Source organism: Falco biarmicus, chromosome 5 (assembly GCF_023638135.1).
Source record: "Falco biarmicus isolate bFalBia1 chromosome 5, bFalBia1.pri, whole genome shotgun sequence".
NCBI classification, from domain to species: domain Eukaryota; kingdom Metazoa; phylum Chordata; class Aves; order Falconiformes; family Falconidae; genus Falco; species Falco biarmicus.
Window position 1 is genome coordinate 71,003,779 of NC_079292.1, and position 207,411 is coordinate 71,211,189.

The 207,411-nt window shown below is 39.7% G+C and overlaps 3 protein-coding genes and 1 long non-coding RNA gene across 21 annotated transcripts in view; 1 reads left to right on the top strand and 3 right to left on the bottom strand.

The window, feature by feature from the left end:
• Positions 1–31,406: 31,406 nt before the first annotated feature.
• Positions 31,407–48,810, bottom strand: LOC130150242 (uncharacterized). Its single transcript, XR_008822162.1, has 3 exons — positions 41,185–48,810; positions 33,764–40,603; positions 31,407–31,577 (listed from the first exon to the last, which is right to left on the bottom strand). It is a non-coding gene; the product is annotated as an uncharacterized LOC130150242 (long non-coding RNA).
• A 519-nt stretch (positions 48,811–49,329) lies between these two features.
• Positions 49,330–120,587, bottom strand: SLC15A5 (solute carrier family 15 member 5). 8 transcript variants are annotated; one of them, XM_056340959.1, is made up of 12 exons: positions 120,502–120,579; positions 97,508–97,651; positions 93,697–94,200; positions 85,223–85,656; positions 83,197–83,419; positions 76,758–76,927; positions 72,595–72,815; positions 69,865–70,051; positions 64,974–65,162; positions 60,558–60,689; positions 52,331–52,439; positions 49,330–49,803 (listed from the first exon to the last, which is right to left on the bottom strand). In XM_056340959.1, exons 4-12 carry the CDS (start codon positions 85,590–85,592, stop codon positions 49,659–49,661), a joined length of 1,746 nt encoding a protein of 581 aa, XP_056196934.1. In that variant the 5' UTR covers positions 85,593–85,656; positions 93,697–94,200; positions 97,508–97,651; positions 120,502–120,579; the 3' UTR covers positions 49,330–49,658. The 8 variants fall into 8 exon arrangements, with proteins under 8 accessions (XP_056196934.1, XP_056196930.1, XP_056196929.1 ...); XM_056340955.1 differs by having other exon boundaries at positions 97,496–97,651; XM_056340954.1 differs by lacking the exon at positions 97,508–97,651 and adding an exon at positions 104,968–105,087 and having other exon boundaries at positions 120,502–120,575.
• On the top strand, positions 119,732–177,693 carry MGST1 (microsomal glutathione S-transferase 1). Of its 9 annotated transcripts, none has more exons than XR_008822165.1 (8): positions 119,732–119,885; positions 122,329–122,476; positions 124,581–124,667; positions 166,524–166,658; positions 167,683–167,731; positions 171,816–172,872; positions 173,594–173,702; positions 174,597–177,693. XR_008822165.1 is itself a non-coding variant. In XM_056340963.1 (4 exons), the coding sequence occupies exons 2-4, from the start codon at positions 122,351–122,353 to the stop codon at positions 127,170–127,172; spliced, it is 228 nt and encodes a 75-aa protein (XP_056196938.1). In that variant the 5' UTR covers positions 119,732–119,885; positions 122,329–122,350; the 3' UTR covers positions 127,173–127,294. The 9 variants fall into 9 exon arrangements, 5 of the variants coding, with proteins under 5 accessions (XP_056196938.1, XP_056196939.1, XP_056196936.1 ...); XR_008822166.1 differs by having other exon boundaries at positions 172,768–172,872; XR_008822163.1 differs by lacking the exon at positions 171,816–172,872 and having other exon boundaries at positions 166,524–166,690.
• A 16,108-nt stretch (positions 177,694–193,801) lies between these two features.
• LMO3 (LIM domain only 3) overlaps positions 193,802–207,411 on the bottom strand; it is a 61,492-nt gene continuing 47,882 nt past the window's right edge. For all 3 annotated transcript variants that reach the window (XM_056340970.1, XM_056340969.1, XM_056340968.1), the window contains 2 exons: positions 207,218–207,343; positions 193,802–198,222 (listed from right to left, as the gene is read on the bottom strand). In XM_056340970.1, the coding sequence (XP_056196945.1) occupies positions 198,117–198,222; positions 207,218–207,343 (232 nt within the window). In that variant the 3' untranslated portion in view covers positions 193,802–198,116. The remainder of the gene's footprint in view (positions 198,223–207,217; positions 207,344–207,411) is intronic.

A 207,411-nucleotide genomic window follows, 5' to 3' on the forward strand; every position in this document is an offset into this window, starting at 1 on the left:
TTCCTAATATGCAAAGTCACCATAGGTAAAATTACTGATTAACCATTTTTATTAAAAATCCCAGAAAGCCAGAACTGTGCTGAATTGGGGTTATAAGCCTTAAAAAGAAAGAAACATCGAGAAAGTTTGCAGTCCTTGCACTCCCTAAAAGCAAGAGGAGACTACCAGGTTCCAACCAGCTATACAGGAGAGACCTTTCCTCGGTTCCAGACAATTGACAGATCCTTCCCCTTCTGTGAGGACCTACAGTAACCCCTTACCAAGAGAAAGTGTGACAAAGTTGTTTCAATATCCTTTAATGAAATTTAACATTGACGCAATGAAGAAGTGCCAAGAAGATGCTCTAGCCATTCCTGATGAGTCTAGTGATTTTAAGCATGTCTGTTCTGAGCACTGGGGACATCTTGTGGATTGCTAATTGTTGGAAGCTGCAGAAAACTGGGTCTTCTGGAGGCAAAGCTTTCTTGAGGCATAAGTTTCAGATCTCCAAGATCACAGGGAGTGTTTGAAAACAATGAATTGTAAAAGCATCAATTCAGAATTGCTTCCTTAGCTGAGATGAATACAAAGGATGTTTTAAAAAATGTTAACAAACTGAGGAAGCCATACTGGAATCGACTACACTTGTTTTTTCAAGTTTTGCTTTCTCTGTGGGAGGAGTAGAGGAAAGAGCTTTGCAGGCTCAGCTGGTGGAGATTTGCATCATCTCTCCACGGTAGTCTTGTATAAAACTAAGGCCCAGAATGGATGGTGGTTTGCCCAGAAAAACAAGGGGAAACTTTATGAGCTCATTTTTCCATTTCAATAATAGCACAAGCTCTGGTTTTATTCAAAGACTTATATGAGTTCTCACCTGTTTATTAGTGATAACATGCAAGCCAACAAGCAAACCAGCCAACCAGTTCACTTCCTTCGTCTGGGCCAAGGCCAGTGACAAGGCTGGTTTGGTACCCCTGCGGGTTAGGGGTCTCCGCCACTGTCACAACCTGGAGAGCAAGTGGGCTGGTGGAGGCGCCTGCCAAGGCTGACCATCGTGCCTGCCGGCTGCACCAGCCTGTGCTCTTACTGCCTGAGAGCCTGCTCTGGGGGTGCAAGGTGCTAAAACCGTCTGTAGCGATGACCAGTCCATCGAGAATGGTTTTGGGTTTTTTTTCCGCCCTAGTGCTCAGACCCAAGCAACCAACTTCTGAGGAGAAGCTGGAGAAAGCATATTCTCCATGATTTAATTTAATTACACATAAGTTGATTAAAGTTGTTATCTTCATTTCCAGGGGAAAAGAAACATTCAGCCAGCGTCATGCCAGAAGGCTGGCTGAAGGCTGGCACATCTCAGCATTGCCTGCTTTCTGCTGCCTTCAGCAGAGTCTTGGGCTTTCTTCAAAGTGCAGGCACCAGCTGACCCAGAGCGTGATTTCTCACTCTTAAGTTATTTAAAGTCATGAATTGAACCAGAGCGAAGTATGTCTATCCAGCTCTGAACAAGAAGTGCTTTGTGTTCTAGTTAGCACAAATCTGTCCAATTCAAAAAAAACCAAAAGAACCTGTGAATGCCATCACCCCATCTGATAGCAACTGTAACGAGACCTCTGGGAGGGCAGTGACAGGAAGATGTAGATAAAGGAAAAACAGAGGGGTAAAAAGAGAAGTTGTGAGAAGTAAGAGATCGTTGCCACTGCTGTTACTGCTTCACAGAAGTGTAATCTTTTGTGATCTCTTTGGAACAGGAGGTAAATAATAAAACACAAGGGAGGGAAAAAATTAAAATAAATGTAGTGTGTGACTGCATGTTAAAACAGATGTCAGATTAAAAATAACTGAAAAGGAAATTCTACTGTAGGGAGAAAACTGCTTTTTCCTTCAACATTTTATATTCCACCTTCATTAGATGGAAAGTGAAAGAGCTGTAAAGGAAAAGGGGAACTTTTGTTGTTTTCTTCTGAACACTAAGAGAAGCCTAATGTGAGCGCAGCGGGGATGCTCTGCGGTGCGTGGTGCTGGAGCAATTCTCAGGGTGAAGCCCAGAAGCAGCAAGAATGTTAAACAGATGCACTGCGTACACCGAGCACTGGGACTTGGAGCTTTAAACCTGCAGTGCTGCTCATCCAGGTGGTTTCATCCTCTCCATTCTTCCTCCCTTAGTCCCTTCAGGGTTGACAAGTCCTTCAATGTAAAAAAATAAACCCTGCAATCTGGTAGGATCACATCATCCAGTGACGCCCCTCTAACTATAGATCTGGGCACCAGGGACTTCATTCTAGTTTCTTCAGCACTTTTAAACAGGCTCTTTCAGTGTTTGATGACAGCAGAGTGAGATCTACACAAACACATATTTTCCCCCACATGGCAGCCGGACTGCACCCATCCTTGGAGATGGCAAGTACTCGCAAAAATACCAGTGCCGCTCTAAAACAGTGTAATCTCACGTCTCTTCTGCTAACGGTGCTTCAGAATGGCTCCTAGAAATTCATGGTCTGAAAAGTGTCCGGCCCTGCACTTGTTTAAAGCTCAAGGAGCTTTAAATAAATACCTTGAAGATGTGCTGAGGCTGGACTGGGAACCACCACGTTTCTTGGAGAGTTGGCTTGGGTCGTTTAGCTTGTTCAGATTAGCTGATGAAATGAGAATAATCTTTATATCGTTTCCTCCTTTATTCCTGAGTGTGGGAACAGTTTGTTTTTTTTTTTAAAGGCACAGCTGTGTGGGTAATGCCTCAGCTTACAGGAAGTCAGAAATGACAGATGTCTTTGGCTACTGTGACAGTGTGAATGTCCAACGTACTTGAGTAACTCAGTAGGTTGTTCTAGTAGATCCAGAGCAGGTACATTCCTACAGTGTCTGAGAAAAATATCATAACTTTTCCCTACCCTTATCTCGAGCAAATTCCCACAACTGCTATTTCTTTAAGACACTTAAGCTAAGGAGGCAGCTGAGACAAGTAAAAGGCTTCCTAAAAGGTATCCCTAGCACGCTGAAGGCAAAGCTGAACTTTTTTTAAGCTTGTCCTGAAAATGCCAGGCAAGATTCCAATGCAGAGCCCTCCTAACGAGAACCAGTGATGAGCAGGAACAGCTTGGCATTATGCTGGTTTAGGATTTGCCAGAGAGGAAGGAGCAGCCAGTCAGGGTGAAACGGCTGCGGTAGCACCATGGGAGAGTACCCTGCTTGTTACAGGTATTGTGTTAGGCTTCAGCCAAAGGAGATGCTATTAGCAATACGTAACATTTTCCTAGAGGATCACTGGGTGCTAATGGCTGCTCGCTGGACACACACCACCCCTGCCCACAGACTGTCTCTCAGAGACACAGCAGGGAAGAAGGGATGTCCCCAGCAATAACGGCTTCCCCAGTGAAGGTGGGGAGGCTGTGGTCTCCAGGAGATTTCACCCGAGCTTTTCCCTCTAATCTCATTTCATTCACACACACCCCCTCCCCACTCCTCACCAAAAACTCATGACCTTCTGCTCTGAATAAACAAATAAATGCATAAATAAAAGTCGCTTCAACTACGGGAAAATATCTGTCCACTTTTCAGAGCTGCCTCCTCCAGGGAAAATTTCTTTGTTAAGTGTTAATTCCATTTCATTTTGCTGAACGTGTCTGCCATTTTCTCCATTAGAGGGCTGCAGAGCAGTGTGTTACAGTGTTTTAGAAATGGATTTAAACCTGTATATGTACTTTGGGCCTAATTTCCTGCTGTATAGCTCTCCTGAACTCAATGGGGTGTAAAACTGATGCAACACACGGAGAGAAAAAAAAAGTGCAGTGCCTCAGAATACATCAGTGCTTTGGGTTTTGCTGATGAGATTAAGAAACGCCGAGACGCTAAGGCAGAATTTTAAATACATGTGTGACAGGTGAGGCAGATGAGTAAGTTAATTGCTGCTTGTGTGTTTGAACACAGCGTAATTGGTCAATAGGGTATGTTTCCAGGGAAGAGTAGTGAAGTGCATGAGCAAAGCACAAGTACAGCTTTAAAACCTTCCTTAGAAACTGCGCTTATTCTAGGCAGAAGTTAGAGACTCTAACACAGGAGTCATAAACGTTATATTTTCCATTATGCTCCAATTGTGGCGTTGGCGAGCTAATTGCTTGGGCTGAAATTTTCTAGGTAAATGTCTTCCTCAGCTGAACTTCTGAAAAAAGAGTCAGAAAATAAAGCTAAATAAAAATACAGAGTGGGCTGGGGGTTTTCAGCCCACACCTAGAAACTGTGGCAGTTGAGCTCTGTGAAACCCCCACATTTCAAAGCGCGAACCTGTGGCAAGGGGGAGAATGGTCCCAGTCCTCATCACCTGCCTTCCCTGACGGCAGTACAGCCGGTGGTGCCAGCAGGGAGTCTGATTCCACCCGCAGGCAAAAGCTAGACTAGACAGGGAGAAAGACACTGTCATGGGTTAGAGAAAGAAAGGAAACGAGGGGTGCCAGTGTGAGCAGGGAAAGTGGTAGGAAAGTGGGCGCGGGGAGATAGGGCGGGGGGTGATGGTTCATAAGACCAGAAGCAAGAACTGGGAGCTGCACAGCAAGAATGAGGTGATCCAGGCAAGAAGAGTGGGAGCGAACCTGCCAGAAACATGGTGCCTCATCAGGAGGCGAATACTGAGATCCAAGGAAAACAGTTCACAGGCCTAATCTGCCATCCATGAGCTTAATTTTTGGAATGGCTGGAAGAGAGAGAGACAGACGGACCAGGGAACAACACTGTCACTGAAAGCGGAATTTACAAAGTTTGAGATACAGTGGCATGGGCAACCTTGGTACTTTGTATTTTGTGACTGTGAAATGCTTCACCCCCCAGACCTCAGCTTTTATTCCTTGTGTCTTGTCATGCATGTTGTAATGTTAATTCATCTAAGCAATTAACTCCTTGAGGCAGGGATTGATTTTTTTGTGTGTTTTGTTTTCACACAGCCCTTACTGCGATGTGTTGCGGTTCCTGGCTAGTGCCCTTGCATATCACCAATGCAAACAGACAATAGCATGTTGATGGAGGTAAATGTGAATTCCAGCAATGGAGGAGAATGGTTTGATACAAAATACTGGGTTTGTATCAGGTACACCAGGCAAAAATAACAATTGGAAAATCTCAGGTGAGTACCAACAAGTCTTTCTGCAATAGTTAGGCAAGACTGCTTGGCACCCCACTGGGGAAGCAACTGGAGCCCCTCAGCTGGGACCTGACCAAGTACGAGACACCTAAGCTCAGAAAGTGCAAGCCTGTGCAGGGAGACAGACGGGCTGGATGGTCTAATGGGTCCACTCGGCCTTTAACTGCTGTGATTCTGCACAGCCTTCCCCAAAAGCTGGCGCAAAGGAGTGTCAAAAGACGCGATACATATTCATGGACATTTCTGGAGCTGCAAACTATGAAAAGAAATCAAGTTGTTCTCATCCATGGCCTGAAATTGAGAGTACACTCTAATCCAAAAGGATACCAGCTCACAGAGTGGTGTATGAAAATCTTATAAAGCTCTGCAACACTCCATAAATAATTTTCAAACAAGAAGCTTTTTGTTTCAGTGATGGCAATACTAAAAAGGAAGAATGGCAAATAGCTGTCAAAAAATGGCTGAAACAGCCTGCACTCTGTGCTGATGTTAACTTTAATCACTGCAAGAGTTACACACAGAGTTATCAGTCATTTATTAGAAACTGCAGATGATCATTGCAGAGGTTTAGATTAACGCAGACCAGAGCCTGGTACCTTGCCAAGGGGGCACCACGTGATGGGCAGCCCATGGAATAAACATTCTGGCATGTCAGCGTGCTATAAATCCTCCAAATGAAAGAAATTAAAAAGCCAGGAGCAATTTTGAAAATGATTTATGATTGGAGATGCACTTAGGAGTGCTTTTATTGTCACAGGAACATCTCCTTTCACATCCTTAAGGTGACAGACCCACTCTGCTTCCCTCCGGATATCATGGGCTACCTGTGACTGTGCATGGTGTGGAGGTGAGCGCCACGGGAGTGTGCTGGGTCCTGGGGGGCATAGGGGCACTGTGGCAGCCCCCCCTGGTTGTAAGGGTTAGCTTTGCACGGCCTGAGGGTGAGAGAAGCTGCAAATCCGTTCTGACATTTTAAGTATGCAAAAAGACACCAGTTGTGGGGTGGGGTGTGTTTTTTTTTCTTTTACAACTATGCCATAACCATGCTCCTAAGTGCATGTATAAACATTTTATAACATGGATTTGGAATAACGCTTGAAAAATAAACTTAAGAATAGTTCCTAAGCAGAAGGTATTCTTACCAAAATAGCAGTCTGTTGCAAGTCAACCTTTTGCTCCATACATAAAAAGATGCAGCACTATCTGTTAGTGTACTTCTAGTGTAAATATTAGTAAATGTTTCACCAAAATACAATTTTAGTACTAATATAGATATGTTTTCTTAAAAAGTGCTTTCACTATAAACAGAAAGGCAAAAGATTGTGGTTTGCGGGCAGAGTACTCTGTTACCTATCCAAAGAATAGCAACGATGATGTGTGGGTATCTTTAGATACAAGATACAGGCACAAGAGTTAATTCTGCCCCAAGCCAGTGATGCCCTGGGCCAGGACATAAACCTACCTGCAGCGTTGCAGCCTTCCTGGTTTCTACTTTGGGCATGCCTTCAGGTGGCTGGCATTGTGCCTCTTGTTTTCCTGGGGTGGCACTGGGGTGTCCCGCATGGGGTGCCATGCACATGTACTCAGCAGGGCCAGCTGCTTTCGATACATTTGGATGAGCAAACCTGTCTGATCATTACTGCTTCTGTCACAGATGGAACAAAACTTTAGTTTGCTTGGGGGATTGTTTCAGTTAAAGCTTTCAGGTCTCCCAGTGTTGCCCATCTTCTTTAGGTGTTTGTGAATACCTGTATTGATATAACATATTTTCTCTGCATGTTCCCACATCTGACTTCTTAGAAAGGGTTAATTTTGCATCTATCTACTGATCTTTCTGATGTTCCCATCCTGGGGCAGCGCACCAAAACAACTTTCATAACTTGGTTGGAGGTCAGCTCTTCAAAGCCAGCAGATGAGGAGCTGTCTTTTAAAATTCTGTGTGTATTTGCCAAAAGTGCTTTTCCTTTGTCAGGCTTTAAATTCCTGCAAGGTTCTTTTACCCTTTTTGTGGGCCCACACTCACCTAGACCCACTCATGTCCCCATCTCCATCCAGGCTAGGCAGTGCCTCCTCCCCAGGGGTGCTGTGCGTGGACTGATAATCCAGGGCACAACGTGGGGACCGGCACTGCAGGCGGGCATGTGTGGCCTTGTGGGATCCCTCCTCGCCCCCACCCGGGGTGAATGTGGTGGGAAGCTGTGGTGTTAAAGGTGGGACTACTTATGGAAGCCCTTTCTTGAATTTTCAAGTGTTTATTTACATTTTGTAAGCATCTTGTATTGCATTTTATCTGTTGTGTTGCTGATATTGACCCTGGATGTATAGTTCACTGATTGCCAGTTAATTACGCGTCATTAATAAATCAATAAACAGCTTTGATCCTGATTTGCTTTACAACATATGAATTGAGCTTCTTTTCCCTACAACAACACTAATCTTTCTCTGTCCGTTTCTCAGAAATAAACCAATAAAGTTGTAAAGCACCTCCCCCCCGCCGCCCCCCCCCCCCCACAGGTATGTCTGCATGTACCATACCTTGTTCACCACGTTAAACAAAAGGGGCGGAATGAGATAAAAAGGAGCTGGACATTAAGGAAGATACTGGAAATGAAGGGTACAGCTGTTTTCCAGGGTAGCAACAACTCTGGGTGGGGGAGAAGACCAACGAGCTCTTGCAGCACAGGGCGAGTGCTGTCAGCTGTACACATGGTGCTAAGGGGAGCTGGGGGGACTGGAGCTGTCTCAGGTTGAGTGGGCACAAAGAGGGCTTTGAGCCGTTCAGACTCTCTCCCTGCAAAGCCTGTGCTGAGGCACCGCAGACTGACACCTCAGTAGCTTCCCCGCCACTGTACAGACCAGGTGTCAGTTTGCTCTGTGCATCTAGACTGGTCTTGGTCTCTCATCCCATTTTATTGACAATGCTGCTAAGCAGTGGCTTCTATGACAGTAATAGGCACTTGTGGACAACCCTGTTTAATAAGAAATAACCTGAGAGAAGTTCTCCATCTGCACAGTAGGTTATTGTTTCTCCATTTTTTTCTAATTTGGATTGATTAAGAAATGCTAAGCCATAATTTTAACAAGGCAGATGCTGCTAGAAATGCAAGATGCAACAAAAAGTAATTTAGTCATTGTGTTGTATTTAAAACAAGAATATGAGTAGATGCTGTGAAGGACCTTTTAGCATGTATCATCGGCTCCATAACAAGTTTGACATTCTAGGTGGCAGGGCACGTCTGAAATGGTGGCCTCGGAGCAAGCCATGTTCCTCAGTGAACGGAGGGGCTGTGATCCCACCACACGACCCCTACGCCCCCCCAGTTTACTATTTCAGCATTAGCATCTGAACTGCTCACGTATGCCGTATCTGTGGTGCTGTTGGTGGGTCTGCCTGCCCCTGCCCCATGGCACCCCCGTCAGATCTCCCAGTGGAAGGACTGGTCTCCATCCTCAGAGAGAGATCTCACTTTGGCAGTTTGTAAGGATGCATGCCTTATCCCTCAGGGCCTTTTCCTCCCTCTCTCTCACCCACCCCATCAACACTCCAGCATGAAAACGGGATGCCATCAGGCACAGTTATTAATACACAATAGAAGTGCCATGTGTGATTGTCTGTGAACGCTCCAGTGTTTTATGTAATGCAGATTTAGAGATTTCATTGTAAAGTCATTTTAAACTCTGAACTAATGGGTAGTTTGGCAACAGCTTCTAAGTATGAAATCATTATTAATTCCTTTAGTACCATAATAACATTGATTTAGATGAACTCTTATAACATAGAAATTGTATAGTATTTAGCTGTAATTAACGTCCCCTAATTAGGAAGTGTTGCCAAGTAGTTTTCTCTGCTGGCTCTGTTGTACTTAAGTGCAGCTGGATGAAAATTAACCACGAAGGGAACAGCTTGTGTTTTATGTGAAGTTTGCCTTTGATTGATTAAAAAACTATTCCTTGGTACTTTATTTTATTATCAAAAAGGGTGCACTGAATTATCAATGTTACAGAGAGCCACAAAGTCCACATGCCGTAAACCACACACATTTGTATAGTATGCGACTTAGCTACACATTCAGAAAATTCACAGATTTATTTTGTCTCAATACCACAAGTTACCATCATAAAAATGAATTGATTTTAATGTGGCTGTCATTAATAAAGTGTGTAGAAATTTAAGCAGAATTGGCATAAACTAATGTCCACTCAGAGGAGTCATGCACTGCAAGCTGAGGCATTTGTTGATGTGAAAAATGCTGACATTTTTGGAAATTCAAATTATAAATGAAATACTGCTGTCAGTTTACTGTGCAACTTCGTAGCATATGGTGCTTCTGCTGGTGGGTGTTATTTCAAAGTTTGCAAATCACACTGTAAGAGTGTCCCTCTGGTGAGCTTTTGCAACGCTTAGCAACTGTGAATCAAAAGTGACAGTAGAGAGGAAGAGGGATTAAAAAAAATAAAATCATCTCTCTAAGTCAGTAGAACAAAGTACATGATAAGTTAATACATTTTTGCAGGGAGAAAAGGAGGCCAACATGCTAAAGCTAAAAGAGATCCAGTGTCTCCATTCTTGCAGAATAATGCACAAAGTCTTCTAAATTGTTAAAATAAAAATATGGTTTGTCTCTCTCAGTCTGTTTGACTTTGGTATGACAAGAGAATTAAAACAACTGGCAGACAGAACATGTAACAGTTCACTTTCAAAATTAGGGAAGTTGCTTCAAGACATAATGCAAACTCCTCCAAAGCTCCAGATGTTTCTTTTACCCATCTCTCTGGAAGAAAGTTCCTATGACCACAAAATAACATTTGCCATTTGAAAAGCATTGTCTACCCAAAACTGTCAACACAGAGGAAAAAAGCCAGAAAAAAATTAAGCTCGGTATTAGCCCAGCAATATGGATTCCAACTAGTCCAATAAAAAGCATACACTGATAAAGGAAATTTAAATAACTAAAATATGATGACATCCTACACCATGGTTTTCAAGAACATGCCACCCAGTGACCCCTTTAACATGTATATTCACGATCAAGAAGCAAACATAAAGCTTGGATTCATCGTGATTTGATCTGACCGTAGTTGCTACTCACTGTTCTGTGCCAGGTAGTGATTTTTGGCACCAAGATAGAGCCGTGGCTGCGTGGTACAGACCTCATCAATTTGCCAATCAAGCTAGGGGAGAATAGAAAGTGATGGAGCTGTCAGTAGCAGTTCAACCATAAGCAATTCTTAACTAAGCAATTTGGAAATTTAAATAGTTATAATGACCAAGATTCTCTACGTTGGCCCTTAATTACTGGAATGTCAATTCAGCTGAAAATTGCCTTTCCCAGGTAGTGATAATTCTTAGAAAAATCTTTGCTTATACACCCACCCATAGCACTCATTAAGTCAAGCTTCTTCCTTTTGTCTGAAGAGCTGTCAATTTTATGTGACATCACCAATCATCTGCCACCTAAAAAATCTCTAGGCTGTCTTGCTGAAGGCAGGCTTACTCGCTTTTAGCTGTAGCGCACTGCATGGCAGCACAGCCTGCTGTTACAAGCAACGCTGCACCAAGTGAGTATAATGACTTGCCCAGTCTTGGCACGGCTAAATGATGAGACTCTCAAATTTGGTTGTTGGCAACTCAGGCAAAACCTAGGGCCCATGAAATAGCAGTGCATGTTTTATGTGTAAAGGGAAACGCCACTACCCAGCCCTTCGCAGCACTCAGCACTGGACGAGAAGGTTGACATCCCCTCCGTCACTTCTTCTGGAAAGGAAAGGGTGAGGGAAGTTGCTGGATTCACTGTATCAGAAGGGTCCCACTGAGGTGGACATAAGGGATAGAGATGGGTAGAACAAACCTGTGGTGCCCAAACATATCCCTATGTATTCCATATATGATATTTCTTACATTCCTTTTGCAGCAGTCTGCTATTTCCAATTCAGAATTATTGCATTACATCTGTCCATGTCGAACTATATTGCTGGAAATCACTAGTTTTCTTTTTGAGAGAAAAAATCATGACGTAAAATGACCCCCGTGATCAGAATCATTATTCTAACCCATGTTAGTAATATTACTTATTTCCTGCAGAAGGCCAACAGCACAACAGCAAGAAGGGTACAGAGCAGCTGTGCTTCATTCCCCTCTTCCAGTTGAACTGGAGCAGACTTTGCCTTCTGCCTTTGTATGAGTAATATGGAATGCCAGGGAAACCAAGAAAAAGAGTAGCACAATCGCACCTGCTGAAAAAGTCTGTCACAGACAGAGGGAATTCAAGTGCCCATGCGTCTCAGTTCACACTAGTTCAAATCCTGGCAATGTGTCATGTGCCCTAAGGCAGTGTTACACCTCTCCGGACACTGTGACCAATATGTGACATCGTTTTATGCACAAGAAAGAGGAAAGGGACTCCATTATTGCTTTGAAAAGGGGAGGTGGTTTCTTCCATGCTGTCTTCTTGACCACAACTCCTTCCCTTGCTGGCCCTACACACTGAACTTGCTGTTCTTCCACATCTGTCAGGGCTGCATAAGGGTTGCAATCATATTCTTGCAATCAGAACTGTTTCTTACTAGTTTGGATGCAACTTGCTCACTCTTTCTCCCCACTCCTGATTCTTGGCTTGCACACAGTGAAATAGTATGGGCCTTAGGCACTTTAAAAAAAAAAAAAAACCACACCACAGCCCTCAATAAATCCCCTTAAGGGCCCATTTTAATTCTGCTTATGCTCTTGATGTGCAAGTTCTTACCCTGCTATCCCCCTAGAAGCAGTTTATTTCTGTCTGTCAGCACTGCCAAAGTGACAAAATCCCCTTTCCCACCCACCATGTAATTGCTCTGTTGTTGCCCTTCCCACACACGCCTGTAGAAAGAAAGCTCTCACTTTATTTGTACTGCCAAAGTGAATAGCATCTCTTTCCTCCCTCTCTCTATGTGGCTTTCAAGTAGTCACACTATCATTACTTATTTCTATTCCAGAGGAGCTCCCCATCTGGGAAGGGAGCATATTCCATAGGAAGTGGAGCAAAAGCCTGATCTGACAGCCCTCATGTGCCCCCAAATCCTGGAGCTGAAGAATTTGGGAGTTGTAACGTACACAGAAGAAAGCATTATGAATAAAGGACATTCAGAGAACAGTAGTAAAATAAGAAAATCAAAGGACCTGGATGCATTTTTAATTGCATTTTTCTTATTGCAAAGGCTATAGAGCAAAGTAGCTCCCTTTGTTCTGTGCTTGCATGGTGCCGTGCTGTTAATTTTAGTCTATGACAGGAAAACTATCCATTGGAATAGTGTTATTTTTACTTTTCTGGTCTCTCCACCCCCCCACCCCCCCCACCTTCATTTAAACTTCCATTGTTGGCATTAAACAAAAGTTCTAGAATCAATCTAAAGTAGTTGTGGTTGTGTGGTTCTTTTCATTTCTTTGGAGTTTATGTATCCATTCATTTTAAAGGTGCACTGCAGACTAATTTCTTCACCTCATTCTAGGTGCTAGGTGTGATTACAAGAAGACTACACCACCGCTGTTAATGAAATAATGAGAAACAATTTCTTCAACTTGCTTAAGGAAACTGATCACTTTCATTAAAACTTCAAAATTCATTGAAGCATGGCTATATGGAAAGAAGGAATAGAGTGTCAAAACCATTCACCTCTAAGGAAAACAATGCACAATAAATATATTTCTTAATAAAATTTTAAAATAAAATAGCATAGCCTCAGGTAGAACAAAATTTTGGTTTAGACATGCTAAGTTTTTCAGTATTTTGCTCCTCTGTGGTTTGGCAATCTATCACTGGCAAACAGCCATAGTTACATTCTTACATAATAGGAGAGCATGACTGGAACGCATTTTGCAGTCAGCATCCTATTACACGCAGCTTCACAATTTTGCAATGTGACAACTCGTTGCAAAAAACAGTCCCTAACAATGGTCTAAATCACACATTTGCTCTTCCTTCGAGCAGTGGTGGTTGTCAAAACCTGTTGCACTCTGCTAGGGGAGCCTTTCAGACATATTGCAGGGCTGGCTCCATGCAGACAAAACGCATTAGAGGCCACTCAAATGCCACATCTAAACAATGACAGTAACCTGCTTATGCCCGCTTCATCCGTGAGCAGTCCTGTAAACCACACTCAGAGGGCAGCTATCCTCGTTCTCTGCGGTGTGGAACACTGCCAGGCACAGAAAATATCAAGGGCTGGTAGAAATTAATCTACATTACTTTCCAAGCATGTATTTAGGGCATCAGAGGGAGTGTTATAAAAAAACATATGCAAAAGCCCAAGATAGGAAAAAATGGAAAGAATCTAATTTTAGTAAGAGCGTAATGAAGTAACCTTAAATCTGTCCCTCTCTGGATGCCCAGACTTCTCTCTGCACTATTGTTCCTCCCCAGCACTCCCCCTCTATCCTAGTTACTTCCTCTTAAAGCAGTCTATTTTTATTGAAATTGCTGTTTATTTAGAATTAATTAATTAATTTTTGAAGCAGCCAAAATGTATGTGTGAAGGAGCTGTATTACAGTACCATTCATTTCCTGGGCTAAGCACAAGAAACACGTGCAGGGGGAGAGCCTTATTACGCTACTGATAACGATGTTCTTCTGATGGTGCTGCCATGCTGGACGCTGGCTGTGCGCTTTCATATTTGGGTTCCAGTCCTTCACTCTGTTTTTTTTTAATCTCTGACAGGACCTTCTCTTCATTTCAGGTGTTAGCAAGTCTTCATAGCTCTGTCTGATTTCAACATTTTATAATCAGCTCTAAAATTTTCCATTTAAACCACAGCAGCATGGATCTGTTAACAGCAGCCTGGAAATAACAGCCTTTGTCATAAAGTCCTACATTAAAATTTTATCTTTATGGAAATATTTACATTTGGTTTTGGATAAACAGAAACCAGTTACTCACGCTGTGAGTACAGATCAGTGTTCATGCTGTAAAAATCAAGAGAATGAAAAACATGAATGAAGAGGTGACTCTGCAGTGTGCTCCCCAATGATCTGCAGAAACCCCCCAAACCCTGTTATTTGTTCCTAGCTAGTGATTCCAAAGCTGAAATAAAAACATGTTCCTCAAAGTAGTTTTTGGTTGGTTCAAAGGCAATATTTCCATCAGTGATGATTTACTATTCTCAGCAGTCCCACTGATCTAGACTTCCTGAGAAATCACACCTCTGCTCTGAGCCCCCCAAACCTGTGGCATTTGAGAAAAGAGACTGGGATGGCCTTCTGAAACTGCATATCTTGCCTCTCATTTCTGTTGATATTACCAAAGGAAGCACCAGATAGCATGAATAATTCCTGTAACATCAGCCAGAGCCAATAAACAGCTCCTTGATGATGACAACTCCTCACCTGGCTTGGACCAGCAGCTGAGCTTTGCCTTCCCAGTCCCAGGTCCGGGTGTTTGTGTGACCAGCAGAGCCCTGCCAGCCATCCCAGCTCCCGGCAATGGCCGTGCAACCCTGTCATCCAAACGCAGCGCGCTTGGAGAATCCCAGACGTCTTCTGTGGATGGCACACACGAGGGAACCAAACGATGTTCACTCTCTTTGAATTGTGTTGGCACTGCAGTACTAAGTGGAGTAGGAACACGGATGGTTGTTTTTCAACATTCAGTTCAGCAGGTGAGACCTTACTACTTATAAACACAGAATAAATAAGCCACATAAGGCAGTGCCTGTCCTGTGTTAAGAACTGAAGATTCATATGCAGAAACGGATTTAAGCAAAATGTCACTAATTGCCCTGGCTTGCGTGGCTCCTGCAGGATCAAGAAGCTGCACGCCGTTTCTCACAGGCTGCGTAACTCACATCCCCAATCACCTGATACTGATGTGCCTGGCCTCCCTGTAAGATGACTAGAAGAGTGACAGCTACCAAAGTACCAGCCACAAAAAGCCAGCAGCGCCCTCCATGAGCAGCTAACCAAGATTAGGTGACAGAGGACAGCAAGTCGGGGAGCACTGCCTCCTCACAGAGGCAAATCGGGCTCAGCCTTGCTTGCCACCGCTGGCCATAGGGTTTTGGAGCATTACAGTGCTTAACCGAGATCCAGTACATCCAGGCGTGAGTCTTTTCTCACTGTAACTGTAGTCAGATCCACAAGCCCTCCTCTAACCGCCAGGTGAGAGCCTCGGAGCAACACTGTGCCTATATGGGTGCACGCCAATGTGCCAAAGCACAGCCGTGAGCGAAGGTGGGAGCCTGCACTCGAGTCCTCTGAAAAGCCAAAGAGCTTCAGTATTAAGTGGGCTGTGGGGAGAGGAGAATGAGTGTGCACAAGCAAGAGGGACCACAACTCTTCAGATTATTACTGCGAGCTTTCCTCTGGGAGCAAGAGCCTTTGGTCCCAGTCTATGCTCCTAGACAGCGATCTATTTTACATTGCATGGACTTTATACAGATAAAGTACAGAAAGAGCTGGGACTGGAATTCAGGACTCCCTCTTTTAAACTGTATCGGGTCTGACTGAGTCACATATCAGCCCCCATAGTGCTGTGCTCGTATGGGTCGCGAGAGAGGTGGTGATAGCACACCCGTGTTTTGGCTACTGCTGAGCAGCGCTCGCACAGCATCAAGGCTGTGTCTCCAGCCTGCTCCCCCACCACCAGTAGGCAGGGGGTGGGAAAAATTTTGGGAGGGAACATACACCATATGACATCTGCTAAGATATAAAAGCTAAGCGAAAGAAGGAAGAGGGACATTCATTATTTATGACATTTGTCCTCAGGAGCAACCACTGCGCATACTGAAGCCCTGCTTCCTGGGAGGCAGCTGAACATCCGCTGCTGATGGGAAGTAGAAAATAAATATTTCAGTTTTCCTTTGCTTCTGCGCACATGACTTTTGCTATTGTTTCATTAAACTGCCTTTAGCTTGACCCACAAGTGGGTTTTTTCCATATTATTTTCTCTCCCCGGTTCTGCTGAGAAGGAGAGTGATAGAGGGCTCGGTGGGCACCTGGTTTCCAGCCAAGGTCAACTCACCACATAAACTAAACACCATAGCCACGCAGCTGGTTATGGTGTCCCTCCCTCTGGCCCGAATCGTTGCTGAGTCTCTCCTGTGCCATGGCACAGGTCCCATGGGGAGGCTGGAAAATGCAGCCCCCATCCCGGCAACAAGAGCACGCACAGGGAGATGAGATGGTGGGGTTCAGGCAGGGGAGGTAACCGACTTGGGGCTCCTCCTTTCTGGCCAAATGTCCTAACACTGAGCCACTGCACAGAATCAGAAAAGCTCCATTTTAAGCCAGAACTTACATGAAAGCAGAGGCTGCCACCAGGTTTCACCCAATCTGGTAGGCAATCCCAAAATTTTCACACTTCTCTGGGAGAAGCAAATGTATGAATGTCATGTTTGAAGATCTTGATCAGGCTTAGGCATAAAGACAGGCACTGAGCTCTTCAGCCATTTCAAGACCAGGGAGCTGCTCTCTGTGCACTAACATTGACTGTAATGCTTTTGGAAAGCCTATAAGGAGAAAATCGTCCATGAAAGATTACGAGTCACAAGCTGGGGGTCCAGATAAATGACGCTTTGTAGGACTGCAGCTTAGGATATACTTGACTACACTTAATGGAAGTATCGCTTGGATATCCCAGTTGTTTTTCAGTCTTCCCTTTCAGAGGCTGATGCACCTCCCTGAACAGTCCTGAAAGCTCGTTCAACGGGCAAGGTAACAAAGTTTCAGCACCGTACCTCCGCTGGCTTTGATTCCCTCCTATTTTAAGCAACTGTACGTGGAATGAAAGACAAGCGCACGTTTCTTAGGAAATCAGAGGCATTTAACTTTTGGCTGTGTGACACAGGATGAGAGACGTACCCAACCTCCCAACTTCTCGCCTGAACTCATGCTTCCTTCACAGCTGACATTTCTCCTTCTGCCAAGTCAAATCAAAACCTTATCTCACAACTATCCTGAAAACTGCATTTACAACCAGTCCAAGGCTCCCTAACCGGTGCCAGCTCTTCACATGCGTCAGAGTGTTTGGTAGGAAGGGGAACAGCCTTATGAAACACACCTGCTCCAGTTTACTGGACAAGAGCCTATTCTCATTTACGAGTCAGGCGTAACACTTGCGAAGACAGAGGAATTAATCCTGTGTGCTCTAACTCCAAGAGCAAAATACATCCCCCTCTATTAATGCAAAATGTAAACCCTTTCTCTTTTGCCTTTAGGATAACCTACCACCAGCTCCCAACCTGCACCATCCGTTGATTTAAATTGGAATTCTTTTGGGTAAAATTTGGCTCATGGTGCCCTGCGCTAATTTAGGAGGAAAAGAGGGGCCTTGCTCATGAAATATTTCAGGTATAATCAGGAAATTGTGGTTACAGATGCAATCCAGGAGCATTTTGGGTTGGTAACCAAGGCAACACTTCTTGCTTCAAGACACACTTTTCTGTTGATAATCTATTGTAATGCCAGTAATTGCAGCCGACAAGGCTCTGTTTGTTGTGAGAGATAATTAGCACTTGAAATAAAGTAACAGATTTAAATAAATTGGGGGGAACAGAGTGGTGTGACCTGATCCCTTTAGAAACAAGCAAGAGCTTTGGGGGCCTACACACTGTGTGATGTTAGTGGTGGCCTCCATGAAGACTGAACAATACCAACATTTATTAGGCGTTGTTTAATTGGGAATTACAGTTGCTTTCGTGATGAAAACATTTTTTCTCTTTATCATCCCAATTATATTTACATTATAAAACACTCTTCAAAAAAAGGAACCACAGAAACCCTCTACCTACCTTACCAAACAAAACTACTGATGTTTTCATGTGCTTGTTCTCTTGCCCAGAATTTGATTTGTTTAAAACCCGATATTTTAAAATAAAAGTTTTGGACAATTGCATGGTGTAAAGAACCCAGGTTGACTCTGCCCAAGGGTATGGAGGAAGAGCTGTTTATTCAGCATGTACCAGGTATGTCCCTAGGGTCAGCTTCAGTTTGCTGCCAGTTTATTCAAGCCCTGGTTTCATGGCTTGAGTCGTTCACCTGGCTCCTCAGTTGACATTTGTGTTTGTATTAGGTGGTGGTGTATCTAGAGCTAGACATGCAATCCAGGGGTGCTGCCTGATGTGATGTGGGATCTCATATTCTCTGCAGGATATTAGCAGAGTTTTAGCTGGAGGTGGAATTCCCTTGGGCTCCACTAATAAAGCCAGACTTGATATTATTTTTTTCTTCTTGTAATTGTGAGACACAATTGCTTGGGTCAGTGGATAGTGAGAAGAGGAATACAATTGTACTGAACTTTTGTGACACGGGGAACTGAAGCATTTTACATAAACTTGTAGCTGTTGAAATGAGGATGCTTCTGGGGTCAACACAACCACGTGGCTTCATGCAACCAAAACTAACCTAGTTAAGTGATCCCCTTTTCCACAGTGCCCAAGCATCATTTTCACAGTTAAAGAGAGAATGAAATTTCCTAAGAATATGAGATCAGCTCGTTTACAAGAGAGGACCGAAGGCTCAGACTACACTGCTTTGTCCAGGCTGACAGGCAGGCACACAGGTGGCAGAGCAGTGAACTGAGCCCACATCACGCAAGGTCAACAGTAGCGGCCCAAACCACAGGCCACGTTTCTCTTCTGAAAACAAGGCTGTTTTGGGCTGGAATGGTTCAGATCCTTCACAGTATCTCACCAAACCTGTGAAACCTCCTGGCCAGGACATGGTATCAAATCCAGTGTCAAAACAGAGACTGTTATATAAATGCATTCATCTCAGAGTTGGCCAGAAGGCAAAATCAGTACCCTCTCAAGATTCGCTTGCAAGATATTAAATGACTAACTATGGCTAGTAATATTGTTTCTTTCTTTAATACTTCATCAAAAGGACACCTCTGTTATCATCAAGATAGCAGCCACATTATTTCTCCAGCAAACGTTAATTGACAGTTCACATCAGAATTATGCATTCATTGTATGTTACTATTCACAGCCCACCTAAGGCAGGACAGTCATATTCTCAGGAGTCCAGATTTGCGTTACCACTTTCTTTCTACAAGTGAGGTCAGTGGTTAAAGATACTAGAATTGAATTGCCTGCTGTTTGCTAACCTCTGCTGAAGTTACAAAGGTGGCTAGCAGAGGAGACCAGACTGAAGCTCAGGGGAGTTCATGCTTCTGAGGACAGTGGTCAGGCCCTCCCCTGCCAGCTCCCACATGCCCTGTTTTCCATAGAAGTTCTCCAGAAGCGATCAGAAAAGCTGGCGTGTTAAAACTACAAGCTCAGTGCATGGATTACACTCACCTTCTTTCTTTAGTAATCAGCAATTTAGTTCCACCGTGCAATTCTTCTACTTTCTAAATGCTTTGAAACACACAAAAATGTTGTGTTTATAAGTTATTTAAAAACAACAGCAAATAATGATCTGCAGTAGTTCCCCAGGAATTAAAAATTGCTTACAATTTGTAGTGTATGTAGGATCTTACTGCAAATCCCATCCCAGCCCCAGTTCTAAGTAGCTCATAAAAATGGCCTGTTTATTTTCTAAAACGATCTGCATAAAAAGATTAAGCTTATTTATTGTAAAAATTAATGTCTTGCTGAAACAGTAATGACTATATCATCGAGGAATGTTCTTCCCCTGAATGCCTCCCTCGGCAGTGCTGTGCAAGGAGACCCACATTTATAGTCTCCTAGAATAAAGTTAATGCTCATAAGACTCCGCTTTTGTACGCCTACAGCTAAATCATGGTATCTAGCAGATGGTGTGTGTGTGTTTCCTAATGCAATGTCTTGTATGTGTGTAGTTGTCATAATTAAATAATAACTCCCTCCACCATCTCCTGTAACAGGAGAGCCACAGCCATATTTCCCATCAGAGTGAAGCCTTCAAACCCAGCTTGTGGGTAGATGAAGTAGGCTATAAGGAAACTAATACACAAAGCACCCCATCACCTCCTCACAGGAATAAAACAAGCTCCTCCGTATGTGGCTAGTCCTTTTTAAAAAGTAAATAAAAACATCTCTGCCCAAAAACTGTCAGGTACTAGGGTCCCAATGCATCCCTGAGGTTAGGTAATCTATTCTCATCCCTGAGGTTAAGTGATCTGTTCTCGTGGGAAAGGAGTCTGGCCTTATATATTTGGGATTTTCCTTGCTTTTCATGGTCATCGCCATGACAAAGGAATTATGGACATCTGCAGAAGAAGTGCCAGTGAGACAAGGTAATTTACAGCTATCATCTTCTTAAGATGAATGCAACAGCTGCTTTTTATATTTCTTTATGGATGGAAGACAGAATGATAGGTCTCTGCAGATATTCATTCTTTCCTTGGCTTAGGGAGAGAATTAAGTTGTTGATTACGCCCAGCAAGAAACATCTCTGTTCAAACTGAGGACAAATGTAAATTATTTTAAGGGATACAAGTTTAACAATTCCAGTATTATCCTTCACTTTGCTGTAAAAAAATCCTTTTGCTAAGGATACTATAAATGCCTCAAAAAGATGAAAGGCATTTAGCCTTTATTTCATACTAAAAATTAGAATGTGAAATCAGGAAAAGCGTCTTTCAAATTTGAGTGCACAAGTTAAACAGAAGGTAGTGGGAGCTATTTACCTCTTTTGTGTGAAAAAATACAAGGAAGCTTTGGCTCCCGTTCCCCTTTGCCCAGGCAGCACTCTACCCACGGATCAGACATCTTCATCAGCCCCAGCAGGTCACACCTCCCAGTTAACTGGTTGCTTACTGGGAGTGGGGAAAGCAGTAAGCAATTCTGTAAGGTGGTACAGCAATGGCTGATCATCTTTTTCCCCCCTTCTCCTTCAGCTTGAGAAAACTGAAGGTTAAACCCAGGAGTCCGCTGTAAACTTTGCAAAGGGCCTGAATCTCTCAGCAAACAAATCACTCCTCTATCTTCAGGACGCTAACATCCTTTTTTTTTTTTTGGCTTGAAAAGTGGAAGACATAATTGTCTAGACCATATGAAGGACTAACTCCATATTTTTATTTAATACTATGATCATTTTGTTTCACAAGTGTAAGAGAAAAAGAAAAAATCCCACCTTTTAATTTGATAATGTATAATGTAATTAAAAGCTGAAGCAAGCTATTGCCACAGGAAGTTTATAAATACAACAAATGCACTTTTTAATTTTTTTTCCCCCAAAGTTCACATCATAATAAATATTCATGCCCTAGTCCCTCCACACAGTGTAACTGCTAGAGAACACACTGTAATCTGTTTAAGAAGAACATGAATCAGACTGATAAAAATAATTGGTTGAATTTTTCTTTTAATTTTTTTTTTTAATTTTTAAATAAAGCTGTCAAAGGTTCCCGTGGTAATGAAGATCTTTGTTGTTATGACAACTGCTTATTCCTTTTCCTTTGAAGAGTCTGCAGTTTGATAGGCAAAAACATCAGGAATAATTAAAACAAATGGTAAGTGAAGAAAAACGTCTGCCAGGAAAAGTCCCCACCTGAAATCTTAACAATCGTCTCACTTGTAAAGTGACAAACTTCAGGTGGAGTGTCTTCACGTCAGCTAACATAGGAGTGTTCAGCAGCTGCCAGGGGTTCAGGTGACCCTGCATCAGAAAGCCCATCGCTTCATAAGGGGCACATACATGTTATTCATGTCACTCTTTCTCTCCCTTTCCTCTTCCAGAAGTTCTTCTAATAATTTATTCTGCCCTTCCATTTTAAAAGCAGCAATCATCTAAAACATCCAAGCATCTGGCAAACGATGCTGGCATCTTCTTGCGACATGTCCCCCTCCCACCGCAGGACAGGGACTGGGCAATGGTGAGCTCTGGGCAAACTGGTGTGAATTAATAGGTTTTGGCAGGGAAACAAGGCTTCCCTTTAGAAGTGAAGGTGCATGTTGCCAAAGATTCCTCTAGTGAAGACGGAGCAATCGTCAGAGCACTGGCCAGGGCTCTACCGAGGGTCTTCATGGCTTTGATGAACCATCACGTGAGCAGCTAGGGCTGCCCACGGCTGAGAGCGTAAGCAGGGAACTTTGGCGCTGGCAGCCATGCATGTGCAGTGTATCTTGAGATGCATGGATCAAAAGTATTTCTGCTGTCTGGGACTAATGTTAGATGCTAAGGGAAACACACCATAGATAAATACTGAAAATTTGGGAAAGTTTTCCTCAAAGCCATTTTGGCCCCCATTGTTATCCCATGGGCTATCCTTCCTAGGAGGTATGTGCCTGTCAGATTTTAGTAATTTCTTATGTATGATAATTACTCTGCTCCACTTTACAAACTGCAAGACTTAGCCCCATAGATGTAATATGACAGAAGGGATACAAATACACATTCCTGACTCTATAATGGTAATAAACTCAGTGTTTGGCAATAAGCTATGATGATACACGCCACTCAGAGACTGGAATCAGGAGTGCCAACATTCCTGCTGCGCATCTGATTTCACAAGAAATAGGACACTTTGCAATCATTTCTGTAGTTTTACACGCCAGATCGTACTGCCAGGCATACCACGGTCTCATTTTGTTGTTCTTTGTGGCACATTGCTCTCCATTGCTCCATCCTCTTGGAAGTAATCCAGCACACTTAAGCAGCAGAATTTTAACTGCTGGCTTGCCTTGCCACTGACATTTAAGAACCTGCATTTTTCATGAAGTCTCTTCTTGATACCTCTGTGCTCCTCATTCATTCAGCCAGGATACTCCTACCAAAACCGAGGATTTCAATATCCCTGTCAAGAAAGTGCCATCCCTGCTTGCTACCCTTTTCTATGCAGAGATATTTTAGACATGAAAGAGGAGAGACAATCTTGTTAAGAAAATGGCATGATTTGGAAATAAAAGCAGTATTTCAGATGTTGCAACTGAAGATTTTTCTGAAGGTGCTGTAGGAATCTATGGTAGCTTAAAAAAATCCACAACCAAAACCAACCAACCAACCAACCAACCAAAAAAGAACCCCTCTGATTTTTATTTTCCTTTTTCCCCCCAGCTGGCTGTATTCCCACTCTAAGGACCTACATTGGCGGTTCGGACACTAGATGGTGCTAGGACAGTGGTTTGTCAGGAAATTCAGTAGGAAAATTCTGGATGGAAGAGCACAGTAGGTTGTAAATGGTTACTTGCCAATAAAACATTTGCTCTGGTACAGCTAATCCATTACTATCTGTCTTTGTTAGACTAACCTACATGACTGGACACCATTAGCTGGCAGCGGGAACACCTAATGCTGCTTTTTGCCAACCTTGTTTCCCATACATCCATAAGCTGTCAGAGGTATAATGCTCCTTTTGCCAATCTGTCACTCTTCCCCTCCCTCTCCTGTCACCTCCTGGGAGGACAGCAGCCTGGCTGCCTCCTGAATGTAGAGACAAAGATGCTCAAGAAGTTTCCTGAGCTAGCCCCGCTGCTGGTGCAGGAGGGAGGCAAGCGAGCAGGAACGCTGCGTGGCAAACTGCGCACCCGATGCCCCGTGCTGTGCCTGTCATAGCTGCTGGCATGGTGGCACAACTAGCCACGTCGGGGGGCAACCATTTCCCACCCCGTCCTGAGGTTGTTTTTTGGCTGGATTGGGTCCCTCACCCACTGCATTGCCCACAGGAGACACAGTGTACCAGTGCAGGGTGTGGGGCCAGCCCCACTCGCTGTGACTGCCGCAGCACGGCCACCGACCAGGAGCTGCAGCCCAGGCCGCAGTGGCCAGCTCTCGGGGCAGTGAAGCTGCCAGAAATGGCAAGCTTTGGTAGAGAGCTGTCTGCTGGGAGCAGGCAGGAGGACCCAGCTTGGCTCCCTGCTCTCCTGAGCAACCCCCGCTGCAGGGGTGCAAGGCTCAGCGCCCCCTGAGCCACCCGCTCCCCCCGAGCCGTGTCCCCTGGCAGACATGGCTCATGTCCCCCCGCAGCGGCACCCAGGGTGTGCGGTGCTCCAAGGGCTGTGGTGGCTGCCACACGCTGCAGACCCAGAGGGACCCAAAGCCATGTCCAGGAGCTGTGCTCCCAGGGGCGCGAGTGAATACGGTGACAAGAGCGGTGAGTAACGCTTAGAAACCAATTAGTGGGAAAGGCTTGCTTTCTCTGCTCTGGTTCTGACACCCAACTAAAGTGTTTCTCCTCAGTTACTGGGTGCTACACGGGTGAGAGCCCTCTCGTCACACCCTCGCTGCCCGCCCTCCCCCCCCCCCCCCCGGCCCCAGGCAAACTGACTGCCACATTTACAGACAGCAAACCAGATGAATTCCCTGAGGGTCCATCAGGTGCAAACTGGACATAGCTTGGCCTTTTAATAAATATGTTCAGAGAAAAAGAAGAGTTTGAAAGAATAAATTGTATAATCTTATGATGTGGTATACCTAAGCAGTTGGCTGAAACTGTAAAATTCAAGGGCCAATGCATTTTCATGCGTACAGTTACTCCTGACTACCACAATTAGATTGTATCTGCTTCAGTCTAAAATCCTCTTACACAAAATATTGTGAATAACAAAGTAAAGGTGTCCCAGAGATCCTGTACTTGGTGCTTTCTAGTGTCAGAGAGCACTATTTGTAAAATCAGGACCAGTTTAAGGCAAATAAAAACCCAAACAACCCACAAAAAATCCACTACCAAAGAAAGGAAACAAACCTTGAAGAATAAAATGCAATTTCAGAATAACTAACAGCTTACAGCAAGTAAATAAGCATTCCTCTGAGAGGGACATTGAACCTAAAGATGATACCTGGCTTAGCAGTGTACAAGGCCTGTTCCCATAAACAAGGTATTAATTTACAAGATACAGTACACAATACAAGGAGATGGTTTAGGGTTGGTTTTGTGTTGGTTTTTTTTTTTTTTTTTTTTTTTTTTTTAAATTCACAAAACATTGCTTCATGACAATCAGAAAAGTTTGTGTAAGAAGGCTCCAATTTCTATATTTATCTGGAATAAATTATCAACTCAGCAGGCAAAGAAAGATTTGAAACTGCACTTCTAGCTAAGTGTCCAAGGGGTGTAAACACAAGACTGCTTTAGAAACACCTTTGAGTCCAAGTTTTTCCTCAAAACATTTCCTCAGTCACTGGCAGATGTCTTGGCAGGGAGTGGGAAGAGATCTGAAATCTCGGAATTGCAGAGAAGAATAAACATGCTCTCACCCAGGAAAAGCACACAATAAACTTAGTGTTTTGACCTTTTGGTGCTGGCATTATGCACAACACAACACCCATCACACCCTCATCTGTCAGTTACCTGTGGCAAGACAAACACCCTTCAGCGGTTAAGGCAGGAGAGGGACTTAGCAGCAGGCTGCATCCATCCTGCCGCAGTTAACCAGTAACTGAGGACATGGGGGGTGTTTGTAATGGCTCCCTCAGATGATCCCTCTTGAGATCCAGGTGTGCTGTCCCCCAGCCAGCACCCTGCAGACAGAAAGACCTGAATCACCTGGAAGTGAAGTCTGGGAAGTTGTGAGGAACACACAAACAATTCAGCTAGCAAATAAAGGTTGACACTTTGCTATATTGCACAGCATCTTCCGCACGGATGCTTGAGGCTATAAAGAAATTCTTCCATTTCTGCATTTCCCAGATTAACTAAGTAGGAAAGTATTCTTAATAGTGAAGAAGACCATTTGCACATGGGAAAATTCAGACTAGCTGTTACGATCTATATCTGTGTCTTCATCAGTCAAATTATCTTTCATGGGTAGGCAAGCCGGTGACGGAGCCAGGGATAGTATCACATCAAATAGTTTTACAAAGTCATTAATTACTAAAGGTCAGAACAATGTTACATAAATCTTAAAGCGTCCTTTAATTGAATACCCTCTGTTTTGCCTATTACAGCCAGATGTGAGCAGCTTTCTACAGATCTTGCCTTTCCCTACTTCACTCTTGCCACGCATTCACAGATCTTTCAAGACAATAGTTCATACACATTAAAAGAAGAATTTAAAAAAGCAACAGTAACTTGGTGGCTATTTCATTATCTAAATGAATAGTCTCAGGTGACCATCTTGTTAATGCATGCTATAAAATAGATACTGCCCCTGCCTAATGGATGCAAAACACACACGGAAATTTGTGCATTCTGGCAGCTGCTGCTTGCTCAGTAACGCCTGTGCATCTTGTCACAAACATAAAATGTAAATTTTTAATATAAAAATATTTCCAGCTTGGAAAAGTGATTAAAGATGGTATATCCATCTTCAACTATCCAAAGGTATAAAAATGAAAACAGGGAATATATTAGCAATAATTTACAAGGGGACGGGTCAGAGGACCCAGATGTGATTATAGTTTTTAGCCTTTGCTGGGCGGGGGGTGGGTGGGAATGTCTAGCCTGATAAGAACCGGTCACCTATGACTTTAGGAACACACATTCAGGACCCTGTCCTCTTCAAGCACTGACCCCCCCCTGCTCTAAATGCTCTCACAGCTGAAGGGAACAAAGAAAGCTGTGACCAACAGAGCAGGCTGCTGCCGCCCCACCACACAGCCTGGTCCCACTGACCGGGATGCTCTGTGCTGCAGCCCAGAAAACCAGTGCTCAGGAGACCACGACTTGCTGCACAGACATACAGATTCAGAGCACTGCCGAAAAGCCCGAAGTCCAGCAGCAGTCCTAGGGCCCGAGGTGGCTGCTCCCCAGGGCCCTCCAGGATGCTCTATTGGACTTACCAAGCCACAAGCGCCTGGAGGAGGAGGGTGAGCAACCCACACTAACCTTGGGGTGAAAATAAAACACACACCCAGGAGCTGGCTGCTCCTTCAGGCTAGGTGAAAATGCTGCTATGAGGTGTGTACCGCTGTATACCACCTTAAATTAGTCCTAGAGAGAGAACAAAGGTAATTACACAAAGCATTAATAAGATTTAAAGTCCTTTTGGTAATAATCAGTGAAATCAATGCAACCACAACTGACACAAGCACTAGTGCAAAGCTGTCAAGCAAAACTTTGGGGCATGAGACATGGCTCCTTGGACACAAAATGAGTCACTGAAAACTGACTCACTGACAACACCCGTGCAGCTGCATGCATTTCTTGCAATGTGTATGCTTGCAGCAGGTGATTGGGGGGGGTGTGTGTGCAAACAGTGACCATGAAAAACTCCTTATAGAGTTGGTCTTGCCATTCCTGCTTGTTCTGTTGCTTCCTTCAGTGAGTGAGTGCAACTGCACTGACATTCCATGCTCCCCGGGGATATTTATTAGATGACGGCCAGCAAATCACCTTCATTATAGCAACCAAATGCAAAGCCTCAAACGATGCAAAGATCTTTCAAGTTTACCGGCAGCACTTTCAGTGAAAGTGAGTGTGGATTTAGTTTTGTTCTTTGCATCCTGTCATCTGTCACCATCCAAAGGCTTCAGCTTGCTGCAGCTGGACTGTTGAGGACCCCCATGGATTAACATGAAGCCAGGAGACAATAAGAGATGATCAGGCTGCAATCACAGAGGCAGACGCTTTAAAGATCTTTTCTTTTCACCAGGTGATGGACCTGATATGCTAATTGAAACAATATCTGTGTCTGCTCGTGGGAATTCAAACCACTAAAGCTCTGTTTTTGACACAGGCACGACAAAAATAAAGTCCTCTTCAAAAGAGTAGTAATGACCTCATTCAGACATGTTCATTTGCATCAAAGGTGAATATGGCAGACAAAATAGTGACGTTTGCAGTTTGTTCCTGGGAAGTAAGGTGGAGGGGGCAGGGGGGAAGAAAAATCATCACATAGTTTGTCTTTCCACCAGGCTGATTTCCTTTAGCAGCCTGAATAAGCAATTGGCTACTAGCCAGCTGCGGTGAATTTGTCCCATGTTTGCAAGATCAGTCAGTGAGCAAAGCTGTTTTCAGTTAATAAATATTTGATTTACAAGGTACAGTAAGTAATAAAAAGGGAAGGGAGTTTAGCTGCTGGGAGATTTGTTTAGCACTTTAGTGGGGATAACGAACAACCAGCTTTGGTTGGTTTTCCTCCTTCACATGGCCAGTGGCAACCAGCTTTATCAGTCTTGCTGCATTACACCTCGTAGTGAGCAGAACTAACACACTGAGCAAAACAGAGGTGGACTGGGACATAGACCGTGCCTTGACAGAAACACAGCTGAAGGGAACACTCTTAGATTCTCCTTTCTTCTTCTCTGCGAGTAACCTGTGATAAATATTGCATTCCTCAGTATCATTGGGAAAAATCAAAACTGTTTGATCCTTTCCATATGATATAGGTAGCTATATATGAGAGGGGGAAGGATATAAAGTAGCAGGTACAGAACAGCCAGCAGCATTTTATCAAAGGAGAAAAGACCCCAGAAGACACTAATCAGCCAGCTACATAGTCCTGGGTATTTTGGATAGAGCTGGAAAACAAAGTGGGCACACACAGACAAAAAAAGAAAAAAAGGAGACAAAAAAAAAAGATGGCCTGTGTTTAAAAAAACCCCAAACAAGCCACGATGTAAAAGGTAGCATTTTTTTAATGTTAGTTTCTTCTTAGAGTACTGAGCCTCTAGGTGAGGATGTAGTAATGCGGGCAAGGCAGGGAACAGAGCGTCAGGAGACCCGAAGTGCAATGCTAAGCACAGGTGAGCAGCTCTGCATGCTGAAGGAGCTGACACCTCTGTTCTCTGTCTCTGGTGTGCAACAGACCTCCCGTGTGACCATGGGCACATCACCTAGTCTTTTAGATCTCCAGTTCGCCGACTTGTAAAAAGACTGACTATCCTACCCACTGCTCAGGCACATCCCATTGTTTCATGCAGGCTCTGTAAAGGAGTTTTGAGCTGTGAAGCAGGTAGTAAAAAAACGCAGAATATTTATTCTTAGAGTTGTGGCTGTTCATTGCAGATCAAGGACCCCACCAGAAAAGTAAATAGCCTCTTTCTAGAGGCCAAGAACAGCAGTAAGGATGTCCATACAGCCTCACCAGAAATACCGTGCATACACTGTTATTGATTTCTAGGATGCTGTCAGTAGGTGCTTCCCAGTAACTACCAGTAGGACAGAACAAAATGTTTTCTCTGCCAAGTACCAAGTAACTCTTCTGAGCTCTAGCTCTTCAGTGTATACAGCTTTACACTGTTTTATATTGCTTTGCATTTGTCCCCAAAGTTATCCCAGGTATTTGCCTAGTGACAGCACACAGAAAGCCCTGGACAGCCTGCAGGTGAGGGACAGACCAAGGGTCATACAAAGCAGACTGGAAAATTGGCCCCTTCCCCACTCCTTCCTGCACAGAGAGGTCTCAGACCACAGCATCTGGAGAGGATTGAAAGAGGCAGCCCCGGATAACACACTGCGCCTCCAGCTGCATGGTGGCACCACAGCCTCAGTGCCGAAGGGCCGTACTGGGGTTGGGCGGATGGTTCCTGCTGGAGCGAGTGGCAAGCACTTGTAAGAGCAGCTTTTGCTTCGCTGGTGTCTAGTGGGTTTTTCCTTGGTGTTAGACTGTTTTTACGGTTGGTCTCCTACATGGGTGCTCTGCAGTGAGGTGCCAGCTTTGCCCAGCAGGTCTAGCAGGAGGTGAATAGCCCAGCTGGGTGACCCAGGCCCCTGCACAGCGATGCAGGAAGGTTCATGTTTGCTTTTCTACCAGCATAAAAATTCTGTCTTTATATTCTGTTCCAGACTTCAGTAAACCTTCATGCCAGGAGTTTCATCAAAACATATGCTTCTGCAAAAGAGCTTTAATGAATCGTTTTTTCCTGACAAAAAATAGTTTTTGCCAGAAGTCCTGTCCAGCTCCCCTATCCAGTTCTCCATCTCTTAAGACTGCTGAAAAACAAGGATAGGAATTTTACCTTCTTTTTATGAAGCACATTAGGATCTGAATGAAGACCTTGCAAAACCGTGAGCTATTAAAAACTGGTGCTTTCAGAAATGGATCTGACAGCTGCCACACCAACATTGGACAATTGTATTCAAATGGGTCAAAGTAGTAATTTTGGCATGAACGATCCCTCATTATGTTATTTTAGAATATCCAGTCATTCCCCTGAAATTGGAGTCCAAAGGTGATGCCAAGTGCTTTTGGGAAAGGAGGGAGCAGGAGGAGGGTGTATTTCTTTCTTATACACTGCTTTTTAGTAGCTATTGGTATACCTGTTAGATTAAACTGCAATAGTTGGACCACAAATGTTTATTGTAATAACAGCAACATTATAAAACTGATCAGCCCCATTCTTCAGAAATTGGCTGTGCCCCTGTTTGTTTTTCTGCTGAGGAGGGACGTGTCCCAGAGGATCTCCCTTTGGGAACCCCTGTCTCAGCATGAAATGAGTAACACGATTTATGTAGACATTGCCAGATTCTTTCCATTCTCAGACAGAGAATGGCTTTATCTAGTCAAGTAATGTCACAATAAAGTAGTACAGTAGAAATTTCATCGCTGAATGGTCTAAAAGAGACAGATCACCCAATCTATATTTTTACAGGCTTTTTAAAAAACGTGCTGTGCTCAAATGGCAGCAAGCAGTAAGGCAGGGTGTGGGTGGGAAAAGAAACAACCACAAAACCAAACACCACAGATTTTAAGGTATATATTTTCATGAGGGACTGATGATAGCATTGTCAAAGTTGGATAAACAGGGAGGGGACGACGCAGTGTGCTGATCAGATCTATTGAAACTGTTACACTTGCTCTTGGTGAGCTTTTCAAAAAACTCTGGATTTATCATCCACTTAACTAGGCAGGACTTTGAGAGCAGAGGATGGGCTCTGACAGGACTGGCAGCCCCCTGCTAAGAGTGTTCGGTATGCTGCTCACACCTCCCCAGCACATCTGCACCTGTCCTGCCTTTCCTCTTCTGCCCTCACCCCTGCTCCTGGGTCAGACCGGAGCTGCCCCTGGCTCTGTTTGCATGTGTGTGGGTGGGGACTTAATAGCTAATTTTTAAAGAAAGGGGGAAATGCAGATAATATTTCTTTTGCTACACTATTTCAGATTCTTGCTTTAATCACAGTTGTCCCAAACCAGAGCCTGGCAGTGGGTACAAAGCTCTTTGCCCAGGTAATCTGGTACATTGCAGCAGGGCTAGCGACAGTAATGCTTAATGGTGCAGTTTGCAGTCAGTCTGAACTCAGGCAAAAACTGTATTTCCTGTACTCCATTCACATTTCTGTTTTCATAAAAAAGAAAAAAAGGGTGTGTCTGTGTGGGGGTGGGGTAGGAAATGCCCCAGGAAGTTTCATAGGAGCATTTGGGATACAAATGAGGGGGGTTTGGTACCTAAAACATTCAGCAGTGTCTTTAATAGTCACCACTCGCATTTAACTTGACACACCTCTCTCAGTTGCATGACTGAACAAAAAACTACTGTGTCATTATGATGTTTTCTTGGTTTTGAATACTTTAATACAAAGCCTTAAAAAACAACCAACAGCCACAGCAAGTACATAACGCTGCTGTCACATAAGTGCCCATAAGCTCCACTCATGGTTTCAGCATAACAAGGTTTTTCAGCCCACGGAAAGCCTCGGTGGATGTTGTTTTGTTTCAAGGAAAAGATCACCATGTATGATACAGTTGGCTTCAGCCTCTTTTGGTCTGTCAAAGAAAGACCAATTAGTGTCTCAGAAAATAAGTTCCTCCCTTCCAAAAATTCCGGACTTTTCTTGCAGCTTATATTGGTAACAGTGTATCACACTGTCAGTGCCAAAGAGGGATGGGAGCGCAGGAATTGGTGATGGGATTTAGTAAATGAAGAGAAAGGAGGTGTGTCACCACCTACCGAGATTTTTACTTATTTACAAAGGTGTGAGTGTTTACAAGCTCCCTTCCCTCAAAAGTAAAAGCAATCTAAAACAAAACTATGTAAGCCACTTCTGTCTCAACTGATTTAAGCAGCTGTTGCTGCTGATGGTATCTTTGCTTCTCGACATTCATGAATAAATTCCTTCATCTTAAACCTTATAAACATACAAGTTCATGAAGGAACCCATGTGACTCCTTTTATTTTTAGGAGATTTAATAAAATATTTATACCCCTCAGTGTCCCAAATATCAATTACTTCCTTCACCGAAAAGGTATGTATGCAATGTGATTAAAAATTTACCCTACTACAAAACAATATACAATTAACTCACACATTTTCAATTTCCCGTGTCAGACATATACTGTATATATCCACATCCATCCCTTTTAAACCATGCACACTATCAATACATCCTTTAAAATTTGACAGTTAAGTAAAAAATACAGCTATTATCAGACAACGCAACCACATGATCTCCTGACAGCCACAAGCATACACGGCAGCTACCACTGGAAGAAGTCAGCATTTACTAGTGTGTGTCAGACAGCGGTCTGATTTCCCTGCATTATAAGATTCCCAAAGTACTTTGGCTTCAGAACTAGTTTTTAGAGAAATTTAGACAGATTCTGATAATTTTCAACATAACCTACAAAGTTCTATTAATTCCATACAATCACAATTGCATCTATTTTTTTCTTTCTCATGACAGCTTCCTTCTCCCCAAAAAGAATATCCAGCAAAACCTCTTAAAACTTTACCCCAGTAAAGCTTTCAATTTTTTCTCTTCTTTCTAAACAACATGAAATTCAACAGCAACATTTGCTTTCAGCACTGTTTTTCACGTGGGAGATAATTCTAAGTAAAATTTTTAATTCCTCTTAAGTAATAGTTCTTAAAATGACTAGAGAAGTATATCTTTCACAATAGCCTTACAATAACATAGCATTAAAATCAGTAATATTAAAAAAACATGCAGAGTAAATTACTTAGTTCAAATATGATAAAATCAAATCAATAAATCCAACCAGGAAATCAATGCTCACAAAGCAGAAGCAGCATTGCAAAGCTGTGGGGTTTTTTTGTTGTTGTTTTTTTTTTTTTTAACTTTACATCATCCTTAAAATGTTTCTTTTTAGAAAGCCTCCTGAATCTCTTTAAAAATTAACTTTAGTGCTACGTTAATATTCAGATCGCAGGAACAGAGAAAGACTGAGAAAACAATATGTGAAATATGTAGCAAAATGCTGTTTATGAATACCAGATCCTATTGCAAAATACAACAGGTAACCAAAATTTGTCTTCTAGTACAGAAACATAAGGGGTATTTTTCAATTATTTTTAAAAAATGAAATAGCTATGATACAAACATCAACTGGCCACAGTTAAATCGGCATATACTAACATAGATTTTCTTCCAGTGTGTAACACCCTCTATAGCAGCAGAAGTTATCTTTATATCTATGAGGAAAGGGATCCTTCTGCTTTAATATCAGACATATTAAAAGAGCTATGTGTTTTGTATTCAAAAAAACGTCCAAGTTCATTAAAGCAAAGGGTTTCTTTCATATATGTAGTGACATCCCCTCACTAAGCAGTGCCTTTAGGAAAGCCCCCATACTACTTCTGTTGCTTCTGCTGCCCTCTCAGATTTAACATTTACAGTTAGCAAGGGCTCATCAGACCAACCTAAGAGGAACCACATGGTTCCCAAGCAAAGGAAAGCAAAAAGAATGAGGGGAAAAAAGGAAAACACTTCTGAGAAAGAAACTCCTCCAAATCTGTCTATGCATTCCCTCAACCTCACACACCACCAGTGCGTCATTTCTCAGCTGTGGATCCGAAGTGGCTGTCATTTCCAAGATGGGAGGAAGGCGACTGCCTGACCTGTTGTATACTCCCCCCACGATGGAGAAAATGAGCATTAAATGGTTTTGCAGGTCAGGGATGAGACTCGTAGTAGTATGACTATATAGATACCTGAGCTCCTACTGAAACCAGGTAGAAGCAAAACTTCTCAAGTGCTCATGTGCATTCAGTTCTGGAAGATCTCGAGGTTGTCTCCGCTTTGCTATTTCTGGCTTCCTACAGCCTCTGTCAGTATAAAATAGCGGGACTTCCCATCTGGATGGGTCTTTCTGACAAGAAATAACAACATACGACTTAATTTCCAACAGGAGTAGAGAGGAATGCACAGTGGAAAAATGTATCTTTGAATTCATAATTTTGAACTCATTTTCATTCTCATTCTATGAAAAATTCATTTGTGCTATTAAAAACTGTTGTGGCGCAAACCCAAAAATCCAAGCCAATTTCATAATGGAAGGCAATTAAGTTGATTGCTGAATGATAAACACCACATCTTTCTTCAATGGGGATACTGTTCTTGAGTAAGCAAACTGTTTCTAAGTTCATGAATTTAAAAGAACGCATCATTTCTCTCCCGAAAGTTCAATGGAAAGCAAACATTCATTACGAAGTTCTTCAAAGTCTCAGCCATTTAAAGAGATTATATACTAATAATGAGGGTAGAAAAAAGCAAACTGACTCATGCAAAAATACTAGGATTAGAAAAAATTCCTCTACAAATGCTGACCTATATTTTTTGCATTCCAGCTGTCTATTCATTTTCAGGAATGAACATCTTCCTCTGGAATTTGTAGGTTGATTTAAGATTGGAATGAGAAACACGATGAAAGGGACAGTTATTGCCCTGCATGTAGTTTAATGGCAAAGTTTATTTCTCAAGTGGGATAATAAAACAAATGCGTAACAGAAGCTTATTGATTTATTCCCTTGGTCCAGGCTATGTGAACCATATAGGTTAAGAACTTTTATTCTGGGAGCCAACCCAACCCAACCCCATCAAGAATTCATAATGCCAGTCTAGGAATACACGCTGAACACAGTTAAAGAAATCTAGAGCTAGACAAACCTTGAAAAGGATTTAAGTAGGAGAAAAATATATGGTTAAATCTGCAATAGAGATCAGTTTTGAAAGTAAAGTCAGGTAGGAGTCTAGGGCAATAATTATAATTTTTAGATTCCTGGATTTTAGTGTCTGCAGCAGTAAAGTCGTGTATGAGAAAATGCCACACCTTACTATGGTATGATCATCAATAGCTAAATGTAGTTCTTTGGGTTCTGTAAACCGTATACCTTGCAGATAACATGTAGGAAATGTAACAAAAGCCAGTAACAACAATAAAGAAAACCCTTATGGCAATTTTAGGACTTTATGGTTGAAAAATCCTATAGGTCATGCCACACATTCATATGAACTGTACTGGGCACACTCAGACCCCCATAAAGGGCTTTAAGTCAAGCCAGGCAGCGAAATGAAAGCAGGTTTTATTAATCCCTGAACAAGAGTCCACTGCAGTCATGATTCTCGTCATCTAGAACTGATATTATTCACCAACAGCTGAAATGAAACTCAAATCACACAAAATGATGTTATCAAAAGACATTAGCTGAACAAAAATTTTGAACGTGATATTTCTTTCTTGTTTCTCAGTACTCTTTTCTTCATTGTTTCAAAAGGCACCAACAAGTTCCTAGGGTTAGAGAAGCTCCATCTGTTGTATTCAGTAAACGCACAGAGAAGTGAACCCTGAATGTAATTTGAATCTTTGGACACACTAAGGAAATTAACAACAACACTAAAAAAAAAGTGAATATTCTCAGCAAGAGGGTCCTCTCTTCAACTGTCGTCTGTACAGGTGAGGCTAAGGTTTGATTAAAAATAATACAGTATTTAAATAATAATAATAAAAAAAGAAAAATTTACAATTACAGTGGGAAACCCCGATAGTTTTGATGCTTTACATTGTCAAGAAGCGGAAGGAGTTCTTTGAATATATATCTTTAGAAAGAGATTAAATATTTTGTAAACATAAATGTGGAAAAGAATGGTTTACGTGGAAAGTGCCAAACAGTGCAAGCTACAGTAGCCACTATCAGAAAGACTATAATATGCAGAAATACTTTTGCTGCAAAAATAACATGACACCATCACCTTTCATGCCAATCAATCTCAAAATGTTTTGGGGGAAACGCTGGCTTGTAGTTTGCTGACAAATGGGGTCTGGGTGCTCAGGATGATATTTCACTCAAACTCAATTTTCACTGGGTGCTCATGACCCAAGTGCCCCAGAATGGGCATTTCAACTGGAAGGTACTGCCAGAATCATAGGAGCCCAGACCTGTCCCCCCTCTCTGCTTCCTTAGTCAACTAGCTGCAGTGCATTTGAGGAAGATCAGCATCTTCAGCAGTTCTGCACACAAGTCAGTCTTGGAGATCTCCCATTCGAGAGAGATGCTTCAACTGTATTTATTATAACCAGCTACAATTCCCTGCAAGCTCCAGCTCCCTCACCAGGTTTCTATTTGAGCACAGACTAGGTTAAGTGATTTGGGAAGCGCTTAAAAGACATGTGTGCTGCCAGATAATTAAAAACAAAATAAATAATAAAAAAATCAATGTGGCTGCCTGGCATGATTCAGCAGTCAAATATTTTCATTCAGAGATATTTAGCATTAAAATTCAGACTCAGGTGTCATTAGCTATTTATGAGGGAAAGAATCTCAGTTAAGTAGTCTTGATTTGTTAACAATTCAAGTTACAATGGAGCTTTTATTTCTTTTTAATTGTAAGCAAACAACATTATTAGTACTCAAGGCAGACAAAACAGCAGTATTATCACTATTCATTTACCATTATTACTAAAAAGTACAAGAAAAAGCAACAAAACCCCCCAGCCTCAATCTCTTCCTCCACCCCTCAAGATATCCTTTCTAATCCTATAAAAGCATCTGTCTTTGATTTCAAGTGGAGTACCTGCTGTGCAGGATGCAATGCCAATCCAATTTGTGTGCAACAAAACCAAATGGGTTGAAATGAACTCTGCATTTTAAAGATGTTTTTGTTTAATCATTACCGTCACTCCTCTTTAATGAATACATTAATCAAGCAAAACTTCAAGCAAAAACGGAAAGGCTCATCTCCAGAAATGAAAAAACAAACAAAAAAACCCCCTATCTTCACAATATCCGCTACCGTCAAAGCACTGTTACACTTTCCTTTGGCAGAACTTCAAATGCATATTACTGTAGGTTGTTTGGAGACATTAAGTAGAAGCAGCAGCAGCTCCCTCCAGAAAGAAGTGGAGGAGGAAACAGGTGAGCTGCCGTGCAGCCTCAGCTCTGCTACTGCGCTGATTAATGACCTGCTACACAGGATGCACAGCCCCGAGTTTTCCTGAGCACCCCCTCAAATGGCCCTAGAATTCCATTTTATTGTAAGGAAACGAGAAAGTTCAATACTACAGTGTCAGCAACATGTGAAAACCATGTATATAACATTTCTTCAGCCCTTCAAAATTAGTTTGTTTCAAAGCTTGGTATCAGTAAGAACAGTTCAATATTCGGAAGATTTCCACCAGACGATAAAAGGCCCAGGTCTGGCTTAAAGAAACACTTGTTTTTAGAAATTAGGGTATGCAAATACTTACTTCTGACATAAGTTCAGTCACAACCCTTATTTACCTTATGATGTTTATCTGAATTTTTGAAGCAGGAATTGAAGATGAATGTGCATGGGGAAAATGCCAGCAAAGAACAACAGAAAATGGGAGAATACCACAGATTTTCCAGTATAGCATTCCCACGATCTCCATCACCCAGGCAAAAGTAAGGATTTGTTGAAATTTCACCATCGTGTTACACTGAAACCAGGCAGTTATTTCACAAATAAAGTGGAGATAATTCAATATAACTTGTTCAGATGACAAATGCATTTTCTACAAATGTTTTTCCTTTATAAGCATTTCGCTTGTTGTGATTGTCATACTCTTTCATCAAGGTAATGTTTAGAATCCATTACTTCTCTCTTGCTTCATTTGTGCATCATATGTTTTCCAAACATTTAAAGCATTTCTGCTGATCACTGCCACCAAGGTACCATGTGCAAACCTGGGGAAAATAGTTGCTGACAGCTGTACCAAAGTTGCCATGTTCCTTTGAAAGGCTTTATTACAGAGCTAGGTCCTTTCCAGGAGGAATTACCCAATAGCACTCCATTAAAGGATCATAAAATTTTTAAAGACGTTTTATGATTAGGCCAGTGACCTTTACTAGAATTTCTCCCATGGCTTCCACAAATCTTATCTCAATGTGGAAATAAAAAACAGCAGAGGAACAATCATATTGTTTAAATTAATTTGTAGTTTGACAACAAAAAAAGGGCAATGTTTCCTGTATTAGATAGATTAACAGGAATATAGTAATATTACATAAAATTATCATACATTCTTTTTTTCTTAAGAGAGAAAAAAAAAAAAAGATAGATTTTGATGTGCTTGCTCGATCCCTGGAGGGTTCATTTTCTTTTTTCATATTTCTGAACAAAACTAGGAAGCAAAGTTGGCTATTCTGATGCACAGCAGATAGACATATTGCTGTTCTGATGCTACTAACTAGATTAGTTACAGCTGGTGTCATTTCTGGAGTTACTAAGTGGGCAAAGGACAGTTGACTCCTCTGCATGATCATATAACAAGCAGTCACCAGACTGGGCAAACAACACTTTCCACCTTCTGATGTCAAGGTCTGGAATTCACTGATGTTTTTATTCTACATTATGACAACCACAAAACGGGTCTTTTGTTATCCATTTATTTTAAAAACTCTCCCATTTAGGATTATTCCAGAAAAGCCCACTCAGCCAGTACAATGGGAGACTCCGTTCCCCCGATGAGCAGTGAGTGAATCTGATCACAGCCAGATTCAGAGAAGGGAAGGAGACAGCTCCTCTCAGTCTCATTACAGACTCCAGATGAACCAAGGTACACATGAATTATGCAGGAGGTAATTTGAAAAAGTTGCATAAAAAGTTGAAGTTGTGATTATTTGTCATCAATTACAAAAAAAATATATCTGTCACCTTTAGCAATAACATTTATTTACCATTTATTCCTCTGTTACACACTCAAAATAATAGCTAATATTTTTCTTACTCTTTTTTCCAAATTTTCCATTTGAAAAGCAATTAAAAGATATCCTCAGATATTCTTCTGAGAAAGGCTCAATTTCCTGATTTCAGTTGTTGATGGATATGAAGCAACATCACATAGGGAGGAAGAAAAAGACAAGAAAAAGAAGTCATCCCAACCTGTCAGGCACTTTACAGCATAATGAGCTACGATGAAAAACAAGTCAAACGCTGAGAAAACAAGCAAGCTTGGAAATTTGATCTTACTGACGGGATCGGGAGTAATTAATTATCACCCATGTGACCGCTGGATGTCCCCACCGTTCCTCAAATGCAGCAGTTACAAAACCAGCAGGTCTGACAAAGAGCAGGGAGCATGCAAGAAGGCAGGTAGAGATGATTCCCACAGCAGTCGATTCCCCAACACACGCAGATACACACACACACGCCTGCCTGTGTGGGAGCAACCCAGAGAGCAGGGGAACAGCACATCACACAAGCTGATAGAGAAACACCCCAAATACAATTTTCACCAAGTTCACTCGGTGTCTGCTCAATGCTTAATAATGCAACGCCGAGTGAGGCTGGGTGACAGATCCTCAGAGGGAGACAGGAAAGCAGAGTTACTTCTGAGATGTGCAGAAAGCCTGGATTAGAGCGTGGCGTGCAAAGGGGCAAATAGAAAAGGCCTTTGCACCTAGGCGAGAGGAAAGGTGAGCAGGAGCAGGGATGCCAGCATAAGACTACCCAGCAGCTGCCAGTCAAAAGCATCCAAAAGAGCTGTAATAACAAGAGAACATCTGTAATGCTATGGGGTACTCTTCATATCAAAGCTTTGAGGGCACTGATGGGATGAAAGTGGGAAAAGGCAAAAGAAAACAAAAACAAATCCCGAAATACACCAGGAAGACTACTACACATCCTTCTTTTGAGGTCAGGTCGTATGAGAGGTTCAAGTTCATGTGAAGGTGTAGGAAGCAGAGGTGTTAGCATCAACTCGGTTTTTTTTGTCATGTGATAAAAAGCCAGACCCAATTCTGCCATCAAGGAAGGACCAAGTGCCTTGCTTACTATGATAAAAAGGAAAGAGGTCATCCTATTTTTTGATTCCTGCTAATAGATTCAAAAGCGAATTTCAAATCAACCATGTGTCTATTTTGCAGAGTTAGGAAGCTCAAGCTCTGATAACTTATGACTTTGTTCATGCTTGTAATGAGAAGTTGCACCACAAAAAGCACCAGCTCCCTCCTCTGTCCCCACATCCTTCTATTAGCACAGCTCACTGATGTTAGATGGTGAACAACAAAGCTATGGGAAGAGCAGCAGTTGCTCATACAAAATAGTATTTGAAGAGTTTGCATGCTGTGAGGGTGATTTGTGAGTTTATTCTCTCTCCTCCATCCTTTCTCCCCTCTTCCTACTACTTGTAGAATCACAATCAGCGAAGGATGTGGGCCATGGCTGATTTTGCCTTGGACTTCAAAGAGCAAGGCATAAGAAGCCTGCAAGAGCACAAGCACTAGCAGAGATACTAAAAAGAGATAGAAACTGAAAACAAGCACCTAAATTGCACATTTCACTGTAACATGCTGAACTGGCAATTAGTATTATGTTTAGTTATTAGCATTTTGATTAGTTACATAAGCTATCGGGATGAACAGAAAAACAGAATTAAGGATACCTCCTTCAGCCTGGATGCCTGGAAATGTTTACCAGAAGGGTTTTGTATTTTGTTCTGTATTTTTTCCCCTCACACACCATCAGAAGACTGACTGGTCTGACACACTGGATATTCTTTTGTTTGGATTTCAGATGTTCACAAAACAGAGCTGCAATGAAAAGGCAGGTTTTTTTAGGGGGAGAGCCCTGGGGAAGGGAAGTGCATGAATACATTTGAATAATAAATTAATTTGAGAATTTCATGGTTTGCAATTAAATTAATTAGGTACTCTGAATTACTGGCCAGTGAATCTTCAAGCTTGTTCTCCTCAGTTTGAAGTGATGTATATACACAAGTGTGCCAGAAAACCTAGATAGCTTTTGTTCCCTCCCCTGGATCTCATCTATACTTTCAGATCAGCAACTGACCACAATACATATGCTTTGTATGAAGAATAAAATAGATAAAGTGATTTGCTGAGATTTCACAATAATAATAAAAAATTGTTGCCTGTTAGGCTGACTTCTTGTAGTCAACACTCTCTTTTGCAGCATGTTGTCTGACAGAGAGAATTCATTGTGTACGTTTCAGCCTTCCCAAAATAAGAGTTACTATCATGACTCTTCATCCAAAGATCTGAGATTGCTTAAAAATGTCAGGGATGCTTTATGACAGCTGTTCAAATTCTGAGTGGTTTCTTTATAGCTTTTGGCTCTAAAGGAGGATAAGTAACATATCTAATCCCCAGACCTGATTACTTTCCCAGGTTTAAAATGGAGACTGTGCACTCTCATTTTCAGACTTGTTGTTAGAAAGCTGGTTCTCTGGCACCTCCTCCACCCTCAAGACGTTACACGTCCACTTGACTGGAAGCTGAAGTCCAGTGAGAGTGCTCTGCATTAATCAGGTGCTACAATCAGAAGTCAGCCATAATTAAGACCTATGCAAGTTTAGGGGAAAAAAACAGGATAAAAGAGAAAAAAATATCAAGAAACAGTTAAAATCCATTGAGGCAAACATTTTGGGGCCCGAAGGTTCAAGATACTATCCACTCTCTTTGCCCTAGAGCAGGAGGAGTTTAGCCTGTAGTCTTATGGCTGTATAGTAAGACAGACCTTTCAGAATCAGTCTGTTCCTCCAGTTTTAGTATTATTGCGGTTGGAAAATTTTAAGGCCTACCATGGCATAATTTAAAATAAATCTTTAGCCACTAAAGATACAACTGAACCCCATTAGTCTTTACAAAGAATTACCAGGCTCATAGGAATTGTTTAGGTAAAACAAAAACTATCAAGCCATTGCTAGGGTCCTCCTCAGTACCTCCACAGCAAAGGTTCTGCCTGTGCGAGCTGGAAGACAATCGAACGGAGAAGTATTAAAAGGTGTCCGCAGAAGTGGGGACAAGGCTTAGGCCAAGTTTGTTCATACCTTTATTCTATAGCATTTGTTCTTTATCAGCCATTAATTTAGCAGAGAAGAATTTGCCCCAGAATTGCTACAGTTCTCTCTGATTAAGTTTTGGTTATTCTTGTGTGATAGAAAATACATACATGAAATTGCTGTGTGGTCCAGCCTGAAACACTCACAATGCCTCAATGGAGCCCTTTAAGGATGATAAACTAGAAAAAGACTACACAGCAAATCCCGTCTTGCACTAAGGAGTCTCACAAATTCTGTTTTAATTTTTATAAACAGATTGCTTCTTGGGTTGTTATTATTAGTGTGAGCTGGACAGCTTGAATTAGAGAATAATTTATTCCCTGTGCATTTCTAATTACAGAAAAGAGGTTCACTCACTGACACACTTGTCCGTCTTGTTCTTTCCTGTCTTTCAGGCATGGCTGATTGCAGTTAAATAGACAGACCAGCGCAAACTGCATAAGAAACACAACTCTGTCAAAAAAGGACTGAAGTGTTACCATTAATTATTCTGGACCATGTGCTCATTTACAACAGATCTAACATGAGAAATATTCTCAGAGGTGTCAAACAGCCTCAGTTTCATAGGTGCATGGGGGTAGCACTGACTAAATGTTTGAGTGACTGGTAGGATGTGACCTGCCAGAGACCCTTGAAGCTTGGGGATTTCATGTGCAATTTGTGTTTCAGCATTCAATAGATAATTTAAATTGGGCCACTCTCTCTGAGCATTTCTGAAGGATCTACATGCCTGAGCCTGTGTTGGAACTGCACAAGTATCTTGGAAAAAAAAAAAAAAAAAGAAGCATTTATGAGCATCTGTGCAAGTGATTATTTGGAACTCAGTGCATCTTAAAAAGGCTTGAAGAAAGTGAGAATATTGTTTTCTAAAGAATGTCGAAAGGTAGGTGTAACACTCACTAAGTGCATAGGAAGATAGCTTGAAAATGCTAACTGGGGAAAAAATAACCATGATTTAGTCAACCCTTACTACAACAGGGAATGTTATTTTAAATAACTGACAGAGAATAGTTCACTTTAGCCATGAATCAGATGAACAAACTTTGCAGAGGCAAGAATCAATTGACTGGTAATTCACATTGGAACTGAAAAGAATAGAAGCACTGGTTTTACTAAGTTATAAACTTCAACTGTTTCAGCCAGAACTACAAAGGTACCTACCCTCTTTCTGGTCATTTTTTTTTTTAAATACAAGAAATACATAATTTAGGTGTGCCCTCAGTGCCACTCTACTTAGACTTTTTAACATCTATGCAATCTTACAGACAACACCTTCATCCACTCTCCTTTATTCTCAAAAATAACTTCCTACCCCAAGCAAAGATTAGCAATCAAAAGCTCTTCCATAATGAAGCATTATCATTTTCAAATAGGTAATAATCACCTTCTTACACCTTGGTGCAGTTTGATGCTCTCTCTGTTGTTGAAACTATTTGCTTATTTTTGCAAGACCTGCATAATTTCTGTATTTGGATCTCTGCAATGAAGTTTCTCCCTTGAAGTCACATACATTCCATAGGATGTTTTTTTTCCGCCCACAGAATATGTAAGGCAGGATGCTCAAGGTTTTATACAACAGTCTCACTTTAAAGTTTAGCTTACAAACAGCTTAAGCTTAAAGAGTGTTTCCACTAAATGACAGCTCTTTATAAACAGTGACAAAGCTTGTTAAGGGGGTTATCATCTGTTAGCATGATATTAAAATCTCTCAGGTTTTTCACCTGAATATTTAAAAAAGGAACAATTTCAAGACAACAGGAAAACTCTATGAGCCAAGGTAAAGAAATTCAGAATTGCATGTAGTGCTGGATTTGCTTTCAAGCAGCAGCATCTTGCAACCTCTGGTTTACTATTTAACATCTGTTATGAATTTATGATTTTGCTTGGTATCAAAGATTGCCTCTTTCTGCCAGATAAACAGACAGTACCTTCATATTGCATTCGCTGACCATCCAAAAAACAAAGCTGAGATAACTTGCTGTGCCTTTTTACTAAGTGCCACTATAACTACTATCCCCAGCCTCATCAGCAATCTTGCTTCTGAAGTTCACATGACATGATAATAAAAGCATTCAGGATCTGGTTTCAAAAGATGCTTTTTACCAGGCTACAAAGCAGGTAAGACAAATGCTGACTGCTGTAAGGTTTTATTTGTTGGTTCCCTCCCCCATCATCATGGTTGAGTTTTTTGGTTTGTTTGTAAAGTGTTTTAGATTTCAAAACATTTCTTCTTATCTGAAAGGAAAAAGGAAAAAAAAAAATATAAAAAGGAGTATCCAGAAAATATGCACTTCTACATTTAGTCTCCATCCAGTCAGCACACTCCACTGGGTATACAAGACTCAGCTTCAAGACCTCTGTTCTAAGCTAAGCTGTTCCAGATGTGACCAAGCAAGCACCTGAACAGGAGTTTCCCACAGTAACAGGAAAAAAGCCTAACCCTCAAAGTGTAAGGTTAATACCTGCAGTATTTTCTAGACGTGCCTTTTCCTCAAAGTGGATTAGGTAATCGGAAAGAGCATATTTAGGCTCTACATAAAATCCTGGTGTTTGGAAAAGACGTGGACTATTCCCCAGACAAACTGTAGATATAAATACTACACATTTTAATTTAATCTGGAAAAAAACCCAATGAGACAAAAAAACAACCTCAAACTAACCCAACCCAACCCCCACCATCAAAAAAAGATAAAACCCAAACAAAAACCAACCAAAGAAAAAAGCAAGGTAGGAAAAGATGCTGGTCATAAAACATGCTACAGAAAGTTTCTGCTGATTTTCTTTTAGAGTATGTGTTCTCCAACAAAATGTGTAGACCGTATCCACAATTTGGTAGTCTTAGGATGCACTATCAAGTACGCTGCAGAGATGAAGTGTCTTCAAAACACTGAAAAATCATTGTCAGAGCAGTTCTTCTCAGTCTTACTATCACTGAATATTAGCACTGAGTAACTAACTTTAAAGAGTCAGCACCAGTACTAGTAAACTGCATTAAGGTTCAAAAGCCAACCTCCTCTGAATTGAGAAAATCTATATTTATGGTTACAGACAGAGACTGAAAATAGAATAATTTAAAGCGCTACATCAACAGAATATTATTTCTGTGGTGGGACTTTCTAGAGACCAGGTAGATAGAAAAGAAAAGGTAGTTTTTATTCTATTCAGAAAAGAGACATGATGAGGAGACTTTGGAATTTTTGATATTAAAACACAGGAGATTTCAAATAATCTTCTGGAAGGTAGTTGTATTTGCCCTTGCCAAGGCAAAACTCGTACATGTCACAAGCAACAAACACCAGGCTAAATTCTAAAAGCTTTAGTTCTGATCTGCAGCTCTGTCCTAGGGCCACAAGGAAGGCACTCCCCTACCTCATCTTTACAACGCAGAGTTCCCACCGAAGCTGAACAAGACTGATTTTCATATCAAGTGTGTCACAAACAGCTTTTTTCCATCACTGGCAGAAAGCAAGTGATTCTAGAAAATTTACAAGAACTTTCAAGACGCAATAGTAGCTCCAGCTAAAAGAAGGGAAAAGAAATCCAGCACAGACCCATACAGTTTGGTTTAATGCTGTCAAATTACCTCCAAAGTATTTGAATCAGACTTACTCAGGTTTCTTTAAAAAAAAAAAAAAAAGAAAAAGAAAAAAAAAAAAAAAAGACTTCTGAATATTCTTCCTTTCATACCTAGGGAACCTGACCGAAATGGATTAAATAACTTGCATAAGGACACTCAAAGCCGATGTAATGTCTGATCTGGGTTCTACCTTCTGACTACTACTGCTGAGTCTTAACAACTCCCTCTTTCCTCTGCAAAGCTGCAGGCTTCAGCAAACAAAGCATTCCTTATAGCTAATTGGTATTACATGGAAACTCAACTGCTCTTATTTACAAAACTACAGATTTATGTCAAGCAAAGCCAATTATGCTTAATGTTTAAACTATTGCAGGTGCTCAATGACATTGTTGCTAGGCAGTAGAAGTGAAATTGCTCTTTTAATGCATCTTGTTCCAACTGGGAGCATGTGTTTTATCATCAGTGCAAACTTAACAGATGGAGATCTTAATCCTCTCCAGCGAGCTTTCTTCACCCTTCCTCACTCAAAATGGTGTCCCATGCATTTAGACTTAACTGAGGTGCTCACTGAACTGTCTGGGACAGAACTTGTATTTTTTTGTATATGCATACACAAATACAGTATAAAACACACATTTCACCCTTTAAAAAAAAACCCACCCTAAACTGTACAAGCAGTAATCAACATACATATGGCTATTCAAGGTTAGTAATGACCTCCACTGGGCACAGCACCTACTCAAATAGTTATAACTAGAGCTGGTAGACAGCAAAAAAGCAGCTTCTTTCAAAGGCAAGACTGAATTTACAGAGTCCTTTATGTTAATTTCACTGTGTGCTGGGACAAGATTTAGAGAATTTAGGCAGTACTCAAAACTACAAAACTGAACTGGGATGTTTCTGGTCACTCCTAACCTCATTTAGGAGGTAATTTTTTCTGCAATAAATTTCAAAACTATAATCCTTTATGATGAAGATTAAAGCATGCATATCTTAGATTTATTTTGTGCAAAACAAGATCAACAGATGACCCCAAACACAGGCAATCAGATCAGAATGTTTTGTTATCTCCCTATGAAAACTGCCATAGATCAGCAAAATGCTGCAGAAAAGGCAGTTTTCTAATGTTTTCCATTTGCTTATTGCAACATTTCACATGCAAACACATCTTATTTTTCTGTCCCCTCTTTTTTTTTCTATTGTATTAAACCAGATTTGAAAAGCAGCTTCTTTCAAAGTCAAGGCCAAACCTATAGAGTCCTTCATACTAATTTCACTGTGTGCTGGTACAAGATTTACAAAATTTAGGCAGTGCTTTGAAAGTGCAAAGAAGTCCATCAGCTTTGTATGGAGTCCCAGATGCTTCAGTTCAAGAAGCATCCCTGTCTGGTGGGTATAGCTACTAAATTGCTGTGTCATAACAGCAAGCATGATTGATAGACTTCTGCATATAGCTTCCTCTGCACCACCAGCTGAAATAAGTAAAAATCCAGCAATCAGCACCCCTTTCCTTTTGCCATAGATCCAAAAGGCCAAATTCTTAACTAAATCTGAGAGAAGAAGCCTTACCCTATGTGAAGAAGGCAGTTTTCAGTAGTCACCTATTCATCCTAAAGCCCATTCTAACCTGAATCTTCCAGAGTGCCTCTTTATGAGGGCTGCCCAACTGCTTTCTCCTCCATTGCTCAAAGCCTTTCTTGCGTGATTGCACGACAGAGAGGTCCTGCCCAGGAAGTTAAATAATCCTCTTGCAGAATGATCTTCATCAGACAATTACACTGCAATAGCTGCATTCCATTCTCTGCTGTCATCTATTTTGATTTCTGAGGGGGAAAAAGAAAAGGGTCTTAGGAAGTTTGAGGTCATTCAGCCTGAGCATGGACCAGAAGAAACTATCTGAAAAAAAAAAGTTTTTTTGTTCTCCTGTTCTTGATTTAAATTGTTCCCAACTGCTGTTATTTTTGCAGTTAAAACAAACAAACAAACAAAATATCATGAAGTTTTAAAAGCATCTCCAGCCCAATTATACTCACTAGCTTAAATTTTAGATTTTTCTTTTACATAGTTCTTCTCTTTTTGTGTATAACTATCAAAAGCATTGACAGCAACCACAAACTTCTTGTTAGCAGATTCCAGCCAGCATCTTTGTAGCTCTTCTGTGCCAAGACAAAGGTCAAGTCAAGTCTTCAGGAATTTGTCACTTTTTCTTTATGGAAAGAAACTAGGAGCTTCTGTAGCTTAAAGCTGAGTTTATTGCTCGTCAGGTGGGATGGACAGATTTACTCAAAGATGGGGAAATCAGGCTGCCTCCTAGCCTTCGGTGCCCTTGGAGACTAGGTCCCTCACGCTTTTGCGGCCTCTCTGTCTCACAGCCCCACCACCAGCTCAGCTTATGCAGTTACTTTTGGAGAAAGAACCTGCCTCTTGCTGGCAGGGCAAGAGGCAGGGCAAGGCAAGCAGGCAGCCTTCTCCCCATCCTCCTTACAGGGCAAACAGGGAGTTGTATACTCAGCTCCACCATCCGTCCATCCATACACATTCCACACGTCTCTTTTACCACAAAGGAAGATATTAAGCAGGTTCCACAAAAAAACCTCGCTTCCAGATGGGTACCTTCCTTTTCTACAATATCTGTTGCCATCTGGGCTTTAACAGATCCCTCAGCCACCTTGTAGCTCTTCTGCTGACCCTGATCTCCATCTTCATAAGTTATTTCCCATAGGACACACGTCAAATGCTTTACTGAAGTCAAGGCAGATCATGTCTACCATGTTGTGTTTAGAAAATGAATTCTTATTACACACAGGCATTAAGGCAGGCTGGCGAATCTACCTTTGATACATCTGTGTTGCATTTTATCCAATTTTCCTTTTATCTCATGATTTTAAATATTCTCTTTTAATTTAAAAAAACTACAACCTTAAATACTAGCGAGATCAAACTAACAGCTTCTGACTGCTTTCCTTACTACTTCTTAGATGTATTTACCATTTTGCTCCCCCTTTCACAACATTCAACCCAAAGGTACAGCATTAAAAATTGTTAAAGGTGGAGAGACACTATCCTTACCAACTCTTCCATAGTTTCAGCTCACAAATTACCCTCTGTGTCACTATGTGCATTATATTCCTTTGACGTAGTTTCTCCTATGAGCATTCCTCATATCTAACAAGCATTCTGGCTTGACTACCAATTCCAATACAAATGTCTTGATATAAAAGTACTCCTTTAGTTTTTGGGTTTGGTATGTTTCTTTATCACATAAGGACATAATTTAAATCCTCACTCTTTTTAGTAATATGACTTTTAAAAAATGCAATATTAAGTGCTAGGTTAGCATCACTCACAATACCCAAGTCAGCCAGTTTGGGGAGTGTTTAACACTGTTCAGATCTTTAAAGTGGAATGCATTTTACTGATGATTTTTTTCCACCCATTTCCACCTGCAGCTACCCTTTCCCAATCTTCTTTTCCTAATTCCCTTCACCTGGGCTACAATTAGTAATTTTGATGTAAAAAATTCCTGGTCTCCAGTTCTCCTACTAACAATTTTCTGTGTATCATCCTTTAGGAACGACAAATCTCACAGTGCTTCAGCCAAATAAAAGACTAGATGCCTCAGCATCAGCGTTTCATGACATACTTTACAGACTTATTACTGTTATATAGTTTCCAGTATATTTTTTGGTAGATCTCAAAGCAATTTGCAAAGAAGGTTAGTGCAGCTGTGTCCGTTTTGCTGAAGGTAAAGCAGCAACTTGCTGAAGACTGGGTAGCAGATAAGTAGCACAGCCAAAAAGAGCACACCAGTATACCTTTGCAAGTATCAAGCAGTCAATACCAGACTCCAAAATTATTTGTAAGTGATAGTCACAAAGTAATTTGTTAAATGCATACATGAGTTTATTAATTTTGAACCATTACTAAGCACGAATACACATGGATGCCTGTTTCCCTACAGAGGTTAGAAGCCTCTCTCCATCAACCACGCCAAGCAGTGAGCTCTGCTTGCCCTTGATGTGTTACGGCCTTGCAGGATGTTGCACTGTTAAGTTCTACGATGACTGCTATTTTGCAAACTTATAAATAACATTATTCCTAAGATAATTCATAAATAACATTGGCAGTTCCACTTAAGTATGCTAGGTAATTTATCAGAAAGCTGGTTGATAACACAATCAAAATTTAGTCAAAGGGTGAAATTTTATCAAGTTTTCTCCATAGGAGACAAAATGGGAGAACTTTCCAGGACACCAGCACAATGCTTGATGGCTTTTTCATGCTTCAAAAGGTTTTCTTCAGGAAGACTTCCTCTGAACTCATTGGTGAATTCCTGATTCAGATTTTTGTATCTGCAAGGGAGGACAGGGAAGGAAAAAGCAAAATAATCATCCTTTCTGGGATTAGCTTCACTCGTTATTAGGTAAATTCACTATTTACCTAATTCACTCATTTATTAGGTAATCTTTGACAAGTTACAGTGCCTTCTGAGTCCTGGACTTCTAAGCAGCCTGAAAAATAGGATAATGATATGTGCTTTCCTAGAACCTTTCAGAACGGGAAGTGCCAAATGAGGTGCAGGTGTTAATCATAGGTGTACTGTGTCATTTTAACAAATTTTTTAAAAATAAACCTGCTTTTTTCCTCAGAGAAATTTTAGTGTACTTTTTCTAATTTAGAGTTTTAAAGATGGATTACCCCCTATCCCTAAATCAGTCTTTATCTGAATAGTTATCACCCTTTTTTCCCCTTTCCAGGAAAAGTCTTATTCAGCACAAAATGAAACAGTTACATTGGACCTCAAAAACATATTTCATGTAGGCTTTGGTCATCTTATTGAAAAATGAGGTCCCTCAAATTTGAAGTGCAATACCAGTTTGAAATAAAACTGGAATTTTTTTGGAAGACTGGAGGTCAATAGATGTCTTCATATAAGTACGTTAATTTATGGCAAAATTATTTGTTGAGTTCAACCCAATTCTATGGCCACTTTTTGATAATCAAAACCTTTTTGTTTTCAACAGTGTCACAAATGAAAATTTCATTTTACAGAAGAATAAAATTTCATCTTCTGAAAGGAAAACAAAGTACATGCAAGAGAAACATTTCTAATCATGACTTGGGTCACATTTAAAAGAAAAGAATCAAAATCTAGCCACTGGAATAAAAGGACACTTGTGTCTCAGGTCACAGCTGAAATAATTGACAAGATGCTATGGCAATCTTTGGTGCTGCAAAGTTAGTGCTATATGTAATAGAAAAAGCAGTATTTTTCTCAAGAGTTCCAGAAGTACACTGCCCTTGGAAATTTTCTATTATTGTCATTATCAAATCACTACTGCATCAAGGTTTCTGAAGGATTTCCATAGAACTGCAGCCCACTGCCTAAGAAAGAATGCCACTCGCACATGACCCTTTCCACTCGTGGTGGCACAATTTGCTTCCCTCCCTGTTCTCAACTATGAGTATTACTTGTAACACTGACAACAGAAAGTTAACTGTGATTAAATGTTCCAGCATATAGGAGGCAGACGAACTTTCAAACTACCCTGGATGTAAAAGAGGATTGCAGTTGTGAGTTCCTAGCATTTTCAGGCAAGATTTCAGGCAAGAATTAAATCTAGGCTCTACAGGTAACAAAATTGGTTCCTGTGTGTGGGCTAATTGAGCAGTTCCATTGTCTCCAGCAGAAAGTTGCTTTTAACTCATTGCTTGGTAGGGTATCAAAAATATTTCAGGGTTATTCTGTTGAAACCACTGCATACCACACTAAACGGTAGCAGTCTGCTGTTTTCTTGTGTTCTGGTTTCGGATGGGATAGAGTTAATTTATTTTTTAGTAGCTGGTGCAGTGCTGTGTTTTGAATTTGCTGTGAAAACAATGCTGACAGCACAGGGATGGTTTTGGTTGTTGCTAAGTAATGTTAACACTAAATCAAGGACTTTTTAGTTTCTCAGGCCCTGCCAGCAAGTGGGCTGGAGGAGCACAAGAAATTGGGAAGGGACACAGCCAGGACAGCTGACCCAAACTAGCCAAAGGGATATTCCATATCATAGAAAGTTATGCTTAGTACATAAAGCTGGGGGAAGAAGAAGGAAGTGGGGGGAAAATTTGCAGTTAGGGCTTTTGTCTTCCCAAGTAACCTTTGTGTGTGATGGAGCCCTGCTTTCCTGCAGGTGGCTGGGCAGGCAGGTGTTCATGGAAGTGGTGAATGAATTCTTTGTTTTGCCTTATGTGTGTGCAAGTTTTGCACATTTACCTATTAAACTGTCTTTATTCTAACACATGAGTTTTCTCACTTTTACTCTTCTGATTATCTCCCCATCCCCAACATGGGGGTAGTGAGCAAGAGGCCATGTGGTGTTTAGTTGCTGGCTGGGCTTAAACCGTAACATTTTTGCAACCCCTTCACCTATGGTCCTATACTAAAGATGTAAGCTCATTAAGACAACAGCAACATTTTCAATATATAGGTACAAAGCCAAGTGCAGCAGAGCTCAGTTCCATGACCAAGACAACTTGGTGATGTGATCTAAACTCTATGCCAACATATTTATGTCCTTCTGTAAAGGAGAGGATGCTCTTTTTTCAAGACATTTTTATGTTAATAAGATCTCTTAAATATTTATGGCTAATTATCAGTGGGGTTGTTTTGGTTTTGGTTTGTGGTTTGGTTTTTTTTTTTTAACTTTACCACATACTTTTTCCTGTGAAATCTTTCTCCTCAAGGTAGATAAAAAATACTAAAGTTTGAGCCTTGAACAATAACATATGACCTATCACTACCAATTCTTTATTACAGACTACTTTACAGGTTTTACAAGAATTTCTACACATATCTGCAAATGAAACATCAAGCTTTCATTTTCCCACACATACCTGTGTGCAATGGTCCAGAACCCCAGGGTGTTCACCATCATTAAGGAAGCCAAGAAGAAGAAGAATCTCTCCAATTTACCTTCATGCAGCTTGTGTGGAAACCAGTTGCCTGGCAAAGCAGACATTTGAAGCAGAATTAGTTTACCTTGCAGGATGAGATCTGGCTCATATGAAAGACACAAACATAACTTTGTGTAAGACACAATCACAGCAGGTGCTTTGAACCCCCCTGTAGCTATTTATACAGACTTCATTCTCACAGCATCTATGGTTTTTTTAGTCTACAGTGTAATTTGTTCACGGTTTGCAGATAGGCAATAGAGATTTAGAGAAATGGAAGAACTTTCCTAAAAAAATTTGAAGTGTACTGGAAAACTTAACTCTGCACAGCTACTTCTGCAATGATTGGGCCACCTTCCCCCTATATTATCCTGTGCACATAGCTAAATGAGTGTCAAATGTGAAAGTTTTAGGAAAAGCCAGAATTAAGGTGGTCTGTAGAAATCCTTATTTACATCTCTCATGCTTTTAACAGGCCCTTCTTAAGCAAAACAAAAGCACACATGCATAAAAAGCATTTGTTCAGTTCTTTGGATGGTGCTCCACTGTCAAGAAACTACCTGACATTTTACTTTACCTTTCTTTATAGCTGCCTTTATAGCTATGAGTCTGTAACGTGTCCTTGTCTTACACACGATGTTTATTTGCATGAATCAGACCTTTTTCTACCAAGGCTTTTGGCAGTGATGTCTGGGACATTTTGGTAGCTTAAACTCTGTTCGGCAGAGGATTGTACCACCTATGTAAACCCGGAGCCTTCCCTGCCTCTATTCTTGTGTGCTTTAGTTTGCAACTGTACTGCTTTTGATGTTGTGCATTGGAGCCAGTCTGCAAACAAGCTCAGGTGGTAAATAACTATGGTAATCAAGATGTTTAAAAAGAAAGCCAGCTCCAGTCAGTCCGTGCTTGAAGACAATCAGTACCTGAAGTACCATAACCAACTACAACAAAAACATAAAACCAAGGTGAAAAAGAAGTTACAGTAGATACAGAATATCAGAGAGAGATCTACACTGCTGTAACGACCTTTTACATTATTTAGGAATATGGGATATTTATTGCTTTTAAAGAAGAGAGCCTGTCTTCATTACCAAGTAGTGAAGTGCAATAGGAGCAAATACAGAGTGTGAAACTGCCAGCGCTGAGAACGTGATGTCCACACTATACACAGCTCAGGGGGGAGTTCACATCAGCCCAGTTCCCACTAACAGCTGGAACATATCAGGCACGAGCATTTTTTTGGTTTAGTTCCATCCAAAAGGAAAGAATTATATTTTTTTTGTGCTCCAAGATCACTCCATGATGCAAATCAGAGAGGATCAGGAGATTCAGATCAAAAGCACACTTCTGATTGGAACACCAGCACGTCCAAGGATGCCTTTCTTTGCTCCCTCAAAGCCTGCTATCAAATCCTACCCACATGAATAGTAGCTATTCACCACTGGAATGACCTGAAAGGGACAGGAGGAAAAGCAGCCTTCTTTGCCACAGCTGTGCTGTATGGGCCTGGCAGCCTTAACCATTCTTTTGCCCCCTAATGCCATCTTTAGCCATCCAATGTCATTCTTAGCTTGTCAACATTTTCTAATTAGAGAGAAAGAGCAGTTCCACAGCCCAGGAGCTCCAGCAGTCAAAGGACACCCCACTACTCCTTCCCCCCTCCATATATTTACATCTTTCTCTTTCCTCCACATCTTAGAATTGTAAACACATTTCTTTTCAAAGCAGTTACCTTTACCTCTCCTGAGATTAACGGAGAACAACTGTCATCAGTGCAGCAGTTTTCCCTAACTCCTCCACAGTTTGCTCCACGCCTGTCACAGAGCAGCCCCACCTCACCGCGGCATGTGCGGTTCCTTTTGTAGCATTATCTCAGAGCGAGTTTTAAAACGTATCATTTAACATTGTCAGTTGACTGAGCTCCTAGGTGCTATAACTTCATTTTAGTAGCTTATAAACTTTTACTGTCATAATTCACAATCAGGTAGTTTTTCATTTCACATCCCCCAGTGGCCGATAGAAGTCACGGAGAGAGCGTGTGTATCTGATGAAAGGGAAAGCAGGCATGGGGCTCGGCGCTACAGCTTGTCAAAGCAGAGTTCACACTGTCTGCTCGGTTATTTACATTGGCTAGGCTAACTATATGAGCAGCAGGAGCTTCCTAATGGAATGGCGTTTACAATGGAACCTGAATAGGTACTATGTATGTAAAAATAGCGCTAAGGAATTAAAAAAAAAAAAAAGGGGGGGGGGGGGAGGAAAGAGGAATTTAGCAGCTTCTAAGAGAAGGGAGTAAAAGAGACCTTTGAAACTACCTTAATGCTAGCAAAGGCACCATATTGAAGTGCTGAGAGTGGGAACGGTTGGTGTTATCAGGGTGAGAGGGCAGCACAGCAAGCAGGAGGTCTGGGTTCTGCCCCCACTTCGCCACTGGCCTCCTCCATGGCCTGTGGATCATGGGTTTGTCTCCTCTGTGCATCTGTAGTAATCACCAGCGTTCAGACAGTGAGGCCAGAACACCACCACGAAGCCTTTGGAAAATGCTGTATTATAAGAGCAACAGCATAGGCAGGGCCAGGATCAGACTGGGCATGGTAAGACTCCAGCTCCCACAGCCCTCCCCACCTCGCTCTCAGCTCACTGCTCCATCCAGAGCAAGAGGAAGGAGCAAGGCTTTCTTTCCTTTCCTTTCAGCAAGAGGTAGCAAGGTTTGTCAGGGGTGCCTTCCTCTATGGAGAAACAAGGGTGGCACCAGTGCTAGAGATATCCAGACTGTTATCCTGCTGCCAATACGCATTTTCATCAGTGGATACAGCAAAGATTAATGCAACCGTTTTCTATTTTCAGCCAAAAACATTTACTTCATTTTTACTTCCCTTTTTAAATGGAAGCTGGTTTTCCATTAAAGAGGGGATAAACCTGGACTACATTCACTTCTACCTACACTTACTGCACAGGGGATCCTGTGCTGGCAGCAAGCCTTGGGAGAACAGCCACCAGTGTTAAAACATCACCCATGTGTTTCATTTTAGAATGAAAACCCTTTAGACACTTTCACCTCTCATCCCACTAACAGCTTCCACCAGCTGAACACAGACTCTAGCACCCTCCACTGACTGGGTTTGGGCTTCATACTTCCAGGATTTCACTCCCAGCCACGAACATCAGGAAGTTGTTGGGCCAGTTTGTTTTTACTGGAGTAAGATGCCCTGGGCACTGCTGTGTTGGAAGAGTCCAGCACTTCCTCATCCTTGAATCAGCATGCAATATACTGACAATTCACTTGCCCCCAAAAGACATCGCCTTTGGGTTCTGTCAATCTTTTACTTTTCTATGGAGATTGCCAACAGAAGTGCCAATTACAGGGTTGGTTCGCCACATAGATAATCGCTCACTGGGAATTAACTTTCTACAACAAGCTCCTGATTTCCATTTTTATTCCAACAATGGAAATACTTTGTAGCAGGAATCAACACAGAGAAGCAGAAGTTTCCTTTAGCTGTGTATATTTTAAAGAGCTTTTTCTTATTGGTTAGAGGTGAATCAGTTATGCATTTCATGGCAAATTTAGAAGAAATTAGAAGATTAAGCCTAGGCAAAGTCAGTTCTTCAAGCCTGCTATACCATATATCGTTGAAATAAAGTGCCTGGTAAACTTTCACTGACATTTTACAGTCCTGTCGATTTTGCATTGAAAAATGCTCAGGTAGTACAAGAAGGAGGAACATTACACAATACCAAGAGAAAACACTCGATCCTACTAACACAGACAGAAAAGTGGGTGAAGCAAGATTTAGGACATGGACAAAAAAACCCACCCACTTTCTTGGGCTGCTTCTAGTGGATGACTGACAGCGACAAACTGCTGGCAACGCTATCCATCAAAGATGACGTGGAAAGGGCTGTAAGCCAGCCTTTGAAATATACTAGTGCATACCAGGTATCTGTTACTACAACAGCACCCTTGGAGCTCTCAAGGGATTCACAACAAAGCCCAAAGTTGCATAAGAGGCGCTTGGATTACTGAATAACACCGTCACATTTTAGTATTGGGAAAACACAGAAGACAGAGCAAAACAGTCACATGCCAGAAGTGAGTCTATTCTGTATGGATTCCTGCATTTTTACAGCTATCCTGCAACCTATCCGGACTATTGTCACAGAAAAAATTAATTGATGTCTTACAAAAGGATTGTATTGCCTTCTATCACTTCATCATGCTACTGGGCATATATTTAGTGTTTAATCATATCCAAATTAAAGTCTCAGTCTGCCTCTAATCCTTATTAGCTAAGTAGGCACCAGTGGACACCACCATCTGGACTGAAAGAAATATCCTTTAGCTTTATTATCTTTGGTATTTAGAATCGCACAAGGTTCCAAACTGGGGGGGTGGGGAGAACCCACAGCACCAATCAACCAAACCACCCCTTGCCCTTAAAAACCCACAAAACCCCCTCAGTTCTCTAAATACAAGCAGGAAAACTGTGTTCAGAGTAGTTTCCTACCTCTGACCTTCCCTTCCCCCCCTCCCCCCCCCCCCTTTTTTCTCCTTACATATTTACATTAATATTTTTAGAGAAATGTATTCTGAAATGATTGGCATAGGAGGACAGGTTTTGTCTTGCATCTTCTTCCGTTAAAATGTTAGGAGAGGTAAGAGATCCAAAAGAAAGCAGTTTCCCAGCTTGTACTGAAAATATCACTGTCACCCATCATCTGTTTGCACTCGTCAGATTTTTTAAAAAGTCTTATTTTATCATCTTCGCACCATTCTCCATAAATGCGTTAAAAATGATTAATGCAGCTTTGAATGTGACTGATATCTGATCAACTTTGCCAATAAAAACCCAAATAAAACTCTAAACTAGTGACATGAAATAGGATACAAAAATGTTTAAATTTTGTCAACACCCTCTGTGCTTCAGCACTTCAAAATACACACTGGAGGATCTACTTCACTGTACCCTGAATTGCTTCATGGCAAACACGGTCTCATTGCTTGGAGATGGGAGAACCAGAAATAGTCTTGGCTCAGGTTTTAGTGAAACAAGAATCACAGGACAAGACAAAAGCAGCCATAGCCCAAGAGTTGCACGCTAAGCCTTGTTAAATCTTACAAATCCATGGCATAAACACTATCATCTTCCTTCAGCAAAAGAGACAGAACTTTGATCTTCCAATATAAATAAATTAGTTCAGCTTTTTAGGGGAGAGGAAAAAAAAGTTTCAGTTGGTTTGATTTATCCCCAGTTCCATAAATTGTCCAGATTCCAAATCTTTTACAAGCTCTTTAAAAGAGATGAAAAAAATATCAAATGTCAGTAATGAGAGATTAATTTGTGTCATTTGACCTTAGTTTGACTTAAGAGTGGTCACAATTTTATTCTCTGAAGCGCTGTCATCTTTAGAAGTTTCCCTAAGTAAACATTAGGCTTCATAAATTAACAAAAAATATTATTTTGCTGGTCTTACACTCTTCATCACAAGCATCAAAGAATACCGTAAGAAGCACAGTGGAAGAGTTGGAAAAAAATACAAATGGAACAAGACAGTTTTGTATATAACATTTCCTATCAAACTAGGAGAAAAACAAAACCAAGCCGATTTGCCTCTTTGGTTTTGTTATAGTCTGTACCACACTACAGTCTACAGAAGTCTGATCCCAAGCCTATTTTGATCTATGAGTGAGCAGGACAAAAGTCTAGCTGCCACGAGTAGAGGAACACACTATGTCTTCAGCTTGAAGCATAACAACACAAATGAAGATAGAGGAATATCTCCATTATTTACAAGTTGTGAATTGCATGAACTGTGGTAACTTAGAATAATTAATCTCATTCAAGCAGGGAACACTGAGAAGAAGATACCCAGTGAGATCCCACTTATTTCTAGAAATAAAATGTGAGAGCCCAATAACATGTTGTTACATACTAATAGGGAAAGTAACCTCTAATGCTCCTAACTACAGCAACAGAGCAAACATTAAACATTTGTCACCATATTTTCTCTGAAGATGTTCAAGTTTTGCAAAGGACTTCCCCTTTTTAGGGGCTTATTCCATCCTAATACAGCAGCTTGATCTGACTTGACTACAGACTGAATTCCTTGGAAATTTAGGAGTGATGTTTGCTCAGGATAATGGCACGGTCCATTCCATCTACAGGAACAGGAGGAGGTCTGACAAAATTGCAGACAGACATCAGTTGCACTTTTTTTTTTTTTCTCCCAAAGCTAAGTAGAGAAGCTGGCCAACCAACTTCATAAAAGTAAGGAGTATTTTAGCCAGGAAACTTTTTCAATTTACTCAAAAATCTTGAGCAAAAAGATTTAAGACATGGTAAATGTGGTCTGCAGAGAATTTTGAGAATACAGGCTTTTTGGTCCCAGCCAATATAAGAATTTGAAGGCTCTTATAAAAAAGTATTTCTGGCAAGAAAGGAACATTTTCTCTTTTGAATCAATTAAATGTTTTCATACAGGCTTACAGAATAAGAATGAATCACCTTGATATAAAATAAGACAAAAATTTACTGCATTGCAAACCAAATGCAAAAACTGATTTCCTTTTTTGCTTCATATAAAAATATTCTATAAAGGAATATCGTGGCACAATGTAGGCAAAATGTTTTGATACTGACATTATACTTAATTATTTTATAAATATTTAATTATAGGTAAAGTCAAAGTGCAGTAAAATATGTCAATTTTACTAAACCAAAATATTTCAACATTATCAAAATTAGTAATTTCCATACTTTCAGTGGGAGGGGAAGGACAAAAAAAAAAAAAAAAAAAAAAAAGGAGTCAGCAATACAATCTTTCTTGAAGTGTTAGTTTCATTGAACCCATATTACCTAGTGAAAAAAAGAACTATTCCACTGGGGGACATTCAAGGAGCTCTGCTCTCCACACTAGATACCTCGGTACTTATTAGATCTTTGCCTGATTCATTTGGGTAAGCATTCCTGTTTTTTTTACCCATCTCTAGGTGATGCTTTTATGTCTTGTAATAAAATTTTAATGGAATAGTTAACTTGAAAACAGCACTGCATGTCAAAGAACCATTCGTTTGTTCAGATCTTGCAAGTAGGAATTAAAATTTCTTGTCACTTTCAAAACACCCACTTTCCCTTGTTTTAAGTTACATGGTTCTTTATGCAGGAAAGAGAAGAACCCAGATCTTAACTATGAGCAGTTACAAAGTTCTGCAACTGTGGTAACTGCAGCGGTGCTGTGCATTACAGCCAGCAGTTGTGCTCTGTAAGAGAATAGTTCTCTGTAATGCAATAACAATTAAACTTATCGATGGCAAGCATCTTTAGAAGTACTGCTTCAGCAAGTGGAACTATTTCAGACACGTGAGCAAAAGGATCCCTGTCCTTTGGGTCAAGGACTTTTAAAATATACTTATGAAACAAGCCTTTCTGTATTGAACAAAGACTCATTGGCAAAGGAAAAAAAGACTAAGACAATTTTGGCCTGTCTTGAAAGTCAGCAACCCAGAAAAGTCTCCAGTTCAGGGCTTATACTAAGTTCTCCTCAGGAGGCCAAATCTGAAATAACTCCTTTTGAAACACTAAGTTGTCTGGGAATTGCAGAACTCATCTGCAAAAGGTAAAACCACAGTGAGACAATACTGTCCCAGAATCTGGCTTTTCCAGTAGCTGCACAGATGGAGAGGTGTAAGGAAGCAGTGGAACAAATTCCCCAGAGAGCTTTAAAACACTCAACCCAACCTCCTTTCCCCTGCAACGCTGTGGAATAGAAAGGCTGGCATGTTATGTTCTCCATTCTTCAAAGCACTAATATTGCTCTCATGGCCAGAGGCTTCCACATAAACATGCCTAACATGAACATACTTCTTCATGAACAAAAAAAAGGGCTTCCTAGACAATTTATTTTCTTGTCTTCCAGGACAGAAGTATAGAGATCGGAGTTGAGGGCTTCCTGCAAGATGCCATCCTTCAATAGCTCTATCAAAACTAAGATGACTCATTAAAATTGGATGACTACAGCTAGAAGGCTATTTCCTATCTTAATTCTATCTTAATTGTGAGAGCAAATCAATAAAACTTTGGCATCACCTTTAATTCTTCTGCCTAATTCTCCAAATCAATAATATTAGAAAACTGCTCAGGAACACCGGTCATGAGCATATTCTTACCTTGAGTGCCCGCATGGGCTGTTTGAACAATGAAAGCTCCCATAAAACAGCCAGCTCCATTAAAGAGAGTTAAAAAATGCATGGAAATCCCTCTAATTCTTTCTGGCACAAGCCGGAATGAAAGTAAGGAACCTTAGAAAGGAAGCAGATATAGTTACAGATTAAAGAAGGAAGTAAACAATGGTAGAAGATAGATAAGACAGAAAAAAATGCAAAGTGTCTTTAATAGGGACTTTCCATATTTTACAGAGAATATCCTTGCTGCAGAAGGGCAAGTGGACATGTTAGCATTTACCTGTTAACAAAGAATTATCTAAACTCTTTAAATTAATCTCTGTAATAAACCACCACACATACAACTATTGGTATTCCACAAGTATGTAAAGACCTTTCACCCAGACAGTTGCTTTCACCTTTCAAAGCCTCAGGCACAGCAAGACCAGAGAAACACCACCACAGTCAGCAAGCGTGAGGAGAGCGGATGTGATACTCAACCACAGGACAGCAGCACCTCCTGTGCCGGAGCCAATGCAGCATGGTCACTAGTGAATACTTCCAAAATCTAGAGCTCTACCTTAACTTGGACAGTTACCTTGCTTTAATTTAAGGCTGGAAAATGCTCCTCTTCCCCAGAGAGAAATCCCCAGAGCTGCTGGCTAATTTTTAAGACATTGGTCTTCACTTTCTTGCCAGAAGCCTAACCAGAAGAAGCAACAGCCATGGTGGTGACAAGGAGCTGTAGCATGCCATTGTAGCATGGATGATTATGAATAAACCCACCAGCTGTAATTTGACTAAACTAAGTTACAGTAGCAGTAAGCCTTTATGATAGCTGTTCTGAGTAACTTTCGTTGATTATCAAAACCCCTTGTTTTCTAATTTCACACCTTGAGCCCTCATCCACACTTGTTCTCCAAGCCCCAGTTTCTCACAGCCTGCTTTATTAGTTGAGTTTGAATGACCTCCAGCTTGAGAAACTTTGTCAGCAGAGGATCCTGTTTGGATGCTGAGTTGCCTGAAACAGCTCTGAATACCAATGAAATTTTATTATCATCTTCTTCCATCCTTTTTAATTTGGACGTCCAAACAAGAGATTTTGAAGCATAGTAAAGAAAAAACCAAACATGGATAGTGTTTTTTCCTCATTCACAATAAGAACCAAAAGTCTGAGGGAAAAAGCAAGCAGGTGAGCCTGGGACACCATCTGTAGATGCAACAGTATAGTCTAAAACATTGTACAATCAGTGTCCTAGCTAACACGAATCACTAAGAACCTAAAAAGTTTTTGGCTATTCCTCCCTTCTAAAAGCAGGGGTGTAAAATACACAGCTCGGCCAAATTCAGGCCAGGTAACTGTATCCTACTTGCCTAAATTACCCCTGCTGCTCCCATTGCATACTCTGCTCCTCGCTTCTCCCATGGCGCTGCCAGGAACTATTAAACAGCTGCTGCATTTCACCCTGAAGACTATTGCATTTCATTGGTGGGTGAAGTGATCCTCAATATATCCTTTTAAAAGAGCTGTTTGTTACAAGGCTTCCCATTTCTAAGTGGTCTGAGACTTTCTGATGGACAGGTGATCTTCTTGCAGCACTTCAGCAAACAGTGCAAATCTACTAACCCTTTGTAGGGAAAAGCAGTGACGCCGCAGCAGGTGGCTTGGACACCGGCAGTGTAACACAGCTGCTGTGGCCAGCAGGCTGGCTTCCCTTCACCAGCAACCTTACGGACTGTAGGGGCAAATGCCTGCTAATATTGTCCCACAGGATGGAGTTGTATTGGTTTTTTTGGGGTTTTTTTGTGCCTTTTTTTTTTTTTTTTCAGTGGTATTTTTGGAGGTTTTGTGGTGGGTTTGTTGGTTGTGTTTTTTTTGTTGGCCCCCCTTTTAAATCATTTGTCTAGAAAAGAGTAATTTCCTAGTTTAAACCAAGCTAGGGATACAAATTCAAGCTGTCAGAGGCCTGTGAGATCTTAAATTCTAACACTGTGGAGGACAGCAATTATTTTGTCTTTTTTTTTTTTTAAAGGCTACCTGAGTGCTAGGGAAATATTAAATGCTGATATTATTCTGAGATGCTCATGCCACCTGAAGCAAATGATTATATAAACCTCCTATCAACAAGATAATGAAATATATTGTGTAAACACAATTGTAAGTATCAGGGCACTGATGTAGATAAAGATTTCAATATGCCAAAACTAGCTCCTCTAACCAAGCACTTCAGAAAGGAGATATCCCCTCTTTCCCCTCTGATTACAAGTGCGAACATTTCTGTCTTCAACTTGGATCATGTACTTTCACGTCAAGTAAATGATAATTGAATTTGACCTTCTGCATAAGAGAGGCAGTAAAATGTCAGGAAAGAGGAAACAGCTATTTAAGTGTCTAGGCTGTCATTACCATCCATGGAGATCCACTGAATAGTTCCCGAACAGAAATTCAGTTCAAACTGAAGCACAAACCTGAGGCTCAGTTCAGCAGCCTGATGACTAGTGCTGCCTGAAATGCTCTAGTGCACCTCAGCCATCTGCACAGGGCTGTCTGATAAGGTGCAAGACCGATGGGAAAACCATGCTCCTCTCCGGCAGCGGCTGGAGGCCACACAGACAGTTCAGAGCCTGCTTGCCCCACACGCGTAGTCTAGGTGCTCCACGAGAAGTGGTGCCAGACGTTTGTGTGTGAGCAAGCGAAGGGACGCCTGCATTCCCATCAACTACAGCAGCAACCTACTGGTTTAGGTACCTACATTTAGTTTTCTATATGCAAGTCTCAAATGCAGACTTGGTCCCAATTTACCTGCGTTCTTCAATTGCACCTCTAACTGCAGCTCTTGGCAAGATGCTTGATCTTTATTTAAATGGGGAAGGTAACTTTTCCTAAGAAATTCCAATCACAATCCTTTAAAAAGATTTTTAAAAAAACAACCCCAAAGAAAACACAAGACTGAGCTTTATTTCTTTTCTAAAAGCTAATGTCATCTTCCAGTCATTGGACTTCTGCTGCCCCAGCATGCTAGATTAAAAAGCCTTAATCTACCAGCAAAATTCTTCTAATGCTTCTGCATGAGAAGACTAAGCAAGCTACCTCCTAACCTTTTTTTTGTTAAGCTAAACAGAGAAGGTCACAGTTTTCAGTTACACTTAGCCTGTAACCTAGAAACCACATTACCTGCCTAGAAACCTGTCTCAGTAAAGTACTTGAGAGCTATCAGATGAAGAGGCATTATAAAAGTGCTAAGTATTTAAAACTAGAGAAAATTACCTTTTCAGTGACAGACCATGACCCACAGCTCTTAGTAGTCTTAAGAGTGTAAGAATGAAGCTGAAATACTGAAGTTATTTCCTGCTTTTAAATAAAAATCTGAAGATTTCTGGGGTTGTACTGGAACAATAGACACTCAACCTATAGAATTAAACGCCTGCAGAGATCAGCTAGTCAATTACTTAACCTGTGTCTCTTAAAGTGAATGTTGATTAGATTATTTTTGCAATGCTAACATTTTTTTTTAAGGTCTGCAAGGTAAAACACTGGCAAGCACTCTGTGTACTTGGAAGAAAATAAGCCTCAGGAGCGTCTGCATAGATGTGGAAAGGTAAATTATGGAAGGGAAAGAAGGTTCAGACTCACAATCAAGAGTGTGTCTACATAATTTATGGATGGCAGGTGTGAGCTAAGCTCTGCCTGTGTTCTGCAAAACAGGAATCCTTATCTCTGGTTCCATGCCACAAGTTAAGGCATGATCCTCTGTGCAGGTATGTTCACATGGCTCCCTATTGGAGCAAATGAAAATTTTGCATCTGCCTACAATATCCTCCAGGTTAGCCTGCCTGTCAGTTGAATCGCATTACTCGCCTGCATATGCTCTGTGTCAGTGAAAAATGCACAGTAATTTCATTAGCTAGGTCCACAAATAAAAATGGTTAAGCTAAATTGCTTCACCTTGCTTTGTGGTCTAAAAAGTTCTCATAGACCGTAACCACAGCTCAGCTGTCATGTGCTTATTTGTTCCATCTCAAGGAAATCATCATAGAAGACTTCAGGTCAGAAGGGACCTCAGGAGCTCATCTGGTCCAGCCCCTGCCTGAAGCAGGTTCAGCTTCAAGACCAGTCACGCATCTGAGCCCAGAGTCCCACCACTCCCATCATCCCCCACCAAACGGTGGATTATGCACCCCAGGGACCTGACTGGGCTGTGTTACCTTCCAGTTAATCTGGAACAATGTCATTGCTCACTGAGCTACAGCCAGCAAGACAAACTGTGCTACTCTGAAGTAGGTAAAGCACAGATCTGCTCATTTAGACCATTGAAGAGAACAAGGGATAAAATATCAGATGACAGTAATTATCTTTAGGAAGCTGATAAAATTCTCTGTGAATCAGGACACTCTTGCTTTAGTCTATTAGATTTTACTTACAGGAGGGAGTTACCAGGGCCTCAGCCACTCCAAGTAGGATATACTGAGGAGCTAAGTGGAAACAAGGCATGGAGGAGACCAGAAGAACCTCCTCAGAAAGAGTCTGCTCCACCTGAGGGAAATGCTTTCGGTGTATTTCAGAGAAGCCAGCAACCATCACGGAAAGTGCAGCAGATAACTGACCTACAACTGGGTAAAGAGCACAGAGAGAATTCACCAAGGTTGTAGTTACAGGGTCATCATGCGTTTAGAATGAAGCAAAGTCCTAGGAGATGCAAAAGAAGCTTACCCCTGCTACCCCCCAAACACATCCCCTCTGGACACTTAAACAATTAAAGAGTGCTGGCTACACCACAAGCCTAACTCTAAATATATGGCATAGGGACTTCAGGTCAGCACCGGTTTGTTTTGTTTTGTTTTGGTTTTGGTTTTTTTTTTTCTTTTAAAGATTGGGGGAGGTAAGAAAGGAGAAGAGAAAGAAAAGGCAGCAGCCCTTTCAGATATCACGAGATTGGATAGTAACAAGACTACCAAGCAGAGGGAAATTCTCCTACGCAAGCAGCAATAATATTCTGCAATACACACACATACTTTACCTATTTGTTTTCTATGTAAAAAGAAGTAGTTCAGGCAGTTGAAACACTAGATTTCTAAGGCTGCAGGCCATGGTAGATGAAGAGGGCTGTGTGTGGAAAAATCAGCAGTGCATCTCACACCTCAGGAGATCAAGCACTCCTACATTTTCCCCTTTCCCTCTGCTGTAGAGTTCCCTTGCACTCCTTTTGAAAGTTTATGGGACATTGGCTGGACTGTTTAACATTTTAGAATGAGATGAGCTACATTACTGGAAGAGAAAATCTCCAGCTTTCGAAGTGTTTACGCATAAACTGTTGGACTACAGTTGTCTCCTGTCTTATTCAGCTGTCCTGAAGAAGTACCACTGCATGTTCCACCATACATTTCAGTATATTACTGCACATGCAACCCACCGAGCCTTGCCACCCGCTCAGTGGTAAGGCACAAGTACAAGTACTGCACAAGTACACAGGGCAGGTAAAAACTCCTGTATGTTTAGACTCAATGCAAGATAAAAGCTTGTAATAAACTCAGATGTCTTTTTAATACTGCATACTCCACCACGCATTGCATAGAGGATACTATCTAAATGTATGATTTCATATTTCTTGATGTTGACAGCATGAAACAGTTGTAGCCTCTCAGAAAAGAAAACCACCAAGACAGCAAAGTTTTCAATTAAGTCTCCTGAACTTGAAACATTTAGACTCCTGGAGCTCCCACTGATTTTGACTAGGTCTGTGATTCCTCAGCATTTCTAAGCCATAATTTAAGTACAGGTGTGAGAATTTGGGTCCTTTTGACAGCTTGGGCTCAAATACCTGGACTATGTTTTTCCAATCGTCTTACAAAGCCTCCTCTCACTTCACGACTGGAAATTCTTATACTTAATAGATCTGCTGTCAACAATCAAAGGCTTTTGTTTCATATTATAACATATACAAAGTTTGACTCTTTGCGTGTCAGGACAGGAGAGGCAGAAAACTCATATAGCCAAATGGCCTTAGTTTTGTTAGGTCTTTGCACGCATCACTGTTTTTTCTCTCAGCAGCAGACTCTGACACCCATCCACCAACACAGTTTTCCTGCATTTTCACAACTTCAAATACCCTCCCCCCTGCCTAACCTGAGGCTTGGAAGTTCTTTTGCTGTTAAGGCCTCTCTAGTGCTTAATAAGAACATCAATGAATTATTGCTTGAAAATTGATGACAGGAGGGAATTCAACAGCATTTTCTAGCCAATGCACCTTATCCAGGCCAGGTATAAAGCCCTCAAGGATCTTCTTGTAATCTACCAAAGCAAGAGTTGTCCTAGTGAAAAGTTACGTTAGTACTAAAGAAACCTCAAGCAGTTCAATATTACTACAAAGTGCTATATTTTAAGCATTTTCCTTACTAAAAGCCAAACTATTTCAGAAAAAGTAACCTCGGAATGCCCAACAAGTGTAATATTTCTTTTGAGACATTATGTGGCAGAGGAAGAAACTGAGAGCCTTGGAGACCTAGTTTTCCCTCTACCTCCTCTCGCTTCAGAACTCCTTAAAGCAAGCAGTTTGGAATGACCATCTGAGGCTTTGGTTTTGCAGAACAGGCTGTTTTAGGAACATCTGGAGCTGATACTAGGACAAGGTTGTTTATCTTATCTAGAGACTAAGGTTGTATTGGACCTTTGTGATTCTTGATCTCATATCCTGAGTAAAACAGGTCAAAAAGCTTCTCTGGAATTAGCATCTGTTTAAACCAGAACATCTTTTAAGGAGACATGGTCATCAACTCCCAAATCACCTCAGACAGACATTGGACTGGAGGCTTGCTTTACAGAGTGCTGTACAGAAAGCTGTTCTCCACGTCATTCTTGGATGAAGTAAATCTAAGATTAGTAAAACATTTCAGTGTAATCAGGCATTAAGAATATTAGAGCAAGAACTTCTATGGTTCAAGTACCTCTTGCCTATAACTGATGGACACACCCTCAGTTCTCTGCTGAATCTTCTGTACTATTGACTAAAATAGCATAAAATACGTAACCCCCCACTCCCATCAAAAAACCACAAACAAACTATGAAACTGGAAAAAAAAATATCTGTTTACTAAATCCTTATGTTTTTCATAAATAGGTCCAGATACTCAATATATTTGACATACAATCTACACTTATGTTAAGATTTTAATTTTTTTTAGAACATACCTAATTTACAGATAAACCACCAACTACAGAGAAAGTAATATAGATTACAGTTTTCATATAGATCCTTATTACAGAGCAATCAGACATTTTGAGGTCAATATTGTCTACATGGTTCATCCTTGAAAACTGTTATTCTTAACATACTGAATTTTTCCGGAAAACTATTTATATTTCTTCCTCTCAAGACTTGAATTAAAATATAGTTATAGGCTGGCTTAACACCAACAGCTTATTTATACTCCCAATTTTGCTTCTGAAAATAATTGTGAACCTAATTAACTGTCGGCAAAAATATTGGCACTTAGAGGTCTACCATACTTGCAGGTGCAGTCATATACTTGGATATCTAAAGCCATCGCCTGTACTCACAGGTATTTTTATGCCTCAGGTAATTTACCACCCCTAACGGGAGGCTATTTTAATAAATGAAGCTATTAAGAATAAACCACTGCATATATTCTACTGCTGTTCAACATAACAGGATAGAACAATAATACCAACCTGAAATTTCCATGGTTTTAAGGAAAATTATTATCTGAATGTGCATTTTCTGTTTTAATGCAGACGTTATTTTAAAAACTAGGGTAATTGCAGCCTGCTGCGTTATATGCATCTGGTTTGTATAAAACTTAATAACACTCGTAATTAGGCTAATTTAGTCAGATTAATACCTCTGTGTGTGTCAGTACTCACTGTGCTGCTTGCCATGGGGCACTGAATTAATAGCAGCACACTGAGAAAATAGTCGTTTATTAATATTTTTGTCTGAGATTTGTAATGCAGGCTGGAAGATAAAAAAATGTAAGAAGTTTAATGAGAGTATCTATGAAAGGGAATAGTTTTAAGTGAGTACAGAATGGAAGCTGCTTTTCTGGTGGTGCTAGGTGTAGCTGATGTCAGAAGATAGTTGCAAAGGATCCCTCCAGATCCTAGAACATAAGAGGTTTGGGGGTAATTAAAAAAAAAAAATCAACAAAATAAAAGAACCCCAACTCAAACCCCACACACATCACTGTCAGAGGGAGGCCCAACCCATATTGATGCCACCATTACTTCCAGGCTATGGATTTCTCTGGAATAAGTACCAGTCTGCAAGCCTGACCTTACAATGCTTACTGTTAAAAGCACTGGGACTCACAACAGAGAAGGCTTCTTTGTACCACTTCTATGAGAAAGAGAGAATACTTCCCTTCTGAAGATCCCTCTTCATTTTAATTTAAATGAATTTACAATAAGGTACTAAGCACCTGGACAATTGTCCCATACTAAATATTCAAATGTAAGTTCTAGTACTAGAGAGGAAAGCTGTACCTCTCCGTATAACCTTCCACCTGTGAAATATTCAGCCTACTCAGGGCAAACAGCAGTCCAGCGGTACGCGTCCATTTGTTTTACATAGTTGTCTGCATGTTCTCTTTTGCTTACCAGTTCTAAAAATACCTATTACAGACACAGAATTAGACTAGACACTTTCGTTGCACTTGTGGTGCAACTTCAGAGTCTGGAATAAACTCTACTAGTGATAATATAGTTTCCCTCTTATGAGCTGCAGTCCCAATGTTGATGCAGTTATAGCATAAAGATATCAGAAAAAAAAAAAAGCTTTTGTTCCTAACCTAGTTATTTAAATCCAAACTCACCATTTTGAGCAGTGAACATTTCTCTCCAGTATCATAAAGCAACTTACTAAAGGACTGTCCCATCCCCAAAAAAGACTTTCAAAGTAAATTAAGTTGCCAAAAGTCAATGGATAAACGTATAGGAGACAACCTAATCAAAATAAGTCTCAGGCCTAAATGGTTAGTACCGTTTGTATCACCAATGCCTTAGGATGACTCCTAGTTATTTGTGAGTGTGTCTCAAAATTTTTTATTGGTCCGAAGAGTCTCAGTCTCTGTCCTAGTCAAAAGCTATGCATTTTCTTCTTGATACCTAGTATGTTTTTTCCAGGGCTGTCTTTTCAACACTTTGAAACATACTCATCTCTGAGAATTATCCCCAAACAAGTCTATCTTAACATTTATATTCAGAAACAATTGTACAGGATCACCCATCAGCTACTGGAGTTTCTCTTTCAAAAACAGAATACATATTAAAACTGTATAAGCACATGTATTTTATACTTACCGATGTAAATTGTTGTAGAATGTCCAGTGTCCTTGGAACTAAAGAGATATGAGTTAATGCATTCCAAAATAGGAACAAGAATCAGTAGTGGCACGATGCTTATCACATTCATCGCTGCAACTGGCAAGACAAATCCACTGAAGTGCAAGTTGGAATTCATGGTTTGGAGATAATATCCTGAAGGAATCTGTATTGAAGCATAAAACCCCATTCCGTTAGTATACTAGGTACCTTTCATGGATAAGATTTCTACTATATTTGGAAACTTCAGCTCTCTTCCTTCTGAAGAAGTCACAGTAAACCAAATACCTGTTGGCCAAAAGGAACAACCACTCATGATGAAAGCCTTTCAGATTGTGACTGTCTTGTTCTGTGCCAGAACGTATTTTCCTTCTATTTCATTTGCCCTTGAATTTAACAAATCTAAGCAGCAGTGCATGAGTTTATCTGATCATCCCTAGGCACAACCATCAGCCAACATACTAAATGGTTCTGCCTAATACTTTAGTCACTTCTCATAGACAGTATTTAACAGAAGAGTATTTTAGAATAGCAAGATACAGAGTTATTTTGAACTTCTGATCGTGTGCTCAGGGTGAGAGTAATTTTTAAGACACTCTTGCCAGCATACGGCTTTAAAAGCTACAGGGAATGAAGATTTGGCCACAGTCTTAGAACCAGCTTAATGTAACTGACAGCCATAGCAGCTGTACAGAGGACTTCCTTCCACTTTTGGGAATTTGAAACAGAAGAAAACAACCAACTAGATGAGGAAGCCACCAATGGTAGTCATCAGGGTATGAAATTAAATATATTTGTAAGTCTCACTTCAAAAACCAATAATTCCTCCCACTTGTGTAAGACTCTACAGAAGATCTGTTGAGTTTATTAAAAAAAAAAAAAGTCACAATAGCTTCTACCAACAGATTTTTCAGTTTGGTTTTGTGTAGTGGTTTTTTTGGTCTTTGTTTCCTTTTTTTTTTTTTTTTCCTAATAAGCTTGATTAACTAAGCATTGCAATTTCATGTGCAGCATGACTAATTTCATGTGCTCCATTTCTCCATTTTACAGACTGATGAGAAAAATAAAGAGAGGAAACTTGAGCAATTCACAGAGCACAGTCAGCACAGAGCTCGATGTAGAACTGGTTTTTTTTACCCTGTTTCTGTTTTTAGAGAGTTCTGGATTCCTGCAGCGTTCTGTGAGGCTCTTCAACATGACTGATAATGATAAATCCACATAGAATATTACTGCTTTTTAGCAGTCGAAAATTAACATTAACATGTAGTTAATAACTGGGCTTATGCATGGTTTTTAATCAATGGTTATAGTCAACCCTACTCACTGGGAGTCTGTTCAGTACTAAAGAATTATTTAAATACTAGCTCTTAATAAATATATTTCTCACCTACATTCCACCTCCAAAAGAAGAGATAAATTGTAGAGGGGTGAATAAATAGGAATAGAGCTATGAAAGATCAGAATTGAGCCAAATCTTGTTGGTTTCTTCTTTTCATTGCCTATTGCAAATCAGAATTGATTTCTTAATAGGCCTTAAAATATCATCAAAATGAATCACAGGCACTGAAAGCTGTTAATAATATGGAGAAAATACTATTAATCTTTACAGAAAAAGGTACTTATCTATTGCGTAGTCTAAGAAAGAACCTTAAACTTATTGGAAATTCTGCCAAAGGAATAAAAGCAATCTCCTTCAGCAGTACAAATACTTTTTATCTTTTTTAGTTATATACCTGATTATTACTACTGTGATTAATGATACCTGGTTCATTTCCATCTGCTCATTAATGCATAGCCTTGGCCATATGTGTGCATTTGTTGGTTTGGGGTTTGTTTGCTTTGGATTTCTTGTGCTTTTGGCGAGGAGAGAAAGGGGAGGGAGGGAAGAGGAAAACGAATGAGGCAGATGGATGGGAGCGTAGGATGATGGCAAGAGGAAGTGTCAATAAAGCAGTATATGCTACATATTGGTAAGAATTTCCTTAAGCAGCATTTTAACACCAATAAGTAAAAATGGATTTCTGAGCCAGCTCATAAATTTGTTATTCCAGTTGCCAAAGGGCAAGATACCTCAAACTGCCGCTTAGCCAGGATCATCCATACAGAAATGAATCTGAAGGAATCATGTCAGCTTAAGTAGCTTCTTGACACATTTACATTTATATAACATACACTCACTGAGAAGCAGAAAGAACCACATAGCCTGACAGTGGCTGTGAAAGGGCTGCTTCTTTCCACAAATGGAAACCCACCCATTTCCAGTGTACACCAGACAAATAATCCTGTCAAAAGAGCAGGAGAAATAGGCATCCAAAAGAGAAAATAAGGATTTTCTACCTCTCCCAAAAAGTGTGACTGAACATCTAAGAAATTGGAAAATTACATTTTTTTCAGAAGAATGCCAGGCCTGAGTCTCTGATAACTGCAACATGGCAGCATGAGGAGCACAAGACTGTAGCACCAGATGTTTCAGCCAATAAGAATTCAGAGAAACAAGTAGTCAGCACGAACACAAGCTCCTTAATGAGTCTTGACTGTCTATTTTACTTATTTGACGAGAGGATAGAGCAAGGTATATTCTCAGGTAAATAAAACTATGCAAGGTTGCTCCACTGGTAAAGCAACAACTAAAAAACCATGTCTAAGACATAGTAGTAAACACATGTCACGGTATATTTCAAGATTTTTGTTTAAAAGCTGTGTACCCACCTGCATAATACACGTTCTGTACAGAATTTGGAAAGCAAAAAACGGGAAAAGCCTGGCAAGCAACTTTGTGCTTTCCACCTGGGTCTCACTGTACTGACCACCATAGTTTTCTTTGGCATGATCTAGCCAGTTTGTCATGCCTCCGCTAAAGTAGCGATATCGCACACAGCACGTTTTTAGTGCACTAGTAATTACCCCAAAAGTCGTCATCAAGGAACTGCCTGCAAAGAATCAGAGACACGAGACATTGGTATGTTTCACTTGCTGCCAAAATAAACAAGACACAACATTTTGGAAGGGGAAATACAACCTGGTATGTTCACCTTTATGCCTTTTTGGAGAGAGGGAAGGCGATAATAGTCTGGATTTGTTCCAAAACACTCCTTTTTGGAAGCCAGTTCATTCACAGCCTAACTGTTACAAAAGCAATCCAGCTCAACATCCATAGAGAAAAGTGCCTTTTGCTACCACTTATTTAACAGACCACAGCCATTTGTTGCTGTGGTTGAACAGGTAAAGTATTACTTTGCTTTTGCTTTCTATTGATTGAATGAGGTTAGTTTTCAATTCAAGGCAGTACTGAAACATTGCATGTCTGCTGAAGTCCAGCAGCAAGAGAAGGGTAGTAGTGAAGTGAGGAAAAAAAGGGAGCTCAAAAGAGGGCTGATGAGATAAAAGAATTTTTCTGGATGCATTTCAAAGCCAGAAGTATTATCTCAGGATTTTCAAGTAGCATGCTGTGGCAGAGGAGAAGTTACCAATCTGGTATTTGGCATATTAAATCTTGCTCACTGGTTACTAGGTTTAAGAATTGCTAACTCTGTTCTCAGAGTCAGAGGAAAGAGAAGTAAAACAAAGACAAAACTGTTGGCTTCAGGCTTGGGAATGCCGATTCATTTACCTTTGGTAAATTGCCATGCATGCAAATAGGGGTTATAGCACTTCTTTGCTTTTCTGAGTGTTGAAGCACTACAATAACTTTGGAATCTATAAATAAACAATTCTCAAAACCTGAGGTGACCCAAGATGGCAGAGGGAAAAATGTCTCTCTTCTATGTCTGGTATGGAAATTATTTGCTAGAAATACCTGACACCTGCTGAAGCACTTGCTCTAGAGTAGTAAGAAAGGGCATTTTATTAAATAACAACATTTGAAATCCTCTAGCTTTTTAGCATTAACATGTAGATTGTTGGCATTATTAAATAAAATATGAAATAGCATATCAAAGCTTGCAAACACAGAGATTTGGTACAGTTTTTATTGTTCTGTATGACTGTACCAGGCAAATATTCTTACCACTCATTGTAAGTGATGTTTAAGTTTATGACCTCAATAAATTTCAAGACCAAATCTGCAGACTTCCAGAGCGAATTGACTAAGAAGCTAACCAGAAAACAAGTGGGACGTGGGGCTCTTGTCAAAGCAGATTTATTTTCAGAAGTAAAAAAAAAAGTAGCAGAAAAGTCAGTATCAGTTCAACTCATCAGCAAAGCCAGTAATTATGTGTTTTAGGTCAGAGAAGTGATAACCTTTTGCTTCATCCTATGTGAAGAGGTTGGACATTCACAAAGAAGGAATGAAAACACGACAGCAATCTGGCGTTACTGCTCTGCAAGGGTTTGAACCTAGTCAGTGTTGAAATCATAAGATGCACAGAGTACCCCCTGAAAAGACCAGTAGACAGGTCAAAGCAACAACATGCTGTGTCCTGGTTTATCTGACCTAATCTCAAAGATGGCCATGGCCATCTCCTTCCCTTTGGAATGGAAGATGATGGTCAGACCCTCCTCTCTTACTTTCACTGGAAAGAAAAAAAACACAAAACCCATAAACAAAAAAACCCCACCAGACTAAAATAGACAACAATTCCTGAAATTTCCCTGCCTTTCCTAATGGATCACCCGAGTCCCTCTTTAGTGTAATTTCAGTCAGCTACCTAGGAAATTTTGTATGAGAAAAACCAAATACGTTATTTTGCTGTGTTTCTTGACAAGGAATTCCAGCAGATGATAAAGTCTAGTAAACTAGGAAGATAAAGCTGTTTGAAGTTGTAGTTCAAAAAGCAACTTGAATGATACATGGACCTAATCCATATCAAGAGGATTTTGCCAATGATATAGTTAACATAAGTATCTCATCCCTTCTTTAAAAGAAAAAAGAAAAAAGAAAACAGAAAACAACACACTATAGTGGTGAATTCTTCAGATTACAAATCTGATCAGTTAATAACAGACATGTTTAAAAGCATAAATATTTAATCAGTTCACATTGTGTAGATCAACATCACATACTCAATGCTTGTATTTCTAACATTTTCTTAAAAAAATAATCTGTAGAGATACTAAATTGCAATTTTCAGAAAGTGATTTTCCTTCTCCTTTATACTTCAGCTCTTAGCTCTAATGTTCTGCTACTTTGACCTTGATCTAATCATGAATATCTATGCTACTTAATTACAATAAAAAGCCTACATTGCACCCTAGATGGTAGGTACACGTTTTTTTCCTCATCTCTGGTCACCTGCCAGTCCTCAAAATTATAGCACTGGGAAGAAATGCAAATGAAGTCCATGCTTGACAGCTAAAGATAATTGAATGCATGATCCATATTTGAAGGGTTACCTTAAGATAAAAAAGGCAGCATATATAAAAAGCATTTAAGGTCACCTATAGATTTGAATTACAAGTCTGAAGAATTACCGATTTCACCATCTAACTGGAAGGTACAGAGTATATTATTTTTTCTCTTGACTAAGGAGATAAAAAACTTTGCAGATATGAATGTAGAGATTTGTATTCTGCTAAGATTTGGAAAATATATGATAAAGCAAACAACACTCTAGGGAAAAACACTTGATAAAAAAAAATTCTGCTAGTTCTGTAGGTGGCCAAGAGAGACATTATCTACAAATCTATGTTATTCCACTTAATAGAATTAAACCAGTTAGATGATAAACTACAGTTTTAGTCCACATGAAATAGTCCAGCTCAGCGGTGAATGCTAGAGAATCTTTTTACCTTCTTGAGTTGTAAAACCTGTAGTGAGCCCCAGCAAGCCAGAGAGCCACCACTCTCCATAAGAAGCTAGCTAAACCGATCTTAGTCTTTGCAGACCTTGGCTCCATATTATCATGAGGTTTTTGGGGCACTGCAAAGGGAATGCCTTTCTTTGATTCTATTCATTGAATAAAACTCTCTAGTGATGTCCTCACTATCATATTCCCAGGCACTCAATTCATGCATTAGTTCCCTCACTGCTACTATATTTTTGCTTAGATTATATTTATAACAAAAATCCTGAAATAACAACTTATGTTCAGCTTCTGGGTTCTATCGGAAAAAGAACAGGAAGGTTTGGGCATTTACAGCCTTATTCAAGTCACCTAGGCTCCACTACTACTTCTGTGCTTGGTCAATGGAGTGGGGTAGCAGTTGTCAAAGGATTTTGTAGAACTTGGCTACTAACTGGTGAGGCCACAGAAATGTAAGAACTTCTTTTTTAAAATACCTGCACAGTCTGCATAGGAACTATTTAGAGCTATTTGGTATTTGTAGTTATTTTCAAATATGTAAAACCACATGATGTTGTATAAGCAAGCATGTTGAAATAACAATAAGCATCACATGTTCTGCAAGAAAAAGGCATTATAAAACTGCTTTGCCACTAGTGCATGCTGTTGTTCAGCTGACTAATCACACTGCCCGGCCACCTAGGTGCAAGTTCAGGCGAAATAACTGAGCACACTTAAGGGACAAAACACAAGTGTTCTTGGTGCCTTAGCATAGGCACAAACTTTGCTGCAACTGATAAAAACTCATTGGGCATAAGTTGAACCAAGCGTGGCAAAATAAATTCCACCAACAGCATGCACATTATATCTCTTCCTGCACAGGCAAATGCTTTGACACATGCCTTGATGTGACAGAAAATGTACATAACTTTACCAGAGACTGCTTTCCACTTGTTCAGCCTATCCAGAATCTCCAGGTCTATCTTTACAGGCATGGATGTCACCTCTGTTGTGCAGACCTTGTAGACATAAACCCCAATTAACCAACCAAACAGTGCAGTGTTGTGGAAGAACTCATTTTCATATGCAAGTTGATCTTTTCTGTGAAAATAGTCTCTAAATATTTTTCTTTAAGATATAGTTGCCTCTTACCTGTTTTGGGTTTGTAAATCATTTCACCCCGCACCATGTGAATTGTGATCATAGCCATAAGCATGGACACAAATGGGATAAGAAAACCAAGGTTCCTGGCCACAGACTGCTGGATATAAGAAATGCTGACAAAGACAACTGCCGAATTTAAGTTAACCAACCAATAAAACCTAGTACACAGAGACAAGAGAGAGAAGAGTGGAGAGGTTGAGCAGTGTAAGGCTTTTATAGAAGATTAAAATGTTCAATTAAAGTCATGGTAAGTATAGTAAGCAAGGACAACATAAGTATCATGCACACATTGACACAGCAATTAACATCAAATTTCACTTGGATGTCTCAGCTCCAAGAGCTATATGATTAAAATAACTGTACTAAAGCAGTAGAGCTGAACAAATTATCAACCTAGTACTAGAATATTCTTGAGGATCAGAGTAATTAAATACAACAACATTTAACATTTACACATTTAATATCTAATAACATAAGTTTTGTGTACGCAGCGTCACCAAATTACATGCTTTAAGCTTAAGAGAGGAATGTCTTAATGTCACCATCCCTTGTTTAAGAAATATTAGAATTTGATTTATCAGAAAGGATGGCTTTTCCATTAGTTGCAAGGCTCAGCTTGAATTTTTGGCGGCTTCTGGAAATGTCTTGATAAGGAGGCTCCGCAGCATAATTTGCTCTGAGACTGCATTTGGCAGTAGAGGTGCTTTCCAAGCAAGTGCTGAGCCCCTCCTAGGCGCAGAAGATACCCAAATGAAAATCACACTCTTGGAAGCAGATGGCATGCCACTAGTGATAGGCCTACTGCAGCTTGGAACCCCTGACAAAAGCACAATAAATATGCTTTAAGGAATTATAATGATAAAAAAAGGCCACACCCCAAAATAAAAAAAATCCAGAACAATGTGTTTCCTTGAAAGGATGCAGAAGGATAACTACCTATTTTCCTTATCCTAGCAAATGAGTTTACATCTGCATAGTAAGGAGTATGTTGTCATGTCATTTTGTCCCTTGGATTCCAACTCCTACATAATACATTAAATCACGAGTTCTTCTAAAATTCAGCTTTTTTGAGTAGTTAACTGTATAGCTACTTAAAGTAAAACATAAGTGAAACAAAATGTACTGCTTGTTCTTTTATTGCATAGCCCTCTTCTCACAACATGACTAACTAATTTTTACCCTACCATTCATACTTGCAAATGTTTCAGTTATAATCCCCCTATGTTCTTTTAAATTCTGAGGTGCCCCCCTCACTATTCTTCAGGCCACTTGTGTTGTCTTTTTGCTTCCAATAGAGCTTAAACCAAATTTTCCTTTAAAACTGAACTCTCACACAAAACAGGGGTTGGAAGCTATAGAGCAGAGTCAATGAATATTTAGAATCTCAGGGTACAGAGATGAGATTCAGAGAGAACCTGCTTTGTTGGAGTCACACTTTACAAAAATACTAGCTTTTGAGGAATGGTATGATACTTGATTTGAAAAGTCAGTCAGTCATTCAAGAAATTTTGTTTCAGATTTGACTGTGCCTTGCAGACTTAGCCTTGAAATTTTAAGTAAGGAATTTTAACTTTGACTAAACTTTCAAGTTCCAAGTTGGCTTTAAATACATGTATTGGTTTTGCATGGCGACGTTTTGGTAGTGGACGTGGTACAGGGGTGGTTTCTGTGAGAAGCTGCCAGAAGCTTCCCCTTTGTCCCACAGAGCCAACACCAGATGGCTCCAAGTCAGACCTGCTGCTGACCAAGCCCAAGCCCATCAGCATTATATTTTCCCGACCCGTCCAGCTGAGGAGGGGAAGTGATAGAGGGGCTTTGGTGGGCACCTCGAAAGGGACAACCCACCCCAAGATGACAACTGTATTTTAAACAAAGAAAAGGGATGAATAATGGAGTAATATTATCTCAATATATCACGGATTACATTTTGCCAGCAACAGCAAGAGAAGATTCCTTCATCTTTAAATGAAAACATTTTGCTAAGGTTGCAGGAAAGGCGAAATATACATTGAAATACAATTACACAGTTTAATACATATTGCTTGAAGAAGCAAAACTTGCTTTCTTGTCTGGTGCTACTTCTGCCTTATGTATGTTATTTGGACTTGAGTACTTTTGTCTCCTAATTCATCTAGAATTACCTTCTCAACAACAAAAGAGAAATGTCAACACATTGTAGCAGACCAGTTATCCCTCAACAATCCAACTCCCAAGCTTGCCAGCTTGATCCCTCCTCAACTGCAAATTAGTAGGTAGGGCAGGAGCTAAGTAACAGCCTACCGTTACAGCTCTCTGTATCAGCAATCACAGCAAAATGTTTTGAGCTGAAATTCTTAAGAGGGGGATTTCAAGTCTCTCTTGACACCTAGGAGACCTCCTCAACCCCTTTTCATTCATTTAAAATGATTTCTAGGTGGCCTGCTGTAATTGCCAAGATGAACCACTGTCATATTGCAATTCAGTACTGAAGTGCCTGCTGTATTCCTTCCAATGTTCTGACATTGGTCACTACATCACATCTAGCTAGTGCCAAGAAAGCAAAACCTTTATCATTTCAGAAGTACAGACCTTTGTAATGCTGCTCGGGTCAGTTCAGTTACAGAGACAACACTCTCTCACTGCTAGGGATAAGAGATGACCACAGGGCTATGCAGCAGTAGGCATGGGAAGATGATTATGCAGTTTGACTCACCGGACCCAGGGCAAGTGAAAGAAGAAAAATGACGTACTCCACTAGGGCAAAGTCCTGAGAGCTGTGCAGCCGCAGGCCTCCTGGAACCAGCAAGGACATGCACAGCAGGGAGCCCTGCTACTTCACACATTTCTCTGAAGTCACCAAGACACATCCAAAGTTCCAAACCAATTACTGTTTCCTTCAAGTGATTTACATATTTAGGAGATGATAGTCAGAATCATAGACATTTCCCCTCGTCTGAAAGCAATCTTTAGGCACTTTGGAATTATATTATTCTGATGATGGTATAGTTGGAGGGATTTTGTACATGCACATGCTGACTCCAGTTCAAATAAGGCTTTTAAAAAAAAATACAGTTACACAACCGGTCCAGCCAGAACTAGTGTAGAAGTGTTGAAACAATTCTTAAGTGACAATTTTTAAGTTAGAAGTTTCAGTGGCTGTTTTCTAAACGTTCTAAAGAAGTGTGCCTCACGTACCTGAAGCCCTGACACTCTTCATGACTCTATGATCATTTCACTACAAGTAGGAACCTCCAAAGAAAACCCTTGAATACAGGAGAGTGCTTTTGTTTTTCACCACTGTATACCAAAGTACCATAGGACTGAAATGTAAAGCTCCTGTCCTCTCACAGAAGTGAGAAGCAAAAAACTCCATCATGTTTTAGCAATCCCTATGGACCAAACAAGAAAGATAAACTAACCTCAATGCACACGTGGGATTTGCTCATGTCATACTGACAGCAGCAGATCAGAACCTACCCAAACAGAAACACATCTTGCTAGTTCTTGTATACCATGGCCATCTAATATTGCAATATTTGGACTTGCATTACCTAAAGCGTCTCAGAGATCCCACTAGGGCATAGCTGATTTAGTTAAATACACCAAACCAACAATCATGTCCAACTTTGCATGGAACAGCTCCTTGCTGGAGCTTCAGCAGTCTGAGCAATCCCCGCAATGAGAGCCAAATGCCAACCTAGGAGGTTCATTTCAAGAATGCGGTTCAGATACAAATCCAAATATTATTGTGATAAGCCCATAAAAACCTAATAATTTTATAACATTTTACAGAAATGTACTAATTGCAATAACTTCAAAGAAGTAACATCCAGATGACTTCTTATTTAGAAGTATTGTTTATGTTTATACAGTATTCAAAGTTTTTACTTAATATAATAATTAAGATGAACCTGCTGAATGAAACAAACTGAGATCAAGTAAAATATATGAAAATATTCTAAAATCGATCTTTTCTCACTTTCTGGGTTAATTTTGAAGACTCAGTTGATTTCCTGTTACTTGAAATATTATTTTCTTTTCTTTTTTAAGCATACCTAGCTCTCAGAATTTAAGTTTTGATTTATCCAGACTCAGAGCCAGATATTCTATGTATGGACTAGCATCCAAGCCATACATTTTTCTATACTACAGCTTTGTAGGAGGAAGTAATTTTTTTTTCCCAGAATTGCTATGGAGTTCTCTGCAAAGACAAGGTGTGGGGGGAAAAAAGCAACAAACAAGTAGAAAAACATTTTAAGAAGTTTAAGTAAAGCTTGTCCAAGATAAGAGCAGAAACTGAACTGTAGTATATGGAAAGAAAAATTAGGATGGAAGGATGGAAAATATTACTACTACCATTTTCTCTGCATTTGTTTGGCAAAGATCAGTAAGACAAGACAGAACACTGCTAAGTCTCATCCCTAGTCTGGATTGTACCCTTTGCTCTCAGTTCTCTGCTCCCATGGACATAATGAACTTCTCCTGCTACAAAAATACTGCCAGTCCATAACTTTAACCTCAGAAAAGCAGAAGTCCTTAGGGAAACAGTCCAGCAGAATCCAAGCCCCTTCTTCATTTGGCATTGGTATATTCTGTTTACTTAAAAGGTCAGAGTCATAGTTCATACCAGGGGTTAGAACCAGGCTCTAGATGTGCAAATCAATCTTCTTCAAGGATTGAATTAGACAACAGGTAATTACAGGGTCTTTTATCCAAATCTTTAATCCAATAATTCTGATTGTTTAAATAGAACTTTGCTAAGAACACAGACTCAAACTCACCAAGAGTATGCAACCATCTCATTTTATATTATTTTCAAATTCAGTGCGGTGACAAGCATCTACCAAGAGAAAATAGCTACCAAGTTATTATATTCTGAGAAGTTTTAATGATATTAAAAGTGCTAAGAATGAAAACCCCGTTTTTAAATCATGAGATTTAAAATCAAACAGCCCCTCCTTAGATGTCACTGCAAAAATTACTAAATTTTTTTTAATTGCACATGTGCCTTCCTTGATATTTCCAAAGTTCCAAGAACTGACCCATCTGGATTCCCCCAAGGAACTTTTTATTCATATTATATCTCCTTTGTAATCAACACTGAGAAATGTCACTTTGATTAAACACAATTCTGAATGTCTAAGACCACAGTACAATAAATTCTCCAGAGCTATCTTTCAGAACAACTGATTGCTCTCCAGTCTTAATCCCCCAGAGTCTTATTTAATCAAAATGATGTTGCTAATTAAGGATTAAAACTCAGAATAGAGTAAAAAGGAAGGATTTTTTTTTTTTTCTTCTCTCCTATGGGCAGGTCAAGGAGGCAGAATCTGCTCTAAGGAACTAAACAGTCTCATCCACCTTTGGTAAAGCTGCCTTATTCACTGAAGTTTGGATTTAATTCAAAACTCTTTGATAGTAACATAATTGGAGGAAAAAAGAATAGCCAGGAAAGCCATCCCCAAAGGAGGAGAGATTTGATTCACTAAGATCTTCATTGATTCTTCAGCATTGCATTGTTAATATGTAAATGTGCTCAGTTTTTATTTTAAGAACTGTGCATGTATGGGGAAAGGAGAGAAAAAGGGGCAGTTTAGGGCTTATTTCACCCTCCCTTGAAGCAGGCATCTGGAGGTTTCCACTGTGACTTCTTTGATCCTCACTCCACAGTTTAACCAGAAATTACAGGTGAATGTATATAGCATTCCATGTAGTGCTACAGAAGTGGTAAAGGCAAACGTATAAAAAGTGACCTCTCTGACGTACTGAGAGAGAAATAGTTAATATGGAAACCCCCTGAATTTTGGGAATCAGTTTAGGAGCAATTTTTCCTTAAAGTTCTCTTAAAAAATTTAAAATATTCAAATCAAAACACAAATGTCAAGTGGTTTATCTGACACAAAAACTTCACAGCAACAGAGTTGAAACAATACAGCAGACCCCTACCACTGAGCTTCGCAGTTAGAGACTACTAGCAATCCCTAGTTCCAGTAAACCAGCGCACTTTAGCCTTTCATTGCTAAAAATTTAATATGATGTAAATTCTAATACATCATTGAAATTTGCCACTGTTAGTTAGGGAGTGGCAGAAATGTATCCTAAAGGGATAGTCATGTTAAATGTAGAAAACCAAATGGAATATGTTGTTCTAAGAGCAGCTAGGCTGTCAGGTCTTTGAGCATTTGGATAAATCAGTTCATCCTAATTCTGACTAAAGACTTCTGTAGGAGGCCAAAATAGATGATCACCTCTAGTCCTAGCAAAAGGAAAAACTTAGGAAGTTTTTACAGAAATTCTTGGAAACCCTTCCAAAAATCTGTAAGTTTTGCAGTTAAAAACAAAACATGAAAACCACCATCTGTAGAGTCTGCCTTGTAAGTCAGTAGTGAATTTCAAGGCAAGGCTCTATCACCCACAACAGATGTTCAGCCAACATTAAGTTACCAACCAGTTGAAAAAAGAAAGAAGGTCTTTTGGTCCACAGTCCTCAAGGTTGTATGCACTTAATGGACACACTATAGCTCTTATGCCTCCTATTCCCAGACTAGCTGTGAGTAGTGCAAAGTAGAATACTATTTTCTGCTCCCTTTTGGTCAGCGTATGAAGAATATGTCGTCTGTCAATGTAAATATCTTCAAAGGGGAATGCCACAACAGGTAATAGCGCTGTGCCTGGAATTGGAAAGAAAATTGACATTTGAAATGGATTCGAATCAGACTGATGAATAAGACATATTTTTAAACCAGTTATGTTGAAAAGACAGATGAAAAATCAAAAATATGCAACAGCGGAGTGCAAAGAGGGAGTCTTAATGCTGTAGAGAACTGTCGCTCTATGTACAGTAAGGTAAGACCACTAAGGGCCTCCAAGAAAGCAATCTTCCTCTGAAATGCTTGTAAGGTTCTTGTTTCGGGTTCTTCAATCAACTGAAAAGCTCACTGGAAATGTAGCTCCTCTCACTGGCCTTCCCCATTACCCACATATAGATAGCAGTAGCTCTCCACTAGCCAGATGGCACTAGTTAAAACATGTATCTTCAGATGATGAACCACCCATCAGCCAGCAAAAGAAACCACCCCATGGTGAAGTGTAGTCTTTTTTGCATCTTCTTTAAATCCCAGAATTGTAATGGGAATTATAATTTAACAGATAAGTTCTCAAAAATGTTGTTAAAAATTTTCTTTTTTTCTGCTGCAGCTTCATGGAAAATACATGATTTTTCAGAAACTTTACCTATAGAAATGCTGGCATGAATTGCCTTTGCCACCTCTAGCAATTCCATGCAATTGCTGTTGCCATCTCACCGGGTCTTTGAGATTTAATCAGCTAAAGCTTCTCCAAGTTGTAATTCGAAATTAAACTCTAAATATATTGGTGTGTCAACACCAAGACTAGCAATGACTAAGACTACAAATGTGAATCAAACCCTAATATATCAGGAATGTTTAATGATCTATCTCAAAAAAGTTCTGGTTAAAACAATACCCAAAGACATCAAATTCTGTTTCTGTCACCAGTCTTCTACTTTAAGATATGTGTTGAAAGGACAATTGACAGAAGGAGATTCCAAACCAGAAGCCCATGGGAGAAACAGTGGAACATAATAGCAATCAGTTTTCCGTACTGCTTGCACAATGGTTTTGCAATCAGCTCAAGAACATTTCAGGAATTAGTCAGATTTTTTTCCTTACTTTGTTGCATGTCAAAATAGCAATGTGGCTGATCATTGCAGAAATCAGACTTGCTTATACTCAACAACTGGACAAGTAAGAAGTATTTCTATCAACTTAGTTTAAGTTGACAGAATAACCACCAGGTGTGAGATGCACTAATTGCTACAGAATGGTCATACTTAGTTTGAACAGTGCTTTTGTATAAAAGATCTTCAGAATAACGTGGGGAAGATTCAGAATGTGCTAACAGAGAGCAGGCTCTCAACAGAGCTGTTAGGATACAGCCTCTCTAATTAAGGAAAAATTTGTTTATACTCGCATGTGCTTAAATACACCTTTCCCTCTTGTTCAAATACAACAGTCATATACCTTTAAATACAAAAATATCTCGACTACTAACAATTGGGAAACAGTTTCCAAACTCTCTGTCAAACTGTCTCTCTGACTAAAGCCTCAGATTTGCACCAAACACAAATAACCTCAGAAGTCTGTTAAAGGGACCAGTGTTAAGAGTTGAGCATCTGCATTCTGAATAGCTACACTACTTTAGAGGAGTCAAATTTGTGCACCAACTGTCCACAAGATACACATGCAAATGCTCCTTAGTCTTGTTCAAAGCACTCACGAAAGTACATAGGCAAAAATACTGCAGCACATTTTGTAGAAGAGAAACTCAGTAAGAGCTGTTGGAGAAGGTGGCCACAAGGCTGGAGAAAGTTAGATTTCAAACACAACGCTCAATAATGCATTTCTGCAACAGAATTACTATAAACACGAAATAGTCACTAGGGTGTCACCTACCTAGGAAGTGTAGAAACATGCAGATGCACACAAGCTTGATCCTGCCCACAAGGCATTCAGCAAGCCAGGCAGCCAGTACTGGTGTCAGCATAGAGGTGCCTACAAAGCACATATTGACAATAGCTGCCTGGTAGTTGCGATAGCCAAGTTTGACAGTGCAGAAGAGGATCATGTTGCAGACAATGCCAAAGAACGTGAATCTCTCGCACAGCTCCACCAGCAGCACACAAATAGCCTCTTGGAGTTTCTTCTCAGACTGAGACAGGTTTCCAGCATGGTTGCTTCTCCCAGGTAACAGCCTTTGCGCCTCATGAGACGTATGGTTCAAAAGTTGTTTCTCTTGCATGTCTCTTCTGTCTGCGTCAGGCATGCTTGTCTTTTTGGAGCACGACCGAGTAGAGAAGCTAAAGTTACAGGTATACTTCTCTTCTCCACTGTAATTAGGAAACTAGTAAGACTTTTGCTTTGAATTCCACACTTCACTACTACAATTTCTTAGGGCACCTGTCACTTTTGTGACATTACATGCAGGTCCAAAGGGTATATATATATAAAAAAACCCCAACAACCACCCCCCCAAGACCCCCAAAGAGCTATATCAACATTTCAGCTTCTGGATTTAGCAACGCTCAGGACCAAAATCAGTTTGTTTAATTAGTCCATTTGGGGGTAAACAAGATTTTCCCCCAGAATTATATTACCTATTAAATTACGGGAATTCAATACTGTATGTGCAATTCTATCTGTATGTTAAAGGTCTATATACACATGAAAGCTAACATGTTCAGCAGAATTCAAATAACAGCTCAAGAAAATAATTTGGTTAAAATAATACTTTAATTAGGCAAGTGAAAAACTGCAAGCAAAGATAAAGGTAACAATAATCATTACATTTCTTGTTATTTTTGATTGAAATTCAGATAAAGCTAATTATAAAAATAAGTAATGCTATTACATTTAAGTCAGAAAAGCAAATTTTAAAGAAAAGTTGAACATACTAGCAAAGGGAAAAAAAGCAATCTAAAAGCAACCTAAACCAAAACTGTTTCTGTAGCCAGGTATTGCACCATAGCTATAATGCATAGTAAAAAACAGGGGCACAGAAGATATATTCTTTCATATCAACCAAAAGCATTTAGAAGCTTGAAAGGAAATTCAGAAAAGCCAAACTTATACTGCTTTACAATGCTCTTGCTACCTTATCCACAGAGAAGTTTGCTGATTTCCTAGATCAGTTTCTCCGTTTTATGGAGCTCATTAAGATCACCAACACCTGTTCAAAATACTCCTAACTAAGAATGTGAAGCATTCTACATTTATTTTGCAATGCACATTTTACGAGGCAGTGGTAAATCGGGTCTGCTTCTCTAAATAGAGCTCTCAGTGCCTCTGATGGCATTTTTTGAGGCACAGGCTCTACTGTTTGTTTCCATCTGTCCATATAACTACTCAAATTTTACCATTTCAGATCTATTTAATATCTGAGAAGTCCTACATCCCAAAACAGATGCATAATAGTATAGAACCAGTATAGATAAGGATAGATTCCAAGATTAGATTATAAAAAAAATCCTCCCCCAAAAGAAACAAAAAAAACCCTCAAAAAGCGACTGTGATTCAAACCAGTCTAGAAGCTCTGAAGCTTAAATCTAAATAGCAATACATTGCTCTAAAGCGATCCTGAAATATACATTTTTTAAATCTAGTACGAGTCTAAAGCAAAACTCAGACAGCAAAGGAACTTTTCAGAGACATCCAGTTGGGGATGAAAGCAGCTGTGACTTGTAGCATGCCAAGAACTATTTCTGTCTTCTGATCTATAATAGCTAAAATGATCTTCATTTGGATAAACCAACCAGAGAAAGCCAAACTAGAAATCACTTATAAATCAGCTTAGCTTCTCCACCAAAGCATAATGAAGCCAATCCCAAATCAAAGCAGGACAAATGATAGTATTTTAACTAAAAGGCACATATATCTTCTGTTGCATAAAGCTACTCTTATCTAACTGTTTACTAAGAATTTTTTTTTTTTTTTTTAAGGAAATGCAACTGTATTTTAGGATCTGGTAGATAACATAAAGATAAATACACTTCTGCCACTATAAACATTCCAGTGTAAAATAGTCTGTTTTCCTACAAATTGTCCTTCTTTAAAGAGTACAAAGTTTACCTGTTCTCACGGGTGGTAGCATTTCAAAGTGAACCACATCATGGGAACCATTAGAAGCAGCAGGAATACTAGCTGGGATGGCTGCCTCTTAGTCCTCATGTGATTTCATTTACCCTAATTTTAGGTTGCAAGCTAGAGAAAAGGAGTAATTGAGTGAGCCTTATAAATGTCAGAAAGCAGGAGGTGGGTGATTTTCATTGTTATTTTTGAATTGCCTTTGCACGTGACTAATATAGGTATGGTGGTTATGATAGCCACAGATCACCATCAGTACATGAGTTAACATGTTCAATGCTAAGAAAATATACAACTTTGTATAACAATATGATCTTTATTGATATTTTTTTAATCAATTCTGTAACAATTACAGGTGGTCCACCTAATTACTTAAGATGGTTTATAGCTGAATTCTAGTTGAATCACCTGGCATTCCCTTGGCTTATTCTTAATACGCAAGGTAGTAGGACTGCATAATGCCTGATGAAGAACTCTATTATTTGTGGTAACATATGTAGATCTTTATATACACTGAAGCTAGCTGCACCAAATAACTGCTATTTCAAAATCCAGCCCTTCTGGCAGTACCTCTGTCTGCCAGTAAGGAATTTGTGTATTTTTTTTAAACAAGTCTTCTTTAAAGGCTAGCTCTCAGAATAGAACAGTAAAATCTTGGGGAGAGGCTTATAAAAATCTTCTCACTTGACAGTGTCAGTTCACTAGAGCTTTGGCCATTAATTAAAGAGTTGCTATTTGGTAGCCTATCACCCAAGGTAGAAGGTTACTTCTACTCATACTGGAACCTATACATTACCATTAGGCAAGCAAATTAAGTTGGACAGGTTGGAACCAGAATTTTCTCCTAATTTTCTTTGACAAGTGACAGTCACCAGTGTTTTTATTATGAGAGTAGTTTATTGAAATTGAAGAGGCAGAACTTCATTGTCCAGCACAACAGTTCCTCTGGCTAAAAGGTAGTAGTGGCTCTGGACCTCTGTTTATGATCTAGAAGGGTCAGTCTCTCTTAACATTTCAGCAAATTTAATTCAGCTTTACTCTTTCAACAAACATGTAAAAGGTGTTGCCCTTCATCATAGCAGCAGCTGTGGTTCCTGCTAAATATCTAGGGCTGAAACATGATTGACATGCACAAGACTGACAGTGCAACGCAACAACTTTGACAGTGTAAATAAAAAATTACACAGCTCAAATCTTTCTAGTTAGCACCAGGATTCCCATTAACTTGCACGTGTTGAGAAGTTGGCTCAGTGACCACTGACCTGAGGATAGCAATTTCAAAGTCAGAAGAAAGGCAGAGCAAAAGGTCTGGGCAAGTGCATTGCCAAACAGGGGTAAACGTGCCTGGGGTCTGCTGCCCGATAGTGTAAACACAGGTCCAAGGTGGTAGGTTCAGCAGGCAGCCACAGTAAAGAAACACAGCTCAAAGCTGGATGACAGAAAGAGAAAAAGCAGGAAAATGCTGCAAAGACAAGTTTGGAGGAATACTTCTGGCACCAGCTGTCTTGCTAAAGCTCCAAGTGACAACTTATCAGAGCTACAAGGTTAGGACAGAAAAAACAGATATGGTAAAAGCACAGGCGAAGACTAGACTTCATGCTTTTCAAAATCACCACTTTAATTCTCTTATGCACATAAGAAATGTTGAGTTTAACATACAATAGCTGTTACCAGCCCACATGTGATCCCTGCAGGACGCCCTTCAGCAAGGGTAGCTAACCATTGCCTTCTGCAGGTACTGCTCACACCTGCTTTCATCTAGCACAATGTGTGGCCTCAGAGAAAGGGTCAGGCACTCTGGTGTTAGGTATAGCCATCTCTCTTTTCTTCCTTCCTGGCAGTTACATCTATAGTAGGGGGAAAATCAACAAATGCAAATTTGAGGTATAAAAAATAAGTACTAGGAGCTGTGATCTTGTACAGGTTGGAGATGACCTGCTTGCCACTTGTTAATGTGCTTCACAGGACTTCAAAATAGCTGTAAGGACAGAGTGTAACTGTAGAACATCTAAAGCAAGGGTTCATATTGAGCTTGTAGTATGAACTTTGTCTTTTTCTGTCAACTTTTTGTCTTCCTTTTTGTCCCTTCATTTTATCTTTAGGTGTCATTGTGGACAATGTCTTATTTCTGATGTCCTATGTCCTATTTCACAAGTGAATAATGAAACTCCTATTTACAATGTTACCTCAGACAATCGTTTTAGCAATTTCTGCACTGCCTGTCACTACAGTCTCAGAGTACACTGGCTGCTGTGCAGATAGCCTTGAATCAGAACTGGGACAGGGTATGACAGTGCTTCTGGAGTTCACAGCATCTGAAACCTGAATCTGATGCTTCTGGAAAACTTCATTGGCATAAGTAAAATTGCTGACTATTTCTCTGACTACCTACCAGAAGAACAAAGACACAAAAACCCCCAAGTGCCCTGTGAATCATGTAAAAGGTCAATTAAGAAACTGAAACGTAGTCATCAGGATGTTGAGAAAGCTTATTTGTAAAATCTGTTAATTAGCAAATCTATTCAAATAAAATTCTTCTACATTTTATACAGATCTATTAAATATTATAAAAATACAATCTGAAGACTGAAAAATAGCATCTATGAAATAACTAGTTATTAAAATTACTGATTATATAAGAAATTCTTTGGGAAGTATTGGGACTATGGTACCACATTTTGTTTGAAAAATTTATTCTCCCTTCGGTAAGTATTTGGTAAGTATTCTTGCAAAATCTTCCACAGTTTAGCCAGATGTGACCACGAACCTTAGCCCAGCTCTGCCTTGCTGCAGGATAGATGTAATATCTGTCTTGTTCCATGACAACTTGCGTTTGTGAAAATGCAAGACCAGGGCGAGACTTTGGGGAAAAGCTGTATTTTAAGAAGTATATTTGTTTTTAACTTGTGTAGTCATAATTAAAAATTATGTGGGAAAGCCATTTTCTTCTTCCTTGTGCCAAAAGGTAACATATCAAGAAAGAGAATCAAACCCCTCTCTTAAGAATGCCCAAGAAGTCCCAGTGGAGAGTGCAGACAGGACCTCTTCTGTTGTCCTATAAAGACTTCTGTAGCCATTTCTCCCTGAGTTCTACTTTTCCCCAGTGCACTTTGTTTTCTCTCTCTTTCTCCTATTCAAGCAGGGAGTGTGGCTAAAGCACAGAAATTACAGGAAGTAAAATTTCCATAGCTTTTTCCACAGCACCTAAGCAAGTGTAAGTACAAGAAAGTACAAGACATGGACATACTGGAGCACATCCAGTGAAGGGCCATGAAGATGAGGGGACTTGAGGCAAGGCTCAGGGGGATCATCTATATAAATACCTAAAAGGAGGGTGCAAAGACAATGGAGCCAGGGTTTGTTCATTTGTGCCCATTTACAGGACAGGAGGCAATGGTACAAACTGAAGCACAGGGAACTCAATTTAAACATAATGAAAAACTTCTGGGGTTTTCAACACTGGAAAAAGGTTGCCCAGAGAGGTTGTGAGTCTTCATTCTTGGAGATACTCAAAACCAACTGGACACAGCACTGAGCAACCTGCTGTAGGTGACTCTGCTTTGAGTAGGGGGGGTGGACTAGGGAATTGCCAGAGATGCCCATCAACCTTAACCATGCTGTGATTCTGAGCAGCAACAGTAAATACTTTGCCAAAGCAGAATCTAAGTAAGAAGATGATAGAGGACAAACCCCCCCAGTTTCTTGCTCAGTTGCTGGGTATGCCCTTTATGAGTAAGAAAGGTTTGCTAATTTACTTTTATAATTTTTTTTCAGGGAGATGGTTTTAAAATTGCTGATCCTCCAACCTTTGCTATAAATGAGAATTATTTTGGCACGATTACCCTGTTCCTTCAAACCGCACATGTTTTATTTTGGGGATTTTGTTCAAACATATATAATTATCTATGCTAAGCAGTTTTTCATATGTTTTAAGGCTTTTGTCTTATTGCACCTAGCTGACGGTTTTATAATTCAGGAGTAATTGAATTGCAATTATTTTTCATGATGCATGGTACGGTTTTATATCATGTTGTTGGCAGATATTCTTTATGATGTCGTTTGGTCTAATGGGAAAATTAGAAGTAGCTCTATCATACAGAAAGATGGCTTTTTTTGTGTCATGTTATAGTTTGTAGATGGCACTCAGGATATTTTCTTTTGACATATAGATTTTTAGGTAGAGACTGAAATGAGATTCTAAAGCAGGGTTCACAGTTGAGACAATATTATCTGTATATCCAAGATGATTTCAACTATTCTCCCATAGTGACAGTTCATTTATATTCAAGTCCATTTAGTAGACTGTGGTTAGTATTCTAAAATACATATATAAGTACTGTGTGATGGCAGAGTTTCTGCAGTTTCTGCTCTAAATTCATCCCTGATCCGACATAACTGGTTCCAGAGAAGCCAGGAAAGATGTCAGCATCTTTTTTAGAAGCAAATATTCATCAGAAAAGGGGATTGACAGCAGATCTCCCACCTCACTGAAGAGCTTTCCAACCACTGCAGTGTCCAGATAGCCTCTTAATCTCTCCTGCTGGAGCTGTAACACATTGTGTAAAGCTTTATGAGCTGTAGGGAAGCTGACTTTGTAACCTAGAGATGAGGGCTGCTCTTCTGGAATTTGGGGAGAGGCAAATTCAAGGCTCTGTGTCAATGAATAGTTAATTATATCCATAAAATAGATTGTCCTCAACAGACGAGAGTGAGAAAGGACTATCTGAGAAAAGCACACTGTGGCTCATTGGATGTAGAATGGTAGAAAATGAGAGCAGAATGCTAGACCCAGCAGAGCATCCTTTAACATAGGGTAAAGAAACACTTCAAAGTTTTCAGGTTTATCCACAAAATAATATTTAGAATTTCACAGATTTCATGGCATGGGCCAATGATCCCATGAAACCTAGATCATCTGTCCATATAAAACTCTCATAAACAGATGATCGTGTAAAAGTCGATAACAGAAAATTTCAGATAATCATCTTGAAGCATTTTTTATTTCCCTCATCTGTTCAAACACATCTCTGCCTTGTATACTGGTACAGGAAAGAATGTGACATAACTTTATTTATTCATCTGGAAGCTTGAATATCCACAAGCTGAAAACTGTGTGAATTACTATAGACCCTGTCTACAGTTTCTTGTGTGGCTTGATTGAGGGAGAAACTGGCAGAATTGAAAATGCCCCTCCTGTAATGGCCAATATTTTCTCATTAAAATTGGTTTTTAATGGAGTTTTTGGTCTTTATGAAAGATGTCAATATTGCCAGCAGGTCAAGGGTGGTCAGTGATCCTTCCACTCTCCTCGGCGCTGTTGAGGGGATGTCTGGAGTACTGGGTACAACGTCCTCTATTGTCAGCAATTTGCCTAAAAGGAATGAAACTGAAGTTGCACTCCTAATGTGGGGATATGTACAGTAGAACTGTTTCAAAATTAGCTCTTATTCTTGCAGTAAATTAAAAAAAGGCAGGTTGAAATTTTGTACCAAGCATGATCCAAACAAGATTTTTTTTTTTTTTTTTTTTTTTTTTGCACTAAGGGTTTCAGGATATATCTTCTAGACATGGATCTGAACTGAAACCATGAGTCTGAACAGGTCCGGGTAAGTTTGGATCCTGCTGTGATTTCGCAAGTGCAGGCACTTTTTTAAGCTTTCTCTTATATTTGACATGTAATGTAGAAGCCACATGCTTCTTCCAAAGTGAGAAGCCACATGTTGCTTCTTTTATTTTCTTAGCACATAACTACACTAGGGCATCTACATCACCTGCATCTAACTATTGTAATGACCTTTGACTGGTGTCCCAGCACACTGAATTAGCAAGCTACAAGTAGTACAAAATGCTACTGCTAGGATCTAATCCAGCTTAAGGAAGGGTAAATATGAAACTGCAGTTTAGTTTTAATTATGGAAATAAGAAGCCAAATGTCTCTTAGGATACTAAACCAATACAATCCAGGTTGAACTCTTGCTTTATTTTGTCCAGTCTTTTGAAATCTTTGTGAAGAAAGATGAACCTGAGTAAGAATTCCAGATCTAAAACCCCTGGGAATGAGTGTCATCCGTAACTTGAAATAAGCAGGCCATTAGGAGCTTCCCTGCTTGCTGAGGAGGATTGTATCATGTTACTTCCACATTTTTACATGTAGATGTACATGCATTGTAATAATCAGCCTTCTTTCTGCTCGTCTTCTCCCTGTATGGCATAGTGACAGTCACAAAAATGACTAAGGGCCACCCTCATTATACGGCTGTTTGAAGCATACTGGTCTGCAGACATACCTGTACACATGTTGTTCCAATCAGCTCTTCTGAAGTCTGATTTTCAAATGCAGATGAAAAACAGTCAACATTTTAGTAATAATTCTGGGGAATTCCATGAACAGCTTCTGAAAGCACAGTCTGTGCGAAGCAGCAGGTCTCATAAACTGCTTGCTTTAATTTCCAAGGAAGTCAGCCAGTGCTGGGGACAGCATATAATTCTCAGTCAGTGGTGTGGCCCATAAACTCTCCATCTTCTCCTCCTTGTTGTTCCTTTTCCCAGTACCCTTGTACCAGAGTTTGAGAAAGGTGTTACACAGAGGCTTAGCTCTCACCATATCCTCCTCTAGGATTTTTACAGCCTCCAAACGTTAATCCAGTAGCACAGAGAAACCTTAGCAAAGGGCAGAATCCTTGGTCCAGATACGAGTCTCAGAGCAGCTGTGGCCTGCCTTATCAGAAGTGCTCGGCATCTTCTTCATCCAGCCTTCACATCAATCCGCAAGAGCTATGGCTGCCTGGTGCCTAAAGAAAGGCATGGAATGTAGTCAGACACCAATCTTCTGGCACCGATACCTCCACATTTCAGACAACCCAACTCCTCAGCCAATTTCTGAGTTTCACTAATGCTGTAGTAAAATATTATCACTGAATCCATCTAGTACTTTCTTCCTACAGTCCTTTAAAGAGATGCAATGGAGAGGTTAAGTAACCACACACAGGCAAAAAGAGAAGGAAACCTTGGATTCACTCATTTTCTCTCTGACTTTCGTTAGCTGGAGTAAAACACAGTATTAAACCACTGTACAGCTTATAATAAAGTACCCTGAGTTGTCTTTAAATCTGATAAGGCAGCATGTACTCTACTGATTTATTACTAGAGACAAGATAGTGTCTTACATGTTTTAAGGGATTCAACTATAATTGCAAACAAAGCACGCTTTTTCATTAAAAGCGGTTCAGTTCATTGTTTTAAAACCATCAATACACAGAAAAAGGAGAAGGACACAAGAGACCAACTTAGTAGAGAGTAAAATCTGTACATTGGTATAAAAAAAAAAATATTTTTGAGAACATGGCTAAGGAATCGTTATTGCAGAAGCATGACTTTAAAGGCCCACTGACACTCTGACCAGAGGGTGCTCAGCTCCATCAGGAAGGTGCTTTTGAAAATCAATAGACATTATGAAACTGAGTGTGTTCAATGGCTTACACTGATGATGTGAATAAGGAAATATGTTTTGTTAATGTGTAAGTGTGGGTAGCATCTATATTTAATTTCTCTGTATGTCTTGCCATTGAACATGGCAGGTGAAAAAAACCCGGATAATTAACTTCAATTTAACCATAGTGGATTAACTTTTTCAACTTCAGTTACTGTTTAACCAGACTGATTTTGACTGAAACAGATTGAAGAAGGATGACATAATCCTTTCCACTGGGACTGGTGGGTGGGTGGGTGCTGTGATGTCTGTCCCAGGGTAGTGATGTCTTCAGCTGCAAAGGTTTATGAAGGGAAGCCTTGCCCATGCCTCAAATGCTGAGATCAATACATCATGTAACTTTATAGCTGGCCGTACTTCTGGATCTCTGCTATTTGATGACATGAACACTTTTTCATGGCTACTTACAGCAGTTTAAAGACATCACTGAATTTCCAAAAGTATAGTTACTCCCACCTAAACTCCAGTCTATGAGATTTGAATTTGTATTCAGAAATATTTTCAATTCCTGCTTTAAATACACTACAACCATCAATGGCTGTTACACCTGCTATGCAGTGCTTATGCAGAATGCTTGTCATGTTCAATATAAGAACAGCCTGCAATATCCATCCATGAAGTCTTTGAAGTATGGAAGCAGTTTAAAAAGATTGAAAACCAGAATAATTATTATTAACTTTGTTTATATTTTATGCATCTTTAAGATTAAGAGTTGTTGTTTTTTAAAAACTGGACTTCAAATTTCAATCTTAACTGGTGTGTGAATTTCAGGATAGAAATACAATTGCTTACATGGTTTACACAGTATTTAAAAATAATCCTCCTCCATTTTGAGACATGCAATATAATACACATTGAAAAAATAATTTTTTCAAGGAAGTGTGCTTGAATGTGTGATTCCAAAACAATATAATCAGACCAAATAGCTTTATCAAAGATAGCAATTCAAAGCTTTTAGTGCAAATGCATCACAAATGCTTACACTTAGAAATTCTTTTTCTAAGATTGTGTTTACAGACTCTGCCACAATGGGTAAAAGAACAAAAATATCTTTGATGATTTAGCAGAGAAAAGGGTAGTACTGAAAAAGAAATGAAAAGAATGGGATGCAAGACACTATTGAAAAAGAATTGATACTGTCACAGGAAGAAAGGCTAAACTCAAAAAGAAAGACAGAGAGGGAATAACAACGAAATAAACCTGGTATTAGGTGCTCACATTTTACAATTAGATACATAAGCATTTGTACATCAGTACAGTTTTGTCACATTCATACTACACACTGGCCTAAAACCACATTTGAGTTTCTCAGCTTTCCTCCCTATCACTTTCTCCTTGACAGACTTTTTGAAGATCTTAGATATGAAATCTCTTAGCGAGACATACATCAAGTAATTGTATTTGCAGCATAACAGATGAATGTGGAGAAACGCAAACCAGATTTTGCAGAACCTGGAGAATGCAAACCAAGGGTCACCCTGATTTCCTCAACCAGCTCCTCCGGCCAAGTCGCAATGGTGAAGGAGAAGCCTAAGTGCCAAGCGATGCACAAGGGGACCACACAGGCTGTTGCAGCACTCTCCAAACTATCAAGCTGCAACAAGGTCTTTTACCATCTCATACCAGCATATTCTTCATACAGTCACTCTGCTACCTTCTTCTTGTCTGTCCTCACCCAGATCATGCATTCTCTCTCCTCTTACTCCTTCCTCTCTCTGCTTCTTCCTCAGCTGCTCTCCCTTCATCGGCTCTCAACCACTTCACTTAACCAGCCACAGCTGCACCTTGTCTACATCGGCCAACCCACTGCCCCTGAAGCCAGCCCACAGCTGTATATTATCAATGCTAATTAACCCACCTTCATTCCTCTACAACAGGCAACATTGTTTAACAATGTTACAGCCATATCACCAAACGCTTGCCTTTCTCCATGTGTGACAGTGGGCATCAATTCTGGAGGGAAGACCTCAGGCTGTAACAGAAGAAAGTCTGGAAGTGGCCCAAGAAACCAGTCCATACACATATAAAAGAAACTGATATCTTACCACCTTGCAGAGTTTTAGTAAAGATTATAATTAATTTTTACTACCATGATATCTCTCTATCTGCTATACAGAATTCCCTTCAGTCCACTTTCCCAAACAAAATACCACAAACATACCTGAGAGAACAGTAAGACTGTAAGACAAGTACATGTTTAAAATTTGGATGACCTGTGCAAATTGTTCAGTCTTTTTTTTTTTTCTTTCTATCCTCCTGTATTGTGAATAGCCTTTAATTAAAAAAATTAAATTTGTTAATAACCTCAAAGTACAGGGTGGATTTACTCTGGTGATAATTGCTGTGAAATGAGAATTTCTGTAAAACTCATCTTTACTTTTTGCAGAGTGTAGAAAGCATGGAGTGGACGAGGTAGAGGGGTGGGCCTGCAGACTGCTACCAAGTCCAAGTGCTAAGCTAAGGGGGAAAAAAAAGCTTCCACCTTTTCCTTCCAGTCTCCACCTTTCTTCCTTTGCTATAATTTCACCACATCCTTTCCCTTCCCCTGCCCTGCTACTATTTTTACTTATCTCCAATTTAACCTGGCTTTTATTTACCTTTTTCTATACCTGCACACTCTTGTTATTCCTCTGCAGAGAGCAGCAGCAACTGAGATTTCTGTATCATTATTCCTCTTCGGCCTGTTCCCATCCTCCTTTCTGTTATCACTGCCTTTTTCTTCATTCTCCCTGTCTACAGTTTCGCTGCCTTTTCTTTGAGGAGGATGGAGAGATAAAGAGAGATGTAAAAAGCCAGAAGCTGGTGAGAATTTATTTTTCTTAGAACAGGCCAGTTCTTTAAAAATCAAACAATTATACTATATGGGTCTAGATTAGCAAAAATCCAGCAGATTCATGCTTGTGAGGCCAGACTCATGCAAGACTTGCCTGCCTTGTTGTCCACCACTCCCAAGTAGCCTGCTGGCTGGACTGCCTTCAAGCCAGGAGTGACAAACACTCCAGAGCCTACATCTCATCTGCCAGGGCTGAGATCCCCAGGCCAACAGCTGGACTTTGGAACATCTGTAACACACCAGCATGGTTGTTTCCATCAATGAGAACTTAAAAATGTTGGGGGGTCTTCTTCTAAATCTGCCACAAACACAATTTTGAAATACTGACTAACTCTATGAGGTTGAATTATTATTTTTTTAAACCCCCTCTACACTGCGGGCTAGCTGAGACAGTTGGGAAATGGAGTTTTGCTCCTTCGTGTTCCAGTGCCCAGAGCCCCAGCAGCTTCTGATGGCCAGAAGCACTGAAACCAGCAAAAATTTATGTAGTTGCTGCCTGCAGTTTGGTGCATGCTTAGGAGCAAGGAGGGAATGGAGCATGGTCTGCAAAGGGAATCTTCTGAAGATGCAGGTGCTACAGATCGGACAATCCTTCCAGGGCATATAAAACTGAGATCTGAGAGGAATATATAGTTGCTAAATACAGCCACATATTTAGCATGTTTGGCAATTGTTTCAAGGGAGAAGGAGGGCACCTTTTGTTCCAGTGCCTTTCCATAATTTCAAGTTCACATTCCATGGAAGACTTGCAATGAGTTTATGTCTCCCAGACTACCATTCCACAGTGCATCAAAACAAACACTGAATTCAGATCGGTTCTCATGTTTACTTATGGTTGATTGAGCACGTAGCTTGGGCTGGCTCCTTCCAAGAGAAAAAGAATCATGCTTCCTACTGAAAAAAAAAATGGCAGGGAGACGTTTAATATGATTGCAACTAATTGTTAATATTCAGGCAGAAGATGGAAAAAAAAATAGCATAGTTATATAGTCCCACTGCACAGATGCTACATTGGTAAGACAAATCTCCAATGCACAGTGTTTGCAGTTTATGTTTGTTCACATACTTCAGAGGAATGTTTTCTAATCATCCAAAGAAGTTTACAGTGTTGTGTTGAGTTGACACCAGTTGAAATCAGGTCAGCAAGCAAGATATCCATCATGAAAACAGCTGTATAGAACTTGTCTGTGCTGTACAAGTGGCTGCTGCTTCCAGTTTGGTGATGAATTTATGATACATATTTTTTTAACAATGAAAAATTTTGGCAGTCTCTCAAGCATGCTTTCCTGAAGTTGTAAAATCCTGAGCAAGATCTAAGCTTGACTCTTAGTCAAGTTTTAAAAACTTCTTTCTTCTCATAGTCCATAGTGTGTTTCACCTCTGGATCTTGCAAATAACCTAGGTCTGGCAGAGCCTGCCCTTCTTTGTGAGAGAAAATGGAATGTATCAATGAAGAGTAGGCAGGCCTTCAAGTCTTTGGCATTGAATAAGGGAAAGAGTTTTCAGCATATGTGTATGAAAGTAGCCATTAATATATTTGCTATGATTCATAATAGTGTGTTTAAAATGCATCTTATCAGAGCACCAACTGTTTTTCAACAACTTCTTGTGAACTTTTCAGTGTGAATGTGTATCCAGAGGCTCAGCCTGGTAGTCTTCAAGAGCCTCATTTCACAGGGTGTCTCTAACTAGCCACTTCTGAAAACGTCATCTGTTGCTAGTTAAGTCTGGCACATTTCTGTCAGATAGGCAGGGAATGTTATTTGCCACATTGGAGATGGATATACAGAGAATGATGATGCAGAGAATGTATGATACAGAGAAGTTGTGGCTTCCTTGCAAATCAACAGCAGGACCAAACACAGAAATAAAGAATCCTAAATAAGTTCAGAGGAAACCAAAATCCAAAATAATGACTCTACTTACATAAGGATGAAATAAAAGCTATTCCCGATTTAACATGGGAGGGGGAAAAACAGAAGCCTTTCCAAGGCATCCAAGTGTGACAATCAGATCATGTGCTTGATGTGTGGGGCACAGGGTTTAAAGCCTTTCTGTCACTAGTACTGAGCATTATGTTGATGTCTGTCTTGCTGGGACAATAACTTCTGTCCTGAATCCACAGAAATTTTTCAGCTAGATGTTCTCTAAATTGCTTTGCCTTGCAAAAAGACAATTAAATGACGTGAATCTGATTTTTCCAAAATCAGGAATTAAAAAAGTCTTACCCAGCTGTAATCCTTATGAGAAACCTTTGGAATTAATTGTTTTTTACTGCCTATTTGAAATTAGGAAACAAATGCTACACTCCAAGTATTGCAAGATGTTTAGCAATTTTTTACAATGGCAGACTTCTATTCAGTTCTCAGGAGTGGCTTTGTAACATGGTGATACTGTGATTTCTGACATATTCAGCACAAGAGTTGGATTCTGAGAAATTCTTCTGGGCTCAGTGGTAAGGCTCCTGATGCTACTGCCAGAAACCTTATATTTTCCTGCCTCATGTGAGGCAGGAAATGTTTTTGCCACACTCTTGTCATTGTTAATGATATTTAATACAGCCCATAATGTGCTACCATTACCCTTAGCCACAGGAAGATGTGGCTTGTACCCGAAGTTGCTCACAATCTTTCTGATTTGAGCCTTATCTGCACTCAAGACTTTTCCCAGCGTAACGTTTCAGTTGCGTTTTTTCTTTTAGCTGTTAGCATAACACCAATAAAAACTTCAGTGTGCACTGCAGTACAAAATCACCACGGATATGCTCCCCTTGCTATACAGGGATGACTACATGACTGAATGCTGTTTTACAGGGCTGTAACAACCACCAGTGGGTTGTGTTCCTTTAACTACGGTGGTATATTTAGAGTGGCACAATTTTGGAGCACAGACAAAGCCTTATTTACCACTTGAGGTATAACTGCTGTGTAAAAAATTATATTCCATAGATAAATCATCCCATGATGATGGCAAAATACTGTATTTAGTATCTATCTGTGCCAATAAGAGTTCCAACTAGGCCTCAGACACCTGCTAATGGAAAACAGAGAGGCTGATTATTTTTAATTACTGTCAAAGTTTTTTAATAGTAAGCTTTGTATTTATCAGGAATTACTGATTTTATTTCCCCTGTGGAAATTCAAACTTTGCTGAAAAAAAAAGAGAGAATTTCCATCGTCTTCCTGATTTTTTCAACAAGCTCTGATACTGAGCTTTTGCATTCCCTAATCCAAATCTGCACTGATCATATCTCAGGAGACATTACTGAGGAAAGAAATATTAAGCTACATTGTCCCCATTCAGTGTGCATTTTGTGCCACAGAACGACAGGGTACTTGTCACCCGGCTGCTGCTCCCTGAATGTCAGGTACATCCCATATGCAGTCAGGTTCACAGAGTAAATATGAGCCTCCTAATGCTGTGGTAGTGTTTTGGGAACAGCTGGAGTATGATGAGGTCTGTTCATTTTCCATTTTTTTTTTTGTTTTTCAAAAATTCCAAGGGGACGTTTGGGTTCCCTGGAAATCCAGCTTTCTTTTATCTACCATCTGTCCTGCTAGTTAGTTACTTAAGCAGATAAGGCTTAAGAAAATACTGCTCAAGCATGGTTTTGTTTTTTTGAAAGTAGTTTAGACTATATTCTGTTTTTCACAATACACTAAAGTGAGCTGCAGTCATATGCCACATTGGAAAACATGACTTAGTTTTGCACTTCCTATTTTTTAACTCTGTCTCCAGGCTATTCAGCACCTTTTTGTAAGTACACAGTTTTTGTGTGAGAAGGAGAAATAAGTGGGATTAAATTAATATTGCTGCTAGTTATGGAACTTCAGCATGGCAGGACTCCACAGCAAGCAAGCGCACGGCAGTGGAACATATTGCTGCTAGCTGTGAATACATTCTGTATAACTCACATGAACCATACTAAATGAGCAGAAGGGATTTTTGGGGTTTCTGACACATTTAATATTGCTTCTAGGACATAAGCATTCCATTGGTGTCCCACCAAAAAGTTCCATGTTTCCACTGAGCAGGAGCTTGCCACATGCATGTTGTTCCCTTCTGTACCTGGATGGGGGTGGCTGGGCTATTGAGGAAGAGACCAACACAAAATTCTTGAACCCCATGAGGCATCAACACACCATATCCAATCTGAGAGTGCACCCAGAAGCTAGTACAACATGTGAGCTTCTGACTAAAACAAGGCTTTAAAGTGAAATACAACTTCAGAAAGTGAGGTTAATAAGCAGAATTAATGTAAGTGTTTTTACAGATTTATTAAAGTTTTAGCTCACTATCCTTTTCTACTCAGCTGGCTCTTTCTACTTCAGCTGATAGCAAGGATCTGGTGCAACTCTAGCCTTGAGACAGAAAGATACTGACCAGACATTGAAGAGTTATCAGCCTCAGCAAACCTACAGACACTATGGTTCACTGACTATCTAAATTGCATTCACACAGCTCTTAACATAGGAAATATGCTGGGTAAGTTCAGGGGCAGGTTAACCTGCCATTGATTTATACAGTTTCTATTTTTTTTTTCTTTCATGTAACAGTTTCTAGGAAGGGGTCTGTTTTTATTTTTAAAGCAGTTCTGAAGTAGGCTAGATACCAGTGAAAGCTGTCAGATACCCAGTAATGGGATTCTTTCTTTTCCTGTTTTTTTTTGGTTTGTTTTTTTTTTTTTTTAACAGAATGGGAAGAAATAAGTTCTCCAATAAATCCTCATTTGGCGTTTCTAAATGCTGATCAGGACAAGCCTCCTCCAGGAGTTTAAATTCCTGTAGTCCATTCAGCCTTCTGCCTGTTGGCTGCAGCTACCAACAAAGGCTTATTTAATGAGTGCCAATTGTGACAGGACACTTTGCAATGCTGAAGGACCAAAGGCACAAACTTACTCTGAGAAAAATGCCTTGTCTCAACTGAGGAGAGCGTGAAGCAAAAAAACCCCCAAAACCTGCAACAAAAAAACCAACCAGTATTGAGGAATTTCTGTCTGATAAAGACTGAAAAATATTTTAAACCTCATTAGAAAAATAAAGTTTGCCTGTTTCTCCTGTTTCATACACTGTGCAGGCAAGGAACACATATGCTGTCACATTCATATTTTACAGGCTCTTTTTTCCCCCCCAAACCTTCGTACCTCAGATTTGAACTTTAAACTTGTGACAGTGTTATGTTCATTAGAATAAGAATCACTTGCTATTTCCATTGCAAAGCTCCCCCCCAGAGGTTATCTTAGCTGTTTTATAAATCATATCAGGAGGAAAGCTGGCATAAGGGTTGACAGCTCACTCTAGATAATCATTTCCCCTTCTCTTAAGTGACTTTAAGGAGAAAGGAGCGTGTAGCTTGCCAGTTCAGTTTTTAGTGGTCAAGCATGCACATCTAACCACCACCACCACACTGACTAAATTAGCTTTTAAGTATTTTACTGAAATGTGGGAAAATCACAATCCTGCTCAGAAGGAGAAGGAATCTCAAACGTTCATCAACTATCAAGCTGTATTTTCTCTGTCCTCCCAGGGCAGAGCTCATTACACAGAACAGCATGCCCTTTGACATAGGCTGGCACTTGATGGGAGGCTGGAGTTTGGATTACTGTTGATTTATCAGCTTCCTCAGGAGTCAGACTGATGAGACTAATGGCTTGTATGGGATATGATTTCAGGAGAAAAGTCCTGTATCATGGGGGCAGACAAATGAGGCAAGTTACTTCTTGTAGGAAACAGAAGCTACAACTCAGGGTAACAGCCTATTAAGTAGAAACTTAAAGGGAATAAACAGACACTGAAACAAACCTGGGTTTAGGAGAAAAGATCACCTCATGTATTATACTTTTTCTACATACATTAATAAAACTAAATCCTGGGCAGAGAGACTGGACCAGTTTGGAAACGGCACCAAATCTTCTCAGGCTAAGTTAGAAGGAGGAAAAAAACCCCAAAAACAAACATAACAAAACAAAACAAAAAAACTGTCCCTTTAACACTGCATGTCACCATGACCTGATTGCAGGCTTCCTGCAATCAATGGGAATCTTCCACTGCTTCTATTGGACTTTGGAGTCAGTGTGGTTGGAAGAGAAGGGCTCACTATGGCAGGTAAAGCAGGGGAAGGGGGTTGTGGGGTCACAGGCAGCGGATGAAAGCCTTTCTTGGAAGTTGGTTGTGATAGTAGCAAATATTTAGAAAGGAAAAAAACCCAAGAATATTAACTCAAAATGTATGATTCATCTGTTAATCACTGCATCTATCCCTGAAACTGTTGCCTCTTATTTAAATAAGGATAATAACACTGCCCTTTATAAAACAGATAATCCTGAAAGTGTGTATCAGTAGCTAAGATATAGGGAGCTTATTTTCTCACAGTGTCATAATACAGAATCAAAAGACAAATTCAATTCAATGCCATTAGGAAGAATAAAATTCAACCCTGGAAAATTAAAACTTTTTTACTCAGCATATAATTGGACTTTGAAATTAATTTGTCTTGGAAGCCACGAACTTGACAAGATACAAGAAGGGACTGGATATTTACGCAGACAATGAAAATTATACATAGAATTATGATTTTGAGGAACAAATGTTTGGAAAAGATGTTAAATTTTATACTTCAGACATTTACCAACCGTAAACTGACCAGCCTAAACTGACAATGACAATGAGTAGTTCAGTTTGGTTAGTTGTAAATAAATAGTTAAACTGTACTGGTGTGGAAATAAAGGAACTTCTGAAAGAAGAACAGAATCTGAATCTTAGGCAATAGCTTGAACGAAATACTGCCAGTTAAAGAGGTATTACATAAAGCACTACACATTGCAGATATTACTCATTCTCAGTCTTCCCATACTTTCATTAAGCTGATCTTAGCTTGTATAAAACCCCCAGGAACCAGATGAACCTCATATCTAGTACACCCTGGTAGCTTCAGAGCTTGGCAGCCTATTTATATTGAAGGAGGAGATTATATATAAGTATTATTCAGTTATTTACACATGCAAATCTTAAAAAGAGGAAGAATCACATGAGACCACGCAGGAAAGTGGGTCAGAGTTGAAGGCATGTTTGCAGATAGGTAGGAGGACACTGAACATCTTCTATTACCAACTCCTTGCTGCATGGTGCTGGGTCTTTTATTTTCCAGGGCTGTCAGGCTCCCTCAAGTCCACATGAAGAAGATGTTTTGAAGTGCACAGGTTCCTAGTCTGGTGCAAAACCACTAAGTAATGTTTACCTGATTTTTTGACATGAGGAATTTTCATTAGCAGTAGCAGAGCTGGGTGTGCACTTGCTGTTAAGCAGGTGTTATGCCTAGCTCTCCAACTGTCGCTGGCTTCAATGATAAGAAACAGCCCTAGGAGGCAAATAAAAAATCAGTTTTGTGTTTGCTCTAAAGGAAGCAAGGAGGTGAGGAAACTCTGGCTCAAAGTCTTTGCAATGCATCTTCGACCTAACTTGTTTTCAGTGCTGTTACATGTGCTGCACTAACTGGCTACACAAAAATGTTGCTTCATGTTCACCCAATACAAATTCTTGGGAATAAAACATGATTTATTAAAAAAGAGGCAATGATTTGGGGGAAGAAGAACCATATCTAATTTCTAGTGAAACTACCTTAAGAAGGTAAGTAGTTAGAACTGGTTTCATTTTTCATGTAGCCATTAAGTTCTTTAATGAGAATCTGCTGTGAAAAGATGCAGCTATTCCAGAGCCTGGCCAAGGGTTGTTATTGCATTTAAGACTAAAATGTGCTTTTAACTTTGCAGCTTGTGATGAAAGAATGTTGTTGCATCAGTGGGAGTTCCTGGCAATAGTTTTATATTCCCAGAGATGAGCTTGCCTTGGGTAATCTCACAGAAAACAGCGCAACGTGGCTGGGTGCCAAGGTCAGTGACAAGCTTAGGACACAAAGTAAGAATCACTTGGACCCATTGTTCCCAGGAACACAAGTGACATAACACATCTTTCACGATGACAGCAGTATTCTTCTCCCACTGGGAAACTGGCTTCTCCCTGTTTTGCTGCTTATTTTTAGCTTTGGTCAGAGCTGTGAAAAGGCTAGGGTGGTACTCACTCCCTTGCACCTCCCTGGCAGTTTCTAAGGGCATAGCTTCATTTCACCATGTATGGTCTCTGAGAGACAGAAAGATCATTCATAGGTGCTAGTAACTGTTTGGGACAAGAAATACCTGGGAAACAGCCATGTGTGTGTGGAGTCTGTTTCAATGAGAATGAAATGTCAATGCATCTAGAACGCCATTTACATTTTGCCTTTGACTTGGACACTGGAGATAATCTTATTCTTGTAAAGATGTAGTTTCTGCAGAATTCTTACCAATGTCTGATGTTCTTACATGTCTGCTTTCTGAAAGCATCAGGGTGTGCCGCGGGATGAAAATATTGCCATGTTTACTCCAGACTCACCTTAACCCCCTCTGCCCCGATTTTACACAGCCTTTTTGCATTTTGCTATTATAGATACCAAGCCATGAGTACACCTACCCTCTTGTACTAACCTGAAATTATTAAATTAAATGTTTATGATTATGGCTGTATTTCATTGTTTCTTGAATGTGGACAGTTCAATACAATTTCTAACCTGCACATGCTTGCCGCCTGGGGGCTGTGAGTCATGTTTGTTTTAAAAGAGGCAGCACTCACAGACTGTCACTCACCTGGGTTATTAGAAACACAGCACTTTAAGAATTACTCTGCCACCTCCTCGCCTCTAAATATAGCTAGCGCGCGTGGGTCTTAAGCAATTTAGCTAGTCTGAGAAAAGGTCTCATTCCAAATAATCAATTAAAAATCCATCATTTTAAGAACTGTGTGGGCCTCAGGCCAAATGCATCTTGGATGTACCTTTGACTGTTTAATGCTGATATTAATTATTTGTATTGCAGCTCCAGATCCTAACTCAGAATGAGATTTCTTTGCACTAGCAAGTAACAAGGCCTATTCCAAAGAGCAAACTATTTAAGTAGGCATGATAGACAAAGAGCAGCAGCAGAAAATCATCATTATTCCCTGCTTCACGGATGGAAAACTGAAAGACAGATTCAATGACCTGCCAAGGGTCACATAGGAAAAAAAGTAATTCATAAATCCCAGCACAAGGTCTTAAGCCATAAGATTTCCTCTCATTTTTTAATCAATAATAAAACACCACAGATGTCTAAGAATCTAATATCTACAAAATTGCTCCAAGGTCTATAGGCGCGATACAATTAATTTCCATTAAAAGCGATGTGATGTGAAGGCACTCTGTACTGACCAGAAAAGTAGACCTTGTAGAATCTGCAGGGTTTTAATATTCTTTTAATAGAGAATATAAAAATCAGGGATAGTCTAATCAAAATAAAAATGAGGGGAAACAGTTGCCAAACCTTTGACCCAAGCTGAAACCAAAACAACTGATTCAGGAAAAAAAACAATTAAAACAAAAAATCAGATCTAGAAAAAGCCAAGTCTGTAAGTGAAAATATTTATAATGGATTTTCCTTTTTTTAAATGAGAGTGTTGTTTCTCGGTGTTATGTGTTCTGTTAGTTTGACCTTTAGAGCTGTACTTGGCCACATTTTTTAACTCCCTCCTCCCCTATTAGCACAAAGGATTACCAAGAGAAATTCTCATGGATTCACCTGCCTGAAGGATTTGGATATCAGGAAAAACACCAACTAATAAAGAACTTACAACATGATCACAAGAATCAACAATGCTGAATTGCTTAAGTTAACACCCGCAGGTTTGTAAAGAAGTTAAGCACTGTGGGAAAAGTTCAAGTTGCTCAGCACCCATAAGGCCAACACAGGGAGACTCCATAAATATCTGAACTCCTTCTACCCAAATTGCTCTGCAGTTTCTTTCAGGTATTTCCATGAAAGTAACAGCGATCATCACTAGGTTGTGCAGTACATAATCAGGCCTCAACATGCATAGACTATAACCTTTGAATCTTCCCTCCACCATTTCTTATTGCTTGTTAAACTAGTAGTAAAAGCAAAAAAAAAAATAAAATATTACTACTGCTTTAATGTAAGCCTGAATCTTGCAATGAGTTAAGGTCATGTCTAAATATGTGCACAATATACACATGATTGACATTAATACAATTGCACAGTTAAGCATATACATCCACTTCTAGGTATGGTGACAGTCTGACGTTTATTTTATGCCTTTAAAACACTTAGCTAAACTGGAACATGTAGCTACTGCTCCAGTTAAAATATCAAATAACAGTACTCATGTATTTTTAATAAAGCATACTACATTTAGAGCACTGATGCCACAACAAAAGTGCAGAAATTAAACCATGTTTCATTACAACCTGTCCTAATCCTCCACCATTGCTGATATGTAAATCAAACTGCTAAAAGATTGTAAGAAACCCCCTGGCTAGTACTTTTTAAACACCACTCATTCTGCAGAAAGGCATTACAATACAATAGTATTTTCTCTTTCCTTCCATTGTTATACAATGAACTTTAATTCTCTATTGAATTTACAGAGGGAGCTGGCCAGTATTCTTTGTTAAAACTATTGCACAAAAGTGCAGAAGTGAAAAATTAATTTTGCTGCCTTATAAGAGATGTTGAGATTCCTGGCTGGCATGGACTTACTAGATGGAAACTTTGTCCCATAGTTGTTTATTCTGATAAGTTATCTCTAGCTGTTGCAGGGTAAAGTTCTTAGGAAATATGGCATTGCTATCACTCTGCAGTTGTGAGTTAAACCGCAGATAGGCCCTCCTCATTCAACATCCACTCTATCAATCTCCTTTATCACTAGGAAAATTCAGGTATAAAGGAGGTACCACTACTTGTGACTGAGCTTATTTTTCAAAAGCATAAAAATAATTGAAATTCTTGTGAGCAACTTCAGCAAAGTGCGAGCCACATCTTACAAGTTCGACAAAAAACTCTGTTGACTTTGATAGGATCTGGATCAGGTCTATTGCAGTGGAAGACACAAGTCAACTACTCTTAGTTCTAAAATCATGGTAGTCAAAGAACTTGACTTCAAGTGAGCATCAGTCCATTAAGCAATAGTTATATTTCACATGTTTCTGAACATATGGTAAAAGGTTATTAAATTTTCTAGGTGGCTTGCTTATTCAGGAAAATTTAGTAAAGGAAGAAAACTTGCACTGATGCTCATGGAATTAAGGGAATGTCTACAGAGTTTAACAGGACCTTTTGTGGGAGGCCAGTAGCAGAAAGACTGAATTCAGGCAAGCCAGGCCACTGTAATTAAAGTGCCCTTGACCTCCCTTATGTAGCATCAATATCAATTTATCTGCCTTGTCATGGGAAGAGTAGAGAGAATACTACATGGCAAGAAAGTGGTAAGAAAGAGTCTCTGAACTGGTCTCAAGACTAGAGTGGGCACAATTTCAGAGAGGCTTTTTGGAGGCTAAAATTGAAACAGGGCCCCTGAAAATTCAGAATGACTGAAGTAACTTCATGATGGATTTAAAGAAAACATGAACTAAAACTAATGGTGAGCGTACACATAATTTAAATATATGGGTCTAGAATCTGTCCTTGGGTTACAAGGTTATGCAGGGCAGATAAAGGGGTTCATTTGTGCTGCTGAACAGCTGTTAGCTTCGACTGCTGTAGACTGGGAAGGCTACTGCATGAGTGTGTCATGCAGTGCAGTGCTAACAGCTGAGAAAAATGAAAGAAGGGTGCGAAAAAAACTACACCCTCAAACTAGAGATAGTCACTTAACTCTGTTCCAAGTTAATTATGTAACCATTGTGAAGTTAAGGGGCAAATCTTGCAGAACTGCCTAGAAATAAGTTGGTTTCAGAGCAAGGGAGGACAGAAATCTGCTTCCACCCTAGAGTAAGCACAACGTCTGAAGCTTCCTCTTCAAAAGGCTGCCCATCAGTAAGGGTGGATTAAGTATTACAACAGATGCTTTTGATAAAATCCACTCTGTGAACACCTGGGTGTGGTACTCATCAGCAACAGGTTTCAACAGAGCTACTGAGATGCAACATGATTTGCTGTTTTCTTGGTCACCAAAGTCTAGACAACATAGAGCTAGAAGGACCATGTATTTCGTGGAAGGACCATGATTCATGGACTTGAAGTTCACTACCTTTTGATACAGAGTTTCCTGGAAAAGGGTATTTGACATTTACTAAACACAGGTCTAAAGTTGCTGGTCTTTTCATTGACTTTGGTAGACTTTGGATCACAATCTAAAAGATCAAAAGCTACTGCACACAGAGACATTTATGAAGCCCACCCACATAGTAGAAGTGGAACATCAAATCTTCATCTCTGTTATCATAACGTCAAAATGGCTAGTGACCAAAAGTCATCATCTGACAATTAGTTGTTCAGTTGGCCATTGAAACAAGTTCAGGGGCTTAGTTCACCTCCCAGCAAATGACAGCATGTGACTGTTGCAGCAACATTTTTGTCAGGCTTCACAGGAGAATCCATGAACTGAGTTGTCGTCTTTGACTGGTTATTCTCTTACCTCTTCTTGCAGTTCATTCAGGTCATTGTTGAGGTGGGTATAACAAGCTTTTCTATTCCTGTCCTTGGAGTAAGGAGGGGATGAGCAACATACCAAGTGTTAACTGCCCTTCCAGGAAGATTGCCATTTGCCTGCCCCACCTCAGATTTAGTTACCTGATTAATCAGGTAACACTCTACTCAGTACAAAGCATTACAAATTGAACTTGGCTAGTATAAACCACATTATTATTATTGAATCAGCTTTGTATCTCATGAACTACAGCATAACTGGGCTCAGTGTGACTGTATGTACAGTGCTCCATACTGTGCACAGCTAAGCAAGATGATTATTATTCACGATCCCTTGCAGAGTCTGAACAGTACAGCACAAAACATAAATATATATATACACATGAAGTCCTTAAAAGGGTTAAGGAAGGCTTTCAAAACATTCTGTTGGAGATCTGTTTCCTAGATGATTTCTCTGAGTTCAAATGGGCTATAAAGCTTCAGGAAGAAAATACGTAAAAGGCATGCTGACTGCTATTGAATAACTTTTTGACAATTGTCAGTAAGATCATCTGATGAAACAGAAACAAATTAAGTCCTTGGACAAGGCAGTAAATGACTGAATCTATACACATATGACTATTTTTTGTTACTAAAAGCACCACTTTCAAGCACACTCCCACAAACACTAACAGTGTGGGCACACAAACATACAGAAATTTGAGGCACTGAAATTAAATACATCACCAAATAAACAACCTTTTAAAAGAAGCAGTAAGGATGGAATGAAAACCCACCAAAGCAAATGAACTAATTCTGAAATGAGGATGCATTAATACAGATCTTCAGTTTGTAGCTTCTTGTAGCTCCTTTATTTAACTAGAGTTAGGTCTAGGTCATGATCTGCATACTCTGGGACACTTTTGCCAGGGCAATATGGCATCGACTTGGAGGAGAATGTATGTCAGGTACATTCACTTTGTCTGTTCTTAGGATAGTCAACCACGTTTCTCCAACTCTTTTCAACATGTAATTCCACAAAAATTCCTTACTCAGCTTCACACAAAAGTACTTTTTCTTGTACAAAGACAGTTCATGGTACCATTAGAGGCCAATACTGCCCTTTGCAAATACGTGTCTGTGTGGAAATTAGGATGGGGTGAAGAGCATCAGGAGCTCTATTTCAAATATTCTTGGTGTGCAGCTACCAGTCTGGGAAGCCAATCTTCCATGGAAAGGGGAAAAACCCCTGCTGTCCTCAAAGTAGAAAGCTGGTTATTTTTCTTTTAGGCACACTTTCTTGTCCTTGCCAGTTGCAGAGCTCCTACAGTCATTTAAAACGTATACATATATCTATGATTCACTATAGCTCCTGTCAAAGATGTATTTTTCCCTCAACTTCAATATACCCAGATATATAGTAATATGCCTTAGCCAATAGGAGAGTGGCTCATCTCTGCTGAAGGAAGGCGAGGTACTGCTTTGCAATCCTTCCCAGTAAGGAGGCACATATGCCTTTTCATGGCTCGGAAAAGCAGCAGGAAGGAACCTGGTTTTGCTCCATGAGAAGTGACCTGCCCTAGATATGTAACGTCTCACAATGCGACAACTTCTCTCCTGCTCTGAATTCAACACTCTTGGTCAGAGTGCTGGAGATGGGAGGAGAAAAGGGGTGAATTCAAGGACTTTCTCTGCTGCATGGCAGAAAGAGGCTCTGTTCCTCCTGCTTACATTCACCCCAGGCAAGGCCTGTGGATACCTTCTCTGCAGAAGGGCACAAGGGAGTAGTATTGCAGAGCTCCCATGTGCAGTGCATGCAGGTAAGAAAAACTTGCCCTAAATGTGAAAAGACAGATTACAGTGGGGAAAAAACAACACAACAAAAACTTGCACAGCTACCAGAACTATTTTATTGAGGATGCTATTTGTCATCTGCTGTACAACAGAGCATACATTTTGAAACAGGCTGGCAATTCCATTTCATTCACTTCTTCTCTTTCCTATTCCACAAGTGTCATTGAAAGTAAGCAGCAAAGTCACCCTCTTCATGAATTTCTCAAACTGAAATGCTCTCATGAGGATTGTTATCCTGCTGCTATGTGATCTAGTCGGGAAGCCTGCATGTACCAAATTAAAGAGAACTCTATGAATCAAAGCTCTGAGACTTGATGCTGAGGTATATAATGAGCACAAGAGCACATAAGGCCCAGTCCTGCTCCCACAGAAATGAGCAGCAAGGGTCTGATTCTGATTTTGCTTATCCAGCTATAAATCAAGAGCAACTTCACTGAAGCACACATCAGTAAAAGTGAACAAGCAGTCTTTCAGCCACTAAATTCCCAACATATCAGGCACTGTATTTAGTACAAAACATTGTCCCAGCTTGACTTTGCCTAAAGGGTCAAAATGCTGAGGAAATGTTCAAACTGTGTCTTAAGAGAAAAGTGGTTATGATGCAGTGGAGGAGTGGGTTAGGAGAGCCTACTGAGCGCCCGTCAGCTGTCCATCTCCAGGAGAAACAGTAGCATGGATCCTTCTGCAGAAAAACAGTAGCAGGGATACTTCCTAGACATCAAACCCAACAAAAGTCCTTCTCTCCGTCTGCTATGCTGCCAGATACTCTGGAGTCCAGAGCTGGAGGCAGGATTTGATGACCAGACAGCTATTAAGAGATTCCATAAAATTTTCTGTGTTTATGAGCACTCTTTATTCAAGCTAGACAGTGCATCTGAATATCCCAAGTGAGACTTGAAACAACATAGAGCACCAGGCTAAGCCACAATATGTTATATTGGCCAAAACTTTTTCACCAGGACTAGTTAGAATTGCAATGGCAGGAAAATTAATTAGTTGCAACACAGTGTAACAGAGAAACACTGGTTATCATGGCTTGGGGGAAAGAAAAGAATGGTATTTTTGTTAAGGCATAGTACTCATCAGAATTACAAGGCTGAAGCTATGAGAACTATTTCTACTAGAGGAATGTATGATTTTGTGATGTTCCATGTCAATGGGATTGCACCAAAGATCATTACTACTGGAGAGAATAATTGTATCCCTATCTTATCACCTCTTTGTCTTTTTAATGAGAATTGCCTTGCAAAGCACCATACACTGGGTCACAACTCTACCCAAAGAGAATTTGTGTTTGAGTAGCGAAGGGTATAGACTTTGTAGCCTGTTATTACTGGATGTGATATGGACCACTAAATGAAAAGTGCTCTCTGTCTCAATTAAGTTTTAAATCACTTCCACAATTCCTTTTTTACAAGCTAAAAGACAGAGTAAGAGACAGACTCTTGTCTTGCTGTTGTGGTTTGTTTGTTTTTATTTCCCATCCCAGGACTTCAGGGAGTATGTCTCTGCTAAGTATTTCTGCAGCTGTTCAAAAGCAATCTGACTGCACAATACAGTATCTGAATAATTGCCTCAGGTGACTATTAAAGTCTACTGCTGCACCATAAAACCATGAGGAGTAATCTTGCACCACAGCAGAAAATACCCAACAGCCAACCCTGCAGAGTGTCGTTCCTGTTAGCAGAGAGCTACAGCAACCAAGTGAAGATTCAGGAAGACAGAAAGAGCACAGGGAAGGCTCTGGACCTTAAATTGTTCCTTTTCTTGCTGACTAAGCAAAAGTTGCTGATTGTTAAATATTGAATTGTCTGTATTCATCCCTTGCCAACTGAAGTCAATGAACTTACATCAGGGAGGACTTTAACCCATTACAAGCGAAATGTTTGTCATCTTCTTTCCCCCTCTGTTTCTCCTTACAGACTTTTACATACTGCAGTAAAGGAACCCCTTTAAAGCATAATGTATGGTAATACAGTTTAATTGTGGTTTGTTGGCCTGTTGGGGATAAAATGTGCTGGTTCCAAGTAATTTTGCTGACTCTAAACTTGGCTCTGTACAGAGAGCTGGGGGAGGGGAGGTTGCTAACAAAAATAGCTGTGCTACCTGGGAAGGCTCTGCATACTGCAAAAGTACTGTTGGAGTAGGGCCTATAATTGCAGATAATTGATTTTTTTCAAAACAATGACGTTTGGCTCACACTGACTACACAGCCTGCCTCTTAACCCTTACATAAGGACAACTCACACACAAATTTAACTCCCAAGCAAGCACACTTTGGGCACTCTTTCCTCAGGGAGCGGAATGTACTCACTTTGCATTCATTACACAACTTCTTTCAGTCTGTGAGTTGGAGACAGCTGAATTGCTGAGGGCAGGAATCTTTAGCCTTCACTTCTTGCAGGATAATAACAGACACCCAAAATCTGGGGGGCATTTCTTCTCCCCACATCCTCTATCTAGTACTTCTACAGAACTCCACCTGCCATCCTACCACCAGATCAGTGATACATGTTGGCAAGAGGGAATTATTACTGATCAGTATCTTGCTTATATGGAACACTTAAGTTCTTTCTTTCAGATGGTTACTCCTCAAAAATAAACACCTGTGCAAGAGTGTACCTCTCCTTTCTCACCTTCAGCTCTCAAAAGCATCTCCAAACTGCCAGGCAGAAGCTGTTTCACTAGCTAAACATGGTTCACATCCCATCAGTGATACATACATACAAATAAAGTGTAAAGAAACTCCAATTTTACATGACTAATAATAAGCAACAGGAACATTTAGCCTATTGACATTCAACTGTGATAGGAATCCAGTTAAGATTAGCAGTGACCAAAGGTTCAGACCATCATAGGGTGGTTTTGTACTCTCATGGAAAAATGAGCTTGCTTCAATCCACAGGACCTAGCTCTTTCACTGTCTAAATACCTACATCTACACGAGTACAAAAATCTCACAGTACGATCTGGGAGTATTTTAAAAGTTAACTTTATAACTTTACCTATTTTTTTATAGACACACCAGGTCTGTATGTCTACACATATCTCCATCTGTAAAGCTTTTGCTTGTTTCCAGGAATCTCTTGTCTATAGAGATACCTTGGCAACTTATTGCTAGATACTTTTTATCATCTCTGTCTTCTCAGCAGCTCACTCCAACTGATTGTATGCCTTCTGTGTGCATCTGGAGTGGTACTGTAGCAAAAAATATTCCAGTTTGGTCTCCAGCTTAATAATTTTCTCATGGCTCTAGAGCAGAATAGTAGTACAGGAACAAGGAAAAACTACTGGATGCTTCTACTAATGATTAAAACCTCAATGGCTTAAAAATCATTTTGCTCTCTCTACTTTGTTCAATCTGTGAAGTGAAACTTGATAACCTTTCTGGGTTTATAATGAATATTTTTTTTTCTTCTGCTACTTCAGTATTATTTTAAAGGATCAGATTTTGTTCTGCAAGCTGTATTTAATAATGCTTAACAAATAACTTCTCACTGGATTAGCTTAAAAGTAACGTACTATGGTGTCTGCAAAATCTGTTTTATTGGCATATCTGAGCATTATGATATCAACCCTCACATGGCCTTTAATAATCTACAATATCTTGCTTTACTAATAAAAACAATTGTACAGACCAAATAGCATCACAAAAGCTGAGGTTAATGCCCCTTTCCCTTCAGTACAGCACAGGACTTTAAATACCTCATCACATACGCATTACTGTCAGCTGCAAAGGCAGTTCTGTGCTGCAGACTTATTTGCAGAAGCGAGACCATTGCTGCAGTATTCATATGCAGTGAAAGAGGATTCAAGGCAAAAAAATGGTCCATGATGTGCTTATACATAGATCTACTGAAAAGGTTTGCCTATATGCCCTCCAGTCCCTTTCTGAGTTGTTCCTCAACTGGGACATCAAGCTGTGTAGGGCAACAGTCTACAGGTACTTTCCATCTGTTGGAGTACTTCTTATGGTATGTCCGTCCCCTGACTTTTGATCCTTGGCTTGCATGTTCCTTGTAGGAATGGTGCTACTTGATGGAAGAGTAAGCAACTTTAGAGGATAACCTTACTCATTGTCTCCTTAAATGACCGGTAAATGAGCATTGTGGGGTTTTTGAATAATGTATTAGTGATGTATAACTGAGCAGACAATCAGCAGAAATTTCTGCTCTTGTGCTCTGTGGAGATTGTATTCTTTCACCTCCTCTCACTGCCTGTTGGTCACCAACCACTGTGACTGGTCACTTAAACCATGTACTATTGTTTCTGTCTCACATGTGAGCATCTGGAATTCTAAAAGAACACTGAAGTCGAATACTGACAACTGTTGTCCTCCAAACAGTGGTGTGAATAAAAGAGACAGATGGATGGACACAGCTGTTTTGAAGTTAGAAGCTCAATGAAAAGGCAGCTTATGCCAGAGAAGCCTTCACTGAGCTACACCCAGCAGGAAGCATTTCTAACTAAAGAAAGATCCTTTCTTGCTGTTTTTGAAGCAGTTCCCCAGAGCAACCAGACAGCAGTTTGAGATCTTCTGAAGCAAAAGCATGTGAATCACAGCAAAATTACATAGGTGTCAACATCTGATATTGTGAAAGTGCTTTCTAACCAGAGGGTGTAGGTTTTAATGGAGTAGCACAAAAACTGACTCAGGTCCGTTATACTAAACATTTTTGTAACATTTCCCTTTTTGAATTTAAAGAGTACTTCAGATTTTAAGTTAAAATATGGAATGAATCTTAGTGTTCATGATTTGTTTTACTTTATAAATCAATGGCTTATTTAATGCAGGAGGCAAAATTTGTCAATTTTACAGAAAAGCTATTTGAGGAAACAACTAATTTATATTAACAAAGGGGTGGTGAACAAAAACTTCAGGTATGGTGAAAATGTATTGTTGGTACCTTCTTTATCACTCTAATTATGGTGAATAAATGCAGTCAGAGAAGCAGACAGGATGGAACAAGGCTGATCAATACATGCCTCTCCCTCCCCTTCCCTGCAGTCAAAAGAGAATAATTGCATTTATCTGGCCTTCTTGGGAAGTATCTATTCCTTGCTGGAGGTTAAATGAAAAACTCTTGTATTCCTACTTTTATGCTGACCCTAAATTTGTGTCCTGATTCTACTGTCTCTGGCTATATGGATAGTTCAAGTCAGTGGGAAAATTGTCATGAAAAAGGGTTGCTCACATGAATGAGGTTTGCAAGATCAAGCCCTTCATGATCAGTATAACCCTGGGCATTGGGCTGATATGGCATCCCTGATTTACAAGAGTGATGCTATTAGCATCGAAGGGACAATTCACATGAGTAAGGACTGTGAGAATGGGCCCCTCAGGAGCAACTATCACCACAGTTATGTATCCAACCTCACTTAGATCACAGCAGTTTTCAAATGTTCTACAGACACTTTATGCTGCTACCGAACTTTGAGAAGAAAATAGACCTTGAGCACAAGTTCACTACTGCTTTACTAACTATGGCCCTAGTTTTGCACTCTGCTTAGACTCCCCCCAACTCTTAAGTGGTTCAGGGTCAACAAGAAATAATGGCTCCTTTTCTTGTTTCTTTTCTTACTTTCTCCTTCCCTTTCTATCTTTAACTTCTTTCTGTCTTTCCTTTATCCTTATTTTTCCTTTCTCTTTTTCTCCTTTTTTGTCTTTTATCTTTTATTTCCTTTTGTTTTCTTTTCTCTACTCTTCCCTTATTTTCTTCTTTTCTTCCTTTTTTCCTTTTTTTCTCCCTTCCCTTCCCTTCCCTTCCCTTCCCTTCCCTTCCCTTCCCTTCCCTTCCCTTCCCTTCCCTTCCCTTCCCTTCCCTTCCCTTCCCTTCCCTTCCCTTCCCTTCCCTTCCCTTCCCTTCCCTTCCCTTCCCTTCCCTTCCCTTCCCTTCCCTTCCCTCCCCTCCCCTCCCCTCCCCTCCCCTCCCCTCCCCTTTTTTCTTCTTTTTTTTTTCTATTTTTCTTTTTCTTTATTCTTTCCCCGTTCTTTTTTCTATTTCTCTTTTTCTCTTTTCTTTTTCTTTCATTTTTCTCTCTTTTCCCTCCTTTCTTGTTCTCCTCCCTCACATCTTCTTTCTGTACCTTCCCTTAGAATTAGGGGAATTCAATAATGGTATGAAAAAATTAGTAAGGTGTTGGCCTCAAAATTCAAAGATTGGGAGCATATAAGCTTTCCCAATTTCAGAAGTGTTTTTTAAGATCACATAAAATAATCTAAATTTCCAGAATCTATAAAATTTCTACCTGCATTTTTGCTTCTCTTTATACAACCTACAACTAATTTTACCTACAACGAATGAAAATCGCCTTTCTCCTGGCTTTCTGGTATTTCCCAATCTAGTTCTGAGAACTGCATGTAAATCAATTACCAGCTTTTCTTCTCAAGTATAATAATGTGGGTTTATTTTAACTCTGTTAACAGTTTTACCTTCTTTTTAACCTGGCTTCATCTAAGAATTAGAATGCTAAACAAACATAAAAAAGGTGGCAATAGAAAATAATTATAGTTTTATTTCAATAGCACCAATTATACATGCGATTGGGATATATTATGTGTTAGGTGGTGTACACAGTTCATGAAGTAAATAAACTTCTTGCCTTGAAATAAGTTATGACCTGCAGAAATGCTTTCATTTTTTTAAAATAAATCTGTTTGCTGGGATGGATCCATGCTCATGTGAGTTATTTTGTTGACTGTAGTGGAAATATTATTTGCAGTGTCCTTAGTAAGAACAAAGGTTGTTGAACCCAATTTTACCGTCATTTAAAAACAGTTCTGATACTACAGTCCTTACTCAAATGAGTTTTGCTGTGTTTGATGATTAATAAGAAAAGTCACAAAGGTCTGCACGGGCAGGTATTTAACATGACATGAAGCACAGAAGTAACAACAATGAACGCTGAATATATATACCTAAAACTAGCTTTTCTGTAATGATGCAGCCTTAAAAATTGTATCCCTTTCTGACTTTGTACACGTCTTTAGGATTATTTCTGAAATCTTTACTGAGCACCCGAGTACATTTATCTTTATCTTCTTCAGGCCTGTTTATCATGAGCTGTTTTGTCACAAGCATGGCTCCCGTTATAGGGGAGTGCTGTGGGAATAGCTTAATTTTCTCTGGAAGAAACACAGGGAAGCTCGTACACCAGGTTTCCTCCTTTCATCACATCCCAGCCTGCTGGTAAAATCTGTGGCCAGCCCTGAAGGCCCTTTATTTTCTGTTAGGCTTTGCAAAGCAACATGATACATATTGATTGGAACAGCACTGGTGGCCGGGCAGCGTAACCATTTTTATGTTTTTTTTTTTCCTTTGGTAGAAGTTCAGACCCACCCAAACAATGCAGGAGCCCAAAGTGCTGAGACTTAAGTTGCTTTACGTAGTTTTCCAGGTGAGCTTTGGGCCCACTTGGGAGCTTGTGCAATGGCTGGACATGGCGTGTCCCTAACACCGCCTGGCTGGGTCACAGTCTTTGGTTTCTGTGCCTCGAAGGCCAAGGGTGTTCAGACCAGAACGGCCTTTCTTTGTTTTTCCTGGTTTACTTTCGTTCCCTCCCCAGGTAAGGCTTGCCGGGGCCCGGGCCCAAGCCCTGCCCTTCCCGGGCCTGGCACACCGCAGCGGCCCGGGGCCCGCGGGGGCCAGCGGCGCGCAGCTCCCGCCGAGAGCCGGGCCGGGACCCGCCTCCGCGCCCGGGGGCGAGGCGAGGCGAGGCGGGGCCGGGCCCGGGGCGGGCGGCGGCGCAGTGCCCGGCCGGGACGAGCGGGGCTCGGTGCGCTGTGCGCGCTCTGCGAGGGGACGCGGGCGAGGTGCGTGATGGCGGCTCCCGCTGCCGGCGGGGGGAGGAAGCCCCCCTCCCCCCCCTCCGCCGCCTTCGGGGCGCGAACCCCCCGCGGGTGCCGGAAGGGTGCGCGGGGCCGCGTCAGCTCCGCTGAAGGTGGCGGGGCTTCTCCTGAGGGGGTACCGGAGCCTTCGCCCCGCGCAGGCGGCGGCCGGCTGTGGTGGAGGGCGGCGCGGAGGCGGCCCGGTGCCCGCGGCGGTCGGTGAGGGCAGGTCCCCGCAGCTCCCGGCGGGGCGGCCCGGGCCCTGCCCGCCCTGCGGGGGAAGCGCAGCGCAGGCAGCGCCGTGCGCGCAGGCCGGGCGGCGCGGCTGAGCGCAGGGGCCTGGGCGGGCAGCGCGCGGCCGCCGGCCCCGCTTGGTTCCAGCCCGAGCGTGTGGCCGGGCCTGGCCGGGGCGGGGGGGGGGGGGCGGCCGCGTAAGTGGGCAGGGGGTGCGCTTCGGGAGGTGGCGTTGTAACGAGCAGACGGCAGGCGGCCTGCCCGGTGGCGGCACTGCCGAGTGCAGCTGCGCGGCCGGCCAGCCTGCGACAGCCACGCGTGGCGGGGGCACCCGCGCAGCTGTGCGGCGTCCCGGGTCGTTACCCACCGGCTTGTGACCCTTCGCGTGGGGTCTGACCGCGTGCGCCTCAGCGGGCCCGGGTTTGCGTCCGCACCACAGGGAGAGACCATTGCTACCAGGCTGTTGTGGACTTACTAGACGTATCCTTTTAAGCCCTGTGCTGGTGTAGTATGTGGGGGTTATGTTTGTTTTTCTGCTGCTGTTTAACCACGAATTCGTCAGCGTGCTTCATTTTCGTAGCGCAGGCAGTGCCTGGGCGGTAGGAGTCTGGGGAGGCCGACCCTACAAGCAGGGAAAATGGACAAATGTGGTGTAGTTCCAGAGATGGTGAACAGTTTCTCATGACTCTGCACAGTTCTTGGATGTATTTTCAATATCGTTTTAAGATCCACTATGGAAAAATGCTTGGATGCCAGGGATTTAATTTTGTTTGGTGAAACTACACAAACTTCCTGCTGTGATAAAGTTAAAAATTGCAGTTTCTGTTCATCACTGAAAAAAATTTTTGCCAAATCACTGATGATCTTGAAAACTGTTGTACTGTAATGTGAGAGGAGGGAGAGTTATACTGAATTTTCTATAACCCCGAGGCCTACTGCCTTGCCTAGTGACCCAAACACTGTTTTAGAAAGGATAAAAGAGGGAGCAAATCCCACCACCACAGCCAGACAGGTCCAGGGAAGGCAGGTTTGTTTCACTGGTCAAACAGCTGCTTACCACCATCCTGCCCACCACCCCACCAAGGATGTGCTTTCAGAGCAGGAGTCTTCTACTGCTCTCATCTCATTTCCCTTGTTTGGCTGTAGCTGGCAGTGACTCCATGCTGAAAGCAAGATGAGAGATTGTTAGAGCTGTAATCAAGTTTAATATTATTAATTTTTAATTACTGTTGTTAAAATTTAGGAAATAATGAAGTTGACTAAAACAGTACATTTATTTTGGTCTCAAGTGAAGCCAAGACGTACTAGTTTCATGGATTCCTACTTGCTAAGTGCATGACTGAAGCACTGGTGAGGTAAAAAGCCTTGTTCTGTGCAGAGCACAAATTGAACGTGCAAGGGGACGTGCTTTTTGTTTTATGTGCCTTCAGTTCTCATCACATTCTTAACTTTATGGTGTTGATAAAAGGTGCCACCTCCATAGGACTGTGGGTTTGCTATGGTCTCACTGGAAAGATACTTAATTAGCTTAAATCTCCCATGATAAAAGCATAAATAGTTCTGTGCTTTTTGTCATTACAACTTAATCTTTGCCCGTGAATCATGCTAAAAGCAATTTTTGAGAACAAGGTCTCAAAGGGGAAAAATGCATGTTTAACTCAGTTTCATCACAAGTTATTGCTGGGTGGGAAGATACTGGTTAATTTGAAAGCTGACGTGCAATTAAAATTGTGCCATTTTTAAAGATAGGCAATACTAATGTTCTTCTTTAAACACTACAGTACGTATAGTATGTCATCACACTCTTTCTGTCCTGGTAACTGCTTAGGGAAATTCACTAGTTCAAATGAACTGGTCTGAAATTGGTCTAACTCCTTGTGTTATTTCAAAAGTGACTACATTTTGTTTCTGCAATTACATTAAATGTTTTGGTGGATTATTTTTTGACAGTTTAATAAGCAGATAGAATGGAAGCTAAATATTAAATGATAATATAACTTCTCATCTTAAAGTATTATAGTATGCCATTGTGAAAATAAATTGAGGAAAACCAAATTTGTTTGAAAATAAACTTTTCACAGTTGCAAAATTGTGCTGTCATTGCAGTGATTAAGAAAAAAAAAAGGATATTCTGAAAATCTTGTCGGAACTTTGAATTCCTATGATCTTAACCTAACTTTACTGTTTTTTAAAGGTCATCAGTGAGAAGCAGAGAAATGGCTAAACTGACCCAGTTAATTGACAATGAAGTCTTCCGGGCTTATGCTACTTATACAACTATTGTTCTTCTAAAAATGATGTTAATGAGTCTTATAACAGCATACTTCAGAATCACAAGGAAGGTAAGAAACTGGGAATACTGTCTGGTAGAATAGGTTGAAATTTGTAGAGATATCACAGATGTTTCTTTTGTTTTCACCATTCAAATAGTGGTGCTGTTCTTTTTCTTCCTCCTCCCTCCCCTAATGATACTCTGAGTCTTGCATGCTGATGCTTTGTTGGACGTCTTTAACATAATTATGAGATAATTATGGGACTGTATCTTACAGTTGAATTTGACTTACTCTGCCTTTCTAGAACATTTCTCTTACTTCTAAGTAAGAGTTTTTCATAACTGTAGTTTCCACTGTCTTCTGCAGAAAGCTGGTGTCCAGGGTACCCAATTTATAAAGCAAATAAAGTATGATATAGAGCCATGTTACATGAATAACTAACCAGTAGGGTTAGAAGAAGGGGTATGAAGTGGATTTTTATGCATCTATAACCCTTTCATCCAGTAATTCTAAAGCTCTTTACATTCCCTAATTGTTTTAGCCTTCCCATTGCAGGTAGGTCATTATCCTAAAAAAAGATAATTGATTTTTTTTCTATTATAAGAGGCAGGCTGAAAATTTATGTGAGTCGATGTGTAGGCTAGATAAGTATATGAAGTATCCACTGAGGTTTACTAAATAATGCAGAAGTTGCATCTAGCTGAGGAGAGAAAAAAAGCTCGTGGGAAATACAATGTTGTGTTTGCCCTGTTCTTGCTCCTATCTAGGCATCTGCTTATGGCCACTGTTGGAAACACTTGGTCTTGGGCTGAAAGAGCCCTGAGTTTGCCCCATATGGCTATTCTTATGAGATCTGTTTTTGCAAGACGGTGTGTGCTTCAAGGATTTTGTGGCAGTCCTTTTGTTGAAATGCTGCTTTTTGTTTCTGCTGGGTGCAAGATAACCGAGTTCTGTTTGTCATGAGGTCCTCATGAAGCACAGCGTTTGAGCTACTGCTGGTTTCTAATAGCTCTCTAGGTCTTTGTCACAGCTAAATCTTGAGTATAGCAGAGCACACAGTCTGTCCTGTATGTTCAAAATAGGATCCAGGTGTCTGTCATAACCTTACCTCTTTTTGGTCTTGCAGAAGCATGTCAGCTGTACTGGTCTTATATGCAGATCCAATGGAGTCCTGTATTAATGCTCATAATGTGTTATGATCCATATGTATGCAGGTGACAATAGTGCATTCATTAATTTATAGTGCTTGGTTTTCTTATGACAGACAGTAATATTCCAAAGACAAATTAGTAAAGCGATTTTTATTTCCTATTTAATATAAAAAAATCCTGAAATTGTTAAGAAAAAATAGAGGAAAGCAGTGGAGTTAGAGAAGGCAAAAGGTTACTGATGCTGATACTTGTTAAGGTGTCTCCAGAATTTTGAGGCCAAGGATATTTCACAGAAATGGATCAAGAATGCCTCAGAAAGCAATCATGAAGGTCTCCTAAAAATCAAAAGGGTTTGCTTGAATTACACCTGCATAGTCTGAACAGTCCACAAAATGCATGTGTTATTAATGTGTCAGTGAAGAAAGATCTACTGCAGTCTGCACTAACTGTATTAAATGTTTTCAAGTAGTGTCTTACAGTATTTGGAGGTAATGACGGGTTACATAACTGGAAAAAATTTGTACTTAAGAAGAAATGGAGAAACTTATTTGGTCATAAATGAGCATGGGGGGAGGTCTTTTGGATGCTATTCTGTGTTAGAGTTCTGAAGAAGGAAGTGATCCCAAAAGGCTTTTGGATAATTTGTCAAGGATAGTGAAAACGAGACTTGGGTGGTGCAGATAGCAGTTCTACCTTCCAGGTCCCTATGTACCTTCAGCCCACTGGCATTACTTCAGGCTAAGTATCAGTCATCTGCTGTGCTTGTCCATCTTACAAGAAGGCTTTAGCTACATGCATAAATTACATTATATTAATTTGTCAGCATGCAAGCTACATACAGGCAAGGCTCAAGAAAACAGTAATGCAGTGAACAATATATTGCTCCCTGTGCATTTAATTTCAGGTAAGTTATGTGAGGTTATAGAGGCATTAGTAAAAAGAGCGACCTTTGTAGCAAGCTGTCTTGACCAGAAAAAACATTCTGGCTTCTGATGTCTCTTGTGTGTTTATGTTTGACATAGGCATTTGTCAACCCAGAAGATACAGCATCATTTGGAAAAGGCGAGAGTGCTAAAAAATATCTGCGGACTGATCCAGATGTCGAACGTGTACGTAGGTAATACATAGTAGTCTTTAAGAGTTATTTTAAATAGCTGAATTATACTAAATCAAGGAATTAATTTCATACCTCTCACATCTTCTTTGGCAAGCCTGTGTGTGTTTTGTTTTGCTTTATATAGTAATGTAGTACATTTATTTAAATGAACAAACCACTCCCCATTCAGTCAGCATGCATGCTAAAAATAGTAAGTCATTGTCTGGTTATAATAGCTGACTCTTTGATAGTATCCTGTATGCATGGGGGAACTGGTGAGAAGGTTGTAAAACGTGACGTAAGTTGATTTAGTATGAAGCAGTGTCCATTAAGTGCAATTCAGCTTTCTATATGATCTGAACATCAGTTGCAATAGTTGCATCTTTTCCTGAAGTGTAAAGGAAATAACAGGAGAAGAGGAGTAAAACTATGTTAAAGTCACAGAACTCCAGAGTTGTAAGAGAATTAATCTGGCAAATCATGCAGAGTGGGAGTCAAAGCCTGTGCTCTCTTTGCTGGATTGAATCGAGGTTACTCACTGATGTGTCAGTTGTACAGGAAAGTTGATCAGCCTTCTGGAAGAATGCTATTAATAGTATGGCAGTGTGCAACCTGCGGTGTACATATTTTGTTTTGAAAGATTCGTGGCAGAATATAAGTTGCCTTTCAGTGGGCTAGAAGTTACAGCTCATTTAATTTTACTTAGCTGATGACAAAATTTTGTTACCAAAATCATAACTTCCAAGATGCTCTTTGATATACCTGTGCTAAAAAGAGAAAGCTTTCATGGAATGTTTTCCATATCATTATTCCTTAATGAAGCTAACAGTTTATTTGCTATATATATTTTTATACAAAAAAAATTGGAATGTGAATAAACTGTTCTCATTTAAACCACTGTTAGGGAGGATCTTGAAAATGACTATCAGCTCTGATATCAGAACAGTGCATCCTTGCAAATGTATATGACTGTGGTTCTATGAAGTCTAGTATATTTCTGTATGTCTCTTCTGGATAAAAATCTCAGAAGATTCCTAATCTCAGTGGGTTGTAAAGATGCTCGGAATTTTCCTTTTCTCCCCCTGAGTGGTTCTAGGAGTTGTTTAATTTGCTGGCTGTTATAGAAAAATGGGCACTTTTGCTGAAGAATAATTCCTTTCTATTTGTAAATTCTAAGAGGACAACTGAGTCGATACTAACTTTATGACCAGATGCCCTTTTAACTCGAATTGTTATGTTAGAGAAATGACAACCACCACACAGAGTCATTTACACAGGTTAGATTTTTAGAACACTGCATTATCAAATTCTTTGTTGCTGTTTTGCAGAGCTATTCACGCTTCTCCAGACCTAGTACGTCAACTTGGTTCTAGTTACTCTATTAGTGTTGCAGGATCGAATATTTTTTCCTTCCAACAGTGCCTCTCAACAAAAGTATACTATGTTTTCTTTTGCAAGCTTCATGGCAATGGATAATGCCACGTAGATTTAGCATGGCTTGTCCTCTGTGTGGCTAGAATTTGTTTTGTTTATAGGTATAGAAAAGATGTTAACTTTCTTCAGTGTATTTTTTTGGAGAAAAGAATAAAAAAGGTGGAAGATATGTTTCCTTGTAATGATAAATGAGTTCAGAAAGCAGCTGCAAAATAACACCATGTTCTGATTCTAGTTGGCTGTGGAATTTGACATAATTAGTAAGGCTTAGAGGTTGTTTCAATCAGTGAATTTGGCTGGAAGTATAATTTTTCTAAAGAGGTAAAAGGAGCAGGGAAGGTTTAGGAAGAGGCGTGAAAGAATACTTCAAGATCTGGAGTTCAGTCTCAACACATTTTTAGTAAATTATATTATGGTTTCAAAATTTCAAACATTTTTCATCTATTTTAGTGCTTTAGTAGTGAAGAAAATGAAGCAAAAGCATAACTGTCACACCTGTTAGGTGCTCAAAAATAACATTCTTCAAGATGATTGAACTTAATGAAGATTTGATAGAATGTTTCATATATATGATATTTCATATTTTCTTTATGGATACTACACACTGAGTTTATGGGATTGGAATAGACCATCTGGGCCATGGAGTCTTACTAGACTGTTGCAGCCACAGTCATCCAGTTAATTGATGTTCAGTTGAGAGAGGCTACAAGAACATTCCAGCTATCTGTTTTCTTCCCTGCCTTTCCTTGCATTCTTGCACACCCAGGTGCACTCATATACCTCATGTAAGTCCCTAATGTTACTAAGATCCTGGAGGAAAACTGAGATCTTTCATGCAGAAGATCAGAAGCTTAAAAACATGGGGTGCAGCAAGAGAGACCAGAGCGATGTCAGGTGAACATGCAAAAATAATTTCAGTAGCTGAAGCTGTCCCCACTGCAGAGGAAGCCAGCAGTTATGTTAGGGCCTTAACGGTAGCATGCTCTGAAGGTGCTGAAAAATAATGAGGCTTGAAGTGGTTTATTCAACAAAATGTAACACTGTAAAATAACTTTGCTTCTTTCCCCAGAGGCCACCTGAATGACCTTGAAAATATTGTCCCCTTTCTTGGCATTGGACTGCTGTATGCTCTTAGTGGCCCTGAGCTGTCCACAGCCTTGGTGCATTTCAGGATCTTTGCTGGGGCTAGGATCGTTCACACTTTTGCATACTTGATCCCTCTTCCCCAGCCCGGCAGAGGTTTGTCTTGGGCAGTTGGGTATGCAGTGACCATCTCGATGGCATACAAAGTGCTGAAGACGGCGTTATACCTGTAGCAGTCATAGCTTCTGCGTACCATTCGACATTCCATGCAAAATTTCCAGCAGTGTATGTTGATGTCTTGAATGAGCCAGTGTGAGGGTTTTTTTTGTGACTGGAATTAATTTTATAACAGAGGCTTTTCATTCCTGTGCAGAACTATTTCTTTTTAGAGGAAAAAAAATCCTTCTCCCTGTATTCTCTATTCATGGTCTGCATTGCCAAAATATTAGATTGAATGTTCCCTTTGCAATTTGTCAAGTGCTTATGATTCTAAACATGCAATGATGCTGTATTGATAGCACGTGTGGTAATTTTCTACAGATGCACTATTTTTGGCTGTAGCTCTGAAGTCTAAATCAATAAAGACAAGAGAAAAAATAATCTGTATTTTTGTTTTCATTTTGACTCTTCTCACTGCAGCCAGCAAATAGCATGTCACTATGTATCAGGAAGAAATTCCAATCATACAGTTCTTTGAAGAATGCTTACCTTAATAATAAGATATAACCAGTAATGCTAGGCTTGTAAAAAAATCTTTCATGAAATTGTTGTTTGTATAATCTGCTTTGGGATTAAAAAAACCAAACTATTGAAGCTCCATTTCTGTCCGTTGAATAGATTGAAGAGAAAAAAGTATTTGGGCTAAACTCTGTTTGGTGACACTGATGGAAATTTGAAGTAATTATTTTTGATGAAGTTAGTCCAAACATAGGTTTCATGACTGGATAAAGTGTAGACTGTGTATAGAAGATTTTTTTTTTCATTTTTGAATAAATTCAGCAAAATGAGTGACACTTGCAAATGTATATATTGAGTAATTCAGATGTGAAGAATATGGTTAGTTTGCATGTCATACTGTCATAAATATGTTGCTGATAGAAAATTTTGCTCTTTGCTTATATCTTTCTATGATGTGTCAGTTTGAAATATTTTCTTTAAAGACTCTTCATGGTCTTTTTTGGGTTGGTTGGTTGGTTTTGTAGCTGTGGCTTAAATAATAGCATAAGATTTCAGGAAAAAACCCCAAAAAACTGACCCAGAAGAGTCTTTATATCCAGTGTGCTGGTCATTGATAGTTTTAAATGGGGGAAGTCAGAGTGCAACATTTGGTGTGCTTTCCTACCCCAGAAGCTGTACTGCTAAGGGATAGCCCAGGGAGGAGCTGGACAGTTCCCTCCGCTGCCTTTGTATGCCAAAGGGTTTACTTTTCTTTTTGCCTGGAAGAAGTAGTTGTAGTACCAGAAGACATATCACTGGAGGGCCTACCTACCTACGCACAGCTGCGAGATGGAGGTTCATGCAGTGTTAAGTTAGAGACTGTAACTGAGAAGGGTGGCAGGAGGAGTCAGGAAGGGTGCAGGCAGGCTGGTTTAATCCAAAGAAGGGAGATTTTTACTGCAGTTCAAGGGTAGTGTTTAAGTCATGTCTGCTAAACTTGAGAAGGGTGGGACTTGAAATCAAGAAATTAACATTGGTTTACCAGAAATTAGATCTAACTAATGAGTGAAATAATGAAGAGCTGGATCCTCTACAAGGAGGGTGCTTGAGAGGATTGAAAGTAGAACATTGTGGAGCTTCAGTTCCTGACATGGCAGAATAAGCACGTCAACACTTCTGGGTTACCGGGGACTCCAATGGGAAACATGGGCTTTTGTGTTTCTTCTCCTTGCATCTTTCTCTACCACTTCCTACCTGTGCTGTTTTCCTCCTATTCCTTCTTTCTCTTCTAGCTTTTCATGGGATCTTGAGAACCAGCTACCTTGGATGGATTCATTGTAGTGAGGTAAGACGGGCCATCGGCTCTTCCTAGCTTGAGAAGGACTAGTGCTGAAGGGACAAGGGCAAGGCAGCAGCCTTGAGCTGGGGCCCAGACCAACCATTGTCAGAATCAATCTGCCAACTGGGACTGATCAGTCAGTGGCTACTCTTGCCTCTGTATAATTGTGATACCAGCCTCTAAAGCTGTATTTCCCTTACTTCTTTGTGGTTTGCTGCCTCTTTCCAGCTGTGTGTCTTTCCATCCATTTAAAACAATGACAGAGTAGCCACCATGCAGACCTATGTGAAATTCGGCAACAGAGCAAGTCCTTTCCTTTAGCATCGAAAAGGCTCCTCTGACAAGCCTACCTGTCACTGCCAGACATATGCAGGAACAGCATTTTTAACTCCTTTTGCATCAAACTTCTCTACAGAAATCAAATTCTGAAGGGAAGTACCTGGAACCTGTCTTTATTTCTGTGATCTTCCATTTGAAACAAAACTAGTTTTAAATCCCTTCCATTTGCTCAGTGGCTTCAAAGCCCTGAACATACACTTGCTACGTGCTGAGAAGTAGGAAAGATAAACAGAAACCCTTAGAAATACCTAGAGTGATTCAATATTATTCTCTGTTTCTCTTGCATTTATTTTAAACCTATGTTTTATTTTCCTTTGCTCCCACAAATACCATCTGTGCATCTGGGTGGAGTACATGCTCAGTCTGGGAAATCTGCCTTACCAGCTTCAGTCAAACTGGCTGCCAGCTTCATGGAATGTGTTGGAGTGGTCCTTGTCAGATGGCTCCTGCATTTCTCCAGACCATGCCTTAGAGAGGTATACTGTACTTGTTTGTACAGCTGTAAATTTTAAAAGGCTGGCTTATTTTCAGCAGGACCGGTAAAGGAAAAAAAAAGTGTGTTAGTTGAATGCATTACTGAGCTGAACTGAAAACATGCACGTGTGTATTTCGGACCGCTGTTACCAGGTTCTGCTACAAAATCATTAAACAAAATAATCTGTACCTCTGATGAAACAACTGGCCATTATCAGCAGGTATGCTGCTTTTGATGTGGTGAAAGTACAGAAAAGGCTCGTCCATGGGAGACATGTAAAAAGAGGTTTAACCAGCATCTCCTAGGCTTCATTTCAGTTCCTTATGCCTGTTATTCCCACCACTAACCTTAGGTGACAGGAGAAACTACAAGTTTCCATCTCTCTGCCAATTATTCCTGGCATTTTATATTCTCCCTTCTCCAGAGGACTTTGTGTATCTTTGAAGTGGCTCTGATAGTTGACGGTGAGGTGCTTTAAAATGGTAGCTGACATACCTTGACCCAGTTCACTGGTTTTGTCTCTGAGTGAATTTCATGGGCTACTTCTTTCTCAGAAGTGTAAACATGTGAACAATTCCTCAATTTAGTTTTCAACTCTGTGGATAAATGCTTATGAGGCTTTGGCCAAAGTTACTTTGTTCTGGTTTTCACGGCTGCAGATAGATGCACTGAAGGCGATAAATTAAACGTTTAAGAGGACTGGTGACTGGCAAAGAGCTCTGAGCTAGGACTTGCCATTAGAGCAGGACTTCACATCCTGTCACAACAAAACAGCTCTTTAAAACTCTGAGTGATACATTAAATGTTTCCTTAAATTTTCAGAAGCAAGTTTATATCTGAACTTCACTGCCTTCAAGGTATTTATTTCAAGAAGCTGGGTCAATGTTTCTGAAAGTGGTGGAGTTGCGTAAGTGACTAGAATACAAGAAAAGTAAAGCTTAGTCTCCTAATTCAAATCATTTTGGGGTTTCAAAAAACTTCTAGTCACCTGAAGCCTGTTACTGTCACATACTCCATGCTTAGCTGTGTCTCTTTCTAGTTATTTACAGAAACAAATTCAATCTAGGTTTTTGGTGGAGAATGCTTGTAAGGTATGTCCTTTCTAAAAGCAAAAAATTAAAAGCAAAACTATACCCTTTTAAAAGTAGCTAGTGTCTGTTTTTATTCAAACTAACATGTTCTTCATTTCAAGGCTGAAGTTGAGGAATAACTTCTCTTTTCCAAACCTTGTTCTGGTGATTGAGGGCACATCATGTGCTTTGTGAAAGGTTGTATTGACATACATTAAAACACTCTCATGATTCAACACCTCCAGCTGTTGGACACTTAGAAAAGTATGTCTTTGTGATTCACTTTAAGTGATTTTTAAACTTCAAATCTTAATTAGTAACTCACACTCATAGATTTTGAAGGCTAAAATAGATCATTAGTTCCTTCAGCCTGACCTCTAGTGGAAAATATGCCATGGAATGGCTGCCCTTCTCCTGAGTATAGTTTAATCACGGCATGACTTCCAGGAAGGTGTGTGATCATTCAGAGACTTTGGGAGACAGGCATTATTTCACTCTTTTCCGTGACATTGTTTCTCTCTGGAATATATGCACACTAAACTTAGTCTTTAAAATCAGAGTAAATTCTTTTTGTTGCCTTTGTTTGTTGTTTGTTTGGTTGGTTTTTTTAATTGAGGCAGTTATTATTAAATTACTGCAGTGAAAGGAGGAGTATGAAATACTTTAAATCAGTGCTTTCCTCCTACAAAGCGCTCTGCTCTTTATTCCTGTGCACCCTTGGAAAAACAAAAATTTAGAGCCCCTTCCCACGTCAAAAAAGTACTACTCTCCTGTTTTAAAAGTAGGTATGAAAAATGTGAGGTACAATGCCTGAATTTTTTTTCTGTATAATAGTGCTAATTAAGCATTCTTACAAATATATGTTATGGTGAATATGCACACGTGGGACTGTATTCTGCACAAATGCTTTGCAATGTATGAAATTGTAACCGTGATCCTATGTCAAATTCTGTAAGTAGTACTACAGTGATGTAGGGCATCCCGTGCTAGCCTGGAGTGAAGCATCTTGAAGTGGATGCTTATAAAAGAGTGGAAAGTGACATCTCCGGTATGCTTTCTTCAAAGCCTACTGGGCTGTAATGTGGGCAGGGAAATGGTGGCTGACTTGTATCAACTGGTCAGCCTCCATTCCGACACACAGCATTTCCAAGTACCGACCTGCATGCCAGGTGGCTACTTTTGCCATGGAAACACATTTGAAAGTAATTTATTTTTATGCATTAAAGGACATTATTTTAGCAGTGGCCACATAATCTCCACAATTGAATGCTTTTATATCTAGTTCTTTGCTGGTGGATCCCAATGTGCATCACCACTGACAGCATCTTTCTTTTATTCTACATCTCATGTGTGCTGGTGAGCTTAAAAAGAGGCAGTTCAAAGAAACCTGTCTTTAGAAAAAAAAAAAAAAAGAAAAAAAGAAGAGGGTTTGTCTCACGGGTACTGCTTGTCCAGTGAGGGGGGATAAATTCAGAAGGTAGTGTCAGTCCTACAGAAATAGTGAAGAGTTAAAAAAACAAAGGGAGGACTTAAAGGAGGGAAGTACTTTAATGTTGGCTTAGCACAGCAAAGGAGGAAGACTAGTAGAAGCATTATAAGAGAGGCAGGTAACTTTCTGCTTCTATGGTTTTATTTTATAAACCCACTTACTATCTCTATTTAAAATAAGTTCATTTTTAAGAATGTTTTTCTTGTGCATCCAAACATTAAATATCTACAAAGAGGATTATAAATACCTCAAATCAGAATGGAGGTGACCAATGAGTTGGGTCAACTTGGTAGCTAATTCTGTTTAATTTGTTGCCTCTTAAGGCACCTGTGGCACACAGACTGCTCTGGGAGGTAGGAGTTGGTATTGTGTGGCTACAGAGAACAGCCTATGAAACTGCCCCAAAAATGACATCATGCCTACAGCATTGGAGAGGATTATTTTTTTTTTTTATTTATTTCCCAAGGAAAGTAATATTTGACACTTGTTTTCAAATTTATGGAAAAGTATCCCTTTTCACTGTAGTATATTCATGGAAATCGGAAAGAACCTTCAGAGCAGGGGTAAGTTTGTCTGGGAGATGGGCAGAAAGGGTTCAGCTCTATAGGTTGTTTCATATTTCTTGGAAGAATTTCTGAGCTTTGTCTCTTTAACCTTCACTTAGAGAGGAACTGTAGGGATTGGTGTATGTGGAATTGCCACTGAAGTGCTCAAGGCAGGTTAAAATTCTTAATCTCTAGGTGTCTAAGAGACCTCTATATAATTGTTATAAAGGTTGAACTTCATCTGCTGCTTCTTTTGATAGAAAGTGACACTAAAAACTCAATTTTCCTTAATGAGCCTGCAGTAACAGCCTAGCATGCATGACTGCCTCATTTAATACCAGGTAGCTATACAACACAGAGTTGTTTACTATGGGATTTTCACATCAAACCTGTGAGCAGGTGTGGTCCATCTTACAGGCTACAGTTCTCAGCAGGGTTTACAATTTACGTACTTTTCATGTGGGTGTCCCTTCAGTGCTCTTAAAGGGGTGTTTTCATAATAAAGGTCCAGTTTGCTACAAATCTGTACATTTTTGTACAAGAAAAAATGTACAAATACTCCGATACTAAAGTCAGCCAGGACCACACGGTTCATTTTACTCAGCTCTTCTGTTGTCTCTCCAGCAATTTGGATTTTGCTGTCGATCTCTCCTTGTTAGCTGACAGATGGTTTATTCTAGTAACATTTCATGAGCACTTCATTATGAGTATGATGAAATGTTCACTGCTAATATAAGTGATAAGCACTAAATCTTGTCATTTGCTCATTGGGTGAGTTTTTGGAATTTTTGTCAAACTGGAGTTTAGTTTCTGTTGATGCTCAGCCGTTGGCTGGATTTTAATATACCTGTGTACTTTCAAGGTAAATTGAAGTAGTTCTGCAGGTCCTCTTGGTTTTCCTTAGTATTGTGCTGCAAGTGAAAGCCAAGATGTGGTTTCCTTCTTTGTGTCTGGAGTTCTGTGGCAGCATTGTTTGTTTATGGCTTTCATTTAGATTCAATTTATTTTGAAGAATCTAACTTTCTTAAGACATATTTGACTTAAAAGAACGCCTGTTAGTTCTCCTTTTGTTTCGCTTCATCTTTCTGCTTTGCCCAAGTGGAGTTTAGTGTTAAGTATATTACTAATGTAAGCATCTATGTGTTAGAAAACAATAAAATAGGCAGACTTTTTCCTTTCTTTAATTTTGTCTTCCCTTCTACCTTTTTCTTTCCTTATGAGAAAAGAGTGACTCAAACTCCAAGCGTGGCAGCAGGTTTTCTCTGCCTCTGCTCGTTCTTAACGTCGTTCCCGGTACCACTAGATGTCCCTCTTTGGCTTTTTTATTAGATTTCGGGATTGGGCCTGTGAAGGATAAAGTAGCTCTGCTGTGTGTCTCTGGCAGATGGAGTTTTAGGTGGGAAGATAGTTTGCTACCTTTAAAGAAGGAAAATGTAATGGATATTAAGGCAACATAGTGTCTCTGTACACTAAACCTGTACAAAAAAAAACTTTATTGAAAAAGTGACCTTTGTGAAACAGAGTATTTAACCTCTGGCTGAAGCATTAGAATGTTTTGGTTTTGTTTTGCTTTTCTAAATTAATAAGGCACCAGGTAACTGCAACATCTGAATTCTTCTGCTGAGCTTCCCCAAGAACTATGCAATATATATTTTTTCTGCAGTTGTTTTTGATAAGTAAATACATTTTATGATTTGTATTTAGCAGTAGGGTAACCGGAGCGGGACTGAGGCTGTTCAAAAACTTAAAGTGAGTAAAGAAGCAGAAATAAAACTCAGAAGCTGTGTCTGTCTGCCACAATATCCAGAGGAGAGACTCAGCACCAATAGTTTACTTGAAAATATCTCAATAGTTACAGAATTCAACTTGGGAATTTAAAGGTGCTGTAAAACAATGTTGCTGTATTTATACAAAACCGGGATGCCCTATAAAGCAATGTGTGCACAGCAGATTTACTTGTCACACAAAATGCCAGGGAAGTGGTGGGGGGCATCTTTGAGTGATCCACTTGGCACAGAGGTGGAGTACAGTGTCAGCATAATGAATAGGACCTTGCTTGGTGGATGGAAAATATTTTAAATTGAGTTTTTATTTAATGGATTTGAACTTTTCATGCCCAATTACCTTTTTGCTGAAAGAGAACAATAATAATAATAATAAAGTGCAAAGGTTCAGTTTCATTCTAGAAATAGGGAAATGTGCTTGGAGAGCTGTCAAAAGGCACAGTCAGATCTCAGGAGCGTGGAGCAAGGTAGCTAATGCTGTGGAGCGCATGTCCATCAACTTCTTTTGTAGCTTTCTATGTCCTTGTCAGTGCTAATGTGACAGAATGGGATGAGTCATGTACAGGGATGGATGATAACAGAGTTGGTTAAGGTCAGAGAAAGTATGTCCTTGTAAGGGGTTTTATATGATTTCCTTAATTTGTCCAGTTAAGTCTTACAGGCACATGAATTATGGAGAAACCCACCCTGCAAAATGAAGCTAACAGGATTTAGGGAAACTATGCCAGGATATATAGAAGTAAATCCTTCCCACAGAAAGCTTAATCCATCCTATAGCAGGAATGTAAGACGGATGAAGAAAAGCAACAATCTCTATTAAATTCTATGGGTCTTTTCCTCCTGAAATAACCTGTTCTTATGAACCTCCATTGTAGGAATTTTTAACTTCAGGCACATGTACATCTATGAAGAGAAGCTAAGCCCAGATGTGTTGATCTGTACAAAATAAAAGTGTACTTTTAAGAGTGTATGTAATGAGAGAGGACACTCTGAATGTTATTTATTTAGTTCTCATTGCTATATCTGGGTTACAGTGTATGGGCTGTAGACCTAATTTAGAGACCGGTGAATTGAATGGAAAAGTTCTCACTGACTTTCACAGGCTTTGTATCTAGACAAGTAGCCTCTAGCATATTCCATTTATTTAATTAAGTGTGCAGAATACAGCCTGCACTAAAACATTTATTGCAAGTGACAGTGTCCAGATAAAATACTACGTTTTGTAAAATTTCAGAGAAAAAACCTCTCACGTAGGTGCCACCATACTTCAATTCTGCTATAACTATCACTAGAAGTGGCTGGTCCATTGTTCACATATTCTTGATCACAGCAAGAGCTTTATTGATGGTTGGCCTTTGACTTGGTGTTACTGATGGCTCATATGGTGCAATCCTCAGCAGGGGACATAAGAGAGCACCACTTTAAAATGGATCCTGCTGGCCATGTGGTGCTGTTTTGTTCTGTACACTTCTAAAAGGGCCACTGTCAACTTGAAATCTAGTCAGTTAAATACAAACAGGCTAATAGGATCTTCATGTCCCCAGGTCCTTTTGCCAGTTTCTTTGGGACTGCAATCAAGAGTATACTATGTTTAGCTATGGTTTTTTCATTCTTGTTGGTGGCTTTTTTTGTGTGTGCATGTGTACGTGTGTGTGAAAAGTATAAACCATGCTAAAGGAGGTACTGTCTTCTTTGCTGACATGGAAATGAAGGAGTGAATATGACTAAACAGAAAGCACACAAAGTAAATAATCCACATTTGTTTTGTATTTTTCACAAAGTAAGAATAAAAGGTATTTTTCCTTGCATCTTTCAGTTACTAAGAATTTTGCCTGACAATTTACATGGAATGAGCTTAGCAGTAGAATAGACAAACTGACTGCTTTTTTATGGCAACCTTTAAAAATAATAATTTCAAGAATTGTATAAAGTTTGTTAGATCTGATTAATAATTTTTAAATTATTTTTTGAAACACTGGAAAAATCATTAAAATCTCTCTGATTGGAGAAATCAAAGTATTTTGTTTTGTAAAACACTACAATTAATTATTTTTACAATGGATGCAGTGGATTTTCTATGCACTTACCTATAGATAACATTTAACTATGCTTAAAACTAACTTCTCTTATCTAGAACCACCCCTTCTGAATTAATAGTTCCAACAGTGCTTAAAATTGGAGTCTGGAGCTGCTCAAGAAGGTCTGTGTATGGTCACACAGTGGGCCATATGTTAGGGAATGCCATGGGGGCCAGACAGGGCTGCTCATTAGAGGGCTGATTCTAGAAGGATCGAAGATCATCAGTTTCTGTGGACTGCAGGGCAAATTTGTGGCATTCAGCACTTCAGTTTGAGTTGTATGGGTTTGGGTCAGAACTATTGATTTGGGATATTGAAAGACTGTTGGGGTGTTTTCTGTTCAGAGCACTAGATGACTTCTAGAGAGCTACCCCAGCACCAGCAACAAAAGCAATGCAAATTGTGGACAACACATAATGCATCCACTGAAGACCAGGGACTAACTGACCATTGAGATACCTATCCAGAAGATACTGATTTCGTATACGAGTCATATATTGAGAGGCCAATCACACAGCTGAAATTGTTTTTCACCTGCTAATATAACTGCTGTTTGTTTATGAATTTTCTCCCTCCTGTGTTTTGAAGTATTAAAGTGAGATTAGCAGACATACCGGAGTGTGATCTGAGATCCTCACATTCTCCAAGGTCTCTGTGCTGTCAGTGGACTTGGTGTTGGCGATAGAAAGTCCATTGCAGCCCTGGCAGAGCCAGTTGATGGAGTGGTTAATGATGCAACACTTTTTTTAGTAATGTGTCTCATTTGGACACCACAGCACATCCTGTTTGTATTTCATCTCCTTTCCCTGGTACTTTATCTTTGTCCACTGCTCTTGCATTTTGACCCAGGGGACTTTTATTTTAATCATTTGCTCTTCCTACCTGAACTTTCTTGAACATACTTAATATTACTTTACTTGGGACTTGAACATATGGAACAGATATTTTTAATTTTCACAGTTAGTGCTTGATTGCTTAAAAGATATATTTTTCTACTTTCAAAGAAAGCATTTAAAATCTCCTATATTCTCACTTGCTACCCAGAAAGATGTTTAGTGCTGACCACAATTGCATACAAAGTAAACTCTTTTGATTATTTTTTTTTCCCCCTAGTAGGACAGTAACTGACTTTAGTGAATGAAGAAGCCTTATCCACTGGGGCCTTGACATTTCTTTGCAGGCACGTAGGCTCCTGTGGCCCACTCATGGACCTGCTTTAGGTAGTCATGTCAGGGAGGCACCAAATGCTGGCAGATAGGTTTTATTAGCAGGGCCCTGATACTGTGAGAATCTGGTTAGAGATAGCTCTGACCAAGAGCAGCAGTTGCTTGCTTCTGCTCACAAAAACTAAGAGTTTTGTAACTAGAGCACCAAAAGGCCTGTATTCTATCTTGATCTTACATATGACCGAGTCAAGTAATTTCTTGTTTCCAGTCTCCAAATTTCTATTAATAAAAGAATCGAAGCTTAAACAAATACTAACTGATGAAATTGTCTGTATACACGTTGGCTGAGTTGTAGATTGCCCACACACACACTCCCAGGCAGCTGTAAGGTAAGAAACTCTTTTCAGCTGTAAGAGAAGAATAGGCATAGAGACAAAAGGCAAAGTACCAAAGAAAAAGGGAAAGCGATGTGGTACATTTGACTCAGAATTAAGGAATCTGTTCTACTGTTGACATGAGCTGGGCACCTGTCACCTTCATTTTTACCACTCTGAGCAAGGGGCTGTATCTTAATGCCTGTGAGATTTGTACAGAACCTAGCATAACAGGATCGTATTTCTGATGGAAGCTGCAATTTTAATTTGTTGCTATAGGTGGTACTGTAATATTAATACATAATCTTAAAGAAAGAAGAGGAAATAATAAAAAAAAAAAGCAAGAACAATCAATAAAAAGAATGGTAGCAAATGAATGCTGATGTTTCATAGTGTCTCAGGAAGGTTCCAGCTGAGGTGATTAAACTTGAAGGGGATATGGTTACATTCATGTGGTGGCTTTTGAACTGAGTAGTGCAAGTCTGTTAGGTACTTACTCTGTTTTCAGATCTCTTCCACCAGATTTCACAGAGCCATGGCTAGATCACACCTTGCTTTCTCCTTACCTGATAATTGTCTGCGATAAAACCCTGAGCACTTTTACAAAAAGGTTGTTTCAAGATGACCAGGAAGTCTTGAGGTAAGGCATGAAAGTTAGAAGATACTTTTCAAAATGAAGAAGGTTCTTCATATAGGCAACAAAGAAAAGTTTGAATGGAGTCTCATCTGTAAGACAAGGCTTAATCTCCACAGTCTTCTCCAGCCTCATCTTGAACAGGTTTCCCTCTCACATAGCTTTTCTAGACAATGTTTTTTTTTATTTATGGAGAAGTACTACCTAGGGTTTTTTTTTCATTATATAGCATTGCTTTTTTAAAGTCTGTATAATGCTTAGATAGTCCAGAGAGGAACTGAAACAGTGAGACTTGTGCAGAAGTCCCATCTGAGAGAGTTCTGTAGATCTGCTTCAAATCGTTCTTTCCGATACGTTACTTTGGCCAGAACTGTGAAAGTCAGTATCAAGTGCCCCGGCTTTTCCTTGGTTACTAAATTTGGGAATGCAGTAACATAAATCAGTATTCAAGGCAGCTGGATTTTCTCAAAGCTGCTATTCTGACAGGATAATGCTTACTGATCTTCTATAGTGGCATCCGTAATAACACATTCTCAAAGAACAGTTACTGTACAATAAAGGTGATTCTTCTGGCTGTTGAGGTCAGCATGGGTCTCCTGGCTTGTCCTACAACCCCAGTGTTTGGAGTTCTCGCATACTGAATGGGCTTTGAGTTAAAGAGAACAAAGGATAAATGTGTCTTTCTCTTTAGGACTTTAAAAAGACTTAGGTACAGGATTTACATGTTATCAGCAGATACGCTTTGTAGAAATATCTAGTTCACTATTATAGTACTCCTTTGTACCTTGAAGGACATGTGGACTCTTTTCTGTAAGATAAAAAATGTTGGGTGGGGGTTTGAAAAAAGGGAATTTTTTAGCACTTCAAGAAAGACACCACACCTGAAGTAAAGGTACATAACATGGAATCATAAAGTAATTTAGGCTGGAAGGGACCTCTAGGCATCATCTTGTCCAGCCCCACTGCTCCAAGCAGGTCCAAGTAGGTCAGCTAGCTCAGGGCTTTGTCCCGCTAAGTCTTGAACACCTCCAAGGGTGGAGATTCCACAACTTTTCTTGGAAACCAGAAAGGTTAGTAACTGAAGTCTTGTTACCAAAAGTTAGTTACCAGAGTTTTTAAAAATTAGGTTAACTTGTCCTAACACTTGCAGCGGGGATGACCGATATATAGAGGCACTGCTGTGCATATGTAAAGGAGGAGGCAGAAGGTGGCAGGGGGAAAAGCCAGTGAAGTTCTTGAGGCTTAAGGCCATATCTTGCACATTTGAGAGGTACTGCTGTGCGACAGGGAGCTACATTCTATGTCATGCCTCTTGATTGCCACACCATGGAGGTGCGGGAGTGCCTGTATGGGAGGCTTGTAAAGAAAGAGTCCAAAGGAACAGAATTAATTTCTGATGAGTCTGTGCTAAGCCATGTATAGGGAAAAGGATGTAGGCTTAGGTCCCAGCTGAACCCCACCCTTCTGTTCCCCTAGACCAGTAATTTGGAACCTGATCTGGAAACCACCAGTTATTTGGAGGTTCGCTACTTAATTAGAGTAAGCCTTTAATCTTCCCTGCACCTCTTTGCTGTTTGGTGAAACACAGATGGTGAAACCTTTACCTGTTTTGCTTATCTACATCACAGGATCTTTGGGATAGATACCATTGCTAATTATACAGTATTTCCCCTGCATGGTACGGTTAACATTAATAAGTATAATAGCAACCATCTTTCAGTATGAGATTATGCCTTTCAGTGTAGACAAAATGTTATAGAGAAGGTATTCCACAGTGTAAAATATTTATTGTATAATCTGAAAGGTCTTTCTTTGTGTGGTGTGTGCGGTTTTCCAGATATAGTCATGTTTACTCAGTACTGCCTATAAAATATATCTTCACCTTCCCCTTCAAAGTATATTCCACTGCATCACTATAATATCCTCGTGAAACAAACATTTGGATTTTCTTAACAACCAAACCCATCATTTCACAAGGCTTTATACAAATGGGAAACGTAGTTAAGATTTATTTATTATGTAAAATGGTAGGGATTATTATGTTTATTACTTTTAAATTGCACAATGCTTTTACATTAGGATCAATTTTAGAACACAGCATTAGCTACTATAACTACTGGCAGTTTTGGTGCCTTATTACCTTCTATTATATTCTGAAGTAATTTTCATTTATTTAATTTAAACTTCTGTCATTCTGCTTTTTCAAGCTTTAATGTCTCAGTTTCTAAAAATCCAGTTGGTGTTTTCTATCGCCGCTGCTAAAGAAGTGCTGTTATTAAGTGATTCGATGGCTTGTTTAGTCCCTTGACTATTCCAAGGCTCACTTTGCTTAATTTAACTACTGTACTCGCCTGCTCCCTCTCTCCTCCCCCCCGCCCCTTTTTTGTTCTTAATTGTTTTCAGAGTACTCAACTTCCTGTGGGGAATCAGTCAGCACGCCAGACTTCAAAGCACTTGTTACAGTAGACCAATTTGGCAATATGCTAATTTAAGGCTATTTTTGTATCTTTCTACGTTGTTTCTACGCAAACAAAGACCATTTTGGACATTAGTGAAAGAGTGAGGTCTTTGGAGGCTTTTTATTGCCTCAGATTTTATTGGGAGAAAAAAAGAGAGTCACTCTCAGCCATTGGAGATGGAAAATACCTGTAGTTTCTCATTTGATACATCCTTCTCTTAATTACTTACTCCATTTTATTTGCTTTGCCCAATCCAGTCCTGGTCCTTCAAGTGAATCCACATACATTGGATATGGATTTGCTTTAAATCAGGGTAACTGGGGTACAGCTCTTATTGTGTGACCATGAGATGTGGGGCTGAGGAGCCTCAGCTGTACAAATCATTATGGATTCACAGAATGAAAATACGTGAACACTGAGGAACATTTAATTAGCGAGTTTGGACCTCTGATATTTCCAAGAACAGTGAAACAGGTTGAATCTGTGAGGTGTTTGTGTGCTGGGCAAAACGTTGCATCTATAATTACACGCACACTTTCTGACACCGTACAATATAAGTTATCAGGCACCTGACAGGTGAGCCTAGGAGATGCACATGAAAATAAGTACAACAAAACAGTTGCATGACTGAACTGCTTAGAAGGTTCGTTGCTTCATGTTCCTTCATGGATGAAGTTACAGAATCCCACAAGGCCTAGAAAAACTTGTGTTTCCTTCTTGTTAGCTGGTGGAGACATAGTTGCTATATTGTTGAGCACGTCCATAGGCACATGATAGCGTCCATCCTGCCATTTTATTCCCAAGAACTTAATGTCCTGTACAGGTCCATTGACCTTGCTTTTTTTTAATGGCAAAACCAGCTTTCAGAAGAATCTGAATTTCTCTTTTTCTCTTCTCAAACACTTCTTCTGCCTTGTTGCCCCACACAGTGATGTCATCTGTGTATTGTAGATGTTCAGGGGCATCACTCTTTTCCAGTGAAGTCTGGATTAGTTCATGACAAATGGGAGGACTGTGCTTCCATCCCTGGGGCAGTTGATTCTAGGTGTATTGGATGCTCGTCCATGTGAAAGCAAACTTTGGCCTGCACTCTGCTGTCAAAGGAACTGAAAAAAATGCATTGGCAATGTTAATTGTAGCATACCACTTGGCTGTCTTTGACTCCAGTACATACTGGAGCTCTAACATGGGTGGTATGGCAGCATTCAGTGGTGGCATCACTTTTTTCAGGCCACCATAGTCTACTGTTAACCTTCACCCTCCATCAGACTTCTGCACTGAGCATATGGGACTATGAAAAGGTAGGTGAGTGAGTCTTTCTGATTGCTCCTTGGCACCCCAGTCAATGAATCAGCTCATGGATGGGAGCCAGGGAGTCTCGGTTTGTGCGATATTGCCACTGGTTCACTGTCCTGGTAGCAACTGGCACTTGCTGTTCTTCACCTTGCAGCGATCTCACAACAAAGGGATCTTCTGAGGGGTCAGGTAAGGTAGATCATCTCTGTGTACACAGTGGCTACACCAAAAGCCCATCGGTACCCCTTTGGGTCCTTGAAGTACCCTCTCCTGAGGTAGTCCATGCTAAGGAAACAAGGGACCTCAAGGCCAGTCACAATGGAGTGCTTTTCCCCCTTGTCCCCTGTCAAGCTCACTCCAGCCTCCAATACAGACAATGTTTGGCATCCCCTGTTACTCCAGAGATCCAGGTGGTTTCTGTGCCCTTATGCCCTGATGGCACCAGCATACGCTGTGCACCAGTGTTGGCCACAGCCTTATACTTCTATGGTTCTGGTGTGCCAGGCCATCGAATCCACACAGTCCAGTATATGCGATCATCACTTTCCTCCTCCTGGCCAAAGGCAGGGACCCTCTATTCCTGTTCCGGGTCAGAGCGTTCACTATCTGACCTTTGCAGTGCCAGACCAGAAGTCCCCTCACCAGGATCAAGGGAGGTGATCTCAGTTCTTCTGTGTCTGTGAGATCGCTGATAGCCACCTTGTGTCTCTACAGCAGCTAAGCTGACAGCCTTCTTGGATGGCCCCTTCTTAATAGCCGTCTCCCCTCTCAGTTTACATATGTGGGCTTCCAGCTTAAACGTGGGTTTGCCGTCCCACTTCCATATGTCCTCCACCCTATCACACATGGAGAACCAGAGTGCACCATGCAGAGTGAACCAGGCATGCACCCTGGGGCTCCCTTTCCCTCTGATCGGGCAAGGAAAGGACTGATTTCTTGGGGCACCCCTGACAGCCAAGGCACTGGCCCATAGGGATGAGGAGGCACAGAGATTTTCTTCAAAGTTCTGGAGCTGAGAAGACACTCTTTCCGCAGTTGGTGTATTCATATATGAGCAATACATCGCTACCAAGATAGAATATCCCACTGGGTCACACTGAATCACCTTCCTTCCACATGGCTCATGTGCATCTGGATCTTTGGAATCCTCATCATTGTCTAGATCACTGTAGATGACTTCCAGCACCACTAATTCTCTCAGATATTGGATGCCTTCATCTGTGGTAGTCTGCTTTCCTGGGGAGTTCACAGGATATTCCTTGAATGCATCTCTTGCCCTCACACTTGAGAGGAGCCATCTCTAGAGACTGCAAATTGCTGCCTCTTTTCCAGTTCCTCTCTCAATGCCCTAGCAAGAGATCTAGCAATGTTTCTAGCAAGAGATCCCAGCTGTTGGGCTTCCTTACCTTTCAGCTGCTGACTGCCAGCCCCGTTATCCCAGCATCAGAGCAGCCGGGCAGCAATCCGCTCAGCTGGATGGCAGCTGTCATCTCTCCGTATGTCTTGAAGTTCTGATGTGGTCAGGGACCGGGTAGTTTCTGCTTCCTGCCTGAGTTCTCTCACTCCTTCCTCCAGTTTCTTTGTCAAAAGACCAGCTTCTTGATCACACCTTTCCTGTTCTTCCTCCTCCCTTACTAATCTACGATATGGGCCCATTGTCTTCCTTGTCTGCTGTTTCTTTTTTGCTGCAGGGACAATTACTGTAGTTGTTTGGGTCCCTGCCTCAGCCACAGCCCCCTGAGGGCACTGAACCGCAGGTCAATAGGCACAGGCTAGGCCGGAGGACAGTGCTAGAAGCTGCTGGTCTCCTGATCGAGTGAGTGGCTGCTTGGCGCTTGGTTGCCAGCTGAGGTTAAACCGTGACACCTCCTCAGCTGGGCAGGGAAGAAAAAATATAATTAAAAGCTTGTGGGTCAAGATAAGGACTGAGAGAGATCATTCACCAATTACTGTCATGGGCAAAACAGGCTCAACTAAGGGAAAAAAGTAGTTTAATGTATTACCAATCAAATCAGAGTAGGATAATAAGAAATAAAACCAAATCTTAAAAAACACCATCCCTGCAGCCCTCCCTTCTTCCCTGGTTTAACTTTACTCCCAAGTTCTCTACCTGCTTCCCGACATCAGTACAGGGGGATGGGGAATGGAGGTTGCCATCAGTTCATCACACGTTGTCTCTGCTGCTGCTTCCTCTTCAGGGGGAGGACTCCTCATGCTCTTCCCCTGCTCCAGCGTGAGGTCCCTCCCACGGGACACCGTCCTCCATGAACTTTTTTAACATGAGTCCTTGGGCTGCAGTTCACAAACTGCTCCAGCGTGGGTCCCTTCCATGGGATGCAGTATTTTAGGAATAGACAGCTCCACTGTAGGTCCCTCACAGGGTCACAAATCCTGCCAGCAAACTTGCTCCAGCGTGGGCTCCTCTATCCATGGGGCCACAGGTCCTGCCAGGAGCCTGCTACAGCACAGGCTCCCCATGGGGTCACAGTCTCCTTTGGGCATCCACCTGCTCCAGTGAGGGATCCTCCATGGGCTGCAGGTGGATATCTGCTCCACTATTAACCTCCATGGACTGCAGGGGCACAGCCTGCCTCACCATGGTCTTCACCACAGGCTGCAGGAGAATCTCTGCTCTGGCACCTGGAGTACCTCCTGCCTCCTTCTGCACTGACCTGGGTGTCTGCAGAGTTGTTGCTCTCACATATTCTTATTCCTCTCTTGGGCTGAAAATTGTGCGGGGTTTTTTTTCCCCTTCCTTCTTAAGCATTTTATCACAGAGATGGTACCACCGTCACTGATGGGATCGGCATTGGCCAGCAGCAGGTCCATCCTGGAGCCGGCTGGTGTTGGCTTTATGGGACATGGGGGAAGCTTCCAGCACCCTCTCACAGAAGCCACCCCTGTAGCTCCCCTGCTACCAAAACCTTGCCACGCAAACCCAAAACAGTGGTTTGGTCATAATCCAAGGAAGATCTTGTGTGTTTAATATCACACATCATCTTAGTGAAGTCAATGAGGTCATAGCTGCAGCTTCATCCACACTGACTGTGCCCATCTTTGAGTCATCTGTCTTTAGAGTTTTGGTCTGGATCCATCACAAAACTGTGATTAGTGCTATTTCTATTAAAATAACGAGAGCTACCAGCTTTGTACTTTGTGCGGGCTGTAGGGCAGAGGATAAATATCTGGCAGGAAGTACACTGCGGTGGTTTTTTGCATGAATCTGAACAGGCAAGACAAGTTCATTTTTTGGGTCTGGAGAGCACATCATTTTTGTTATGTTATTAGGGGCTGGTGTCCTGTAGAACCATGACCTCAGATTTGGCACCTGCTCATAGTTAGACATGTGTAGCTTTTCAGTGGGATTATTTGATGATAGAGGAATCCTGGCCAGATTCTGAAAGTCTTCAGTGACACCAAATTCTCGTTCAAGGCTGTTATTAGTTTTACATTTAATAATCAATGCCTTTGCAGTTCTTGATTATGATAATTTCATTAGTGATACTGTTCCAAAATGCTTGATTTTTGCAAGAAGAGTCTTGTATACAAGGAAACAACAGGAACTCTTTTATTCTCGTATTCATTTTTCACCATCAAACTGAGGAATGCATTTTCAAAATGCTCTCTCCATTTAAGAAGGCAATTCTGTGCTGGAGGACTTCAGATATGAATGGAGAGGCTATTGTGTTGGCAAAGGCTGATGACAGAGGCTGTGTGCTTAAAAAGGGCACAGACAGGTCATATTATGAAGAGTTATCAGGAATCTCTTACACGTAACATATAATTTTTATTTGAGAAGACGGTGAGCATGAACTCAGTGTAGAGTGCTGGCACAAGGACCCTTATGTGAAGGCTACAAAAAGATTCCTGCATCGTCTTCTTTCTGCAGAGGGAGCACTGTGCAAATCTTGAAAAGGCCAATGTGAAGACTGAAGATTGTCCAGCTACTGGCTGAATAATTATCTCAGTCTTATGGCCTGAGATCATATTAAGTTCTTGGGAACTTCCATAAACTAAGTCTAATGTCTGGCCCTTTGGAGAGTCTGATCTATTGGTGTGATTAGTAATGCTGCCTTTTCAGATGGGTGTGATCTAAACATGGTCTTTTGGTTCACAATCTCAGTTGAAAAATGGAAACAAATGTTGGTTAATTACCAAAGGGAATTTTATTTGGGTTTTCCTACTATAATCGAAAAATTAAAGCGATGTGTAACCTGTAATTTTTTTTAAAATGGAATTTAACTCCTTCAGTTCTTATACGAAATAATAGAAGTTGGTGCCTTTTAAAGTTAAAACATAATTTTTAAACAATAGGTTGAAAAATTTTAAAACAAAATATAATTTAACTTTTCCAGATTATTTTTTAAAATTATTTTATTTTAGCCAAAACCTTTTTCTGAATTCTGTCCATCTGGTAAACAGTTTCAGACTCTCTCAAACTGTATTTCTCGGTACTTACGCCATTTGGTATTTATATACGTTGCCTCAGTACAGTCTTTAAGAACTGGTTTCTTATACATTTAACCACATCTATAAGATGGAGTGATGCCTACATATGCAAAAGATCAAACTATAATAATGTCTTTGGAAATGGAAGATAGCAGACTCTCCAGTAGCCCTCATTAGTGGAATTATATAGTTATAGCTAAGAAAATTATTATCTGAATACCACAGATGGTTCAATGGCTTCTTAGTGCAGGGACAGAGTGGAAAAAAATTGTAAGCAAAACACACTGGGAATGACTAAATGGAAAATGAGAAATTTTTTTCTGACTCCTAGTAGAAACGGCTCCAAGTCAAAATGTCAGATTCAGATAGCTGCAGACCTTGAGGCTAATGAGATCTGGATCTGTATTTTGTAGCTTGCATCCATAGTTTAAAGTGAATTTGAGATCTAAATTTATATGTGTGATGCAGTTTAATATCATTTCAGTTTCTGCTTCTGGTTCCAAAGAGCTCTTAGACAGTGATCTGGGGAGCTTCTGAAGAAGGCAGTGGAACATACACCTCACATTTTGCCCGAGTCTTTAAAATCAGAAAGATGTTATATTCTTTATGAACATGGATGTACAAAAGAAGTGTCGGTATTGTACTAGCATAGGAAAGTAAAGTAACTTCTTTCATAGTAAAAGTTTAGGTCTTGTCCAGTAGATGTTTGTTGTTATTTATTGAATTTTTCTGTATTGATTTCTGTAACTCTGACTATTTATCTTTCTACTGCAACACACATTTCAGTAAAAACTCTTTCGGGGGCAAAAGGCCAGAATGAAGTCTTTGCATGCCTTATCTCTAAAGTATGAAGTGCGAGACTCAGAAGTTGCACCTACAAAAACCAGTGGGGACTCTTTGATGTCTCTCTTAATGTGCTGGGTTTAGATTACTTTGTGAGTACAAAAAGGGTGAAAGGTTTGAGGTTGCTTTTAACTAACTCCTAGGATCATGATTTGTCCATGGGGTAGTTTTTAATAGAGCAGATACAAGAGGATGGGCTATCAGATGCAGTGTCTTGAGGCTGAAATCCAGTCTCTGTCCACAGAAAACTCACATGATCCAAAGATTCATGATATTTTCAATATCATACTTCTTTAAAGGGGAAAAAAAGACAAGGCCACAGCACAGGATATTTTTTCTCCATTTTTTCACCCTTTCAAGTTATTTTCTATAACTAAAAGCAGAAGATCCTCCCTTTTAATTTTTTGGTAATTATGAAGATGACTACAAGACATCTTAATGTAGAACACTAAGTATCACAAACCGCAAGACAATGTCATGGGAGTAGGCTGCATGATGCAGGGAATTTAGCAGGTACTACTCAGTCCTGTGGTCTTGAAGTGGTTCTTTGTTCACCATCTCCCGTATTATCCATAAGTTTCTGCTGAAATGTAGAGCTTTGTAGAAAGGACAATTTTAAGGCTAAACCATTCAATCCAGAGTGTGCATTCTTAAGGGCTACTGTTTTCAGCTAAGCCTGCTAGTTTTATTTTGGAGCAACTTTGTCTTGTAAGTAAATGTAAAGTATTGTGACAATGTTTAAATTTCAGTGAGGGAATTTTAAGATAAATAATATTCCTTTGAGTTTTGCATAGATCAAGACCGTGCAAGTTCACAGCTGTTGTGGGTCATCTCATTTCATGCCAACAGTAATAACATAATTCAGGGTTGAGCTTTAGTGGTGGCCAGATTCTGTCTCTTCGTTCATCTATTGCTTTCCTTCATGTTCATCCACCTGTATAGGACAACAAAATATGGTGTCAATAGGTCCACATTCTTCTGACACCCTAATTCAAACGATAGGAGTTTCTTAGCTGCCAATCCTATTGCATATTTATTTTTGCAATAGTGCTGAACTCACAAGTTTTATCTTTCACTGTTAGCTATAACTAAACACAATTAATGATGTTCTTACACTATTGTAATGACACTGTCCTTTTAACTTGGTTGATTAAGACCTGGGTTAGGTGCACTGACTTTAGTTGTGATGTAAGGCTTTAAACTCATAGGTAATTCCTTCAAGAATTCCATTAAGCTGATGTTACTGCAAGATTCCTGACAAGTGAAGAAGTACCATGAAGTATGCAAATAAAAAATAAAAAAAAGAAAATTGATCCTTTTGCACACAATGTTGATAGGAAGCCTAAAGCTCTCATCCAAATTTTCTGTACAGAAAGTCTGAAACAACTATTAAAATCAATCTACCCCAGATATATAGCTATGCAAGTTGGATCAAAACTGAGCTTTGAATATTCCACTTGTTTCTCCACTCTGCTCACATAGGGAATTGAAAAATTCTGCTATTCTTTTTCAAATAGAAATGTTACATTTTTACTCTATGGATAAATGGATTAAGGATTTGTCAGGCCAATGTTGTAGCTTGCTTTCAAGAAATTCACGAAACTTTAAAATGTCATATTGCTTTTATACTTTAAAATGTCTTAAAGATCTACCTAGGGAAAGAATGCATATTATTTATGACTTTCCTAGATATCTTGATTTCAAATATTTAAATCTACTAATTTCTGGAAGAAAAAGGCAGTTGTGAGTTCTGAAGGACTTAAAAAAATATCAAAGAAATTTTACAGGTTAGGAATTTGTGTGGTGTCAATGAGCCCCAGATAATTATAGGCTAATTTATGAGCTAATATATAGGCTCAAAATTCTGCCTTTTAGATCCATTTTGGACAGACCTGTCTATATATGAATCTTCTATTACCTACCCATCTCTCTCTTACTTGTCAGTGTGCTCTTCCCCATCTTAGGAGGAGTAGGGCAGAATGGACTTTCTCCTTTCAACATTTCCAGGATTGCAGAGCGAGCACTTCATGTGCCAAAGCAAACAGGGCAACGTCGGCCCAGGTCTCCTCCACAGAGGGATAAACCTACCTCTCCCAGCAGAGGAGCTGGAGCCCATATGAACATCTTCCTGACCTGGAAGTGTGTGAGGAGCAAATGCATGTCAGTCCCTACATTGGCAATGTCATTGAAATGATTTTTTTTTTCCCTAAATGCAATGCTGTCATTATCTTTAAATTTCCAGAATTCTCATGTAGTCCCCACCATATCCAACAGACAATTTGAATATGGATTGTTCCATAATTGAAACTCAACTAGGACACTAATTAATCCCTTTTCTGCAGTTCTGTAATGAGTTGGCTACCTTACAAGTACCACTGACCTCTAATGGATGGAATCAGAACTGTTCAGTCATTTGTCATGTCTCATAGGGCACAACTCATGGCGAATCTGCTTTAAGTTAAATAGCAAGGACTTGTGCTTTTGGGTCAGCAGAATCTAATTTCAGGCTCGGTTGCTGCCAGGAATTTCTGAGTGGTTGTGGTCTCCAGCTCAAGAGTAGGGTGTCATTATCAAGCTCAAATGAGTGAGGAGTTACAGGAAGGCGTTAGTGCTTTGCTCACCACTGTAAGAAAGTTTGCAGTCTGTCCACACTAACAAATGTGAAGCTGTAGGTGATGAGAAATTTGCTATATTATATAAACAGAACATTTCAGAGCTATTATAAAATTTGAGATTTTTGATGAACAGAGCTCTTTATTATGTCCTTGTTCATTGTGGGCCAGCTAGCAGTGATTCATGGAATATTACTGTACATCTGATTTTAGTAGTTGCCCATTACATCATGTTAACATATTTCAGTAAGTAATCAATTCAGATTTTGGTATGCTTCTTTAATTCAGGTTTCATTCCTTGCCTACTATTTATTTTTGAGGAGTGTTGTCCATCTTTATCTGAGACCATACTGCACACTTTGCATAGCCATTTTAGGATAAAATGCTTAATAAGATTACATTTAAAAAATGAACTAAAAAACTGGACCCCCTCCAGCAAGAAACAAATAATTATATCATTTGTATTGCAAAACAGGAGCGGCTATAAAACATCAGTATACTTTTTAAGATTGATATTCTTAAGAAGCATTACATTACATATAAAACAACAAGCCAGGCGGAGGCGGGAAGCCCTCTCCAGTGTAAGTAACCTGCAGAGTCATAGGCAGAGGCACGTTTTTTATTCTGGATTCTGCTTAATCAGGAACTTCGAATTTACCGCTTCTAGCTTTTGCCTTTTACTTTAATGGTACTGTGATTATGAAAGCTAGTCATTATTACACTTTGTCTGTGATCAGAAAAAAATATTTGGTAGATTTCCCTCAGAAAACCATTCAAGTGTTGCATAACACGTACAGAAACCTTTTGTCTGGGTAGTTTATCTTAGATTTCTTCTCTCCACCCCTGCCAAAATACGAGCCACTGAAATTTTTGTCTGCATAGCTGTGCAAAAACTGGCATAACTCAGGTGTATTTTGCACTGTTGGTTAATAGGGCAAGAGATGTTTTATGTAGCTTAGATGCTCCTGGCCTTAAGACCTCTTGTTCTAAGTAAAAATATAGGAATTGTTATTCCTCTCTGGTTGGATGACTAAAACAGTTTAAACAGTCTTCAGGCAAAGCACTGTTTGTGCTAAACCCCATGTAACGTTTTGTGAATCTCAAATAGAAATGCTCATCAGTTTTTCAAATACTTGTGAATAACATGTAATCTCATGAACTAGAATCACATGTGTTTGGCATTTTATTAATGAAAATATTCCCAAATCATTGTCTGTTAGCTTGTTTAAATATTCAGTGACTTCTACCCTGAACACAGACCATTTGCAAAAAGCTGTTAGGTGAGTATTAATAAATTAATATGTTAATTAAATCTGCATCTGTGTACAGACTTTATTGCTGTTTGCTTTGCATCTTTTTTAAATAAGGCTTTTTGGGCTTTTTTTTTGTGTGCAGCAAACTTTGCATTAGAGTTGGTCAATCTATTCTCATATTGGCAGAAGGGGATTTTCATTGATCGTTTTCTCTGTATTTGCCTTTTTTCCTCCTTCTCTAAACCCTAGTGCTGTAATGCAGAAGATTTATTGTCAATGATTTATTAAAATGTAATTCTAAGGTGACTCCTTATCGTGAAAGTAATCTGCAGGCTATCTTTGTTTAAACTTGCAACCCGCTTTGTCAAAGAAAACAGCCTATGAAATTTTCATTATAATAGACAGGTTTTTATAATGAACTAGGAAAAAGCTATTATGACCAAAAAACAAATTGTTAGGAAACTTATGCATTGAAACAATATGCTCATTAATTGTAATTTTTTTGGGAGGGTGAACAATTCTGTTTAATGGTTACATTTTTCAGGCTTATAAATTAATTTGAATTACCCAATATCACTTAATTTTTCCCTAGGAAAGCTTCTGCTTGCCCGAGCAATATTATAACTGCTAATTCAATTACACTGAAATTGTTTAATAGAAAATATAATTGCTTATTCATACAGAATACCCATTAAAGAAGTGCAAAGGCCTATACCCTAGGGTTACTACATATTAGTACTTTGGGAATTCAGATGGGAATGCTGGGTAGGGAAGGTGCTGACTGATCTTTAATTGTTCGTCACCTGCCTCCAAAATAATATGAATGGACCCAAACTAAATGACCACTCATTACAAGTTTCAATTTAGGAGCTTGGCTGGGGTCAGCAGATTGCTTATGCTGATCGCAATGATTTGAAGTTGTGATTACCATAAGCAATTTAAATTTTATTGATCTACCCTTCTGAAAGTTGTAATTGAGCATAGATGTTGGATCCGTAGCTCTCCAAACTAAATTGTACTCTGAAGCCCTTGCTGGATTACTGCGAGAATCAATAAGCAGTCAGTCACATTAACAATGAAATAGCTCCATTAACATACAGTGCTACTGGTGAAACTTTATTTAGGAGGGGTGTTAGTTCACTTCATTGTTTTATCAATGAATTTCAGTTGTACAGGGAAAAGTATAGCTTGTGTACACCTAATGAGCTTGCATAATGATAATCTTATATGCTTTAACTATGAGTCGTTTTATGGGAAAGAAAGATTATTTTTTTCTGTGACAGATGTGCTTTATTATGAGTAGAGGAACATGTAACTGGAATTACAATTTGTTAACTGTGATGCACTGAAGTAACTTGGGCGCCAAAGAGTTTTCTACTGTGACATATGTTCACTATTAGTGGTTTTCAGACAAAAGGTCATGTCTCAGACAAGAGCACAGACATAGTGAGTTTGTAATTTATACATATTTGGAACTTTCAAATGGAGATTAGTGGCCAACCTCCTAAACACCCTCCCCCACCTCCATGTTTCCTGCACCCCTGTGGCACTGCTGAAGTGATTAGAACGGTGACCAGGGAAAGGCTGATTGTTCTTTCATAAAAGACAGTAAAAACAACACAGAAGGGGTTAGTAAGATGGATAACGGACCTATCTAGATTGCATGAAACAGTTTTTTCCTGTGACTCAAAAGTCACTCAAAATTTTGGAAACAAGATGCACAGACTGGACCATTTGAAGTACAGCATAGCTGGAAAGAAAGAAATGTCTTTGACTAGATCTCTCACATATCCCTTGTGCTTTATCTGTGTTTTCACTGTATCTTATGTCTGTCTTAGTTTGTCATGACTTCAGCTCAATTTTCTTTACTGTAGTACCTCAAAGCCCTAGCTTCAGTACAGCCTGTCTCTCTTCCCTCCATGCTAGGTTTTAAATGAGCAATGAACCAATATTGGTTGACTTGATTGGCAGTGGTATTGTGCTAATTGAGTAGTTTTAATTGAGTAAACTTCTATTTGGGGAAGTGCTATCTTAGTGTTCATCAAAATGATAGTAGAAGAGCCATAATGATAGTATTTTATGTTCATAAATTATTTACATTTATATCTCTTTACTACCTAAGGAGCTGTTGATCTCATACTATCCCAGACAGTCCTACTGGCAACTCGTTCATGAAGAAATGAAAGCCACGAAAGCCACTAGCAGGATACTGGGCCTAGTTTAGACACTGCTGAAAACCATTGCCGTTAGAGAGAATTACTTTTCAGGAGCAAAAGATCTCTCTCCTAGTGAAAAGATTCATGTGCTTTTGAAGAGGGGTAGTGCCGTCAACTCTGGCCATGACATTACACAGCAGCACTGAGGGCAGCAGCGCTGGCTTACCGACCACCCTTGCATTCTCCTTGACTTGAATACCCCTTGCAGAACACAAACAGTAATTTCAGCACCTCAGTACTACAGAATCTGTGGCCTTATAAATGCTCCACAGTCAAAATGCCTAACATAATCTGTGCAGAACTGTCACAACTATGTTTGAAATAAAGGCTTATTCCTTAAACTATAGCAGTAGGTCAGCTTTTGTAGATTAGGACATATACTCCAGATCAGCAAGACCAGGCGTCCTAAAGGGTGCAGGCATCATACAGTGAAGAGCACACACAGCCCTTTTCTAGAAATACATTCCTGAATTTTCATATGAGCTGTTTATTAGTGTAGGACAGTTCAACAAGTTCTTTGCGACTATAACAACACAAATATTTTGTCTTGTCCTACAGGTGTAAAAGCACTTCATGATATTTTTGCTGCCTTCTCAGGAATTTATTTTCTCCAGGTTTCTGCCACTATATGCCATGTCCTCACTGAAATGGTAAACTGTTTTTCCCCAGATGTTGATTTCTCAAGGATTCAAATTAACGCATGTACACCATGATCCAGCTCTTGGAATTCCTCTCTCATTCAGCACTTCAACTGGTGTGGTTATGTGAGGTTCTTACTCAGGCCCACATGTACTTTATGGAACCACATGCAGAGGATGAATAAAAGAACACATAAATACTTTGTCATTCCTTCAGCTGAGGCAGTTGTTATCCTGGTGAATTTGTGTGGAACTAAAATATGTGCTATTTACATATAACTTCTGTACCAGCTTCTGACATAGAGCAGGCCCGGACCACTGTAAGATAATGGCACTGATTCATAATGCGCTTAACCTGAACGGTCACTTTCATGTGTACCAACGTGCTTACTAATGTAAGACACCCTAAAAAAAGATATAGCTGATCTTTCTATAGGAAACATCAGCAAAAGAAATGTTCAGTGAAAACTGTCTTGTGGTAATTACAGTTCTTTGAATAAGAAATTATGTAACTTAGAAGATGACTTAAGTATTTTATAAACTATAAGATTACTTTTAAAATTGATAATCAGCTAGATACTCAGTTTTCAAAAGGGATTTTTGAATATGGTGTTCTACTGCTAGTATATTTCTTGCAGAAAATCTGAGAAAAACATGTCTGATTGATCTATATCCTATATAAAATGTCATGCATCAAGAAAATTCCACATGTACTGTCTAAGTGTTATATTGAAGGGATGAAGAGTTCTCTGTCATGATAGCCTGATTATGAGATATTATATATGAAATTACATTGAGGAAAGAAGATTCTTTTTTAATGCTTGAGATTCTGATCCCTCTATCATCTCTTTTATGTTAAAGAGCTTTGGGTTTTCAGGTCATTTCTGATAGGATCTCTAACCAAAAAATAAAATAAAATTACCTTTATTTGAGAGCCCTTTACACTGAAAAACAATTAAGTTTTGAGATCCATTTAATTTTTACTTGTTTTAAGCACCATCATAAACATCTGCCACCTGGCATAGAAATTGCTTCATATGGCAGGTGGGGAGATGAGATTTATTTAAAAGTTCTTTGTCTTTGATACTTTTCCCTGCTGTATTTTCCAGTGGAGTAATTTGAAACTGATGGCATTTAAATAACCATTTATTGCCATAATGGAAGAATACAGTTAAAAATACATAGAGTAATGCTGTCATTCCAAGATAAGAATACAGCAGTAGACATAACGGAGCAAACCATCTTCAGTGTAGTTTGGCCTCTGGCCATAACACTGGCCAACACTTTGATCATTGAGAAGAAAATAAAATACCTTCCGCCTCTTTTCTGCACATATATGTAAAGCATATATTGATTGATTTATTAACCTGGCCAAAAAAATGTTTTATTTTTCACTCCATAGATAGTGCTAGAAACATCAAATCTGGGAGCTGACTGTATTCAGTGTTTAACTCATCCACAAATTCAAAATGAGATCTGTGTCATTCTCTGAAAAGCACAATGTACACATGGAACCTCCTTCCCAAGAGTCGCAACCCGCTCTGTTCCATATGCTCCCTCCCTTACAGGCTTCTTGTGTATGTTTTTAATGCCACCAGAATTCCAAAGCAATTTATAAAGAAAGATGAAGCTTTTTCATTGAGAACTTGCAGCAGTGTTACACAGCAAGCATAAGAGATAGGGGGAGAAATTAAAGGGGAGACAAGATTTTCTGTTTATTTTTTCCCTACCTTGGCTTCTTTCATGTAGCATTTTAGGGACAAAGAAAGAAAAGTATTTCCTATTGTCCTTCTCATGAGACTTTTGACCTCTGTAATGGAATCATCTCATAAGATCGTCTGTTCTTGCAAAATTTGAAACATCTTGAGCAAATGACCTCATCTGAACAGTTCAGCCTACAAAATTCTTGCCGACTCTATTAGGTCCGTATGAACTTAATGCAAAACTAAGATGATACAAATAGTTAGAGTCAAGGAAATTTACAAAAACCTCTGAGTGCACTATTAGTAGCTATAAAATCATCAATCATTGCTTTAAATGCAGCCATAACACTTGAATCTTGTGCCAGTAATTTTCAACAGCTGAGTATGACTGCAAAACAGTATTTTAGATCTGATTCATTTTGATTGCTCTTACATTCCGAGTGGTCCTAAAAGTCCTTCCGAGTATTGAGGGGAGGAGGGAGAGTGAAGAGACTGCTTTATGCATTGTAATCCTGTGACTGTTGAGTACCTTACTCATCCTTCCCCTGCTTTTTAATCAGGTTTTTTAAACTTCACTTTGTCTGTGCTAGTGCTCAATAAATATCTGCGTGACTCCATTCATTTGCTGACCCGAAATTTCTTGGAAACAGCAAAGCATAGGTAAATAACAGAAAATATTCTTGTACAGCAAATTGTAAAGTTGATGACATGAAAATTTTCAGCAACAAGCTGGCCTCTGTGTCAAAATGTCTCCAACTTCTCATTTTGAGTGTACATAACGTACTCATTGTGACAAATCCAGAGATCAAGATTTGCCAGAATTATTGGGAAAATCATTCCGAGCAATAAATATATCTGAGGAAAAGAGAAATGATATTTAAATGGAGGATTCATTTTATGTTCAGCTACCATAGTTTGTCCTATTTTATTCTTTTTCTTCCAAATCTTTGACAAAACCAAAACTGAAAGTAAACCATTGTCTTATATTATCATTAAAGTTTTTTGATTGCTTTTTCTTCTAACTTTATTTTTAACTTCTGAGAGAACTAGGCAGATATACTTGTTATGGCATTCAAATCAATTCCCCAGCATCTTTCTCAGAAATTTCAACAATATCCATTGTCTAAGGACTGCATTCATGGACCATCAGTATGTGAATGTAGATTTGTTTTGGCCAGCAACTGTCTGCTTGCCAAGCTTCATCTCCTCTTTACTTTCCCTTTAGAGTCAGAATGGAAATTTTCCACTACTAACAATCATTTTATATTGAACCATTGTCAGATTTAACCACTTCATAAATTTTTCATTTGAGTCATTAGTAAATATCAGGCAGACCAGGCAAAAGCCAAGTTTCATACTCATTTTGGAGAAAAGGTCCAGGTTTTTGTGTATAGGCTTTTGGACATTCAGGTTTAGTTCTCTGCTGTGCTGCTACTTGTAATGAGCATTAAAAATGTAGCATTAAGGCTACATTTGAAAATGTTCAAATTTAGCCACTACAATGGCAGTTAAGATGTTGGGCTAATTTTAAAAATTCCAATAAGCACTTATGGTCCACATCCCTCTGGCCCATATTGTCAGATGTATTTCAGTGTTTGGTTCCTTTTGATCTCAGTTTAACCTTTATATCTTGGTCCCTTACTTGCGTTTTGTTGCAAGGGTGTTGTAAGGCTGAAGCTAGATGAGGATTATTTGCTTTTTATTATAACGGACAGAACAAAATTATGGAACTAATTAATCCGTAGCACTGTGATTGTGAATATGGAATAATCAAGCCCAAGTACACTGAATTTTGCATAGATTCATTTTTAATATTCATTTTAGTATGACCTGTAGTCTTTCTCTCATTTCATTGACCAGACCATTATCATGTAAATTCTTGAACCATATTTTGTCTCACAATGTAACAGATGTAAATAACCAGAGATCAGAGGGCTTTGGTTCTTGCTATTAGAAAAACATCAAAACTTTTCCTTTTTTAAATGTAAGATTATCTTTTTTTTTGCTGCAGCAGCTTGAATTTTGCTAACATAAATGTTTCTGACAGCAGAAATGTCCATTCTTTTTGTTTTTCCCAACCAGGTAGAATTTTCTATATATTTTTGTGACTTTGTTGCATTACCCTCTATTATAGTAGTGCCTAGTTTACACATGGAAATATTAAGACACATAATTGCTAAAACAGTGTGGTTTATGTGGCATAATAATCTTGTGCATGTATAAAATAACTGTTAATAACCTTACGTAGAAGCACCTAATAATTTATTAGATATGTTATTAATGATTTATGAGATATTGGATCATATATATATATATTTAATTCTGAACTTGAAAGTTTGAGTCTGTTCTAAAAAAAACCAAAGTCTTTCAGCTGGTGTAAACTGTCATAGGTGTTTTTATTTCTGAGTAACCTCTATGTATGGCTCAAAATCCACATTTTGGTGCTTTCTGTTCAGCAGCAAGCTGGGGAACCCAGTGAAAGCATTTTGAAGGTGCTATGAGGATGATTGCCCACCTCTGTATTTATCCCTCCGCACTGAAACACTTAGTTCGCTCAGCAGCCACTCGGGCTTCCCCATACATGTGCCTCAACCTTAACCTCTGAGTTTAAGAAACCACAGGGGGTATGTCTTCTGAAGGTGAAGTTGCTAGCATTGGTGGTGGTCTTTATGTCATTTCCTCCTATCTTTTAGTCACTATAACATACCATAAGGTGGACCGCAGAGCTGGAAGAAAGATTAGGAGGGTAGAAAATAAACGAGCCAAGCAAACTTTGGAGAGCAGTTGATTGGAGAGGATATGACAACACATAAGAGGAAGAGGAAGAGAATGATGAAGTAGCATGAAAATACAATTTCTTCCATAGTGCAGATCATGTCTTGGTAGAGATATCAGTTATGATTTTCCACTGACATGAAGGGGTAGCTGATGTACACACTGTGACGGATTTTGCATGGAATTCTGATGATTTCTGCCCCTTGACGATATGGAATGTAATTTGGAGGGCCCATGAAATGGGCCTAATATCCTATTTGCTCTCCTTTTGTATAACAGCAGTCCTTTGGAGAGGAAGCCTGTGACTCTTGCCTTAATTGCTTTTTTAAATCTCTTTTCTGATGAAGTTCCTCAACAACTTTTGAAGGAGCTGGAATTAATCAGAAAAGGGTAAATCCTTCAGCCAAACCCACCCTGAAGCACTGCTATGGCAATGGTTGCTGGAACATTGTAGTGATTATTACAACCACACAACTGCTGTTTTATGGGCTCTGTTAACTGTCCTAAGCACAAGGCTGCCCTTCTATGACAATTTTTTCTCAGTCTACTTTAATTAGCTTAGCCCTTTATGTTTCACAGAACTTAAAAAACCCACAGCCATAATATAACTATTTTGTAGCAGTCTCCCTTCCATTTACTGTGTTCTGTTTTTGTTACCTATAAAAAATACTTTTTCACAATGTTATTTTTGATAGTAAGATACACAGTTGTGTTAAAGCTAGGTGTAGCTGAACAGTCAGAAATCTGAAATATGACTTGTTGAATTACATAATTAGGTAGCTGTAAATAAAGGGTAGTTCATTATTATAGTACTTCAACAACCTGCCAGCCTGGAGCACAAGAAAAGTTGACCCTGGAAAGTTCAGATTTGAAATAACAAGTAAACTGAAGAACTTACTTGATGGGAAGTTTCTAAATTAAAATTAAAAGTTTCTCTTAGGGACTCAGGAGAGTGAAACACAATCCTCCTCTAGATAATAAAAGTGTTGTTTTCTTTTTGTTAGGGGAATTTCTGACAAATTAATATTATTACTTTTTTCCAACCTACCCTCTATAATACTCATTTGTATGAAGAGTTACCTCTCCTCAGTTGTCCTCTGTGATGCCTAAGTAGCTTTGTGATTCATGTATCTTGTAACATAGGACAAATGTAGTTCCTCTCACTTCCAGCTACACCCTTGAGGACCATACCACCTATGGAAGGCCTGCTAAAGCACTTTGTTATGAAGACAGATGGTGTCAATTGTTCCTGTAAGACAAAAGATTAAAAGAAAATGTCTGTCTGTGTTAGATTACATTCCGGAGATCTGACCCAACTGTACATAGACAATCTCTGCAACAGGCATGTCAGAATGACTGTGACCCAAAATCATGTTATACTTCAGTAGCAGGACTCTCAAAGAGATACCTTTTGCAATGGAGCATTCATTCGACCAGATGGTTGGCCTGAATTTCCTTTGTTCCTCTTGGCTCTCTAGTGATACGCAGATTTCTATATTGCTTGATATTTTCTCACAGCTCTGCCTAGTATTTACATTCAGATAACTCTGATGAAGAAAATTAAAAAGCCAAACATAAAGAAGCTACAGAACACATTTGTCTCTGAAGAGTGTGTGTATGTGTGTGCATTAAAAATGGTATTATAGGTGCACTAAATAGGTATTAATCTTGTTTTACATTTCTTTCTTTTACCATTTTACATGAAAGCCGCCACAATTGGGTAAGAGTGAAAGGAACATAAGTACAATAAATGATGAAGTGCTCCTGGGAGTAAATATACCACTCAGAAAGAGCATTACTGATCAAGTGGTGCAGCCAGCTAGTGTACTCTCAGAGCAAGCACCTCAAAAAGATTCTAGATTTGAAACACGGAAGTCTGGCATTTAGCTTGGCAAGTTTCTGGTTTAAGATGAAACTGCATCAGGGGATCACAGTAGCAAAATGAAACCTTGGAAGGGGCAGAGGCTTGATGTCTTGTATTAAATGACCAACAAGATCAAGGGGAAAAAGGAGAACTAAAAGCTGAATTTGCTACCTGGTACCTATTGACTGAGAGTCTGGGCAGTGAATAGGATTAGGGAAAGGCAAGGATAAAATCTGGCCTTCTTAGATTCATAATAGGTGTATAACTGTTGGTGTCTAGCAGACTGACTGAGGTGCTGTTTGTTACAGCTGTATTTCTGAAAGACACTTGTGAATGCCTTCGTGAAGTTTGGTAGCCCAGGTGCTGAAAGGACTTTGGTCTGGCACACTGAAGCGGGCAATATGCATTGCTTTTAAAGAAAGCAGCATATGTTCCGCTTATGAATTTCATCTGCCACCCACTCTTCAGGAGTGTAACACTGCCCACACATTTTGCCTGAATGACTTGGGAAATATATTTTTATTTCCAACTGTTACTCAAAGTTGGAACTATCTAAGCTATGATGGGTCAGGAAAATCATGCAGAAGAGCTTCTCTTTTTTTAAAAGGAGCATGACAAGTACTCCTGGCATGAATAAATTGTTCATAACTCTAGAATGTGTTTTGATTAAGTATTAGGAAAGTATTTGACAGTGTTTATCCAAAAGGCTTTGTAAGTTGCAAATATGACTGTGAATCCATCTAGCTTTTCAGAAAACATTTTAATGTCACCTGATGTTTATTCAACCTCACCTAATCTTGCGAATTAGTTGTTTCATAGCTCCAGGAATGATGGGTGTCCTTCCTTGTGTCTTATCTGGTCCTACTGTGTGACATGGAAAGAAACAGAACTGCAAGCAGTAATTGAGATGTGGTTGCACTGGGTCTAGTTTATGATTTCTGTTTTAATCTGTATTCCTTTCTCAGTCATTCCTGGTGTTCAGTTTGCTTTCTTGACCATCATTGAGCGCAAAACTGACATTGCTGAGCAAACACAGTAGCTTCAAGATCTCCTTCTGTAATGGTAATAGGTGGTTCAGAACTTGTCATTGTAGTATACATAATTACTACTGTTTTCATTTTGTGAATTATTCTGTATTTATCAACTTTTAATTTCATCTACCATTTTATTGTGCAGTCATTTAGTATTGTGAAATCTTCCTACAATCAGTTTTAATTTTGACAGCTCCAGAGGTTTGACATCATGAATCAGGCCTCAGGAAATAATTAGACTGCCTTTAAAATTATTTATCTAGATGCTCTTTACTGTCTTCTGTTTCAGGCAAACTTTTAAGCTTTTCTCTGAGGCAGCCAGGTCTAGAAACAACATTGCTCTTTAAATAAAAGTTTATATTCTCTAGTAAACTTTTGATTTGGGGATCTGGAGATTTAAGAAACATACTAAGTGTTCCAAGATTTGTGCAAGAAATTCAGGTATTGGCAACAGTGTTCAGATCGTCACTTCATGCCTCCATAGAGTTCAGGTGGCCAAATAGTAATGGGGAACACAACTGTATGTGAGAACATCACAGTGGCATTGTAAGTTACCATATCTCAGCTGAGCTGCTCTAATTGGACATGTGCACTTTGGAAGACTTCTGCCGAAGTATAGGCACATTAGAGAGACAGTTTATTTCCAAATGTGATCCAAAAATTAATCCCATGTGGACTGAGAGTCTTTCCCAGCCGCAAACCAAATGCCTTTTCCAGCACATCATCAGAGGGATATATAGAGCTCGGTGTCTGTAGAGGATGGTTTCACTCCTTAGATGCTTTTATACTTGCGGATTTTACTGATCAGAAAGTGATTGTTAGTGATTAATCAGTAGAAGAGAGGTAACCAAGTTGTTTTAGATTTGAACAGCTGGTTTACAAACATTGAATAATCTAGCTGCCCATATGTATAGGGACAAAAATGCCTTTGAACCTTCCCTGGTAATGAAGGGGTGTCTCTGCTAATTATATTGTTAAGGAAAGTATTTCTTTATTATTGTATTTTGTAACATCTCCCAAGGATATCCTAGTGCATTATAGCGCTAAGGAACTTGCGAGAGCAATACAGTTTGGTCATCTGTATTGTCAGACCGTCTTCCTCCCCTCTACTTAGACTTGCATTGCCTGACAGCTTGTCGTGAGTTAAATTTCTCTTAGCTCCATGGATGGGGCAGCTTTAAAGCTTCTTTTTACATTTCTGAAGTGAAACAAATTAGTCAGGAACCTTTGTAGATGGAGTAATAGTCTAATTTGTATAGACTTTTTGCACTGAAAAAATATTATATCCACTTTCCTTAGAATCAGGTATAAAGAGGGAATTTATACTAGGAACTAGATAATTTTGTGACAGTGTATAACTGGTTATATTTTGGACACTTAAAAGTAAACAAAAAACTAGATAAACTGTAATCATAAATTATTGTTAACTTCTTTTGTGTAGCGAAGTGAACAATAGAAGTGGCTTCTTTTTAATTTCAATATTTACTTGTGCAGTTTTCCTAAAGGAGGTTAAGACTAAACTGCTGTAATATATGAGCTGTAGGTCTAGGCACACGTAATAAAAAGCTTGTTCCTTCTGAACCTTTAATCATGAAAATCTTCTAAAATATTTCCTATTTAAATGAAGATTTGTTAAGTAGGAGCACTGGCATTTTCCAACATTGTCCCTTGCTTAAGTAAAGTTGAGAAAGTTGCTGCATGCTCAATTACTTCACATAGTATAGGCTTTTAGTAAGCAGGACCAAGATCTGGCAGCTTGTAGCTCTGTATTAGCTTAGTTTGTGTTATAGCCAATTGCCGTCTGACCTCTCCACACTGCAGAGGAAATGCGATGCCATCTGTATATCTCTTAGTCACATTAAATTATGTCATTTATATTACATTGGAATGCAGAGTTTACTTTATGCTTCACAGCAAAATTAGCAAAAGTAATAAGATACAAGCAGAAGCACAAAGGTGAAAATTTGTGGGGTCTGTTTCTCTCCAGCTTGCTTTGATTCTGCCAGGTGTTGAATTTAGGGACAGAGGGAGGTTGTTTAAATCTATGGAGGTGCTAGCATGTGTAAATGTTTATAGCTCTTAAACACCCACGGATCTCGGGCAAGACTTCCATGTGTTTGATCATACAGGATCAAGTACTTACTACATTACACCCTTAGAAATATGAGCAGGAGGGGAGAAAAGCACATTGCATTTAGAAAATTGATATAAAATTGATAAAATATGCAAAGTATTAAACAAGTATGTTTATACATTAAGCAAACAACTTCATGTTAATACTACCTGGTAAACAAACATTAACAATTAAATACATCACTTTCTTTTTAACAGTTTCCATGACTGTGTCATGCTTATACTCTGTGAGTACAGCCCTGGAGATTTTTTTGCTGAAAGAAGCTAAAAGGAAGCAGGATTTCTTTCCGGGAGGCCTGTTCCAACTCCCATGGAAGGAGATAGAAAAACTGTTATGGATTTAAGTGGAGCTGGGTCCTACATGTAATTTTTCTGTCTTTAATTTCCACAACTAAACTACATTTCTCTTGAAATACACACCTATGGATCCACTGCCTGCTGCTCAAATAAAGAATTGCTCTGCCCAGAATATGAGTTACATTCCACATGGAATAGTTTCCAGAAGATACCACTTTTTTACTGTAGTTTTTTGTAAAATGGAAAGGCAATAAGGCTGTCAGTTATTTGGTAAAGCTCATGCAGGCTGAAACAAGATCCAGCTGCTCTTTGGACATTTATTGCTTCAGTCCTTTCCTGTTAAATGTCCACTGTCATTCTGGTTTTATGTGAAACCTTTCATTCAAAAATATGAACACAGACAAGAAGGACTCTTAAAACAAAACAGTTTTCTATGTGCTAGCTGATATAAAACTAGACTGTGGCTGGCTTGATAGGCTTAAATAAATTTTAGATGTTAATTTATGTCCAAAATATTTATAAATGGTAAAAATATATATGAATCTTTGACATAACTCATCCTATATTTTGTTTTATAAACATTCAGAAACTATTTGCAAGGAAACAGGATATGCACTGTCTGAGAAGCTTTCTACTCTTTCCATAAAAGGATCTGCTACATGCATGTTATACAGAGCTGTTGTATATCACTTTCCTCTTAAAAAAAATATGTATACATAGAAAGGCCAAGGATGAAATCCTTGAATCCTTGAATTCAACAGGAAAACTCTTATTGATTTAATTGGAGCAAAGATTTCACCTCAAATCCTCAGATGTTGAAAACTAGCATAACTTTATTGAAGATGATGAACTAAGCTGAAGGATGCTCTAGTTGCATTATAGATGAGGATCTGGCCCTCAGAATGCGTGTGTTTCTTAGGGTAAGAAAGCAGTCAAGAGGAAATATCTCACAAGACAAGTAAATGATTCAAATTTAGTTTGCAAGTTTAACCCTGGGCTAAAGAAGAGAGCAAAGCCTGTGCTGTAGTCCTCTGCTACCCATTTGTACAGGAGTGCTTGTCATTTTAAATGAATAAAATTAGGTAAACTTGTGTTCATGTCAGATTTATATCCTCATTTGGAAAACATTAACAAATAAAGTGAAAATGTATTTATACACATTATATAAGCTGATCCGAAATACTGATGTATGAACCCACAGTTTTATAGATTACACTTGTAAATCAATGTAAATTGCTTGGTCAGAATGTTCATGCCTTGCCATCATAGAAATTAGATACAGAAAAGACTGATTCATTTACCTAGTCCATCTCCCTGCCAGCGAAGAATTATTCCTGTTCATTGTAATCTCTTCTAGTGCATTGTCCAGTGTAATGTTGAAAGACTCAAAGATCAGGATTTTTATATTTCTCTATCAGATACAGATTTTATTTTTTTACATCTTGATAATTTAAACAGAGCAAAGTGGCAGCGTTTCAGGGCCTAATGTTTGCAGGTTCTGCGTTATAACATCCCCAAAGCACCTACACCATTAAAACCCAGGAAAGAGCAGCACAATTAGCACATAAAAATACAAGTAAAATGTGAGCTGTGCAGTCAGCATACTTCCCTTCATCCACGCCTAGAGCGCCTCAGTGATGAAAAACCCTTTGCCGACGCTTTAAAAAATTGGCTTATTTCCATTTCAGAATATGAGAAGCAAGGAGTTTAATAAACATGGGCTAAAGTAAAGCAAAACCTGTAGTTATGAAATGGAGGTATTATTGTCTTGATTGAGGCTCTTAACATTAAGGGCATACTTGGTTAAGTTTTATCTCTCTCTCATTTGCACAGATTCCATTTCCTAGCTCGGTATGTATGGGAGACTATATATAGAGATCTGACACCCATCTCTATTTGGCTGTTGAATCTTGGCAACTGAGTCCATTAACCCCATAGCATCATGCACTTCTGGAGTCTACTTGAGAGGTGTGTGACATTAGAGGCAGCAGAGCTTACAGGTAAATGAGCAAAGTGTGAGGCAAACAAGTTCCCCAGCTGTTACTGGCACTGACTGAATGGAAGCTTTGTCCAGCCATCTATTTCTGCATGACAGGAAGTTTTCTTGTTACAGTGAGTGACTAGTACTTGCTGATATCATGAACTTATCACAAACTTATCCGTAATACGACAAGTGAAAGAGACAATAGTTAACTGGAAATATGTGTAGCTGGTTTATCATTTACTGATGAAACTATCCTTGCTGAGAAGGTTTGTGCCCATGTGATAAGTGTCCATCAAATTATAAAATGGGCCTATTTAAATCCCTGAACTAGAGCAAGAATGATAGAAGATCTTGTGACTAAGATGCAAGACTGAATCAAAAGATGCAGGCCCCCATACTGGTTCTGATGCAGCTTATTTGGATCTGATTAATGTTTCCAGAAGTATCCACTGATGCTTCTGGTGCCCAGTTAGGGGAAAAATTAGCCAGATTTTTCAGAAACTGTGGACATTCATTCTCCCTATTAATTTGCTGTGAATTTTTTTAATGTAATGCTCTTCTGAAGTTCTGGTTCTTTCAATATGTTTCAGGAACTGAGGTTCCCAAATAATTTATGTGATTCTGAAAATTATGTGCTTAATCTTTACATCTTGCCTCCTCATTATCTCCAAATTGATATAATGCTTTCCTTAAAGGAATGTGATGAGGCTGACATAATTCAAGATGGTAAATTGTGTTGAAATCTTTAGATGGAGAGAGAAAAATACCAACTCTTAATTCTCTGTTTTTTTCATTTTTCTTCTGTATATCTTCATATTTTGTCTACTTTTGAACTGATTTTAGCTCTCTGGCTTGGGAGTATTCGTCTTCTGAGAATTAAGTCATTTAGTACAACAAAATGAGCTTAGTAATGCACACTATTCTTTGATGGAAGGCTACTCTACTTTGATCACCAATACATCATCATTCATTACAGTGCTTCATATCTGATTCTCTTTTCCTTTCCAGGGGCACAAATCAGGAATAAAGTCAATGAAGTCTGTGGAATTAAACTGGCGTAAGTGACTATATTCAGGCTTTCCTTCTATTCAGACCTCCTTACTCTGACGTGTAAATTGACTACCTTTTTACAATAGAAGGCATTTAGGAGTAAATTTCCAGTGTGCTGTATGATCATTAGATTGGTATGTAATTCATGTGTGCCATTTTGAAAATGCCAGTGCCCCTTTGAAAGGGTATGAAGGAAAAATGGTTGCTTCTATAATGTTACTTAAAAGGCTTCTGTTTATCAAAACCTCATTGTGTCATGAAGGTACTGTTCGTGCCTACTGTAGAAAAAGCACACTTGTCTTTGTGACTGCTCTATGGAACAACTCTTGAATAATGGAAACTTACTTTGTACATATAAGAGGGATATATAATCCTCCTCCTGCCCCTTGGAAAAACTAGAAAATTTGGCTTTGCTATTTCTGAATTTAATCTTAATCTTCAGAGCATTAAAACTCTCCAGTGGGGCCAGTGGTTGAACTGAGCTACTGAATATTGCCTGCAGAAATTTATTACAAGAATGAATAATATAGTCTTTTCTCCATGCCATTTTAACCTGTTGTGTACCATTACGACGGAAATTCGAGGTTGGAGAATGAGGGCTGTCACTTACCTGCCTGCAGATACCATTTTCACTTTGGGTGCAACAAAATAATACGTGATCATAGTTCTGCACTCTCTTTTGAATTTTTCCTTCTTCTGAATCAAAAAATATTCCTGATGCAGAAATGGCTGCAGTTCAGCTAGCAGCGAGACTACATGTTTCGTGTTTTCAAATACAAAAATAATTGCTCTGGTTGTTAACAGAATTGATTTCATTACATGGAATTGTACTCCTTAGGCAAGGTCTCAGGGACTTTTCTGCCCAAATGGGAGTTTCAATAAAGTGCTGGCTGATCCTTGTGCAAGGCTGAAGTTTACTGTTCTTGGTAATGAATCATTCTTCACCAGTGTCTCTGATATACCGAACTATCAAAATGGAAAAGCATTTAAAATATACCATCATTTTATATTTGTAGAATTGCAGACTCAGAGGCCTCTAGGCCTGTTAGCTCAATACAGACAATAAATTGTAAACCAAAACAAGAAGCCCACAGAAGACATGAAAAAAATCCTGAAACAGTGTAACTACCACCACCTTCCAATATGTACACATACCTACTGCATATGCATCCTCCTAGAGATGTTCCTGTATGTAAAACACCAGAAAGACAAGCCCTCAAAAAAATGGAAAACCTAAAGCGTCCTGAAGGATGCCAGAAACTGTAAAGCTATAATTCTACCTCCTAAAGACAAGGAGGATTTCTGCTGTTTACACCAATAACTCCAAAGTTTTTATCTGTGGAGAGGTATATATTTAAGTTTTAAAATTTGTTGTATTTAATTGTAGTGTAGAGATAAGAGTTCCAAACTGCTTGGCTTCTCGAACCATATTTAGTCAGTGGTTTTAAAATATTGATGATATGTGTATCCCTAAGACTTATCTGATGTAACTGTAGGTTCTTGTACAAAGACTGATAACCTGGTGGGATTAGGCATGCTTTGTTAGTACATAGAATTCCAGGGTCTCAATCACATGTTGAAAATTGCTAATTAGTAATTTTGTTCTCAGTTGCCATATCAACAATTATCTTTTAGGGTGTTCACATTAACTTCTTCAGTGGCGTGCAGGTTCATTGAAGCAGATTCATATGCCGTCAGTGAGATACCTGCATGATGTGTATATACTTCTCCAGTTCTAGTTGCTGTGGGCTTGATTTAACTATTCCTTGACTCTCACCGAGTTCATGAAACAAGTCCTGCTGCTTTCAAGCCATGTGCAGATGCAGTCAAAAGATTTAGGTAGGAGGAGACATAATTCCTCTTCCCAGTAGCACGCTCCCAGGGTGTTACATTACTAACTGACTACTATTCAGGTCTTAATCACAGCAGAAGAGTATGTTTATGCTACCAGTTTAAGTAACATTGTTTCACTCTAAATCTGTTCCCCTGATTATCCACATCATGTACTTGTCCTGGTTTTGGCTGGGATAGAGTTAATTTTCTTCTTAGTAGTTTGGTGCAGTGCTGTGTTTTGGATTTGGTGTGAGAACCATGTTGCCAGCACACGGATGGTTTTGGTTGTTGCTGGGTGAAGTCAAGGACTTTTTAGTTTCTCAGGCCCTGCGAGGGAGAGGGCTGGAGGGGCAGGGGACATTGAGAGGGGACAGAGCCAGGACAGGTGACCCAAACTAGCCAAACGGATATTCCATACTATATGATGTCAGGCTGAGTATATAAGATGAGGGAAGAATAAGGAAGAGGGGAACATTCAGAGTGATATTTGTCTTCCCAAGTAACCACTGTTCATGACAGAGCCCTGCTTTCCTGGAGAAGGCTGAACACCTGCCTACAGATGGAAAGTACTGAATGAATTCCTTGTTTTTCTTTGCTTGCATGCATGGCTTTTACTGTCTTTATCTCAACCGTGAGTTTTCTCACTTCTACTCTTCTGATCCTCTAGCCCATCCCATGGTGGGGGGAGTGAGTGAGAAGCTGCGTGGTGCTTAGTTGCTGGTCAGGGTTAAACCATGACGTACATCTTAGATTGCTCCTGAGATACCCTCTAGATCAACTAGATTTCTCTTGATGGAAAATCTGGGAATAGATTGGCAGTTCTGATAATTTAAGGATTAAGCCAATACACAGTATGAATGTGATGGCACCAAATCTTTACTCCCTTTACCCAGCTTAGTCTTTCAGTAGTGTCCCCTGAAACCATCTCACACCCTTTTATCACAAGGGCTCTTTACTTCAGGGCAGTGACTCTTTAGGACTGTGCTGTCCAAGCACAGGGATATTGGATTGAAAAAGAGCTTTCTCATTGTTATGGTCATTTTATGGCCATTTTAGAAATATTTCTAAAGGGCCCCCAGCCAAAAGGAAGGCCACATGGAGCCGGAAGGTTTGGGCCCTTGTGACAGTGTGTAGACAGGGGAAGAGAGTATTTACAGCTGCAGAAATTTCCCTGAACATCTGTAGGGATGCATGCTGAGAAGTTGGAGTACAATCTTGTATGCTGCTAGAAATAAGAATAAATGAAAGCAGCTTAGATAAAGGACCATGGTGGGAATATGAAGGCTGTGACCATGTGGCAAACAATGTGTGGACAACTGCTGAGCACAGCACAAATAGTCTGCTATAGAGACCTGAAAGTGAATAAGTGCAAAAATATTTGTGGTAAATATTTAGCCAGAGATCCCTTCAAATGTACATGTGGGCAGAGCACTGTAAATGGCACTAGCCATGAACAGTGTGTGGCCACACCGTGCTGTCTGGCCAGAGGAATGGGACTGCTCCCTGCAGCAGGTCATGAGGGCATCAGAGATATAGCAAGCAACTGCAGCAGCTCTCCACCCCTGTGGTGTCATACCCAGGGCTGCATCACCATTGCTCCCTTCCTTGTCTGCATGCACCTTTCCATCCCTCAGCTGGCAGCCAGTGTGATGTGGGAAAAGGTTTCTGCTTCCTCTTGTTGCAGGTTATCTGGATCAGATTTCTGACCAGGCAGCCCATATTGGGCTGTGAAATTCCATTTGTCACAGATCTTAGGGCTATGTGTGAAAGCCAAGTTCTGTGGAGGGGTGCGTGTGCCCCCCATAGCTGCCCACCAGGAGCCAGCAGCAGCTGACACTGCTTGAACTCAGCGGCATTCAATTTCTGTTTGGAAATCTGGAAGCTCAGCCTTGGTGTTGAGCCTCCAGAGTGTTTTGCTGTGCCCTTACCCACTTTTACCCCACTGATAAAACCTTTGCCCATCAACAGCAATGGGGCTGAGTAGAAGGGAAAGGGGAAACTATGACACAGATCTCAGTAATCTGCCTGTCATCCAAGGTACAGATCCCATCAGTTCAGTGACCCTGAGAGGATGATCAAGTGTATTCACAGTGGCTGGTAAATAAATAAGTGTTTCATGGTAGAAAGATACATTTCATAGTGACCTAGGGGTATATGTAGAGAGTGCTGACTAATGCATTTATCTGATAATTTCTCTCATGATTTGTTGAAATAAAAACATGAAGTCATACCTTCTGAATGCCTTCTTTACTGCCAAGGCCATCCCTCAGGTTTCCCAGACCCTGGGGGCAAGAGAGAAAGTCTGGAGAAAGGAAGACTTTGCCTTGGTTGAAGACGATTGCATTAGAGATCATTAAAGCAAACATGACACCCACAGATCCTCCCTCTCTGCCCTGGTGAGGCCACATCTGGAGCGCTGTGTCCAGTTCTGGGCTCCCCAGTTCAAGAGAGACAGGGAACAACTGGGCAGGGTCCATCTGAGGGCTACCAAGATGATGAGGGGACTGGAGCATCTCCCTTATGAGGAACAGCTGACAGAGCTGGGCCTGTGTAGCCAGGAGAAGACTGAGAGGGGATCTTACCAGTGCATACAAATATCTTAAGGGCGGATGTCAAGAGGATGGAGTCAGAATCTTTTCAGTGGTGCCCAGCGGCAGGACAAGGGGCAACAGGCACAAACTGCAACATGGGAAGTTCCATCTGAATATGAGGAAAAAGATCTTTACCTTGAGGCTGACAGATCACTGGAACAGGCTGCCCAGAGAAGCTGTGGAGCTTCCTTCTCTGGAGACTTTCAAAACCCACCCGGATGTGATTCTGTGCAACCTGCTCTAAGAGACCCTGCTCTAGCAGGGGGTTGGACTGGCTCATCTCCAGAGGTGCCTTCTAACCCCGACCGTTCTGTGATTCTGTGAGACTTTATGGAGGATTAAGTTAAAAAAGAGGAGTTAAAAGTTTATTCCCTGTGCAAGTAGAAGAGCATGAGGAAATGTCTGCAAATCAAATCGGAACACAGAGAATCCACATTCTGGAGTTTGGTTTACATGGTTGTAGAAAAATCGCTGATTTCAGTTTGTAAGATTGTCCTGAAATATAGTGGCTGTTTGTGTCTTCTTCTAATATTTTGTTGAAGCTTTGCTTTAACTTTTATGGCCAGTAGCAAAAAGAGTCCTTGTGTCAGAAAATAAATTTGATCTTCTTTCTTTTTAGATACTCTTCTACTTTAGCAATTTTGTACTGCAGCTGAATGTAGAAAGTCTCAGAAACTGCAGATTCTTTCATTTCACTGTTTGAAAAGATATGTCAAATTCATTGGTAAGAATAAGAATTATACAGAGAACACTTCTTTGCTTTCCATTTACTTTTTCAGATTGATGCCTTTCCACTCTGCTGTGTCTCAGGTCACTTTAAAAATGGCCTTAATATTTGTAGCAAAGGATAGAAAACATCAATTTTTCCCTGATAAAAAGAATTAATATGTGGACTCTATGATACATAAAATAAAGTTTCTTTAAAAATAGCTTAATGCACCTTTTTTTCCAGCAACCAATATGTTTGTTTTCCTACCCCCTCTTCCAAACATAATTTTAACATGCTTATGATTAAATCTTCAAGGGGTGGGAAATAACCACTCAGTAACCTTCCTTCATTGGTGTTCAATAGTGAATACAGCTTAGAAAATAAAATGGTATTTGGGGGTTACATCAGTCCTTTTAAACATTTGCAGTGGAGAAGGAACAGGTTGGAACATATATGGCCTAAATTATGTCACAGACCACTGCTACTTTTATTGGGTTTCTTTTTTTTGGTGTTTTTTTTTTTTTATATAGCAATTTTTTAGAGGCACTGGTCAAGCTCTGTTCTAGACAGGACTTAACTGTGCAGCTGCTTGGAATTTCCCACCAAAATTTTTCTGATTAAGAAGAACATTCTCAACAATATTAATGTCACAAAAAGAAGTAGCTTCCCAGATAAAATACTCCTGATTTTCTGAACATGTGAAAATAGATTTGTATTTTTCTTGGGCTTTTTTCAGTCATGCACTGAAAGATTCAAGGCGGCAACTGAAATACTACAATTCAAAATGGTGCCACTGAACATCAAAGGAACTGTCCTTTACGTGTCTTGAGGTCTTATTCTCATGTGTGAGTATGTTGCCATTCAAGTTGTTTCTCTGCAGCCCAACTGATTTTACTGTTGTCTTGCTGGTTACCCACAAGCTGGCGGGATTTCCCAGTTTAGAGGTGGTAGAATTGGTACTGGATGTGTCAGAGCTACTGTACATGTGCACAGCAGCTAATTTGCACATTGCGCAGTAACCCTAGCATGGCCTGGACCCATCGCACCTGCTGTGCGTGCACCACAGATCTGTGGGTATGTGTTAATCATTACCAGAAGTAGCCAAGTCTATTTTTCTATGGAAATTTTCAAAAGAAATGGGGAAAATTAATTTGTTTTCAGAATAACTTTAATGAAGAAAACAATGAATCAACTTAATTTCTGACCTAGGCTGGTGCACACTTTTTCAAAAGGATCCTTTCCTATGATATTCCGGAGTATAAGAATAACATTTTGAATGAGTGCATTAACATTTGTGCAGTACAAACCAGTTCTAGTCATAGTGTACAAGTCTCAGTACTTGTCAGTAGTATCATAGCTACATTGTGAGGAAAAACCTTTGGACGATAAAGTCCTTGAACTAGAACTAGGTTCAAAGTGCAGATTTCACATCCAAATTTCACTCCTGGTAGAGTATGCAGGACCTCTGGTTGATTAGTTTTGTTAGAAATAGGAGCCAGGTGCAATACCTTTCTGTTTGTACTTCAGATGACATTAATGCAGCAACAGGAGTGACCGAATTTCTCAGTGCAGACAAGTCCCCAAGTTATACATTTTTTTAATGGGATACTTTCATTAGTGCTTTAGCTGATATTACTCATAAACCAACCCTTGCACTACCAGGTTTAATCATTGTCTCGAGGCAGAAGCTTATTAGTGCAAGGTCATTCTATGCTTTTTTATTTCATGTTTTCCCTTAGAGAAAGTGAGCGATGTCTCCAGAAAAATCACCTACCTCCTGCCTGGCATATCACCATCCACAGACTTGCTGCCAGCATAGATGTGATGCCTCTTGGACAAACTTCATGTTGCACCAAAACAGAGAGTTTACAGTAGAAGACAGATAATAAGATCAAGTCCTGAAACTTGTATGTGGGCTTATGTAAGCTGTTTAAAGAAATATGATAAAACTTCTATTTAAAAAAGTGAACTGTTTTCCTTGAAAATATTAGATCTCTCATTGTGAATTAAGTGCTTTTGAAATGCTGGATTGATAACTCTGGAGATCAAAGTCTTACACCTGGCTAAGCTACTTACATGTCCCCGTGGCCTTGGAGCACCCCACAGTCTAGCCCTCAGGGGTGGGGAAGTGTTCTGATTCCTTTGCTGCTGTTAAAGGAATTGAGGTGCAAAAAGACAAAGCGATATATTTAAGCTCACATTAGAAGTCTGTGCTGAAGTAGGGATTTCAGACCAGGCATCTGATCTCCTTAGGTAGCAATCCAAATGGGAACTGTCACCTCTCTCCTACAGAAAAAGCAATGACAGCCAGAAAGCCTCTGATCAAAAAGCACAGGAGTTTTCCCTGTTCAATCAAGTCCCTGGCCCTTCAGGAGAAAAACAATGAAAAAACAGAATGAAGAGGGAATAGTTAGAGGTGGCTGACACCAGTGTGTTAGCAACTGGACTGTGGTCTAAGCAGCTTGTTATAGAATAGTAAATAATGAAACTTGGCTTAATTTTTTTGTTATTCTTTGCCATGTAGTCTTTGCCAAACTATTACTTGTTTTAGAGTGTATTTCTAATAGAATTTGAAATAGCTTGAAAATTAGGAGAAAATTTCTGCTGCATCACTGTTCTCACAGATTATGATGGGAGTGGTTTAGAGCAAAATACGCCAATTGAATAGAAACATTATTCCTCCTGGAATTACCATTTTCCCTTTTCCTCCTGCCTCCCTCTCCAGGCTCCTCAGCAACACATAGAGGGGGTTTCTGGGCTTCTTCCCTCTTTGGTGACTTACTGGACAAGGAATTGAGAAGCCAAGATTTCCCAGATGTCTATGTTCAATGCTTCCTCTTTTTTAACTCCTGCAGAATCATGCAGAATATACTAGGAGGAATCCAGATTCAGAATCTGTGTGACAAATCAAAGATTTCTGCACAATACAAATTGTAGTTCTTTGATCTGAAGTACTGATACTGCTTTGTTCTTTTACATCAGTAGGAAATTCAGCCCATTTTCCCCTATTCTGTGCATACTCCTTAACCCCCCCAATAATAACTAATATTTTAAAAATCAAGCATAATTAATCTATCATATTTATAGCCATGTAAATTAAAGAGGTCTCAACTAATAATGTGAATCACATAATTTAAAATAAATAAATAAAAGTGGTATAGGCAGAAAAGCAGCCAACCATATGGTTTCACCATATGCTGAAGCATACTTACTGTCCCTTATATCCTGTATTCCCTGTGAAAACTATGTATACATATTCACTGATAAAAAAAAAAGAAAAAAGAAAAAAACCCTACTTGAAAGAACTTCAAAGCTACAAGATCAAGTGCTCTGTATTTGGACTCTGTGAAAATTCATGCAGTCATAATTTGTCTAATAGATGGATATTGCAAAGATATGTTTTTTATGGGCTTGATCACAACAGTTTTTGCCTGGAAGCTCTCCCTCATTCACTGGAGGTGATGTATGGTTGTCACTGAATGAGTATGAATATTCACATGAAGGCATTGATCCATATCCTAAAGACAGGTGTCACAAACCAGCTCCTCTTTTATTCAATGGGGAGGTAGTTCTGGATTGCTTAGTGTCTGTACCTGATACCCTTTAGATGAGTTGAGGGCTATTTCCAAGAGATACATCAGTTACTATCATGGCTTTAAGGTCTGGACTCAACTTTTGCTGCATTATTGATGGAAAGGAAACAGAGGTACCAAGCAGTGTTCACCTACCAGTAGGATTCACTGAAAAAATTCAAAACATTATTTCATTGAAAAACAGATTTTTATTGAAAATATTAATCACATTTCTTTTCACTGTAGTGAAAAATATTCTTTCAATTCAATTTTCCACTAGGAAGCCTTGAAGTAAGCTTTTCATCCCAGCTGTGGTAAAAGTTCTCTGCCTTTGCACAACTACCATATAGTTTTTAGGATGAACCACTGTATGCTGACCTCTTCAGCTAGAGGGGATCTTCATAATGCACTGCATTATTTTTTGTCTATACTTAAATAATCTGGGTTGTCCTTTGTTTTGAGACTTTTTCCCATTCTGAGAGAAAAATATGTTCTGGAATAGCAAAATACTGTAGAGGATGGTAAATCCATTTTCAATTAGCTCTATTTAGAAGGGTGTCCGTAAGGCCCCATAGGAATCTTAGTCTTCTGAAGGATTTTGTTTGACTATTTTGTTAGACTACTCTGGAGTCCCTGCCAGGTTATATATAGTAGCAGTCTTGATACTGGCAGCACAAAAGTCAGTGCAAGCTCTTTGGTGGAGCCCACCCAACCACAGGGTGCTGCCGCTGGTACTGAAGCTTTGGCATGTCTGCTGCAGTGGTCGGTGCTCTGAGTGGCGTGGCTGAGGCCAGTAGATGGGCTGAGTCCCTAACCCAGCAAAAGCTGCGAGCTGCCACCTCTCCTGGAGGCAAAAGCTTGGGAGGTCACCAAACTTTACCCTCCCTTGTGATCTCAATGCTGGTAATGACTGCAGTCCACGTATGTTTTATTTCTATAACCTTTCCATCAGAGAAGTGATCCTGATCCTCTATTTCTCATACATTTACCTGTTTCCTTATCATAATTCACTGAGGCAGGGCTCAGAAAGTCTGTGTGGGTCAGTTAAAAAGTAGATACTGCTCATCATTGAAAAAAATGAAAAGAGTGGGAAGGAGCAGAAATTTGTTGCGTCTTAAAATAAACATAATGGAATTGGAATTTGAACAGATGAATTATGTTTTTATGTTCTTATCTTCTGTGTATCCATAACATTCCCAGGAGGCTTCACATCAACATTTTGAAATCTTTTTGATAAATGCATTCACTTTCTTATAAAAATTGACTTGTGTTTGGATTTTTCATCTTATACTCCAATTAGCATTTGAACCCAAAGCTTTAAGCACATGATACAGTGATGTCTTGAGTGCATATATTTAATGTAAATGTTTCAGATCATTACTACCACAGCTACCAAGTGCTGTTTTATTTCTGGGGAGTTTCAGAGCTGATTATACCTTGAAAATGTATTTTTTCTATAATCTATTTTCTAACTCCCATTTATGTCTTTTTAGAAGTATAGAAAACAATTAAGATTATGTCAGTGCTAAAGATACCAAAGTCTTAGGTTGAAACCTAAAGTGGGACCTATCTTTCAAAGAGGAACAGGTCAAAGGAGTTAATGGCTAATGTGTGACTTAGAGCTAATTTCAATGAAAGAATATGGAGTGATGCTGCTATTATTTCCTGATTTTTTTCACGTTCTCCTTTTTTCTGATCTTGCCTTATGGAGAACATAAACATTTTTTATTAGGAAGACAAACGGAAAAGAAAATAAACCAAGAGGTGACATCTCCAAACTGGTAACTGTACGTGATATAAACATATACATATATAGCAGTGACTTCTTCAAAAAAGGACAACCCACATGCAGAATACTCAGTATTCTAAACACAAAGTTGTAGGATATTTTCTTATTTGTCCCTACTATACTAAATAAAATGGCTGCTACCGTTTCTGCCTCTAGCAATGTCAAGAATATAGTGAACTTAAAAGACGGACATTGTTCAAAGCAGATGAGATCAGGCCCCTGTGTAACAGACAGAAAATCTGGAAGTTTGTCATGTCCCTTCAGACAGAAGTTGGCCACAATGAGAGACAATGTAGTCAATTTTGGGCTCTGGTGTAGCTCTCTTTGTGCTGGCTCAGCTGCTGGAAAGGAGCCACGGGGTTAGATTGATCACCCCGTGTGGAATACACCTCACAAGAAGGATGTAGCATATGTTTGGCATGATGACCCCACACTATTCCCTTGATTGGGACAGAGGGAGAAGGCATAGCACTCCACTATTCTGGCTGATCGCAAGCCATTCAAAGCCACAGTAAATTAGAGAAGCCTTTCTGAGGTGTATTAATTTATACCAGAATGGGGAAAGACATAGACCTAGCATCCAGGAGGTATAAAAAATTATTTTTTCTGCTCCCTCTTCCTTAATCCTAGGCTGCCTTTTGTGACAATTGAAAGCACTACAGGAGTCACAATGGCTAAGCCATTTTATTGGTATGAGACTCTGCAAGATGAGGAAAATCATGACTGTCCAGTTAGGTTCAGAGGACAGCAGACTTCAACTGTATTATGCTTTCAAACTCCCTGTGAAGCTACAGATGATTTCCTCTGACTGAGCAGTCCCCTCTGTGAAAAGGACAGAACTACCTGCTTGAGATCTTTGGTTGAAAAGCACATATGTCAGTCGTACATTGCTGTTTCCTTCTGTCACTCACTACCCAAGATTTGCTTTGCATGTAGAATTCAAGCAGCTCCTTGTTTTGCAAAGGACATGGCTGAGAGGAAGGAGTTAGCAATGGATTAGGATTTAGGAGAACTTTGCTTTGCCACAGGCTTGCTGTGGGACTTCCAGATTGTTATCTCTTTGTGTTTCAGTTCCCGATATGTAAACTAAAGATAATAATCCTCCTCTTGGCTTGATATTTGTCCTATTTATTTAGTTTATAAACTTCCTGGGGGCAGTGATCATCTTTAGTATGTATAACACCTACCGGAGAGAAGCTCAGATAGCATTTAGGGCCTCTATGTACTGCTGTAAAATATCTATTAAATAATTATGTTATGTCAGGCATTGCCAAATGGTCTTGTCTCCTCAGACTTCTAAAGAATTTTTCTTAATGTACAAAAAAAGATTCAGTCTCAGACATCTGCAAGGATTTTGCTTTTGTGTGGAAGGCAGTATGTGCAACTGTGGAAAGAGACCTCACTGGGTACCGGGAAGCTCTACAGTCAGCTTTGTTCTTGACTAGAATGGATTCTTAAGGCTGAATTGCTTCTGGAGGATTGTTGAGCGTTGGGGAGCGGGGGGAGTAGGGGGAGGGGGGTGGTGCAGGGGATAGGTGTTTCTGATCCTATTAAAATGAAACTCGTAGGTAAACAAATGAGTACATAATTATTGTCCTGCATGCTCTTCAGTCATTTTGTTGCCGAATTAGTGCATGTGTAAAACACCCAGATACTCCCAACAGATGTTTATTCCTCTGAGAAGCTAGTCTGCAAAATCTCTGGACTTCTGATTCTACTCAAAAAATTTGACCCATAATGGGATCAGAAGAAAGGCAGTACATTTGGTTTGCTGCCTCTGTGCAACTGCATTTAAATGTATGAGACCTACATTCTCTCTTGGCAAAGACAAGATAGGTCATTGAGATCTGCCAGGGATTATCAATAATGTTTTTTCCAAACATATACCCAAATTCTGGGTAAATATTTCTTGAACAAGTATTTTTTAGCATTGGATAGCTCAGGACTATGAAGGTCTTTTCTGTGTCTTGTAGTATCCTACAAAAGCAGTAAAGTGAGGAAAAAAGTGAAATTTAGATACTCTCAAAAGATTTTCAAGCCTTCTGATGAATTTTGAGCTTTTAACAAAATTAGCAAGTAGGCACATTTCTTTGGGTTTATGTTTTAGGTGAAATCATCACCCAACTCCATTGCTGAGCTCTCTACAAGACTAATGCTACCAAACTTTATTTCAGTTGTGATCTCTGCCAGATGGAACTAGAGGAGTTGGTAAGTGTGAGTGTTACTCTGGCACAAGAAATTGACTGAGAATCGGCAGGGTAACTGTAGTGCTTTTACTTACTTAGTATTTTTGTCTTCGAAACAAAAATACCCAGATAGATTTAGAGAAAATTTTGACTGTTATCATCAAAGATAAAAAGGGGGGAAATGATTATGTGAGGATGACAGAAACTGGACTGAAGAAGATGGTCAGCATTCAAATCTTCCATTTTTTTCCCAGTTTTCTCCTTCCTCCCCTCCCCAGCAGGAAATTTGCCCTATTCCTTAAAATAAAGCTTTTGGGGCTTTTTTCTTCCTTTCTTTTTGGTGGTAGCAATAAGACAACTCCAATGAAAGTGGTTGTCATGAAATAATCACACCTCTGGGGGATTATAGGCATCTGGCTATGATTCATAAAATCCCTCAGGACTGATTCCCCCTTTCCCTCCTCCTTAAGATAACCACACCTCCTGCTGTCTTTTATGACTTGAAAAATACAGGTTTTGTGATTGTAATGTACAGATATTATTTACGTTCAGTTACTTTGTTTCATTGCATTTTGCATTTAACAAAAAAACAACCAAAGGGGTTTTACTCTCATTCTTGAAGGATTTCTCACTGCCAAGAACAAACAAGTGGCTGATGACTTCCTCAAAATATTTCCTGAGCAACCGTCCCAGGCTGCACTTCCTTCACCAGCATGAATTAATGAGGCATACTGGTCCCTTTCCCCTTCCCTTCCCTTCCCTTCCCTTCCCTTCCCTTCCCTTCCCTTCCCTTCCCTTCCCTTCCCTTCCCTTCCCTTCCCTTCCCTTCCCTTCCCTTCCCTTCCCTTCCCTTCCCTTCCCTTCCCTTCCCTTCCCTTCCCTTCCCTTCCCTTCCCTTCCCTTCCCTTCCCTTCCCTTCCCTTCCCTTCCCTTCCCTTCCCTTCCCTTCCCTTCCCTTCCCTTCCCTCGCATTTTGCCACACAGTAACATTATTGACAACATCATGAGCAGTTCCTTTTTTGATACATCCTGTGCCACATCTTAACACTTAAATTGCTTGAGTTATCCTAAATACACTTCTAAACTTGCCAGTAAGCTCTAGAATATCTGTTGCCAACTGTGCATACACACAAAATCCTGCAATAGTTTGAACAGCATCATATTCTGCTCATACTTTCTCCCTGTTTCTATTAATTGAGAGCCAGAAATTAAAAATGACTGCTTTCTTCCAGTTTGTATGTGTGTGTGGATTTTAGGACTCATTATAACAAAAGATAGGGACACTTCAAAACAGGAAAAGTAGCAGAATCTGCAGTAGAAACTGCTGAAGACTTGGATGGTTTTATTTACACATATTTTACTCTAAATTTAACTCTGGATCTTGACATTTAGGTTTATGAAAGCGATAACATCTCTAGAAAGATTTTACTGAAACACAAGGCACATTCACTGTTTTCTTAGGCATTCCTGCTTCTGCATGAATTTAGTTCTTTTTAATGCTTTCAGTTAAAAATAAGAAATGTTTTGCCAGAAAACTAGTCAATCATGTAAAAATTAATTAAAATCATACAAATTTAACTTGAAACAAATAAGAAATAAAGGACAAGGGAGAGATTCAAAACATGGAATTAGTATAATGCATTTAGTACTGTAAATGCTTTGCTGCTTCTGAAATTCCTTAACAAGGTGAGTGAAACTATTCTAAGAACACTATTACCAAGAGACACCTTTGAACTGATCTATCCTGAAGAATAACCCCCAGAAAGGTAAGGTGAGGAGGAAGGGAAGGGAAAAAAAAAGCCAGCAAAGCACACACACACCCCCCCGCCCCCCCGCAACTTTCATATGTTTGTTGGCCACACAGCACAGCTCCGACTTCTGAACATTTTTCACCAATTATTTTTGTAAAGTATTGATCGCAATTTAATTTTGCAGTCCCAACATGAGAGGCGCTTCATGCTGAAATGTCTCACAGGAGATTGTAATCAGGGTCTAGCCTGAAGGTGAAGCACTAGTACATAGGTTTTACTCTATTCCTCCACTCTTCATCAGTTCTGGGATTGGAGCAGAGGGCATTCTCAGGCAGATTAATTTTTGACGATGGGATCGATGGAAGATGTTTTTTCCTCCTGACATTGAGTCATCTAATTTGCTGTTTATCTTTGGCTTATTGAGTTTCGAGCATTGTTAAATCATACCTTTCAGCTGTTTAATTTCAGATGTGAATTTTGCATTCCCCTCTTGTACTTTGGCATAACTCTTTTACCTAAAATGAGCAGGGTGATGGGCCTTTTTTGACACCAGGTTACTGCTTTCGAGTCTGTTAAGTACTCCAAGGTAATGTTATAGTACTTTCTAGCCTTTTTTCTTTGCTTGTGGCCATAGATCAGATCATCTCTAGGGAAATCATTACTTGCCATCATTATTATCCCTAGCACCTTCATCTATTCTCCCTTGTTTCCTGACTCCATTTCTTGATGAAGTGCCTACTTGTGAGGACACCTTTAACTCAGGTCTTATAATTAACCCCTTCATTGCTCAGGCTGGTTCATTTTTTGTTCCTGTCCTCAATAAGTCATGATCTATGAGTGTAGCTTTTGGAGGAGCTCATATTAACAGCACTCTGAACTTGTCTGTAAAGCTCTTGGGGAGGCTGGTGTTTTTTTCCCCTTGTTTTCGTCTTAGTAGCAAAGTGAACATTTTGCCAAATATATTGATAATGATAAATAAAAGGCTTTCACTCAAATGAAAATTGGCTTTACTTAAACCTTGCTAAAGGGTTATACATTATTGCTTTACATGTCATGGGGGATTCTCTAACCTTGGCCCAACTCTGGACAGCCTATGAAATATTCTTGCAGTTAATAATTTTTACTGACTCAACATACATGCATATAACTATAAATATTTGTATATTGTGCTGACCAGTAAAAGGTGGCTAGAAGCAATAAGTTATCTTTTCATGGGAAGTTGCTAAACTATTATACATCACACTGACTTCAAACAGCCAGCCCATTTGTAATAATCAGAAGTATTTTCATCTTGCATTGCCATTAGCTTAGACTCAAGGCCAGGAAGGGTTAGCTTACATATAGTGTGCTATATGATGAATCAGAGAGACATTATAAGGAGCCTATTGCTCCTGTTCAGAAGCTCAGTGCGACTGCTGCTTTCATTCCTATCAAGTATGCACAGAGTGTCTATCGTAGTCATATAGCTCCTATGAATTCCATAGGCAGCAAATGGTTGAGTCATGCCAGTTATTTCTGCCCAAATCACCCAGGATATGACAGAATATTTCAGCCTGCAGCATGCCCACTGGGTTATGCTAAGGCCACACAGCACCACAACCCTCTCAAGATGTAAATATATTGTAAGGGTATATGGGTGCTCTCTCAGTGATGGTTGTTGCAATTCAGAGCTCCTCCATGGCAGTCTCAGCTCCTAAAGAAATGTACCGGCTGTCATGTTATGCCTGATTTTGCTCACAGCCCTGATAATCTAGCCCACCACTGACTTGGAGGAAAAGAGAGTTTAACTCCTAGTTATGCCATTGATCTCCTGTTGCCTCACCAGTTCTTTTGCCTGTGAAAAAGGAAGGGTCATAGTACTCAGCATCTCCATCTGGCCTTTTGATCCATCCCTTTGATCCATTCTGGTCCTGTTGTCCTTTGTAGCAGTGCTCCACCAAAGCGGCAGCAAGAGTCGATCTCTGGCAGACAGAGGAGCGTACCTGCCCCTCAGCAGACAGCCCAGCCATCAGCGACCAAACGGAGTCATGATGGTTGTGTCATGGACAAAGACCACACAGGCACTATTGGTATGTATTTGCATGCATAACAGCGTGTATATGTATACATAAAGAAATATATATACACACACACATACATATTATACATATTCATAATGATCTCTATACCTTAAATAATATCTGTCCTGTTTGTTTTAGCTGTTTCCTTCTGCCCATTTTAATTCTTATCCCTTCCAAAAGATTTTGTCTTTTGGGCAGAAGACTACCCATTTCACCTCTGAAAGGTGAAAACCTCTACTCACAATGCTTGAAGATTGAGTAGGACATATTTCAGCCAATTTCTGTGAGAACAGTTTTCAATATACTTTCATTTTTTACAACTAACTGACATCTCCATAGTTCAAGGCTCTTCAAAATCTAAGACAAGATGTTGACTTAGGTGTGGTGTTTTCCTTATAATAACAATGAAATGGTGATGAAAACTAAAAATGCTAATTTAATAGATAAAAAGGTAAATTGAAAATCTCATAAATATAATATTAAACTTCATTGAAATGCTATTTTTATGTTGAAAAATAAAGTATTAGTTTGTACAGGATCTTTTAATATATTAACATTTTGTGACTCTTAAAAAAGGGCTATGTGTACACAAGTATAAAATTCTGTGTAGAGGAACTTTTAGAGGTCTAGACAAGCCTTAAGGTGAGGCATGTTTTCTGTCACTTTTGAGTGCCTGCATTATTCCCATGTTTTAAAGTGGTTCATCCCAACTCTTTTGCAAAGCATCTGTCCTTTGGGCCTGGCTGTATGTACAGCTTCTCTAATGCCACCTTCCCCAGCTGCTCATGCCAGCAGCAGTCCCTTCCTGGCAGGGGAGTGAAGGTAGCTGTAATTACTGGCTGCAGGTGTAAATGCTTGCTCCCTTGCCCTGAGGGAACTGAACCATAGCCATGATTAAAGGTAGTTAGCAATCCCTAATGACTACAAACATGCGGAGCTGATAATTACAACTACTTTTCATTCCACCACCCATGAGGACTGACCTACTGCCAGCAATAAACTTTCTTAAGTTTTATCCCTTTCTTTTATTTTCAGAATTCAGTTTTATAATTATTTCAAATGTTTTTTTGTTAACATTCTTCTAATCTTTCTTGACCTTCTTTTGATTTGTGACTGACAGTATAAGACAGACTGCTGTAAAGGATCTGATAGCAGCTGGAAAGGGGAAAATACTGGGGACAGAGGAAACCTGACCCACTATGGTGACTCTCTATGTTCCAGTTTGTGCCCGTCACGTCAATTTGTATATTACTCTGATGTTATCAAACCCATAAAACTCTAGCTAATGTTACTTTTCAAATATCAAAGTCAGTTGTGAGTTTATATACCCTGCTGCTTGATGGCCTAAATGAACATATTCGTGGTATCCACAGTAAGAGTTGGTTATTTGATTATAAAGCAAATTAGGATGTTCCTATTATTAGGCTCTGAGACTGCCTCCTCCAAAAAAGAAAGACGTGCAAGTTCCAAAAAATGCTTATCTATTAATCAATTACATTCAATGCTATCCACTTTGAAGATATGGGTAAAGGGCAGGGTAGTTGCAGCAGCAGGATTTTCATTCTGCAATAGAAAGACTCCCCTCCCCAAATCTGCAGCAAATCTCTGGCACTATAACCATTACTTATTTTCCCAGAGGACACATCTGTTCAGAGAGTCTACTGTCACCTATGTAATCCCCATTTATGACTGTTGCCACAGAACTGGCCGTTTTTAAAACTCATTGAAGTCTTTTCTCTGCCTTCACAAAAAGGTAAAGGCTAATTAAGGAAATGCAAACAGGAGCTTCTTCTGAGCCTTCAGTAGCAACATAACAGATTGTAACATGAGGAACTGAAGAAGTGAACATGCACTTAGTCCCTCTGGCAAAGGAAAAACAAACTGAAAAACATTATGATCTTTTTGGCATTTAAAAAATATCCTTTCTTCCTTTCTATATTGTAACATATAAACTCCAAAATCAATAATGCAGAGCCACGGTTTAAAAAAAACACAACACAAACAGTACTACAAGATGCTCCAGTCAAAATATCTCTTAACTGGCTCCAGAGGGGCAGAGTCATCCCTTTGTCCTCTTCAGCTGGAGCAATTCTGACCGAGAGGTGAGATATCATATATGGTAGTGGAGCAAAGCTGGAAAAAAAGGAGTGGAAAGGGGATTTCAAGGTTGAAATGTCTGCACAGCAGACTCCTTCGAGGCAGGCATAGAATGATCAGTCAGGAACTTTTGCACGACTCCTATTTTTGACAAAGTAGAACTGATTTCAATATTGGATTAAAGATTTGTTCTTCAAAGAACTATTGTATATGATCCCACTGTTGGGGAATTTATTTCTTTAACAATAAATTGTGCGATAATTCTGTATATTTAAGGACAATTCTGTACAACCTGACCCTCTGAGAAGTAGGACCTTTACCACGGTCTGTGTTAAGGGATTCCTATGAATTAGGTTTTCATGTGTATTGACTTATGTGATTTAGGGGAAACCATTTCACCTCCTTGAAGATGATGATTCCTCCCTCACCTTTCTTCCCTGTTCCATCTTCATTTAACTCTTTGTGCCTGGAACTTTTTTACTGGTGGCTGAATAATACAAAGACCCAGTTTTGTGTTGGTCCTCTGCATATGTAAATCCTATTGCTACTAGTAAATATAGAAATATTAAAGTCTGGGGAAAAAAACACACCAACACACAGTCCTTTAGCTAATTTAGCTGCAGCTTATTTTGGTGGTAATTTGGACAATCCAAGACTTTGTTTTTCTGTCTGGAAATAAATACAGGACTGGACTGCACAGTCTGAGATTTTAAATGTGAAAATTATAACCATTAAATCTGTGATTTGAAAATGTGTCAGCAGAAAGTAGAGAATGATATGGATACATTCTGAGGGTTACTGGCTTAGGGCCACTTGAGACAAGGCAATACATGCGGCACAATGTTGCAAGGAGCAACTGCAGGTGCAAATATGCCTGGGGCTTGTCTAACTTCAAAATAAAAAGTTTGATGGCACTAAGAGCTGCTGGCATTGCCTAAGTATTTTCACTGTGTGCTGACAGAACTGTGGGCTTCCTTGGAAGAGACATCAGGCAGGGTGATAAAGGAGAGAAGGAAGTAGCACTGCAAACCTGCATTTTCAGGAGAAAGGGTCCAAATGAATATCCAGGAGTCAAAAATGAAACAATTACAAGTCTCTGAGTTTGCACCAGTAACAAAAACCTGTTTCCCAGCATTTTCAGTTCTTGTGAATGAAATTGTGAGATGATGACAAGCCTGTCAAAACCCCATCTGAAATCCCTTGAGGTATATAAGTGGTATCTGACAGATGAGCAAGGCTAGACCTAGTACAGCATTTTACCCCTTTCTGCCCAGCAGCCTGCCCTTGTCTCTGACTCATGTTACCACAGCAGCCAAATATCATAGCAGCCAGGTATGTGCCTGCACATACCTGCCACCTTCACTGATGGCTTAAGCTAGTGGTCTGTATGTGGTGTCCTGGGGATAGAGGACTGCAGAATAAAGGCAGAGGAGTTTGCTAGGGACAGAAAAAAATATTGAACTGCTACAGAGAAGTCTGACAGAGGTTGGTTTCGAAAGTCCTTATTTTCACTGACTTGCTTGGTTAAAGGGTAAGATGCTCTAAGATGGCTAGAAGTCAGATTTCCTATTTTTGCATTAATCTGATTGTGCTCAGTTTGTGTGCGTGAGTTCTTGCTGGGTTGCTTTGCTGCTTGTCGAAATAGATTATTTTGCTGTTCACAGATGTGTGTGGATTAGTAGTACCTAATACGCTGACATCTAATTGGAGAGAGAAAGATGTGCATACAGGAGAGAAGCCTCAAGGAAGACCATTTTTCAGTGTCTTTAAGAGAGATCAAGGGGCATGATAATTTATCAGAGTAAGTTTTCAACTCTAAAAATCTACATTCGAATCTTGGCTAAGATGTTGAGTGAGAGTCATTTTGCCATGGCTTGAGCTGGCTTCCAATCAAGTTATTCAGACCTTCTGTAACACACTGTATGCTTTGACTAGCTAAAAAGATTAGCCAGGACTGTGGCAAACAATTGATGTAGAATGGCAGAGGGGTGCCTTCTTCTGTCTGTAACTCTTCCCAGAGGTAAAATCCTGTCTCTGCTGCTCTCACCAGCAGCACTTCTTTTGATTTTAGTGAAAATGAATCAGATTTATATGGGCTTTGTGTATGATCAGAGATGTGTCCAAATCAAGTTTCTGTAACTGATTTTTGGTCTGTCTGAATTAGTTAACTAATTATGAACAATAACAAAAGAAAGAACAAATGTCATAGTTCAGATTTTCCAGCTTGGGGCTGGGGTGAGAATAAGGTGTGGGTATGGGAAGAAAAATGGAATTTAAACAGGCTTCATTTTTTCAGGGAGATAAGTTGCTTCTATGAGCAACGCTGCATAGTGGGCAATACTGTTCTAACAGAACTAAATCTCTTTTGGAAAGGTAGAGTGGGTGAGAGAGCAGGTGGAAGAAAGATCTGCTATACCAGCTACTCTCGTGTACTCCAACACAATCAAAACACATTTGTTTTCCAGTGCTCTTTGTCCATAGTAGATTGGACACAGAGGACCCACCAAGGATGTGGCACGGGCTCAGTTTTGTTTGCTTGGGCTTTTTTTGCTAGGGACCATAAGGAAACAAAGCTGTAGCAGGTCTGAAGGAACCAACTTTTTAAATTACAGCTGCAACATTTTATTCTTCTGTGAATTCAGCCTCAAGGATCTTATTCACTCTCTCTTCCAGGTCTTTCAGATCACATCTCATCTGCTTCTGCTTTGTGTAATCAACCAATTAATAATGGCTAGAGAAGCAGGCAGAGATAATTGGCATACACTTTCTAGAAGAATAATTGTGAATGTGAAAATAAATTGTATAAATTGTAATTGTTTTCCTTGCCTCTCATTCTTTTGCACTATATTAATCTTTGTAGTACCTCAGGGAAGAACATAATAGAAGATGTCCATTCTGGGTCAGACCAAAGTTCTCATCTAGCCAAATGTCTGTCTTTGACAGAGACTGTTAAAAGGTGGTTTGGAACTGTGATAAGAAAAAGTCAAGATGAACAATGTTTTCCCCAGTACTTCTCTAGCATCCAGCAATTAATGTATTTAGACAATTCCTGAGCTAGAATTTGTAGATAGAGTTCTTCTCCTGCTTAGGTATTTTATATGCTTAACTGATGCTGTTGCAAATCCCACAATTGCTACCCTCATGGATCCTGTGAGGTAGAAAAGTGGTATATTATCTCCACATTATGGATTTTGAACTGAGGAGCAGAAAGACTTGAAATGCCACCATCTAAAAATAGATTAGAGCTGTTACAGTTCATTAGCACAATAAAAACTTTGGAACAAATTGATACCCAGCCTGTCCTTAAAAATTCAACCTCTCTATAAACTTCCTATTACAATACTACACGATGAGACAAGGGTGACTGCAACCCTGAAATTTTATGATAGTTCTGTGTTGCTTCATTTTCCCAGTAAATGCCAGCAATATGATCCTATATAGTATGATTTCAATTACAGAGAGTTGCTTCCAGATGACTTTCAGACTCCAAAATTAGGCACCCTCAATTGAAGAAGGCAAAGTATATTGACATGTGGGACGTTCATCAGAAATTTTCATTGTTTAAAGGGATTTTCCTGTTGTTGGAAGTGTCAATAGCTCATGACACTAAGACATCATCCTACTACAATAAGTCACTTGTAGTTTAGAAGGACATTGGACAGATAGGAGAATATATGCCAGGGGCCTAAGCTGATAGTAGGCAATATGAAAGAGGTCTCTTTTATCACTTGGACTTCATTGTCTTGGCACAGTCCTGCTACTCTGTGGAAAGTTTTCAATGCCCCGTCCTGCTTGGTTAACTTGTGGCCCTCTCTATCACTAGTATTTTAGCATCTCAAAATCACTGATGTGTTTATCTTCATACCACTTCCAAAATGTAGTGAGGGCCTGAGCATTATTTTCTAAATGGACAGAAAGATACAAGTCCACGGTGGTGGATCCAGGTGTACGCTGCTATTACTACAACGTCTAACCTTCAGGTGCTTGGCTCCAAGATAATGGTGTGCCCTTAGTGAGTAGATGGTACTAAGCTTGACTTTGAAGAGAGGCCTGTGTCTTGCATCCTTGCTCATTTCACTTACATCCCTCCCTCCACTTGAGCTTTATAGCTCAGGAACCATACCTCCAGGTAGATCTTCCAGCTGGCCATACAAAACACAGCAACAGTTTAGTTTTTTTCAGGTTGTTTTTTTTTTGTTTTTTTGGGTTTGGTTTTTTTTTTTTGAGGACTTTGAAGGGAAGAGAGTGAAAAGGTCTATTATAATGTTCCCAAGTTAAACTGGGATGAGAAGACAACGCAGAAACTTTCCTTACTGCTAGTCTTGGTCATATTTTATCACTTACATGATGATTGAGAGACTCTAGGAACAAACATGAGGCTGTCATTCTAAATTAAAGACACTTGTTAGTCATTTATCTTGCTTTGGTTTTTTTTTTTTTTTTAATTTATTTTTATTTTTATTAATATGCACTAATTGTCACAAGGCTACTGTACTCCAGAAAGGCATTAAGTACTGAAATGTTTTGCTTCAACTTCCAACAAAAAAAACATCAAAATACTTTTATAGCTATTGCTACATGATTATTGTTCACAGCTCATATATTTGGTTAACTGTGTAGCATCTGGTTTGGATACCTGGCTATTACACTGCAATCATGAATGGCTAATAAAGCTATGTAGTAAGTACCTAAAAGTTCTTAACTAAGATAAGTGTAAGAGTTAAAAGGTCTATATTGTTTTTTCATATACTGTTCATCCAGAAAGCTGGTTGCAATACTAGCAGTGTATTGGTTGGATGCAACTGATAGAAGTTTTAATGACCTTGATATAAATAAAGGCTTAAACAAATGTTATATACTTCAAATAAGAGATAAAGATGCTTAGAAATACTTATGGATAACACAGGATAAACCCCAAGCTTCCTGAAAGCAGAAAAATGTTAAAAATTTGGTCTTTGTTTCCAAATCTGTGCATTCAGTTAGGTAAATAAAATATGTATGCATTTTTTTAATTTGGTTTAGTGGTCTACTGATAGAGGGGGTTGTACCTGTTATTTTATATGTGTCTCCTCATAAAAAACACACTGTTGGGAAAAAATGTAAAGAAAAATAATCTTATATTCCTGTAGATTGTAGGTAGAAAGGCTGCTTTTCTGCACTGGAGTTTAGAGACGCTTTTGTGAAAGGAACCACAGACTTGTACGTGACAAACAAGCACAACCTGGATCCCAGCTGGATATAAAGGCAAATCCATAGATTGTACTAATGTTGGTGCTTCTTGCTATTTTCTCTGCCAACTAGTTTGCTTATGTATTTTATATAAAAGGAAAGCCAAAGTTTATGACAAGATTTAAATCTTGATATGCCTGATGTCCTCATCTTGGCATCTGTGGAGAGATAGCATCAAGGCAGGGAAACAGTTTTGTCATTTTATTATCTTCTAATCTGGATTAAAACCACCTCTAAATAGTTGGCCTTTCAATGTGGCTCTTTCTTGTTATTTCTCAATGGCACAACATATCACATTGCTAAATGTAAATTGCTCTTGGCTAGTTTTTCAAAGTAATTTGACAACATAGTTTGATTTTGCTCAAATATAATCTAGAAACTGTTTCCCAGTAGTGGGACGAAGGGAATGTGAAGGAACTATTATACAGGATTCCTTGCAATTTGTTCTTTTCTTACGATAACTATGATATTTTGCTTAACTATAGAAATCTTCCTAGGTTCAAACACTCTACTCTAGATGTATTCAGTTATTACATGAACTGTATGGATTTCATACATTAGATGAGACTTTGCTTAGAATACTAATGTGACATGCTTTATAATAATGCAGTGAATCCCAACTTGCTTTTGATTGCACTAATCTGGAGTCAAATGTGCAAACCCTTGATAATTTAAGTTGATTTTACCTTTATCGTTTTGCATATTACATGATCTAGAGCCACACAAACAAAAGCTTGTTTGGACTTACCATGCTTTCCTTTTCAGAAAACAGAATTCTTTTTAATTAAAAACACTTAAAAAAAATCAGTATGTGTAATTGCTAACACCTGCTATGTGTTACTAACAGATGTTTCTTACTTACCTAAGGGAACTGTTATAATTACACTATAAGCTTATTGGAATGGCATTTAACCAAGATAGTTTAGGAACTTTAGGTGGTGACTTTGTGTTCTTTTATTCATCTTTCCTCTAAAAAACTTACACAAAACCCCCACAACCAGCCCTTGTCACTCGCCTCCCTGGCTCATAGTCACCAAACACAGTTCACCACAATTAAGCTTTGGATGTTCAGCCTCTCCTTGCCCCTCGGGCCATCCCTGAGCATTGAAGATGAGTTTCCATATGTTGCTCCGAGCACAGCACTGGAGCCTGTCCTGGCAAGACCCAGGTTGGGACAACTGTGTGAGGTCTTACAAGTCATGCTAATAGTGGGGTTCAGGGAATGCAGACTGGCTGCATGATCTTGGGCAGCCCACTTAATCTCTCTACCTCTGTATCCTTTTCTGTGACATACAAGCAACATGGCCTGTTGGGAAGCCTAAGTCAAAGGTGTTTGCCCAGGGCTTTGAGATCTTCAGATTAAAGTAAAGGTCAGTATGACTTTACTATGACAAGTTCTGAGCATTGTCCTGTCACCAAGACCTTGCAGTCTGGAGGCAGGCTGGCCTTGTGCATCTTCAGACTTGACTGCAGAGCAAGACACTCTGTGTTCTCCCTCTGCATCTTCATTTATGAAACTAATCACAGAATTACCTGCAGGCATGTGTTAAATATGACACTGGTCTCTGCAAAATAATGGGCCAATTGCAAACAATGAATAAAGAGAGGCAGCTCCATTTATAACTGCTGTTTCAACAGAGCTGTGTTGTAATCAAAGTGATCTGAGGGTGACTCATTAATTAATTGATGTTCTTTTTTATTATGTGCTATTGAGTTAATGAGTAATTTGTGCTAGATAACTCTCTGAACACACTGATTACGTGAGATATTTTCTGGGGCTTTCATATCAATGACATGCTGAATAGGTGGAAGATGGTATTTGCTTATGTATACTCATTATTAGCAGGTTCAGGATGAATATAAATCAGCAGAAGGGCATTTTAAAAGGTATTAGATACATGCAACACTTACTTTAAAGCTTTAAACAGATACTCTTCAGCTTTTAATGCCTTAAATAGCATTAAAATCACTTCCTTGATAATATTTCTATCACCCACATTTGGCAGCGTCTAGAAATGGTGCCTACACCAAAGATTTTTACTGGGAACACATTTGTGCTAATGGCCTGTTACCTTGCACATATGTATTTTGGCTTCCTTTTGTAAGGTACTGAACAGTAAACGGCTTTGGTCTGCATCATTGGACTGAAGTAGGAGAAATGTAGTAAGTGAATATGTAATTGGCTTTTTTTTGTCTAAAGTGGTATTTAAAAAAATAAAAACACTGTTCTTATATACAGTACACACTTTGCTTTCTGTAGTTTGAGTTGATAAAGCTTTTGCTTTATTGAAACCACAACATCTCCAATGCCATAGGAGTTTTTTATTCATTAAACAACAAATGGCTAAATTGGTAATTTAGTCTGACAACAGCAGCACAGTGGAAGCTTTCAGAAGAATCAGCTAAATGTATAAAATTATACCCAGCAATCACTACAGACCTTTATTTTTGACAAGATTTGTTCTAGGTACAGATGACTGTAAACTACCTACTGCTGAGAAAATTATAAGAAGCTGCTGTATATTATGTTGAAAAAGCCTTTAAAGTACTTTGTCTGTACAGGTGAAACCTTGCAACAGTCCCTGTTTGGTTTTTTTCTTTTTCCCACAGTCTCCCTTCTCACTGACCACTTTGCAATATATTTTCCTCATGTCATTCTATGTGTAGGCAATTAGGAACATCTGAGGGGTTGCTGGATGATTTTTTCTTTATTTACATTACATGAGCATAAATTTGAGCATTTTGGGAGGGTAGGAAGACGCAAGAAGGTGTGCTTAAAAAACCCCTCAGAAAATATGTTAAACGAGAAAAATACAATTATGAAACAGATCAGAGACTTTTAGCCCTGGTCACTGCGTCTGCAGAATCCAGACTGTCTTAACTCATTACTAGTCACGACAGATAACAGACGCAGCAGGTTGTGGTTGGCAGAGGATCTTTCTACAGTTGAAAATCAAGGTTTGATAATTTGTACTTTGCTATGTGGCTTAAAAAACAGCAACCCAAGAACAATGCATTTTTTAAATTATTATTATTATAATTATTATAACTTTTGTCTGGCTAAACTTAGATACAGATATGTACAGATAGAGATAAAATACCCTAAAGACAGGAGACACAAGTGGAAGCATTCCTGCCTGGCAAATGAGCATACACTGAGCAATGGTCACTAGCCGAACACTTCACTGTATGCAGACAGAGCATGTTGACACACGCAGCGGTGACGGGAACCTAAGGTAGATAACTAAAAGTAACCCAAAGGAATGGTCTAGGCCTCTGTCAAAAAGATCAATAAAGCGGCCTGGCAGATAATCTCTCTTCAATATTGTCTTATGATATTATACTTTATTGGAGTTGTAAATGTTTCCAGTAAATATTTCAGCTCCCAGTTATTATTTTAACAGCCAGGCAAGATGGAAGTTTGAAATACAGGAAAATGTGTAATTGATCTTTGCCCTACATCAAATCCAAGTTTATACTGTATCCTCTACATACAAATGTTAGTTATGTATATGAATGAGATATATGAGCTTAAAGTGCTCAAAGCAGTGCCATACCATTGCAGCACTTCGAATAAGCATATCAACTTTTTTTTTATCTTTACATCAATTATAGTTGATAGTATCACGAGACTATTTTTTTCTCCATAGCAGGACCACGCTCCTCTTCCCTATTTTGAGCATATGTCAGAAAACATGCACATATGAGTAGCGTGGCATGTAATGACATGCCACTATTCTCCCATTACGCTCTATGCATTTACCCCATAGAGGGCTGAGCAGCGGCAGGTTTTGGTTATGAGAGCGAGCTTTAGCATTTACAGCACTATGAGCATGTCGCTGCCTTCATCCCCAGCAAAGCCTTCCACAGGCCTAGTTGGTTTTGGGGCTCTCCTAACTCAGATCTGTGGTTTCCTACTGCACAGAAGAATGCTCTGCTTCTCCCAGAATGTCCTAACGCTACTAGTAACATTTGCATGCATAGCTCTTGGTTTTCTGAAGAGCCAAAAATGCTTTACAAAAGCAGTGTATGCATTAGCCCCATTCATCAGACAGGGGCAACTGAGGCACAGAGAAGTTGAGTGACTTGCCCGAGCTTACAGCACGTCAAAGACAGGACCAAAGTCCCTTCTTTCCTGTTCCCCAGCCCTATTTCTGAACCAGGGATTTCTATTCAATCTGTAGTCTACTAATGGAAAACAGAAGAGATCTGTCTGGCTTCTAACTGAAAGACAAAACAGAGGCTGGAGGAGAAAATTGACATTGGAATCAAAATAAAATAATATGATTCTTCCCTTTCTGGTCATCCTCACCTTCATGGAAAGGACAACTTGTTTATTGCACTTGAAGTAGATCTGGAAGAGCCTAATAGTACCTCTGACATCAACTGCTTCTCTGTCCCAAAGACATTAAGGGGCTGTGGAAGGGAGTGGAAGAGAGACTTTAGGAAGGAAGATAGTCCACAAAATAGGGCTAAATTTCATTTGGAAAGCTACGTGGAGCTACTTCTTCTAATTAGCAAGAACATCCTGAGGAGTTGTTGCATTTCTTACTGGTCCTGTATGAGTCAAAGTCAAGTTTTGTGAGCCATGTGTGTTTTTAAAACGGTTCACAGCCAGAAACAAAACCACACTGTAACAATAGTCATTAGAACTAAATATCCATTTTTAAGTCAAGCCACTGTGCAGTGCGCTCCAAACCATACGCTAGAAGAATCACCCACTGTATTACAATGTTTCTTTCCCCATCTCCAGGAAAAACATGTTGAAACCGCACAACAGCACAGGAAGAGCAGGGAAGGACAGTACTCAACTTGAGCAATGGTGAGGGCTCTTAGTCTAAATAATACAAGAGCTCAGTTTCATAGCAACATAGGGCATAGAGAGTTTCTTTTCTTTCTTTTTTTTCTTTTTTCTTTTTTTTTTCTTTAATGTTGTTTTCTTAAGTGTTTTCCCAGTGAGCTAGATTACAGTGGCAAACAGAAAAGAATTAAATATGCATTTAACAACTTTTTAAACATTCATCCTGCTTTCCTTTGCCAAACACCTGTAAGCTCTGTCAGGGGTATGAGCACTTAGGGACATCCGGCTGATGCTATAGCTTCATGGCTTTAAAAACTGAGGTCCACCTCTCCTAAGAAGTGGACTGATTGCCAACAGTACCTGTCAGCAGTGACTCCACCTCTGTCAAAAGGATTTTAATTGCCAGTATTGATGGGGCAAACTTGTAGGATGCTGGCACGGACAGCAAAGTACCTGTGCAGTCCAGTGTAGTAGCTCTCACTTTCTGTATTGGTATTTCAAAGTTTTGTCCCATCCACATCAGCATTTAAATCACCTTCAGCACTCACTGAGGTGGGTAATTAGTAAGAAGTCACTCTCCTAGTGTCAGCTCGGGGTCATTTCCTTAATGTAAATAGACCCTCAGAGGGGGCTGTTTACAGTGCCTTCTACTTTCACTTTTTTCCAGGGTGTGTTGAGGACACAGCCCCAGAAAACTTTAGGGTTAAGCCCTGATTAAAAAAAATGAAAAACAAAAAAGAGAGAGAGGAAGACAGACCCCTCAAATTTTAAGAAATTTTTAGAATGTATATAAACAGAAGTCCTCTCCCTTTCCTTACCCCCCTCCCCCCAAATTAAATGATTTCAGAAAAATAACATATATTTATATTTTATATATATATATAAAATAAGATAACCAGAGGCACTGGTTTGCATTAGGGCTTAAATTCCAGCTAAATTAAAAATCAAATCCAGGCATTTTGAATGCCTAAGGGGCAGAAAAGCAGCACCCAAAATCATTAACTTTTGCAGCCTTTGTAATATATCCCAAACCGGTCAGATTTGTTTTTCAAAATTTTGTAGTAAAATAAAAGTGCTCTTTGAGGAAAATCTATGCAACTAAACAGTAGATGCTTAACCCCTGAAAAATAGAGGCTTATAACAGAAGTGCTGATAGACCCTTAACGATAGCATCATTAGCAGCAGGTGCTGCTAGAGTTATTAGTTTTCTAAACAGTTTTAATGTAAACAGTATTCTTAAGCTCTAAGTGTAACATAATGGTTGGGATTTGCTCTTTAATGCTTTTTACTAGAAAGATACAGCTCATTTAAAATAGCTGGTAGATACAGAAAGCATAAATATACAGTAAGTTTAGACACTGATTGTACTAAATGCAACAATACAAAGAAGCAAACAGGAACACAAATGGTAACACAATAAAACTGTATTACATTTGTGCTTCAAATATTACAATACATTATATACAATAGTCCAAAATAAACATCTCATGCCAAATGACACAAAAAGAAACAAAAAACCCAAACAAACCAAAAACCCCAAGAGCAAGCAAAAAGAATCCAGCTGTATGTACAGTACCTTTTTAATTAACATTCAACTCTGAACTGGAGCAATTTTCACTACATACAGATGCAGTCCGCCTTTTATTTCACGCAACCATTCTGTCTCCCTATATCTATGCTATTCAGTAGGTTCCTGTGTCATTTCTTATATACATGTTGAGCAAAAAAGATAAAAGAACATAGTGCTTTTTATTCTTAATGGTGTGGCATCAGATCAGCGAACCTGGGGTGCATAACCTTCTTTCATTAAACCCTCCTCATAGTCTGTCTGGCACAGAATCATGTTGTTCTTCAGGAAAAATTTGTCTCCAACGCAAAATCTGAAATTATAATAATAAAGGAAGAAAAAAGGTAGTTTCAGGATGAATGGTGTGATACGATCTTACACATAGGTATTGTACAGCAAGTGTTCACGATGTTTTTGTCCTGACTGCACAGCTAACACCTTTGCTGTCTGTCGCAGTGCTCATAGACACATGTGCACGTATGTGAAAGCCCAGCAAAGGAATTGCTCTGGTATCAGAATTAATCCTGAGCTTTCAACAAAATCTAGTGCATTCAAGTGCTTTGCTTCCCCAGCCAAAGATGTCATTCAAAGTCCACCAAAGAATGTGGGAGTCTTGGATCAGGTCACTAGCACACAGATAAAAAAAGAATAAAATCCCAGGCTACTGAGTTGAGTGAAAAGTAGATGTCCTGCTTTGATGCAAATCAGAAGGAAAAGAAAGTGATTGTATACAGTGAGAAGCCCATCTGCGATACGTTAACATTTGTCTTACGCAGGGGTACCACTAAGAATTTCTCGTTACATTCCAGTTGGATATTTTACCAGAATTTATTTAAACTGGTGGTTTTGAGAACTGTTCCTAGCATACACACAACTTTACATATATTGTAGTGCAATCTAGAGACACACAGGCAGGCACGCAGAGAAACCTTTTTCTTTTTTCCAGTAGGAGTTGATTATAGTTACTCAGCTAACTATTTTCTCTCTTATGGTATCAGTATACCTACCTTGTTATACTATTATGTGCATCAGAATGATCTGATTGCTACAAAACGCTACTGAGATATTTCATTTGATTTTCTTTGATGAGTAGGAAAATCACATAACGTTAATGCTCCTGGCTGGCTGGCTTCAAACTTCGAGTAAAGTGGGATTTTCCAGCTAAGCAGTATGCTTGAATATAAGAAGGCTCTTCAGTGACACCCTCCTCAACCCTTCCCCCTGCCAAAGCCAATCTTTTTGAAGATACTTAGGGAGCAAGTGAATAGGGCCAATGCATAGAAAAAGAGTTTCCCTAGTGACTGCCTTGGCAGGGTTACATGCTTTTGTTTATAGTGAACTCTCCAGCTATAAAATATATTGGGAGGCACTGCTCGCATTATTCCAATTAAAATGAAAGAAAGTAACCTAAATGAACCCCTTAACACTGATGTGAATAAATGAAACCAGTTTCTACCAGCTAATTATGGATCTCACTACATAAAGTATTGTTTAATGTGTAACGGATTATAATGTCCTTTTTTGTATAATTTCCAAATGGTGACATCTTGGACACAATTAGGGTCAGATATAAATGCTTGTGTTGTTTACGGTAGATTTAACAACAGAGTAGCTATGGGAATAGCTGTATATGTATTTAATTGTAACAATTTAACCTTCAAATAGTGGTGCCTGCTGTAGTTGACCCAGTAAAACTACGTAAATGACACAGGTTGACCCGCCTGACCTCTGATAGTGGTCTCTCTTTATCAGATAGTCAATTTCTAATGATGTTCAAGCAGAAATCTTGGTGAATTGTCACAGTTTAAATTGTGTATGGAAAGCAGTCCTTTAATGTTTTGTGAAGGTGGAGGTTTAAATGAGTAGCAGTTGGACTGATTTACATTTGTGAAGATTGGAATGCTAGACAAACAGTGAACCCATTTATTTTCCAACTGGGTAGCTTTGGAAATTTATCCTTATGCTAGCTAAATAGATAGAGGGAAAATAGTGTAATAAAAAAGTGGATTGAAAAGAATTAGCTCTGCTCTTAAAGGAAAATTGGTTTGTTTATTTGTGGACTTTTTTTTTTTTTCTGTAGGATTACTGCCTGCTGCTGATGATGATTGAAAATAGAGATTATGGAATGATCCCGAAATCTTTTAAGTTATTTATGGTCAAGACTTTCATAGCGTTTACAGGTTCCTGCTATCCTTCCCACCCCAATCCTGATATATTAGGTTACTAACAACACAAAAGTATTTTGAGAAGGTATGTTGAAATACAGAGTTCTTAAAGCAATGAAGTTCTTTCGTGGTTTCTCTAGTTTCCATCTTTTGTATTTTTGTCCACTGACAGCAATGCTGACAAAAATTCTTTTGTGCATCTTACCAGATTAGATAAAGGAGTCTTAACCAGTGCCAATATGTAAAAGTGTTTTTCCCAAAGAAGTCATTTTTTTTAAAAAAAGTGAAAAAATAGCCCTTCTTAGTTTCTCTTAAATGAACATATGGATTAATATGGGCTAAAGCAGGGGAAGTTATGTATTGTGACAAATCAGTCACTCCATTACAGTTTGCCCAATGACTACTGCTGGGTACTGAGTGGGAGATGTCCGGCTGGCAGTGCCCACCACATCAGAGGGTTACTGCCCAGCAGTGTGTCTGTTCTTGCAGGTCAGGCACTGGTGGGTGACACAATCACCTCTGTTCGCACAGCAGAAAGCACTCACTGTGAACTGTGAGTGTTATTCAGCTACCTATTCCTCTGTGTTCCAGTGTAATACAGAGCTTAGCAGACTAATTTCTTAGAAGTATTTAGTAAATGAAAAATACACTGCTGAAGTGCAATTCACTTGCACAGCAATACTTTCATATGTGATTTCGTGTAATATTGTTTGCATCAAAAGCCTGCCTGAAAGATTTTGTTTCTCAGCCCTCAGAGAAGTGCCACGGCTTGAATTAAACTGCACCAGCTACATGAGGGAGTCAGGATACCTTTCCCAATAAAAAGTGTCAATGCCTTTTAGTTTTGCTATGTTAATATGTCGAGCCAGAAATGCTCTACCTATGTCTACATGGCATTTGACAGCTTTATGCATGAATGGCTTTAAACATACACAGTTCCACAAATCATTTACCTTCCAAGTGTACAGCTGTCTTGTGGAGAGGCTGCCAGTGTCCCGTCTAGACACGCTTGGCTGTGTGATAACCTGTGGGGTGGGGGTCTGTCTGCATGGTGAGACACTCTCTGGGTTCATCTAGAGCTGTTTGCGTGCTGGTACTCTGTGCCTTGGGGGAAACCCATTACTTGTGATACTTACGGTCCAAATTCTGCAAACATTTTCGTATTGAGCAAGTTCAGTGACTGAAACACATTGGCAAAGACTGATGGTGAGGCTTGCATGTGCCCCTGGGTATTAAATGTGTGAATTATGCACTCGTTAGGTGACAAAGAGGTAAGAACCAGGTGAAACACATAAACATGGCATGCTAGCTCCCAAGTACAATGAGACATGGCAAGTAGACAGATGAAGTATGACAAATACCGTCCATCCACACTTTCAACCTTATTTGACTCTGAAAAGCAGATTTAGCCTCTTCTGAAGTCAAAGAGCTAAATCTTGCAACTACTTCAGGTCAGGTTTGCACACTCCAGGATTTAAACCTGGCTTAGCTTTAAAAGGGAAAGGTAAATTCAAGCTTAGCCTTCCACCTCTGGCAAGTGTTTTGTTGTTTGTTTGGGTTTTTTTTATGGAATTGGCATTGGACGTAAATCAGGGCGCAGTTTGGGCATGTATATCAAATGGAGTCAAGGAGCATATTAAGATGCCACTGGGTTAGGAGTATATAACAAAGCAGAACTATTATTCTTCTAGCAGGCAGATGGTAGTCTTCAGCCTTCCCTAAAACCCTCACCCAGTTTATTTAATAGGCATGCAAGATGAACAGAAGAAAATATACAATAGGCTGCATTAACATGCCAGATTGGATTTACCACCATAAATTGATAATAGTACTTTTGACACGACTGTGACATTAGTAGAATGACCATTATAATTAACCTACATCCTAAAACTCCTTTCATATTTTACAATGGCAAAAGTAAGGCCATTTGCATTACAAAATGACCTCTGTTATCACCTTGTTTGGAAGGAGAAGGTGTGCCTAGACTAATCACAAGAAATATAAAACTTCCATTTTGAAAAATAGCTATTTCATTGTTCAGACAGATATTTACAGAGATCTCACTGCTGTCTGTCATCTTTTCTGATATACAGAACGTGTGTCGAGGTACTGAAAACCTCTTAAGAAAGCAAGAGAAATACCACTATGACCAAAGATGGCTATGTGTGAAGTGACTCCTCTGGTAATGTCAGATCCTTGTTGTTGTAGAATGAAAATCTGGAAGCATTTAATTGATTTCCTCCAGGACTAAAAAAGCTCAAACCCACGATACCCACTCCTTTCCCCCCTGCTCTGTGCAATCAGTGGTGTAACTTGTCCTCTGCTTTTCCTCCCTTCCTCTTTTTTTTAAAGCTGCTTTGAGTTTCTAGTATAACTCAAATTAATATTAATCTGTTTGCATCACTAAGAGAACAAAGCCAGTCTTTTACGTCACAGTTCATCAGTCCACAGCTATGGTTTACTAATTCCAGGGTTCTGTCAAAATGTCCATTTATTGTCAAAGGTTGGAAAGTGGGAGCTGCGCCTGGGTTTGTATATTTTTACCAGTACAATGTAATATATACACACACAGAATTCTAGTTCAATTTACAGCAACAAACCTCAACTTTGTGTGCGCTTTTCATTTACGGTTTTTTTAAAAGCAGGTATGGAAAATGTATTCATTTTTATTCTAAATTTAGAGACACTCATTGAAAATAAGCAGTATTCAGGTCTTTAGAATTTATAAAATGATCAGTCATGCAAAAATTTAATGTTGGTGCTTGAAGTAACGATGTCCCTGGCATTGCATTCCCTCCCCCTGGCTTGACAGAGAACAAAGATGGCATTGTGACGGCATTTTACAGTTTATACTGGAGGTAAGTGTTCACAGCTACATCAGGACAGAAGTTTGAATGAGTGTATAACCATTTTCAGTCCAATTTCCATTAAAAGAAAGGCTTTTTTGGATAGAAGGATAGAACAGTTGATTTAAACTCCCCTCAGTGATAGCAGATGGGGGTTTTAAACCATATCCTGAGTTGACTTCAAACGGCAGAGAGAAAATATCACAGAAGTATGGAACAAGCTGCTAAAGCAGCCGACAGAGAGTGAAAGGAAGGACACAGAAACTCCGGAAAGTGGGAAAGCCAAAGGCAGACTGACATCATCGCTGTAGTCAAAAGTGTCAAGCGAAGATACAGCTGAGCCCACTCACAAGATTTTCCACTCCATTTTGCTAGTCACACACATGCAACCTGACAAAGTGTGAAAGGCAGTGTCTGTTTACAGGTTTATTTTTCCAGTGGTTTCCTTTTTTTTTTTCCTTTAAATTTTCTGCAGAAATTAACTGTATTAAGGCTACTGCCAACATGAGGTTAAGTGCTTCAGAGGAGGAATTTGTTTACAGAGAAGAAAGGGAAGCACTCACACCATTAAGATGACTGTCACTAAGCTCTGCAGGTATTTAGGAGATGGAAAAACTTCAAATTAGGAGTAAGGTGGACAGAGACATGAAAGATAAGGGCACGCTAAAACCTTTAGGCTAGAAGAAGAGCTTAATATTCACAAAATCCCTACAGCTTTAAGCATCAGTATCAAGAAAAAATGGGGAAAATATGTCAAAAAATGGCTGGATGGAGCAATTAGATCCTAGAGCTGAATAGCTTTATGAAAGTGAAAATATGAGACAGTGCCTATTTGACACCAGGGGACTAGACTTGGTGGCTCAGGAGATCTCTTTCAGTCCTGTCTATGTCTACAGTCCTGTCTACAGTCTGTCTTCCTAGATTACAGTATGTGAGACAATGCGTTTTTCTTCTCACTCGGAAAATGTAGCCTTCAGGAGGCCAGTAAGAGGGGACAGGCTCGTTATGAGTCAGTTCAGAGACAGAGTTCATGGCCAAAACAAAAGTCCCCTGAAATCCAGAGGGTCTAACTACCATCCACAATAAGACTTGAGCTGGATGGTGAGTTGTAGATACTCAAAAGTAATAAAGAAAACAGTGAACTTGTACATAAAAGCAGAAAAATCACTAAATCTTTCACAAAAAGCACTAGGCAAAAATGCCAGGCCTCCCTCTCACTGGGCCAGGATCAACTGTTTGAAGAGTAGGACTATGAGGGTCATGCAATAGCAAGCCCGAAGAACAGGCTGCCCCAAGGACTGGTGTGATGCGAGTTAATATAATTATTTGCTAGCTTGGAAGGCAGAAGGGACTGGAAGGAGCAACCAAGGACAGAACGTCAGAAGTACCAAAAGTACCAAAAGCAAAACCAAAGTAATGCAAGCTGAAGAAATGATTTAGTCTACTCATGGACATTGCACATATTCTGTTAGGAAAAAAACCTGAATGGTGGATAAGTGAAGATCTGAAACATGGAACTGAACATAGAGCCTTATATACTCTGCAGTAGTACTCAAAATATGTTGCACTTTTATTGGTATAAAGAATGACCCAAACGATTTAAAATTTAATAAGAGGAGAGAACATGAAGGTGGGCAATAAGGTCGAACATACAGGTCTTACAATAGCTGGTAAGCCTTGCTACTTCTCTTGGTGATTTTTGGCTATTACTGATGTGTTTGTAAATAAAAATATTCTCTATATTAACAGATAAATTACACATTAGGGATAGTGGCTGGAGTGAGAGGAAAAAGCAAATCTAAAACCCCTCAATAACATTGTTTTGCATACAAAGGGGCAGCATGGAATAAAGTAAGTTAAAATGCTATCTTACAAACTCATCTTTACTCAGAATCTGCTGTTTGGTTTTGATTAGCTTAACTAGAGGAATTAAAACAGGATCCTGAGAAGGACAACAGAAATTATTAATAGCATGGTGACTGACAAGATTAAGTTTAAAAGAAAAAAGAGGTTTCATAGTAGATATAAAAAAAGGCTTCCAAAACTGGTGATGGGTCAGGTGTCTAGCATTTTTGGGTTTTATTGTTATACAAGTAATGAAAAACAAAAGATTTAAAGCTATTTATTAATGAGAGAATGTCATCAGTGGGGTGTTTTGTCATAGGAACTGCAGAAGAGCTATGTTGGAGCATCCATGAAACAGGATTTATGATAAAAAACAATGAAATTTATTCTTCAGAGTGCCATTAGCCCCAAATTGTGAGGAAGAAAGGTACTCTACAGGCAGTCTGTCTTACTAGGCTCCATGAGAGCTATTGCAATATGATCAGGATAGGGCCAATTTTGAGAATTTCTTGAAACTTCTGGAACTGCTCCCTGTCTTGACTAGATGAACTAGACTGTATTTCAGGTAAATCAATGCTTTTGTTCCCAGCCTAAGACTCCTATAAGACAATTTAGGCAACCCTTCAACCAAATTACATAAGAAGTAAAAATCAAACAAAAGGTAGCTCAGTGGCCCTAGGGCACTGCATGATGTATATTAGATGCAAAGTGTAATTGTACATTAATTCACACTTGTAATGGTAAAAAAGGAATATAAAAAATAATCTCAACAGCTTCTCTTTTTTGTGGAGGGGGGCGAGGAGAAAAAGAAAGTTCACTTCCTCAGATCCAAGAGTGCTAACGATGATGAAAATCTTTTGCACTCTGGGTAACAAACATTGTCTGCTTTGCTTGACTGATGAAGATTGGCTGAGTTCTTACATTATAGAAGTTTGTCTTGTATGGGCTGAAGTGACAAGACAATAACTAAGTGCTAATTGTGCATAACCAACTCTAAAGATATGCAGCCCCATTATGGCATGTAATAAATGAAGCGAACAACAGAAATATATTAGGTGCTTTAATAATGATACTAGAACTGTGGTTTGAAAAAAACAGGGATGTGAAGGGTTTAAGAAACGAAACCTAGGAGTGTGCATGTGTCTTACTTAAGTCAGTACTACAGAAGGCTCAGCCTGCCTTACTCTGAATACAGCCTCTTATTTCTGTGGCAAGACAAAATTGATATAGGACTTTAAATAGCATTAGAACCTATAATTACTTTGCATTATTATATAGTTTAAGCAGTGGTTATTACTTGCCTGGTATTTTAATTTCCCATGCAACATGATGAAAAAGGTCAATTTGGCTTTTTTTAAAGAGCGTAATTGTAGTGTGCTACACTTATTAGCAGCTGTACATTTTATGGTTCTTTAGGGATGTTTGATTTTTAAATGACTACAGTGTTACAAAATAATACATTGTAGGACAATGTGTGTTAGCACAGCTTATTTAGAGCTGTATCTAACTTTGTCATGTTAGACTACTATCTTCCTAATTTTTGTTTCTTCCCTAGAAATGTACATCGTGTTTCTTCCCACCTGAAAATGAAAAAAAATATTAACGCTATAAAACTCTAAATAGGATCATGTAATAACTGAAAAATAACTGCAAATAATAGGTGCATTAAGGAATGGACATAACTGGTTCTCTCATTTCCTAGGCTTCACAGAAGTCATTGGCAAAGCTGCTAGCAGCTCTCGTGGAGTCAGAAATGGAGCTCTCGTGAAATCTCTGACAGGATTTGGTCACTACTCTGCATGTAGTTGCTATAAATTCAGCTGTATTTACCTCTGAAAAATTCAGCTGTTACAATTCTATCATTTTTGACATTTGTTCTGCAACTCTAACTTATGGGTGATGCTTCAGAACAAAGTGTCGGGTTTGGATCCTTGGGATTTTTATAACCTACAGTTAGGATATGGAAATAAAAACGGAACACAAGAAGTCCAGTGCTGCTACAGAGAAAATGGTGGGAACAACATCTTTTAATTTTAAATGATTACAGTTCTAGCAACAGGAAGAAACAACATGTACTTTAAAAGCAATAAATGTCATAAAAATGAAAAATTAAAGTGAAATTAATGTAATAATGACAAATGGTACTGCTACGCTCTTCTGCAGAAAAGGATCTCAAAGTCCTTTATAAATATTAATTAATTAAACTTGACAGCCTTTTGAAGGAGAGGGAGTAATATTACTCTTTTTTATTGATGCGGGATTTGAGGCACAAAAAGTTTTCTGGCCAAGGTCATGAAAGATTTTCTGTATCAGTCCCAGGAAAAGTTCCAGGTCTTACTCTCAGTGTTGGGTTTCCACTACTGGTAGATGTTTCCCCTTCACTTGAATGTATGCTCACACTAGTGCCGAATTAGCACTTAGCTTATGGAACAGACCCAAGAAATTCTCTTACCTCTGATTACAAAGTTGACATGCAAAACAGTCCAGGTGATAAACATTGTCCTTTGCTCTCATCACCATCTCAAAAGCAGGTATGAGCTTACTGCAGGCAGCACAGTTTCCTGTAACACCAAATAACCTGGAGATACAGAAAGAAATATATTCCTGAAGATGCTTAACTGGAAACCACACTTACTTGGGTTTTAT

Bases quoted from the DNA above. Each gene is read 5' to 3' on its own strand.
- SLC15A5 (XM_056340952.1), bottom strand. From the start codon at position 120,584: ATGGTCTCTCCCTGTGGTGCGGACGCAAACCCGGGCCCGCTGAGGCGC. The intron at 85,657-120,501 runs GTGGGTAACGAC...TCCTAATTACAG, and splicing joins ACGCGAAGGGTCACAAGCCG to TGGAGAAGAGAAGTATACCT. The intron at 52,440-60,557 runs GTAAGAATATGC...CTGCTTTGCCAG, and splicing joins AGCCCATGCGGGCACTCAAG to GCAACTGGTTTCCACACAAG.
- MGST1 (XM_056340961.1), top strand. From the start codon at position 122,351: ATGGCTAAACTGACCCAGTTAATTGACAATGAAGTCTTCCGGGCTTAT. The intron at 122,477-124,580 runs GTAAGAAACTGG...TGTTTGACATAG, and splicing joins ACTTCAGAATCACAAGGAAG to GCATTTGTCAACCCAGAAGA. The intron at 124,676-127,157 runs GTAATACATAGT...TTCTTTCCCCAG, and splicing joins GATGTCGAACGTGTACGTAG to AGGCCACCTGAATGACCTTG.